Source organism: Caretta caretta, chromosome 1 (genome assembly GCF_965140235.1).
Source record: "Caretta caretta isolate rCarCar2 chromosome 1, rCarCar1.hap1, whole genome shotgun sequence".
NCBI lineage: Eukaryota > Metazoa > Chordata > Testudines > Cheloniidae > Caretta > Caretta caretta.
Genome location: NC_134206.1, coordinates 115476357 through 115764714, shown reverse-complemented (window position 1 = coordinate 115764714; position 288358 = coordinate 115476357). Strand labels below are relative to the sequence as shown.

The 288358-nt window shown below is 42.2% G+C and overlaps 1 protein-coding gene and 1 long non-coding RNA gene across 10 annotated transcripts; one reads left to right on the top strand and one right to left on the bottom strand.

Annotated features, from left to right (window-relative positions):
• Positions 1 to 11029: 11029 nt before the first annotated feature.
• LOC142072677 (uncharacterized) lies at positions 11030 to 42906 on the bottom strand. 5 transcript variants are annotated; one of them, XR_012669188.1, is made up of 4 exons: positions 42819 to 42906; positions 19888 to 20127; positions 18787 to 18900; positions 11030 to 11092 (listed from the first exon to the last, which is right to left on the bottom strand). It is a non-coding gene; the product is annotated as an uncharacterized LOC142072677 (long non-coding RNA). The 5 variants fall into 5 exon arrangements; XR_012669186.1 differs by lacking the exon at positions 11030 to 11092 and adding an exon at positions 13973 to 14926; XR_012669189.1 differs by lacking the exon at positions 11030 to 11092 and adding an exon at positions 40143 to 40309 and having other exon boundaries at positions 17532 to 18900; positions 42819 to 42892.
• An 80832-nt stretch (positions 42907 to 123738) lies between these two features.
• Positions 123739 to 287846, top strand: NCK2 (NCK adaptor protein 2). 5 transcript variants are annotated; one of them, XM_048856922.2, is made up of 6 exons: positions 124352 to 124636; positions 127252 to 127352; positions 181573 to 181646; positions 227512 to 227753; positions 264431 to 265152; positions 286438 to 287846. In XM_048856922.2, the coding sequence occupies exons 4-6, from the start codon at positions 227528 to 227530 to the stop codon at positions 286630 to 286632; spliced, it is 1143 nt and encodes a 380-aa protein (XP_048712879.1). In that variant the 5' UTR covers positions 124352 to 124636; positions 127252 to 127352; positions 181573 to 181646; positions 227512 to 227527; the 3' UTR covers positions 286633 to 287846. The 5 variants fall into 5 exon arrangements, with proteins under 5 accessions (XP_048712890.1, XP_074986331.1, XP_048712879.1 ...); XM_048856933.2 differs by lacking the exons at positions 124352 to 124636; positions 127252 to 127352 and adding an exon at positions 123739 to 123874; XM_048856913.2 differs by lacking the exon at positions 127252 to 127352.
• Positions 287847 to 288358: the final 512 nt, after the last annotated feature.

Sequence of the window (288358 nt, the reverse complement as noted above, 5' to 3'; positions counted from 1 at the left end):
ACATTGTAAGCTCTTTGGGGCAGGGACTGTCTCTTTTTGTTCTGTTTGTACAACGCCTAGCACAGTGGGGTCCTGTTTCATGAATGGCTCCTATGCCATTATTAATAGGTTTAACAATGTGGGTATCCCTTCAGAACTGGTGTTGTCTTCTTATAGACAGCAATTTCTGCATATTTATATGTATCTCACAGCAATGAATATCTAAAAAGGTTCTGAATGGACTTCAGAAGCTTCACAGTGCACCCCCAGTCAAGAACTGGTTTGTAGGCTGAGAAGTAATTACAAGACTTTTTTTTTTTTAAAAGGTGGGAATCCCTGCTTAGAAACAATGCTACAAAACAGACTCCTCTTTTCACTGTACTTTGTGTGTATAAAATGGAGTCCTGCTAAATGTAGCAGGAAGCTGTATGATGCTCCTCATATACTCAATTCAATACAAAAATATTTGTCTGAAAACCAGAAACTAAAAGACAAGGTTCTAGCTAGCACACCCATAAAAAGAGTGGAATACATGGAAATGCACAATTAAGGTACACCAAACAGACTTAATAAAGCCCTTGTATCTAGGGCACTCTGTTTGTACAGCCTTCAGTGAAAACAGGCAGGTGTCATGTTAGTAGTCCGGGAATGCTGGGAATTAGGAATGCCATATCCCCTAGTTAAGTCTGGGAAAACTGCAAGTCAGATTTCAGCCTATTATTTTGACAGTTGCTGTGGTATCTGAGCAGCTGTGTGTCACTTCCCCATTTCCATTTTCTAGTCTCTTACATTTTCCAGAAAATCCAGAAGTAAAGACATAATATTATTAATGTGAAATAAGAAAGATTCTTAAACAAAATGTCTGTCTTCCTTTCTGATTCTTAAACCTCAGAAAGGAGCAATAAAGGGTAATATTTCTTTTCATTACAGTTCACCTTTAAGGAAGACTTTGCTGTGCAGTTCCTGTCCATTTTAAGTCAATGTAAAGCAGTGTTCTTATCAGGGTGACATTTGGGTTTTTGGCTACACCAGGAATGTTTCCTAGTAGCTAATCATGTTATCCAAGGTGTTGCTTTCATATGTCCACACTTCGCAATCCCTTCCCAAGAAATGAGATTCTGAGAATTTTCTCTGTGCTGCTGCTGCTTGTGGATGCATCTTTAGAAATAATGACTTGCCATTCACAATCTTCTTCAAGTGAACCAAATAGCCTGCGAGGAGTTAATTGTGTAGAGTTCAGGCATTCATTCAAGGTTCTCAATAATTATCCACAATCATGTGTATGTAATGAACAGTGGCTTGGGGTGTAACACCAGAGAGTCACCAACTGTTCTGAGAGTCTGTTTGTATTGTATCACCTTGCAGTGAGATGAGTGAAATGACCCTTAATTTCACTGGCTTTGTGTCATCACAAGCATTCTTTGTTAATTTTAGATACCACTAGTGGCACTCTGCTTCTAGCGTGGCTGCATAGCATGATCTCTTATAGCCTGACCAACTTTTAGTAACCTGTATGCTGTCAGCAGTCACTAACGACAGCAAGCAAAGCTGCCTGTAAGCACCATCCGAGGGTCTGACAAGGATTTCCAGACCATAAGATCTTTCTGTTGAAATTTAGTGTCATTAGGTAAGTGAAATTGTGACCCATTATATCAAATCACTTCTCTGCACTCTAATTTTCCTCCAAGAAAGCTTAATTCGTATCATGGCTGGGTTTTGGACCTTGTGCTTCTGTGTACACTGGTTCAGCCCCTCATGCTAGCAGTGGCCCTTTACTCCTAAAGATGAGGCAGGTTTCTATATACTGCCTTTGCTGTTACTACTGTAAATGGCTGAGACAGAGGGTGTGTCCGGAGGAGGAGGAGAATCTTTGGCCTCAAAAGCCGAAACATCTGCTGCTAGTCTCTTACTGTCTGCGAACTACAGTCAACTAACTCAGAAGGAATTAGGTTAGATTTAGGTTGTCTCTTTGACAAAAAGGTTCTTGGAAAATCCAAATGTGCAGAGTTCCTGGAAAATATATGAAAGGGAAATAAAAATCACTTTAAAATGATAAAATTACTCCTATAAGAGAAGGCTGCTACACTTCCTCATAACCAACACAGGACAATCCATTTTAAGTTATTCCAGGTAGAGGAGGATTCTTGTTGCATCCAGAATACCATAACCAATATTTGTAATGATGCATTAAGTAAAAGAGCATTTCTTAGTTTCATCTGTGTTCATTTTCCCTTCTCACTTCTTTTCCCTATTGATTGTTTTCTAAAATGTCATCACAGCAATTCCTTTAAGTCTCAGTGGAAATTCTAAAGGAGATTCTTACTCTTCAGTGCTCATTTCCCATCATCAGTACTTGATATTTTTACATAATAAGCTATTTTTTAAACAAAGAAAAATCTTCTCACCTTGAATTTGAAGGCTTTGTGGGTTGTCGCTTCTGGAATTCTGGGGGATTCAAGAGAGGCTGGCCAGGCTCACTGCAAGGTCTCTCCTACACCCAGTCTGCTCTAGGAAAGCTCTCTTTCACTCCAGAACAAATGAGTATGGATCAAGTGGAATGTGTCACTCACTTTATGGGATTGAGCTGAATTTTCTTGGTCTTTAGCTTCTAACCTCCAACAACTTTTGCCCTCCATTGGTTCTCCGCCAGACCTTTATAACCTCTATTCACTGTAAAAGCACTTCTAGCTATAATCTAATGCTGCAGTAGCAACGTGCAGCTCTCACATAGAAAATCCTGTATTTGGAAGAGTATTAGCTCAAGAAGGCTAAACAGTACTGAGTAATTTTACAGAGACAGCAGAAGTTGTAAGGCCTGGTCTCACTACAAAGTTAGGTTGACGTAAGTCACCTTGCATTGACCTAGTTGTGCATGTGTCTACACTTAAATTTGTCCCCTGCTCCCCTTTACACAGACATTTTAACACCAGCTTCCAAGTAGTGTTGAGCTCTTCTAATAATCCTTGTGTTTGTTCAAACTCAGCAGACCGTTACTCCACTTCCACCTGGCAGCAACTTTCCCCCTTAGATTCACAGATATTATGCAGGATACAGTGGGCAGCTAAAACCAGTGAGATGGTTTGGTTTTGGTTTTTCTCTCTGGGATCCAATTCTGTGAGTAAACAATGTCATCATCACTTCTATCTACCATAAGCACATTCAACTGTCATTCTGCACTTGCTAAGCTGGTAGTTGAATCTTTCTTTGTCAAGGTGGCCACGGTACAGGTTCATGAGCAAGGGGTAGGATCACTATTGGCATTTCACCATTCCCAACAGTAATCTGCAGGTCAGGAAAGAAAGTCCCTGCTTGCAGCTTTCTGAAGAGTCCTGTGTTCTTAAAGATGAAAGCATCATGTACCTTACCTGACCAGCCAACACTGATGCTGGTGAAATGTCCCTGGTCCACCAGCTCTTGTATAAACATAGAAAAGTAGCCCTTTCTGTTGATGTATTCTGTGGCAAGATGGTAACAGAGGGTTATGTGAGATGCATGCCATCTATTGGATATGCAGGCGGTCTATGGCTCCACCGCAGTTCAGAAACCCCATTGCTATAAATCCATCCACTACATCCTGCCATTGCCAATACTCATAGTTCTGTGTAGCAGGAGGCTATTAAAGGTCCTGAACACTTGCATGACAACAGCCCTCCTAGTGGATTTTTCAACTCCAAAATGATTTCCCACTGACCAGGAGTAATTCATTGCAGGTTTCCACAGTGTGATACCATTTGCTTCTGGTGTCCCTGTACTGGAGGGTTGGGGCAAGTTCGGCACACCAATCCTGGAAGTGCATGTGGAAGTTCTGCAGCCTCAGCTCACCATCCCAAGACTGCATTACAATGTAGTCCCACCACTCAATGCTCGTTTCTCGGGCCCAGAAGTGGTGCTACACTATCTGCAGCTGCTTGGTGAATGCCACCAGCAACCTTGAATTTGTTCTTGCTGTGTCCCACAGCAATCTGTTCTCCAAGAAATCATCATGTTTCCTGCTGATTCGATTCTTCTTGCAGCTCTGTAAATACTAGATAATCATGAGTCCAATGCTTGCAACGCTTATGCCAATAATAGAGCTGTGTAGGCTCCATGCTGCTGTCAGATGCTGGATTTGTGGGATTTTGAAAAAAAGAAACAAAAAATGTGGAATATACATAACATGGATGGAGACAATTGCCCACTGGGAAGTTGCCCCCTTGCTCCTGGTCACCCTGCACAACTTGTTTCTGCCCCATCATGCATTGCCAAAACTTCCCAAATGACAGTGCATTGGATGTTGGCAGGTTGCACACTAGGATACCTACCCATGGTGCACTGCAGTGTGCATTGATACAAGCATTCCTAGTGAATATGCTCACCACCAACACAAGCAGCCAACTATGTAAGTGCACAAGCAATATAGTAACTGCAGTTGCTTTATGCTGATGTAACTTTCATCAACCGAAGTTTGTAGTGAAGACATGGCCTAAGTTAGAGCTGAATGAATCTTAAAATTTTTGAAGTTACAACGTCAGGTTACATCACTTTAAAAATGTTACCCTATTACTAATAACACCATAAAGTATGTAAACTGAAAGGTTTTTAAAAGTCTAAATTCATTTCTAATATTTTACTCAGTTTAAACAGAGAAAATAGATTTATTTACCAACATTTGTGGGTTTTTATGCACATCACAATGCTATTAGATTTACTCTAATCAGCATGAATCATGTTAGACTGGCTTACACAACACCTTCTGTACTCCTTTCTAGTGAGAGTGACTTGTTTTGTGCAAAGCATTTTCTTTGCAGTCAGACTGAGCAGATGGAAATAAATGCATGCTTTTAACACGTGTGACTTTCTATAACTCTTGACCTTCATGTGTGAGTGAGATGGAAATGCAAAACATTTACACCCACCACCTTCCAATGCCTGAAGATACACGCAAATTGCATATTCTTGGGGAATATCTGTCTCAGTGTGACATGTCTCCTGGCAATGCTGCCCCTGACATGAATAACATCAAGCTACAGAATACCAGCATTCTTGTGTTGCTTTATCTATCCTAGAAGCTTCATCTGGTGGCTAGACTAGTGTGAATAATGTGAGATGAGATATATTGGAAAGTAACTCGCTATCTAGAAGTGTACTATGCAAGTTACCATTATTTTAGCAGTCATTAAAATCAGGGAGCGGAGAAACAAAAGAAAAATAGATGGGTAACATGTCACTACAAAGCAAAGGCAGATGAAGATTCTTTGATGGTCCTAATCTCTGACTTAATTTTAGGATCAAGTTCTGATACATATAATATTTGAGCATCACTTTGCCGCAGTAAATAACCTGAATAATATGATGCTCAGCTTTCTTTTTAGTATACAAGGAATATCAGATTCCTGCCACAGCTCAGTGGACTTCAGTTTTATAGGAATAGTTCCCTGCTCCTGCACTGGACTCTGTTCATGTCAATCCCCTGAATCCATGTGAAGGCCTCTTGATGTCAGTGTGGATCTCAGTTCAGGACTGGGGTCTTAGGAAGCACAATGAAAGGAATGTTCTGTTTTATACCATTCTGTTAGCTGGGGATTCTAATTTTAAGTCGTCTTTACCAGCTACTATATAAACTAGTTGTTCAGTGGTATGCTATGAAAGTTCCGAAATCTATTCATGGAGAAGTTGGTATCTTTTCTGACTTCCATTGCCACGTGCTATGTAAAATGCCCAATGTGGGGAAGCAAAGAATGTACAGAACTTTGTTAGCGATGAGAAGTAGAATCTCATTATATTCACACTTCACAAAATGGAAGCTAAGTGGAACCACGTGATCATTTGAAATAAAATAATTTTAAATCCTTTCACTAAACTTTATTTTTTAACCAATTGTAGCCTGACAATTGATAGCAGAACCTTTGGGCTTGAACCTGGTCCCAACCTCATCAGTAGCAGAACTCCCATTGAAGTCAGGATTTGGCCATCAGATTTGTAAGTGGTATTTACACCGGGCAGTATAGTCTACTGATAATACCTCTTAGGAAGCATGAGCTCACTGAACAGCTGTGAACAGTAGACAAAGATTTGAAAGTCAACTTGAAATCAGCAACAAGTCAGAGCTTGGGACAACTTAAGAGCAAACATTGATACCATATATCTCATCTTTGCTCAGGGTTACGATGAAGTTGCCAGCTAAAACTCGTTCTCTCCTTGTAGGGTACTGAAGCAGGCACTACACTATCTGCCACTTTTATTTACGTTGGGTGAACTGATCTACAAGTTGTTGAAAAGCGAAGAGAGTACTCTTCCATCTTTGGGATTGCAATGAAAATAATGGACCAGATTCTCACATTCTCTGTGCTGCTCGGGTGGCAAAAGGAGCTGGATTCTGGAAGTAAATGGCCAGCTGAGAATGCCTCCATCCCTCTATAACGGGTGTGCAGGGAGCAAAAAGGGGTGTCTGGGTTGAGGAGGGGCAGATGGAGCTCTGCTCTACTGCACCAATACTTAACTGATGTAAGGTCATTAGGTTGCTCTAATTCAAGTCGGGATAGTACTAATGCAGAATGACCCTCAGAACTCGGAAGCCATAAACAGCTCTGACAGTCCTGCTCCAGCGTAGCAACCTGCATGCAACTTGGAGGGAGGAGCACAGTTTTCAGGTGGGAAGAGCTTGGAGGACATCACCCGAAAGCTAGTCTGTGTGCATGTGGCTCAAATGCTAGGTGCAGTTACAGCACCTCTGTACGTCATTCTCAGGGCCGGATAATGACATTCTGAGGCCCTAAGTTATGTCAAGTGTAAGAGGCCCCATACCATTAAAAAAAATGAATTTATTATTTTCACAGAAAGGACATTGACTATATAAACATGAGAGCTTTATGTTCTCACAGGAAAACGAGAGGATATAACCATGAATAAGGAAAATTATCCTTCTTTTTATATGAATAAATGAAAAAACATTTGATTAATTTTGTTAGGGAAATACAAAGTTTATCCATAAAATATGTTTATTCCAATTTAACTTTCACTATGAAACAATGAATTGTTGGGATTTTTTTTTTGCATCGTATAAAAATACAGTGAAGATTCCCAAAACTGACGGTGGGAAGCCAACACAAATTTATCTTCCTGAAGATCCACTTGACCCAAGTCCATAAAACGATCACCTGCAAACTCAGTCATGTGATGCATGGATAGTGCATGAAGCAGAAAGCAACGTGCACACTAAAACACACAATTGTACGTATGTACAGATCAAAAGAAGAAAACACACGACCACTTAAGAAAAACAGGATTGAAAGCAATATACGACTGAGCGTGCTGGACCGTAAACGAAAGATGGTGGCCTTCCGGCTATTACCAGCCCAGGGGGATGCTATACATGATGTCACTCCTAGGACGAGACCCGTATGAACATGAACTTGACAGGGTGGCTTCATGACACTGCCGTCTCCGACCTCACATTTTTCCCAATTTTTATCAGCAAGGAGATTGATTGTTTATTTATTTAAATGAGTTATGAAGGCATGGTTGTCACAATTTTACCAGTAGCAGCTGGCCAAGAAAACGCTGCCTTAGGAGACTGATAGCAGACTTATTTTCAGAAATACTAATTTTACAAGTGTAATTCTTTTTTTTTTTTTTCCCTTCACCCCTGGCCTCCCACCTATCAATAATGAACAATTAGTGACAGGTAAGGGTAGGGTATGAGTATTTGTGTAGCCAGATGTGTGTATTTTTTGTCATATTTGAATGAAAATGTCTATATTTGGAGACAATCTTCTTTTTCCCATATCTCCTTTATTTATCAACTGATTTTGATAACATTTGAAATGGAGTCAGTTTTTTCTTTTTTAAAGGCCTTATGTTGCGAGGTCCTAAACTGCAGCTTAGTTGACCGGTGCTGGATTAAGTCATAAAATACTCTCTTAACAAGGAGCTGGGTTAGTTTTAGGAAGATGGAATCTTCTCATGTATTTACCCAGCATGTGGTGCATGAAACACCCTGTCTGCACCAAGCCGACCTCAGTTTCAGGTGAGAACGTGCCCCGTGGTATCATGGGGAAAGGTCAAGTCAAACTTCTGAGCTAAATTGAGCCTCATAGCTGCATGCCTTTGGTGAGGAAAATTCTTAGCCGCACTGTTTCAGGAGCACAGGAGGGTCGTGCTGGTTGCAGGGCCCTTAGGGGAATGAATGCTGCCTCCGAAGTATCCAGTCATACACCATGATGGCTTGGGGGTTAGCGGCGGTGACTTGTACTCTCCTATGACTCTTTTGCCCATCAGTGAAGTAGATGAAAGTAGTCCTTGCCTTTACGGAGCAGGTACTTCAGTAGGAAGCAGCCCAGGGGAATTTGATAGGGGCCCGGTTAGTGAACTGGAATTTTGATTCAGTGTGTTTTGATCTGAACCTCTCTCCCCATCTGCTGACTCAGTGGCACGCGCCCCTGCCACCACCAGGACCCTGGGCTAGGGTCTGGTGGGGAGAGAGGGCCCAGACCTCCCTACCCAGGCTGTCACCCCCATTCCTTGTGCGTGGTGGCCCCCATCCTGATTGACTCTGGCCGGTAGGCCTTACTGCCCCATCTCACTGGGGTGAATTTACTGATTGTGGCCACTAAGCCTTACTGCCCCTCTAAGAGGGATGAATCTAGTGACTCTGGCCATTGGACTACATTGCCCTGTCTCATCAGTGCAAATTTACTGACTGTAGCTGCTGGGCTTTACTGCCCTGCCGACTGGGGCAAACCTATTGACTCTAGCCATTGGACTGCACTGCCCAGCTATTAGGGGCAAGTACAGTGGTGAGTTTGGCCATTAGGCCTTATTACCTTGCTAAGAAGGATGAGTATATTAACTCAGGCTTAGGAGGCATAGATGTAGGTTACATACGCCCCAACCCCTATACCCTAAGAGAAATGGGGCTCACTTGCCCCGCACTGGACGGGATTCTCCACAACCTTGTGTCACGCCCGCAATAGCATAAGATTTAAAAAAAAAAAAAATGTAGGTTTTTTTGGTCTGTCTTTTGATTGTTGAGCTCCCCCTGCCCATCTCCTATGGATTAGTGTTGCTGACTCTTCCAAATGTATACAGTCAGGTGACTGTGGCCCCTGCTGCAGGAGCTCTGGCTGGCTGCTCACCATCTTCTCCCCATACTCCAAAATTCAAAGTAATTCTGTGTCCCCCACTCCACATCAGCCCACCCCTTGCCCAGCAATTAATTCTGCACCTCCCCAATCCCACGTCAGCCTACCCCTGTCACACAGATTCTAGCGAGCATCCCCTCCTGAGCCCCCGCTAGGACTTCTGGGAGGGGAATGCAAGCCTCTGTGTTCTGGGTGTGTTTCAAGCTCCTGAAGTCTGAATGGAGTCCAGCGACTGCCCCAAGTTGGGGTCCCTAGATCTGTATGCTGAGAGTCTGCCTATCTGGCACCTTCTCCGAGTGTTGGAACCCGCAGTCCAGCTACCCTTCTGGGTGCTGTACTTATCCTCCAGTGGTACGTCCCTCCAGGGCTTTCTTTGGGCTGGGGTCCAAGTCCCTTGCATTGTCTGGAGTCCTTGGGAGCATCTGGGCTCAGGAAAGAGGGCAGGAGGTACTTGCCCTATCAGGCTGCTATGTTCCGGGTATCCTTTCCCTTCTGTAGCCCACTGACCCAGCTCTCTCTTGCTCAACACACTTCCTCTTCCTATCTGGTTCCTGTGTGTTTCTTTATTTAACCCTCACCCCACAGCTACCTGATCTCTTTTGTTCTCCTTCTGATAAGTGTCCATTGCTCCTACCTTCTCCCAGTCCTCCAGAAGAATCCACTAATCTGGTTTTTCGAAGAATGCAGCCTATCCCTTGTCCCAGATGTTTGCACCTGAACAGGGTCATTAAGTTCCAGGCACCTCCTGCTGTATCTGTCTGGTGCATACCTGTTTATAGGGCTTGTCAGTAATGGTGGATCCACATACACACAGGCTTTCATGACAGCAAATTTTCATAGTACAGGAGGTGGAGAAGGCAACCAGTGAGAAGGGGTTTACCCCAGACATGGCTGAAATTCGTGAGAGGACTGGAGTGTCTGTGCTGGTCTGGCAAGGAAATCTCGAGTGTGTTGACAACACTGATATTGCGCACCCCAGACGTTCAAACATGAGGCAGGCCACAAAAAAACATAAGTTTTTTTTTAAGTGTTTTTTTGTAGTATTCTTTATTTGCCTTTTGATGTTTGAGCCAATAGGGCACACTTAGGTCACATTTTCAAGCTCTTCTCAATCACGAGAACTAGAAATTTATGGTCTGTTTTTGGGGGCAGGGGACAATGAAAGTGGAGATTCTCAAGTAACCGCTTGTTTCCAGGAGCTGGGGCTTAAGTAAATGATCAAATATTGTGAGACCTGCAATAAAATCATATATAGGCAACATTGTGTAAGAGCCAGGCACTGTCTGGCTTTTTTTTTTCTTTTAACTATCTGAAAAGACAGCAGTGTTTCTAAAGAATGGCATTTTAACAGGCTGATGAGTTTAAAAAGCTGAGGGAAGCATAGATTCCTTAAAGGATCAGTTTCCCCCCTTTATAACTGAGCAGTCTCCTCTTTGACTTTACCAGATGCTGAAAGCTAACAGCTGTCTCTACACTATGTTGAGTAAACAGAGGTAGCCCTACTTAGGGCTTCTCAAAAAAATTCCATCCAAACTTTCTTTGATGAAGAATTGGGTTTTTGAGTAAATATTTTTTTTGTGTGAGAAGTGTCAGCTTCCTGTGCACAATTCTGACTTTTTATTTAAAAAAACGGACAGTCTAAAATTGATTTGGAAATGCCATCCTCTTGGGAGTAGAAGGATGGGTACATTGCACCCCCACATAGGCTGGGTTCCATGATCAGTTACTCCTGTGGTGCCCCACAGCTGCTCAGCAAGAGGACAGGCATCAAGGGAGATGTGCTCTGGCTCGGGCATGGATTCTTACAGGAAATTTTCTAGTGGTCTTATAGTGCGGGTGGCCGCTCTGGCAATTTTTTCTCAAATACTTATTTGTTTTTCCTAAAATTAATTATGCACATATACATGGTCCAAATCATTGTAATTTATTTATGCAGGGTTTTTGCAGACTCCATAATAAAAATAATGCACAGTGGTCTCTCTTCTTTACTGGACCTAAATAGAATAGAAACAAAATAAGAATGTGCTTGTCTTTTTTTCTTTTGGTTGTTTTTTTTTAAGATTTCCTAGCTAGTAAGGCTGCTGCTGTGAAAACTGATATGTATATTTGTATGTATCACTTTTCATAGCAGACTTACTAGCTAGCTGGAAGGCAGTGAAAAGTGATATTAATAAACATACAAATACTGCTTTTCACAGCAGATTTACGCAGCCCTGGAAAGCTGTGGATGGAGAGGTGGATAGGAAGCTGGTGGCGGGGCAGGGCAATGGGGGGGGGGTGAGCCTGGGGCTGGAGCTCGAAGCCCCGTAGGTGGGAGATGGAGCCTGAAGCCCTCTGGCCAGAGCCTGGTGCCTGCCACCCCAGGGCTGAAGCTGGAAGCCCGAGCCCCACCACCCCTGGGAAGGTGGGGAACTCATACCAGCTGTGGGCTCTTCTGGCATTCGTGGCTGTAAAGACGGGCAGGGCCCAACCCCTGCAGGCAGCCCCGGGGGAGGGCCACTGCTTTCCCCCTCCCCCATCACTGTCCAGGAGGCTGTGGCCAAAAAAAAAAGCTTCTGGTGGCCACATTTGAAAAACAGTGGGCTAGAGAGCCTAGGTCATAGAGGAGAATGGAGAAATGAGGCACTATAGTGGCATTTCCAAATTGAAATTTGTATTTTTAGTTGAAAGTTTTCAGTTATTTGCCAAAATTTTGCACAGTAGAAAAAATCGTTTCCTGGTCAGATCTAGTTCTAATACATAACAGACTGCTCATCTTTAGATAAAACTATTATTTACTTGTTTTACTGTAGCACCCTAGGCATGGACCAGCAACCCATTCAAAGCAGGGGAAAAATGCTTGTGAATTCAAAGCAATGGATTTTTTTCTAACAAGTGTGATACAGCAAGGTCAGGGAATAGTGGGAGAGTGCTCAAGGGGAGATATATAAGCCCTAGGCTAATTAAGGTGTGGTTCCCTGCAGACTAGGAAGGGTGGCTACAGGTTAATTGGAGCACCTGTAGTCAATTAAGGCCGTGTCAGGAACCTAATAAACCCCCCTGCTTCAGGTAGTCAGTGTGTGTGAGGAGAGAGAGGGAGGACTAGAGTTTAAAGGTATGTTGCTGAGACTTGAGACACCGGAGAAAGGGAGATACCTCTTCCCTTATGGGTAGGATTATCCTCGGTCCTTGATGCTGGGGGAGGGAAAGACACCTGCAGAGGTTCAGAGGGGCTGGGGCTCAGAGTGAGGGGAAAACCTCAGACTCCTCCCCTGCTTCCCTTCTCTATCACCTTCCTGGGCAATTAGTGGGGCCCTCGGTGCCCCAAGAGCAGGGGCAAGGTGTGGTGTCTTAGCCCCCCAACCAAGAAAACCATGGGACCTACCATACCAACATCGGCCATTTTGTAACACAAGATAGAAATAAAATCAGTCTTTTTGTTTCACAAAGCCTTCAATCCCTTAAAGATGTTTAAGCAGGGATGTAGCTACAACACAGATTTACTAATTTGTTGAGCTGTCTTATTCAAGAAACATAGCTATACAATATAATCACTAGTAAACTGGATGCAATTAAAATCTGAGAGAGACCTAATATGTGGTATTAATAGACCAAGGGGAAAAACTAAAAAAAACTACTGTTATCACCAGAAGAATTGTTGCCACAGGAAATTAAAAACTGTATGCATTGATGCAGCTGGCAAATGCCTGAAAATATACATGGTTGAAAGGTATGCTCTGTTTTTTAATATATCCTCAGAATTTCATTGACATCCCTAAATAAGTCTTTCACCCTTTGCACATCCCAGCAGCCTAAAGCTCACCTCTGTTGGAGACCTCTGTTATCTTGAACAAACTATGAACATTATTTGAAAAATAAGTTTTTGTTTTTTAAAATGATGATTGGCATTTCTAAGGCCCCCACCACCAGTCTTAGCGCTAAAACAGCAATATGTGGGAGGAGAAGAAGAAGAATGGGCTAGCAGAGGAGGAGAAACAATGACAGAATATCTTAAAGGTATCCCCTGGTCATCTCAAGAGTCAGTTCTGAGCCTCTTCCAGGTATACAATAGGCAGATCTAAATTTATGAAACTCAGAGATGTGTTGCTTGTTCTTTTCAATTCCCTATAGATCGGGCCCTACCAAATTCACAGTCCATTCTGGTTAATTTCATGGCCAAAGGGTTTTAAAATTGGTCAATTTCACGATTTAAGATGTTTATAACTGAAATTTCAAGGTGTTGTAACCTTGAGGGTCCTGACCCAAAATGGGATTGGGGGGGTTGCAAAGTTGTTGTAGGGAGGTCCCAAGATTCCCACCCTCACTTCTGCACCCTCCCAGCTTCCTGCAGTTAGAGGAGGTGGGTAGCACTCCAGCCAGGAGCTACTAGTCCATGCCAGATTAAGGCAGGGGCCCACAGCAAAAATGGGTGCCCTAGCCCCGGAAGAAGTCCCAGGGCAGAAGCCCTTACTGGGTCACCCTGAGCCCTGGCAGGACTACAGGGGAAGGAGCCCCAGCTGGAGCGGCTCGGAGTGGGGAGAGAGAGAGGAGCCCTGAACCTAGGCTACCCCCAGCTCTGGCTGAAGCAGCAGAGGAAGCCCTTGGCCCAGGCTGCCTCGAGCCCTAGCTGCAGCCACGGAGCAGAAGCCTGCAGGGGAGAAAGCCTTGGGCTTGGCAGCAGGAGCCGTGGGGGGCTGAAGGCAGGAGCTCCAGGCTGCCCCAGCTGCAGCTGCCGGCCCCCAGTCAAACAGGAGCCACTGCAGGAGGAAGCCCCAAGCTCAGCACCTGGTGCTGTGGCAGGAGCCATTAGGGGACAGGGGCTCAGCTCCTGGGCTGCTGCAGTACAGAAGTGAAGGTGTACCACATTCATTTCTGCACTGCCTCTGTAGGTGGGCCTGATCTCCCCATGAAAAGAGGCCATGCAGTGGAAGGATTACTTCTGTCCCTCTCCAGCACGGCCGGAATAGTAGCTCGGAGCCCCGGCCTCCCAGCAGCAGCGGAGAGCAGATTTCACGGGGGAGGGCTGATTTCACAGTCTGTGACACGTTTTTCATGGCCATGAAATTGGTCATGCCTACCTATAGACTAGTATCAGAGGGGTAGCCATGTTAGTCTGGATCTGTGAGAGCAGCAAAGAGTCCTGTGGCACCTTATAGACTAACAGACATATTGGAGCATAAGCTTTTGTGGGTGAATACCCACTTTGTCAGATGCATGTAGTGGAAATTCCCAGAGGCAGGTATAAATATGCAAGCAAGAATCAGGCTAGGGATAATGAGGTTAGTTCAATCAGGGAGGATGAGGCCCTTTTCTTGCAGCTGAGGTGTGAACACCAAGGGAGGAGAAACTGCTTTTGTAGCTGGCTAGCCATTCACAGTCTTTGTTTAATCCTGAGCTGATGCTGTCAAATTTGCAAATGAACTGAAGCTCAGCAGTTTCTCTTTGAAGTCTGGTCCTGAAGATTTTTTGCTGCAGGATGGCTACCTTTAAATCTGCTATTGTGTGTCCAGGGAGATTGAAGTGTTTTCCTACAGGTTTTTGTATATTGCCATTCCTAATATCTGATTTGTGTCCATTTATCCTTTTACGTAGGGACTGTCCAGTTTGGCCGATGTACATAGCAGAGGGGCACTGCTGGCACATGATAGCCTATATTACATTGGTGGACGTGAAGGTGAATGAACCGGTGATGGTGTGGCTGATCTGGTTAGGTCCTGTGATGGTGTCGCTGGTGTAGATATGAGCTCTATAGCTCCTCCTGACTAATTCTTGGTCTTCTGCTTGGATGACTGCAGCCTTCTGATCTGCTGCTTTCTTTCCAGAGCCCAGATTGTTCACTGACCCAATTACTATAAGCGCAAAAAACAAAACATCAAGCTGAGCAGATGGACATCAGGCAGATCATACCATACCGCTGCCAAGGCCTTAAAGGTACAGTAATCTGATACGGACCTACTAAACAGTGTCTTCTCTTTAAATGGGTTAGCCATCTCTCACCGTATTTAAAGAGAGGCTGATACTTCATGGAAAATATATAGAGGGACAGACAGACAAAAGCAGTGTTCAGATTGATGGGAAATAAGATGGGTAGAGAAAGGGATTTCTTTCTCTGCAGCTAATCTTTCTCTTGCTAGTGTTAAATCATACCTTCCAGAGAGGACTTTTATCCCTGACCCTAACTGTCTCTTAAATTTAATGTCTTCACCAAAACAGCCAAGAGATCACTGAAACAAATTCCAGGCTGGTTCTGGTTGTTCACAGCCGCACAACTTTCAGTAAGAATTGGCATGACTTGATTCAGTTGCCAGCATATCAGGAGGCAGTATGACTAGTCCTTGTCAGTCAGTCATCACTGGCCATTGCCAAATCCAATCCTCTTACACTGATCAGAATTAAATACCCACTTAATCTCTCAGGTTAAGATCTTTCTCGAATTTGCACTCCACAGTGCAACTGTTGTTCCTAGTGTGACTGGCTTTGGTGAGAGATGAGTTCAAGCCTGGGTCATCGCCCTTTCCTCTTTGGATAATTCACTAAAGCCTTTCTCTGGTTTGGGGATCTATTTGATTAAATATTTAGTAAACTAGGCCCTAGAGAAACTACCACCATTCAGATGTAATGAAGATAATTCTGAAGAACATTTTTATTCCATTGAAGTACACCAGAATACCCCAATTGGGTTCACTGCTAGAACTTCCCATCCCCTGCTAATTACTGAATTGGGATACTGAAAAAAACATTCTATTTAGAGACTTGATCTACTGGATCATAAGATTTTTCTTCTTTCCTAGTTGCTATTCTTACTTAAGGATACTTGGATTACCATCAAAATCTTTGTTGCTTTTACAGCCCCAGTAATTTTTTTGTTCCTGCTACCTGTTCCTTCCTTCAAGTCATAATAATCAGTTTATAGCAGCGTAATCATCTGCACCACCTCAGCTAATTATGATATCACAAAGTCTTATGACTTCAGGTGAGGAATAAACAGCATGAGCAGATAAACTCCTAAGCTGCATTCATACATGCTGAGTAACAAAAATAGAGAAGATACATACACAAATAATCTAGAATCATAGTAATCTGTGAACACATTTTTCAAAGTTTTTCCATGACACATCAAATGATGGTTGAAACTGATCTTGAGTGGGGAAATTCATTAATTCAGGTAGAGGAGTGGTAATGGATTAATAGAATTCTTCCTTAGGTCAAAAAGAAAAGGAATACTTGTGGCACCTTAGAGACTAAAACAAATTTATTTGAGCATAAGCTTTCGTGAGCTACAGCTCACTTCATCGGATGCATTCCTTACGTCACTGGTTCAAACCCAATGCTGGTCAGTATTAGCTGAAAATTATTGCCAACTCCTGGGGTCCTGGTTCCTCAGTAGCCATTGTGAAATGTGTTCAGGGTCGAAGTCTGCTTCCTAAAGGAAAAGTGTCCACACCATCAGTACCACAACTCTGCTATGGCATCCTTGTTACCGTTCTTAGAAGAGAGTACAAGGAGTGAGAGGATGGCTGGCTTCTCTGCTGAAACTGCCAATAAGGCTAAAGTTAGCGTGGTTATAACAGTATTCTCTAATATTTATGGTCCATCTATGTTTGCAGTCAACTGTCATTTAGGAAGCACTTATTTGGGGGGGAAACCAGTTATTGTTTGCCACAACAGCCTTGAGAAAGAAAAGTACAATAGGACTGGACCAAAAAATTGAGATTCATATGGAGTGAACTGTCTTAGAGGGACACCTGGTACTAAAGGAGCTGTACAAAGAATGATAAGTCTCTGAGCTGAAAACATTGCCATGGTCTGTGGCTTCATATGTTGCTCATTTATAAAGCAAAATATTTCAGTATCCAGTAGATAGTGCCCAGTTGTGGTAGAGGTTTTATGATGTGCCGGTAGGCACTTGTCCACCAGGACTGGACTGAGACCACTAACTCAAGAACCAAATGCCATCACCTTCTAACAGCTCTTGTTAACTATCAACCAGAGCGGAACCAGTGAACTACAGGTAAAAGGTTCCACATCTCCTGTGCCATCCAGTCTTTCATTAAATAAAAAATAAAATAAAAAAAAAAAGTTGTTTAGAATCAGAGTGCCTTACATAACTGTTTTCCCCTCCTCCCCCCCACCTCGGCAACAATTAAATCAGCAGCCAAAATGTTTATTTTTCAGTGCTGCTTCTCTTTTTTTTTTTTTTAAGCTTGTTTCTGGTTCTTTCAACAGCTGACAACATCTGCACAGCTAATCTAATACAAATGAGCTCTTTGAACAGTTTCCCTAACTCATTCCTAAACTACTCTTTTTGAACAAAAAGAAAAGGAGTACTTGTGGCACCTTAGAGACTAACCAATTTATTTGAGCATAAGCTTTCGTGAGCTACAGCTCACTTCATCGTGAGCTGTAGCTCACGAAAGCTTATGCTCAAATAAATTGGTTAGTCTCTAAGGTGCTACAAGTACTCCTTTTCTTTTTGCAAATACAGACTAACACGGCTGCTACTCTGAAACCTGTTTTTGAACACTTTCCCTGATTCCCTAAACTCTGACATGAACCGGCTTTGGGCAGAACAGAATGCCATTTCATGTAGCCAACATTACTCTTGGATACTTAGACAACTCATGAGATGAAGGATATTTTTGAGAACTGGAGGGTAGAAGCAGGCATCTTGGTGGGCATTTCTGCTTTGGCACATCTCTAAATGTGGATGCTTTAATATGTGCTTGTAAAAAGATTCCTTGATAAGAGGAAAAGTAAGTCTCAGTGGGGTGCATAGCAGGGTTTATGGACAGTATTATCTGACATGATTGGGGACTGGACTTGATGACCCAGAAAGTCTCTTCCAGTCCTATATGCCCATGTGTTTCCTCTGGGTTTCTCAGAAATATGGTAGAAATACAGTTTCCCTGAAGCAAGTTTAAAAAAAAAAAAAAAGGACTAATGTCGTCTTGCCAAAAAATCAGGGCTGCTTTTGTTTTGGGTCTTTTTATGAATTTTTGTGCTTATGTGAATTAGTGCCTTGGGGAAGCTGACTGTAATTTGAATGACTGAACAAACTAATGCCTTTGTTTTGACTTTGAACAGGATTTGTTTTAACTAAATTATGAACAACAAGAGAAAATGTCGCAAACAAACATAGAAAAAGACATCTCTGTGTGATCAGTCCAAACAAACAGAATTAGCTTTTTGTAACTAAGGGATGGCTGTTCAGTGGAAGACAGACTCGCTTGCATAGCAAATGATCAGCTATAAGATAGTTTGTAGTTTCAGGCTTATCTACTTATTATACAGATGGCTTCATGCATTTTTGAGTTTTGATTTAATAAAGGGACATTTAGGTCATTTACACCTCAAATCCTGACCCCAGTATGGTGGACACTTGAGCCCCAGCCAGCCTTGTACACTGATTATTCACTGGGCTGTACTATTCTGAAGAACATGGAGCAAGTTGGGGGAGAGGAGACCTATACCAACTCTCTGCAGACACAAGATGTGGCATAGCTCCAGAGTTGGGGAGCTCGGGCAAATGAGATGCTTATGTTGACAAGCTGTCCTACTTGTATTCCTATCTATTCAGGCCCAGTAGGGTAAGGAGTTATTCAAGCCCTATGGTTAGCGACAAAGCCTTCTAATTATAGAGGATCAGAATTGGGTTCCTTGGGATGTTCGAGAGGGACCCATGGTTGCTGTGAGACTGACTCTTCTTCACCTTCCCCCTAGTTGCCATATCCAGATGGTTCTTGGTTGAGCTCCATTTCAAAGCTGTCAGCCAGAGCTCTGTGGTCTTATTCACTCTGTCTCTTTCCAGTGGACAGTCAGGCCCCTAAAGAAAAAAGACATGCCCCTCTGGGTCACTAGGCAAACATTTCTCCTGACACTACTCTACAGCCCCTATATTTATCATATATGGCACCTAGGCTAGGCAATATCTTCAGAGAGGAACTGGATGGTTGCACACACATTGTGGCTACCTCATGGGAAAGTTTTGAAGCTTTTCTCCTCAGGTTTGGCATTAAACTTGGCAGCTGCAAAGTCCAGACAGGTCATGCAACTCCTGCCGGCTTCACACCACAAACACCACTGGCTCAAGCATTTTATAAAAACAAAGACTGAGAGAACATTTAAATCACTAATATGAAAAGAAATGTGAGTTTGTTAATGTTGGGACCAGTCCTACAGGCTTCAAGCCAATGGGAGTTTTGAGCAATTCAACCAGGATTGGAGCAATTAAAATTCAATACAAACATTTTTTTACTTAAGCATTCCCCTCCTGTGCTGCAAACCCTAACACACAAGTATGGTGCTGGTACATAAGAACTAGGAAGTGAATCTGGCTAGAAACTGAAATAAAACTACAGTGTAATTCCAGCACCCAAGTTGAAAGAAATGCAAGATTAAGTAAACAACATCAAGGATGGATAGTAAGTGAGATTTTAAACATTCTTTCAGTTCAAATAACACAGGTGAGGAATATTATTTTTATCTTGACATGTCCCTTTGAAATCTGTGGATTTATTTATGATCTGCAGAAGACATTTTGAGAACACAGTTTTAACAATACTTTAGCAAGTTCAGGCTCTGTTATACCTTGTTCATCTGTTCCTATTACTTCTATATATTGTGGCTGTGACAAAACATCCAATTGGAGCTACTCCAGTTTCCAAATTAATTTAGCAGCTCAATTTAATACCTCTTCTTTATTCACCATCTGCACCACACTAATTATACTTGATGTTTTGTTTGAGGTATTTTATATGGAAAGAAAAAGTTGAATTACCGAAAAGTAATACATTCCAACAGACATTTCTACCTTATTTGTCCCTGTGACGGGGTTGGGACTCACCACCGCAGCACCTCCTGCTGTTCAGTCCAGAAATTAGCTCAGTTCATGCTGAGCGCCCTCTGCCGGTGGTGTCCCATCCGTCTCTCACCCTCTATTGGCATCTTGACCCGCGTTCCTCCCAGCTCACGGCATCCTCTTCAGGACACTGCGCTCCAGTGTGGTATGTCACAACCATACAGCTAAGGATAGCCTAGAATTCCTCCTTACCTGTAAGGGGTTAAGAAGCTCAAATAACCTGGTTGGCTCAAAAGGACCAATGGGGAAAGAAGATACTTTCATATCTTGGGAGGGAAGGCTTTGTTTTGTGTGTTCTCCTGGGAAGCAGGGAAGAATCAGGTCAGAAAACTCCTTCTCCTATAAAGCATCCTAAAAGTCTCCCATATTACAAAAATGGTAAGTAAAAGCCAGGCAAGGCATGTTAGATTATCTTTTGTTCTGCTTATGAATTTTTCCTTTGCTGGAGGGAGGTTTATTCTTGTTTTTTGTAACTTTGAAACTAAGCCTAGAGGAAGTTCTGCTGTGGTTTTGAATCTTTTGTTACCCTGTAAAGTTATTTTCCATCCTGATTTTACAGAGGTAATTTTTACCTTTTTTTTTTTTAAATAAAATCCTTCTTTTAAGAACCTGACTGATTTCTCTATTGTCCTAAGACCCAGGGGTTTGGGTCTGTGATCACTTTGTAACCAATTGGTTAGAATATTATTCTCAAGCCTCCCCAGGAAAAGGGGTGTAAGGGCTTGGGGGGGATATTTTTGGGGAATAGGAACTCCAAGTGGTCCTTTCCCTGATTCTTTGTTAAATCACTTGGTGGTGGCAGCGTACCCTCCAAAGAATTTGTGCCTTGGGGAAGTTTTAACCTAAGCTGGTAGAAATAAGCTTAGGGGGGTCTTTCATGTGGGTCCCCACCCTAGAGTTCAGAGTGACATGGTATTACACTACTGTGGGTTCATCTCTGGTGCCTTCAGTTTCAAGCTAAACAGAATGAAAGTCACCTTTGTTGCTTGCTTCAGATTTAGGGTCTCTAGAGACACAAAGACCAAGGGTAGTGACCACACACTCATTTACAAGTTCTAGTCTGTTTTGCAAGTTTTATTAAAGTTATGATTACCCAAGCGTATAGAAATTCTATACAGATCTATGCACAAGTTACAAATATGGTTATACTCACATCCTCCTAGATAGTGTTAGGGTCTGATGGATTTCTCATGTATTGATCATCAGTAGAGGGATGGCTCCTACTGAAGTTTCCCACAGGGAGCTCAATTTTCCTAATCTGAATACCGACTTTTTATAATGTGATTCTACACTTCATTAGCACTTACGCACATAGTGCACCCTAAAGTTAGGGCATGTGTTAGAAAAATGTGACTACTGGGTATATTGTAAGCAAAAATTTACTCAATTAACTTTTTACAATATCACCCATTGGTACATCTTTTCCCATAATTTTTTAGCCTGTGGTCATTCTTTGGTCACTCACTTATGTCAAGCATTTCTTAACTGTATGGCTAAGCTAAAATCTTACAGGCCTCAGCCTGTAGGCCTTGCATTTCAACCCTACTTACTTAGATACCTAATACAACCCTTCTAACTACTAATCAGTCTTATACTTCTATAATCCTACGATTTAACCCTATTTAGCATACAAAGATTATATGACATAACATGCTAGTTAATTATAGTATCACCCAATAAATGAACAATAAACTAAAATCATTGGCTACACGGCTCATCCAGAACATGTCATCCAGTTCTGAGAGAACACTTCATCCAGTACTCTGGGATCCAAAAAACTCAGTTTGACTCCAGCTCGCCTCTCAGTTTACTTTATTAGGCATGTCACAGCTCTCTGCCTGTGCTGGCCAGGCCCAAATGCAGGCAGTTTATGGACAGGGTGATACCAGAATTTTCTCCCAATGAAAGTACTTATACACCTTAATCAACTCACCCCTGGATCTACTTTTTGATAAACTAAGCAGATTGAACTCCTGAAGTCTCATCGCAGGACATCTTGTCCAGACTTTGAATCATTTTTGTGGCTCTTCTCTGCATCCTCCGCAGTTTAGAATCATAGAATATCAGGGTTGGAAGGGACCTCAGGAGGTCATCTAGTCCAACCCCCTGCTCAAAGCAGGACCAATCCCCAGTTAAATCATCCCAGCCAGGGCTTTGTCAAGCCTGACCTTAAAAACTTCTAAGGAAGGAGATTCTACCACCTCCCTAGGTAACGCATTCCAGTGTTTCACCACCCTCCTAGTGAAAAATTTTTCCTAATATCCAACCTAAACCTCCCCCACTGCAACTTGAGACCATTACTCCTTGTCCTGTCCTCTTCTACCACTGAGAATAGTCTAGAACCATCCTCTCTGGAACCACCTCTCAGGTAGTTGAAAGCAGCTATCAAATCCTCCCTCATTCTTCTTTTCCTCAGACTAAACAATCCCAGTTCCCTCAGCCTTTCCTCATAAGTCATGTGTTCCAGACCCCTAATCATTTTTGTTGCCCTTCGCTGGACTCTCTCCAATTTATCCACATCCTTCTTGTAGTGTGGGGCCCAAAACTGGACACGGTACTCCAGATGAGGCCTCACCAATGTCGAATAGAGGGGAACGATCACGTCCCTCGATCTGCTCGCTATGCCCCTACTTATACATCCCAAAATGCCATTGGCCTTCTTGGCAACAACGGCACACTGTTGACTCATATCCAGCTGCTCGTCCACTGTCACCCCTAGGTCCTTTTCCGCAGAACTGCTGCCTAGCCATTCAGTCCCTAGTCTGTAGCTGTGCATTGGGTTCTTCTGTGCTAAGTGCAGGACCCTGCACTTATCCTTATTGAACCTCATCAGATTTCTTTTGGCCCAATCCTCCAATTTGTCTAGGTCCCTCTGTATCCTATCCCTGCCCTCCAGCGTATCTACCACTCCTCCCAGTTTAGTATCATCTGCAAATTTGCTGAGAGTGCAATCCACACCATCCTCTAGATCATTTATGAAGATATTGAACAAAACCGGCCCCAGGACCGACCCTTGGGGCACTCCACTTGACACCGGCTGCCAACTAGACACGGAGCCATTGATCACTACCCGTTGAGCCCGACAATCTAGCCAACTTTCTACCCACCTTATAGTGCATTCATCCAGCCCATACTTCTTTAACTTGCTGACAAGAATACTGTGGGAGACCGTGTCCAAAGCTTTGCTAAAGTCAAGAAACAATACATCCACTGCTTTCCTTCATCCACAGAACCAGTAATCTCATCATAGAAGGCAATTAGATTAGTCAGGCATGACCTTCCCTTGGTGAATCCATGCTGACTGTTCCTGATCACTTTCCTCTCATGTAAGTGCTTCAGGATTGATTCTTTGAGGACCTGCTCCATGATTTTTCCGGGGACTGAGGTGAGGCTGACTGGCCTGTAGTTCCCAGGATCATCCTCCTTCCCTTTTTTAAAGATTGGCACTACATTAGCCTTTTTCCAGTCATCTGGGACTTCCCCCATTCGCCACGAGTTTTCAAAGATAATGGCCGATGGCTCTGCAATCACAGCCGCCAATTCCTTTAGCACTCTCGGATGCAACTCGTCCAGCCCCATGGACTTGTGCACGTCCAGCTTTTCTAAATAGTCCCTAACCACCTCTTTCTCCACAGAGGGCTGGCCATCTACTCCCCATGTTGTGATGCCCAGCGCAGCAGTCTGGGAGCTGACCTTGTTAGTGAAGACAGAGGCAAAAAAAGCATTGAGCACATTAGCTTTTTCCACATCCTCTGTCACTAGGTTGCCTCCCTCATTCAGTAAGGGGCCCACACTTTCCTTGGCTTTCTTCTTGTTGCCAACATACCTGAAGAAACCCTTCTTGTTACTCTTGACATCTCTTGCTAGCTGCAGCTCCAGGTGCGATTTGGCCCTCCTGATTTCATTCCTACATGCCCGAGCAATATTTTTATACTCTTCCCTGGTCATACGTCCAACCTTCCACTTCTTGTGAGCTTCTTTTTTATGTTTAAGATCCACTAGGATTTCACCTTTAAGCCAAGCTGGTCGCCTGCCATATTTACTATTCTTTCGACTCATCGGGATGGTTTGTCCCTGTAACCTCAACAGGGATTTCTTGAAATACAGCCAGCTCTCCTGGACTCCTTTCCCCTTCATGTTAGTCCCCCAGGGGATCCTACCCATCCGTTCCCTGAGGGAGTCGAAGTCTGCTTTCCTGAAGTCCAGGGTCCGTATCCTGCTGCTTACCTTTCTTCCCTGTGTTTCTAAATATCCTTTTAAAAATGTGGACATCAGAACTGATACCAGAAGACTGAATCCAGTGTTTCATATAGAGATAAAATCCTCTTCCTCTCCTACTCACTACTCCCCCATTTAGACATCCAAGGATCACGATAGCCCTCGGAGTCCATGTTCAGTTGCTTGTCCACTAGGATCTCTAAATTGTTTTCCGAGTTCTGCTTTCCAGCATAGTCCCCCATTCTGTAGTTATGGCCTGCATTTCTTGTTCCTAGGTGTATAATTTTGCATTTGGCTGTATTGAAACTTTTGTTTGAATGGTCGCAGCTTATGAACTCTGTAGGACTTCCCTGTCCCATTCCTTACTTACCATTTGTGTAATCTGTAAATTTTATCAGCAGTGATTTTATATTTCCAGATCATGATACAAATGTTGAATAGCTGATCCCTTGAATAGAAATTATCTGCCTAGAACCCCCATGGAATCCCCCCATGATTAATCCCCATTGATGACTATTATCTGAAATCTGTCAATTAATCAGTTCTTAATCCATTGTACGTGTGCTTTGCTATTGTAAAATGCTAATTTTTAATCAGATTGCCATGCAGGACTACCTCAAACACAATACAAAAATCAAAGTACATTACATGTATGCAGTTAACACTTTTAGCACCCCAACATATTATCTCATCAAAAAATGAAATCTGGCTTGTTTGACAAGACTTATTTTCCATTAAACCATGTGGATCAGCATTAAATATATTCCTATCATTTAATTCTTTATTGATTGAATCCAATGTGTGCTTTGTCATTTATTTGCCCAGGATTGATGTCAGGCTAAACAGCGTGAGTTACCCAACTTGCGATTTTGGAATAATAGCACTCTCTCCCTGGAATTTTCCCAATATTTCAGGATGTATTGAAAAATAACATCATCAGGCCAGAGATCTCCTCAGCCAATTCTTTTAAGACACTGAAATTCCCTTATTAAGTAGATTTGGTTAAGCAAGTGTCTTTGGAGAACAAAGTGACTCAAAAAAGTGACTTGTATGGGAAAGAAATTCAACTTATTCTGTGTAATAATCAAACCCATAAACATCAGTGTATTCAAATGCCAAACAGGTATGTAATAGATAGCAAGAGAAAGCTTCTTTGATGTGCTTGCCATTTTGTGAATACCCCATGTAACAACATGCACCACTTGTTGAGTGTATAATTAGCAAGTTCTTAGCATTATTATCACCTTGGTAATTGTGATTGACATGAGAAAATAGATAACCAATCTGCCCACAGAAGCAGCTTCATTGATAATTAGCATCCCATTACACTAGAAAAGTAAAAATACAGGTAATAGTCAGAAATGCAGCATTTTGGACATTTCCAGAAATTCTTCTAGCATTGTCCCATTAAAAACACTAACTACATCCCACATAAGAGGCTTTAAAAATAGCTCAGATTTCTTTGTAAGCCTGGCTTTCACCACTGATGCCATGATGTTCTCCAGCAGGTGCTCTTCTGATGGACAGTTCTCCTTATTACTGGGCCAACAGCAATACTGCACCCATCTAAATCAGGTATATGTGATGTGACGGAACCTGCAGAGAGTATAGGGCAAAAGAGAACAACATCCCTAATGACTGTAGCTAGTTTTCTCTTTCATGAATTTCCCTTTTTAAAAATAGGAGTCACAGCGCATCACTGAGCTTCAGTCTTCTCTCAAAATCAAGTTTCTCTCTGAGTAGCCTGGGTCAGATCCTACTGAGAACTGAAAGTGCCATTTTCATTTTTTAATTTCTTAGGATGTTGATGCTGTGATGCTGGCATACAAGGAGCCAGCTTTTGCCAAGGATTTAGGCTTCAGTTGAGCACTGACAAATTCATTGCTGGAAACCAGTCTGTTTCATCTGTGTGTTAGTCTAGTTAAGATGGGCATTGAACATATAACTGTGTTTACTGTTGACTGAGGAGATATCTGAGCTATTAGCAATTATCTTTGAAAAGTAATGGAAGACAGGAGAGATTCCGGAAGACTGGAAAAGGGCAAATAGAGTGCCAATCTATAAAAAGGGAAATAAGGACAACCCAGGTAATTACAGACCAGTCAGCTTAACTTCTGTACCTGGAAAGATAACGGAGCAAATAATTAAGTAATCAATTTGCAAACATCTAGAAGATAATAAGGTGTTAAGTAACCGTCAGCATGGATTTGTCAAGAACAAATCATGTCAAACCAACCTGATAGCTTTCTCTGACAGGGTAACAAGCCTTGTGGATAGGGGGAAAGCGGTAGATGTGGTATATCTTGACTTTAGTAAAGCTTTTGATACTGTCTCACAAGACCTTCTCATAAACAAACTAGGGAAAGGCAGCCTAGATGGAGCTACTATAGGGTGGATGCAAAACTGGTTGGAAAACCATTCCCAGTGAGTAAAGTTATCCTTCTTGGATGTATTAGCAGGAGTGTTGTAAGCAAGACACACAAAGTAATTCTTCCGCTCTACTCCACGCTGATTAGGCCTCAACTGGAATATTGTGTCCAGTTCTGGGTGCCACATTTCAGGAAGGGTGTGGACAAATTGGAGAAAGTCCAGAGAAGAGCATCAAAAATTATTAAAGGCCTAGAAAACATGACCTCTGAGGGAAGATTGAAAAAATTGGGTTTGTTTAATCTGGAAAAGAGAAGACTGAGGGGGGACATAACAGTTTTCAAGTACGTAAAAGGTTGTTACAAGGAGGAGGAAGAAGAAGAATTGTTTTTCTTAACCTCTGAGGATAGGACAAGAAGCAATGGGCTTAAATTGCAGCAAGGGCGGTTTAGGTTGAACATTAGGAAAAACTTCCTAACTGTCAGAGTGGTTAAGCACTAGAATAAATTGCCTAGGGAGGTTGTGGAATCTCCATCATTGGAGATTTTTAAGAGCAGGTTGGACAAACATCTGTCAAGGATGGTCTGGGTAATACCTAGTCCTTCCATGAGTGCAGGGGTCTAGACTAGATGACTTCTCGAGGTCCCTTCCAGTCCTATGATTCTATGAGTGATCAGATGTCTCAAAATTCTGTAATAAAACCAACTGAAAGTACAAAATTGTCTCAAATCTGTGCCTGGCCAGAAGCAGCAAAATCTTTCTTGAGAGATGAGCTTGAATCAGAACCATGGAGTTGAATCCTTCCCCAGAATTCTGGGTGTATTTGGTTCCAGAGATAAACGTTGTGGCTTAAGCCTACTTTTGTATGGCATCTAAACAGCCTAGCATTGTGGGAAAAGCTTGGATCAGGTTCTGGTCTCAGATCTGAGATTCATGGGTTGACCCACCTCTGTTTCTGAGTGTCTAAGTAGGCTTTGGGAGTGGTGACCAAAACCAAGATAAAACTTGGCTTCTTGTTGTATCTATTAGTAGAGATGGGCTAAATCTGGTACCCATTATCTTAGCTCCCTGTACTGCATTGGGGTGGAGGTCAAGTTTGTGTAAGGGAGGCTGGATAAACAGGACATAGGTCTGAACCACCTCTGACCTTTAGATTTGCAAGACAAAACTCTGTGGATGCAGATATATCAATAAAGGTGCCTTATATTTGTATATTTATTCCTTCCCATACAGGAATAGCTATATCAGTATAAGACACATTTATTCTACACTGCTGGGGTTGAATTGCTTTAACTATTCTAGTATAGATAAGGCAGTACAATTTTCTAGTGTAGATAAGGCCTTAAAAACAGAAAACTTTTTAAAGAGTAGGATTTAAATGACCTGTAGTCCTTCTCCCTCCAGTTACTAATCCATTCTTCCATTGCCCTGCTCCCCTTCCCTGCAACTCTTGAAAACCACATTCAGATCGAAAGATCACCAAAGCTTAATTATTCCTGAACACAATAACAGTAAAGAAGCCTTGCAGAAGATAGCATTGTCTCTAAATTTTTTAAACAAACATCTACAAAATTAAGACTCAGTGACTACAACCCCAGTAGCAATAGATATTTGCAAACAAACTAACTAACTCTTGGCATACTACTAGGAAGATGAAGGGTGTTATGTACATAGGCAGAAAATAATTTACATAAACTCAACAAGCAAGGTGATTGATTCTGGTGAACTAATACATCCAATTTCATGCATTTGTTCATTATCTGATGTTAAATTGGTGGCTGTTGTTTATTGCCACACTTTTGTTTTCTGTGCCAAAGGCCACAGGTGCATCGTTCAGTGTAGACCTCATCAGTGTATCAAACAGATAAAAGGATGAAGAGAAAAGGAGAAACAGATCTGCCATCTTGTGTACAATCTGGCTACTGCAATTTCTTTTCTAAAATTAATTGCATTTGTTCTACATAGCAAAATGCAACTTATTACTATTTGTGAATGTTAACCCAGTTTCCACAAGCAACAAGGGTGAAAAAAAAGGCAGGGTGAAAATTTTATGATGATAGTCGTAGTTTAAATGTGGGGAAAAGGCTCTTCCGTTCAAAGTAGTATTCATTAATAAATATACATGTAGCAGAACTGGATTAATACATTTGAGGGAGGAACTGACAAAAACAAAGACCAAGACAAAAATTAATAACAAAAAAAATTACCTAAGGGGAAAAAATATATTTCCTGTACAGAAAATATAACCAGCCCTGCAAAATTATACTCACCCAGAGAAAATACATGTTTTTTGATTGGTGAGTAAAATATTGACAGTATTTTTCCTTACAATCATTCTATTAGTAAAGAATGTGCTTAGGCACAAAACCATGAACATTTTGCAAGCCTTAATTAAGCCACAAAGAACTGTGGGAAGGTCAATCTTGCTATGAGCTTCCTTATCCTCCTCTCATCCAGCTGTTCTGCAGGTTCAAAACAATACATGTACCTGTAAAATCTCCAATCCGTTTCTCTCACTTCCTCTCTTTCCCAAATCCCTGGCAGCAGGAAACAGGCCTTCAAAAAAGAAAAGCCCTAGAAAACTCATCTGGACATCAGTCAAACTAGATCAGAGCCTTAGCCCTTACACTATGAGTTTAGGTCGAATTTAGCAACATTAGATCTATTTAACTCTGCACCCGTACACACAACAAAGCCATTTTTGTTGACTTAATGGGCTCTTAAAAGCAATTTCTGTACTTCTCCCCAACGAGGGGATTAGAGCTGAAATCGACATTGCCGTGTCAAATTTGGGTTAGTGTGGACACAATTTGACGGTATTGGCCTCCGGGAGCTATCCCACAGTGCTCCATTGTGACTGCTCTGGACAGCACTCTCAACTCGGATGCACTGGCCAGGTAGACAGGAAAAGCCCGGAGAACTTTTGAATTTAATTTCCTGTTTGGCCAGCCTGGCAAGTTGATCAGCACAGGTGACCATGCAGATCTCATCAGCAGAGGTGACTATGGAGTTCCAGAATTGCAAAAGAGCTGCAGCATGGACCGAACGGGAGGTACTGGATCTGATTGCTGTATGGGGAGATGAATCCGTGCTATCAGAACTCCATTCCAAAAGACAAAATGCCAAAATATTTGAAAAAATCCCCAACGGCATGAAGGATAGAGGCTATCACAGGGACCCGCAGCAGTGCCGTGTGAAACTTAAGGAGCTCAGGCAAGCCTACCAAAAAACCCAAGAGGCAAACTCCCGCTCCGGGTCAGAGCCCCAGACATGCCGCTTCTGTGATGAGCTGCATGCAATTCTAGGGGGTGCCCCTACAACTACCCAACACCTGTACGTGGACTCCTGCAAGGGAGTCTCATGCAACAGGGATGAGGATTTTGGGGACGAAGAAGATGATAGCATACACCAGGCAAGTGGAGAAACCGTTTTCCCCGACAGCCAGGAACTGTTTATCCCCCTGGAGACAGTACCCTCCCAACCTGGGCTCCTGGACCTTGAAGGCGGAGAAGGCACCTCTGGTGAGTGTACTTTTGTAAATATAATACACGGTTTAAAAGCAAGTGTGTTTAATGATTAATTTGCCGTGAAGACTTGGGATGCATTCACGGCCAGTACAGCTACTGGAAAAGTCTGTTAATGTGCCTGGGGATGGAGTGGAAATCCTCCAGGGACATCTCAATGAAGCTCTCCTGGAGGTACACCCAAAGCCTTTGCAAAAGATTTCTGGGGAGGGCAGCCTTATTGCGTCCTCCATGGTAGGACACTTTATCACGGCAGGCCAGTAGCACGTATCTGGAATCATTGCATAAGAAAGCATGGCAGCGTGTAGTCCTGGTGTTTGCTGGCATTCAAGCAACATCCGTTCTTTATCTCTCTGTATTAACCTCAGGAGAGTGATATCATTCATGGTCACCTGGTTGAAATAGGGGAATTTTATTAAGGGGACATTCAGAGGTAGCCATTCCTGCTTTCCTCCATCCTCTGTTTGCCTGTGGCAAAAGAAATCATCCCCACTGTTAGTCACGCGGTGCAGGAAGGGGTGAAGCGATCATCCCAGAGAACTGGGAGTGGGGGGGGGGGTTAGTTGGGTTTGTGCTGCATGTTAACCCAAAAACATCAGCCCCTCCTTTTAAATGGCCAATGTGTCTTTTTCAGTTTTACTCTCCCTTTTTTCCTCCCACAGCTGCAAATGTTTCAACACTGCCATTAGCATCTCCGTCCCAGAGGCTAGCACAGATAAGAAGGAGAAAAAAATGCACTTGCGATGAAATGTTCTTTGAGCTCATGCAGTCCACCCAAACTGAAAGAGCCTAGCAGAATACATGGAGGCAGACAATGGCAGAGTCCAGGAAAGCACAAAATGAATGCGAGGACAGGTGGCGGGAGCAACAGGAGAGGTGGCGGGATCAAGAGAAAAGGTGGCGGCAGCATGATGAGAGGAGGCAGGATGCAACACTGAGGCTACTGGAGGATCAAACTGATATGCTCCGGCGTATGATTGAGGTGCAGGAAAGGCACAGACCGCCACTGCAGCCCCTGTGTGACCAACCACCCTCTTCCCCAAGTTCCATAGCCTCCTCACCCAGACACCCAAAACACTGGGTGGGGGGCCCCCTCTGGGCACCCAATCACTCCACTCCAGAGGACTGCCCAAGCAACAGAAGGCTGCCATTCAATAAGTTTTTAAGTGCAGTGTGGCCTTGTCCTTTCTCCTCCCTCCTGGGCTACCTTGGCAGTTATCCCCCTATTTGAGTGATGAATTAAAATAGAATGCATGAATTTGAAACAACAATGACTTTATTGCAGGTGCAAGCGGTGATCGAAGGGGGGAGGGGAGGGCGGTTGGCTTACAGGGAAGTAGAGTGAGCCAAGGGGGTGGGTTTTCATCAAGGAGAAGCAAACAGAACTGTCACACCGTAGCCTGGTCAGCCATGAAACTGGTTTTCAAAGCTTCTCTGATGCGCAGCGCACCCTGCTGTGCTCTTCTAACCGCCCTGGCTGCACGTAATCAGCGGCCAGGTGATTTGCTTCAACTTCCCACCCTGCCATAAATGTCTCTCCCTTACTCTCTCAGATATTGTGGAGCACACAACAAGCAGTAATAACAGTGGGAATATTGGTTTCGCTGAGCTCTAACCAAGTCAATAAACTGCGTCAGCGTGCTTTTAAAAGTCCAAAAGTACATTCTACCATCATTCTGCACTTGCTCAGCCTATAGTTGAACAGCTCCTGACTACTGTCCAGGGTGCCTGTGTATGGCTTCCTGAGCCCTGGCATTAAGGGGTAGGCTGGGTCCCCAAGGATAACTATAGGCATTTCAACATCCCCAACAGTTATTTTCTGGTCTGGAAAGTAAGTCCCTTGCTGCAGCTATTCATACAGACCAGAGTTCCTGAAGATGCGAGCGTCATGTACCTTTCCCGGCCATCCCACATTGATGTTGGTGAAACGTCCCTTGCAGCACCATTGAAAAGTACCCCTTTTGGTTTATGTCCTGGCTGCCTTGGTGGTCCAGTGCCAAGATAGGGATATGCGTTCCGTCTATCACCCCACCACAGTTAGGGAATCCTGTTGCAGCAAAGCCATCCACTATGACCTGCACATTTCCTAGAGTCACTATCCTTGATAGCAGCAGCTCAGTGATTGCGTTGGCTACTTGAATCACAGCAGCCTCCACAGTAGATTTGCCCACTCCAAATTGATTCCCAACTGACCGGTAGCTGTCTGATGTTGCAAGCTTCCAGAGGGCTATCGCCACTCACTTGTGAACTGCCAGGGCTGCTCTCATCTTGGTATTCTTGTGCTTCAGGGCAGGGGAAAGCAAGTCACAAAGTTCCATGAAAGTGCCCTTACGCATGTGAAAGTTTCGCAGCCACTGGGAATCATCCCAGACCTGCAACACTATGTGGTCCCACCAGTCTGTGCTTGTTTCACAGGCCCAGAATCGGCGTTCCACAGCATGAGCCTGCCCCATTGCCACTAGGATGGCCAAATTGCCAGGGCCCGTGCTTTGGGAGAAGTCTGTGTCCATGTCCTCATCACTCTCGTCACCACGCTGCCATTGCCTCCTTGCCTGCTTTTGCAGGTTCTGGTTCTGCATATACTGCATGATAATGCACTAGGTGTTTACAATGCTCATAACTGCTGTGGTGATCTGAGTGGGCTCCGTGCTTGCCGTGGTATGGGTGTCTGCAGGACAGCAGGGTTGCAGGGGAAGCGGAGGTTGGACGACCAGTTTTGCAGACCTACTGCACTGTCTGCTGCCAGGACACAACAGCTGAGTGGGCTGCACGCTTGCCATGGTATGGTGAGACAAGAGCAGCTGAGCAGAGTTGCAGGGGAAGCGGCCCTGCGAGACCACCAGGAGAGCAGAGTGCCAGCGGAAGCAGTCGTTCAATGACGATGGTTTGCAGACCTATTGCACCGTCTGCTGCCAGGACACAACAGCTGAGCAGGCTGCACGCTTGCCGTGGTATGGCAAGACAAGAGCAGCCGAGCAGAGTTGCAGCGGAAGCGGCCCTGTGAGACCACCAGGAGAGCAGAGTGTCAGCGGATGACGATGGTCATATAAAGGACCTGCAAGGTGGATTCATAGCATCAGGAGAGCAGAGTTGCAGGGGAAGCGGTGGATGATGATGATGGTTTGCAGACCTACTGCACCGGCTGCTGAAAGCGTATGGCGCTGGCACGGAAAAAAGGCGCGGAACGATTGCCTGCTGTTGCTTTCATGGAGGGAGGCGTGACTGACGATGTGTACCCAAAACCACCCGCGACAATGGTTTTGCCCCATCAGGCATTGGGAGCGTAACCCAGAATTCCAATGGGCAACGGAGACTACGGGAACTGTGGGATAGCTACCCACAGTGCAATGCTCCAAAAGTTGACGCTAGCCTCGGTACTGTGGATGCACTCCACTGACTTAATGCGCTTAGTGCATTAGTGTGGGGACACACACAATCGACTGTATAAGACTGCTTTCTAAAAAATCGACTTCTATAAATTCGACCTAATTTTGTAGTACAGACATACCCTTAAAGAAAAAAGAAGTTCCCCCAGAACAGAGACCAGGTAGAAAATAGCCTGGTTTGTCATGCCAGGCCAGGAATTGCACTTTCTTCAGCTACCTAAACAGATCAGGCCAAGATGCTGTGTGCATACATAACATTTTAGCTTGCTTTTTAGCTTGCTAAGATATTTAGAAGGCCCCTGGTCAAGGAAGGAGGGGAAATAAGCTGAGATGCAGTGTTTGTTATGGATTGGCTTTCTGGGAATAGATGATTTTTGTTACTAGACCACTGAAACACACCCTGCCATGTCAATGTTAGATTATCAGTTAGGATTAGAACTTTGACCACATTTTCAGTCAGCTATCAATTGCAGTTCATTTAAGCAAATTATTTGAACTCACTTGGAGTTCAGGATGCTAACGAATTCACAAGAGGACCTTGGAACCTGACCAATTGGCCCCTCAATATGCTACTTTTCTAGCAATGTCTGGTTTTCTGAGAGCCATATTACATGGTGTGATGGGGTGAACTCATCCCACACTGGATGGGGAAAGGTTAACTCCTCACTGTGAGCTGAGGAAGCCAGGTCCCCACTCCCCTAGTGGGCATGCTCCAGGTGCAGCACTGGTATAAAAGGGAGCAGCCAGCTCAGTCTGGATTGACCGCTGGGGAGGAAGGACGCTCCTGGCTGGCTCCAGCCCGGGAGCAGCTGGAACTCCTGACCATGGAAGCCGGAGCCGCAGACTCCCAGACCAATGCCCAAGAGCCTGTGGAAGTCCAAGAGGGATCAGAGTCATCGGGGACTGTACACGCTGAAAAGCCTGGAGACCCCGATGACACCTCAACTACAGCTCCAAGAGACATGGTAGGAAGTGGCCCGGGGTGGGGCAGGACTAGCTATAGTCCAGTGGGAAGTCAGTGTGTTTTGGTTGGAGCCACTCTGACTCAGTGGTGAAACACTCCACCACTGTTAGGACCCTAGGTTGGGACCCGGTGTAGTAAGGTGGGCCTGGGTCCTCCTACCCCGGCTGCCACCCCTCCCGGCCAGGTGGCAGCCCATTGATTTCTGCCACGAGGCTTTCCCACCCTGCAGCTTGGGGCAACTCTAATGAATCTGGCTGCTAGGCCATGCTGCCCTGTGCATCTGGGTAAACCCCATTGACTCTGGCCAGTCGGCCTCACTGCCCTGCAAAACAGGGTATCCCCATTGACTTTAGTCCTTAGCATCAAGGTAAAGAACAGCTTGAGGGATGGGGTGGAGTCCCACACTGGATGGCGATCCCCACCCCATCACACACGGTGTCTGGGTTTTGGGTTTTTTTTAAGAAATGGAGAGATATTGCAATAGTGTCTGCACAAGGCAATATCTGATTAATTAAGAACCAGCAGAGGTTAATATCCCTTAGCTTCATCACAGACCATCAACTCTACAGCAGATCATTAATGGCCGGAAATAACCTGTGCCTTGGTCATTATTGCTTAATTAATTTGATGCAATTAGTAACATTAACTCCAGGACTTCACAGTTTCCATAAATGGAGCATTGTATCTTCTTTTTTCCCAGACAGCCTTAGCCGTTAAAATCCAAAACTATTTTGATTGTTTACATTCATAAGAGAAAGTTAATGCACATTGCATTTCATTAATAGTGTTAAAGCTGTTTCTTAAATATTGGGTAATGTACAAAGGAGGCAAATAATCAACTTAAGTTTATGCAGTGCTGTTGTAGCTCTCTTGGTCCCAGGATATTAGCGAGACAAAGTGGATGAGTTTTGTTGGACAAACTTCTATTGGTGAGAGAGACAAGCTTTCCAGCTTACACAGAGCTCTTCTTCAGGTCTGGGGAACTAAGGGCAGGTCTATTCTACAGAATTACTTTGGTATAATGGAGCTGCTCAGGGTTGTGAAAAGTCCACACACCTGAGCAGCATATTATACTAACCTAAGTGCTGGTGTAGATAGTGCTATGTTAGCAGGAGACAGATTTCAGAGTAACAGCCGTGTTAGTCTGTATTCGCAAAAAGAAAAGGAGTACTTGTGGCACCTTAGACACAAGCTACCACCTTGCGGGGAGGTGGATTAACTACAACAACAGGAGAGAGCTCTCCCATCAGCATAGAGCGTCTTCATTAAAGCACTACAGTGACACAGCTGCACCAATGCAGCTGGGGCAAGGCAGTGTTTTAAGTGTAGACTTGCCCTAACTCAGAGTGTCACTGCTAAATACAAAGTGGAACAGACTGTTTAGCATAAGCAGTTAACACATATTTCAAGGCACCATTCAAGGGCCACTTCACCTTGAATAGTCCCTTGAAATATGTGTTAATTGCTTATGCTAAACAATCTGTTCCACCTTGTATCTAGCAGTGACACTCTGAGTTAGTTTCACAGGCCTCAAAAAGAGCTCTGTGAAAGCTTGAAAACTTGTCTCTTTCACCAACAGAAGCTGGTCCTCACCCTCTTTGGGTCTCAACTTAAGTTTAGTTATTTTCACATGACTGGGAAACTGAACAAAATAACCCCAGGAGTGTTAATTATGGAAAGGAGTAAATGAATAAAATTTAAATTATTAGTTTAATTGTTGTTGCTCTTATTGTTAACTCTCAGACATGATAGTTCACCTCAACATTTTGTAGACACAGTGTGCCACATTCATTCCATGCCAATTAAAACCACGTGGGAAAAACATGTCCCAGCAGGAATTCTTTACACAGACACGTATGCAGTAAGGTATTGTAATTCTCTCCACTGCAGGAGTCACTGGGTGAAATTGTATAGCCTGTTATGCAGGAGGTCAGAGTTGAGGATCACAGTAGCCCCTTCTGCCTTAGAATCTATGAATCTGTCATGCTGAGGAATCAATACAGCAAATAATATCACTGGAGGCCAGCCCAAGCCACCATATTTGAATTTCAAAGCAGTATTTGTAGCTGGGCTTTGATTCAGCCCATCATAGAGGTAATGACCATCTGTAATCATAGCCAAATCTACATTCAGATTCTGAATCCCATTTTACCCACTCATGGACACAGTTTTTTGGGGGGAAGGATTAGATTTTAGCTTTTTCCTCAAGTTCCTTCCAAGATATAAAGTCACTAGGAATCTTGTTTTGTTCTTCTTCTAAAGTTACTGTTAACTTTAGCTATAAGAAGTTATAAAAAACTGTCTGAAATAGGCAACTCTCATTACCACTTCAAAAGTTATTTTTCCTCCCTTGGTATCCTGCTGTCAACTGAAATTAGACGGACTTCACACTTGGCAAGGCAACTCCCATCTTTTCATGTGTTTATACCTACTGCTGTATTTTCCACTCCATACATCTGATGAAGTGGGTTCTAGCCCACAAAATTTGTTAGTCTCTAAGATGCCCAAATAAATTTGTTAGTCTCTAAGGTGCCACAAGGACTCCTCGTTGTTTTTGCTGATACAGACTAACATGGCTACCACTCTGAAACCTTTAGCTATAAAGTTGCTTTTAAAAAACAAAGTCAGGAAGTAATATTGTTTGTATTACTGTGCCAGGCCCACTCTATGACCCTTTTGTTTAATGCCAAGCTGGCATTTGATTTCCCAGCAATCATGCTTGGGAAGGTGTGGGGAAAATTGGTCCCCACTGCATTGAAAAAAAAGAAAGATGTGATTCAGCAGTCAGAGTACTACTACCCTTGTGGGTGAAATCTTCAAAAAGTGCCTTCTGCTTCTGCATTCACAGCTATGCAAACAATGGAATGCACAAATAATGGTGCTCAAAAGCGTTGTGTGTGCATAGCACATTGCTCCCAAATAGAGGGTGGGTTGAACGCTCTCTGAAAAATTGGCCCTGTGTGTGAGCACATCATCTGAGTCAGTTTGGGAGGAGAAAACTTGAACAGAGAGGAGATGGTGAGAAGGCCAGTGTTGTAGCAGTACCAACATTGTGCAGGTCTACTTCCCAAAATATCACACACGCTGCGTAATCTGTTGAACAAAGTGAGAGGTGACTGGTGAGTGACAGACCTCCTCTACTCTCTCCTTTGGATATGTGGCCTCAGTGTGGTGAATGTTGTGTAGGGCTGTCAAGAGAACTGTGACACCAAGAGATCCACTAGACAGCAGTTCCCCTGCCAATTATGTGAATTAGATATCAATCTAAGAATCCTGAGCTCTGTTCCCAGCTTTTCAACAGACTTCATGTGTGACACTTGGGTCAGTCACTTAACTTCTCTATGCTTTATTCCCGATCTGTAAAAGGGGATTACAGTTGGACTGTGAGGATTAGTTAACATTTGCAAATTCTTTGAAAACAATATTATAATAATAATACCAAGGTCTTACATGGTGCTTTTTGTGCACAGATTGCAAAGTGCTTCACTGTCTTTATCCTCATAAAACCAGTCTGAGCTAAGGCAATATGGTCACAATTTTACAGATGGGAAACTGAGGCACAGAAAGGCTAAGTGACTTTCCCAAGGTCACACAGGAAGTTGGTGGTAGAGCAGGGAATTGAACCTGGGTCTTCTAAATCCTAGTCGAGGGGCCTAATCATTGGACCATTCTTCCTTCAAGTTAAAAGCACTGTATAAGTCACAGTTATTCTTATTTCTTCAAATTTGGGTTGCTTTGTAGATCTGAGCAGTCAAGCTTTAACAGTTTTTAATAGTGGGGCTGCTGTGAGCCATTGAACACAACTATAAACCCTGTATATGATGGAAACCACTTCAAGCCAGGGGCACTCTAGTTCCAGCACTCCTGCCTCAGAGATGTAAAAAATCACACCAAGTCTGAAGCCTGTATGTACTGCATTTTAGATTACTGTATGTAAGGTGGTGTAACAAAATGCAGTTTGTATTCTGTAAAGGTATTCACTGACAATGTGTAACATAGGTAAAGGATTGGGGGAGTCAAGGCTGTGATGAGATGAGATAAGAAAAGGCTGTTCGGGGCAAAATCCTAGGAAGTAGTTTTGGTCTGGACGAGGGTCTAAAGCTCTGAGAAATGAGCTCAAACTTTTGGAGGACCCAGGTGCCACGCGGCTTCACGTGCCCCTTTTTACTCCATGCTGATACGAAGAGTTGGCAGTGGCACACAGTAACAGAAAAACTTTTAGACCTGTACTCTCTACTCCGAATTAATCGGATCTGACAGATTCGCTGCTTCCCATGACCCTCACGTTTCACTTTCTGCTAGCTTGTCAGGCACTGATTTTCCTCTTTTCTTCCCCTAGAGCACACATTACAGTGATCTTCCCCACAACTGACAAGGGTAGGGCTTATTTCCAATAAAGGGGCATCGTAGTTAGCCTTGCAGGGTAAGGGAGGTCAGAGGAAGAGATGGGTGGAAATAAAAAGAGCAGGGAAGGCATCTGATTTCCAATATACTGAGACAGTTGCACATAACACATTCAGATGCTATCAGTGTTACTTTTTCATTGCTCACAAAAACATATCTATTTGCTGCTATTTCCTCCCTTTACAGACTCCTTGCTAATTATTTTTAATATTTATATTCCAGAGCTGCTAGGTGCTGTTAAAATACACATGGAGATGTGCTCCCTGCCCTGAGGAGCTTATAAAATAAGGAGACAAGTGGTTACAAGCTCATAATCGTCTAGAACATAAGAACGGCCATACTGGCTCAGACCAATGGTCCATTCTAGCCCATATCCCGTCTTCTGACAGGGGCCAGTGCCAGGTGCCCCAGAGGGAATGAACAGATCAGATAATCATCAAGTGAACCATCCCCCGTCCATCCCTTCTGGCATCCGTCAAGTGATCCATCCCTTCCGGCAAACAGAGGCTAGGGACACCATCCTGCCCATCCTGACTAATAGCCATTGATGGACCTATCCTCCATGAATCCTCAGATTCAGAACCAGAACAATGGCTGGGCAGAGCAGCCATTTCTTTCTTGAATTTGTGCCTTTGATATTAGCCTTTTGTAACAGGTAATTGGCAGGCATATCAGGGCATAGCTTCCAAAGGTTGGTTTTTGCATAATGAGTTGGGGAATTTGCATTCACCTCCCTCTAGAGATTCCCCAGAAAAACCACTGAGCATGTTTTGTTCCAAAAGTCTGTTCTTGTCTGGCATATAGTTGAGTTATAGTCCTTAGCACCCTGAGATCTCACATATGTCACATCTCCCCACTCAAGAGGTTACATTCAATCCCAGGCCCACAATAATACGTAAACCATTCATTTAATGCAGTGGACCTCAAAGAAACTCAAACTTAATTCAATAAGATCTTCCATGGATATTGTGGGAAATTGCCATATGTGTCACAAGTACCATCTAAAAGACTTTCAGGCAAAGGGGGGCGATTCTTTTTTAATAACTCTCTCCAGTTAGAGGAGAAGGGAAGAAGTGTTAAAAAGAAAGCCTTACTTAGTAAAGCTTACATTTCAAATGCTTTTAACTGTTTTTCCTTTATCTTTAATAAAAGGTTAAAAAGACGTTTAGTGGTATTTGCCAGGGCCTAACCAGGCTGAGGTCTTGGTATACCAATCCTTAAACCATGTTTAACACTGTTTAAGGTTGGATAGTTACAAGGTCACATTAACACTTTTGACTCTTTGGGCCCATATATTACATCTAAATTAAAACAACAAAGAGAGAGAGTGATACAATTTATTACCTGTAAGTTGTGCATTGTAATAGTAAAAGTACATGTCAAAACAATGCAATAGCTTTGTATTGGATGAAGCACCCGCCTCTTCCTGTTCTCCTCCTTCTTCCTGTTTCGGCAACCTTTTCCTCCTTTAGTCCAGTCTTGGCTTTCTCCTGCTTCTGTCTGTTGCACACCTAACATTTGAATGGTCTTTAGGTTTTTGCTACCTCTACCTGTCCTGTATATCTCATGGCTTGTTGCCCCCTCCTCGTGCAAGCCAAGAGGAAAGAAAAACCAAACACAACACAAACAACCAGCCCCAGTTTGGCTACCTTTCTTACACTACACACCATGGCGGTGGCATGCAGTGCATGCATAGCTATGTGCTGCAGTGAAAAGCAGGCTGAATCCACACTGTGGTGTGTAGCTACACGTGTCGGTGAAAGGCTCTGGCAGAGGGGAAACAACAGAGAAAAGCTTCAGCAGCTCCCTGCTGACAGACCCTTTCACTGCGGCAAGCAAAGACTCTGGTGGCGGGGAGGCAGCAGGGAAAGGCTGAGCTTTTCCTCACTGCTGAAGCCTTTCCCTGTGGTGGGGAAGGGCTCCAGCAAGGGAGGCAGTGGGACACTACACTGTTTAAAAGTAGCAGTGGAGATGGGGACACACGGCTTGTGCATGGAGACAGCCAGGTAGGGTATGTACTCTAGTACCCACTCCCTTCAGACATGTCTTTCCTCACCTAAGCCATGCCATATTGTCTACACGGCTGTTTTAATGTCTACTAGTGGGACTATATATGTGTGCACAACACACGCTGCCAAAAGAAGGATGCAGTGTAGTGGTATAATTTAGTCAGGGCAGTGATCTAACAGCATATTTAGAGCTCCTCTGGTGTTGCTGAACCTGTCCTGCCAGGGTCCTCATTACCATGCACACAGCAGCTGTTGCTATGCAGAGAGCAATGAGAAGGCATCGCAGAATAGCAAGTCTGGCCTCCTGGCATCATATCAACGTCAGTACTAGAGAAGGGACAGGAGTCAGTGAATTTACTCTGAACTGCTGCTGGTGTAGCTTAGAAACTGGCCTCTTGTCATCTGATATGTCTGCAAAGCCTGATGCTCCCCAATCCTTTCAGCATTGCTAAGCCTTGGACCAGTTTTCAAGCTTCAGAAATGTCCTGTATTTTCCCCATATTCAAGTCAAAATGACTTCTGACTTCTGGGTTGTGTGTATCACCTGTGGTGTATGCAAGCACTAATGTATGTTGCTTGGTTCAACAGAGATCCCACAAAGGGTTCTTGGCGGTATTGCAACATAAACCGGTTACCATGGCAATGTACCAATGTACCTGAAGTGACACTCTATTATTTCACTTTACTGGACATTGTGACATTTGTCTAACAACAGGAAGAAGAACCTGCCTTTCAAATGCATGTCTCTGTACTGAGCACCAGTGGATAATTTAAATTTACAAACATGTATTTATAAAGCATCTGAGAGAGAACTGTAGCAAAATAATAAGCAGAGACCAGACACATGTTCTAGGGGACCATGGAAAACATTTTTCTGCATAATTATCCTAAAGCTCTTAGAACATTAGTCAGGGAGGGAGGTGCACTAATAGGCTTGTGTCTTCTGATTCCTTTTTCTTCCTCCTTTACCTCACTTAGTGTCAGGAATAGCTACTGGAAAACAGGTAGCTAAAAAACAGTGTGGGAAGTGGATAGCTAGAACAGGGAAGGATTGTCTTGTGTTTTAGGCGTTAAACCAAACCTCAGGAGATACAGGTTCAATTCCTAGCTCTCTGTGTGCTTGAGCAAATGATTTTAATTTTGTTGTGCTTCAGTTCCCTATCTGTACATTAGGGATATTATTGCCTTTTTCCTACCCTTTCTGTCCTATGTGGACTGTAAGCTCTTTGATTGTCTTTTACTATGTTAACATACCACACTTGGGGCTTGATCTCAGGGAGGGCCTACACAGTAATAAAAGTACAACACTAAAAGTGATTGAAGAGGTGAACAATCTGCAACAAATTATATTAAATGTGATACAGACCTTACTTCCACCCATTTGTGAAGAAGTCTTCCCCCCACCCCCAACCTTTATAAATATTAGGTACTTAGCTTCAGAATAAATATCATATTCCCTAAATTCACAGACCAGAAAAATATATGAAAATCCTTTTACTACAAATATAACATTATAAATTTGTGTGCCCCATGATGCCACATTGTATTGATAGTACTGTCTTTTTTTAGAATAGGGGAAATAAACAAAATACAAAGGTTTTAAAAAAAACTTTCTAGCCTCATTACTGCAATACTAAAGAGTCTGGATTGGGACTAGCAAAGCACTTAAAACACACACTTTACTTTAAGTGCATGAATAGTTCCACTGAAGTCAATGGGATTACTTCTGGGTTTAAAGTTAAGCATGTGCTTAAGTGCTCTGGAGGATCGAGGTCCTACTTGAGCGGATGATTTTTGTGGTAGGAATGGGCTGGTGTACTGCATATAGCAGTTGTAGTTGTGATCAGCGGCCACTGATATACAGTCGTGGTGCCCGGGCTCCAGCAATATTCAGGACCCAGGGGCCCAGCTCCACCAATGCTTGGGGCCGGGTCCCTCCCCAGGCCCCGCCTGCCACCCTCCCGCACCTCCCCAGAGTGTCCCCCGGCCCCCACTTGCTGCCCCAACTCACCTCCCCGGGCCCCGGAGCCTTCAGCTCACGCTGACTCTGCTCTGCCGGCTCCCCGCATCAAGTGCTGCCGCAGGGTCCTAGTGAGCCCCATTCCCTAATGGCAGGGCAGGCTGCCCTTACCCTGCCCTTCCGCCCTAGCTCTGAGCCTCTCCAACGCCCCAAATCCCGCAACCCCAGCCCCAGACAGAGCCCTCATCCCCTCGCACCCTAATCCTCTGCCCCAGCCCTGAGCCCCCTCCCACACCCCAAACCCCTCATCCTCAGCTTTGAAAGCTCCTTGTGACTGGTTAGGGTCCTGACATTTCAAACTCCATTCTGTCGTGTCTGCGCAATGGCGTGAGACTCAACACTCTTGTACAGAGAATAAACCATAAGGTCCCTCTCAGAATTTAGTTTATTAGTATGAGTAGAAATAACAAACCTATTTCGATTTTTTTAAAACAAGTTCAAGTGTTGAAGGGGCTCTTTCCCAACCAATGTGTGACTGTTCTAGGCAGCACCATCACCACATTGCTGTGACGCATGAATTAACAGCAGGTCCCTAAATATGTCTCTCGCTGTCACATTATTTGAATGGCTAATAGGCTTAATCTGATGTAATTATCTATTTTAGCGTAAATGCAATGCACGGTTAAAATCCATTCATGGCTAAACTTTATTCTAACTTGGACTATGTTGAAACTATGTTGTGGCAAGATTTTATAACTTTCTTTTTTCAAATGTATATATTTCAAGTAAACTTCATGCACAGCTCCTCTCCCGCCACTAGAGGTCACAAGCAAAACATTTCTCTATAATAACTCCATATAGGTTTAGTGATCTCTTTAAATAACTATCCATAAGAGAGGTTTCAGACTAGCAGCCTGTTAGTCTGTTTCGCAAAAAGAACAGGAGTACTAGTGGCACCTTAGAGACTAACCAATTTATTTGAGCATAAGCTTTCCTGAGCTAGGGTTGCATCCGATGAAGTGAGCTGTAGCTCAGGAAAGCTTATGCTCAAATAAATGTGTTAGTCTCTAAGGTGCCACAAGTCCTCCTGTTCTTTTTATCCATAAGAGAGATACAACTAAGTAACAGGAAAACAATGTTCCATTCACAATATCATAAGTAAAATGATGGCTGTGGTACAAAGGTTTCCCAATACTTTTTGGAGGAGGTGGCAAGCTTACTGGTTGTACTGATAACAAATTATAAAAGGGGGAATGGAGCAAAAAACTAATGCATAATATTCTAATAAATAAAGCACATAGTTCTGTTGGTATTTGAGACCCTTCTTTAATGACTTATTAATGAACACTTAGACAGCAATTCTTTTTTTTCTTTTTTCTTTTTTTTTTGTAAGAATGTTTGCAGAACCTAAAAGCATTGTCAATACTACAGAAATAAATAATCACAAAAGTATTTGCACCTCAAGTGCTTTCATGGTCTTTTTGAAAACTTCTGTACTCTTTGAAAGCTAATTTATGGAACAGTAAAGAATATTTGCTAATAATTTGAAAATGTATAAAAAGTTTTTTTTCTGGCCATAAAGCTTGGGTCATCTAAGCAGGGGGAAAAAACAATGCCCTGTGGCTTAGGTGACCAATCAGACGGTGTGAATACTCTGGCCAGTTTGTGAAGAAAACATAGGTTCAAATATATTCACACAAATTACTTCCAAAACACAATTTGCAAAAGAAAAAGTGCTTACTTTATCAGACATACAATTCACAACTAATAATTTGATCGTCTCTACCTGTTATACTCCGAAACCAAACTCTTTATGTGTAAATCTGTTTGAAAAAAGTGGAGAGGATTGCAGGGAAAAAAAGTGGGGGGTGGGACTGACTCAAAAAATTTCTAAGATCCAACCCCCTGCAGAGACATTACCATATATATGTCATAGGGTGCCATCATACTCAGGTCAGACTTCTGCAGTATTACTTATTATTGACCAGGAATAATAATCTTCCTTCAAGAAGCACATATAAAGAGATAGAGAGAGAAACACCAGTGAACCAGAATTCTTCCTCATCAATGCAGTTTTCTGATGCTACATAAAATCATAAGCGCACCCACCTAGTTTTAATAGATGTACAAGGGAGAAATTAAAATAATATGTAGAGAAATCCTTTGCTCAGAGAGTAAAGAACATGATGAGTCTTTACGAAGAGATAAAAGTCCAAAGTAAAAATAATTTTATTTTTCAAAATTGGCAAACCATTTATGTTTCTGGGCAATGATCGAATATGCAAGTTTCATTCTGGAGTGAATTATTGTTACAATAATCAACCCCTGAAAGAGATTTATTCAGGTGATCCTGACAGATCATTAACTATATTAGTGAGAATGGTAGTGCAATAATAGATTTCCCATCACTTCATTCTTACAGTAAAGATAAGTAAAATGAATTCACCAGTTATGTCTCACATTCTGTATTGTATAGAGCCACTATCATATACTCTTCATAGTATTCTTTAATAAGTAGCAGCCTAGACATTGCATAATAATTTCAGAGCCATCCTTTGTCATGCTAGAACACGTATTACATTTTGTTGAAAAATTCTAGTAAACCACAAATGTTTATTCAGATGAAAAGGAATTTCTGGACATATCAGGTATATCAGTAGCAATGGACAAATAGGTCTGCTGAAGGCAGCTAGCCTGTCAGTCAGCATGGAAGTGATTAAATCCTGAAAGTAGCTTGCATGCCATCTTTTGAAGTTCAAATTATGGTTTACATGAATGATTGATGCAGAAAATATTTACATTTCATTATGTTGTAAGAGGATTGATAGGCTAGAAAACACATTTGATCAGTGAAGTGTAAGAACTGTTCATAGATCACATCAGGTAAAGTAGCAAATTGAGAAATATGAGGATAAAAAGTTAGTTGTGGATAAGACTTATTTGCTTTATTCAGTTACACTTGAGAATGGATTGAAACTTTATTGATTGTTGCAATTTCAGAACAAGATAACACTGTATGCATCCGATGAAGTGAGCTGTAGCTCACAAAAGCTTATGCTCTAATAAATTGATTAGTCTCTAAGGTGCCACAAGTACTCCTTTTCTTTTTACGGATACAGACTAACACGGCTACTACTCTGAAACCTGTAAATAGTAATTGGCACTTCATACTTATTTTGTATTAGATCTCTATATAGAGTGCTTTTCATCTATAGATCTCAAAGCACTTTACAAAGGTGGGTATCATTAATCTTATTACACAGTCTGAGGAAGTGAGGCACTGGAAGTGAATTGCTCAAGATCATGGTGGAAATCCTTGACAGTGCTGGGAATAGAATCTCTCACACCATCTCCAATTGATCACACTTGGGTGTCTTCAGACTTCTAATATCATGGTCTAATGATTAGGTCTAATATCATGACCTAAATCATCTGTTAATCTATTTATTTGCAGAAAAATGGGAACAGTATGTACTCTGACTGGTGAATTAGTCTGAATTTAGTGAATGGGGATTGCACTGTTAGTCTGTCTGAGCACTACACTGGTTCACTGGCAAACTGCTTAAAGAGATTAGGTCTCCAGTCCAAAGTATCCTATATATTTAATTTCTTTACAATAGATTAAACTTTTCCACTAATAGTACAGTATATTTGGAACACTAGACTTCATTAGGCTCAGCAGTTCTCAAACCGGAGGTTGGGACCCAAAGTGAGTCAGGATCCTGTTTTAATGGGGTCGCCAGGGCTGGCGTTAGACTTGTTGGTACCCAGGGCTGAAGCTGAAATCCCAAGCCCCACTGCCTGGGACTGAAGCCAAAGCCCGAGGGCTTCAGCCCTGGGCGGCACGGCTCAGGCTTTGGCTTCAGCCCTGGCAGCAAGGCTCAAGTTACAGCCACCCCATCAGAGGCTGAAGTCCTCAGGCTTTGGCTTCAGGCCCCCCTACTTGGGCTCAGGCTTCAGTCCCCCTTCCTGGGATCATGTAGTAATTTTTGTTGTCAGAAGGGTCAAGGTGCAATGAAGTTTGAGAACCGCTGGGCTAAATGTTCACATGTGCTGGATGGGTCATTTTGCCCATCCAATTGTGTGTAATGTATTTTGTACATTACTTCTCTATTTCTCTTTATTCTTAATAAAAAAAAGTTTCTCATGTCTCACTAGAGTTTGTCATGCTCTAAACCATACATTTACTCTGAAAATGATCCATAAGATCTAAATTCCTCTCCCCCTCTGTTGCTTCTCATCCTATATATACACCTTAATGATCATGAATGGAATCCTGGTCCCACTGAAGTCAGTGGCAAAACTCCCATAGGCTTCAATGGGGCCAGGCCTGCACGTCATGTCTTTGCAACCATTAAACTAAGTGAAAACCATTTGGCATTGAAAATTGAATGTATGGCAATACCAAATGATCTGTCAGGTTTCAAAGAGGTAGAGAAGATGGAACACTTTCTTTTGTTGTTCTGTTTCCATGGGATAGTGCCTCCAAATCTAGAGTTAAACACAAACTTCCCAGAATTTATTCTGCCAGAATTTTGCCTTTGATCTGATTATGTATAATTGACAATGGGATTGCCCAATGGACACTATAGAAATGCTTAAGGTGGGCAAAATTGTAAAAATCTGAGCTAACCACTTTTGGATGCTTTATTGGCCAAGAGGTTTTCAGCAAGAAGGTGACCTAGCTGATTGCACAGATGAGCATAAACTAGGGGTGACACATGGAAAAAGGGACTAGGCAGTAGCTGATTTACCATGGCACCAGTGGCGCCATGGCACCGGGCCCACACTCCGAAGGGGCCCCAGCGGCCGCCCTTCTCCACCCTCCGCTCTCTCCTGTGGGGAGAGAAGCTTGGTGCTGCCGGCTCCTGGGTCTCTGTCCTGCTGCTGCAGGGCAGGCGCCGCCGGCACCCAAGCTCCCCCCTCCCCTGCCTCTTCCCCAGCATGCTGCTTTTCCCCCTCCCCCTCTCACTCCCTTTCCCTGCTGCCGATCAGCTGTTTGCCGGCATGAGGGAGGGGGAGGAAGCGGAGAAGAGGTGGGGGCGGAGCCTTGGGGAAGGGGGTGGATCTCCTGAGGTCCCTTCCAACCCTGATATTCTATGATTCTATGATTCTATGAATCGGGGCATATCCCCTCGAGCCCCCTGCCGTGAGCCGCTCAGGGCAGGGGGCTGGGAGCATCCCCACGACCCCAGCCCACCCCTCACACCCCCGGGTCTGACTCCTGCATCTCCCTCACACACTCCCAGCCCTGACTCCTGCACCCCCCTCACATTCCCCCAGCCCTCTGCCCTGACTTCTGCACCCCCCCCCCCACATCCCCACCCCCACCCTAAGCACCAAACTGGAGCTCCTGCACTCTCTCCCCCATATACTCACCTGCACCCTTCGCACCGAATGGGAGCTGCCCCAGGTAAGCACTCCACACCCCAACCTCCTGTCCAACCCTGAGCCCCCTCCCTCATTCTAGCTCCTGGCCAGACCCTGCACCCCAACCCCAGCCTGCTCCTGCACCCTAACTCCCTCCCAGACCCTGCACCCTCAGCTCGGTGCAGAGAGAGGCAAAGAGAATGGGCTAGAACCAGGAAGAAGGTAGGTACCCGCTCTATGTGGGCGGGGGGGATCCTGTTTACCCCCTTCCCAGCCCTGCTGCACTTGCAGTTTACACATGGCCCGTCCCTTGCTCCAAGGACCAACCCTAGCTCCTGCCCCACTGTGTTTTTGCCCCCAGCCCGTGCCTTGCTCCAGTCAGCAGGGACTAATCCTCCCCCCATGCCTCACTGTGCTCATCTTGACCCTGGCCCCTGCCTCGCTCCAGCTGGGGACCAATCCTTCCCCCTCACCATGCCCAGCTGTCAGTTACTTTAAAAAAAAAATCTGATTTTTTAGGGAAAAAACTAAAGATAGTTTTAATTAAGATACATTATATCTCATCATGGAATAGGGATTATAAATTCTAATTCTATAGTATGAGACAATATATTCATGTAATGTTTAAGAAAAGTTTTGCAAATGAGTTCTAATAGGTCATGTATTAGGGACCCAATTTTATGGGGTTCCAGGAGCTTTTGTATAGATTATTTAGGTTAATTTTTCTATCTATCCAATGGGACTCAGTGCTCAGTCTAGAAGATACCCATGCTTAGTTTTGCAGTTCTCAGACTGTGGATTTGTCTCCAGAGGTAACATGGTATTTTCCACTGAATGCATCCAATGAAGTGAGCTGTAGCTCACGAAAGCTTATGCTCAAATAAATTTGTTAGTCTCTAAGGTGCCTCAAGTACTCCTTTTCTTTTCACTTTTATGTAGACATCCATGATTAAATTGAGCCTTCCTAACTTGTGATTTAAATCATGATTTAAATCACATCCACACTGCCCGCTGTGCTGTTGCTCCTGGCCTCTTCATTCCGCAGGGTGGCCTCATAAATATGTTTGGTGCCAGGCCCACAAAAAGTTAATCTGGCCCTGAACATAGGGGAAGGCAGTTCTAACCTTGAAAATGAATGAACACTTCACCTGGTCTCTAGTGACAATGCAGGAGCCACAGTTAGTATGCAGCACATAGCAAGCAGCTGGTTTCGTAATGTGGGGGCCTGATCCTGCACAGATTACTTGGGGAAAACTCCCAGTGAAGTCAATGGGAATTTTGGATGAATGAACACAGCAGGTTTGGGCCCATGGGCCCATCGTGTAGAAAGGCAATCTTCACACCCTTCTGAAGCCTGATAATGTAAGCACAAGATAAGGTCTGCATTCCTTTCCCCTGATGTCACTGAGCCCTCTATCTCTCCCTAATCCAATGTGAGAGACAGCTGTATCAGTGTTGAAAAGACAAACATTTGTGGAAGAGATGACTAAGAATTTCCCAAATTATGTTTTGCATTTAAAAACCAGTGTAATTTGTTCATCTCAACCAGATTTTTTTCTCCCTTTCTTAGTACTTTGTGTTCCGCCCACCCTGTGCATGTACCAGAAGATCTACCCTGCGGGCGGGGGGGGGGGGGGGGTAGGCGATTATTGGGAAGAAACATTAACTGAAAGACTGGTGGCATTCTCTCTTGAATTATTCACGTAGGGTGAAATACATCCAAGTGTAGAGGCCATTGTAAAGCCCTCCGTGGCATTTATATCCCATGTATGGCTTCACAGAAGAGAATTGCTGAATGGGAACTACCTGATAATTCCAGAAAAGATGACAAAGAGAGGCCACTGGTGGTGAGCCAAAGGAAGGTTTGGGGACCTATGTGGCTCCCGTGGCTAGGAATACCTAAGTAGATGTAAACGAAACCATAAAACCTGGCTCTGAAGATTTGGAGACTGTGGAGTTCAATGGACCCCCACCCAGTGCTTAATTTGTAATGATAAAGGTGCCAGGGCTCAAGCAATTAGGTGCTGGGGCTCAAGACATTTTTTTTACATTCATAACTGATGCATTAAGTCCAGAGATGCCAGGGCTATGAACTGCCAAGCCTAAAGGTGCTGGGGCTCAGCTCCGCTAAGCCCTGCCACAAACTAAGCACGGGACTCCCACCCCCCAACACAATTACCCTCATTGCAGACCCAGATGTATTGATGTAGTCATATGTATTTGCCTTTGGAGTATTTTGTTTGTGGTACATACATTATCTGTATGTATATCTATCCACCTTTGTCTGTACACTGCTGTTAACTCCAGAGATCCAGGAACCCATATGATTGTTTGTTTGCATTACTATAACATTCTGACAGGTTTCAGAGTAACAGCCGTGTTAGTCTGTATTCGCAAAAAGAAAAAGGAGTACTTGTGGCACCTTAAAGACTAACCAATTTATTTGAGCGTAAGCTTTCGTGAGCTACAGCTCACTTCATCTGTTAATTCTGCCCATTCGTCCCTCAAGCTAGTGTCCCTATAACTTTGAATAAAAGCTATAAACACCTAATTAATGAGCAAGCTTTTGCTAGTTTGATCTGTATCATTTAAGGGCTAGATAAAGCATCCTCTATAAAATGTGTTAGATGGTTAAAATTATAGTAGATATAATCACAAATGGTTAACCGTTTGTTTTTTCTTAAATATATCTAGGAAACCAAAGGATTTAAAACCTGCTGAATTAAACAGTGTGTAACATTTACCTGCAACAGTGCAGATGAACACTGTATATGTATGTGTGTAAAATAAAGTTGGTAATACATTTTGCATTGAAACATTATTTCAGTGGAAAATAGCTTTTCAACTAAACAGAAATTTGTGAAAAAATTGGTTTTGGTGAAATTTTTCATGGGGGGAAAAAAAATCATCTTCCTACCATCTTACTCTGTATATATGGCCATCTTGAAATTGTTATCAGTCTTTGAGTGCACATGACTTATTACTTCACAGCAAATTATGATTAACACAACTGGAATTTACCAGTTGATTAAGACTATTACAGTATATAGAATGGCACATTTTATATCACATGATAGTTTGACATAATTCTTAGATCATAATAGTACTGTCAAGTGTACCATTTAGACATGAGAAATAAATCCAAAATATCAAAACCACAAGTAGTAGTAATCCTGATTAAAATAAAGGGTAATCCTAATTAAAATAAAACAGCCCCATCTATTCAACTGATGGAGTATTTTGTAGATTAGTCCATACAGCGAAAATTATCTTTCTGCCTATAAAACAAATGTGTTATCCAATAGCATAACAATATTTTATTCAATAATATTATAAACAGATACTTTAAGAGATAATAAACTTATGAAGAAACAGAGATGTGAACTTCGGTAGCCACTAGTGCTGGAACATCGATATCATTAACTCCACTGGAAAAGTCAAATAAAGAATTTATCAGGTTGACTTTATGGTCAGGAATACAAAGCAACCCATGGATTAGGAATCAGAATGTGATGTGTTTTAGGTTTAGTTTGGAGTTCAATGTGGAAAAATTTAGTTCGGTTCTGGTTTGTCACAAAGTGGCCACCTTTTGTCCTCTTTAATTTGATGAAAATGAAAACCATCTATTACAGTGAATTACATGAGATGCAAGAGAAATTGACAAATAACAAAGACCATTGACAATAGCAAGCTGCAGCATTTAAGAGAGATTACATTGTCCAAATTTGAATGTTATTAAAAAATATGGTGAAAATTTCTAGAAAAGGGAAATACTTTTGATGAGAGCAGAGCAAATGATTAGTTTGTTCATCCAAAATCTTTCCCAGAATGCAATCAGTAACCATCTGGCTTCATACGATTTGTTTATGGCTCTGGCTGTTTCTGACCTACATGTGACACTTATGAGCAGATGTGTACCAGGATGAAACAGATGAGACTTAAGTCACTGCCAAAAGGATTCAACACACATTGGGAAGAATGAACACCAATAAATCACCACAATCAGATGGTATTCATCTCTGATATGGTCATAATTAATTAGACAGAATTAAATTGCTTGCGTTGTTAAATTCTTCAGTAAAAGTCTACAAAGTAATATATTGTATGTCTTCTATGTGTATCCATTTTTAAAATAAAAAGGTAGAATAATTTTCATGTAGCACCTTTCATACTCAGTGTGTTAAGGTTTTTAAAAAAGTTTTGAAGTCTGGAAATTCAGTTTGCAAAAAACAACTTTAATTCCATCCTGTATCCCCACCTAGCATGTATTTAATACTGCACTTGATTTGTGTGAATGAGTAACCCAAGCATAATGTTAGGGTGCACACGCTTAGGTGTTTTTATTTAAACTAGTTCAGGAAGTGAATAAGGGATCTGTAGGTGTGGTATTAAGCTAATATATATTTGGAAAAGTGATTGCAGACGAGTTAATTAGCCTACACAACACATTGCAAAATGATGTCTCTGAAGTAGTTATTCCTGGAGCGTATATGATGAGTAAGAGAGGAGATGTCATTAGTCTTTGCAGGTGTGTGGCAGCAGAATGTGTGTGTGTGGGTTAGGGTCCCATATGAGATAGCTTGTGGATCTTTATTTAAGTTGATGGTTTGTAATGAATACTGGTGATGTGAAAGTGATGTTTTAGTGGCACAGTGAGTTGCTGTACAGGAGTATTCTGATAGAGTGGTGTGAGAGGGTGAAAGCTAAGGCTGTGTGTGGAATCTATACTTTTATTTGGCTGGCTTTCAAATATTGTTAGTGTTCTAATAAGGCTTTTTAAATACAGTAGTATGGCTTTACTTAATTTACTTTTTAATGAAACTTTGGTTGTAAATAGATGTCAATTCCCAGAGACAATCTTTAAAAGTACTTTACATTAACTTCTTTATACATAAAGCTGGTAAGTAGCTTTCATATCAATACTATCTCAATATACTATATCAAATCATTTACCACAAATAAATCATAAGAGTATATCTATATAAAATGTGAGCAAAATTTATAAAATATGAGCATGAAACCAAAATAAAAAAAATACAGGACATTAGATTTGTTATATATATAAGCACTAGTATGATGTTTTAATCAAGATGTGGTTTGCCGAGGAAGTAATAGGTATGTCTTTGATGCCATTTAATGCAAGTCCAGTGGAAGTTATAAATCTAGACATATTTCTTCTATAGCACTTACTATTTTTTCCCCCAATGCTCAAATATGAATTCACAGGTCCATGTTTCCTACTTCCAATTCCTCTTGCATTTACCACATATGTTAGAATATCTCCAATCCAAATGATGTAATGGAAGTGATGTCTAATTCACTCTGTAGATTTGAAAGTTTGGTAACTTGAATATGGTCTTTTTCACAGAAGCATAAGTGTTGTTTTTTTTCATAGTTTGTCTATTGGATCTCCCTCCACTCCCACAAAACTTAAGTGATCTACAGGAGTTGAATTTTATTTATTTATAAACATATAGATCAGCAACTCAAATTGCGGCATGTGTACCACTTGTTGGTAGTCTGTAAAGAGCTGGTTAGTCATGTGTTTTTGTTTCTCCTCCATATTGACAGGTGCTAAATTGCATTGAGAGATAGCTAACATCCAGGAAATATCTGACTAATATAATTGGTACTTGCCTTAGTTGGTAGGATGACTATTTCACCTACTATAATGCTAGCTCCCTATCCCTGCAGCACAGCTCACATAAAAAGGTGATCTGGGAAGAATTTTCATCTTTCATCACAGGTTTCTGGCAGTTCAGACCAGACCTTTCACGATATTTTAATGCTTTTTGCTGATCCAACAATCGTGATTCACCACTTGGTACAAGGCCTCTTATTTAATGTGACATTTTAAAGCAAGTATCAGCATGTTGTAATATTCACTGATAAAACCACTTTGAAACTACAAAGGAGGTGTAGAGTTTTCAAGATACATCAAAAGTAAACTAATGCTTTTTTTCTGCACTAATGACTAGAGTATTGTTTCTAACCTTTCGGGAATCAATCTGCATAAACTAAGTGTATGTGGTCGTCTTTCAGGTTCCAATGGTAATTAAGTCTTCAAGGTTTCTTAAAATCATGTGACAGGAGTTTAGCCCAGGAACTAAAACACAGGCTCTTTTTTGCTGACAGGAAACAGGATATACATATAATGTATATAGAAAAATCTTACCCTATCCAGAGGGTTGACTTTAATAGTAACTCTAGTAACAACCACCACACATAAATCCCAGTCTAAACTTTTAGTAAGGTTGGTTGTTATTAGGAATCCTCTATGGCCCAGACACACTTTCTTTCAGTCTCTGAAAGAGACTCCAACCCCTCTTATCTCTCCAGTGGAGTTAGCAAGAGGCACCTGCTACTGTGACTCAGCAGTAATTATGTAATTACCACTACAGTAATTACCACTAGCGGTCACCTTCAGCCCCCAACTAAAACCCCTCCAACGCATTATTAAGGATCTACAACCTATCCTAAAGGATGACCCAACACTCTCACAAGTCTTGGGAGACAGGCCAGTCCTTGCCTACAGACAGCCCCGCAACCTGAAGCAAATACTCACCAACAACCACATACCACACAACAGAACCACTAACCCAGGAACTTATCCTTGCAACAAAGCCCGTTGCCAATTGTGCCCACATATCTATTCAGGGCCTACCATCACAGGGCCTAATAACATCAGCCACACTATCAGAGGCTCGTTCACCTGCACATCCACCAATGTGATATATGCCATCATGTGCCAGCAATGCCCCTCTGCCATGTACATTGGTCAAACTGGACAGTCTCTACGTAAAAGAATAAATGGACACAAATCAGATGTCAAGAATTATAACATTCATAAACCAGTCGGAGAACACTTCAATCTCTCTGGTCACGCAATCACAGACATGAAGGTCGCTATCTTAAAACAAAAAAACTTCAAATCCAGACTCCAGCGAGAAACTGCTGAATTGGAATTCATTTGCAAATTGGATACTATTAATTTAGGCTTAAATAGAGACTGGGAGTGGCTAAGTCATTATGCAAGGTAGCCTGTTTCCTCTTGTTTTTTCCTACCCCCCCCCCCCCCCAGATGTTCTGGTTTAACTTGGATTTAAACTTGGAGAGTGGTCAGTTTAGATGAGCTATTACCAGCAGGAGAGTGAGTTTGTGTGTGTATGGGGGTGGGGGGGATGTGAGAAAACCTGGATCTATGCAGGAAATAGCCCGACTTGACTATGTAAAGAGTTGTCACTTTGGATGGGCTAGCACCAGCAGGAGAGTGAATTTGTGTGGGGGGGTGGAGGGTGAGAAAACCTGGATTTGTGCTGGAAATGGCCCACCTGTTGATCACTTTAGATAAGCTATTACCAGCAGGACAGTGGGGTGGGAGGAGGTATTGTTTCATATTCTCTGTGTGTATATAAAGTCTGTTGCAGTTTCCACGGTAAACATCTGATGAAGTGAGCTGTAGCTCACGAAAGCTCATGCTCAAATAAATTGGTTAGTCTCTAAGGTGCCACAAGTACTCCTTTTCTTTTTGCGAATACAGACTAACACGGCTGTTCCTCTGAAACCTAGCAGTAATTATGCTTCACCTATAGACAAGCACCTGACACCAGGATGACTCAACAGAAGAGCCCTGCCTTCCCAACCTGGATCCTGCTGTGTAATATCCTCTTAGACCATTATAGGTAATCACCACATCCTTTCTGGAAGGAAGAATTAAACCAGAGCTGCTCAATGTGAAGACAGAAGAATTTAGGAATACCAATGTCTGCTCCCTAAAAAACAAAGATAACTGAATTGTCTGAGATTACACCCATTTCATCCTAATGGATGATCCCCTTTCAGTGCTCCAGAGAGAAGTGGAAAAAGTCATAAGCATGATTCATAGCTCAGTCCCTCAAAACCTCTGAATTGTTCGCTTGCTTGTGGTTCTTTGTCCAAAATTTGTATATCCCTATAGGGATAAAGTACTTTAAACTGGATGTGGTATTGTAGGTGTGGCCTTATAAAATGCTATAATAATTTCTTTCCTTTTGGTTATAGTGCATGTTATTCTAAAATATAATTGATATGCAAACCAGAAAACTCGTCAGTACTTGCTGCATTTCTGGAAATGCTTCTATATTTAATAATTAGCATCTGTTCTTGGTGACAGATCTTGAGTGAAGTCCAAAAGTGCTGAATAATACTTGGCTTTCTTTAATAAGGTAAAAAATTACTTTTGCAGGCTCACAGACCATTAGCAGAACGATTCCATTTTATTCTATATGCCCTTTCCTAGCAGTAATCCCATATCTCATTGCCTCGGAGGGTGTCGACAGTAACTGGGTCAAACTCTGCCATAAGTTCCAATTGACCTGCAAAATTGACACTACAATAGGAATGTTTGCTGCAGCACTTAAACTACTGAGTGCCATATGTATCTCAATAAGCGCCCCAATTCATTATTTCAATTCAGAGAAACAGTTCCACGGATGTCAATGTGTGATTTGCCTGAGTAAACATAGAGGGTCCAATTCTGCTCCCATTGAAGTTGATTGCAAAAATCCTATTGACTTCAGTAGTTTTGGGATTGGGCTCCTCTGAAGACAGTAATCATCTTTTCACTGACTCCGTGTCTGTGAGAGATTCTCTCCAGTGGTAGTTACATTTTGCCATCTAAGTTTGTCCATATATGAACTCTGTTTCAACCTATTACATCTCATTAAAGACCACTTAGTCATTAGCACAAGCTAAATTCATCCTTATTAAGGAGAATTTACACTGATAATGTTCTAATTAAGTCACAGTCCAAGTGGCCATGTTGATTCAGCATGCCCCAGCTGCTCTTCATCTAGCAGTGATCTCCTGTAAGTATTAAGACATGTTTGTGATGGTCTTAGCTGATTTTCTACAGATGCAGCCATCTAGCTGAGTGTCATCGGCATACTGTTGGCAGCAGAGTCAATGGCAAACTTGCCAAGTGATTTCATATATCTACTATAGAGGAAATGGTTTGTGATGAATATTAATTGCTTGCTATTGGGAAGGGGGACATTCACTACTTGCTGGGTCTGGTCCCAGCCAATTCACTGAAGCTAATATAGTGCTGTGCCATCTACCCCAGCTGTGTCATGTAAGTGGGTCACAGTAGCACTTTGTGGCTGGCTTTGTTGAAGCTGCAGAGAGGTGAAGTGATATGAATATGAAGATGTGACCTCCATCCATAGACTGGAGGGGGTAATCTCTTGGTGCTCCTGGAGTTGTGCTGTGCTCTGGTCTGAATCCTGACTGTGAAGTATCCCGGAGCCATGCAGAAAACTATGTAAAGCCTGAGCCAACTTTACTTAGATTGGCTCTAGGGAGACCAAATATTTGAAACCTGGTGTTTACACCACCATGTAATTTTCACCACCACAGCCTACAAGTTCCAGTGCTCCTCTGGAGAAAACTTTTTTTTTTTTTTTTTTAAATAGGGTCACGCAGAAAGTCAGTTTCAGATTAAGGATTAGTACTGAGATCTGACTTCCCAGACCTGTGACAAATGTAGTATGTTTAAATGCCCTCTGAGCAAGTTACATACCATTTCTGTGTTTGTTTTGCCATGCCAGTCTTACATTGCATGTGCCACAATGTCCCCATTGCTGAAGGCAACAAACCTGGTCCCAGAAGAGAGGGAGGAGCTGTTCTGCCATTTGTCCATCACCTTCTAGCAGTATGGAAACTGCAAGGCATCCTGCTGGATGCTGCTGCAGCACTGTTTGCCCTTCTTTCTGACCAAGTTTCCTCGGCAAAGCAGGTCAGGTGGGTTCACTCAGACATATTGTGTCAGTGTTCTGACACTGGCCCACTTGTCTGCTGGGAGGTGAAATGTCTTTCTTATATAGTTTTTAGAATCTATAGACACTACAGTCTAGTAAATGTAAGACTGGTACTGTCTTCTAATGCCAATTCTAATTCTGACAACATGGTCTTGGCTGACTCACTTAGCTTCTCTGGTACTTTTGTTTTCAAGTCTGTATAAGTAGGGTAAAGATATTTGTCTCATAATGTGTTATGAGGTCTAATTAAATATTTCTAAATGGCTTCATATGCCAAAGATGATGAAGGCCAGTCGGTGGCAAAAGTGGAACACAATTCAGAAGTGCCACACTTCCAACCTTGTACCCATTCTCTGTATTGTTTGGTTTTCAGACAGGCATCCTCACTGATTTCTCTTCTTTCTGCCCCGTCTGCTGTTAACTTCCTGAAGCCTTTATAAGGTTTATCAGACTTCAGAAGTCCTTGGAAGATTGAAAATACTGTTAAGTGCTTTAGCTTAATGTTCAGAGCTAGGTGAGTTTGAGCAGTGAAACCTATTACTGGTATCTACAGCTAACCTTACCACACAAATTTACAGTGCTCATAATTCAAAACTACTGAAGCAGTTTCCTTCAAACTTGTCTTGTTCCTTAGCTCTCAAAGAGATCTGACCAAACAAAATAGGTTCAGCCAGTGTAGCCACAACTGAGTTTTGCTTAAGGGATTTTTTTGCTGCAACTATCAAAAACAAAAACAAACCTTGAGGGCTGAGAGAAGTCAAAGGGTACGGAAAATGTCAGCCCAAAAAGGAATGGATAGAACTATAAGCAGGCACCTACATTATCCAAGCCTTCCTGGGTCTTAACAGATGTACAAGAGCCACGTGCTGAGTTTGGTATTGTACCAGTCAGAGAAAAAGCCACTTTTCCCTGCCTATTGAAATCCCTCTCCTTTTCCCAGCTATTTGCCCCTGCTAGAAGGGATTATGGCTGAAAGTGACAGAAGATGATCAGATTTCCTGGAACTTTTCTCTCCATTAGAAGATGGTTGGAGGGCTATAAACTTTGGCAGCTGCACCCTGATCCAGCCCCATGGCTCCTTGGAATTCCTAGTGAAAGGATCATCCATCCATGAGAAGACAACAGCTATCTGGTGGGACAGTTGCTCTGCTGTTGGCTCACTTGATCTGGCAGAACAGATCCAGCAAGATTGGCTGGACTTGGATCTTCCCCTGACAGCGTGCAGTGGGATCCACAGAGGGGCTCTAGAGAGAGGTGACAGCTCCAGCCTGTATTAATTGCCTCTTGCACTTCCACAAAGAAATCCTGAGCCCTGCATAGAATAGTGCTGTGGAGCACAGCACCTCCTATATTCTAAATGGAGAAAGGGGTAAACAGTGAGGTGGCAAAGTTTGCAGACAACACTAAACTGCTCAAGATAGTTAAGACCAAAGCAGACTGTGAAGAACCTCAAAAAGATCTCACAAAACTAAGGGATTGGGCAACAAAATGGCAAATGAAATTTAATGTGGATAAATGTAAAGTAATGCACATTGGAAAAAATAACCCCAACTATACATTTAGTATGATGGGGGCTAATTTAGCTACAACTAATCAGGAGAAAGGTCTTGGAGTCATAGTGGATAGTTCTCTGAAGACACCCCCGCAGTGTGCAGCAGCAGTCAAAAAAGCGAACAGGATGTTAGGAATCATTAAAAATGGGATAAAGAATAAGATGGAGAATATCTTATTGCCCTTATATAAATCCATAGTATGCCCACATTTGAATACTCTGTACAGATGTGGTCTTTTCATCTCAAAAAAGGTACACTGGTATTAGAAAAGGTTCAGAGAAAGGCAACTAAAACGATTAGGGGTTTGGAACAGGTCTCATATGAGGAGAGATTAAAGAGGCTAGGACTTTTCAGCTTGGAAAAGAGGAGACTAAGGGGGGATATGATAGAGGTATATAAAATCATGAGTGGTGTGGAGAAAGTGAATAAGGAAAAGTTATTTACTTGTTCCCATAATATAAGAACTAGGGGCCACCAAATGAAATTAATGGGCAGCAGGTTTAAAACAAATAAAAGGAAGTTCTTCTTCACACAGCACATAGTCTACCTGTGGAACTCCTTGCCTGAGGAGGTTGTGAAGTTTCGGATTATAACAGGGTTTAAAAGAGAACTAGATAAGTTCATGGAGTTTAAGTCCATTAATGGCTATTAGCCAGGATCGGTAAGGAATGGTGTCCCTAGCCTCTGTTTGTCAGAGGGTGGAGATGGATGGCAGGAGAGAGATCACTTGATCATTAAGTGTTAGGTTCACTCCCTCTGGGGCACCTGGCATTGGCCACTGTCGGTAGACAGGATACTGGGCTGGATGGACCTTTGATCTGACCCAGTATGGCCATTCTTATGTTCTATGTACCTCCTCTTGCCCCCATCCTGCTCCTGAATTCCCCACAGAGCTCAATACACATGGAGCTCCAGCATAAGGACATCCATGAGCAGCATGGGAGAGGTGTTGGTGGCACTACTTCCTTTCTGCACAGGCAGGGGGCGATTCTGAGGGTTGATCATGAGAACAACCACCAAATGTAATACTATCTTGGTGTTTACTTATAAAGGAGCATCATTTTAATAGTCTGACTAATGTGAGAGGGTGGAGTGGAGGTGAGCTCTGGGGCGAATATCCAAGGAGAGAATAAGAGAACATTCAAAACACTGAGACTAATTCTGATGGAGAGGAAGTAATAAGGAACAGCGAAAGGATGATCTGATAAGGAAACTAACAGTGATTAATAAAATTAAAAGGAAGCCTATTAGGAAAATAAATCCTATTAATGTAACCAGATGGATTACAAACAGCACAGTCAATACCAGAAAAGGCAAGGAAAAAATGTTGAGTAGACTGAAACTCTGGAGAACAAGTTAAGGGCTTATTAACCATATAGTTATAAAATATGGGTACAATTGCACATGTGCCCACACAAGTCTGCGGAAATGAAATGCCTGATAAAGTAATTATCCTTTGTGTCTTGCCCATAAGCTTTTTTCGGGGGGAGGGGGAGAAGAGACCGAGTGTTCTTACAATCTATAAAGTGCCTAGAATATTATTGGGAATCTAAACAACATCTAAAAATTATGAGAGGGTGGTAAAGTTATAGGAATTTGGAACACTAATGAATCCAGCACAAGAATATGGGGGCTGATGGAGCCAGGAGGAGATCAGCTATAATATTAGACAAGAAAGAACAGGAGAAAAGGATGGTTACGATACAATAGATGAGTGGCAGGTTATATAATATGTTAATTTGAATTCATTATACTTTAACTTATTGTCTGCAGAAAAGTTGGGATTTATATATAGAATCTGAAAACATATAGTCATGAAAGGCAGAAAAATGAATCCAGGCTCAATTCATGTTTGAACCTGAGTAACTAAGTTGGAATCATGCCTCTCAGATGTCCCCTACATTCCGAACAAGTTCGGTGTCCCCTCACTTTCACTAATAAAAATCAACAATAAAGAAAAAGAATCATGATATTCAGATTCTAAAAAGGGTTATTCAGACAAAAGGAATAGATCCCACAACGTTTTCAGTTTCCTGCATGAATAATATTTTGTGTCCCTCATTTTGAGGATCTGTCACATATTGTATCCCACATGTGGGCCATGGCCGATTGAGAGGTAGAGTTAAAATAAAAAGATACAATCTAGCCATCAGAAAAACTGGGAGATTGACATTTTTGCAGTGCTCCTACCATGAGCATGCAGCGTTATGTGAAAGGCAGACTCAGAAACTTGTATTTAAGCAAGAGCCCATTTGAAATATTGTGGGAAAGGAAGACAGATGGTATGTCTCGTTATGAAAATGCCCTGCTGTGTCAATTTACTGGGAGTGTTAGTAACTGAGCTGTGATGCTTAGAAGGAGGAGTTTAAGTAGGGGAGATGTTAAAATAGTGATAGGGAGATTGAAAAACAAATATTACAATAGGTCACTTTCAATGCACTAGGTAATTTCTTTCTATACACACGGAAAGATAGTCCATGAGAAATTCCTCCTTATGAATTTCTACAGTCCAAACCACCAGAGATTGTGCAGAGATTGAAAATACACAATATGGATTTCTATCTATTTATGTTCCAAATCAATATTAGAGATAGACTACTCATGTGAAAAACCAGAACTCCAGGACAAAGATGTATACAGAATAACAGGAACAGAGCAAAATCCATATACTCAGTATATTTATCTACACTCCAAGCCAGTATTAAAGCTAGTTTACTATTGCAAAAAACAAGAGCTACATAGTTCGGAGAACTATGATCCTGGGGAGATGTGCTAAACAACAAAGATTACCTTCACCTCATACCTACCTATTGTATTTTTTATTGCACAAAGAAAATTGAAGACACCAAAAATAGCCAGGTAAACCAGTCTGTTAGTAACTACCATATCTGAGAGTAGACTTGTTATATCAGCTATACATTCTGATGCCTCATCAGATCGTGAGTGATATGTTGAAGGGTACTAGCTATCTTTTTAGTGTTTCCTACAGTGCTCATCACCACAGTATCTAAGCATCACTAAGACTGCTGACATTAATTCTGGTGTGTCACCAACACCCCCATGGAACAAACCTTTCCATTACTTTACTCCTACTGCTGCTATCATCATCAAGTAGATGCCTGTTATTGCCTTCCCACTGCACTCCAGTTCTGTTCCTGCACCATTCTGTACATTAGGACTATCTGTTGATCTCCACATTTTTATTAGAACAGAATGGAACTGCATGTAGATTCTGATTCACTATGTCTGATTCACTTGGTTTCGTTTGTTGCAGAACCAAGTCTTCCTCCTTCACCTACTAGTACGGGGCTTCCACAAGCTGCTCTGCCCAATTGCTCTGCTCCATTGCTCTTGTGTTTTTTAAAAAAATCCTTTCCCTGTAGCTTATCAACACCGGCCACTGCTTGCTGAGCCAAGCCCTCTGCAGTTTCTATGACTGCACTCACCCCATCAACACCTGTCTCCTTCTTGACATTAATTCCAAATCAATCAATAACCCAATTAGATAAGCCATGTATTGCAAAGCAAGGAACATTTATCTTGCTCTGTTAATATCCTAACAATGAGTCACCAGGCAGCCTAATTTTTTGAACTATTACAATAGCTAGGCTGTTCCAGTCTCTAACATTTATTTTTAATGTCAACAAAAGAGCCATTTCCTTAGAAAAGAAAGTGCCACACAACGTATTCTGGTACTGATTAATATTTATACCCAAATATTGTCCACCACAAAGACAATTCACAGTGATGATAGTCAGTTTCTGAACATAGCTTACATTTCAGTTTGCAAAAAGTAAATCACAGTCTAGTGAAATATCATGTAAAAATTGGAGATATTTATTTATCAAGATAAAAATTGGAGAGAAGGAATATTGAAGTAACTAGAGAAATGCTGAATGTAAGTCTTATTGGGCACCTGATACAGAGTCAGTACTGCACTTGAGAAATGAGACGTTAAACTCTTTGGCAGCTTGCTAAAGCTTCAGGTGTAGACACTGAACAGTCTTTTTGCATATATGTAAAATAAGTCAGTCAAAATTCACCCGCTAGTTGATACAGATAAATCCTTTGTACAATTTGAATTTTATTCAAAAGAGGATTGTTAAAGCAGTTGGCAGCTCATGTTACCCAGTCTAAATTCAGAAAAACAATTCCAACAATCTTGGGGAAAGGGACCTTTTTGTTTATAGAAATTTGGTAAGGTCTTCACGAATGAGGTCAGCTTCCAGACTACTGCACTGGGCAGCACAGCATGGGGAGGAGGTGACCAGCCCTCTGTGGAGAAAGAAGTGGTTCGGGGCTATTTAGAAAAGCTGGACAAGCACAAGTCCATGGGGCCAGATGCGTTGCATCCGGGATTGCTCAAGGAGTTGGCGGATGTGATTGCAGAGCCATTGGCCATTATCTTTGAAAACTCATGGCGATAAGGAGAGGTCCTGGATGACTGGAAAAAGGCTAATGGACTGCCCATCTTTAAAAAAGGGAAAAAGGAGGATCTGGGGAACTACAGGTCAGTCAGCCTCAACTCAGTCCCTGGAAAAATCATGGAGCAGATCCTCAAGGAATCAATTCTGAAACACTTAGAGGAGAGGAAAGTGATCAGGAACAGTCAGCATGGATTCACCAAGGGCAAGTCATGCCTGACTAATCTAATTGCCTTCTACGACGTGATAACTGGCTTTGTGGATGGGGGAAAAGCAGTGGACATGTTGTTCATTGACTTTAGCAAAGCTTTTGACACAGTCTCCCACAGTATTTTTGCCAGCAAGTTAAAGAAGTATGAGCTGGATGAATGGACAATAAGGTGGATAGAAAGCTGGCTAGATTGTCGGGCTTAACGGGTAGTGATCAATGGCTCCATGTCTAGCTGGCAGCCGGTATCAAGTGGAGTGCCCCAAGGGTTGGTCCGCGGGCCAGTTTTGTTCAATATCTTCATTAATGATCTGGAGGATGGCGTGGATTGCACCCTCAGCAAGTTTGCAGATGACTCTAAACTGGGAGGAGAGGTAGATACGCTGGAGGGTAGGGATAGGATACAGAGGGACCTAGACATATTAGAGGATTGGGCCAAAAGAAATCTGATGAGGTTCAACAAGGACAAGTGCAGAGTCCTGCACTTAGGACCGAAGAATCCCATGCACTGCTACAAAGTAGGGACCGAATGGCTAGGCAGCAGTTCTGCAGAAAAGGATCTAGGGATTACAGTGGACGAAAAGCTGGATATGAGTCAACAGTGTGCCCTTGTTGCCAAGAAGGCCAATGGCATTTTGGGATGTATAAGTAGGGGCATTGCCAGCAGATCAAGGGACGTGATCATTCCCCTCTATTCGACATTGGTGAGGCCTCATCTGGAGTACTGTGACCAGTTTTGGGCCCCACACTACAAGAAGGATGTGGAAAAATTGGAAAGCGTCCAGCGGAGAGCAACAAAAATGATTAGGGGACTGGAACACATGACTTATGAGGAGAGGCTGAGGGAACTAGGATTGTTTAGTCTGCGGAAGAGAAGAATGAGGGGGGATTTGATAGCTGCTTTCAACTACCTGAAAGGGGGTTCCAAAGAGGATGGATCTAGACTGTTCTCAGTGGTAGCAGATGACAGAACGAGGAGTAATGGTCTCAAGTTGCAGTGGGGGAGGTTTAGGTTGGATATTAGGAAAAACATTTTCACTAGGAGGGTGGTGAAGCACTGGAATGCGTTACCTAAGGAGGTGGTCGAATCTCCTTCCTTTGAAGTTTTTAAGGTCAGGCTTGACAAAGCCCTGGCTGGGATGATTTAGTTGGGGATTGGACCTGCTTTGAGCAGGGGGTTGACCTCCTGAGGTCCATTCCAACCCTGATATTCTATGATTCTATGGTGTGTTTACTCAGATCTTTATATACTTAATTTACTGCTGGCTAGTGTTCTCTGCCAGAGTCACTACATATGGTGATAAAGTACAGTGCTGTTCTTGGATGCTCAGCAATGATGTACAGGTCACATGGGGCACCACTTTAGGTACCTGTTCCCTTCACTTCCCAGTATTGGCTTGTATTTCCTGAGAGAGCTTTTTTTTTTCCTTGCTAAGTACCTCAACGTTATTGGGTTTATTTTGAAGGACAGTTATAGTCTAATGTATCAAACTGAAAGCCAAGAGCTCCCAAGTTCTTAACTCAAGTTCTCCCAGTTACTCCCTTTGGCCTGGTCTTTACTGCTAAAAAAAGGTGTGTTTTGTTACCTCAGGGAGCTAATGCGCATGAGGTAAAAAATACAGTGAAAACCAGGCACTTCAGTTTTACTGCGAGGGGAACAGCTCTACACCCCGTCCAGCAGCTGACCTTGGTGAGTTTACCTCATGGTAAAACTAAAAGTGGCTTCACAGGGATTTCACCTCCAAATAGCTCACACATGTTACAAAGGCCTTTATCTCAGGGTAGCTGACACTTAAGTCCCAGTCTGGGGAACCACGGTGATGCAACAAAACTCCTGCTGAGCCCTATAGGCACCTAAACTTAGTGCCTAAGTTTCTGAAATAAAAGTTCCCTAGGCCCCTGTTTCTGCCTCTGAGTACGTGCACTGCTGCCTCCCTCTAGACATCCTACCTAAGCCCCAGAGCGATTCAAAAATCAGGGTGTAACCGGGCACAGACTCACCAGCAGCGCCTCCTGCTGGTCATCTCAGGAAATTAGCGTTCCAGACTCCAGAGCGCCTTCTTCAGGCCAGCGTCTCACCTTGCTGCTGGCTCCCGTGTCCCTTCCAGGACCCCGGTGCCCCTTTCACTGGGTGCTGCTCGCTGGCAGTACCCCACAGTTCTGCGTCTCCCCCTCCCAGGGGGAACCCCCCACCCACTATCCCTACCTCCCCTCAATCATAGGCTCCTGCTAGTCACCAGCTAACCCCCACACCCTGGGGCAGACGGCAGTATGAGCCACTCATCACAGGCAAGGTTGGGTTTGGACCAGCTGCCTCTGTCTAACCTTGGGCTGTCCCCTGCAATCCCAGGACCTGTTGGGCCTAATGCTAGGCTGCAGCCTGGGGCTTTCCTGGCTGGAGCTCCCCAGCTTCTCAGGCCCTTCCCCAGCCCTGCTCCAATCTAGGTACTCTGCTTAGGTCCCTGCAGCCAGGTCCCACCTTCTCAGAAACTAGAGAGAGTGTCTCTTCTGTTCCTGGCTTCCCTGGCTTTTATGAGGCCCGCTGGGTCTGTTTGGGGTGTGGCGCCCAGTTGCGGCTGCTCTGCCAATCAGCCCAGCTCTTCCCCTGCCCCAGCCCTCTCCCAGGGCTATCTTAAACCCCTCTGGGCCCAAGTGGGTGTCCACCCTGCTACACGGGAGAAGATAGGCATTCCTCCACCTCAGTTATGTGCAGGGCCCAATGTGGTAGGCATGCTCAGAGAGTGCCTACTGGATTGGGCCCCACAGCCCAGGAGGAGGATATATGCTTAGAGTCATTGGATCAGGCAGGACACTTGAATCTAGGGTCTCCTACATCCCAGGTGAGTACATTAACCCTAGGCTAAAAGTTATGAAGACGGTCCTTCTCCTCCTCTCAGCTTCCTGCTAACAGCACAGGCCACCTAACTCTAGCAGGGGGTTTGCAACTGAGAATCCCAAGCAGGGGGAAGCACCTCCCTGCAGGCTGGCACTTATCTTCAGATACACGCCTTTTGTCAGCATCCCCCATTAGCTAGCTTAGGAGGCTCCCTGCCTAGCATGTGAATCACAGTCTAAGGCACCTCTCTCTCCGAATTCATTGTATAGGTGCCTAACTCAGGCTTTATGAATCACAGTGATTTTCTAGGCACATAACTCCTTTTGTGCCCTTCTGGCCTTGTCTTCACTGCAGAGTGCATTGCCGCTCTGGCCCAGGTGTTGCCCCAGCCTTCCCTCTGTCCACACAGAAAAAACTCTAACCTAGGGTTGAAGGTGCATTAAGCCTGGGGTAGCAGGCACAGCTGAAGGTATAGGTTTGAGCTTGTGTTTCACGTTAGCCTGGGCTGGCACCCCACTCCCTTTGCAGTGAGAATGCAGGCTAATCAAGTCTGAGTGCGGTTAGTCCTCCAATGCTATTCCATGTTTCCACCTGAACTATATTTCTTGTCTATCTCCTCCTTTCTTCTGCGCTGTAAATCACCTACACTGGCTCAGTGTCTAACCCCATTTGCTTGTTCCATTTCTGCTCTGCTTCCACTGCATTTGAACAGAGATGCCATCCAAGAAATCCTCCTCCCAAGCTGCCATTTGGCCAAAAGCTAACACCGGCCTTCTGGTAACGCTGTGGTGCGATGTGAGTAAGACACATAATCTGGGGAAATGTACCCAGCATGACACTTTCATGGTTTGTGGACAGGAAAGAAACGGAGAGGCAGAGAAGTCAGCCTAGTGCACTACAAATCACTTTGTGGTTTGCAGACTGAATTCCTTAATGACAATTCTCATTAAAAGTGCTTGCTGTCAAATGCAGTTTGCTTTTGCCTTCAGAGTTGTCTGCATTAATAAGAAGGAGCGCCACTTGGAAGTTATTACCATACAGCATTGTTCTTATGTCACTGCCAGACAGCAGCTCCACGCTAGGCAAGAGGGAGAGCACCTCCAAGTGAACTCATGGAGTGGTCCTGTTTATGTACAGCAAAGAACCATGGGACAGGCCATCAGAACTCCAGTCCAGCACAGGGGCTAGTACAGTGCCACCAGGGACACAGCCATGCAGGTCTGACTCGGATAGAGCTTTGCAGTGGGGATGTTCCACCCAGGCTAGACAAGGCTGGACTGACTCTGCAGTGAAGACATACCCTTAGAGGCTTATCCTGAAAGGTGCTCAGCACTTTACAGGACTAGGGTCCCCATCCACCAAAGTAGTTAAGCATATGCTTAATTTTTAAGTCCCTTTGACTTCAGTGACTGAACAAATTTGCTGGATTGGGCCCCAGGCCCTCACCCTTTCTTAAAAATTGGGATAATATGTTCTTACCTCTCAAGAGAATGTGGCTGTGAGCGTCAGTGAGGTTACGTCTACACTACCACTTATTTCAGTATAACTTATGTTGCTCAGGGTATGTCTACACTACGAAATTAGGTCCATCTTATAGAAGTCGATTTTTAGAAATCGATTTTATACAGTCGATTGAGTACGTCCACACTAAGCGCATTAAGTCAGCGAAGTGAATCCTCACTACTTTGGCTAGCATCGACTAACGAAGCAGTGCACTGTGGGTAACGATCCCACAGTTCCCACAGTCTCTGCTGCCCATTGGAATTCTGGGTTAAACTCACAATGCCTGATGGGGCAAAAACATTGTCGTGGGTGGTTTTGGGTACATGTTGTCAGTCGCCCTTCCCTCCGTGAAAGCAACGGCAGTCAATTGTTTCGCACCTTTTTTCCGTGCAGACGCCATACCACAGCAAGCATGGAGCCCGTTCAGCTCACCGTCACCACTGCAGGTGTGAGCATTGTAAACACCTCGCGCATTATCCTGGAGTGTATGCAGAACTGGTCTCAGAGACGCCAGCACAAAGAGGATTTTGATGAGGACATGGACATAGACGTTCCTGAAAGCACTGGCTGTGACAATTGGGACATCATGGCGGCAGTGGGGCTGGTTGATACAGTGGAACGCTGATTCTGGGCCTAGCAAACAAGCACAGACTGGTGGGACTGTATAGTGTTGCAGGTATGGGATGATTCCCAGTGGCTGCGAAACTTTTGCATGCGTAAGGCCACTTTCCTGGAACTCTGTGAGTTGCTTTCCCCTGCCCTGAAATGCAGGAATACTAGGATGAGAGCTGCTCTGACAGTTGAGAAGCGAGTGGCGATAGCCCTGTGGAAGCTTGCAATGCCTGGCTGCTACCGGTCAGTCAGGAATCAATTTGGAGTAGGCAAGTCTACTGTGGGGGCTGCTGTGATCCAAGTAGCCAGTGCAATCATTGACATTCTGTTATCAAGAGTAGTGACTCTGGGAAATGTGCAGGTCATTGCTGCAATGGGGTTCCCTAACTGTGGTGGGGCGATAGACGGAACACATATCCACATCTTGGCACCGAACCATAAAATGCAAGGGGTTATTCTCAATGGTACTGCAAGAACTGATGGATCAAAAGGGACGTTTCACCAACATCAACATGGGATGCCTGGGAAAGATGCATGACGCTCGCATATTTAGGAACTCCGGGCTGTCTGAGCAGCTGCAAGAAGGGACTTACTTCCCAGACCAGAAAATTACCGTTGGGGATGTTGAAATGCCAATAGTTATCCTTGGGGACCCAGCCTACCTTTTGTTCCCATGGCTCATGAAGCCTTACAGAGGCAGCCTGGACAGTAGTAAGGGGCAGTTCAACTATAGGCTGAGCAAGTGCAGAATGGTGGTAGAATGTGCCTTTGGACATTTAAAAGCTCGCTGGCACTGTTTGCTGACTAGGTCAGACCTCAGCGCAGCCAACATTCCCATTGTTATTGCTGCTTGCTGTGTGCTCCATAATATCTGTGAGAGTAAAGGGGAGACGTTTATGGCGGGGTAGGAGGTTGAGGCAAATCGCCTGGTGACTGATTTTGAGCAGCCAGACACCAAGGCGATTAGAAGAGCACAGCAAGGCACTCTGAGCATCAGAGAGGCTTTGAACACCAGTTTCATGACTGGCCAGGCTTCGGTGTGACAGTTGTGTGTGTTTCTCCTTGACGCAAACCTGCTCCCTTTGTTGATTTTAATTCCCTGTAAGCCAACCCCCCCCCTTGAAATAAAGTAACTATTGTTTTGAAACCATGCATTCTTTCTTTATTAATTAAAAATAATAATGAGATACTGGACAAGGTAGCCCAGGTGGGGTGGGGGAAGAGGGAAGGACAAGGCCACATTGTTTATTGTAGCCACATTAAAAATCAAACTGTTTGAATGACAGCCTTCTGTTGCTTGGGCCATCCTCTGGAGTGGCGTGGCTGGGTGCCCGGAGCCTCCCCCCCCGACCCCGTGTTCTTGGGCATCTGGGTGAGGAAGCTATGGAATATGAGGAGGAGGGAAGGCAGTTATACAGTGGATGCAGCGGGGGTCTGTGCTCTTGTTGGCTTTCCTGCAGCTCCAGCAGACACTTCAGCATGTCCGTTTGCTCCCCCATTAGCCTCAGCATCGCATCCTGCCTCCGCTCTTCGCGCTCACTTAATTCTTTCCTGGCCTCTGCCACTGAATGCCTCCATGCATTCAGCTGTGTCCTATCAGTGCAGGAGGACTGCATGAGCTTGGAAAACATGTCATCACAAGTGCATTTTTTTCACCTTCTAATCTGCGAAAACCTCAGGGACAGAGATGATAGGGGGAGCATAGAAACATTTGCACCTGGGGGGAGATAAAAAGAGAGAGTAAAACTGGGTTGGGAATGTTTTCAAACTGCAGCACCCTCCTTTCCCAGAGTAAGCAATGGGTTGGGTTTTACATTTAAAAGGAGGGGCTGCAGTATTTGGGTAGATGTGCAGCACACACCTACTCCCATCCCACTGCGTTGCTATTCTCCGGGATGATCCCTTCACCCCTCCCCCCCCGCCGCCTGGCTATTCTCTGGGATGATCCTTTTTAGCCAAGCGCAAACAGCCCAGCGTGAACAGGGTCCTTTTACTGTTCCCTTACAAAAATTCCCCTGTTTCAACCAGGTGACCATGAACACTATTGCGTTTAAACCCTGTACTGTAGTTACAAATGTGCACTCACCAGAGGTGCCTTCTCCGGCTTCAGGGTCGGGGATCCCGGCTTGGGGGAGTATTGGCTCCAGGGTGATGAAAAGGTCCTGGCTGCCGGGGAGAACGGATTCACCGCTTGCCTGCTGCGCATTCTCCTCCTCCTCCTCTTCCTCAGCCACAAAATCCTCCTCCATGCTTCGTGAGACTCCCCCCTTGCAGGTGTCCATGGACAGTGGTGGGATAGTGGTAGGGTCCCCCCCTAGAATGGCATGCAGCTGATCATAGAAGTGGCATGTATGAGGCTCAGACCCGGAGCGACTGTTTCCCTCCTTTGTCTTTTGGTAGGCTTGCCTGAGCTCCTTGATTTTCACGCGGCACTGCTGTGTGTCCCTGTTGCAGCCTCTGTCCAACATGCACCATTTCATTCTTCTCTTTTTCAGGGATCTCCTGAAACTCCCTTCAATCTTCCCCCTGCCAGGGGTTCTGTGTACCCTATCCGAGCCCTCATGCCAAGGCCTGTGTGTATCCCCCCACTCCTTTCACCTCCCAGACAGAAAGAAGAATAAGTCATGCAGGGTGTCAACATATTAAACTCTACTGGGAGAAAATGCAGAGATGAGTTAGGGGTATTCTTATGCTGGAAGGCTTGAACAGGAGCCAGCAACCATGTGTTTGATCTATAGACAATTGCAGAGGTGCTGGAGGCTGTGGCTGTGCTAAAAGAGCTGACAGAAGCTCCATGTAGGCCCCATCCGCCCCTGTTTTGGTTTTCTAATTTTGCCCAAAATCGGTAGGGTTCTGCCCATCAATGCATACAACAGTCCCTAAAATTCTGGAATTTGTCAGATATGGCATTTCAAAGTTATCACCTTACAGACAGACACAGAAATACCATCAAGTTGAGTGTAACGTCTTTGCTAGCTCTTCCAGCTCTCACTCTCACCTGTGCACATTCTTTCCTTCCACCACTGAAGAGCAGTCAATAGTAATGATAGAAGAAGGCCACACTTTTGAAAGACAGAAGGCTCCCAGATTTAACATGCTTTTGCATTTAAGGGAATGCAGTCAGCTCTGTGTTGGTGTTGCATTTCCCTTGCAAATGAGCTTCACTAACTCCTTCTTATAGTTGTCTTTGCACTAGCTGCTTCTCATTTCTCAATGCCATGGTAGCAAACTGACTCAGCAGTACTGCCTGCTTTCATCTGCTGTATATCTATATTTAATGAGGAGTCTGGCAATGAGTCTCTAATGTTAATGATTAGTAAATTCTCACGTTTGTGTTTTCGGACAGAGAATCTGAGCCACATGAGATTTATTTGAGATGAATAATGATCTTGGATCTATAGATAAATAAAACACATAAAAGGAATAGTTTTAAATATTAATATAAAGGTTTGCAAAACTAACAACAAATACTACAGAATGGCTTGGATGAAGGCTCCAATGTGATTGGTTGAAAGCAGTTTAGAAATAGTGCAATTATCCCCCAATAAATGACTGTATCAGATCTATAAAGTTCTCGACACCAACCAGATCATTGCACCACTTGACAAAATATTAAAACATTACAATTTATTGAGTCATAATCTCCCCTCCAATGTGTGTGGGTGGGTGGGGGGGGGGGGAAGTCGTGGTCAGAAAAATCTGTCAATTGTGGCATTTCCCTCAGATCATTCCATTAAGGGTTTTGCTGGCCCCCAGCCTCTGCAGAATAAGCAAAGAATTTGGTCCCCAGAGATCTTGGTGATGAGATCCATAGGAAGCCAGAGGCATTCACACATAGGTACTGTTACATCTCCCAAGCTTCAGGGACCCTATCTTACCCTCTGGGTCTGTGTACTACTTTCCCTGAAATTGTCCTAAAAATGGGCAGGTGGAAATACAGAGAAATCACAGATGTAGAACTTTTCTATAGATTTCCCCACCATCCCCTCAAAGACCCAAGGAAAGTGGGAAAGTTTCTAAATGGGACCAGATTAAGGTATAGGAATTATAGGCGCATGCTTAGGGCCCCAGTTCAAGGAGTCACGTGAAATCTAAATTTCAGCTTTCATTTAAAAAAGAAAGGTTTCTAGTTCTCCTGGATGTAAAATATCTGAAACTTTAGAAAATATGACCCACATGTAACTGGTGCCTGTGTGAGTCTGTAGTCAGCCTGAAACAATAGCTCCAGAAGGTGTGAACTTCCTCGCTCCTTTTAAATTAAATTAGCTACCATGCCTACAGGGTAGAGCAACGACACAAGGCAGGACCATGATGTGCAGGTGTAGCTATGAGGGCACCATCTGAATTATATCTAGAGTCCAACATTTGCTTAATTCAATGCTACTTCTAAAGAGGGCCACTAAGGGTATGTTTAGACTGTAGTGTAAACCCAGGCTTTGAAGTCAGGCTCAAGCCTAATCCGCCTTGCATCTACACATAGATCGCGCTGACCCAGGGTCCCAAGACCCCATGGGGGTGGAGAGTCCAAGCTTGAATCAAGCCAGGAGCCAGGGTTCAAGCCCTATTGTTTTGCAGTGAAAATACAGCCCCACTGGACTCTGGGTGTCTGCCAAAAGTATCCCACAGGCTGACATTCTTTGTCCTCTAGACAATCACATTTTCCCACACTGCACCACGAACAAAGGGGTAGAGCAGCCATGTTTGGGGAGAGCCCTGGCAACTCTGGGATATGGGTAGTTGGACTCAGGCCTGCATAATGCAGTGTAGGTGCTGGAGCCTCTGGCTGGAACCCAGTGTTCAACAATTCCTAACCAGGGGTTACAAATGACAGTAGATGCTCAAGCCCTAGGTTAACAAATCTAGGGTCTGCTAAACTTGAGTTTTACCAACCCTGGGCTTACGTTGCAGTGTAGACTTATCCTCACTGGGTCTATATTTGGAGGAGTCCTGGGGAAAATTGTCTGTGACTGCAAGTTACCTGGTCAGCTGTGGCATACCCCTAAATTGCTATGCAGATGTGACTCTTCTGATTACACTTCTTGCAATTGGTTAGAATTTCTTGAAACAAAGAAATTATTGCATGTAAGGTGCTAGTGCGTTCCCTAATAATAGCATATAATTATGCAACAGGTATAGCTACTCTTCCCCTTTACACTTCACATTTCTCTCTTGCCTTGATGAGCATTTAAAAATATTTATTATATTATTAATTTGGATCAGCTCTCAGATACTAGGAAGCAAACTTTTCTAGTACGCTACCTGGATACTAAAAAAAAGCAGTGTATTTTAATATTTTTTTTCCTGGATGACCAATATGCTACAGTAATTTCAGCTTTAATTTCTGGTCATTCCTAAAATGAATGGTAGTAATCTGTTTAGATCACTATCACCAGTGTGCCCAGAAAGTGGGCAAATCTACTGACTGATCTGTTGTTACTTCACGGAAACTTGCTAATTGCCAGCACAGGAATATCACTAATGAGATAATCTGAGACCAACTCATGGAGAAAACAGCCATATGTCAATAATTAATGCTTGCACCAGAATTAAGTTTACTTATTGCTAGCCAAATTGAGACTGCTATAGCAGGAATTAAAATTATTGCTCAGAGGACTACATTCAAAACATCCAAATGCAGCAAATGGAGATACAGTGTTACAAATATTATCTACAAAAGCCACATAGTAACCTCCCTTTAGGATAAAGGGAAGAGCCCACCATGCTCAAGGGAAACAAAATATTCAGAATTGCTGTTCAGCCCCCTAAACCATCCCCACCAGAAGATCCTACCAGCTCAGTTGTTGTTCTGTTGTTGTTTATTTGTATTGTGGTAGCATTTATAGGCCCTTACTGAGATGGTACAAACATATAAGACACAGTCTGTGCCTTGAAGAGTTTGTGGTCTAAGTAGACAAGATAGGCAATGGATAGAATGAAAGAAAATATGATCAATCCTATTTTATAGACAAGGAACTCTGACACTCAGAGAGTAAATGACTTTGCTCAAAATTACATCAGAAGTTTGTGGCAGAGCCAGGAAGTAAAACCAGATCACCTTATTCCCAGTTCATGGCCTTAACCACAAGAAAATCCTTTCTACTCTGTATCTTCCCTCTTCTTCTTTTCTTTTAATTGCAGAAAATACTTCTGCCAAGCATCTGCTGATCCAAAACTCCTATTGCTCCTATAAACCTTGAGACTCTCCTCCCTTTCACAGGCTTTGTGTAACATGGAAGAGCTAGGTTACAGCCATAGATGTTTGTTCTCCCCTGCATAGTGCTGCTTACCTAGTGATTTTCAATTTTCAAATCGCTTTGTAAATATGAACTAATTAGTCTTCAAAGTGCCCCTCCCCCACACAGAATAGGTAAAAATGAGTATTTTCATCTCCTGTAGTGTATAGGAATTGGGTAGTATCCCTTTACATAGTTTGCAAGCTCTCTAGTGGGCCTCACAGTCTTTGAGATATGTATATATGAAAGTAGCCTGGTGTATTCTATATGTTTAGTAACATAGTTATTTGGATTCCCCCCATGCGATTCATTCATGTTATGTTTGTTCTGTAAAGAGCAAAAGACACAACATCCCTGTTACATATTAGGAGTAATTGAGGCACCAGCCATTTAAATGACTTGCCCAAGATCACGCAGCAGATTATGATCAATAGCCAAATAAGCAGCCCTCAGTGGTGAAAGAACAGGTTAAGGACCATTTAGAAAAGCTGGACATGCACAAGTCCATGGGTCCAGATCTAATGCATCCAAGGGTGCTGAAGGAGTTGGCTGACATGATTGCAGAGCCATTGGCCATTATCTTTGAAAATTTGTGGCAATCAGGGGAGGTCCCGGATGATTGGAAAAAGGCAAATATAGTGCCCATATTTAAAAAATGGAAGAGAACCTGGGGAACTACAGACCGGTCAGCCTCACTTCAGTCCCTGGCAAAATCATGGAGCAGGTCCTCAAGGAATCCATTTTGAAGCACTTGGAGGAGAGGTAGGTGATCAGGAACAGTCAACATGGATTCACCAAGGGGAAGTCATGCCTGACCAACCTGATTGCCTTCTATGATGAGATAACTGGCTCTGTGGATATGGGGAAAGCGGTGGATGTGATATATCTTGACTTTAGCAAAGCTTTTGACTATAAGGTGGATAGAAAGCTGGCTAGATTGTCGGGCTCAATGGGTAGTGATCAACTGCTCGAAGTCTAGTTGGCAGCTGGTATCAAGTGGAGTGCCCCAGGGGTCAGTCCTGGGGCTGGTTTTGTTCAACATCTTTATTAATGATCTGGGATGATGAGATTAATTGCACCCTCAACAAGTTCGCAAATGACACTAAGCTGGGAGGAGAGGGAGATACGCTGGAGGGTAGGGATAGGATCCAGAGTGACCTAGACAAATTGGAGGATTGGGCCAAAAGAAATCTGATGAGGTTCAACAAGGACAAGTGCAGAGTCCTGCACTTAGGACGGAAGAATCCCATGCACCACTACAGGCTGGGGACCGAATAGCTAAGCAGCAGTTCTGCAGAAAAGGACCTGGAGATTACAGTGGATGAGAAGCTGTATTTGAGTCAGCAGTGTGCCCTTGTTACTAAGAAGGACAATCGCATATTGGGCTGCATTAGTAGGAGCAGGGAAGTGATTATGCCCCTCTATTCGGGGCTGGTGAGGCCACACCTGGAGTATTGCGTTCAGTTTTGGTGCCCCCACTACAGAAGGGATGTGGACAAATTGAAGAGAGTCTAGCGGAGGGCAACAAAAATTATTAGGGGGCTGGGGACATGACTTACAAGGAGAGACTGAAGGAACTGGGGTTATTTAGTCTGCAGAAAAGAAGAGTGAGGGGGGATTTGATAACAGCCTTCAATTACCTGAAGGGGGCTCCCAAAGAGGATGGAGCTAGGCTGTTCTCAGTGGTGGCAGATGACAGAACAAGAAGCAATGGTCTCAAGTTGCAGTGGGGAAGGTCTAGGGTTGGATATTAGGAAACAGTATTTCACTAGGAGGGTGGTGAAGCACTGGAATGGGTTATCTAGGGAGGTGGTGGAATCTCTATCCTTAGAGGTGTTTAAGGCCCAGCTTGACAAAGCCCTGGCTGGGATGATTTAGTAGGTGTCGGTCCTGTTTTGAGCAGGGGATTGGACTAGATGACCTCCTGAGGTCTCTTCCAACCCTAATATTCTATGATTCTATGATAAGAACCCAGGTCTCCTGAGTACTAAGTAGAATGGTGAATCTACTCAACTGCAGTGGCTGTGTGCCTCTGAGCCATGTCCACTGACTCCCTGGCACCTTCAAGGAGCATTGGGCACTGTCTGGGGTTCTCTGCTCAGTGTCTCCCTCTAAATCCCTGCTTTTGACCGTGTAACCCTCACTCCCATCCTCATTTTATCATTTGTTGTCCCACGACTTTACTTGAGTCCTGGGCTCAGTGGCTCCTTCCCTTAAGCTGGGGGAAGGGCCTTTAGATGCACCCCAGGGCCCCCCCCAAGTCTTTAACTTAATCTGCTAATTCATGTGAAAAACTACAGACTGCCTTGTCTTCACTAGGATTTTCCCTCGAGTTAAGAACATATTTTAATTTCCTAGTGAAAATAAGGCCAGTGTCTCCCATACATGTTACTTAATTTGTCTTTATTTCAGGTCACCCATCAGTAAAAAGTGCCTTAGAAAACTGAATCAGCATTACTAGGCTCAGTTTGCAGACCACCAAGTAACAAAGCACAGACAGGCTTTATTTTGTTACCTGATTTTCAAAGCCAAGTTGCTTCAGCTCCTGTTGACTTCAGTGTGATTTGTGGGTGCTCAGTGATTTGCCTGTGGAGTGATGGAGTTGAGTGGGTAACGTGTGGGCATTACCAGTTTTGTGACCCTCTAGACTACTGCTCCTGAATCTACTTACTGTGTGAAGTTGGACTTAGGGTTAGATTGTGTCCTGACAGCAATGGGACTGTGCAGGAAGGATGAGGGAAAGAAGGAACACACACAAACACTTCCGGCCCTCCCACCCACTTCTCTCTCTCTGGTCATGTTGGACCTGTTGGATCATGGCTGTAGGAATGAGCAGTAGGGGGCATGTTTCACCTACCTACCCATAGGCACATAGCAGAGGTGGTTGGATGTAAGGGGGCAGTGGGGAAAATATGCTTCACCCTGTAATAGGAATGTAGGAATCTATGCCTCTCTAGCACAACAGGAGAATATTGGAAGCATTGTCTCTCTAAAAGATGTCTCCAAGGCACATTGCCTCCTGGGGCTACTCCTGCAGTGGTGTATCGTATGCATCACATCTTACTCAAGACTGTTCATAAAGGCAGAACCTAGCCTTCACTCAGTGAACCTCAGTTACCCATCTGCAAACTAGGATTAATAATATTTGCCTGTTCCAGAGTCACAATGTCTAACAAAATACTTTTTTTGTGAAGTACTGTATAAGTGCAAATAATTTTTAAGTCCAGCTAGTGTCATTAGGTGGGACAAAACTCAGGACCTCCTGGTGCCTAACCCAGATATTAAGCCACTACTAGACTTTCGTACATCTCTGGAACAGCAACAGCTGCTGATGGTTTAGCTTAAACTAATAATTGTCTCTGTTATCAGGACTTTAGCTGGTTTAGATCACGATACAGAAGAACTAGTTATATGCACATGACTAACATTAGAGCTATAACACTGGGTTTGTCTACAGTGGGGCTGGGAGGTGTGATTCCCAGCTCAGATTGCTGTACCCAGCACCTAAAAATAGCTGTGTGTCTGTGGTGGCATGGGTGGTTGCTTGGGCTAGCTGCCCCTAGTGCATTCCCACCTGCTCCTTCTCCCTCTGTGAAGGGGTTCCATTCAACACAGGTATGCCTACCTGTGGCTAGGTCTGAGAATTATCTCTTACCCAGTCCTGCGCCCCCTTCCTTCAGTTACTCACTCTCTGACCCCCCCCCCTCTGTGACTCGGGGTGCTCTCTCTTCATGGCTCAACCTTTCAACCAAGTCACCTTTCAGTTTTCCCCTTCTGGGATAAGAAAATCCAATCAGACAAGCTGCCTGTCTGCCATTTCAGGCAGTCTTCTGTTCTGACTCCAGGTCCTGTGCCACATTCCTGGGGTCTGGCAGGGGAATGCAGGCCCACTCACTAATTCGATACCAGCCCAGGGACCCTATGACTAGTAGCCTAAGTCTGCTCAGTCTCAGACCCTGTTGCTCTTTTTCTGGGCTGCTTCCTACCTCTCTTCTTTATCTCCTTTCTTATCTCTGGGTTTACCAGCAGAGCATCCTTCACTTCCTGAGGCTACTTCACACCTCTAGGCCTCTTATAAGACTCCCTAGTCCAGGGCAGGATCTCAGGGTTTTCTCTTGCCAGGGATCTCCTCCTTGTCCCTAGCTAACTCCCTTTCCCTTTAGGAAGTGACTGCCAGCCTCATCTCTGCAGCCCCCTTCCTGCTCTCACTTCTGCTATCCCAGCTTCTCCTCCATTAGGGCTTCAGCCATCATTAGGCATTATCTATCCTTTGTTCCCCTCCAGGTGCAGCATGTAAGGTTAATTGGCTCCTCTTAGCCCACATCAACCCACTCGAGCCTTGTGTGTGGTGGACACCCCATCACACCACCCAAAAATATGAACACATATTTTTGTATTGCTGGGAAAGTGGTTTGTTTTGGTTTTGGTTTGTTTTCACCTCATCATAACTCAGAAATAGTGGAACAGTTTTTGTTCAAATTTTAGAAATCAAAATTCATCTTTAGGTTAAATTTCAGGCCCAAAAGGTGAATGTGTGCATGTGAAAATGAAGATTAGAATGGAAACTCTTTTGCAGCCTTACCTATAGAATTCACTTGTAAGTGAACACTGTAGTAAGTGCAGTTTTACAGGTATCTATAAGACTGCCAAAATTTTGTTGTGGGGTGGGGATGCGGTCAGGAGCACTTAGCAGTAGTGATAGTAGGGTTAGCAGCTCTAGCTTTAGTAGTGGTTGAAACCTAGCAGTAATGGACCCCACTTTAGGACAATAACATGGACGGGGCAATGGAAGAACATTTTTGAGGTTTATTGTTTTTTTCCTTGCATCGAGCTAGTAGCGTAAATGGGGAATCACAAAGGGAACTGTCAGACTATCCTGCTATGATAAACTGGAAATGAAATCATGAGGTCATTTTTAATTATATGCACTAAATAAGGATGATTTTTAGGAAAGAATATAATATAAAACATGACCTAATCTCATCCTGTCTTTCAAGCAAATAAACTTTAGTCACTGCTTAAAAAGACAAACTCCCTTAGCAAACATGGATGGGAAGGAGAATATGTATAGAAAGAGTGATTGAACTGGATAAAAGCAAAACAGAATTCTATGTTTCCATCCCAGGGGACTAGATTTTACTCTTTGACAGTTCATAACATTGGAATAGATTATACATTTTGCTTCTTTCCTTCTCAGACGGAACAATGGAAGCATTAATGACTAACAGACATGGTCTGCCTTCGGGGGGAAAAAAAAAAGTATGATAAAAAAGGCAAAATGCTGAGAGCGAGTCAGATTCTTGCTCTTGGGTTGCTTTTATTCTGACACTTCTCAGATACAGCCAGCATGCATATTTTAGTGTGGTTCTGCTTTTACTGACTTGAATCAAGCAACGTAAGCAAACTCACACAGGGCCATGTTCTGCCACTGTATTTGTGCTGAATAGCTTTGTGAGTGGCCCCATTGACTCGAATTGAACTACTTTTGGAGTAAGGGGCTATTCCGCCTGAGCAAGGGTGTCAGAATCTGGCCCACAGTGAGTAGCTGCTTTATCCCAAAATCCCTTCGCTTCTTATTCTTTTTGGGAATGTTTGAATGTGAGCCAGATTCTGCCATCTTTTCTCACAATGAGTAGTGACTTACTCAATAAGGCATCCTATTGAAGTCAAAGGGACTCCTCGTGGAGTCAGAGGGGCTACTCAATGTGAGTAAGGGCAGCAGAATCCCTATTTACACTGCGTTTAGTGAATGCTTGAAAACTTGATAGACAACCAGAATTTCTGTAGTAGTGGAATTACTGAAATTCCAACCTGAGCAGGATTATTAATATAAAGAAATTTGTCCCAGGGTGAAAATTTGCCATTATTTATAATGTAATATCTCCTAGAGCAGTGGTTCTCAAAGCCGGACCGCCGCTTGTTCAGGGAAAGCCCCTGGCATGCTGGACCTGTTTCTTTACCTGCCGTGTCCGCAGGTTCAGCTGATCGCGCTCCCACTTGTCAAGGTTCGCCGCTCCAGGCCAATGGGGGCTGCGGAAAGCAGCGCAGGCCAAGGGATGAGCTGGCCGCCCTTCCTGCAGCCCCCACTGGCCTGGAGCGGCGAACCGTGGCCAGTGGGAGCCGCGATCGGCCAAACCTGCAGACGTGGCAGGTAAACAAACCGGTTCGGCGTGCCAGGGACTTTCCCTGAACAAGAGGCGGACCGGCTTTGAGAACCACTGTCCTAGAGTGCTACTTCTGAGCCCTCATGATATTAAGAGCATTTTATATCCAACTTTGATTCACAATTGTCTAATATCAATGACATAGAGATAAATTAAATTACTGATTGAGGGTGTAATCCAGCGAGGTTTGAGTTGATAAACCTAGGGAAAAAACACAAACCTAGAAAGAAAGCATGGCCTGCTAAATGTGACCAAACTCCTCTGGTTCTAGAAAGTTCTTCAGTAGCTCTGAAGCAAAGCTTTGTGCTTAAAGCCAATAAAAGGCAGAGAAGCACATAAATGGTTATTACAGGCATGAAATAATAACCTGCACCTCAACACCAGTCTGATGTTTGAAACCTTCCCTTTAGGGATGAAACAAATAGAAAATGATCAGGTGATAGCAATCGGAGATCAAATAAATCATGTTAAAATACCTCCAAAAGCCTGTTTTCGCCCCAAACACATAGCTCTCAAGCACTGAATCCTGTCATGTTACCATTTGTCAGAAAAATTCTGTTTACCATATGCCCCGATGCAGTCTCTACGGAGAAGCTGCTACAGTTCAACTGTGCACGACATTCATCCCACTGAATAAGTTGTCTCCGGCATTAACATGCAGAGAAGAACTTAGATCCATTTAGAAGCTTTGTCATTAAATAGTTTTCTTGTCAACTGATCCATCGTGTGGGTGTATTTCAGACTACTAGATCTATCAATTGCCAGGGAAAAAGTGACAACGGGTCTTAATCAGTTAAGCAGGGAAGTACTGCTTGACGGTCCCCTTTGGGATTCAGGTCATTTTGGGCCTCACTGTGGATCAGGAAGCAGCAAAATCAAGCACTAGAAGGTTGACCTTAAACAAAGGTGAGAGCACATCTGCAAATGTGAGTGAAACACTATTGTAAGCAAGAGCCACACAAACCTTTCTCTGCTCCCTTTTTATAAATTGTATGAGCTGTATTTTCTGCAGAGATTTCAGTGCTTTGTTTCCAAACTTGCAGACTTTTCTCTATATATATTACACGCTCTGTGACTTGTGCTATTCAGTTAATTTCTGCAAAAGTGAATAGTCCATGGTGTTCTCAGTGGTGCATAACTGCTGCCTGGCTTACTCTGACTTGAAAGAGCAGCTGTGCATATGTGTTTTCAGTTTGTACACTGAGATGGAATTGCATACCATTAATGCATTGAAATGAAGTGATTCCTTTTGTGATGAAAGATCAATAGATTCCTAACCATTAAATATAAGGAGAATATACCCCAAACTGTTTAAAAAAGAAAAAGATGTAATTTCATCAAGGGGTTCTGTTGACATCAGCTGAGAGAGAAGTGTAACTGATTTGCTCATATCATCAGAGACCTAAGATATAATTGTAGCTCTAAAGTCTGTATCGGAACACATTCAGTATTATACATAGTTACCAAAACTTCTCCCTCTATCCAAGCCAGTTGTCCTGTGCTCACTCTCTTCTCCAATCTAAATATCAGGCCTATACCTATAGCGTTTCTCCTTAAACCCTACAGCATGTTTCTGGCCTTCCTGTCTGCCCCAACACCCAGCTTGGCAGTTTAAATTTTTAAACTGTTGTTGACATTTCAGAAGATTTTTGTAAAATAATTTTCAGTTTTTCAGAATGCCTTACAAAATATAATAGGAATGACAGTAAAAGGAAAGGAAAACATTCCTGTAGTATTTCTCCAATATATGAATCAATGTGCTATTTTCCATTACATATGTTATAAAGTTAGTCTTGCTTGATTTATAATTCATGGCTTCTTACCAGGTATTCTTTTTGTTGTCATCTTCAGACAAAATCTTATCTCCAATTGAGTCTTCTCTTCTGTATTTTTTGTTCTTGTCCTCATCAGTGGAAAGTTTCTCACTCAGCATCTCATTTAATACTTAGAAAAATTATGTAAGTACTTCATTGAACATACTTTATACAAACAGGAAAAGGTCATTCACCCATTTTACAAATAAAGGAACAGAGAAGTTGCACAAATTAGGGCAGCTTTACAGCTTCTTCACCATTCTACGCCCAAGAAATCCTAGAAAGAACCACTTATTTAGTGGTGGGCTTAATTAGTTAATGTATGTACTGCACTTGGAAAATGTAAAGTGCTGTGTAAGTACTAGCAGGATTATTGTATGCACAAATACCTGATGTCATATAGCTAACCCTGTAACTTAGCACAGATCACCACGTGTCATGTCTATGATTATAGGTAGGTTTCTCCTCAGTAAAGAAATTGTTAATAAAACAGTGAGTTACATCCTGTTCCCCTACAATATATTATGAAGCCAATTACTAAACTGAAAAGTAATTTGGTATTAAGAATTTTGTAGTGTAGTTAAAAATACATCTTGAAATTCAGCCATTACAGAAGGACATGGTGAGAATTAAAACTTATCCCCCTTCTTCAGAGCTAGGAATTCATGAGAAAGCTCCGGTGAAGATCATCAATATTCTGACAACCTAAAGACTGAGAAGTTTAATCTGTGACCCTTACAATTAATTTTATTTCCAACTGATCGGCATAGAATCAGATGAATACTTATTCCAATAAAAAAAATCAATTCAATGCTTAAAGTTCATTTGTGCAGTTTTGTTTTTCATATTTACAACATTATGATTCATTCACTGGGATAATCAAGGATTTAGAAATTAATATATAAACCTGGTGTGCTACAGTTAATTTAAAATTCTCTGAATAATAAATGTGATCAAATACTATAGAAAGCAAGTACAGTACTATATGTGCTGATTATAAATCAGTTTGGTGCAAAAGTTCAATTGTCTGATCTCTTCCTTTAATGAAATTACCATAATTCATAGAAAGGAATACTCTTGACCATTGATTACAACATTTGTCTTAGAAAGACTTTTCACTGAAGTACAAAGCATTGTTGTTCATTATTATGAAGAAGAAAAAACGAATTCTTAAAAAAATGAACGAGGTTGAAACAAGACAATAGGAAATACAGAATATATGGACGCTATCAAACCTTTACACGTGTGTAAGTTCTTTGGGTGATGTGTTTGTACAGTGCTCAGCACAAAGTGATTGTGATTGATTCATGATTGGGGACCATAGCTGCTACCCCAAAGCACCTAAATAATAAAAGGAGTTATTATAAATACGGGCTACTAAAATGTCTACACCTCATTTTCACATCTTGGTTCACGCTCATGAGCACTTCCAGAAATTAAGAGAGAACTAGAAGAGCATTCTGGGCATTGACATACAAATAATTTCATGGAATTTATCTCATTTGTATGCATAACATATTATTCAGAAATAGCCAACATTAATATTTTGACAGGTTTCAGAGTAACAGCCGTGTTAGTCTGTATTCACAAAATGATGGCCCAACTTGATGATCACTTTAGATAAGCTATTACCAGCAGGACAGTGGGGTGGGAGGAGGTATTGTTTCATGGTCCCTGTGTGTATATAATGTTTTCTGCAGTTTCCACGGTATGCATCCGATGAAGTGAGCTGTAGCTCACGAAAGCTCATGCTCAAATAAATTGGTTAGTCTCTAAGGTGCCACAAGTACTCCTATTAATATTTTGGCCACTAGATGGCAGTGATTTTGAACTGTATCTTTAATTTACTGTTTCTGTTTGCAAAAAGAAAAGGAGTACTTGTGGCACCTTAGAGACTAACCAATTTATTTCTAAAGTCTCTAAGGTGCCACAAGTACTCCTTTTTTGCAAATACAGACTAACACGGCTGTTACTCTGAAACCTGTTTCTGTTTGGTAATCCTCTGTGGTTGAAAGACAGGAAGCTTAACATCCAGTACTTTCCTCTGTCTGTTTGTTATTTACATGAACACACAACAGTGCCATTAACCCAGCTGCTCTAAAATATTGTCTATTTCTGAGCAGTGTACATGTTTCATCTCTGGCTAGGAACAAACCAAAAAGTTTTGATGTGCCTATCCTGAGTTTTTTGCTGTGCTTTGCAAGGAGGAACTGGGAAAAGCTTTTTTAGCCTCCACAACTTCTTGGGGACAGGAATTTTTTATTTATAAAAATAAATGTTTTTTATTTGTCATATAAAATATTCGTAACCAATATTAATTAGCATGGCAGGACTAGGCGTCAATGCTTGTCAGATCTAGCATTCCAAATTATTTTATCATCATGCTACAGAATTGGAGTTTGTAAAGGGTATAAATATCAGGGGAAAAGAGCTCTAATACAGACACTCTGTCTACATGTTTATGCTTTCAGAGAACACTTAAATTATTGGTTTAGGAAACTGGCAAATCTTTTGAGTCCAGCAGAGAGAGAGGTGACTTAGCTACATTTGCAACCAGAACGGTAGGTGTTTGTATTGTAGTTTCCAGCTATTTGAAATCTTGAATCTAGATGAGGGATAATTGCTGCATTTTCATGGAGAGAAAGGAAACTGTACACAAAAACGAACCAAGGCGCAACACTCTGGTCAGGAAAGTACCCCTAAAAGCAACATATCAGAGATTGCAAATTCTGGAAAGTTCATTCCCGACAAAGGTCTCTGAAGGAGTTCAAGAATCAGAAGTGGAAATATTTCTGTTCCTCATTTCAGAGTGAAATAATTGCCTGAATACATATGAAGAAACCCACTGCTTGCAGCAGCTTTGGCAATATTATAGAAAGTCCACCCTACTTTTGCCAGAGATGTAGAAATTTATCCTCCTTTTTGTTATTTCCTGCAGTAGAAAACCCTGAATTTCTTCCAAGGTATGACAGCAATATGTTTTAGGACGTGGTGAGGAAAGAAATTGGCTGATCTTTTTGGGAGCCTCAGTGGAGCTTTTTTCTAGCTGAAGAGTTGTGTCAGCATTTCAGTGACTTTACACCCACTCATTTGTTGTTGTTGTTTGTTGCAAATCTGCCTGTAAGACACTGCTTTTAAAGACAACATGTAAATCAGAGCTCAGTCTTTTATACTTAAGGTTGTATGGAGTTACAGGTTAAGTGAGCCAAATGCCCAGTTTTTCTAAGATTGGAAGGAACCTGATTAAATATTCTTCCCTCCCTGCAAACCAATTCTTTGAGGTGGCTTTGTATTTCGTATGAATGTATTTAGATAGAGAGAAATTTGAGCATGTGTCTGTATATGTATATATTGCAGATGACTTTGGCAAAAAAAATGATGTAAATTGCAATCTGTGGTGCAGAGAGAGCCTAAGATAAAAATGGTGAAGCTTCTCACGCTCCCCTTTCTCCCTGTTTTTTATTTTATTTGCTTTTCTTCCTCCTCGCTCTCATTTCTTTCCATTCTCTCCAAATTTATTGGAATAATAAGTGGAGAAAAAAATGACTGTTAAAAAAAAAAAGACAAAACCTTTTTGCTGTATTATTTCGGCTTATTCATGGAGACAAAAACCTTTTGAATTGTTGTTTGTAACACATTTATCTTTGAACCTGGGGATTGTATCTTTCAATAGCAGTACAGATATTTTAAAGTGAATTTTTCATACTGTTTTAATGACATGACTCTGCAGTTTACCACATGGCTATCACCTCTATCTATGTGATAAGTCACTTATGGATACACTGTACGCACACCCACCTAAATATTAATATATATTTATAATGTATATATACATCTATACAAATACACATTTATAATGCATCTGTGAAAATTCAGCAGTTGCTGTACTCTGTCACAGTGCATACTGAATTTGAAGCACTTGGGACTCTCCCAAATGACACAGAATCAGCTTGGACAGCCGCAGGCGCCCCCTCCCCCTCACTTTTGTGTGTGTATGTATAACTACACAAACACATTCTATACATCTCTGTGTGTGTACATGTACGGTGTGTATGTGGGTGGATAACGTGCATATAGACTGAAACTGAAAATAGGGAGGTTATTATCTAATCTATTTTTAAAAGTTTCCATTAGTCCAAATGTTGCTTCATCAAGCTTTTATCATAGCTGAATAATTAGGTAAAGTGAATTGTGATTATTCATCTCCCTACCTCCAGTCTGCACAACATATGGGAAGTGTAATCATTTTGCTTTGGGTCATGCCCAAAGAGTTATCTAATCAAGTTGAACAATATAATAAATACCACAGTATTGGGGGTTATGCTCTGGCCATCCTATTAGGGGCTACAGAGAGCTCCAGTATCTCTCCTTACAGATGAGATTATTGATCTCTGTAGCACTGATGACAGTTAAAAAGTACAATTTTTAAGAGGGAACAGTAGAGACTGCCAGTTCTTGTTGGTGATTTGGGAATTTTGTGACAATTTCAGAAATATTAAAGGGCAGTTTTGATTTACTGGAGAAAATCTTGATTTTGTATGTAACCCCCAAGGAGATTACATAGATTCCTGGGACCCTGTCTGCTGGTAGCTCAGGGAGAGGCACACTGTCCCTGGTAAGGAAGGGGAGCCAAGGCAGACTCAGAGTCAGCCCAGCAACCAATAGGGAGTGAGAGGCCCTCCCAGGGAGTTGAGAAAAGGGGAGAAGCCATTTTGGAGTCAGTCTGGAGTCAGCTAGGAAAAGGGCAGGACTGGGTGTGTGGGGAGCTAGTGAGTCTCAGGCCTGCATGTAGGGTTGCCCCTAAGAACAGGCCTCTAGAGACCTGACAGCAGATCCCTCAGCTGGGTTTTTCCTTCCCCACTGAGGATTCCCAATTTGTAGAGTTTCCTGGGAAATTTCCCCAGCCAGGCTGAGTTTGCCCTCCAGCTCCCTAGGTGAGACCAGTCACCACATGGTCAGCTCTGCTCTGGCTGCTAGTCCAGGGAAGCTGCCTGCTGAGTTTGTGTCTGGAGGCTAGGCTAGGAAGCTACAGTTTGGATGTTAGTGTAGTTGTGTAACCTACACCTTGAGCCCTGCACCCCTTTGTGCCTGATCCCTGCCTGAGGAAGATCCCTGCCAGCAGAGATCAGCCCCTCTGCAGTGACTGCGGAGTCCAGAATCATCTTTGAACCTGGGGATCATTCATGGAGTTTGTGAGTGCACCACCTTTTAGTTAGGGAATTTGTTTTGGGGGATCCCCTACTCCCTGAACTGTGTCCTCAAGCCAGGGAGTAAGGGTTTGAGGATTTTATAACCTGCTGCATATTACATCTGTGGCAGGATTTACCACCTTCTTCCACTTGTGAGCCCTTTGGGCTGTACTGAACCCAGTCAGCCACACTGCTAAACCACTGCAGAGAAGAATTTTGTGGTTATAGGTCATCAAGGGTCCCAGCAAAGTAAGCGTACCAAAGGGACACTAATTTTACATTTGCTACATCAAGTCACAGGTATTTTCAGTGTGGGCACCGGTGACCCTAAGAATAGTGTTTTACCCTATTACGTTGTATTTGTCTCCTGTTTAATATAATTATTGTGTTGAATATATTGTATGTGTTTGTGTTATTTCTTGGAAGTCTCCAACTATCTGGCAAGTAAGTGGGGATTACCCTGCAGATAGAGTTTTCTGCCCAAGCTGTCCTGGTGACCCTGCCGGGAAGGAGCGAGGGGGGCAGAGGCACCGCCAAATAATTTCATAGGAAAAAAGAAAGAAGATACACACCGCTGAGTGGGTGGCGGGATCCAAAAGAACCCAGACCTATAAGCGGCTTGGCATTAAAGGAAGTAACCAGGTGGAGAGGGGGCGCTACATGTATAATTTTTGGTTATTAGAAGCTTTGATCGCATATAATCTTCCAGTGCTTCTGGCGCAAAGACAATGTTAACTTTGGTAGGTATAGGATGGGAAAAAACCACTGTGTACGAAACCAATGAGATGCAATTGGATAATGAAAAGACTAGCACCCAAATACGTGGTGTAAGGACATTTTATCTATGATAGACAAAGGAGAAACTGCCACGGGCATTTGTTACAGAGACAAAAGACTGGCAGAGAGTGAATCTGAAGAATTCCTGGACTGACTTTCCCTGCTGCTTCCCCCACTGCTGGAGCCTTTCACTGTGGCAGAGAAAGGCTCTAGCAGTGGGGAGGCAGCAGGACATGGGAGGCACTGCTTGGGCGTGTAGGGAGCCTATATAGGGAATATACCCTGTGGGTTCAGGCATGCAGTGTACTCTACTCGTCTAAGGCCTTGTCTACACTACCATGGAAAGTCAACCTAAGTTACACTACTCCAGCTTCGTGAATAATGTTGACGTAGCTTAGATCAACTTACTGCGGTGTCTACACCGCGCTGCATCGACGAGAGATGTTCTCCCATTGACTTACTGTACTCCTCTCATTCCTGGTGGAATACCGGAGTCAACCGGAGAGCGCTCTGCAGTCGATTTAGTGGGTCTACCCCCGCTGCATCAATCGCAGCAGCGTTGATCCCCGGTAAGTGTAGACCTGGCCTAAACCATGCCTCCCTGTCTATACTGCCATTTATACCTGCCCTAGCTGGCCATACAGGATCCATGCTCTGTACACACTGCACGGGTAGACATACCCTTTGAGCTTGAAACAACAGGATCAAAAGTCAGAAGGCAAATAAAAAGAACCTATAATTCATTATTTTATTAAAATCTCATGTTTTGGGGGGCCTGATTCATGATTTTTGAATGCTTTGGTTTGGCACTACAGGGATTCAGTCAGAGAAGATGTCATCCTGTAGCTACTACTTCCCAACAAGGGGAAAACAGATATGTGAGAGTACTGTAATAGGAAAGCTTGATTCGAGTGACCACAGCTGCTTGAATTAAACAAAGTAAGTTATGGGAACAAAGAGCCTGATCCAAACCCTGGTAAAGTAAATGGAAAGATTCCAATTAACTGCATTGAGCTTTGGATCAGGCCCATATTTTAAAAAGTGAGTTGATATAAAGTAAAATGTGGCATGTGTTAAGAAAAGTAGTGATTGTGATGCCATGGAAAGAAATATTTTTTTTAAGATCCATGAGTTTGGAAGAAGGCTGGAGCATATTGAAGAAGGCTGGAGCATATTGAAAGAAACCACAGTTAAGCATACCTAACTATACAGTTCTCCTGTGAGAGAAAATTACATAGCAAAGGAAATGGCCAATATGGCTTCACAAAGACTGCTTGTCAGACTCAGTCAAGGCCCACGGGGAAAAAAGATCAGGACAGCAAAAAAGCATAATGAGTTAATGCTCATCAAAGGGGCTAAGAAGAATACGAAATACAGTGCTAGAGAAAGTTGACCCATAATTTAAAGAGGAAGGAGATAAAGTTAATGATTATAAAATGGCGGAGATACTGAATTGTTTTTTTAATGGGGTTTTAGCAAGAAAAATGAGGAAAAGGGAAATTAGGAGAATGGTAATATTGTAGCTGTTGAGAATAAGCACATAAAATACTTGGAAAACCTGAGTGTATGTAAATCAACAGGCCCTGGTGATATATTTCCCAGAGTGTTAAAGGAATTAAGGGGTTGGGGAGTATTTCTTATGGAGAAGTACTGGAAGAGCTAAATAAATATGACATAGCTAAGCAAAATTTAGAAAGATAAGAACTGCCATATTGGATCAGACCAATGATTACCTATCTCTATAAATTGGCAAGTCAGTTTCCGAGTCAGGAACAGCACCCAACCCAGGAATCTTGACGTGCAATGCAATGGTCTAATTGTTCCCCTCCATGAATTGGTTCAACTCTCCCATCACTCAAATCTCCCATTAAGATTTACTCCTGCTGCGACAGTCACAGGAAATGAGTCAGCCAAGTCATTCTTATTATCTAGACTAGAGGATGTTAATTTGGTTTATAACCTCCCTAGTTCGACAGAGTTATGTCAGTATGAAGGCACTTTATACTCGTATAGCTATTCCTGTTTGGTAAGTGGCCTCTATTAGGTAATTTCTTTGTTTCAATGACTTGGTATTCTCCATATGGTCTTATATGGGATAGAACACTCATGGACAAAGATACATATATGTAGCATAAATTTTTGCACAGATCAGATAGATGCCATCATAGTTTAAGAGTAATTGGACCTGTATTTCCACCTCCATGGTCCCTCGGGGGCACTCGCTTAAGGTTTCCGGCTCCTACTTGTCACCTCTCTTTGGTGGAGACCTTCATCTTTCTCTCTCTTGACCAGGGATTTTCAGGCCGCACACTGATATCTCCAGCAAGCCAGTCTACCTTAATGCCAGTATCTGGGCATTGCTTCCTATTCAATGGCTATGAACAGTGTATTGCCAGCAGTTACAGGCTACCACAAGCTCCTTCTCAGCAAGCGCATTTATTCTCAAGGGAAAAGCATTATAGAGGAAAACATATTAAAGATCATAAAAGTTCCTACACACCTGCTAAAAGCTTACCATCAGTCTTACGGGGCCCTAGTAGGCCAAAATCTTTCCAACCCTTCTTGAAGGATTGGGGTCTTCCCTTAGAAAGTCCTGTCTGTTTGATGAATCAGAATGAAGGCCATGAGTCAGTTCCGTTTATACCAAAACCCTTTTCTTTGTTTACTAGTCTCTAGAAAACACAGCATATGCAAAGCTCCCCACGGTCCCTGGCCCACAGTGATACATAAACCATTCATACAATTAATACAGTATGGTTCCTCAAAATATGGCATTTAGTTGCAATATCTGTCAGTTACCTCTTTATAGAAATCCTCTGCTTGTGACCTGGTTTGTTCCTGTTCCTTTAATACAGGTTTAAATCTGCACTCAATTGATGTTAGTGCCTTAGGAGTGACATTAGACATTAGTGAAATTGCTGTAAAGTTCAGACTTAAATAGAGCTTGAGGAGAGCATCAATCTAATTCTGTGCTTCATCCTGTAAATCAAATGCATGACTGCCACTTTAGAGTAAGCACAACTTTATTTTCAAGTGTTCTTGCAATACAGGGTAGTACTTTTTAAAATAACAGTTGGGAGTGCCTGTAGTTCTAACCAGCATAGACTAGTGTTAAGAATGTGACCATCAGCTATGGATAGCTCCCTCTTACAGCTGCAGCACACATATTTTTAGAACTTCTTATTTTGGACCTAATGCACTTAGTAGTGTTGTAACTGGAATTTTTCTTCTTGTGCACATTTTCTTTGCAAAGACCTCTGCAGTGCAATGTATATATTTATATAATTTTTGTTGATTTGTAAAGACATGCTTTCAATTTTTCATTTGTTTTGACAAAAATATAGAACATAGCGAGCTTGATTAGACATTAATTTGGTGTATTGGAATTATCAATTACTAGAACTGAGCACTCAGTCACAGTGGTTGTACAAACAAACCTAGTTTTTAAAATTGGTGTGTGTGTGTCTATGTTTTACAAGATGAACAATGACTCTGGAGTATTTTAAGTTATTTACAGCTAGGTTGTTTGTCCCTTTTGAATCTTTATTTAGACAACAGTTCCAAAATGAATATGCATAATATATTTCAATTCTGCTTCTACTAGGCAATGAGGGTTTAAAATATTCTCATTTTGAAAGTTTCTTTCACCCATTATATTTCACTTGAAGCGTTTTTTTCCTGCCCTTAAACTTTTAAACACTAGACAGATCTTAGAGATCAGTCTTGGAAATTATTCATTTCCATGAAATATGAAGAATAATCCAGCAAGATAACTATTAGCATCTGTAATCAGTCAATATTAAATGTGATTACCTCAAAATATACCATGCTGAGGTACTAAAATTACTGAGGTAGTAAAACTATTCCTTTATCTCAAAGGCTAATAATAATACAAATAATACTTAGTACTTATAAGTATATTTGCCCCATATTACAGGTGGGAAACTGAGGCACAGAGTAATTAAATGAACTGTCAGAGGTCACACAATGGGTCAGTGGCTCAGGTGTGGACCCATGAGTCCTGACTCCCAGTCTAATGCTCTGTCTTGCGAATTATGTGACTCCCAATATTTTCTTTTCTTTTCTTTTCTTTTCTAGCTGCAGACAGGTGGCATAGCCTGGCCTTTAAAAGTTTTACTAGGATTTCTCAGGTGAATTATATTCCATTCCTTTAAAGCTTTCATGTTGTAGTCTACTCTGTTACTCAGTACCGGGTTCACCATAGGGCCGGGCCCACAATCAAAAGGTTACCAACAAGACAGTCTTCCAGAGGCCTAGAAGGGCCAGGAGGAAATAGTGACCAAACAAGAGCCAGAAGACTAGTTAAGAAGGCTTGCCTGTTTCTTTTCAGGCAGTGCCGTAGGGTGAGACTGGGGCAAAGGGGGAGCTGCTCAGTGATGGCTAGGCCAGGGCCTTGTCCTCAAGCACTGCAGATAGGTGTTTGCCTTGGTATTTTGTGTAGTTAAAGGCATAGACTGCCAAAGTTTGAGTTTGTTATTGAGCTTGGCATAGACTGATGTCAAGCTTACGGCCATATCCAGCGGATTGAGGCAGGGAGCCCCTGAAGTACCCCCATGCTTGGCCCTACAGGGCGTGCTATAGAGCAGCCCCACCTGCCACAGAAAAATACTGCAATCCTAGACTGTGTTATCTTTTGTAGGTATTTCCTGTGGGGATGAAGGGTCTGATTTATGTCCCACCTCAGTTTGCCTCTGGATACCCATTGTCCACTCTTTGCCCCGCAGCATAGATCTTGGATCTACTGAACACCCTCTATGGAGCACAGAAGTGGTTGGTAGCGCTGTTTGAGTTTGAGCCCCCATTCTGTGTGGGAGGAATGAGATCCATGCTCAGAAGATCCCCTCCATTTACAAATCTCAGTAAGATGATCTGGGCCAATATTATTGTGTATGTTCTTCTTCCATTGGTAAACAAACAGTGACTCATTGATTGTGAGGGAAAATGAGATTACAAAGAATTTATAAGTAAATAAATTAACTGCCTTTAGTCAGGACAATGACTCACTGTTTCCACCCAATCCAGCATATGTTTCATTCATTGTCCATCTAGTCACACATTATTGCCCTTATACTTTAGGAAAACGAATTCTTAGAGAGTTAATGCAGAAATACAGATTTTTCAAAACACGACGGACATTTCTAGGCTATATTTGAAGACTTGGTCTTAATTCTTTTGACAGTTACAGATACCTTCAACAAGAATTACTTCTGAGATTTACTCAGCCCCCTAAGTACAGCCTCCAAAACTTACAACATGGAGAGCCATGGCTCTCTAAGGATTTAACTATTTAAAAACAGATCTATTCTTCTAATTCCTTTCCAGTACAGTACTTCTGCATTTTAGAATAGTAACACAGTAAGTGAAAAATACTCTTCCTACTTTTCACATTTCTTGCCCATGTCCAAATCTCATAGGATCTGTCCCTCTTTTTTTCATTCCATTCTTTCGGAAAATGACATTTTGATGTAGTAACCTTGCCTTAACATCAGGTGACTTTTCTAAAAATGCCAAATGCTCTTCTGACTCTCTACATCTATTTTGAATAGATGAAGTGAGCTGTAGCTCACGAAAGCTCATGCTCAAATAAATTGGTTAGTCTCTAAGGTGCCACAAGTCCTCCTTTTCTTTTTACGTCTATTTTAACCCCTTTAACCTCACTCCAGGCCTCATGGACACCAAATGTACTGAGGAAACTAGGAAATTGTTGGCGTAGCGTTCTGATTTAAATTAAAGCTGTGTCAGTGCTGCTTCCTCTGGATATTAAACTTTTCAATAACATGGAAGAAGGGATACAGGGATCTATCCCAAATAACCAAATTATTCAAATATTACTCTTATTTATACAATTTTACAATAAATATTATCCCATGGTTTTTTTCTTCTCTTTATGTAGAATGTTTTATAAAGGAAGATTTTAGGCAAATAGGGTGTAGATGGTGCACACACGTTTTTCTTGCACACTCTGCTTAATTGTTTGAAATAAAGGAAACACCTTATTTAAAATGGACTACCAAAAGCTTTCTTATAAAACCTTTCTTCTTATCTGAATTTAACATCTAGTCTGCCTTTTGATATTGCTGTATGTACCACTTCTAATTTTATAATTTATCTGATGCTATTCCAAGCTGTGAAGATGATTTCCTGGTAATGAAGACCACAGAAATATGGATGCAGTCAGCCTCAATAATATAGTCCTCACATAATTTTGTATTAATTTTGAAGTTACCAGGCCAGATTCTCCTTTCAGTTACATGTGTGCATGTTCCGTTGAATATGCCCCTTGATATATAATTCCCTTTCCTTACAGAAACACTTTTAGATCACAGTAAGATTAAGATATACTTACATATCAACCTGCCAAGGCTCAAATATAGGGCAGAATGTGTAGTGAAGACTCAAAATGAGGGACATAAAAATTATTTGTGTGGGAAATTTAAAACGCTGTGTTTTGTTCCTTTAGGTTAAATAATTCTTTCAGTAAACCTCAGTTTCATAATTCTTTGTTTCTGATGTAAAAAAATTTCAACAATAAAAGTGAGGGATGCCAAATCTCTATTGACTGTACTGAACTTTCTGGCTAAAAATGAGCAAACGCCCCCAAAATGTAGGACAGTTGAGAAGTATAGAGAAATGACACTACAGTTTATTGCCTTTTTGTATCTTTCTGTTTTGTGTATGTTTTCATTTAAGAAATTTCCTTTGTTCCATTAAAGGACAGTGGTAAACTCTAGATACTGTTTTAAGTGTCTCAGATTGTCATTTCATTGGGTACATTAATCACACAATGAGAAGGACAATTTCTAATTAAATTTGAATGAGAGGAGGTCATGTGGAGTTCTGATTGGGTTATTGCCCTGACACCTACATTGCAGGAAGTACAGCAGGAAAGCCCTTTTGTAAACAAGTCATGATTCATTGCCTTTTCCTTGCCTAAGAGAGAGGTCATGATTCAGTTCTCAGTAGCAAAGATCAGATATTGAGATGCTGTAGCCAGAATGTTGTTAAAGTTTGAATCCTGCAAACATAAAGTGTTGGATTCAGTAAAGCTTTTATAGTAGCCCATGTGACATAGGAGTTCATACTGTTGATTGTTTTTCCAAAGTACATCTCGACAAAACAGTCTCAGTGGAGAAAAACTAAATTAATTTATTTGAAGCAACCTGCCTGATTTGAGGTGTGCTTTTAATAAAGAGAAATATGAAATTAAAAACACAGAGCCCCCAAAACTGGTTCTAGGGAAAGAAGAAAGTAAGATATTTTTTCTACCCACTATTTATTCATGGGTGGCTGATACTCTTAGTAGCTATGCCACTATGGAGGAGTTGGACATGAAGATTGGTATTTGGGGAGGGGAGGTATTACAGATTTTTAAGATAAATTTTGGTTGGTTAATCTTGGGTAGCGGAGGAAGTTAGGTGCTGGATTTGTTGTTTTGTATTGATTTTTCTTCTTAAAATATTGTCAAAGGTACCTTGAGCAAAGTACTTTTAAACAAGCATTAATAAATGTAAATAGAGAATATGATATTTAAATAAATACTGAGACACTGGATGGGAACATAGAGACAGAAAATGAGTTAGAGATATGGACCATATAAGAGAAACTATTGTCTGCTAGTTAGCGCTTGGCACTAGGAGTCAGGAGGTCTGAACTCTGTACCTAGCTCTGCCCAATGACTTGCTTTTTGCCATGGGCAAGTCACCTAACCTCTTTGTGCCATAGTTTCTCTATCTGTAAAACAGGGATAAATAATGCCTACCTGCCTTTTGGGATATTGTGAGAATGAAGGGAACTATAGAAATTCAGAGTATTATATTATTGCATGTATTATTTAACTGATTGTATTTGTTTATATTCTGAGCTGCTCAGCACTTAAAACTTTCCTACGTGTTATTTTTTCTGCATATGGGTGACTTTATTATTACACACAGAAGTGATTAAGCACAGCCAATGAGAAAGAGAGGAGAGAGAGGGGTGTCTATGGAAGAAATGTATGGTTTAAAATCTTTCCTGCTTAGATTCCTTCCTGCTTTTATTCTGTATGCTCATTTAAGTTTATTTGCAGTGAGTCATAGGATCATTTTAAACACCCCAACATTTTGGGAATGTCTGGCATGGTTTTGTAGCTCCCAACCCTTGTCTAATTCAAGATAATAGGCAAGATGTAAATGTGCTGGTTATTTGCTAAGGTTCTTGGACCGTCACAACATAGGTAAAGGTTACTCTGAGCATTTCACTGAAAATGTAAATGCCTTTGTGCCTTAGAGTATTTGTTTAAGTAAGGAAAGTTTACGTAGCTTACTTTGTGGGGAAATTCTATCTCATTTCCTCTGTTACCATCTCATCCCACAAGGTCTACCCTTTCTTCAGGAGTCCAAAGCATAAACAGAAAAATGTATTGCATTTAATAGTTGACTTGGGAAATGATTCCAGGATGGAATGTTTGTCCATTACAACCATGCCTGCTGCACAGAGTGCACTGCTTTCATTAGATTTTGTTCTTCTACCATTGTGCTGGCTGTAAGAACATGAGCACTTAAGTCCTCTCTCTCTCTCTCTCTCAAAATGTTGTGGTTTGGCTGGAGTGCTGTAGGATAACCCAAAGTGTTAAACTGCATGACAGTGTCATATTATAGATCAGGGGTTCTCAAACTTCATTGCACTGTGACCTCCTTTTGACAACAAAAATTACTACAGGACCCCAGGAAGCCTGAAGCCGCACAAGCCCCACCACCCCAGGCTGGAGAGCCAAAATCTAAGCCCAAGGGCTTCAGTCCCAGGCAGGGGGCCTGTAATCTGAGTCCTGCCGCCCAGGGCTGAAGCCCTCAGGTTTGGGATTTGGCCCAGGGCCCCAGCAAGTCTAAGCTAGCCCTTGCAACTCCATTTAAATGGGGTCGTGACCCACTTTGGGGTCCTGACCCACTGTTTGAGAACCACTGTTAGAGATTGTTTATTTTGCTCTTTGTATTTGTGGTTTTTTTGTGCTCATTAATATGGGCACCGTAGTTCTGCACAGGGGTGGAGGTGCCATGGAGTAACTCAGCAGAAGCACCTGTCTCCCCTTTTTATATGCTGCAGAAATGAGTTCTGTAACAGCCCTGAAAAATCTGGTGCAGAGGGAAATGCTAGGGATTGAGATGGGGGAAGGGAGTAGGAACCTGTACATAGAGAGCACAGACAGCAAAGTAGCATTCTGCATGTGTGAGCTTGAGGGGCAGATTCCATTCCATAACTTATGCGTAGGTCGCAGGCGTTCCCTGTTTATTCTTGCTTTATGCTAGGAGGTGTACATTTAATTCATTGTGTACTGGCGTAATAGTACTGTTCATACAGAGTGAAATTCATCCATGGTGCAGAGGGCCAACACAAGATCTACACAATACTTCAGCCCAAAATAGGTGCTGTGTAGAGGGACTGGAGGCAGAGCAGCTTCTCAGGAGTGTCTTGGTGCCCCCATTGAGTTGTGAAAACAGGACTCCATGTTGGACCCACATGGAATTACACTAATTTACTCCAACTGAGGAGCTGGCCTGTGGTTTTTACCATGTGCCTAGGTCAGTGGTTCTCAAACTTGTTCCACTGCTTGTGCAGGGAAAGCCTCTGCCGGGCCAGGCCGGTTTGTTTACCTGCTGCGTCCGCAGGTTCGGCCGATTGCAGCTCCCAGTGGCCGCGGTTCGCTGCTCCAGGCCAATGGGACCTGCTGGAAGCGGCGCGGGCTGAGGGACATACTGGCTGCTGCTTCCAGCAGCTCCCATTGGCCTGGAGCAGCGAACTGTGGCCAGTGGGAGCCACGATTGGCCAAACCTGTGGATGCGGCAGGTAAACCGGCCCAGCCCGGCCCTCCAGGGGCTTTCCCTGCACAAGCAATGGAACAAGTCTGGGAACCAGTGGCCTAGGTTATTAAGAGATCTTTATCTATACTAATAGGTCAGGGTTTTCATACCATACTCATTAGTCATCACCATTATATCTGAGTATTTGGCCATCAAGTCTGAGCCAAATCCTGCATTTGCATGAATAAGACAAATTTGGATCTAGCCCCTGATACATATGTTGCTTTCTAGATAAATCTAGATATTACTCTTAATTGAAACTCAGGCCAAATAGTCACTGTTAATATCTCCTCTAAGAACTTCATTATATGCATAGATGTCTTCTTACTTTCTTTCCTCAAATTTCCAGCCCTGGTTCCATTTAATACCAAATGTATTTTGTTTCTCTGAATTCGGTGATTGGTAGTCTGTCTTTTATTGATCATTTACACTTTAAGAGGCAGCACTGAGTCATTCACAATAGAAGGTGAAATATAAAAAAAAACCTAGCAAGGTAAATTGCTTCTTGTATAAATGCTTTTTTTTCTAAGTTTGTCCTAGTGTGAAAATCTCTCTTGAACATTTCCCTTATTGGACATGCAAAACGAACAATCTAATCAGTAAGGAGGAATTCTCACAAATAGTAAATGAATGTTCCAGTTATCTGAAAAAATGAATGCTACGAAGAGCAGCTTAGCAAGAATAGGAAGAAATGCATAAGCTGTCATGTAAAAAAAGTTAAATCTTTAAAGATAGGACACTATCCAAGTTATTCAAGAGCTGTCTGAACAAGCAAAGGCCTGCAGGACAGAACAAGTCACGGATTTCAGATCTCTGGGTCAATGCAATTATTGAGTTGAAGCAAGCTGTGGGTGTACTGTGTGCTTCCTTTCTTTCTCAGTATTATGGTCAGCTGTGTTCTACTGATTTATTTGAAGTAGAGGAGCTAGAGAAATTCAGTTCCTCTCAACCCTCATAAACTGTTCTCTGACTGTAAACTTTTAATAACTTTGCTGCCAGGAATTTCCTCCTCCTCTATAGCTAGTATTCTAATTTTTAAGTATCAAAAAATACTAATTGCCTAAGGCTGCAGATTTTAGGTCTTTGCTTCCCCACAAGATACACTCTCTCCCAATTTAGGAATCTGACAAACCGCTGTCATTGTATATCATTTTTTTCTAAAAATAGTTGCCAATTTTAGATTGAAGTAAATAAAAATCAGAGCTGGTCAAATAGTATTCAGTGAACCAAATAGTCCAGAAATGTAAGCCTTTTTTTTTTGTTTTCGTTCATAAATCACTTGTGAGCCATTCATAACTTGTACAAATGGATCCCTTATTGTCAAGTATTCACCCAATAGTTTGTCTGAATCATTTTTATACTATTCTGGGTGGCCCATCAAATGGTCCCTATAGCTAGTCAATATTTGCAGTCTGTGTTGTGGAATTAGTCACATGATATTGATTCTGCTCCCTGATAGTATGGCTGAAACTTAGTGAATAACAATTTAAGCCAGGGGTGGCCAACCTGAGCCTGAGAAGGAGCCAGAATTTACAAATGTACATTGCCAAAGAGCCACAGTAATATATAATGATTATATATGTATATGCAAAAAGGAGTACTTGTGGCACCTTAGAGACTAACCAGTTTATTTGAGCATAAGCTTTCATGAGCTACATCCGATGAAGTGAGCTGTAGCTCACGAAAGCTTATGCTCAAATAAATTGGTTAGTCTCTAAGGTGCCACAAGTACTCCTTTTCTTTTTGCGAATACAGACTAACACGGCTGCTACTCTGAAACCTATATATGTATATGTGTCTATATATGCACACACATAATTATATAATATAATTTGGTAATGTATAATTTATACATGTATAATGAATCGTTAACAATAAAAAAATACCCTTTTACTTAGTGGGACTTCTGGCAATCCCGACTTTCAACAATTCCCTTGAAATTTGGTTTTTGTTCAGTTGTGCTCACATGCAGCAATTCTCTTAAGTGGCTGTCTGTCAAAATGGATCGGTGCTTGGATTTCACATATTTGAGTGTCGAGAAAACAGACTCAAAAAGACAGGTTGAAGCAAACATGGAGATTAATTTAGGGCTGCACCTCTGATGTTTTACCCTTTGGTACAGATTTCCCAAAAGTAAGGGTCCCCTCTGTCTTCTGAACAGATTTCAATCTGTCATCTTCCAAAAGTTCTGTTATTTCCACCTGGGATTTTGCTTCTTCAGTGACTAAAGGAGGGTTCAGACAGTCGGCTTCAGCACTAAAAGGGTCAGTCAGAAATCTGATATGAGGTCTTTTCTGCTGCAAATCTTGGAATCTTTCCTCAAAACTGTCCTTCAGATCTTTAATCATGCTCGCATATTTAGTTGTGCTCCGTTTTAGGGGTTCAGCTGCATTCTCTTTTGATCTGGCTTGAAGTTGTGACATTGAGGGAAAGTGTGTCAGCTCTCCTTCAACCATTTGTCTGGGAAACAACTGCAGTTTGTTCATGAACGCAAATACGCTTTGCACTCGATCAGACAGCAAACCGAATTTTCCTTGTAAGTCCACATTTAGTTTATCCAAATGCAGCAGCACGATTAGGCATTTCTTGCAGACTAGAACCCTCCCAGGATCTGTAAGCTTGGGGTGTATTCTGTGCTTCTCCTCCATAAACGATTTTACTGGTTCCAGGAGCTCAAAAAAACAGGAAATAACTTGACCTCTCGAGAGCTATCGAACTGTGCAGTGAAATGGCAAATCAGCAAGGGAGTCATCTTTATCCAGTTCTTCAGTTAGATTTTGAAATTGTCTGTGAGTGCATTTGAGCAAGTGAAATTCACAATGTGCAAGACAGGTTTCACGACATGATCAAATTTGAGATTCTTAGATACCAGTTGCTCCTGATGAATAATACAGTGAAATGTCCAAAATTTGGGAAAGCTTTCATCAGACTTACAAAGCCCAACTAATCCATTCACAGATCCCCACATGGACAGAGCCCCATCCGTTGCAATGACATTGAGCTTCTGTAAAGGCAAGTGGTTTTTCGCAACTACAAATATCAATGCCTCCTTTAGATCTCATCCACCAGTTCTGTCCCTTAGTGACACAATATCAAGGAGTCCTTCCCTTACAACACAGTTGCCAGACACAGTGCAGCCAAAAATACTGATAATTGAAGTTTATCCTGTGCATCGCACGAGTCATCTAAACCGATGCTCATATACTCACACTCCTGAAGTTGCGAGTGCAGTTGCGATTTGATGTCACTGTTCAGGTCAGAGGTTCTGCGTTCTATTGTGTGGGGTGAAAGCTGTAGGCCAGAAATTTTCTTCTGTGGAATCTTGTTCTCTGGTGACAGGATTGAAATCACATCAGTGAGGCATGTTATACGAACTCGCCTTCAGAGTAGGGCTTTTTCGCATGGGCTAGGTGCCAAGCCACATAATAGGAGACTAACGTTACAGTTTGCGATCTGTTGGCAAATCTGGTGAAGAACTGGGCTTCTACATCCATTTGTGTTTTCAAAGTTTTCAGTTTTAAAGTGTGGACTTCAGAACCTTGTGGGAATTCTTGATCCATATGTGCACGGCTCCAAGCGAAATGAAGATTTGAACTGAGAAGAAGACACGTCTAGTAAAGAAGACACATGGCCTTACCGTTACTTTCAACAATGTGCTTGCCGGGAGCCATTGCAGAACGTCACAGGTGTAACATAACGTAATGGCTATGGAAGCTAGTCACTGTGTGCTTGTGCAAAGATTCAAGGAGACACAGGCACCGGGTGCCGGGGGGGCTGCTCAACCCCCTGCTCTGCCCCAGGCCCCGCCCCCACTCCTTGGGGGAAGGGGTGGAGTGGGGGCGGGGCTTGGGGCAGAGCTGCAGGTTGAGCACTCCCCTGGCACATTGGAAAGTTGGCGCCTGTGGCTCCAACCCCGGAGTTGGCGCCTATGCAAGGAGACGCATATTAACTTCTGAAGAGCCGCATGTAGCTCCGGAGCGGACGGTTGACCACCCCTGATTTAAGCAATTAATGTGGGATCCACAAAAGATACTTAAGTATCTAAATCCCAGACTCAGGCACTTAAATCCCAGATTTGGCTCCACTGTGATTCACAAAACTCTTGCCAAACCCTGTAAGTGCCTAAACTGAGTATCTAAGTATCAGTATCTAAGTTTCCAGGGTACAAGTTCTTTCAGTGCGTAGGTTTTTGCCTTTGAGCATGAGCACGCTGCCTTCCTCTATGTCTAGGTGCCTATTTCCTACCTAAGTGGCAGAGCAATCCACAAACCAGGGGGAAGACAAGCATTTGGCTACCTAAATTGTGTGCAGAGTCCAATCCAGTAAGTGGCCTCTGAGTATGCCTACTGTATAGAGTCCCATTCAAAATTGAGGAGGATCAAGAGGTGGTACCTACCTTATAACTTTTAGCTCAATGATTAAAGCACTCGCCTGGGATGTGGAAGACACAAGTTCAATTTCCCCCTCTTTGGCAGAAGGAGAGAAAGAGTTTGAACGATGCCCCTCAGGAGAGAGCTCTAGCCACCGAGTGGAGGGATATAGTGTGATGTGGGGCTCCCTTAATCTCTCCTTTTGCAGTGGTTCCACTATGGATAAATAATGAAAGAGTGATTGCAGCTGTGGGACTGGACTGTGCGTCTCCAACCTCCCAGGTGGGTGTCTTAACCACTGGACTACAGAGTCATTCCTCCCTCTTTCTCTGGCCCACATTTTAGGATTCACAAATATTTTCCTGAGTAAAGGCAGTTGTCCAATATTCACATACAGGCCTAGACTGTGGCTTTTCCACAGGCTCCGAGTGAGGATTTGTCTACACTAGAGTGTGAAGTGCTCTTTTAACTTGAGTTAACTGTTGTCCCAGGGCACAAACATTGGTGATTTACCCTAGGACTTGGCCTCGGGTAAACCGCAAATGTCTAGACTAGCACTTACAGGCATGTGAATTGACATAGTTGGCAATCAATTAACTTGAGTTAAAAAAGGACCCCAGACTCTAATCGCATCAGTGAGGCATGTTATACAAACTCGCCTTCAGAGTAGGGCTTTTTCGCATGGGTGAAACCATAGAGTTGCACTGCCCCAGGAGCAGACCAGGGACCAGCATATGACTCAGAGTGTTCTCCTTACTCCCTATCCCTGGCACAGATTATTTCCTCCTCCATGTTGGTTCAGCTGAGTTTGCTGGCATATTTGGGGGGAAAAGCTCAGGAGGGCGAGCAGCAGCCCATGGAGATCTCTTCCCCCAGTTATGCAGTGTCCCATGTTATTGAGGGTGCCTTGGGAGGGCACATAAAGGAGCTCTCGTCTGGCTCATAGATCCATATTTCTGCAAATAGCAGCAGTTATCAAATGTGAATAATTTCTTTGAATATATTCACTAATCTGCTTTGTTCTCTTCTGTTAAGGTTTGTATGCCACACTCCACACCATGATATCTGAGTGCCCTTCAGCCTGCCCTTTCATTATTCAGCTAGCACCAGTAAAAGACATAAGTAGGAAATAACTTTGAAATTACAGCTGAGGGCAGATGGGCCTCTTGTAGATATAATCTTAAATTACAATTTAAAAGACATATGGACCTCTTGTAGATATAAATCTTTTTCTCTTGAAATAAAGATGTTGTAATGTTAAAAGAGAAAAGGTCCTGAAAAGAGTTAATTCTACTACCTTTTCCCCTCCTCTTGTGCTGGCACTAACCATAATAGCATTTCCATTATGTGCAGTTTCTGGTATATTGCTATCAAAGCACACAGAAATTTTCCATTGAGTGGAAAATTGGCACGGCTTTCTTGTTTACAACTGCAAAGGTAATAATTTTGATAAAGTACTCTTCTATAATTATACTTCTATTCACTGAACTGGGGGGAAAATACTTACTATTCAGTTAACCTGGCCAATACACCTTTGTGTAAATTTTATCCTTAAAACCAGTGCTGATTTTGTTTTTCATAAGCATCTCCATCCAGACAGGGCTGTCTCATAGTTTTTTGACTTCCTGGCATCAGCAAATGGGGGGGAGGGGAGTGAAAGAGCTCTCTCACTGCAAACTCAGTTTCAGGCTTCTCACTTCATGCTCTCAGTAGGTTCAACTTTGGTGGGCTAGTGAGATACATTGCCTTTATTTCTGTGCAACATGTTAGAGGCAGAGTGTGAAACTATGGGATGGAAGGTAATCAGACAGTTATGTTCTCAAAAGGTTCCCACAGGAGTCCTTTCTGGCACCATGTGGTGTGTATTCTGTTCACCAATAGCCTCTGAAAGGATTGTGTGAGTTTTGAGGCTGGAGAATAAACAGACACTGCTCTTTGTTGTTCGTGATCATGTGATAACTGTTGTAAAGATTCACACCCAGAGCAATTTAGTTCAACACTGGTTAAAAAATTAAACTTTGAATACAGCTGAGAAGCAAATGTATGCTCTCTAGAAGCACCTGGAACACTCCAGAATAATTAGCTACAACTATGGGAATAATATTTTGCACGTCTATAGTGCTTTCCATCTAAGGACCTTAAAGTGCTTTACAAACATTAATTAAGTCTCACAATACCCTTATGAGGTAGATAGTATTATACTATCCATTTTCCAAGTTGGTAAACTGAGGCACAACGATTAAGGCTCACATTTTCAGAAGTGCCCACTGATTCTGGGTAACTCAAATTTTGGATCCCCAAATTGAGACATTTGGGATTTTCAACGAGAGGCATTCAAAAATCCTAAATCACATCCCCAAATACCATTAGATTTAAATAATAACAAATGTTAGGTTATTTTTATTTGTTTTCTAGTATTGGAAGGTTTAAGGTTCACATTTTAAAACTTTTCTCCACAGCCTTGAGGGCTAGAAACTTGATTTCTTTAATGAAAATTGACATTGTTGCGTAATAGCCTGATTCTAGCTGTTGGGGATTTAAAAAAGCCCCCCCACAGTATTGCAAGACACAATAAAATGGAGAGAGTTGTTAACACTGAACACCTACAATTCCAGTTGAAGCCACTGAGTGCTGTGAATGTCCAGTTCTTTTGAAAATTAGGCTTAAGTATCCCAGGTTATTTATCCAAGATTAGTGCTCGGCAAATCAGTGAAATAAGAACAGATCACACCTCTTTAAAAAAGGGAAGAAGGAGGATCCTGGGAACTACAGGCCAGTCAGCCTCACCTCAGTCCCTGGAAAAATCATGGAGCAGGTCCTCAAAGAATCAATCCTGAAGCACTTGCATGAGAGGAAAGTGATCAGGAACAGCCAGCATGGATTCACCAAGGGAAGGTCATGCCTGACTAATCTAATCGCCTTTTATGATGAGATTACTGGTTCTGTGGATGAAGGGAAAGCAGTGGATGTATTGTTTCTTGACTTTAGCAAAGCTTTTGACACGGTCTCCCACAGTATTCTTGTCAGCAAGTTAAGGAAGTATGGGCTGGATGAATGCACTATAAGGTGGGTAGAAAGCTGGCTAGATTGTCGGGCTCAACGGGTAGTGATCAATGGCTCCATGTCTAGTTGGCAGCCGGTATCAAGTGGAGTGCCCCAAGGGTCGGTCCTGGGGCCGGTTTTGTTCAATATCTTCATAAATGATCTGGAGGATGGTGTGGATTTCACTCTCAGCAAATTTGCGGATGATACTAAACTGGGAGGAGTGGTAGATACGCTGGAGGGGAGGGATAGGATACAGAGGGACCTAGACAAATTGGAGGATTGGGCCAAAAGAAATCTGATGAGGTTCAATAAGGATAAGTGCAGGGTCCTGCACTTAGGACGGAAGAACCCAATGCACAGCTACAGACTAGGGGCCGAATGGCTAGGCAGCAGTTCTGCGGAAAAGGACCTAGGGGTGACAGTGGACGAGAAGCTGGATATGAGTCAGCAGTGTGCCCTTGTTGCCAAGAAGGCCAATGGCATTTTGGGATGTATAAGTAGGGGCATAGCGAGCAGATCGAGGGACGTGATCGTTCCCCTCTATTCGACATTGGTGAGGCCTCATCTGGAGTACTGTGTCCAGTTTTGGGCCCCACACTTCAAGAAGGATGTGGATAAATTGGAGAGAGTCCAGCGAAGGGCAACAAAAATGATTAGGGGTCTGGAACACATGAGTTATGAGGAGAGGCTGAGGGAGCTGGGATTGTTTAGCCTGCAGAAGAGAAGAATGAGGGGGGATTTGATAGCTGCTTTCAACTACCTGAAAGGGGGTTCCAAAGAGGATGGCTCTAGACTGTTCTCAATGTAGCAGATGACAGAACGAGGAGTAATGGTCTCAAGCTGCAGTGGGGGAGGTTTAGATTGGATATTAGGAAAAACTTTTTCACTAAGAGGGTGGTGAAACACTGGAATGCGTTTCCTAGGGTGGTGGTAGAATCTCCTTCCTTAGAGGTTTTTAAGGTCAGGCTTGACAAAGCTCTGGCTGGGATGATTTAACTGGGAATTGGTCCTGCTTCAAGCAGGGGGTTGGACTAGATGACCTCCTGGGGTCCCTTCCAACCCTGATATTCTATGATTCTATGATTCTGGCTGTCAGGTGAATCTAAATGTACAGCATCATGCTGGTCACTTCCTTTATGGATACTTCTTCCAGGAGTATTCCTGTGGATGAGGTGCCCATGGACTGCAGAACTGAGGAAAAGAATAGGGAGAATGCAACCACTTCCATTATCATTCTTCCCCCTGCCCTTCCCACCAAGAGAGCCTCTTCATGGAGTGGAGCCTCTCCACGTCCCTCTGCTTTAGAAAGAGTTCCAGTGTCAGCAGCTGTCAAGGGAAGCCCTTTCAGCTTGGGCCCAGATCCAAAAAGGGACTTAGCCTTTGTGACTTAGGCACCTAGGAAATCACAGGAACACAGATCTACGGAGCCTGAGCTTGGCACCGAGGCTCTCCCTACAATGCATGGGGAGAGGTAGGTGCATTAGAATGGGTTCCATGAAAGCCGGCATGCAAGGTGGGGAACTGCCTAAGCTAGCGAATGGGATATGTCAACAGGAAGGGTGGGTCCTAAGCCCCACCCCTCGCACAGAGATAGACGCCTATCTCTGCTCGCGATACATGAACGGGAACCCCTCTCCGAGAGTCAGACGATTTAGGCGCCTCCATCATTTCTAGTAAGAAAGAGGTAGGGGCCTACCTTACTCCATATAAAATGGTGATCTTATAACTTTTAACCCAACGGTTAGAGCACTCACCCGAGAAGTGGGAGACTCAGATTCAATTCCCCCCAATCCCTGAGTGGGAGAGAAGATTTGAATAGGGGTCTTTGACCTCTCAGTGACGTGGGGCTTCCTCTGTCTCTCCTGGTGAAGCTGTTCCACTGTGTATAAATAATGAAAGAATGATTGGAGAAGGAGTCCTGGGTATCCTGCCTCCCAGGTGGGTGCCCAAACCACCTGGCTCTGTGTCATTCTCACTTCTTCTCTTTCTCTGGCCCAGTGACTCTTTACAGATTTATACAAAGTGGAACAGCTTCCACAAGAGAATTTGAGTACCACATTAGAATAGCCCATCATAACTCACTCTCCGCAGAGGTGGGAAAATCCTGTTCAGATCTTTGCTCCCCCTCAGGCAGAGGGGGAATTAAACCTATATTCCCCATGTTCCAGGTGAGTCCTCTGACTAATGGGAAGAAAGTTATAAGGTGGTTACCTCTCCCTTTGAGTAGGAGTTTTGTGGATTGCAGTGGCACCTAAATCTGGGGGTTTAGGTGCCTCTGTATCTTTGTGGATCAGAGTCTTGGTCCTGTCCTGATAGGAGACTGATGGAGAACTGCAGAGACATAGGACCTTTACACTGACTGCCTGGACTCCCAGCAAATTCCCTCTGATCCTCATTTTTCTCAAGGAGCCTATGACTTATGGTAGCCAAACCTGCTGAGGAGAAGGGCAGATCCCCCTCTTTCCCCTGATAGAATGATCTCAGAGAGAACTATCAAGAAAACCAATATTAATATAAAGTAAATGAGATGCAATTAGTGCACTGGAATAATTAGTTGATTATGCAGTTCTTGAGGGCTACTAAGGCCATTCACCATGCATACTGAATTTACCCAAGAAGAACTTAGATGCTCTGGTGATGGCCACCGTAGAAAACTCTAAAATAAATAGAAAAAAAAATCACAGCGTGCAAAAATGTGACAAGCTAATCTACTTGTGTATAGTTAAATGTTAATGCATACGTAACAGTACTGTGAAAGTTAAAATCAGGAATATAACTTATTGTTAGTACTGAGTCAGGTCTATCCATGCAATAGATGGCTAGACTTCATTTCCATTCTTTTTTATGTCACAGCTGAAATGAGTATGGTTGTCTCTACCTAGCCCCTGTTGTCTACATCCTGAAATTCTCACACTTTGGTACTATTAAGGAATCTCTGTTCAAGAGAGGTTTGGCATTGGAAAAACCATGATATTTCAAATCAGGAATTTGTAGAACTATGTGTATCATTGTATGGAATAGTATATTTCATCTTCATTTGCAGTATGGGACTGTGACAGGTTGGATCACAGAAACCTCCTGGGGGTTGTCAACTGATGTGCCAAGACTACTTCTGCCTCTGCTTTCCTGCCCTGTCAGCTTAGGACTCCAGCACCCTGTCTTGCTGAGCCAGACACGCCAGTCTGCTCCAGCACAGACCCAGAGTCTGAACCACATACCCCAAAGCTGCAGACTTAACTGAAAGCAAATTAAGAAGTGTTCCTGCCTTTAACATTCAGATGCCCAACTCCCAATGGGGTTCAAACCCTAAATAAATCCGTTTTACCCTACAGGGTAAACTCATAAATTGTTCACCCTCTATAACACTGATAGAGAGATATGCACAGCTGTTTGCCCCCTCCCCCAAGTATTAATACATATTCTGAGTTAATTAATAAGTAAAAAGTGATTTTATTAAATACAGAAAGTAGGATTTAAGTGGTTCCAAGTAGTAACAGACAGAACAAAGTGAATTACCAAGCAAAACAAAACAAAACATGCGAGTCTAAGTCTAGTACAGTAATAAAACTGAATACAGATAAAAACCTCACCAGTCCCAGTAAGCTTCCTTTTACAGACTAGTCTCCTTCTAGTCTGGGTCCAACAATCACTCACACCCCCCGTAGTTACTGTCCTTTGTTCCAGTTTCTTTCAGGTATCTTTGGGGGTGGAGAGGCTCTCTCTTTAGTCAGCTGAAGACAAAATGGGTCTCCCAGGGGTTTAAATAGACTTTCTCTTGTGGGTGGAGACCCCCTCCTCTCTCCTATGCAAAGTTCAGCTACAAAATGGAGTTTTGGGGTCACCTGGGCAAGTCACATGTCCATGAATGACTAAGTTCCTTACCAGCCAAGCCACATTCCTGGGAAAGCCCAGATGTGGATTGGCGTTTCCAAGTTCATTGTTGGCTTAAGGGCTTCTTGATTGGGCACGTACTGAGAATAGTCTTTTCTCAGGAAGCTGACCAATTCCTTCACTAAAACCTACTCAGAATCAAACAAGTATGTAGCCAATATTCATAACTTTGAATACAAAAATGATACATACACACAAATAGGATTAATAGATTCAATAGATCTTAACCTTTACAGAGATATGTTACATGGCATATGTAGCATAAAACACATTCTAGTTATGTCATATGTACGTTCATAAGTATATTTCCATAAAGCCTTATGGGGGGCACCATCACAGGGACTGAATCAGGTATAAGCCCTGATTTTCTCTCTTAGGGCATGGCTACACTGGAGACTTCAAAGCGCCGTTGCGGGAGCGCTCCCATGGCAGCGCTTTGAAGTGCAAATGTAGTCACGTGCAAGGGCTGGGAGAGAGCTCTACCAGCGCTCCTAGTAATCCACCTCCACGAGGGGATTAGCTCCGAGCACTGGGAGTGCAGCTCCCAGTGCTCGGAACCTGTCTACACTAGCACTTTAAAGTGCTCAGAGTTGCTGCGCTCAGGGGGTTGATTTTTCACACCCCTGAGCCAGCAAGTTAGAGCACTATAAAATGCAAGTGTAGACAAGCCCTTACTCTGGGTAAGTCCCTTGACATCATTGGAGCTACTCTTGATTTACATTGATGTAAGATAAGACTCAGGCCTAATTAATGTAAAACCTATACATTCAACAAATCCACCCAAAAACTTAAGAAACAAATAGCAGTTCACATATGTCTGTTTCGCAACTGAATCAGAACTGATTTGACTACTAGGAGTCATAAAATTATAATATATCACACATATATAATATCTTTCATCTGAGGACTTCAATGCTTTACAACCACCAATTTGCCCCACAACAGCCTTATGAAGTAAGTATTATTATAACCATATAACAAGATAGGAACATTAAGCTTAAATGGCTTAGCCACGGCTAGGAATCCAGTGACAGAGCCAGAAAACCTGCACACAGCAGTCCTGATTCCTGGGTCTCTTCTCCAACCACTAGGTAATACCTGCCTGAAAGAAAGAGCACGTAAAAGATGGGTGTGGGTAGTGGAGCAGCGCTGACATTAGATATGCTCTAACATTTGCTGTAGTAGAGCAGCTCGATTTGCATCAGCTCTTTTGAAAGAGATCAGTGTAAAACTCTAAAAATCAATTCTGTAACCATATTGTACAACCTGATTGTTTTAGTTGGCTCTTTTGTGTGACAGCTATGATTAAATTTATATTAATGTACTTAAAATAATAATTGATGGACTCTACTGGTTATCAGTTTCACTTATAAAGCTATTAACTTTTAAAATAAAAGAAATATGACTTAATTTAATTTAATGACTTACATTAAATCTTTTCATATTTTTACACAGGAGGCAGATTCCTAGCATCAGCCTTTACAATCAGTATTTCCACTATCTTTTCAATAATATTTATATTTGACCCAATGATTTTATAGAACTCTTGTTACTTTGATTTTCTATTATAGATAGTAGTGTAGCAATTTGAATGATAATTGGTAGAGTTACAGGACAATCTCAATTTCAATCATACATTATTTCTTGACTATTTTTTTCTTTCAGTTAATTCCACTGTTAATTAGCTACAGCTGTAATTGATTGTACGGATGCACTATTTAATTAATTCCACAGTGGTGACCAACGTTATTTTTTGAGTGACAGCAAAATACCATAGTGCACAATATTTTGCAGTAATTATGTGCTGGCTCCATCACACTGTACACCTGATTGGATGTCTTTACATTTTATTTTTAAATTAAGTTAATTTACGCTGAATGGTTTGCCTATGTAACAAAACTTGTTTAAAAAGAATCCCAAAGGAGAGTTTTATACATTACTTTATAAAGTATGTCCCTTTACCCAACGCTACCAAAAAAAAAGTTTAATGTACAAAGAGTGGAGTTTTGTTTTTGTGACGGAGTGCTGGGATTCTGCAAGTGCACGAGCAGGGTGGTCACTGTTTAACTAGTTAGACCACAGGGAGGGCCTGGTTAAGGAGAGGAGTCCCTGATTACCAGATCAAATTGGGGCTGGGAAGCTAATGAGCTAATTGCCCCCTTAATAAGGAGACTGGAAAAAACAGCACAGGGAGGAAGCAGGGCCCAAAGAAAGGAAGGAGAGCAGGGCCTGACATAGGGTTGCCTGCCAACTTCTAATCGCACAAACCCAAACATCCTTGCCCTACCCCTTCCTCCAGTCCATGCCCCTGCCCCACCCCTTCTCCGAGGCCCTGCCCCCACTCACTCCAGCCCCTCTACCTCAGTCGCTTGTTCTTCCTCACTCACTTTCACCAGGGGCAGGGTGTTGGGGTGTGGGCTCTTGGCTGGGGGGTGGGGCCGAGGAGTTTGGAGTGTGGGAGGGAGCTCTGGGCTGAGCTTGGGGCAGCGGGTTCATGTGCAGGAGGGGGTGTGGGCTCCAGGAAGGAGTTTAGGTGCGGGAGGGGGTTCTGACCTGGGGCAGCGGGCTCAGGGTGTGGGCTCTGGGAAGGAGTTGGGTTGTGGGAGGGGGCTCAGGGCCAGAGCAGGGGGTTGGGGTGTGGCATGGGGGGCAGGCTCTGGGGGGGAGTTTGGGTGCGGGAGGGGGCTGGGGTAGGGGGTTGGTGTTGGATCATATTAAAGAAGTTCTGTATTAAAATCACAAATGAGTTTGATTCCCCAGAGTTTAAATTCCAGGGTATTACTAATTAAGAGGTCTCCTGGTTTTTGGTACTGTTTCTCTCCCTCTATGTGTGAAACTTGCAAGCTGCTAATTGTGTTAGTACATTCTAAGACAGAGTCTATTCTCAAAGCAATTCACAGAGAGAGAGACTCAAAACAATACTCTAACAACAGAAACAGCACCCAGAGACTCCCCACCCTTTTGTTGTATTAACAATTGTGATTAAAATAGAGATAGAGGATGTATGTGGATGGATGCTTGGTGTGGATAATAACTGAATGATCAGGGAGGTGCCAGCCTAAGAATCCAGTGTCCATTGGCTGAAGAAGGCGTCAAGTGGAAATAACCAGAGGACCCCACCCGGAGGGCAGACTGGAATCCACCCAACAGCCTCAAGAATGGGAGAACCAAAGAACAAGATAACATCTTGGAGCCGTCAGGAATGTGCTATCTGCTGATTGATTCAGCAACAGCATGATGAAGCAATTCCCATAGACTGGCATAGGAAGAAATTCCTATAAAAATAGACTCTAAAAAGTGAGAACTTTGGGGTCTGATTCTGCAAACCAACTTCCAGGAGCATCAGATGAGCATCTGACAAGGCCCTGCTCCCTCCTCATGTCCAGGCCACCTGGCCAGTGGCTTGGCATGAGCAACTCTAAGGCTGGTAACTATGATAACAACCTTGCAGAAACTGTGTGTGTGTGTGTGTTTGTATGAATGAATGTGTGAATAAATATGAGATTGAATGGAATGTTATAACTAGAACTAACTGCTTACTATGATTCTTTCTGTATTCACAATAAATGTGGTATTTTGCCTTTTTCCCTTTAATAAGATCCTGCTGGTTTTTATTTTATTGGTACAACATTGGGTGCGGGAGGGGGTTCGGAGTGCGGGCTCCAACCGTGTGGCGCTTACCTCAGGCAGCTCCTGGAAGCGGTGGCATGTCTGGCAGTGGCTCACGGCAGCCAGGAGGCTCTGCGTGCTGCTCTTGTCTGCAAGCACTGACCCCGCAGCTCCCATTGGCCGCGGTTCCCTGTTTCTGGCCAATGGGAGCTGTGGAGTTGACGCTTGGGGTGGGTGCAGTGCGCACAGACCCCCTGGCAATATCTCCTCCTAGGAGCCACTGCCGGATATGTCGCTGCTTCCGGGAGCAGCATGGAGCCAGGGCAGGTAGGGAACCTGCCTTAGCTCCACTCTGCCACAGGACTTTTAGCAGCTTAAAATCTCCTGGATTGGCTTCAGTAGCCTCCGGGAGATTGAGCCTGATTCTGGGAGACTCCCAACCAAATTGGGAGGGTTAGCAACCCTAGTGACAAAAAGAGAGGAGACGTGTTTAACCACCCCACCCTTTTAGAAGAAGGTCTAGTGAAGCTAGATAACTTGTGAATACTGTGACTTCACTACTCTGTAGAGGTGGTGAAGTGAAACACTATAAATAAACTGCCCAGTGGTATCTACAAAAGGGAAGGTCTCCGAGCAGTCTATGTGGAGCTAAGAGGACAGGAGTGGTGACACCCCATCACAATACTGTGTAAGATTAAAAAAATGAAAAACTGTGTGGCCTAGTGAAATTTCTTGAAATTGGATTCTTTATCATGAGTACATTGCAGGTTTGAGTCTGATAATTTCCCTATAGCATTGTTTGCCAGATGAAGAAAGGTAGGAAAAAAAACCTGACTTCTTTGATTCCTCCTCCTGTTTAGATTTTGAATATAGCTGCCTTTCATTATTATTTTTAAAAAATGTTCCCCCTTGAAATGTGAAATACAGGCTATGTTTTCATAGTCTGTCCCCTGGACAAAACAGATGTGGATGTGATCCATGTAGGATGCAGATTGAAGTTTTGGAGTATATCTTCCCCTCTAAATCTGTGTATTTCCCATTAATATTGACTAGAGTTACTCAGGCTGAAGTCCACCCCAAATGCACAAAGTTGATTATTGGTGTCTTTTTAAAATATAGTTCATGCAAAACAGTTGGGGAGATGAAATCCAACCCTAGGTCATTGTGCAGGGCTGCTGTGTAGCCCTCTTGTCGCCACATCGAGCTGCTACGCAAACATATAGACTGGAATAGTGGCGCTTCTATGCCATTTGCACAGGATCCTGTGGCCATTGGATCCATGTCAATGTGGATCTGTGGTTCCTCTCCAGTCCCACTCTCATTATGGCTTTCTACACCAACCTATAACAGGCCAGAGCAGAAATCCTTTCAGTGGCATGCAGGGGCTGGATAGGTGCCCTTGTGCAGGTGCTCTGCTAGTAAGTCCCCCATAAAGCCTGTATCATGGCTTAAGAAGAGATACAGCTTTATTCCTGAGTGAAATGTAGCTGGCCCCTTATTTTCATGAGCATATGTGATCTGTAACTCAGCTGAGGGCACTAACTCTATGTAGTCAAACAAAATGTTGACCTCTTTAAATTACTTTACGAGACCTGTTGTATTCTGCTGTCATGGGTAAAGATCTCATAGAACTGTTTTTCTCCTAGTAGGGATGTTAGCTTGGAGTCCTGAGCAAATTCCAATTTTGCCTACCTAGCTTGGAAAAGATACTGATCTCAGAGGTGCATCTTATCCATCAGAAAGTATAAATAACTTAAGATCTAAGAAATATTAATGTATAATCTCTTTGTGGCAAGGCCCATATATATATGCTGTGTTCTGTGAGGAACAGAGAGATCAATAAAGAACAATCAGTAACATTACATATTCTGCCTACCTACATTTCCTTCTGCAGTTTCAGTTGGATTCTGTGTTCTTCACTTCTTGTACTAAACTCTTGTGTAGTGTTGCTGTGTGCTAGACAATTATAGTGTTCCATCTAGGAGGTGGCTGCACTTCTGTATTGGGAGTTGTGATTCTTGAATCTTTATAATTAACCCACTGATACTCAGGCAGAGCCTCAAGAGCCACAGGTGTCTTTTTAATGAGTCTCCTGTAGCTTAGTGCAGCACATGATATTAAAACAGTGTGATTTAATTATTAATCAATTTAAATTAATAACCAATCAGATGCTTTTACTATATTATTTACCAATTGTAGTTGATAAAATAATAATACTTGGTCAGTCATTTTGCTGTGAGAATTATATATAAAAATAGTAAATGAAACAATGAATTCACATTACTGTGGCTCTTTTGGGTAATGCTGATCACTAATTTGGCTCCTGAACCACTGAGCTCTGAGTATCACTGAGTTAACCAGAAGGATCCTAATGTGCTTGGCAGAAAGGTGCTGTAAGTGTAAGATCATACTATATTATTATACCAGTCTGAGTCATGTCATTTAGCAATACAATAGTATCTTGAATTCCAAAACAATGGGAAAGATTAGTTATGAGCTTTGAACAAGGTTCAAAAGGCATACTTCGTGGGGCTGTCACCTTCAGATAAATGAATGAGTCAAGGGCCTTGACATTTCTAAAGCCCAAAAGACAAGGATGTTTTGCTTACAGAAACACATTGAATTTTAGCACCTGTCTGAAAAAGATAGTGATATAAATTATCATAATAAAATATCATCTCCTGATAGATTTAACTCACAGAATTATAGCATCTTTGGGTTGTTTGGTAAACTGAATATAAAAATTTGGAAATATTTCCAGCTCCATGGTTTTTGTAAATGTCACTGAAGACACAACAGTCATGCGGCAAGTGAGAAAATCAGCTCTGTTACTGTCAGGCTGAATTAGAATCATTGTACAAGTATACTTAAGTGACTCAGCAGTAACTAACTGAGTATTGATATGTTCTACCCATGTAGTGCCCACTTAATTCCCTGTAGTGTTAGTGGGAGTTAAGCATATGTATTAAGCAGGAATTATGTACCACTGCAATTAATTTTTGCACATGTATAAGATATTTCATCTAAGGTCCAGATTTTTCTTTGGAGAAAAAAGAAAATGCTTTCAAAGTTTTAGTTCATTTCTTTGACAATTATGATTTCTGAAAATGAGTTTCTCTTTTAGATTCGGCAAATTAAAATTTACTCCTTTGAAATGTATTCAAAGTGTCTGGTGTTTCTTTTGTCGCTCTCTCGGGTCAATGAAATTATACCGTAACAGTTTAAAGGTGGATCAATGTATAACATTGGCTCGTATAAGGGGCAGTTCTGAAGGACAGGAATAGTGAATTGTTTAGGAGGCTGCCATTATTTGAAACCTATATATGATTTTTTTTTTTTTTGGGGTCAGTGATGCCAATAGACTAAAAACCAGACAGAATATTTTTGTTGTCCATCTGTGAATTGCACAGGATGCTTTTCAAAATTGAAAAGAAAGTTTGGGATCTGGTAAAATGACTTCTTTCTGAATTCCACAGCAAAACCTCCTATTAGCCTATGGGGAGCATGCAGTAGGTCATTTTCCAGATGGGGTGGTGGAAGTGACTCAGCAAAGGTAAAACTGGCAATTAGTGGCAGAGGTTGGAAAAGATCCTGATCTCTGAGGTGGTAGCCATGTCTTATCCATTATCAAATATGAATAAATTAATATATCTTAGATGTTAAATTAGAATCTCTGCATGGCAGGGACCACATCTATGCTGTTTTCTGTGAAACAACTAGCCAGAACAATAGAGAGCAATAAGTAACATTATCTATGAAATAGAAAGCAGTTAAAAGAAAGAAACATCTATAAAAGAGGGAGAAAAAAGAAGTGAAAGGAGAAAAATATGACAAAAATTAAAAATAACTGTATTCTCTAACTCACAAATTTCAAAATGGGTTTACTGTTTTCATGTAGTCCAGGAAGATGTCCTTATATTTTTGCAACCTCAGCCTCTTTGGAAGGAGCCATGTCCAGTAGTTCATTCTTTTAACAAAGTTGAAGATAGAGCTTTCTAATGCCTACTGGGTTTTCTCTTTTATTGTTACTATACAGTTATAACCAGACGCTACGGGTAATATTTATACTTTTCTCTTTTGTATATATTATTTCATAATGATTACACCATTCTTATACATGTGCAAAGATTTTTTTTTTTGCATTTTTACTTTTTTGTACACAATAATGTGTGTTCACTATGGTGAGTATTATTTTTAGTCTTAAGCAGGATTTCTCAAACTTTCTGAGCTGTTGATTGCCTTCTACACAAAATTCTAATTTTAACAGTGAGCAGGCAAAATTTTTAACTATAGCCATTTCAGAAATAACAGCTAATTATAATGTTTCAGAAAGTGAACTTCAGTTTTCAAGAAGATGAAACATTTTAAATACAATTAAACAGGGTGGTTTAGCCTGTCTTGCTAATGGAACATGGACCACAGAATTGGAGATATTTTCAGTAGACAGGCAATTGAAATACTTTATTGTTATTGCTCCCATCAAAAGAGAAACTTGATTTGTAGAGATATCAGGATGAAATGGGATGAGAACTTTCAAACTTCTGCAACTACAGCTGGGTACCTCTCCTTCAGAGACAGCCAAAGAAAATCATTTTACATTTATTGATTTATTTTTAAACTAAATTTTACATTTTTACTTATCCCACACCCCTTCCATGACTCTTTTGTTGGTCATAATAACCCACAGTTTGGAAAACCTACTTTAAAGAATAATTTCTTAATAGAATTAAATATATTAAAGAATTGTAAGCTTCAGAATCCTTAATTTTGTCCTTTGCATTAAGACAATATATTCATTTCAGTCCCTCCTTAAAACACTTTTCTTCTACAAATCATACGAACATTAATTCACCAAATAAAGATATCTTTCACTTTGAACCATCATTTGGTGTACTGTATATCTGAACTGTATAGTCTGTTTAATTTAGATTGTAAATTCCTTGGTGCAGGTATTGTATTCCACTGTACAGCACCTAACACTGCAGCACTCAAAAATAATAATGTGAAGGATTGGGTGTGGTGGGAAGGGTCAAAATTGAGTTTATAATTGGCAGCTTAGCTTCAACCTTAACTACAGCAGAAATTATCCATCTCTCTGTAATTAGACCTGGAGTATATTTTGTACTGATAAAACAAAAGCCCTTGCACAACGAATTCCATTGCAATAGTAAGGGTGTGCAAGATAAGTCCCTAAGAAGGAATGCTGTCCAAGGTCGTCATTGTCTAAAGGGTAAATACTCATTATTCTTTTCCATTTCCTGGAACCTTAAACATTGTCTCAGGCTAGGGAGCTGCACAAGGACTGATACATAGAAGGCAGGCAGCTGGGCTATCAAATTCCAATGTAAGGGTGGACAGTCCAGTCAGGTAAGAAAAGGTCTTTTTGCTGCTTCCTGGTTCGTGTAGACAGAGCTATAGTTGAAAGTAAGAAGGAACCAAATACCTCTTCCAGTTGACTTCTATGGAGTCACCTCAGGGAGGAATTAGATCTAGAGTATTCAGAAAGTTAATTAAAAGTAGAAATGAGTAGGATAAGGGAAGAAACTAACAGATGTAAAATGGAATTATTCACATATTTTAGGAATAATTATAAGACACCTAGTTTAAAGAGGAAAAGGATTTAGTTTAGTGAAGCAGAAAGATCCCAGGAAAAGTAATAATTTTGGAAAATTGGCCTGTTTCAAAAGCTGAAAGCCCATATATCGTGGATAAGTACTAAGTTCCCTCTACTGTTTTTTCCTGATTAGGGAAGAATCCGTGGAGGTTTTTCATTATCCCATGAATTTAGTTTGGAGCTGCTTGTGACAGGTTTATGTATTATTGTCTCAAGAGCCAAGAAAAATGAACTGGTGAGAGAGAGACTGAGCCAGTATTGGTAAGTGCAAGCCCTCTTTTCTCATAGCAAAATGTAAATTTAGTTAAAATTGTGTACTTATTAAGTTATTGTAGCATTCATAGGAGTACTATTGCATAGTTGCAAAATGACTTTTATTATAACTTGGTTTTTACTTGCTAAGCACCCAGCCCTGCAAGTTACTCCACAAGGCCAGACCCTTTCACTGCGTAGACCCCCAATGACTTACAAAACATGCAGAGGGGTCTGCCCCCACAGAAACAGCTCCAGGATCAGGTCCCAAATAATACCTTTTTAAAACAAATCTTCTAGGCTGAAATTTTCTCTTCTGCCCAAATATGGTGGGTTTTTTTTCATTTTATTTTATTTTTAGTTTGTGGAAAATTCCTTTAGCCATTTCTGAGTTATCAAAGCTTAAAAAAAATTATCCTGCTACATTTGTTTACAAAAATGTGCCATTGCATATGTATGCAAAATACCCACGTGCTACTTGTTATGAATGCATCCGTACCTTAATACAGGTTGTAATGCAGAAAATGACAGAACTTTTCTTTTAAACTTCCAGCTTATGTGTAAGTAGTCATTACTGAGGAATGCAGGTTTTGCTAAGTTTTCAAACTTCCATTTTAAAATTAATAGTAGCATCTATCACTTACATAGTTCTCTACTTCTTACTGCATAAATATTAACTAACTAGTCACCACAGTCCCCTAATGAATAAGGTTGTATCATCACCATTTTTCAGATGACAACGTTGAGACACAAAAAGATTGTCTTGCTTGTAGCTAGGGCCCTACCAAATTCACAGTCCATTTTGGTCAATTTCATAGCCAGGGTTTTAAAATTAGTCAGTTTCACATTTTCAGATGTTTTTATCTGAAATTTCAGTGTTTTAACTGTGGGGGTCCCAATCCAAAAGGCAGTCAGGGTGGGGGTGTGTGTCACAGGATGGGGAGGTTGAGCCATGGCCTCCCACACTGATGGGGTGGGAGCTGATAGCTGGAGCCATGCCATCCCCGTGCCGGGGGGCTAATAGCTGAAGCTGTGGCCTCCCCAGGCTGGGGGCTGACAACTGGAGCCAATGGAGATCCCGGAGGTGGATCTGACCCGCCCCAGGAGTGGCCCCTGCAGGGGAAGAGGAAGTCTTGTCCTTCCCCATCCCTGGCTGGGACTAGCAGCCCTACACAAGGTAGGAGCCCCCAGCTGGAAACCAGATTTCATGGGGGGGGATTAGATTTCACGGTCCATGATGTGTTTTTCAGGGCTATGAATTTGGTAAAGCCCTACCCATAGCCCAGGAGTGATCAGTGCCTAAGATTAGAACTCAGGGGTTCCCAGCTTCTAATCCTATATAGTCATTGTATAGATGCAGTGTTGCCACCTCTCATGATTTTGTCATGAGTCTCATGATAATTATTGTTTTTCTTAAAGTCCCAGCTCTTGGAGTCAAGTGGATATGTGATGAATTCAGCCTTAATTCTTAAAGAAAAAGTAAGTTTCTAGCCCTCGTGGCTGTGGAGATAGCTTCAAAATGTGACCCCCAGTGCACTCTAAAGGCTCAAAAAGCAGAAGGCAAATATAAAGAACACCAAATATATTGTTTTTACATAATCTCATGATTTTAAAGCCAATCTCATTATTTTTGAACATTTGGGGTTGGCAATACTGTGAGTCCTGCCAACCCCTGGGCACCACCACCAGGAAGTGGTGCCTACCTCACCAGATAAGGCCAAAAAATTCTTGGGTACTAGGACTCGGGCATAGTTTGAGGAGGTTAAAGAAAGGTACAGTTCCTTTATTTCCCTCCCATCTCTTGCTGGCTCACCTCTAAAACTAACACTGGAATATTTCTGTCTTCCTCCCAGCCCACAACGCACAGCTCTAAGGCAGAGAAAAGGAGCTGAATTAACAGTGTGTGTGCAGCCAGAGCAGTGCTGCCCTGGAACCTGAGTGCAATTTAATGGGGAGAAGGCACATTCGTACCTTTCAACTTCCCAATGTCCAAACACTGTGGGATTCCTTCCTTTAGTGTAAATAACCTTGCTATAACTTCAGTCTCAGAATTCTTTAATTTTGATTCAAATAATTTTTAGCAGTAAAATTGAGGGGACACCAAATGTGTGTGCAATGTAAATAAGTTTTGGACAAAAATGAGTGATGCTCATTGAAAATGAGGCGATATGAGGAGAGAATGAGGGGAGAACACAACAGCACCAGTCCCTCTTACCTACCCCACAAGTCCCCTACCTAGCCGCATTAGTGGCCTCAACCCACAGCACCCAGACATTATCAAACCCCACCCACCTTCCAGTAGAGCCAGCCTCCCCTACAAGTCTCCAACCAGCAGCTCCTACCCCGTTATCACCTACCCCCACAAAATAGCCCCTTGTTATTTCCGCATAGGGCAGGTCATTGATGATTTGCTGGTATTTTGAGAATTGCAGACCCCAAAAGGTTAAAGACCACTGTATTAGACCATGCTGCCTCTCATCTGTAACAATGAGTTCAGTTCTGCCCCCTCTGGTGTTAGTAGCAAAACACCCATTGACTTCTATTGAAGGAGGATTCGCCCAGTTACTAACATTAAAAAATGCTGAACTGAGCACGGGCAGTAGACATTTTTATATGTTGCAGCATGCATTTAAGATTTGGCCTAAATTTTCAATTATTTTAAACATTTATAAAATATAAGACCAACAGACCTTTTTTTCCATTTAAAAGTGTCTATAACATTGTTTGTTTAAAAACATTCTCCAAACAAACATATCTGAAACCCCACCATTGATTTACTAAGAACATTAAAGTGAAAATGACTTTAAAGCAAAATGAAACTGATATGGTAGTGTTAATGATGTGGGCAGAGATTTGTTTTATTACTATATATATATAATTGTTAGTGTCAAACAATTAGGAGCTAAATCCTGCCAATGCCTTTACTACTGACTTCAATGGGGCTGAGTTAGAGCATGTCACTGAACCTACAGTCAGTGCATGCATTGACAAAGTGGTTGCTTGACTCATTTAAGGTGTATCTCATGTGAGCATTTCTACCTGGCATACTTTACTGGGGTAGAGATGCAGACATAACAGGACTGGTGTGTTGCATACTTTTGCAGTAGTATGTCTTTGGTGGAAAATGTCTGTGATTTCATAAATTTTCCTGTCTTGCACACAGTTTTTTGTTTTGGAGCGGAGAAGAGCCGAGGAGAACCTAGGAAAATTAAATACAAAAATCTGTTAACAAAATATAAAAGTTGAATGTTTACAATGGGAAAAAAGCCAGGGAATGCAAAATTCAGGATTCTCATGGGAAGCAGCAACGCTAATTTTCTCATAGTACACATGCTTTCAAGTATTATTACTTTACTGTACCATCCCAACATAATCCAAAAAACTAGATGTGTAATATGGCTACATTAAAGTTATGAGGATTTAACTTAGACATTTCCTATTTTTGTGCTCTTAAAGTCACAACTGTGCGATTGCAGTAACCATATTTTGCATTTAATTTTTTGCACACAGACAGCACAGCACTGCCATTACCTTTTTACTAGGGAGCTCTCTGAGCTGGTGTATTCCCTCCGCTCCAGTCCTGCCTCCAGGAGGCAGAGCTTCTGCAAGCGACCTCACAGACTTGGCCAATCCGCTCGATTAGACGCTGTGATGCTATTCCTGAAAGTTCCCTTCCCTAGGGTGGCACTTCGGGGAATAACATTGAATGCTTTCTATTTTTAGTGGGCAGGCCAAGCGCTTTGTCCCCAGCCCTGCCAGCTAACCCCAATTCAGCTCCTCGGGAAGGAGAGGGAAACATTTGCAGCTCAGCAGGAGAAATGACTGAAATCCTCTCGAGTGAAGCCCTGACAAAGGAGGTGTTAGGCGGAGTGTCCCTTGCGAAGGACGCCCTCGGCACACATCGCGCTGCAAACTCTGTGGCGCGGCTAGAGTCAAAAAGAGGGTGGGTGGGGGAACGGCTTTGTGCGGCTCCATCTTTTCTCTCTCTCCAGGTCAGTTTTGCTCAGTTTACAGTCAGAGCGACCTGCTTTGGCTCCCCTCCGCCCGGCATACGCAGCCTGGGCTCGGCCCACGCGCCCCGGGCCGCGCAGCCCCGGCCACCAGCTCCTCCTGAGCCCGCCCCGGCTCACAGCGCCCAGGTGTGCGCCGGCGGGCCCGGGCCCAGCCGTGGGCCCGATCCTGGCCGTCCTGCAGCCTGAGCGACTCCGCCCTTAGGAGGGGGCCTGGACACCCCACTCCCCCCAAAAGAACTTCAAGTGTTGGGGGGCGGAGGGAGGGAAGGAGCAGCCCCCCCTGCAGCTGCCCGAGCCAGCCCAGCCCAGCTCGAGCAAGGGGGAGCCCAGGGGCCCGCCCCTCCCGGCCGATCCCGGCCGCGGCAGGAAGGGAAGGGAAGGGAAGGGGAGGGGTGTGTAGCGGGGGGAGGGGCTGCTGCTGCTGCTGCCGCTGCCGCCGCCGGGCTGAGGAGAGGCAGCAGCGCCGGGGCCTTGGGCACGTCCGGCCGGCCCGGGGGAGGGGGTGAGGAAGAGGAAGGGGGGACTCGGCCCCTCACGAGGACGCAGCCGCCGGGGAGGGGGCAGAGCGCGCGCGGGGGAGCCAACCGCCGCCGCCGCCGAGACAAAGAGCGGAGCCCGCCTGGGAGACCCCCCCCTCCCCTCTCTCCGCTGCCGCCGCTGCCATTACTGCTCCGCTCCCGCCCCTCGGCCGGAGAGCGCCGGGCCCCCGCCCCGCCGCGAGCCAGCGCTGCCCGGCCCGAGGTGAGAGCGGGGACGGCAGCCGCCGCCGCAAACTTGTGGCGGCCGCTGCCGGGGAGTTGGGTGGCCCCGGGGGGCGCTGCCGGGCCTAGGGCCGCTGCCCCGCCGGGCCTGGAGCCCCGCGTCGGGGGCAGCCCCAGGGGGCGGGGTGGGTGGGACTCGGGCTTGGCGGGGCCGGGGCCGCAGGAAGCGGCCGGCGGGAGGGGGAGGTCGCTGCCACGTTCGGTCGCTGTGTCTGCGGGGAGGCCGGTCCGGGCGATGGAGCCGCACAAGCGCCTTGTCCTCGCGGAGTTTTTTTTTTTTTTTTTTTTTTGTTGCGTGTCTGACAGCTGCTGCTGCTGCTGCTTTGTAGCAGGGTCCGTGCTGGGGAAGGGGCAGGGCAGAGCCGCGTGGCGGCGTCTCGAGCCGGGGTCTGGGACTCCGCCGGGCTCGCCACTCACCCTGCTCTGCAGGCTGACACCGGAGGCGAGCTACTTCGAACATGGCTTAACTTAAGTACAGCTCAGGTCTCGCTGTGTAGCTCAGAGCCCGACTAGCAAAGGGGCAGAAAACAATGCTCAGCTAGGACTCAAATGATAACCCCGTCAATAAAATAACCAGCCTTAATATGTCCAGTTCCTTATGTGACAATAAATCCTGAATAAATATTGTGTGAGTAAAATAAAGGCAAATTGGCAAAGGCAAAACTGATTATTTGCATTTCTGTTTTTAATGATTTCATCCCCTGCAACTTACTTATTTAGCTTAAGTTAGGTAACATCTAGTACTTATTTCATCTTAAATGGTAAAGTTTACATTCTAATGGAAAGTTGGTATTGTATAAAGTTTTCAGAAGAGTTTAATGTGGTATTTGAAACATTGACAAGCATTAGTATTCAAAAATTAACACCTGTGATTCGTTTACTAGGAATGGAACTCAGTTTTTATATATGGTAATACATGTTTATAAAACATGTTTAGAAAATATTAGACCCTTTGTACCTATTTAATAAGTCAAACCCAGCACCTGACACGATTAAAACAAACTAACAAAGCCGAAACAACCTTCAGATGCTATATGTTTGTATTTGGTGAGTTTTAACTTTGCATATATATCTAAAACTGTATTTTCACTTTTGTAGAAACCGTGTTACATTTAATGCCATTAAAGTCAGTACACTGTGGCAAGTTGATACTTGTCATTTATGTTTGTGTCATGGTAGCCAGACTAATAATCAGTAATATTGAGCAGTCTACAGGTGCTGGGGACGGGGGACCAAAATAATACCTAAATTAAAGATATGACTTTTAAGTTAATAAAAAAACAACCCCAAAACAAACCTACAGAGAGACTCTGTGTGGGCAGAATAGGTTAGTAATTCAGGTTAGAATTGCAACTTTGATTAATCTTCTTGGCCCATATAATGTAGTTTGTAAGGTATTTTATGTCTCCTGTTAGACGACCATTGCACTGTAAATAGCTGTGTGTATTGAAATCAAGTTGTGAACTAAATATTGAATTTCACTTAAAATTGTTTTTTTTTCCTGTGTTGGTTTAAAAATTTGAGTGCCATCTACATTTTTTATTTAATTTTGCCCTTTGTGTATCTGGATTCCATTTCTTTTTCTACCTTCTTATTTGGTAGTTGTCTCTGAAGGCCATGCTATTGCTGTAGCAGCTTAATGAACAATAGGAAATCAGGCTTCTTTTCAGTGATGGCACAATAGTGTTGTCCTAATGCCAAATATATATATATATACAGGTTAGCTCTGCCATTTTTGGCTTCTGTTCTCCAGAACTTGGTGGGCCAGTAGCTTAGAAAGGAGGAGAAGTCTAGGTTTTTAAGTACTTACCAGAAGAGAGCTTCTTAGAAAGGGTCCCTTTTTAGCTTAACAATATTTCCTCTAGAAGTGTCATTACTCTGCTGTCTGTTGCAACTGTTCTTAAGCAATTTTAGCCTGTCATCACTGCTTAGGAACTATGATGCCAATACATCTTATATTTGGATTGTAGACATAACTGTAACTACGAAATAAGATTTAGGTAGCTTAGTGATTTTAGTGCTTCTAAAAGATATTGTCTTTACAACTCTGAAAACTGAAATCTTCTGTCTGACCCAAGCAGTCAAGTTTTTTCTGTTTATATTTCAAGTTTTGCTATCCCACCAGTATGTCCCAACGGAGAGCATTTCAGTCTTCATAACTATTCCTTGTTTTCTTTTCTGAGACTTCCAACAAGGAGGCCAGTTGTGCAGTAGGGGTGGAGATTGGAGGCACTCTTGCCTACTAACATCATGACTAAAATTTGCAAATAACTTTTTATAGGCCAGTGAACAGCGTTAAGATGGTAAACATTTTGACACTGCCTGTGTCAACTGTATTTGGATTATTACCCAGAGGTGAAAGGCATATTCCAGCTTCTTGAGCCTTATAATAATCTTCCAAATCTTCTTCCCCTTGCTGTCCTGCAAAAGAAACACAAAGGTAGTAATTAGTCATCTATCCTCTACATGGTTCCTTATATTGATCTCTGGGTAGTAGGTGTCTGATAAATTTGAAACTCCAGCATCTCACTGGCTGCTGTAACAGAGGGAACTTACTATCTCTTCTTCTTTCCCCCTCTTCATTTCCCTTGAAAGCTTCCTGATAGCTCTGTGTAGTTGGGTGAGGAAAGGTCTGCACCAGTCTACACCTCTCCCAGCATCTCCTGGCTGCTGAAAGGGGAGAGAGCAGGACAAAGGTCTGCTATTCTTTTCTTACCTACAATTTATTCTTATTGTGTTCTCTTCCACTGTTGGTAACTGTTGTGTATTCCTTTGCTGATGCCCATGGCTTTCCTCAGCAGCAACCTAAAATTTGAGATTCCAGTAGCTTCATTTTTGGCTACAGTTCTGATAAGCAGTAATGAAACTGACCAGAGTCGTCTATTTCTTAACACTGCTGCTTCTTGGTGGAGTTACTCAGGGTGCTGCTGCTTGGCAAGTTATGAGCTGCCAGCAGCATCAGAACTGCCTACAGACTCATGGAGACAATACTTTATTAGTTTACATTTGGCTCAGGGTTGAAAGGCTGTCTTTAACATAACAACGTGGTCTAGAAATTTTTGTTTCTGAAATAAAAGTTCAAATTCTACAAAAACTTATAGTTTAGGCCCACTTATCAGGGAAAACTTTCCATTTAACCTGATAAATGGATTTTTTCAAGGCATGGCTGTAATCATTACATTTTCTATGTTAGGAATTTTATTTGTGGAACTAGTCAAAAGTTTTGAAGTAATTTCCCAGTGATTTGCTATAAATTTAGTTTCTCTAGTGTTTTTAGTTCAAAATGAATTTAGTAGTGGTGCATGATGCTGGATAAGCCTCATTGGATGATGCTCCATCAAAATAGCTCATCCTGGTTTTGGAGGGATAGCCTCTGGGGATGGGCGAAGTTGCTGTGGAGGAGACCTGCTTTTTCACTTCCTGTAAAGGAAAATATCTAAAGAAAGTGCATTTTCTTTTTATCATATTTAAGGTATACATAAATACCACAATGTCTTCAGTTGCCATAGGGTGAGATCTTGTAAACACTCACAAGTTAAGTAGGGTGGTACCGCTATCAATATTTGGATGGAATATCTCCTTGGAAAACTCAGCCGATCTTGGTCATTTAGTAGGTAACATAATTTCCTCTAAGTGCTCAACTAGACGGAGAGTGACTATAGCACACCAGCTTGCTGTTCAGTAATGTGTCCTGTGTGGACATTAGTGCAGCACAGTGAAAGTCCTAGAGTTCAGCTTGGCTTGAAACTATAGTTAGCCAAGTCTAACACTTCAGGATTTTTGCTTGGCTAACTATGCTTTCAAGCCAAGTTGCACTCCAGAACTTTCAGTGCACTGTAGCAGTGTCCACACAGGATGTTACTGTGTGGGAAGTTGATGCGCCATACATTCACAACCTGGCTTGCTGTGCAGTAACTTGATGTGTCAGCAAAACCAACTTCCCGTGCTGGTATGGCACAGTTATGAGGTACCATCTTCTGGAAGAGATATTAAACAAGGTCCTGATGACTTGTGGTCATTAAACAACCCATAGCACTTTTTGCAAGACTGAGTGTTGACCCAAATGTTCCAAGCCAATTTCCATTTTAGATAATTGCATTTTATCAAGCGAAATCTCCCTGCAGTTGCTATTAGATACATTAGCAAGTTTATCATATATTATTCTGTAGCGGTGGTTTGTATGGTTAAACTGATGTTATAGTTCACTTTAATAGTGGGTGAAGCAGTTCTTTATGGTGTTTAGTTTTTTAAAGTTATTTGAAATTTTTCATGCTGAAGGGGCTACATAAATGTATGATTTGTTATTTGTAATTAATACAAATGAGAATAATTCATTTATAGTGCATGAAAACATGAAATGGAATTGAAAGTTGAATTTCAAGAACAGATCTGTGTAAAGTATATATCTTCTACATAGTAGATGAATTTGTTTCCATTTTGTTAACAAAAGAATGGATCCTAAATTTTGAACCCATGAGAAAAAACACTTCTTGTATAGCGAGTTGGTTTAACAGAGGTATTTTTAAGATTTAGTAGGCTTTATTAAGTGTATAAGTTCAAGTGTGCAGAAAAGAATCTTGGTTAGCAATTCTCAGCATTATTAATTTAAAACTGTTCTAAATATGCATAGAAACAAGCAGAGTGTACCAGCCCCTTTCAGTAAAGTGTTGAATTTGAAAAATACTGAATGTTATGAAAAACTCTTGGTTAGTTACCTAAGTGTCCACTGTATTTGCTGGGCTATAACAGAATGTTTTGTGAATGTCAGAAATAAGCTTTATATGGCAATGCGATTTTCTTTCCTGCCTGGTAGATGAGGTCAGCGTCAAAACTGACATAGGTTTCCATGTGGTGATATGCAACTTGTATGTATTTATACTGTGAAGTAGGTAAAACTCAAGATGACCATGCAATGGTCTAGAAAGGACAACTTTCAAAGTCTTCTAAGGAATGTAGATATAAATATACATTACATTAATGTAGTGCCTGAGTTGGAAAATTTAAATACATAGAAATCAGAAAAGTGGTTTCTTCAGCAACTTTAACCTCAGCCATGTTGCACCTGTGAAGTATTTTAGGTAACTGTGTATGTAGTGTAACGTAGATATTGAGGTATACAGTGTGTGGAGTGTGATCAAGATCCATTGCTATAGGAAACATAATATAGGTTTGCTTTTCAAATCGGGGAGGGCTCTGTGAAGTGAATGCTTTTATTTTTAAATAAATGTCTTTACTCCTGATTGAAAGGCAGGTTGGGAGCCAGGATATGGTCCATAATCAATCAGTAGTGCTGTTAGTCTCCTAGCAAAGAGCTGGGATACTGTGATGGGCAGCACATCTTCGCCTTTTTGCCACCTTGTCTAAGGATTCTACTTGGATTATTTTTTAATGTGTTGGATGCTGTACAAGACTTGGTCCCTATCCCAAATATCTTAGTTTGAACTGATCAACAATAAAAGAAAATGCACTGGCAGACCTAAAGGGAAGTTCTGTTTTACAAATTTATTTTATTGTCTTTTTTTAAGAAGGGAGAATGATAATATTTTTCCTGATGTGGGTTAATATTTTGCGGGTCTGGAAGGTCGAGATTATTTGTGGCTGATTTTTATTTTAATAGAAAAAGGGATACAGAAGGATTTGGAAGCTTTTTGAAGGGACAGAGATTGAGGACTGCGTTCAGTAAAGCATGTGTACTAAATTCCATCCTTTTTTATAGTACGTGGGTAGGTGCTTTTCATTTTCTCAGCTGCTAGCAGCTTCTGCTCTACGCAGGAGTTGGCTGCTTTCCTTAGTAATGGCAGCAGTCTCTTCTTACAGTAGCTGTGGGTCAGGCTGACACAAATATGAGCATTCAGTCCAATTTGGAGCCATCAATGGGAAGATGGATGGGGCGGACTGGTAAAGGGAAGTGTACTGCTGCTTATGCTGCGGCAGGAAGCTAGATTCTGCTAGCACTGGGGGTTATTAGCTGCTTAGTGCTGAAAGTTACCAAAGCTGATCTTCATAGAAAAGGACTGAGTTTGTTTTTGGAATGATTGCATTTATCAGCTATAGTGTCCTGTATTTATTTTTAAAAGAGGTCATTAAATGTTGAAGAGCAGCTGGCTGTTCATTATTGGCTTAGATAATTTTGAGAAGAAAACATTTTTTTAAAATTATATATTAAATTAAATGTATTGTTATAAAGATGGTATTTCTTTTCTGTTCAGATGTTTTAAAGCCTTTCATTTCATATGATTCCCAAAGTATTTTAAAAACTATACAACAATTACTTAGTCATCTGACGTTTTAGCCACCTCTGTGGCAAAATATATCCGTTCAACAGCTCTCAGCTACACTACACTAGGAGTGTAGGGCAGAAGATGAAAACCGCTAAATCCAGTTAACATTACGGGAGTAATTTAGGAAGGCAGAGTTTAACTTACCATATTAATAATAATTTACTTTGAACTTCTTTCTAAGACTATCAGAGTATCTTAGAGACATTAATGAATTAAGACTGCCACTTCGCTGAATCAATAGCACCACTTCTTAGAGGAAAACTGAGTACAGAGCAGAATGTCCTTCTTAGCTTTAGTTCTGGTCACATGACAACCCAATGTAGCATAGATGTAGGGTCTTCCCCTTCCTTTCTTCTAATTGCAGCATGTTTTTATTTGGTGTTTTCTATTTCTCATCTTCAGTATACGTCTTGGATGGCATCCGTGTCAAAGTAAATGAATGCAGTTCGAAAGAAATTCAGTGCTTAGTTGAAAAGCTGGTGCCATTTTGTATAATGACCAGGGAAGGATTTTTCAACCTTTCAGTGCAAAAAGCAGTGCATGTGTCTGTAGGGAACATTTTGGGGCTGCACTTTGTTAATCTGTCATAATGACAAACCACATGTTCATTTTCCTGGACGTATGCTGTACTTCTAAACATACTAAAAGGGTTATTAAATTTCACAACTATTGCATGATGAAGTGGCAAGGATTTTGGATTCTATGGAGTGGAAATACAGACAGCTACAAGTTAATGTTGCCCCACAACTTAAAATAATTCTACAATAAATTTTGCTATCTCTTCAGTGGAGCAGAAATACAAGATCCCATTGTAATTTAAAGTTCGCATTTGTCCAACAACTAACTTATAAAATTGGATTGGCTGGAAAAAATGCTAAATTCAGTAAAATTGGCATTGAGCATTTACTTTTGCCAATTAAAACCACATTTTGTTTCATTTTAAGACTCCCTTTTAATCAGTTTATAAGCTATTGCAAATGTGTACAATATTACTTAACTCCCTTTTAGAAAAAGTATGAAGCAGCAAAAATTTGAGCATATTGTGTCAGAAGAAAGCATTTATTTATTTTATTTAAAATTTTTGAAGCGTTGGCAAAAACTAGTCAACGTATCAACACCACTCTTCAGTTTTGCAATTGAGGGAGGAGCAAGAAGCTGACACGTGGAGGTCATAAGAAGAAACCCATCAGTGATACAAAAGTCCCTATTTTTTGTTGTTTAGCTTTGACTAACATTTATCAGTAAACTTGCAGCTTCATTTTGGCAGCTCTTTTGGCTTAGACCAAAACTCGGAAGTTTTGTAAACCTAGAAAAGAATCTATACATAATAACAGTGTAACTTGAGGACATAGTACTTCAGTGTGTAGTATTGCATGGCAACTCAGTTTAAATAAGATGAAACTGACAGTAGTATACAGGTTTAATGGTACAGTTGTGTATTCTCTTATCAGTGAAAAGTGTTGTCTATGCCAGTGGTTCTCAAACTAGGGCCACCGCTTGTTTAGGGAAAGACCCTGGTGGGCCGGGCCGGTTTGTTTACCTTCCGCGTCCGCAGGTTTGACCGATCGCGGCTCCCACTGGCTACGGTTCGCCGCCGCAGGAAGAGCGGCCAGCACATCCCTTGGCCCACGCTGCTTCCCACAGCCCCCATTGGCCTGGAGCGGCGAACCGCAGCCAGTGGGAGCCGCGATCGGCCGAACCTGCGGACGCGGCAGGTAAACAAACCGGCCTGGCCTGCCAGGGGCTTTCCCTGAACAAGCGGCAGCCCTAGTTTGAGAACCACTGGTCTATGCGCCTTCTGTAGCATTAAAGAATTAGAAATTGGTGGCAGCTAGTTGTTACCCTCTTTCCATTTGTTCTATTTTATGATACCGTATCCTTTGTTAGTCAGCCTTACACAGATTCCTTCATAATCCTGATTAAGACTTACTTTGTCAAATTTACAAATTTGTCAAATAAAATATGTTGAAGTTGATTATTTTTTCTTGTCTCTCTTTAACAGGCTTATGTTTTTTAATTAAAAATGACAAAATGGATACAATATTATGACTACTAAAGGGAAACGGTGAGAGTTTCAAGCATAAAGGTTGAATACAAAAATATTTAAGCAAGCGCTTATTGTTAAATATTTTCTTTAAAAGGAATGTAAATAATTAAGAATCTAAATTTACCAAGTGCTCCCTTTTCTCCTGTTTTTAATTTTTAGATGACTTGTCACTGCTTTGTTCTGTCGGGTTTTGTAGTCACTCTGACTCTATTAACAGTGCTGCGATTGTACAAAATATTTCTATTGTGGACTTACTTTTACATTAAATTTTGAATTCTATTTAACATCTGTAAAGAGGAAAATTAACACTATCATCTCAAATAATAAACATTATAATAAGGGATCTACCCTCCACTTGACACTGAATGATTAACATTTTCTTACATCAAAACACTTCGTTTTATAATATTGAGGATTCTGAATGACCTAATTTGAGAATATTAGGAGTTTAATCAGATATCTGTGTAAGGGTTATGGAATTTGTATTTGTTTTAAAATTGGGTTGTAATCAAGCTTGTGTTTAGCACAAGTATCAGAAGATGACCCATCTTAATAAGCACTCGGGCTATTAAAGGATGCATGTAGAATCTTAATGATCTGCAATTATATAGGTTTCAGAGTAGCAGCCGTGTTAGTCTGTATTCGCAAAAAGAAAAGGAGTACTTGTGGCACCTTAGAGACTAACCAATTTATTTGAGCATAAGCTTTTGTGAGCTACAGCATCCGATGAAGTGAGCTGTAGCTCACGAAAGCTTATGCTCAAATAAATTGGTTAGTCTCTAAGGTGCCATAAGTACTCCTTTTCTTTTTGAGATTATATAGTCTTACTTTAAAAGAACACTAGCTTGTCCATTAAGCCGTAATGAGTAAAGTTGTTTGCATGGCTGATGTGCATTTTTTACCTTTACTGTCTTGTAATATCATTGTTCACAGCCATTTTATAACCTTTTACTCTTTTTCTGTTTTAAAGTCATTTTGCTCCATTTTTAAACTTTTTTCTTTCCCCTCACAGAATTGGGGCCTCTGAAAGATAGTCTTACTGTGATTTAAAAGCAGTGTCAAAAACATTCTTAATTTTTCTTTATCATTTGCATCCTACCTATCACATTGTGACACTGATCCTGCGAAAACTTAGGTACCTTATGCCTGGTGAGTAGTTCTATTGAAGTCAATGGGCCTACTTGTAGTGTGAAAGGTTAAGAACATTTGTAAGTCTTTGCAGGATCAGGGCCTAAGTTGCATCGTAGATCATATGTTCTCCAGTCACGCAGTCTTTAATTTGTCAAAGTGCATATGCTAAATTGTATGATGAACTTTTGGTAGCCATGCAGTTTAAATAGTCAACTTATATTTACAGCCAGATTCTGTACTCCTGCATAGTACCTTGCGATTGATTTAATGGGACTGCTTGTGGAGTGAGAATAGCCTTATTCATTAAAAAGAAAAGGAGTACTTGTGGCACCTTAGAGACTAACCAATTTATTTGAGCATGAGCTTTCGTGAGCTACAGCTCACTTCATCAGATGTATACCGTGGAAACTGCAGCAGAGTTTATATACACACAGAGAATATGAAACAATACCTCCTCCCACCCCACTGTCCTGCTGGTAATAGCTGGGTGGGAGGAGGTATTGTTTCATATTCTCTGTGTGTATATAAAGTCTGCTGCAGTTTCCACGGTATACATCTGATGAAGTGAGCTGTAGCTCACGAAAGCTCATGCTCAAATAAATTGATTAGTCTCTAAGGTGCCACAAGTACTCCTTTTCTTTTTGCGAATACAGACTAACACGGCTGTTCCTCTGAAACTTATTCATTAAGTACTTTCAGAATCCATTAAAGAACATGAATGGATCAAAGGGGACTTAATCCGATGAAGTCAATAGAGAAAGGGAAGGATTGATAATTTGGGGAAAAATAGGAAAAACAACATATTTTCTGTACTATATGGATGATTTTTTAAAAAAAAAGGAAAACTAGGCAAAGGCAAAAAATAGGCAATAGATTAAAAAGCAGAAAAATTAATTTGAAAATAAGTATTGGGTTTTAAAAATTGAAAAATAGAAATAGGGCATGGGTTAGAATAAAATAAAAACTCATTTAAATTGACCCATCAGTGACCCACTTAAATCAATGGGATTGTTCACAATGTACATACAGTTTAAAGATGTAAGTATGTAAATCTTAGCGGGATCAGGGCTGAAGAAGTTTTATGGTCTTGAACGCTGACCTTCCAAAGGATACGCAAATCTTTTTATTGTCTAAATGGAATATATTTAAAAAAAATCACAATAGATATTTTAAGTAGGGTACAAAGACTTCTTTCCTATCTCCAACAATTGTCAGATTCCTTTAATTTGCCTTTCAGAATGGGTCTGGTCATGATTTATTTTTGTTCTTTGATTTCCTTTTTTTAACTACTGAAATAGGGTTCTGATACTTGGAAATTTTGATTCTCTTGAAATTTGCTTTGGTTTAAGGAAAAAAACAAGTCTGTTGTAGCACTGTGTAAAGCTGATGATGAAAAATGGTTGTAGCTTATAGTGTCATGGCTGGGAAGGGTTAATTAAAATTGATATAGTCTAATTTTTATATGTATCATATAATTTTACCTTTAATGTAATAGAGATCACTTTTGCTGAATTGCATTCAATCATTAATATGCTTAACAGATAACATTAGAAGCAGCCTAGAATTCAATAGGCTATATTGTTGTTGCCAAGTAAGAACAAAATCTGGTATGCCTTCACTTGAAATTATCTAGGTCTAGAAAGGTATGACTACAGCCGAGCCTCAGTTTAGTATAGTTTTCCCATATTAGGAAGTAGCTTATGGAAAAACATCTAGGTATGGGGGTTCTCTTTCTTTGTTGCAGAATCATATTTTTGCAGTTTTAGTACCTTTTATGCATTCTGTTTATGCACATTCGACCTGGATGCGGGAGGAGTACATTATTTGAGCCAGTTTCCATTTATTCTACTAGTATATCTGAACTGTTCCATTGGTCATAGATAATGATTTTAAATGTAAGGCGCTCAGGTTTGTGTTACAATTGTTTGAATTATATTACAGAGAGGATCGCAAAAGTTTTAATGGCAGTGTTAAGCCAGTTTCCTGGACTCTTTTATTTTTACTTTCAGGTAAGATTGCTTTTCAGCCTAAAATCTAGGGGTGTCATGACCACCTTCTCTTTCTGTATTACTAGATGGGAAAAGACTCTCCAAAACTTTTTGGTTTTATAAAATGGGGTTAATGGTATGGAAGAAGCGGAGAGCCACTCGGAAGAAAGATACTGTTTTATTCCTCCCTTTCCTCCTCGGGAACCATGTCCTGTTTGCTTCTGAATCTTCAACCCCACTCCCCCGAACTGAAATTGAGCAATCATTGAATATACATATGTTTCAATACATTCATCATATGAACTAAAGGTACACTGACAACTATGCATTTTTAAAAACTGATTCATTCAAAAAACACTTTTTCTGGTAGAGCACTTTTTTACAGAGTTTGTTCTGAAATTAGAGCTTGAAACTTTTTTTTTAAATAGGGTTTTTCTGTTTCCCTGATATTTACAAAGAGCCTTTATGTAATTAAGTTCAGACCTTCTCATGCCCAGCTCTTCTCTTTGTGCATACACCTGTCTGCTGCATTTTTAGTTTCATCAGTGCATTGTTCCTTTATTGAAGGGCTTTGGGGGGAGAGTATCCATATGAGCTGTTTCAGAGCAATGCATGAGAGTGATAGTGTCATTTTAGTGCATGACATGGGAAGTGTACTTGCCCATCAACAAAATAGTGAAACTGATTTTATAGAGTGCTATCAAATACCAAAGTAAACAAACTGGAAAAATAATTTTTTCTCCCTCCAATCTTTCAGTTTCCGCAGTGTTAAGTATTAATATGCTATTGGTACAAATTTTTCAGGTTGCGGTATGATTTTTCAAGCTGTCAGTGTTTCTTGTAATGTGGCTGTGGCTGTGCCTTACAAATTGTGGTTTGAAACTTATCTGCAAGAAGATGGGGGAGCTCTCAATATGCTGTCACAGGAGGAGAGATTTAGTTTATAGACTTAACCGTAAAATCTGTCGCTCCCCTACATAGCAGCTTAAGTAAGATATTTTGGAGGAAAGAAAGTGCAGGTTTACGTATCCATTTTCAAATGTTGCTTTTTTGGGAGGCTATTAACTCTAAAATTATAAGACTTGGGTAATTCATACTACTTCCACCACACTGTACTTGTAGATTGCTTACAGTTTGGGAGAAACAATTGGCAAATCACATGGTCTATATACACACACTATTTTCCACAGTGGGTTGAGAGTTTTTTAAATTATTACAGAACTGATATTAGAATAAACCATTTTGGGATATTGCTTCAGGTTACATAGTGAAACTAGATTTGATATCTTACTCAAATTGAAGGATATTTCATAACTTTTCCAGATGCCAAAACTATTCTTTATATAGCTATATACACACAAAGATTGAGGTAATTTTTGTATGATTCTGAGGATTCTTATAAACTTTATATTAGAGGGTTTTTTTGTAGTAAATGTAAAAGAAACAATAGCATACAGAAATTTTGTGTAAAGGTAAATATTTGTCAAAAGGCTGACTTTTTCCCCTTCCCCCCCAGAGGTGGAAACAAATGAAAGCTTGACATGAGGGATGGTGTGTGGTGGGTGTGGTGTCAACTAAAAAACTGCACTCAACAGAAACTGATTATTTTAATGATCTATCTAAGGTACTATTGCCATATTATCTAAACAGATGGTACTAGGTGTAGATTTAGTGTGCTGTGGCAGTGCTTCCATTAAGGCTAAACTTAGCTTTGTTTATATAGTTTTATGTGTGACTAATTTGTATAGATGTAAGCATTTTAAAATTAAGAAAGTTAACTTCTGAGTACTATAAAAATAACTATATAAGTCATTAGTGGTGCTGTTTCTGTACTATATGATATTTCTGTAACTTACAATTTAAACATCTTTTCAAAAGCTATTTGATTAAAAATAGTCTTAAAACTATTCCACAACCTTCAAGAATATTTTGTTTTATAATGTTAAAGATTTTTTAATCAAATTTTTACAAGTTGATCATCACACTGTTTTACACATTGTTCTTCAGCTAAAGTGTGGTTATAGTCCTAAATCTATATAAAAACATTGTTGCGTAAGAAGGCATATGTATTTCCTATGTATCTGAATTACTAGCTTACTATAAAAAGATAGCATCCCATTACATCTGTTAGATGTGTTTTTGCTTCTTACATCAACACAATTGTCAACTAATATCTGATTGCAAAATCTTTCTTGCTTTTGAATATATAAGATACCAAGAACACAGCTTGATATCTCAGATGCCAAGTGGATTTTACAGTTCTGGCAGTTGGAGTGAGTTTGACAAGTAAGCTGTTGCGAGTGGATAAATATAGAATCCCACAGTGCCACTTCTAGGAATTTTCTGCCCTACAGATATTACTGTTCTGTAGTGTGTGTGTCTGTGACAGAGCATGGATGCCCTAAACTAACAGGATTTTTTAATTGATGACATAGATTGGGAGCAATATGGTTATATAATACTGTTCTGTAACAGGTTTATAGTCCAGTCCACCTTTACATTGTTTGTCCAATCCACCCTTACATTGTTTAAAAAAAAAAAAAAAAGCAGCGAAAACTGACACCGGGATCCCTAGCAGACACCTGTCTTAAGGCACATTTTCTCTCATGTAGATGTACCCTTAGAGTTGTTTTGGCAAATAACATTTTATTTTAACAGCACTGAAAAATTGTGCTCTAAACCTAAACTTTCAGCCATTGCAAACCCAGTTAAATAAATTAAGAATTCTTTTTGGAGGTGGATCTGCTGTAAATAATCACTTAAATGATTAGTGGGGTGGAGAAGGAGATTCTACCGCCAACTCCATAACTACTGGTAATACAGATCCCTTTTTCTTCTCTCTCTGTACCTCTGTTATTGTTTCCTCACTATCCTTCTACATGGAATTCTTGTAGTAGAGAATGGGTCAGTTTCCTTAACAGTTTAATCTTTGAAATGTGGCTCAGGTTATATCTTATTGATAACTACAGCATGTCTACATAAATAAAAACACTTCATAAATACTGACTTGTGCCAATATTATAAATATTCTGTAACTGATTCTAGAAGAATTTGGTTTTATTTATGGTGGAATTTTAGTAGGCATGTCACTTATTTATTCAGAGAAAATTGAAAAACCACTGCTTGTCCTTAGATTCTGGTCATTGGTCAGTGTTTTCCCATCACCATTTTCCTTATGCAGCATTTTTTGCATAGATATTATTAGGAATAGTGTCAGTCTGGTGAAGACTTCTGAATGCCTTGACTCTGAATGACATATTTTGGGATCACGTCTAACTCCACTGACATACAAGGTAGGGAGGACTACTTCACCAGTTTAAAAGAAGAAAACATTAGATTGTAAACTTTGGCCCCAAACCTATTTATCTTATTTGAGAAGTTAGTTCCATTGACTTAAATGAGAATAACGTGAGCATGATTTGACCCTACAGGTGAATGCTCACTAAGTGTACTTTCTATACACTTAAATGGTCAGAATGCTCAGAGGTGTCTGAGAGTATTTGAGATGATGATACATTTAGCCCCTCTATGAACCAGAGTAACAAAAACAATTATACAGGTGTAAAACTTGTTTTATTTTTCCATTAACACATATTCTGGCATCAAAGTGTTAGGTAGGGCTCAGCTAGAGACTAGTTTCCCAAATATTTCCAGCTATTAAACCTTATCAAAATATTTTCCATTACATATAGTAACATTTTCACATTTAGAAAAATCATAAATGTTTTATACTGTTCTATATTAAGTAGTACATTTTGGGTTTACTGCAAGTGGTTTTAAAACATCTAACTTTAGAGAAATCTAAAATGAATGCCATGTTTTATAACATTCCTGTGGAGAGTTCTCTCTGCTTCCACAACTAATTTTTATTCTCTAATACCATTGTTCTCACATTTTGTCCTTTCTCCTTTACTAATTATACTGTACAGCCTGTTATGCAAACCTCTTTTGAAGCTTGGTTTCCTCTTTCATTTTCTCATCCCCAAATAATCTCCCTTCTGCCTGACAGTGGTGACCAGTATTAAGTTGCCACTGTAAATTGCCTTAGAATTCATGTGCTCTCATTAAGCCCCTTCTGAAGTTATGTTGAGGTGGATAGGCAGTTGAGTAAATCCTACCTGGTGCTGCTATGGAGTACCCTGTTAAAAATTTGAATTGTAGGGTGACTGAAGCGGGTGCTCTACGCGGATCCTTAATCTGGAAAGAGCCATTCCATCAAAATAACTGTGAATGGCACAGAATATTATGATGATGGTATATTTTTTACCCTGGTTTTAGTTTCTCATTTTTCTATGTGGGATAGTGCTCTAGTGATCTTTAGATGATTGCTTGCTTTATTAATTTAAGCTATGGGTGCTCATGGTGCGCTGAAGCCAATAGAGCAAAGGCCTTTGTTCTTTAGCAATTACGTTTTACGGGCTTCATCTTGCAATCTGTACTCTGAGTGGAGCCTTGCATCTGAAATGGACCTTATATCAGTTGAACTCCACATTGGTGCAGATTTGCTTATGTGGAATAGCTTGCAGGATAGGAGCCTGAATTAGACCACTACACAGAAAGAACTGCATGGTGAATAAATAGGGATAACGAGGAGTTTGTTTCTGTGGGAGGGGAGACATCAGTAAACGCAAGGATAGAAGTTGCCATTGCATGAAATTTACCCTGTTCAGAGGGCTAGCATCGTACCTATGAACCACTTATGTGATGTATAAGTCTGGTGCTGGCTCTCTGCCCTGGGGTGAATTTCACTTACAAAGAGCAGGAGAGATGGTGAGCAGCAGCTTTCTGTGGTGGTACCTCCTTTCTTCCCTTCAGAAGACTTGTTGGTTTCTTAGAGCTAAGACAAAATTTAACTTTCCATTTCACTGGAAATTTCGATATTCTTCAAGTGATTGCACATGTCCATTCCTTTATAGGTGTTTGTGTGCTCCAGTGCACAGTTGTTGGAGAGTCCTCCCCCCCCCCCCCCCCCAAGTGATACCCATTGGAGCGGCCCGAGTGTCCTCTGCTGCCTTGCGCATGCATAAAGGGAAGACCTTTCCCCGACCCCTCTTAGTTCCTTCCTATTGCCAATGACCGTTGTTGGAGTTCCCTGTCCTTGCTTCTGCAAGTCTTTAGGCAAGTCCTGTAAATAGTACATGTTGTGTGGTTAGTTAGTTAGTTGTTCGTAAAATAATTGTTGTTTTGTGTGGTTCTGACACCAGGTCTGGGTAACGGCCTTGGTACTGGAAATATTCTGCGCTCTCTGGATTTCAAGCCCTGCCACCCTTGTGGTAAGGCAATGCCTAATAGTGACCCTCTCCCTAGCTGCTTTAAGTGCTTGGGGAAAGGGTCACTGAGGGCAGGTCTACACTACAGCTGGGATAGGTGCTCTGAGATTGATCCACCGGCGGTCAATTTAGTGAGTCAAGTAAAGACCCGCCAAATCAACTGCAGATCGCTTTCCAGTCGACTCCTGTGCTCTACCCCTTATGAGAAGAGTAAGGTAAGTCAACAGGATATTTTCTCCCGTCGACCCCCAGCGGTGTAGACCCTGCGGTAACTCAACCTAAGGTACGTTGAGTCCAGCTACATTATTCACATAGCTGGAGTTGCGTAGCGTAGGTCGACTTACCGCAGTAGTGTAGACATAGCCTGAGTGACAGTTGTGCCATTTTAAAGGGCTTTAAGCCCCATTCTAAAAAAGATAGGGCAGCCAGACTAAAACGCCTGCTGCTCAAATCAACACTGTGTCCTCCATCTGAGTCGTCTACCTTGATCAGGATACTGAGCACCTCGCCAGCGGCTGCTGGTACCAAGACGCAGCTTGGTATTGCTGATACCAAGGAAGAGGCATCAGAAATAGGATTTGGTGCCAGACTTATCAAAAGACGTGAAGAGGTTGACCTCTCAAATGCATTCCCGAATCTTTAAAGGGGGAAGCACTCCCCAGAATACACCTCTAAATAGGGGAGTTTGTTGATCCTTCAGCCCACTACAGGCCTGTCAAGATTGGCTCCTAAAGCACCTTTGTCAGCATCTTCTTGTGCCATGGTTCTACAGACTGTCTTCCCAGTGAGAAACTGTTTAAGGCTGCTCCAGTGCATGGCAGCGTGCACTTATATGGTCCAGTACATCAGATTGTGTCTCAAGGCTGGTTGGCAGATGTGAATTCTCCAAAAAGGCACCACATAGATACATTAGTGTACGTACCAAGTTACATCCTATCTTCTATAGATTGGTGGATAGACCCAACCAATATTTGCCAGGGAGTTCCTTTCGCCCTCAACAATCTCTTACCTTAGTTATGGATGCCTGGGTTGGGGGGGGCTCAATTTGGGCCTCTACAGATGCAAGGTGCCTGGTCTCCCCAAGATCTCAGTCTACACACAAACATCAGGAAGTTGTGGGCTATCCAGTTAGCTTGAATAGTGCTCCTTTCATCAGGGGGAGGGTGTATTGGTACTGACCAACAATATGACTGCTGTGTTTTATATAAACAAGCAGTGGGGAGACAGGTCTGCTCTACTTTGTCAGGAAGCAGTACTATTCTGGGACTTCTGTAATGGCAACTCTATTTCTGAAAGTGCCCTACTACTTGGGGGTTCAGAAATATGCTGTCAAACATCCTGCTTAGGCGATCTATCAATCACCGTGTGTGGTCCCTTGGTGAGACATAGCAAAATCTATTTTCCAGCTGTGGGGAAAGCTGTTTGTTGGCAACAAAGGACAATGTAAAATATTACCAGTTCTTTTCCAGAGTGGGACACAGCCTGGGTTCATTGACAGAGGCTTTGCTACTGGTCTGCTGTATGTTTCTACCCAAAGTTCTGTGCAAGGTTATACAGGACTTATACTTATGTCTTATACTGATCGCCCAGTTAGCCCCATAAGGGTACACATAGCGGCTGTGTCAGCATTCCACCCTTCTGTGGATAACTGTTCCCTTTTTTCCAACCCAATCTCAATGTAAGGGATTGGACAGACTGTTTCCACATGTATAGAGTTCTGTTTCACCATGAAACCTGAATCTAGTCTTAACAAAGCTGATTAGTTCCCCGTCTCAAGCCTCTGGTGACCTGCTCTGTTGCATCTTTCAGTGAAGGTAGAGCTTTTAGTAGCCATTACATCAGGCAGAAGAGTGGTGGAGTTGAGGATGCTAGTATCAGATCCTCCACATACAGATTTTTTACACAGATAAAGTCTGCCACCTTCTTCCTTTCCAAGCTTTCTTATGAAAATGGTCTCCACTTTTCATCTCAACCAAGCAATTTTCTTACCGACCTTCTCCCCAAAGCCTCATGGTAGTAAGCAGGAGGAGAGAATGCACACTCTAGATGTTAGAAGAGCGTTAGCAGTTTTACCTGGAATGACTACATTTTTCAGGCTTTTCTCAATTGTTCATTGCTTTTGTGGACAAAATGAAGGGCAGTCCTGTTTCCATGCAAAGGATTTTGTCATGAATATATGTGTTACCAGTTGGCTAGCGTGAAGCCACCAGATAGAGTATTTGGCTAGACTCCAAGCGACTTCTGCAGAATTTCTGGCTAACATGCCAATATTAGACATTTGCAATGCTGCAGCTGGGTTATTATGTCATACGTTTGCCTCTCACTGAACAATCTCTCAACAATTTAGAGATGATGCTAAATTTGAACGAGTGGTCCTCAAGTCCCTGTTCCAAACCGAGCTCCATTTGATACTGCTTGTGAGTCTCTTACAGTGGAATGGATGTACAATTATTTGAAGAATCAAAAATGATTACTAACCTTTCTGTAGCTATTGTTCTTGAAGATGTGTTGCACATGTCCATTTCATGACCCACCCTCCTTACCCTCTCTCTTGGAGTTTTTCCAGTAAGAAGGAACTGGGAGGGCAGGCGGATGACAGGTGGCTTGGCCCTTTATGCCCCTGCGTAGTGCATGAAGGAGCAGAAGGCACTAGCACTGCACTGACAGGTACCACCAAGAGAGAAACTCTGTGACTACAATGCACGGGAGTGCACAAACACCTACAGTTGACTAGACATGCACAACACGTCTTAAAGAACAACAGGTATGGAAAGGTTGTTAACTGGTTGTTTTTTCACATTTGTTTTTCTTCTGAATCAGAGCAAAAAATCAAAATGTCGCATTTCTTTTGCTGAATGACAGGTTCTGTAAAATTTTGATTGGGAAATGTCAAAATTAATTTATATATATATATTACCAGAACAAAATGTTTTGACTTTCCTAAAATGAAATGTTGTGGTATGTTTAACAGAACTTAAATGTTTTGTTTTATGTTAGCTTGATGTTAAATTGCATCTACTAATGGTGCTGCTGTGCCTCGTGTGGTGTTGTTCTGTTGCCTGATGCTGTCACTGTTGCCTATGGCTTGACTACCTGGCCTGACAGCATATACCATGGGGCACAGCATTGTTAGTAGGGGAAACTTCAGTCTTGGGAGATAGAGGCTGGCCAGGGAGCCCTGCCCAGAGGATAGAATGGTGGCATGAATCACTGAACTACAAATGTAGTTAACGTCAGACTGAAAGCAAACAAAATGCATCGGTTCAATTCAAAAAAGCCAAATGGTTCAACCCAAATCAAGAACAAAGAAAATCCATCAAGTAAATCTAAACAAATAATTTCAGCAAAATCAAAATTTTCTCATCGAAAATTTATATTTTGCAGAAATTTCATTTTTATATCAAAATCACGTTGACAGTAAATACCTGACCAGTTCTATTTGTGATCTTCTATCTACTTCCGTCTCAGTTTAGTGTCACTCTTTAGTTTATTTTCCTCACCCAAACCCTTCTTCCTATTATTAAGAACTATCTTTAATCTTTCGGCAGTCACCTAAACGTAGCCTGGAATTTTTACCTCCCAGATGTTCTTCAGCATCTTTAGCTACAGCTTCTGATTGGGAGGCTTATGTGTAAGATTGGAGGTTTCAAACTTCAGTTGGCTGAGTGGAAAAAGCAGAGCAATTTGGAGATCAAGAATCCTGATCTAGCACCTCTTAGGAAGGAGAGACGGGGTATATACTTTGTACTCCATAACCGTATGTGTGTGTGAATGGTTATTAAGACTACAGATTGGATCTACTTTAAAGATTTTGTTTTTAAAGTAATCTTGCTGTCTTTGTATGTGTTTCTGATTAAAAGTATGAACGATGTAGATTGCTGAGTCATTGTCCCTTCCCATCAGCTATTTACATTTCTTCAGTTTGTTTGTCCTTGTACCAAAAAGCAGCAGAAAAGTCATTTTCATATAAACTCACAGGGTGAGTAAACTTGCTCATGAAGGAAGGGCTTTAATTTTTCTTTGGTATGTAATTTTTCATGGACTCTAAGAATGTGCTCAGCTAAGATTGATCACTGGTGTGTGAAATGACAATTATAGCAACGGAGAGTTTTCTGAGGTGAGTAATACATTTTCGTGTATAGTTCACAGTAGTGAGTTTAATATGCTGAAGGCCACATTTTCTGTTCTCTGTTATTGAAATTTAGTGTTCTTGATCACCTTGCTTAGGTTAATCCAAAGCTTTATCTGGAAAATGTTCAAGAAAAAAGCATCGAAACAAAATAGTAATAGTCTTGGAATATTGGAAGAATTGTCTTTAAATACAAAATATATGTACAGGAACTTGAAAAAAACTGTATGCAACACCTGGTAGCTCAGTGGCACCCAAACTGCGGAGCTTGCCACCCCAGTGGGGCACAGAGAAATGTTTGGGGGAGGGAGGGTGAGGAGGGAGCACCCTGCCATGCCCCCACCCACAGGTGCAGCCCCCGCCTAGGCCCCTGGCTCCCGGCCTTGGCTTTGCTCCTGGCTCCAGCACAGGCCCCGCTCGCAGTCCCAGCTGCAGCTCCAGCTCTGGCCTCAGCCCCTGACCGTGGCCCGGATCCCTGCCCCTGATCACGGCCCTACTCCTGGCCTTGGCTCCTGACCGCAGCTCCGGGGGGTGGGTGGGGCCAGATTATGTTACAAGTAAGGGGGGGCGTGACAAAAAAAGTTTGGGGACCACTGTGGTAGCTTGAGGCTAAACCTATTAAGAGTGCAAAATAGCTTTGTCACCACATATTTTGAGATTTAAAGGAATAAAATAGTTGTGTACTGTGTCTGATTAGAACATTGACAATAATTTTTTAAATTTAATATATGGTTTTAAATGAACTTTCCTGCATTTTTTTCCACTGGATACAGGATGTTTATCTTCTGCTTAGACAGCATTGCTTATCTTTCTCTCTATCCATCTCTAGCATGAATCTCTCATTAGAGGATTGCTACCAAACTGACGCTACCAAATTAGATTGAGGATTGAGTGTATTTCCATTATTCTCCGTTTATGGGACTGATTTTGGTTTTGCTTCAGCTCAAAGTCACCAGTGGAATTCTTCAACCATTCTATAAACTGAGTTAAAATATGAATCAAGACAAGCGTGTGTGCACGCATTCACTTGAACTACTCTTCTTAGAATTGGATTTAATGCTACAGTAAGAAAAGTGTTCCCATCCATAGAGAAGTAAAGAAAATCTTGGTTAAAGTAAAAGCAGTTATAGCTGAGAATCGAGTTTCCTACGAATCCTAACAGTATAGGAATTTCCATCCTAGTGTAACCCTTCTGCCAGGTGGAGTCGGCAGCAATGAGGGCCTGGTTCAATATCTAGGGGGTTCCTTTTATTAATACAGAACCGGTTCTGGGACACTTGCACACCACCTCTCGGAACCTCTACGAGGCAATACTTCTTCCCTTCTTGCAAACACTGAGTCTGTGTATGGAAAAGACAACTTTTAATAAAAATGGGGAAAGGTACCCGACATTCATTTGGGAAAACGCCACAAGCATGATTTGAAAACGTGACCATGAGCAAAAAACCCACTCAGAGTATGTTGGACAGTGTCCTTTTGCTCAGCTTTTCAAACAGCTTAATGGGACTAAATTGGGGGGCCCAGATAATCTTCATCGAAGAATATTAAAGGAATTGGCACCCGAAATTGCAAGCCCACTAGCAAGAATTTTTAATGAATCTGTAAACTCAGGGATTGTACCGTATGATTGGAGAATGGCTAACATAGTTCCTATTTTTAAGAAAGGGAAAAAAAGTGATCCGGATAACTATAGGCCTGTCAGTTTGACATCTGTAGTATGCAAGATCTTGGAAAAATTTTTGAAGGAGAAAGTAGTTAAGGACATTGAGGTCAATGGTAAATGGGACAAAATACAACATGGTTTCACACAAGGCAGATCGTGCCAAACCAACCTGATCTCCTTCTTTGAGAAAGTAACAGATTTTTTAGACAAAGGAAACGCAGTGGATCTAATTTACCTAGATTTCAGTAAGGCGTTTGATACCGTGCCACATGGGGAATTATTAAATCAGAAAAGATGGGGATCAACATGAAAATTGAAAGGTGGATAAGGAATTGGGTAAAAGGGAGACTACAACGGGTCCTACTGAAAGGTGAACTGTCAGGCTGGAGGGAGGTTACCAGTGGAGTTCCTCAAGGATCAGTTTTGGGGCCAATCTTATTTAATCTTTTTATTACTGACCTCGGCAAAAAAGTGGGAGTGTGCTAATAAAGTTTGCAGATGATCCAAAGCTGGGGGAGGTATTGCCAATTTAGAGAAGGACAGGGATATCATACAGGAGGATCTAGATGACCTTATAAACTGGAGTAATAGTAATAGGATGAAATTTAATAGTGAGAAGTGTAAAGTTATGCATTTAGGGATTAATAACAAGAATTTTAGTTATTAGCTGGGGATGCATCAATTAGAAGTAATGGAGGAGGAGAAGAACCTTGGAGTATTGGTTGATCATAGGATGACTATGAGCCGCCAATGTGATATGGCTGTGAATAAAGCTAATGTGGTCTTGGGATGCATCAGGAGAGGTATTTACAGGTAGGTTTTAGTACCGTTATTCAAGGCACTGGTGAGACCTCACCTGGAATACAGTGTGCAGTTCTGGTCTCCCAGGTTTAGGAAGGTTGAATTCAAACTGGAACAGGTACAGAGAAGGGCTACTAGGATGATCCGAGGAATGGAAAACCTGTCTTATGAAAGGGGACTCAAGGAGCTTGGCTTGTTTAGCCTAACCAAAAGAAGGTTATGGGGAGATATGATTGCTCTCTATAAATATATCAGAGGGATAAATACTGGAGAGGGAAAGGAATTATTTAAGCTCAGTACCAATGTGGACACAAGAACAAATGGATATAAACTGGTCATCGGGAAGTTTAGACTTGAAATTAGACGAAGGTTTCTAACCATCAGAGGAGTGAAGTTCTGGAATAGCCTTCCAAGGGAAGCAGTGGGGGCAAAAGATCTATTTGGCGTTAAGATTAAACTCGATAAGTTTACGGAGGAGATGGTATGATGGGTTAACATGGTTTTGGTAATTAAATATTCATTGTAAATAGGCCCAATGGCCTGTGATGGGATGTTAGATGGGGTGGGATCTGAAAGAATTTTCTGTAGTATCTGGCTGGTGAATCTTGCCCATATGCTCAGGGTTTAGCTGATCGCCATATTTGGGGTCGGGAAGGAATTTTCCTCCAGGGCAGATTGGAAGAGGCCCTGGTGGTTTTTCGCCTTCCTCTGTAGGATGGGGCACGTGCCACTTGCTGGAGGGTTCTCTGCTCCTTGAAGTCTTTAAAGCACGATTTGAGGACTTCAGTAGCTCAGACATAGGTGAGAGGTTTTTCACAGGAGTGGGTGGGTGAGAGTCTGTGGCCTGCGTTGTGCAGGAGGTCAGACTAGATGATCATAATGGTCCCTTCTGACCTTAGTATCTATGAATCTGTGAAAGCCTACTCACAGTTGTTTTCTCTGGTCAGTGAAGACCCAGAGTCAGAGGTGCATTTGTGTGAGTTCACTTCCAATAGGTAGGGCTGGAAGCATCGCTCTATGCCTCAGCTGCCGCCGCCATACCATTTACTCTGCACCTGCATTGCTACCTGCTGTCATTCCGCCGCTGTGTTGGTGTGCCGCCGCCGGCTGCTGCGTCATCATCTGTTCTGCCACTGGCTGCTGTGTCGTCATTCACTCCGCCACTGGTCTCTCTATTGCAACCTCTGCTATGTCTTGAAGTCTTACCACTTAACACAGCTATCAGTGATTTCAGCTCTCAGTAGGACAGCCTCACTGCTAATGCAGGCTGGGTAGTCTTTCACTGTACACACTGTCCTATAGCAGGTATTAGGCTTATCACCTAGACCTGGTTATCAGTGATTTCAGCTCTTTTGATCTGTAACAAAACAAAAGACTCTCCGTTGAGTCTAACCAGCTCTGTCATTAAACAGAGGGGAGGGTAAGATGGTGTCTAGGACTCTTAGGTAGAGCCCACATCAACAGGTGGCCGCCTCAACCAGGGCAGGTCAAGCACAGCCCTAGCACTTCCACTCACTCAACAAGGGCAACAATCTTTCATCACCCCTGCACCAAACACCAAAATGATTGGCAATCCAACAACAGCCAAAAGTGATCACTTGGGAAAAGCAACTCCATCATGCTGTGCACAAAGGCAGAGTAAGTGTGTCAGTGCAAACAGGGTCAGTTCCTGAAGTTCTTTTTGTTCACAGCTCATCACTAGCTGCCAGTTGGAGAGCACATTCAGAACCTGCTTTCACTAGATCAGCCCAGTTGTCCATCTAATCCAGTGTTCAGTCTCTAAAAGTGGCTACCACTAGTGACTTCAGAGAAAGGTGGAAGAAATCCTGCAATAGGCATATATGAAATAATCTGCCCCCGGGGAAAGCTAGTTCCTAACTCCCATTAGCTAGAGGTTGGTTAATGTCCTGTGATGTGACTGTTTAAGTCCCTTTCAAAACTTCTTTTTGTTTGTTAAAAAAGCTCTTTTATATCTCTGGAAGTTTGTTTTGCTGGTCCTGATGCAATTACATCCATGAGAGCCTTAGTGTAGACAAGGCACATGCATTTTTACCATTGTAACTTCTAGACTTGCTGTGAGCAAGGTTAGATAACACAGTAGTAAAAGCACTTGTGTTCTGTCTACACTTCTGCTCCCACAGTTGCTACTACCAGTGGAGCTGTGTTAATGGTAATGCAGTGCTGACAGATTTCCTGAAAAACACAAGGGTAGACATAGCTTTAATATCCACAGGGTCTTTCCTTATGCAGATGTTAACTCAAGCTGATAAACCTTGAAGTACAAATTAAAGATTCCAAAACACTCCCTCCCTGCAATGGTGGGTAAAGAGGGAAGAGATTCTCATGAGTGTCTACTTTCATGCAGACTATAATGATCTTGCATGACAAGATTAGAGAGCTTTGTCTTATCTAGGCTTGCCATTTCTACAATGGATTTTACCTCTCAGGAGCAGGTCTAGACCTGTCCAATACTTACAGAGGCTTGGCTTCCGGTATATGAAAAGTCTCCAGTTCCATGTGCATCCTGGCAGCAGCAACAACTGGTGTCTGGACATCATCCTTCTCAAACTAGAGTACATAGAAAACCTTAAAAACTGCTAATTTGACTCAAAATTTTCTTCCTTTTGTTCCCCCTTGCTAGGAAGCTTAAATGTGTCACTTACAGGGGTTTTAGCTTGCATTCTGACTCCAGTGGAATTTTGCTTTACAGAGTACAATAGCCTTTCGTCCTCTCCCACTTACCTCATCCCCAAGCTCAGCATTCCTGAAAAGCCCAGTAAGAACGAAAAAGGTACTTGCTCTGCTCTTCTCCCCAAACCTTATCAGTAGGGGAGTGTTCTGTATTCTTTACTCCTGGAAGTCTCTTCCTGACTGTTTCAGCTTCTAGATTCAGCTCCCCTGGATTTTAGCATCTGCACTGGTAGCACAGTGCATATCATGCCTGGGGACAAGAGCACTGGCTGTCTACTGGTGGCTTTTACAGCAGTACAAAAATGAGCTGACACTCTGGCATCACCCAGGGAGATTCAGGCAGCAGCTTCGCTCTGGTGGATTGACTGGAGGACTGAGCAGTTTAAGTGGCTGGCTCTCAGCTTTGGTAGGGTTCCAGCTGCCACTTGCAGTAGACACTGGCAGTATCACCTTTTGTGGAACCTAGACAAGCACCATAGCAGCTCCAATGGGTCAGTTGGTGTGCTGCCTTTTGCACCCACCTCAATTGCTGCTGACAAAAGTGTTCTTCAGCTACTCACCAATGTTTCATTTCTGCTGGAGAGGAGGTGCTTTTCCTCACTGGTACACTTCCTTTTCCCCACCTAGCAGCCCCATCCATGGAAGCCTTGCAATAGCTCATGGTGGCCTCTAAGGACATGACAGTACAGTGAGCAGCAGCGAATCTCTGAGCCCAGGTCGACAGTTTTGGGCTTGAGGGACTTGAGCTACTGCTCTAAAAACAACTGTGTAGTCATTGCAGTTCTGATTGGAACCTTGGCTCTGAAGCCTAGTGAGGGGTGGATTTCGGAGTCTGAGCTCCATTCTGAGCTGAAGTGTCTACACAGCTACTTTTAGCATGATAGCCTGAGGCCCAGTTTCTCAACCTGGGTTCAGACACTCGCTGCCGTGGGCTGCGTAAACATACCCTAATAGACCACAATATATTTGTATGTGGCTTTCCATCTCAGGCTTCCCAGCCACCTTCTGTCTTGGAGATGATGCAGATATAACCTCTTTTCAAACAAGCTGCCTTGCAGAACCTGCCCAGTTGGAATCAGACCATTGCCTTGACTAGTTTTCCTTTGAAAGCTGAGGGCCCAAATTGTCAAGTAGCACTTCTCTCAATCTCTCGTTAGATGGGCCTTTCCCAAAAACGTATGCCAAAACTAAGCATCTCACCCAGAGTCGTCCTTGTCAGGAGAGTTATCCCTCACTGCCAAACTCTGTTCTTAGGGTGCCAAGACTGTTCCCAGCTCAGTCCAAAGAAGCAGCCTAAGGAGAATAGGGGGAAGATTTGCTCCAGGATCTATCGGGGTTTGTAATTCTGTGGCATCTTGCTTCATAGTGAGCTAGCCAAATAACTCTAAAGAGCCTTGTAGTGTTCTTTTTTTTTTAAAGACCCCTTTCCATGTCTCGCTCTCAAAAGAGAAAAATCTGGTAGTCACAAATTTTTCTTCATCCTCCATCTCAGGTGAGGGTGAACTCTCGAATTCCAAACCTGAAGAGGGAGACACCTAGGAGAAAGCCCCTCCATGTAGGCTGTTAGAATATTTTCATTCAACTAAGTTTTGTTTTATTTAAAATCATGGAGCAGCAAAGTGATGGCAAGAAAGAGAGGGTTGTAAACCCTCTCTGGCTAGATAGGCAGGAGGTAGGTTGCTGCTGAAGAGAGTGGTGCAGTGTGTGAACTTGTTATAGCTGTACCGTGTGTGTCCATACTACAGAGGGCCAGTAGAACTCCACTGGTAGGAAACTTTTATCCCTTGGAAAAGGGAATAGCTATTTCACAGTAACTCAGGGTGTACTTCTATTGGAGACAAGGCAGAAATGTAGAATTTTATTGGTTCAGTATTTGAGTGTAAGCCAGGCCTAAACTCAGAGGGGCTTTATTCGCCACTGCTTTGCACCTTGTGAAGTCATTTACACCTCTGCCACGTGAATGTGAAATGGGTGAAATTGTTGTCATGTCAGAGTGTTAACATTTTACATGCACTTTGTGCCTTTGGAACATAAGATAAGTGACTACAAAGCAGTTTTGTTTACTTTCATGAGAAATCTTAGGAGGGGCAATTACTTCTAACCATCCCTGCACAGACGATTTCATGATGTTATAGAGTAATATGTAAAAGACAGGGAGACTGGCATACAGATATTTAAAACTGAAAGAAAGTGAGCTCTTTTGCTGGCTGAAATAATCATCTGTACTCTCTCAGCTCAGTCATTTGATCTACAGTCCTACTTTAATGGAAGACTGTAGCTAGAGAGCAGCAACTGTAGCTAGAGAGCAGCCACTTCATCCTCCCACTAGAATTTCTACTTCACTTTGAAAGGTTGCTTACTAGTATCAAGTGATTTATGATAAAGTGAAATGATCCTTTATATAAAGTTTAGATTTTCTGCATGATGCAGGTTGATAAATGGCAAATTACAGTCCATTAATACCATTGTAAAGCACTTTCTGGAGACAGAAAATTTCCAGAAAGCACATGATGTATGTATATTTGAAAATATCTGAATAATAGGGACTGAAGGAAAAGGAAAGATTTCTACATAGCACATAGTCCTTCACATTCTGTACTTCAGAGCTCCAATTATTCTGATTAGCAAAGTGTATTTATGGAAAGAAGGTTCACTTTCAACTACTAAATTGGTTCCTAATTGCACTATTTGGGGCTGTAGTTTTATATTCATAATCATCTCACAATTTAGTTTATATAACTAAAGATAATTTATAACATGATTATCCTTTTTCCAAACAAGAAAAACTGATAATTGTAAGCAACAATGTATACGGGTTGATGGCCAGCTATTTGATAGACATGAGGAGTGGGTGGCAACTAGATTGTGCAAACAAGCTATTTTGGAAAAAAGAATGGCAGAAATAAATGAAATAGGTTAATAAACAGTGTGTCAAAGGGACATCTTTCACTGCATCGGGCTTGGGTATGGCTTTTTTAAACTGAAGTGTTCTAAGCGATTTATTGCATTATAAACAGATAACTCAACTGAGTGTCAAGTGTTCCTCAGCTGTTTCATCAGCAGGAAAATTAAATATGGTCCAGGTAGTGAGATTATAATGGTTCAGTATAGATGTTGTTTTGAACCTACTCTCCCAGTGCAGAAACGCTGAGGCGGAAAATACCTCACTACATCACTCAGTAAAATAAATAATATATAGAGGTGTATGATATAGCAATGACTAAAGCCAGGAGAAAAAAATAAGAATACCATGAAGTTCATATTCTAATTACAGCTTTTGCAAAAATACAAAATAAATGCCAAGAACGATAAGCAGTTTGATTAACTGCCACTTGTGATGCAAGTTGAAGAGGAAAAGGCAAAACTATGTATTACCATAAGAAAAATGGAATTTAGAATATTTTTACATGTATAAGGTTTGCCAAATATTGTTAAACTATTGATAAAATTAATTAAGAAATTACTAACTGTTTGGTACAATGGTAACTGTTAGAATATAGATATTCAGGCCTGCCTGTAAAGGCTTATACTTTAGGAACTTAGGTTATTTTTATCACTTAGCTAGTTACAGGGATATAAAAACAAAGAAAATCACAGTCCACCTGTGTATAGGCCTTCTCTCATTAGGATAGTCTGAGGCCTTGTTCTTAGGCTAAGGCCTTTGGCAAAGCAGCGGGGGCAGCCATAAGCTGGGAAGTGTACGGTCACATCCTCACATTCCAAACCAGTCACACTGAAATAAGGTGGTATTGGGCTGTTAGGAAGACTGTCCTGTCCTGATAGTGCCCATCACCACCAGATAAAGAAACAGATCTTAAGATGGTTAAAGAAAACTTGCTGACTGCAGGATGGAGTCACTCTTATAGCACAACTATGAGGCAGTAATATATGGTATAAGATGAAGAGAAGAGTTGGTGACTAAGAATGTCTTTATTATCCTGTCTTATATTTCCTTCAGTATGAGAACCTCATATAGTTACAATATGTTGTATAGTAAATTCACTGATGGAACAAACTAGTTATATGTCCTTCTCACCTCCCAGCTCATTGATACAACCCTTATTTGCATTCATACCTACCCTTCCAAATATCTGCCTTAATTCAGAAAATAACAAACAGAAGTATTTTTGGAAAATCATTTTAAATAAATGGGTAATAAATACTTTGAGTAGTAGCTTGCTCACTCCACATCTAGTTCCAACATTTTCAGAATTCATGGATCTGGGACCTTCTGACCATGTGATTAAAACATTCTTTGATTACGTTGGATGGTTTAAATTCACTGAACTGAGTACCTCACAAGTATTTCAGTCCAGGTATTTTAGGAGCTTCTTTTAAAAGTTGCTAAACGCAAATGGAGTCAATTAAAAACATCTGACTGCTTTGGATCAAAACTCATTTAGAACTCTTGGTGTAAAACCTTATTTAAATAGTTTATTTTTTTAATAGTGTAATCCAGGTTTGAAAAAAGTAATAGAAATTTACTATCCTGAGGCATTGGTCTATTAGCCAGCATAGAAAGTACCTGTGCTGTTAGCCCCCTACAATTTAGGCGAATAAAACATTTGTGGACTATTTTTTGTGTACTATGTTTAATGGTTATTTATTTTCAATCAACTTTAATTAAATTAACAAAATGTAACTTTGAGTCTTTCTTTTCTTATACATCTTTCCCTGGCTGCACAGTGCTTTTTCTTTCCTGCTCAAGTTTATGGTGTCTCTCTTCATGCTATTTTTGCAGTGTCCGTTTTCTCGCCTCTCCCTTCTATCTCCATATACCCTGTTATTTATCTCTCCCCTACATTGTGTGCTACTTCTTCCCCTATGTTTTGTGTCTCCTTTCTCACTTCTACCAAAATCTGTCTCCTTTGAGTTATCACATTCATCTCTCCACCTACCATTCCCTCTAGCACAAAGGGTTTGAAAATATTACAAGGTATCTAATAGCCAGACGACTAAACCTGCTTTCTGAGCACACACGGATATGAAAGGTGAGGATGGGGAAGTGCTTTTAGAAGCAATACTCAATTGAGAAACTCAGCGTCTCTCACCCAGAGGTGCTGGAGTTCCTGCTAAGGTGCTGTTTTTAGATTCTCCCCAAACAGCGTTCATCTTTCATGTTGGCTTCTGGATAGCACTGTAGTTTTCTGATACATTTTACACACCGAGTCACACACATGTTCTTCTGGAAGGAAGAAGGCACTTTCTCTCTCTCTCTCTCTGTTTAGCATGAATCTGTAACCCTGCAGCTTTCTGGATGTTTGTGTTCATCTATTACTTCACCACTCCCAGGTGCTAGATGGGGAGGTGTGTATTTCTACTATTTTAATACCTTTTTAACTTTTTTGCTAGTCCAAGGTAGAATGTGTTCTCTGCTTTTACCTCTCACCTTTCCTCCATTTTATAGCTCCAGTGCTGCTCAGAGTGAAAAAGACTGTGTTTTTGTTTGTCATTTTTACTGCTGCACTCAGGGTTACAAATAGAGGCAGTGAAATACGACAAAACTGGTCAGCTTTCACTTTTGATGCAGTTTGGAAAAATTTGTGGGAGCAGAAGCAGCACTAATACTGTCTGTCTTCAGATACAGTATTGGGTTACGCTTGGTTTAGAAGGTTTTCTTGCACCTGTAAGGATTTTAAGTCTTTTTTTTTTTTTTTTTTTTTGGGTAATGAAAGGTTATTCAGTAGAAGCCAATGACACTTATTCAGGAACTTATCGTAAGTTAGAGAGGGTCTTTAAAGTGTTGGTGTGAAAGTTTCGCCATTGACTTTAGTAGGTCAGGATTTTGCCCTCTCTGTAGTCACTTCAAAGAAGTTGTTTTATATAAATGTGCATGCAGGCAGTCTTTGAAGTATGAGACTAATAAGCACAAGACAATCTGCTCCTTCAATACATGTGTGTACTTACAAAACGTGTATTATTTACTTTATAATTTGGCATAATAAACTAACAATTACTGTAGTTCATAACAGTCGAGTCATGTAAGTACATATTCAGATACTTTAAAACACTCACATTGCATACTTTGATGCTGGCCAAGGATTGTGCTATTTCAACAGCTTTCCAGAAAATCCTCCCACTATGTGAATAAAATATCCCTCGGCAGAATACTCTCAAAGGGCAGATGAAGAAACAGTACTTGTCCTCTGTTGAGGTGATTCTCCCTCCCCTGAGGTGCCAAAAAGCTTTTCTTGTTCAAGCAGAATACATTTGCACCTTATTGTGCCAGCTGTATTGAATTTAGCCCTTGAATGCTTATTTGGATCTGTTAGTATATTATTTGGATCTGTAATTATACTCTGTTAATTTGCAGAATGGAGATCTTACGTTAATGTGTTAATGACAATGAAAGGTAGCTCATTGGAGCTCATAAGGAGGCAGAACTGGAATCCAATAACTCATCACACCTTTGTCCTTTGTGTTGCTGTAAATACTATATTGAGTATCACACAACTTTGCACTATTAATCCAGTTAATGTTGGGCCTTCACCATGGTTTGAAGTCCCGTTTCTCTGTAAAGATGTTGGTTGTTCAGGATTTTCACTCCTTGGGCTGAACACCTTAGCAACCAGATATCAAAGGCACTGAAGATTGCAGCTCCCAATGACTTCAGTGAGGTTTGTGGATGTTTGACACTTCTGAAATTGAGTTTACATTTTTATTTAGGTGCCTAAATATGGATTATAGAGATTAACTTTAGTAACCCAGCTGTGAAAATTTTGGTCAAATAATAATTTGCTCTTATTTTGTAATTATCAGCATGTAAGAATTTGTGACATCAATCAGTTGATTGTATTATCACTGATTGATTTGGCAGGAGACTGTACAGTGGAGTCGCATCTTACGAGGGGGGTTAGGTTCTAAAGTCAGCACGTAAGGTGAAAATCATGTATAGTCAAAAAGAGAGAGAGACGGAAGAATGAAAGAATAAAAAAGGGAGAAAGACGACTTCAACATTGTTGTATGCAAGCCGGAGTGCTTCAGGGTGGCCAGGAGCATTGTCTACAATCAGCAACACTTTAAAGTCAAGTCCTATCTCTTCGAGGTACCGCTTGATCTCCGTAATGAAACACTTGTGGAACCAATCCAGAAATAATGCTGCCATCACCCAAGCCTTTTTATTTGATTGCCAGAACACAGGCAGGAGATTTTTGTTCTTGCCTTTAAGGCACGGGTATTTACAGTCCTGTAGAGCAAACCCGGCTTATTGCCACAAAACAACACAGTCACGCTGTCTTTAGCTGCTTTGAAACCAGGGGCTTCTCTTTCTGATTTCGAAGTGTAAGTGCAGTTGGGCATTTTTTTCCAGAAGAGCCCAGCCTCGTCAGCATTAAAAACTTATTCTGGAAGATAGCCCTTTTCTTCTATGATTTTCTTTAATTGTTTGGGATAGGCTTTTGCTGTCTCTTCATTAGACTGTACGTTTTTGAGGTTGAAGCAGTTCCTAAAACTGTTAAGCCAACCTTGGCTGGCTTTGAATTCCTTCTCATCAGAAGGCTGTCCCTATTCGGCAGGAGGTTTGAACAGCGCATAGAGGCTAAGAGCCTTTTCTCGTAGCGTGTTGCCATCGATAGGCACACGTTTACCGTTCATGTCTTCCAGCCATAAGTTTAATGCCTTTTCAGTCTTCACTAAAGTCTTATCATGCACCTGGCTTGTCACCTTAGCAGTTATTGGAGCACTTGATGCCATGGGTTGACGAATGTCTCTCAAATCTTAATGGCATGGATGCTAGTTTCGTTGTGGCCATATTTACGCGCCACGTTGGAGACCAACGTACCATCTCTCAATAAGTCCTGCACAGTCAGTTTTTCCTCCAGCGTTGGAACAGATCGCTGTTTCTTCTGAAGTAGTTGGCTTGTGTTTAGGGGCTATGTTGTAGGAAAAATACATATCTTTAAACACTAGAATCACACTCAGTGCGGCGAGATGCTCACTGGATCGGTGAGCAATGATCGATCCAGCGGTGGTCAATTATCGTGTCTAGTCTAGATGCGATAAATCGATTCCAGAGTGCTCTCCCGTCGACTCCTGTACAGTACTCCACCGCCGCGAGTTGTTGTACACTGAGAGAGTGTAGACACTGCATGACGTGTCAACTTTAACAGTCCTCCACCAGCTGTCCCACAATGCCCCATTCCCTGTGATGGTGACTGTTCTGGTCATAATTTTAAACTCCCACTGCTCAGGGGTCACACTGCTCCCTCCCTCCCCCCCCCCCCCCGCCCGCCACTCCGGCCAATAATATCCTGTGTGTTTTTGACATTTTTCTTCCTGATTGCTGACCTTGGTGACCACCCCTAGTGGCTCACCCTTTTTTTGTGCAACTACCCAGCTGACCATGCTGGCTTTATGTGCTCAGGGATCTACTACAGATGCTCTTGTCAGGAGTAGTCAGGAAGTATTGGATCTCTTGAGACTGTGGGGAAAAGAGTCTATGCAAGCACAGCTGTGGATCAGCCATAGAAATGTGATGTCTGTGAGCATATTGCATGGGATATTAAGGCAAAGGGTACAACAGGGATCATCAGCAGTGTAGCATGCTGATGGAAGTGTAGCAAAGTGAGGGAACTTTGCCAGGTATATCATAAAGCTAGGGAGCACGACAGTATATATGGTGCTGTGCCAAAGACCTTCAGCTTCTACAAGGAACAGCATACAATACCTGATGGAGACCCCGCCAGCAGCTCATAGACCACTGTGGATACCTCAAAGGAGCATGAGACAGACCCTTGCTGTGAACAGCGAGGAGGAGGTGGGAGATGCGGTAGGGACTCCAGCCATGCTGTGAGGCACGACCTGTTTGAGATTTTGTTAGAGTCTAGCTAGAGGGGGTCCTTTGTGTACACTGGGGTTGCGTTCTTGAAAAGGGAGATGGATACTGAAACAATGTATACCGGGGAATTTTTCCCCATAAGAAATAATGGAATAAGTGGCGGATGCGTTTGCAACTTCACTATACTTGCCTATGACAATGCTCTTTTTGCCTAAACAGTTACCTTTTTACAATGAGAGGTTCTACAGTACATATTTTACACACAAAACACTGAATAAAATAATGTAGAACTCCTACTAACACATAGAACATTTTAATACAGTAAATACAGTACAGTATTACAGGACAACAGGGCCAATTATGCTAAACTTAGGTAGGGGTGGCGGCTTACTTTTCCGTGGCTGGCTTTTTGGCTGCGGATGCCTTAAAAAAGGATTTTATCGACGTCTGCTCTCCTGAATGAATCTTTGAACAATAGATCTCCCTGTAGCAAGCCACTGCATCACTGAAAGCCCTGGAGACTTTGGCAGACCATTGTGAAAAGGATCACTGCTCTGTATGATTTCCATTATCTCATCTAGCAATCCAAAGAAATGGGAGAGATTCTTTGTCGTCAGACTCCTGGCTTCCTGCCTTATGTCATCATCCTCATCCTTGCTTTCTTCAGATATTTATTGTTGGTCCAGCTCAATCAGTTCCTCATTTGTCAGATGGTCAGCGTGAGACTCCAACAACTCCTGTACATCCTCCTCCTTCTCCACGTCCTTGAAGCCGACATCCTTCTCCAACTTGATAATTTCTTGCTCGAGAGCAGGAGCAACATCAAATTCCACCAAGCTGTGGACAGCATCTGGCCATGCATGGCGCCAAATGCCGTTCATACCTTGCAAAATGCATTCTTCCCATGACACATCAATGTTTTCCACGCTGTTCAAGATGTTGTAGGACTTCCAAAACTCCTTTACACTGGGTTTCCTTCACCTGCCATCTCCTTAATCAACATGGAGAACGTGCTCCATAGGTAATAAGCCTTGAATGTGACCGGCAGATGCAAGTACAGTCCTGTACTGTCCAATAGGGGAATGTGTTCCAATTCACATCGGTCCTGATCTGTGCAAATGACTGATATGCAGATCAGGACCAATGTAAATCAGAACACGTTCCCCTATTGATGAGCGACGGATATCCAAAACAACGTTTAAGGGGGAGATTTGTACCGGGGACCTCCTGTAGTCCTATCAGGTGAGGATGGATGAGCCTGGTGAAGGGGAAGGGAACTCAGGTAGGTATGTGGATGCATTTTTCTTTAAAATGTTCAAATTTAAAGATAGCATGTGGCCGGTCCCCAAATTAACAAGACAAAAGTATTGCCTTTTCATTATTCTACTCATACGAGAAAGGTAGAGGTAGAATAAACAGAGGTAGAGTTAGCACCTGCTTTTTATTCCCTGTTGGGCTAGGCATGGGGAGCTGGGTATATGCAGAGCACTTTGTTTACATGCATAGAGATGTCCTTTTTATCCTCCTGAGACATCTCAATGAAACGTTCACTCTACAATCCTCTCCCAAAGATTTCTATGAGTGGCTGCCTTATTTCTTCCTCTGCTGTAGGACATTTTCCCACACTACTCTGGAATGAGTTTGGCTGGCACCATGATAATAATCAAGCTAGCAGCGTACAAGCTGGGGTGGCTTTGGGATACCAGTAGCAGCTGTGTTCTCTGTGCCTTTGTGATCCTCAGGAGAGAGATATTCGCTAAAATCACCACCACCTGTGGAAAATAGTGCCATTGTTGAGTGCCATTGCCCATTCTTGTACCCATGAAATAGGGACCAAAATTTTATAGCTTCAAGCAAAACAAAATCCTCCCCCTCCCCCAAAGTCCACACTCTCCATGGCCAAAGCTGAAGTGTCAATAAGGATTTCTTACTAAAAGTATTCGTGGGAATAAGGGAAGGGAGTTTTGAAACATATCTTCATCTTCCCCTTGTATCTCTAAATCCAGTGGTACGTATTTTATCAGCAGCAGCTTCTGGTGCCCCCTCTTTGCCTGCAGAAACACCTGACCCTGATGGGGGAAGAAATAAGAGGACAAGGGAGGACGTGTACTGTGAGATTGTGCAAGCCAGTGCTGCATTGAACTATGAACAAAGGGCTTAGAGGGTCAACATGACTGACAGCATAAAGATAGAGTGGACAGAAAAAAAGTCCAGCAGTCCCAGCAGGACAGGAAGCTGGAAATGCATCAGGACATAATGGGTCTTCTCAGGCAGCAAATCCAAATGATGCATACCCTGGTATGGACCGAAAAATCCAAAGATCCCAGACTTCCCACCCTTCGCAGTCCTTAGAGAACTCCATGGTCTCTGCCACATACACCCACCCTCCACCATACGACACAGCAATGTGGGACATAATTACCCTACCACTCCATGCCAGGGGACAAGCTTTACTGACCTCTGAGGAACGTGGTTGGTGTATACGTAGCCACAACCAACTGCATTTGTGTACTCAAATGGACATAAAAGTTTCTACCTTTCTAATTTTAAATTTTCACTCTGTTATGTCAAACATTTGTATAACATTGACTGACTGCTGGATTTTGCACATTGATTTTCTGCACTGTTTCCCTCCCACCCCCTCAGTAAAGTTCAGTTTCTGGAGAATCTGCTATTGCAGAGTACATTGTGATAGTCAAAGTAAATAGTACTTATAAATGCACACCAAATACAGGACAAAGGATTCATAGCTTCAGGAAAACATCCCGTCATATTTATAAATGTATAGCAAGCACTACACATTTCTTAGTAGCACCTAAAGCTTCCGGCCCAGAGAACACTCCAGCAGAAAACACATCTGTGACTGACAGTTAAAGTTGTGCACTTTCAAGTCCTCCCTCAACTGCATAATTCTTGTAATAGCCCTCGTGTCTGGCTGTTCAAAGTTGACAGTTGCTTCACCCTGGTGGCAGCTTTTACCCCTTTGCCTCACAGATATTGTGCAGTATATAACAGGCAGTTATAACCATTGGGATATTTTTCTTATAGAGATTGAATCTAGTGAGTAATCACCATCAGCATCTCTTCAGTCAACCAAAAGCACATTCAGCAATCATTCTGCTCTTGCTGAGCCCAGCTGAATTTTTCATTGGTGCTTTTGAAGTGGCCACTGGTACAGCTTCATGAGCAAGGGATAGGCTCAGAATCACTAGTGGCATTTCCATATTGCTGATGGTAATCTGCTAGTTGGGAAGGAATGTCCTTGTTTGCAGCTTTTTGAACAGTTCTGTGTTCTTAAAGATGCAAGCATTATGTACCTTCCCTGACCAACCCGAATCAATAAAACATCCCCTGTGATAAATCATGCTTGCATAACCATAGAAAAATAGCCCTTTCTGTGGATGTACGCTGTGGCAATGTTGGCATGGGCCAAAATAAGGATGTGTGTGATGTCTGTTGCACCACCACAGTTTGGGAACCCCAGTGCTGCACCATTTGCTGTATGTTGCTGACAGTCACTGTCCTAAGCAGCTGGAGCTGATTAGTGGCCTACACACTTGAATGACAACAGTTCCCACTGTGGATTCTCCAACTCCAAAAGGATTGCCCACTGACTGGTAGCAATTTAGCACTGCAAGCTTTCAGAAGATGATCTCCACTCTCTTCTCCACTGTCAATGTAGCTCTCGTTCTGGTGTCCTTGCACTGGAGGACCGAGGCAAGCTCAGCACACAGATCCAGGAATGCAGGCTTTCACATCCAAAAGTTCTGCCGTCCCTCATTGTGCCAAAACTGCATTACAGTGTGATCCCCCTACTCAGAAGTGGTGCTCTGCTGTCTTCAGCTGCTCTGTGAACACTACCAACAACCTTGAATTGCTTTGCACTGTGTCCCTCTGCAAACCATCTTCGAGGACATCCTCCTGTCCCTGGTTCTTTGTGGCCACTTCCTTTGTGGAATACAGGAGAATGATGTGACGTATTTGCACTGTTTATGAGACTAGCGCATATATCTGTGGGCTCCATGCTTTTGTCAGAAATGGCAGACACTGAAAAGTGTCATGCAGATTTGTGGAATATTTTTAAAAAGGCATGAAAATTATGGGATGGGGATGGTATTATGGATTGAAGAACGTCGATGGCCAGGATTTTGACCCTTGGGCAAGTTGTTATCCCACAAAATGTTGCTAAAATGTCTGAAAGACATTGAGCCAGATGGTGCATGTGGTACACTTGGATGTATACCCGTGGTGCACTGCAGTTTACATTGACACAAGCACTCCTGATGAGTATGCACAGCACTGACACAAGCAGACAAGTATGCATGTGCCTGAGCCATAAACGTTGGCGGCTGTAACTTGCGTAATTCAGAAAGGCTCAAGACCAGAATAATTAGTCTCTGCAGCTAATACCTCTACAGAGAGGTATTGGATGTTATAAAAGAGGGTTACACCATTACAGGTCAAGACCACTCCTCCCCACCATCTCTTCCCTTCCCTTTTCAGAGACCCAGCTCATGGCAGTTTTCTGAAGGCTATTACAGGGAGAAATAAAGGCGGTTCTGGAAGATCTCAGGAGTCAAGGTTTTTACTCTCATTTTCTAGTTCCACAAAAGGAAGGAGGCTTCCAACCAATCCTAGGTCTGAGAAAACTAAACAAATACATCAGTAAATTTAACTTCAGGATGCCAACTCTCAGTTCAGTCATCCATTCTCTTTCTTCTCTAGATTGGTACACTGCTCTCAATCTCAAAGATGCTTACTTCCATATTTCCATTCAACCATATCATGGAAATTACCTTCTTTTTGTCCTAGGACAGAACCATTTCCAATACAAGATTTGACCTTTCTGCAGCACCTCAGATTCTTATAAAATGCCTTTCTGTAATAGCAGCCTTCCTGAGAAGACAAGGAATTTTCATGTTCCCATATCTTGACCACTGACTTCTGTCTCACTCCAAAGACAAGTTGAACAATGACATTCTCTTGACATATTCTGTATTTCAAAATTAGGTTTTCTGATAAACAAGAAAAAATCTATATTGTGCCCAACACAGACAATTACCTCCATAGGAGGACTTCTCAATGCTCTTGAGTCAAGAGGAAAAATTCCAAAAAACTGAAATCCAGCATACAGTGCTTACTCCAGGAAGTACTGGTTTTCCTCATCTTTCTGGGTCTTGTGACATAAAAAAAAGTATGACATACACCTTATGCAAGGCTCAGAATGAGATCTTTTCAACAGTGGGTTTCAAGAAATTTCAGGCCCACTGTAGTTCCAAGGAAAGTTTGGAATCCTGATCTGTGATGAACGAACACTGAGAATACACTGAAAGGAGTGATGTTCAGTGCCTCATCTCCTTCAGTAATAATGACAACAGACTCTTCCAAGACGGACTAGGAGGTGCATCTCAACAAATTAACAAGAAGTCCCTAGAATCTGCAAAAATCGCAACTTCATATCAGTGTTTTGGAATTAAGGGCTATCAATTTAGCACTGAAATCTCTCCTTCCTCAAATTCAAAGCTCTGTCGTTCAAGTCACAGTAGACAATATGTTAACAGTATATTATGTAAATAAATAAGGAGATATCCGTTCATCATAGCGTTGCCCAAGAAGCAATAAAACTGTATGAGATGGTGGTGCATACATCACAAAATTTACCTGATTGCATTGCATGTAACAGGATCTGACAACCAACTGGCAGATCAACTGAGGAGAGACTCCTTTCAGGTTGTTCATGAATGGCCTCTGAAGGAATCAGTGGAATCAGTTCAGGATGTGTTCCGTCTCTGAGGATTTCCAAACAGACCTTTTTGCCTCAACACTACATCCCCATGCTTATGTTTCAGAGCAGGGGCAGACATTCATTTGTTGATGGATGCTTTTCTCATCAGTTGGGGGATGTATGCTTTCCTGCTTTGTTAATTTAAAAAAAAAAATTGACGGTGGTAAAAAAAGAACAGACAGGACTCAGCCAAAATGATACTCGTTGCTCAATATGTCTAAGACAGCAATAGTACACAGACTTGTTTCTCCTCTCCAAAGGGAAATTCAAATGCTTACCGGTATCACCAGATCTCCTGTTATAACAAGGGGAAAGAGTACCATCCAGAACCTGAAGCGCTACATCTCACGGCATGGGCGACAGGACTCTGACAACTTTTGAGAACTTTTTCTCTTGAACATGTACTACATAATTTAAAAAAAAAAAAACAGCTATACAATGGTATGATCTAAAACAGGGGTTTTCAAACTGGGGGTCAGGACCCCTCAGGGGGTCCTGAGGTTATTACATGGGAGGTTGCAAGCTGTCAGCCTCCATCCCAACCCCGGCTTTGGCTCCAGCGTTTATAATGGCGTTAAATATATAAAAAAGTGCTTTTGATTTATAAGGGGGGGGAGGGGGATTGCACTCAGAGGCTTGCTATGTGAAAGGGGTTACCAGTACAAAAGTTTGAGAACCACTGAACTAAAATAAGGAGATTTCTCCTGTGGGTATCAGATAAGGGTTTTAATCCAGTATTTTCTCCTAGTCGGTGTATTTTAGAGTACTTGCGTGCCCTAAAGAATAAGGGATTATCCATTGCATCTCTTGGAGTGCCTTTAGCTGCAGTAGCAACTTTTCATAATCCTATGGATGGAAACTCAGTTTTTTCATTATATTGTAAAAGGTTTTCAAAGGGTCTGTTGACTCTACCTAACAGTAATAGACACTGTTTCTCCATTAGACTTAAACTTAGTTTTAACACACCTTGCTTTCTGTTTCATCTTTCCATTAAAACAGCCTTTATTATAGCAGTTACATTGGGTAGAAAAACTAGTGAATAGCAGGTCTTGATGGCAGACCTTTCATTTACAGGTATTTTTTATAAAGATAAAGTAGTGCACTTGCTGCCTCCAAGTTTTTACTTCAAGTAACTTTTGATTTTCATGTTAATATGTTAACCTGCCAGTGTTCTTTCCAAAACCTCACACTCATAAAAGTGAATCAAAGTTACATTGCTTGGATGCTAAGTGTTTTATCTTACTATTTAGATAAAATTAAAGAGTTCAGAATCTCACCTAAACTGTTCATTTCCTATGCAGATAACTGTAAGGGAAAAGCTGTTTCTGCTCAAACCTTAACTAGATGGGCCAGACAAGGCCTGGAAGTGAGTTACAAGAATGTTTCACGTTCTCTGCTTACTGCTATTAAAACACATTTTACTAGTGTAGTTGCTACTTCAGCAGCATACTTTTAGACATGTTCCAGTAATTTAAATATGTAAAGCAGCTACACAGAGCTCAATACATTTTTACTAAACATTATGCATAAGGCATAGCTGCTAGGTCTCATGCTCAATTTGACAAGACTGTTCTGTAATCTGTTTAATTAGGACACCTTATCCCACCATAATATGCACTGCTGACCAAATTGACCCAAAAGTTTATGCAGAGATCACAAGAAGAAGTGAATATTTCTTGCGGTTCTTTGAAATGGACTCTGCATATTCACAGACCCCACCATCCTCCTTCCCCTTTCCTGCGGAGTCCTAATTATTCTATACTTTGCATTAGTGATGGAAGGAATTGAGGTGGCAGCCACTGCCATGCCCTTTTTATAGCCACACCCCTCAGAACACTCTAGAATGCTGAAGCGACACATGCGCATGTCAGCACTTACATTCTAACAGACACTACTTACAGAAGGTTCCACCATTCAGTGGTACCAGTCATTGCATATCCCAAAAGTACGTCTTGAAGAACCTTAGTTACAAGTAACCAGCCTTCATTTCACAACTTCTTCAGCTCTCAGTCATTTGAAGTCCTAGAGTAGGAGGTGGAACTGCAAACAAAGAGCCAGACTGTGACGATCAGCTGGCACAGTGATTCTTGTTAGTGGGCCTCATTCAGGTGTAGGGGGAGGCTGGTCAAAAGCAGAGTGGCCTGTTAGTTGTTTTCATGACCTCCTCTCTCCAAAGTGATCAGTCTTGGGGAGTCTGGAATGCCAGTCTTCCCTTATGTGGCTTGATGAATTGAAAAGAGGCTTCTTAGCCTTGCCCTTGATGCTTATGTCTTACATGTTTTGCTTTCTCCGCTTTGTAGTACCTCCTTCCAAAATGCTCAGATAAATCAGATGCGAGGAGCATCTTGGAGCCATGCAGCTTAGTCCAGTCAAGTTTGAATTAGGTCACTATTTATTTATTTATTTATTTTAGCTGAGGCTCACTAACATTCTATTCTGTATCACAGAGACTGTTGATATGTGATACCCCCCCCCCCCCCGGTAAGAAATCCAGATGCGAAAGACTATATTTGAGGAAGCTGGCATAATCTCATCTATGTGAAAGGTCCTAGAAAGACATTATCGCCAGTTCATGAAAAATTCATTATAAAATCACTATAAAAGAAATTTATGAGCAAATATTAGCTTAACAAAAATGTCCCATGATGCAGTGTTTTCCGTCCCAGCATTCTATGGGCTTCCGACTGCATTTCACGGCATTTTTTTCAATGGCCCCTGTTTACTGTGTGCCCACCATCTCCGTGTGAAAGGATAGATCCGGCACTGCTCTCTACTGTTGTGGTAACTGTCATTAACACTTTATGGATGGTCATGCAGTATATCATGAGCTTGCTATCTGAACAGGAATCTGAGTTGCCTGACCTGTTGCATGCCATAGAAAGAAACACCACTAGATTATGTTGGGCATTCATGGAGTAGCTGGAGACGGTGGACTGCCGCTTTTGGGCTCGGGGAACAAGCTCTGAGTGGTGGGATCGCATTGTTATGCAGGTCTGGGCTGATGAGCAGTGGCTACAGAACTTTTGGATGCGGAAAGCCACCTTCCTGAAACTGTGCAAAGCTTTCCCCAGCCCTGAGGCACAAGAACACCAAAGTAAGGAGGAGTCCGGTGGCACCTTAAAGACTAATAGATTTATTTGGGCATAAGTTTTCATGGGTAAAAAACCACTTCTTCAGATGCAACAAATAAATCTGTTAGTCTTTAGGGTGCCACCTGACTCCTTGCTGTTTTTGTGGATACAGACTAACACGGCTACCCCCTGATACTTGACACCAAAATGAGAGCAGCCCTCTCAGTGTAGGAGCAAATGGCAATTGCTGTGCAGAAACTGATGATTCTAGACCGCTACCGATTGGTCGCATATCAGTTTGGAGTCAGTAAGTTGACCATTGGGGTAGCTTTAATGTAAGCGAGCAGGACTATTAACGGCATCCTTCTCTGAAGGACTGTGACTCCTGGCAGTGTGCTTAAATAGTCGATGGTATTGTGGAAATGGGCTTCCCTAACTGTCAAGGGGCCACAGATGGAACGCATATTCCAATTTTGGCCCTGGACCATCTTGCAACAGAGTACATCAATAGAAAGGGGTACTTTTCCATGGTATTGCAGGTGCTTGTGGATCGCTGCAGGCGTTTCACTGACATCAATGCTGGGTGGTCCTGGAAGGTGCATGACACAAGCATCTTCAGGAACACCAGCCTGTACAGAAAGCTACAAGCAGGGACTTTTTCACCAGACCAGAAGATTCCAGTGGGGGATGTTGAAATGCCCATAGTGATCCTGGGAGACCCAGTGTACCCCTTACTCCCATGGCCCCTGAAACCTTACATGAGAAACCTGGACAGCAGAAAGGACTGCTTCAACAATAGGTTGAGTAGGTGCAGAATGACTGTGGAATGTGCATTTTGCAGATCAAAAGCACGCTGGATTTGCCTTTATGGCAGGTTCGCTCTCAGTAAGGAAAACATTCCAATGGTCATAGCTGCCTGCTATACACTGCATAATCTTTGTGAAGCTAAGAGCGAAAAGTTTGCACGGGAGGTGAGTGCCGAGGCAGATTGCCTGGCTGCTGATTTTGAGCAGCCTGATTCCAGGGCTTTTAGAGGTGCATAACAGGAGGCAATTCGAATCAGGAAGGCTTTGAGGCGACATTTTGAGAATGAGAACCAGCGAAGTGTATTTCTGTGCAGGACTCTGCTGTGCTTCATTAGATCAATTTTTGTTTGTAAACACTTGTGATGATTCCTGGGGGTTTTCAGTAAGCAGATGATTAAACTGCATGTATATGTTTTACTATCAGCTGCTATCGCAGTTTGTAGGACACTTGTTATATTTGTTATATTTCAGAGGTTTTGTTTTTATTAAACACCAATTAACACACACACAGTCTTGGTTGAAGGGAGGTACCAGTGCAGGGAAGGCTCTCATAGCTGTGCTTAAGTCCAGATATCATTTTGGAAGCTGTTCAAAGGGATGGAGTGAACAGGAAACCAAGAAGTTCCAGAAAGTTGAAGGAATGTGTGGGAGGAGTTTGGGGAGGGCATGGAAAACATTTCTATATGGGCTGTGGGAGGCGAGGTGGGGGCAAGCATGTATCTGTTCTGACTGTAACATGATTAGGGACTTCAGCATCGCTGTTTGCTCCTCCATTACTTTTATCATCCACTCAGTGGCCTTTTGAACGATCTCCTGATTTTTTCTTTTCCCATCTTTCCATTTCTCTCCACTCCCTGCTTTTCCTTTTTTCTGCCTCAGAGAATTGCAGCACCTTCTGGAACATGTCCTCCTTGCTCCGCCTTGGTCGCTTCCTTATTGGGCGGTGGCACTCCACTGGTGTGTAGGAGGTTCCCCTGAAGGCCACTTCTGCAGAAGCACAAGAAACAGTACACAGAAGCATGATTGTTAGTGCATGCATAGCGTTGAATTGTTGTTGTAAAAAATACATCTCTTTATAACATACCAAGCACTTTCTCACTGGCCCTTGGAAAGCACACGTCTCAGCTAACACCCTAAAAATGGTGAGTTCTGCCCGAGTGGGTGGGGGTTGTTTAAGCTGGGGTAAAGAGAGACTTTGGTGATTCAAGGGTAGCAGTGCAGGCACCTAAGGACAATATTGTAAATCCTGCCACCATTTTTCCATGGTTCATTGAAGCAGATTTCTCACTCCTGAGGGTATGCAAGGGTGCATCTACTTCATATGTGCGGCTTCAGAGCTAGTTCCTGTGCTACTCCCCTGTGTGCCACTTTGATCCCTGCATAAGTGATTGCAGAGTGGCGCAGGAAAGTTTCCTACAGTGCGTGGAGGTCTGCCAAGGAACCTTTGATAGAGGATTGGCAGGTACCTCCAGGAAAGCTTCCTAGAGATCTCTCTGGAGGATTCTCGTGAAATCTCTTTGTGCATGAACACACTTCTTGCACCACACAGCTTAGCTTCACAGGGCGATTTGGAGCACATTCAAACGTAGCTAGTCTTCCACACTTCTATCCCTTCACAGAGTCCAAAAGCATACAAAGCAAAGAACAGCTGTACGTCATATAACCAAACAGCATCAACACAAGTAAATCACTTACCAGGAGTCTCCTCTCCTGCTTCTTGCTTGCTGAAAAGGGAATGCTGGGACTGGCCAAACACCTTCCAAGTGGCGAAGAGTTCCTGACTCGCCACACCGGAGGCCCTGCTGTGGGCTCCCCATTGTCTGGAGTCTTGGACAAGGAGGTGAACTTGAAGTGCTGACCAGAGCAGTCTAGATGGATATTGTGGGATACCTCCTGGAGGCTATTTATGGCAACAAAGCCAAGCGCGGTGTCTACACTGACACTTTGTCGATAGGACTTTTTGCTGCAAAGTTTTGTGTCTCTTGTGAAGGTGGTTTTATTGTGTCGCCAAGGCAGGAGAGCTTTTTTTTGCCAAAAGTCGCATTGCAATGTGTACATCTCCACTGTTTCATTGAGAAAAGCTGCCTTTTGTCGACAAAACTCTGTAGTGTAGACAAGGCCAAAAGTCAGTAACTTCCCCCTTTAAGTACTAAAAGTACTTGGCTATTTGTCTATCTTTTGTTAGATGGTGACACTGACACCTTAGAGTGTTGCCATTTCTCCATATAAAAATGCCTAAACCAATTTAAATAAATTTGTTTTAAAAAATACGTTCTGTCTGGATTAAGTTGTTTTGACACGTTTCAGTTTGATGCAAATTACAAAACAATATTTATAGTGGAAATGTTAACATTTAATTATAGTCCGTATCAGTACAATTTAAAAAGGAATTCATTTAGGTTTCTTTATGCCTAGTCCTTTTTTCCAACTCCAGATAGTTTTATAACAACACTACAAAGAGCACACATAATATAGGGTGCTGATTCCTGATTCCGCTTGTCAGTATAATGAATTGTCAGTTTCCTTTGAAGGTAAAGGAAGTCATGTTTTTAATGAACTTAAAACAACTCTTTCAGACTGTCATTATTTAAAAAGTTACTTGTACCATATATAAATTTTCCTTACCAAGTGCCTTGCCACTCCCAACAGATAAACTGCTGCTCTTCTCACTACACTGAGCTACTTCCAGCAAATCGCAGTTACCCTTCTCCGGTTCACTTTTACAAGCTGTACTCTCAAAGTTCAGTTTTCCTTCCATTACCAACCTCTGCTTCCACAAGGAACTATATGTTAAATTCACTGAGAGACTACCAGTCATATCCAAAGTGTCTAGAGATGAGTAGACCTGCCATCCCCTGCATTCTCGAGAGATTAACAGACTCCGCTACCCAGTCTTACCTCTCACTGGCTGGGCCTGGGGTCACAGCCCCGCTGAGCCCTCTCCGTGGTAGCTCCATCCATGCCGTGGACTCATTTCCCAGCAGCACCTCTGGACAAGGCAAACCTGGTTGGCAGCTGACCTGCCCTGCCTGTGGGTCCCCTCATTCAGATGAAGTTACTACTTATATTTTAGTAATGGATGGTGGGGGGGGGGGGCATATTGTGAAATGAATTTAAAAACAACTACTGTTTTTTTCTAAGTGCATGGAATCGTGCACAGGCCAGAGTTTGAAGAGAGCATGAGTTCACATGCAGGAGTAAAATGGGAGTACAGGCCAAGTGCGCTTTTCGTCTCTACTAATTAGGCCAGCATTCACATTTTTCACTTTTTTCAGTAATCTAAGGAGCCAGCAACGTCTGTTTGCTCAGCAGTGAAGGCTTTTTTGTGCTGCAGTTCACATCCCCTCTTTTGTTTTTTCCTGTTTACATAGTATGAATGTTTTAAAAGAAGAAAAATTAAACTGACTTTTGTAGACTGTACAGTACATGGATGGACTTGTTTCTTCCGATTTGTTTCTTTGTTTCTTCCGATTATATCAGAGGACATATAGCAACATGGCAATTAATGACATTTCTGACTTTATGTAAAATAAGAGGCAAAAATATTATGTAAATTGAAGTTTTTGCCTCTTGATGCCTTAAGTTGTGTGTTCTTTGCCCAACTTTTAAAAATAGTATAGTTAGCAGATACTTGGATCTCTTTCTCTCCCCTCTCCCCCCCGACTCGTTTTCATAAAGGATCGGCAAAGAATCATGGTATAGCTCCATAGGCATTCTTCATTCTAAAGGGAAAATATTCAATATATATCATGTCTTGAGTAAATTTATATTTAAATAATTTTTTCTTTCCAACTGTTGGGTTCCAAACTTTCAGTCACCTTTTGACTGACAAGTGTTTATCTAGGTACTGCTTTACAGACACTAGTTATGTTTGCCACAGATGTATGGGTAGCTCCCATATTCAGATATATCGTATGCTAAAATAGTAGCCTGATTTGAAATGCCTATCTAGCAGAGAGGTTTTATTGGAACATTTGTAATAGCCCTAGACTAGAATTGTAGTTGATGTAGTATATTTCAGTCAGTTACAAAGAAGGTAATGAAAAGGAGTACTTGTGGCATCTTAGAGACTAACAAATTTATTTGAGCATAAGCTTTCGTGAGCTCAGATAAATTGGTTAGTCTCTAAGATGCCACAAGTACTCCTTTTCTTTTTGCGAATACAGACTAACAGGGCTGCTACTCTGAAAGAAGGTAATGTTTAATAGAGATAATTGGCTTTAGTGGTGTAGTGAACTGGCAAACTGCCCACATGATCATCCTTTGCAGGAAGAGTGCATGGTAAAGTGTTGCTTTACAGTTGCTCCCCAGAAGGCTACTGGTTATATGTCAAGCACTGAATTTTACAACAATTATCAGAGTCACTTGAACTAATTATCCTTTGAATTGAAATCCCTAGGCTACACAACATAGGTTTATGGGCAGGCTACTGATACTTAATACACCACAAAGAGCTTATTTTAGTTCATGTCAGAGAGGTTGAAAAGGGGAGAATCAAAAATTGTGAAGGCCTGAAAGGATGTCATTTAAAACAATCCTTACAAGATGGAACCTAAGTGTTTTTTTTTTTTTTTTTAAGCAGTGGGGCTAAAGAAGGGGCAGATTTTAGATCTGTTAATCTATCTCCTTTTTGACTCTTTTTTTTAATGTACTTAGTAAAGTATAATTACAAAAGCATTAATTCAGTCTTATACTGTACCTCCTAAAATCATTATGAACTGTGTACATTTAGCTAAAGTTTATTATTGAATATTTATTTCTTGATGCTTGGAGTACAACAGTTATTTTATGTCTGATGCTGTTAGCTAATGTAGTATCAAAAACTATTCCTGTCTCTCTGACTGTGATCCTTGCCTTAAGACAGTTTATTAAACCCTGTTTCGACAAAATAAAGTTTAAACTCTTTATCCTGGCTTTGCAAGATGTTGCAAACTGAGCGTTCAGCACTGTAAAAGATACAAATGATAGTCTTTGTCCTGAATATTCGTTTGAAAGAGAAACGAGACAGTGTGAGATTGTGTTTTAAAATATATATTACATCTGCCCTTCCTCCTTCTTCCATGTTTGTACCTTCACTTCCCTCTGATGCCCTCCTCTATGTGTATGCTTCCCAACTTGTTCTCTTATTTGTATCCTCAAGCCTTCACAGTAAATAAAAGGAATTTTATTTGAGTCCCATTATCTTAATTTGTGAGGCACCTCAACATGTTGTCTTCTGTATCTTCCTGTGTTAGATTTTGCTCATTTCCTAATCTTTGTTTTAGAATAATGCCAGTGGTATGCATTTGATTCTGCTATTGGCATCTTTTGAGAAGCAGGTAAGTTTTGCAGTGTTGCAAGGGAACTGTTTAATCTCTCATACGAGTCAATAGAAATACAATTCACAAAATCCTTACCACCTTTGAATAATACTGTTCTGGAAACTTAGAAACAGTTTAGAAAGTTAAATGTGTAATGTGAACAAAAGAGTGGCCATACTGGGTCAGACTAATGGTCCATCTAGCCCAGTATCCTGTCCTCTGACAGTGGTCAATGCCAGAGGCATCAAAGGAAGTGAACAGAACAGGGCAATTATCAAGTAATCTATTCCCTGTTGTCCAGTCTGAGCATCTGGCAGTCAGAGGCCAAGGGACACCCAGAGCATGAGGTTGGATCTCTGACCATCTTAGCCATTGAAGGATCTGTCCTTCATGAATTTATTTAATTCTTTTCTCAACCCAGTTATACTTTTGGCCTTCATAACATCCTCAGGCAATGAGTTCCCCAGGTTGACTGTGCGGTGTGTGAAGAAGTACTTCCTATGAGTTGTTGTAAACCTATTGATTTTATTGGGTGTCCCCTGGTTTTGTGTTATGTGACAGGGTAAATAACACTTCCCTGTTCACTTTTCCACACCATTCATGATTTAAAGACTTCTATTGTATTCCCCCCTTAGTCGTCTCTTTTCTAAGCTGAACAGTCCCAGGCTTTTAAATCTCTCCTCATAAGGAATTGTTACCTGCAAAAATCTAGCGCACCCCGCCTATACCCTACTGAGGGGTCAAGGCATGACCCAATCAATTTAGGCACTCCCACCCTTTCCCTTTCCTAGGGCTTAGGGTATAAGGCACCTATCCTTGCCTGCCCCCCAGGGCTCAGGAAGAAACCTGGTCAATTTAAGTACCCGCCCTTTCTCTCCTGGGGGCTCAGGGCTCTACAGGTCTGTGAAATCTTTTCCCAGTGAGAGAGCTGTAAACAGCTGTGCTCTAAACATCTATTTATCAGCAACACACACAGAATACGGATACCAAGCAAATCTCTTATGCTCACCACTCCCAATATACAGACAAATTTCACTCGATGGCCAGTCAGGATAGACTCATCTGGGGGTTCCTGCCGATGCCTCTGCACATCACGGTCATGCAGAGGGGTCAGAATTCCAGCAGCTTAATGTTGAACTGCAGTCTGGAAATGGTTCCCAAAGAACATTATTTTTGATTTACATTGTGTAGGTAAAACTAGCTATCTCCTTCAAATTTACTAAACCTATCACATTATCCCACACTCCTAAATAACAAAAATTTTAACCAATTATACATTGGCACCAATATGTCCTCCTTCCTACCCAAGTTCTTTACATTTTGTCTTTCATGCCCAAATTGTAACTTAGTTGTGACCTTCTCTGTTTGTGCAGATGGTCAGCATAAAATGCTGGTCATAGTTTATCTTACCATTTGTTATGTCTTTTTCTGTATTCTCCCTAATTTCCCAGTGCCTTTACAACCTTAGTGGTTATAACTCTCCTTAGGGACATTCCTGAGGTGGGGGTGCTTTAGCAGCAGCAGCTGTTCCTTTTTTTCTTTTAATTTCAATTTTAACGGTGAACTCCCAAGGCTGGTTTAGTATGGGGGGAGGTTTGATCAGGTCTCAGGCCTACAGAATCAGTCGTATACCCTTAATTATTTTTGTTACCCTTTCTGTACCTTTTTCATTTCTAATATAACTTTTTTGTGATGAGGTGACCAGAACTGCATGCAGTATTTAAGGTATGGGCGTACCACAGTTTTACATGATTGTGATATTTTCTGTCTTATTATCTATCCCTTTCCTAATGGTTCCTAACATTTAGTTAGCTTTTTTTGACTCCTGCTGCATACTGAGTGGGTGTTTTAAGAGAGCTGTCCACAATGGCTGTCCACAAATTCATGAAGGACAGATCCTTCAATGGCTATTAGCCAAGATCTTTCTTGAGTGATAACTGCTAATTTAGACCCCATCATTTGTATGATAGTTGGGGTTTTGTTTTCAAAATGCATTATTTTCATGGTTTCAGAGTAGCAGCAGAGTGTTAGTCTGTATCTGCAAAAAGAAAAGGAGGACTTGTGGCACCTTAGAGACTAACAAATTTATTTGAGCATAAGCTATTTGAGCATAAGCTTTCGTGAGCTACAGCTCACTTCATCGGATGCATTCAGTGGAAAATACAGTGCGGAGATTTATATACACAGAGAACATGAAACAATGGGTGTTACCATACACACTGTAAGGAGAATGATCAGGTAAGGTGAGCTATTTGCAAGGTTGACTATCACTACAAAAAGATTCCCCTCACCCCCCCTTGCTGGTAATAGCTCACCTTACCTGATCACTCTCTGTGTATAAATCTCCCCACTTTATTTTCCACTGAATGCATCCGATGAAGTGAGCTGTAGCTCACAAAAGCGTATGCTCAAATAAATTTTAGTCTCTGAGGTGCCACAGGTACTCCTTTTCTTATTTTGCATGTGGCTTATATCCAGAACAGGAGAATAAAATGGAAACATTAAAGTTTTAAGTCAGATCCATATAAAGATTTTCTTGCTTTCCATTGTCAGCATCTCCTGCTTTACTTCTGTGTGGACAATAAGTGTTAGGCTGACAAAACATATCCTAACAGTGCAAGATTTAAGAAAGAATAAGTAATATCCTTTCTGGATTTTCATACTTTTTTATCCAGAGCCAAAGGATGGACTATTAATTGTGATATTTAAAGTCCCAGAAATTTTGCACTATTTTTAAGACATTTTCTCCTTATCCCCCAATACTACTTGAAATATTAGGACTTATCCTTTTCACAGATGAGAACACAACTTATCCCATATAATTTTCTTAAAACAGGAGTTCATTTTATTTATGAGGAGAAAAGGTTTTCCAGGTCATCCTGAGTTTTCAAAGTGCAGCTGCTCCTGTGTTATGACTTTTTATCCTATTTACAATTAATATTTTAGAGTTCTGTAAGTGTTATTAAACCTTGTATCGGGATGCTATTCTCCAGTCCAAACCTTTGTTTCTATATTCTGTGGGATAATTTTTTCTAGTCATTGAAATATTCTTGTAATGAGTATTTTATTAATAAGTTCTGTGTTTCTTTATTCAGCTTTTTTTGAGATCCAAATTCCCATCCTTAAATTGCCAGTAGTTTTGCAGCTCCCACATTTCCCATCTTAACCTGTGAACATTTTGGTTGGGGGTGAAAATTGGTCGTTTGAAGGAGGTGGTTCTCAGTTTACTATGTAGCAGGGTAGCTTACCATGTCCAGCAAGCTAAAGATTTTCATAGGATACCAAAACCAGAATGGAGCCAAGAGAAGATGGTGACCAGCCTCTATCTTGTGCTTGTGTGCCTCTCCCTCTGTTGTGTTTTGTGTCAGTGTTAAGGACTTGTGTATACTTCTGGCTAAATCGGCACTGCTGCAATCGATGCAGCGGTGTCAATTTAGTGGGTCTGGTGAAGACAAGCTAAGTCGATGGCAGAGCACTCTCCCGTCAATGTCTGTACTCCACCTCCCTGAGAGGCGGAAGGTAAATTTGTGGGAGAGCATCTCCTATCAACCTAGGTCGACTTACAGTGGTGTAGACCAGACCTTAGTATCAAATCAGTAATATCAAAGAGGTTTTGGTGTTGTATTGTTTTTCCTTTGAAATTTGTACACTGTCAGGTGGTCTTATTATTTTGAGCTGTTTTTATGAAGGTTGATTGAGGTGTCGAAAATGGAACTACGGGTGTCAGTTAAAAATGCTGGATTATTTTCCCTTCAGATATTTGGAAAAAATTAACCCAGTCCCCTCTAGAGTTGCTAACCTTCTAGGGTTGGCCTTGAGTCTCCAGGAATTAAAGATTAATCTTTAATTAAAGATTGTCATGCGAAGAAACTTTCAATAATACGTCCAACCAGAATTGGCAATCCAAGTCCCCTCTCTGTTCTAAACTACTTCCTTTGCAATCAAAAGTGAGAGAAAAACAAAAAAAGCCTGGGGATGAATAAAATATTAATACTGTTTTTGAAGTAAAATTTCTCTCACACACAATTATATCTGCTAACAGATTTATCAATGAACTGGAATACAATAACTGGCAAAAGAAACCAAAGTTGGTACCAAATGGGCACAATATTTTGTAGAGACATATTAATTATCTAATATCTACTTAGTTTTAAAGTATGTGGAGGACTGGAAAAAAAGGGCTAGGATTAGAGGGAGACTTTGTGAGTAAAAATAAACATGTTTTTTCCATGTTATCCAGGGTGTTCTTCTGGTACAGACCTAACAGGATGTTACAGAATTTTTAGCCAGTAAGTGGAGGGGTGGGGGTAGTATTTCTGCCCCCTCCAAGGCACGAATTAATATTGCTTCATTTGTTTCCTCCCTTCAGGATTGCTCTTAATCTTATAATTGCAAATAGAGAGTGCTAATTTCCAGTGAGAATTACAGTCAATCCAAAATAGGGCACAAGAATCCTCTGCTTGTCCCCTTTGTCTACTGAATTTCAGAGCGACAAGGTGGGTGAGTGAGGTAGTATTGGACCAACTTCTGAGAGAGACCTGCTTTTGATCTACACAGAGCTCTTCCTCAGATCTGGGAAAGGTATTCAGAGTGTTACAGCTAAATACAAGATCAAAGAGATAGTTTAGCATAAGTAGTGAGCACATTCTAAGGGACCATTCAAGGTGAAGTGGCCTGTTAGCACCCCTGTATTCATAAGACAAAAAGAGGAGTTAGTGTGTCACAAATTGTTGTAATACGCCGTAAATCTGGTGTGTATATTAACACCATAGAATTATAGGACTGGAAGGGACCTCGAGAGGTCATCTAGTCCAGTCCCCTGTACTCGTGGCAGGATTAAGTACTATTTGGATCATTCCTGTTCTTAAAAATCTCCAGTGGTGGAGATTCCACAACCTCCATAGACAATTTATTCCAGTGCATAACCACCCTGACAAGTTTTTCCTAAGGTCCAACCTAAACCTCCTTTGCTACAATTTAAGCCCATTGCTTCTTGTCCTATCCTCAGAGGTAAAGAACAATTTTTCTCCCTCCTCGTAACAACCTTTTATGTACTTGAAAACTGTTATCATGTCGCCTCTGTCTTCTCTTTTCCAGATGAAACAAACCCAATTTTTTCAATCTTCCCTCATAGGTCATGTTTTTTAAAACTTTAATAATTTTTGTTGCTCTTCTCTGGACTTTTTCCAATTTGTTCACATCTTTCCTGAAATGTGGCACCCAGAACTGGACATGGTACTCCAGTTGAGACCTAATCAGCGTGGAGTGGAGCAGAATGACTTCTTGTGTCTTGCTTACAACACACCTGCTAATAGATCCCAGAATGTTGTTTGCTTTTTTTGCAACAGTGTTACACTGTTAACCCATATTAAGCTTGTGGTCCACTATTGGCCCCAGATCCCTTTCTGCAGTACTTCTTCCTAGGCAGTCATTTTCCACTTTGTATGTGTACAACTGATTATTCCTTCCTAAATGGAGTACTTTGCATTTGTCCTTATTGAATTTCATCCTATTTAGTGCAGACCATTTCTCCAGTTTGTCCAGATCATTTTGAATTTTAATCCTATCCTCCAAAGCACTTGCAACCCCTCCCAGCTTGGTATCGTCTGCAAACTTTGTAAGTGTACTGTCTATGCGATTATCTAAATCAGTGATGAAGATATAGAACAGAATGAGACCCAGAACTGATCTCTGCGGGACCCCACTTGTTATGCCCTTCCAGCATGACTGTGAACCGCTGATAACTACTCTCTGGGAACGGTGTCTAGCAAAGTAATGAATTTAAGCTCTCAGGCTTGTCTTTTGAAAGGGTTGTGCAGGTTTCCTTTGAGGATGAGCACTGATAGGTCAGATATAGTGGAATCACTTTGTGAAAAGTGTTCACCCACAGGTGGCATGGTTTTTTTGTCTTATCATTTTCCTCTGTCAGTTCATTAGAGAGTGTGGTGATTGTCTGACTTCACCCACATAGTTGTTATCAGGGCATTTAGTGCACTGGATGGGGTACACCGCATGGTGTGATAGGCATGTGTAGGACCCAGAGATCTTGAAAGGAGTGTTGGGGGGGGGGTGTTGATCATTGTAGGAATGGAGATATGTATGCAGATTTTGCGTCTGTTGTTCTGGCAGAATCTGGTGCCCCTTTGAGTTGGTGTGGCCTGGTCTGTGGGGAGCCTTGCTTCTGATGATGAGGTTGGAGAGAATTGGGGCTTGTATGAAGGCCAGAAAAGGCGGTTCAGAAAATACTTTTTCAGGATGGGTCCCCCTTGAGTATGGGTTGTAGTTTGATGTTACCACTTATGAGTTCCAGTGTGGAGAAGTAGGTGACAACTAAGTGTGTTCGGTCAGAGGGGGTTTTATTTCTGTATTGAAGTAGGTTCTCGTGGTATTTGGGTGGCCCGTTCCATGATGCAATCTATACATCCACCAAACAAGGACACTCTGCCAGAGAAGTAATTTTCATTAGCTAAAAATTACACCACAAAATGAAACGCAACAAAACAGTCATTTTTGTTCCTTGCTTGAATTGGATTTGTTTTGTTTGTTTGATTAAAACTGGGCTAGCTATTTTTGTGGGTATGTCTTAGCATTTTGGGAGCACAGTACTACCAATGATGAATTAATGGATTTGCAATATGTGAGCTGTCAGACATTCTACAGGGTTTGAAATGTAATTAAAAATGGCAATGACTGTTCATAGTCCCTTCTAAAATATTATTCTATGACTAAAAATATTTACTCGGATATAATTAACACTGTTTATTATATGGCATTTTAAAACATGGTGGCAAATTAATATACTGTTGTAAAAAGGAAAGGGCAGAAGTTAATCGCTTTGACAAATGTGATCATTTTAACTTACTGTATTTTTACTTCAGTTTATACACAGTGCCTCTCACAGCATGCTGTTTTGATTATTTGGATGGACTACAATTCTTTACAATCCTTCTATATATAGTTCTTGTTGAAAATAAAGAATAATTTTTTGGTGTATCGGATCATACCAAATGAAGTCTAACAAATAAATTAACTTAAATAAATTCTGCCACACTATACTTGCCCTGCTGTACAGATTTACTTTTGAAAATTTCGTACAACTTAATCCAAATTGCATAAAAAAAAATCCTGAGGTAAATTTATTGCTAGAATTGAAATGTCTGCATCTTTGCTGTTTCAGTGACTTCTTGTGAACATAATTTTATTGGAAAATCCTGGCTTTCGCTGTCTGGATCCTTTAACAGTGTGCCAAAGGTGAGTTGACTCCGGCCTCCTTCTCATAATTTAAGATGATACGAAGCTAATTGGATGAATTATTTGTTACTCTGATTGTTTAATGTACTTCAGTGCTTATAAATTGTTAAGCTACCAAAAAAAGTGTTAAAGCTTTTTCCTCCGCTAATTTGAGCCAAGTAAATTTTAGCTCTCTTTCATAAGTGAAGAGGGTCAGATTTAATAATTAGATATTGCTGAGAGCTGTATTTGGCTCTTATCCTATATTGTCTGTTGTCTTGCTTCAGGATTTTTTTTTTTTACAGTCCTCAGCCATAGTTTGTTAGCTTTGCTTTATTAACAGGCTCAGCATTGATTCCTCATGGTTTCCTAAAAACTAGCTCCATAAAATAAATACTATTGCATACAATGTTTAAAGACAAATAGAATTTTGTTTATCACTTGCTTAATCTACATGGCCTTCTTATAAAGGATCAGCAGAACTGTAGTTGGTACATTTTAAGGATATTTTTTGGGCAGTCTCCAAAGACATGAGGTTGCCTGATTAAATTGTGTCTTATACAAGATTCATTTTACAGAAGAATTTTGTTAATTCCTATTTTCCTAATGCACACACCACACCATTTGCACATGGCAACTGTTCTCTGTCACCAGGATTTAGCAGAAATTTATTAGCAGAATGCTGTGTGAAGAGGCTTCATCTTACTAAGACCTCAGTTTACAAAAAAAATACAACAGAACACTGAATAGTCTTGTGGCTGCTGTATAGAGTTGGGAGCCATGAGAGCAATGTTCTGTTCATGGCTCTGCCATATATTTCTTAAATTTATTGAGACGAAATCATCTAATCTCTCTGCTCCTTAGTTTCTTCATCTATAAAAGGAAAAAGGATGTTGTGTGAGACTGAGTTCTTGAAAATGTATAAAGTATTTGAAATGTTTAGATGGAAGGTAATATGGAAGTACTGAATATGCTTTTAATTCGTTTTGAGTTCTGTTAAGAACCTGTATAATGCTAGAAACTAAACATCACTTGTTAAATAAATACATAAGTGTACTTAGTAATGCATTATTTTTACTTTTTTATCTTTGCTTGTTTGTAGTGGCTAACTTAAACATGGTAATTTGTAATGAGTTTTTAGCATAAATGTAGTGACATTTTATTGTATGTGAATTGTCAAAGATGTATCTTAACAAAAGGGAAAACAAAAACAAAAAAATACCACTGACTTTACCAAACCTTTTTTAACAATACTTGCTATTTTTCATATGAAAGATGAAATGCCACTATTTGTGTGGTATACTGTTACATAATAGTCAAGGATTTGCACACCACTTAGCTCAGAGTTTTGCCATTTCCTGATAGACTTTGAGAGTCGATGTTAGGTGAACCACTTAAAATAAGAACAAAACAACAATCCTTGTGAAATTAAAAAGAGGTATGTGCACACATACATACTGTACTTTTTTTTTTTTTGCATACCTCTAGACTTTCTTCTTATAGTAGAGGTAGAAGACAACAGTAGAAGCTTTTTGTACACAAAGTACTGATTCATGTTTAATCTTAACCTGTGACAAGTACAGTTGCCATTTATAGGATAATTTACACAATTTAAGTTAAGGACGTGCTTAAGTGCTTTGCTGAATCAGGCCCAAAGTATGTACTTAATTCAAATGTGGGTTTACATAGTAAAAAATTTATTTTGTGATATACATCGTTTATTTTTTGTAGCCACATGTGGTTTTTATGCTTTTCATAAGTAATGTAGTGACTGCACATGTTCTGAGAATATCTACTTTCATATTTAATACATTTAAAACTAGGACACTTAGTGTAAGTCAGAATTGTCTGTTACATTAAACTTTGTGTGCTTCAATGTGTAATGGTTTTCAGTAAATTTTATTATATACAGATACTTGTTTGTCTAAGATATTAATATAATTTGAAGTGCAGAAGTAGAATAGTCTTCATTTTTCACTTGTAGAATTATTTCTGTCTTACTCAGAGTAATTCTTAAATGCCACATTAAAGAACATCTTGTGATGAGAACATTACTAAATTCTAATTTAAGATTTTTCAGAGAGACTGATTTGCAATAATTTGTTATCCCAGCATGAGGGTGTAAATACAGTCTGTTTTAGAATGTAATATTGCCAAGACTATTACGCTGCAGTTTTAAACTGGGGAGACTTGTTACTAATTTCTTTCAGTCAAAGAAAATGGGTTACATTTTACAGTTTTACAGTACAAGATATTTGCTAAAATATTTTGGATAATCATATGTTTACTGGCAAGGATTAATTTGGTTATAGACACTTAGAAAATGGATATATGGGAGGTATATTTTATAGGTATCAGTCTTTTTTTTTTTTTTTTTTTTAAGAGCATCTTTCTTCATAACCCTTACAGCATATGCTCATTAGGTCATTTAATGATACACGTGTGAAGAAGAGAGTGTTTAAGGCCACGTCTACACTAGTACTTATGTCAGCAAAATGTTTGTTGCTCAAGGGTGTGAAAAGACACACCCCTGAGTGACGTAATTTTCATCAGCATAAGTAGTCATGTGCACAGCGGTATATTGATGGGAGAGTTTCTTCCACCAATATAGCTACCACCATCATTGAGGGTGATTTAATTATGTCAACGGGAGAGCTCTCTCCTGTCAGCATTAGAGCAGCTACACAAGAAATCCTTACAGTGGCACGGCTGTGTTGGTAAAGCTGTGCTGCTGTAAACTCTTCAGTGTAGACTTAACCTAAATTGGACAAGATTAGATGTAAACAGGTACAAATGAAAATTGATCACAATCCACTGTGACCTCATTTTGATAAGCCTGTTGAGTGACAAACATCCTCAATAAGTATTTCTGCAGTGCTTATGTGTAGGACCAGTGAGTAAAGTGTTGAAGTAACTCTAAGTAGGGGGTACTCCAACACCTTGTGGGATCGGGCACTTAATTATTATAGTATCTTAAATGTCAACTCTGTAGTTCATCATTAAAGGAGAACAACCATAAATAAGAACATTTAATAAAGCTAGCTGATGGTGATGGATTCTGGAACACTTACTGGAGCTTACTATGTTTGAGCATTAATGTGGGTGAGACTGCTTCAGGATTTATATTAAGTTAAAACTTTCAAGAAAATATTATGCACTCTTCCAGCTTGATGCTATACACATTTTGGTATAATACAAATTGCTAAAAGGATAAAGAGTACAAACTAAATAGGTACTTGGTGCCATGTCAAAAAACAAAGATTCAGGTCAGGTCTAGACTAAAAACTATGTTACCCAACTATGTTGCTCGGGGTGTAAAAAATCCACACCCCTGAGCAGTATAGTTAAGCCAACCTAACTCCCTGGTGTAGACAGTGCTAAGCTGGCAGAAAAATTCTGCCACTGCCTCTCAGGGAGGTAGATTTGAAGCGCCGCAGCTGTGCCGCTGTAGCAGTTTAAATGTAGACATAACTTCAGTCAATTATGTCAAGCAGTACTGGTGTACCTGGTGTAAATCTAATCCTTAAATGCAGCTCTAGGTTTATATGGAAAAGATTTATTGAAATTTAGTTTCTTTTATTGATTGAAGTTACAGAATACTGCACTAACCCTCTTGCAGTGACACAGTATTTTTAAACCATTGTTTTAGGCAATGAAAATTTATTAGCAAGCTATAAATACACTTGAGAAAAGAGTTGACTGTGTGTTATACATTACATAAATTATTTAATTTTCTCTTGATCAAAACAGTTAGCCAGTTTAAACAGATTTTTGTGTGTGAGTGTAATAATTAGAGAAGTCCTCATTTGGAAATCAACACCATGTTTGTTTTTAACTAGTATCGGAAATGGATCATTCAAGAACACTTGTTTGTACATTCAGTGTTTGTACATTTGGCCAATCCTCATTGCATTTGTAGAACTATAACATTTTCTGTCCTTGTCAGAACCAAATCTAGAACTTATAGTTATAATCTGATATGGAGCCTTTCCACTCTAAGTATCAGCATCAAATGCAGCCCCGATCTGTTGTTACATATAGTACCCTCTTATGGTTCTAAAGTGGTTTCTGTGATATGCTGTTGTGATTTCAATCTAGTTTCTAATTTATCAGATTCCACATCATCATCATCATCACAAAACTGCCACGCAATTGAAATTAATTGTTAAGAATTCAGTTCATTTAAAAAAAGTAAAAGAGGAATAACAGTTTTTTCTTGTTGTTGTGTAGCTTACTAGCCAAAGTTGCCTTTGTGCACTCTGTACCTCCTAATTTGATTTATCATATTTCCTAGTTCTGAGACCCAGAGAAATTAAGGGTTTATGCCTGTAAAGTGCTGAGTACTCTGGCCAACCTAGCAAAGATTGAAGCATAGACTTAACTTTATTCATGTGCTTAAAAATTAAGCATGTGCTTAAAATGCTTTCCTGGATGGGGGTCAGAGTGTTTAGCACCTTAAAGAATCAAATCTTAAGTGATTTGACCAAGGTCCCACACAGAGCCAGTTGCAGAAGTGGGAGCTGGATCTAAAATCATGATTTAGACTTAACCTAATGCACCAAATCGATTGGGATTTTTTTTTAATTTTTCTAAGGTGATACTATAAGTAGAAACAACCCAGAATTAAAGTAATCCCATTTAAAGCATGTAACTGTGTCAGGTTTTGTGAGTTGATTATAGATACACTTATATCATGGGATGGCTTAGAATGCGATGGATATCTCTAAATGCTGCATCACTGCTAGATATCTGACACAGTTAAGTAACATCAGAGGAGGAGTGTCCCAGAATGCTGAAAGCATTATGATTGGGCTGGTAAATAGTTTATATCTTTACTTTATCCAAAGGAAGCGTGACTGTTTACACCAGCTGAAGAATTAGTAGGAGAAGCAAAAGTGGATGGGAACCTGGGAGGCAGTGACCATGAGATGGTCGAGTTCAGGATCCTCGCACAAGGAAGAAAGAAGAGCAGCAGAATACGGACCCTGGACTTCAGAAAGGCAGATTTTGACAACCTCAGGGAACTGATGGTCAGGATCCCCTGAGAGAATAACATGAGGGAGAAAGGAGTCCAGGAGAGCTGGCTGTATTTTAAAGAATCCTTATTGAGGTTACAGGGACAAACCATCCCGATGTGTAGAAAGAATAGTAAATATGGCAGGCGACCAGCTTGGCTTAACAGTGAAATCCTTGCTGATCTTAAACACAAAAGAGAAGCTTACAAGAAGTGGAAGATTGGACAAATGACCAGGGAAGAGTATAAAAATATTGCTTGGGCATGCAGGAGTGAAATCAGGAAGGCCAAATCACACCTGGAATTGCAGCTAGCAAGAGATGTTAAGAGTAACAAGAAGGGTTTCTTCAGGTATGTTAGCAACAAGAAGAAAGTCAAGGAAAGTGTGGGCCCCTTACTGAATGAGGGAGGCAACCTAGTGACAGAGATTGTGGAAAAACCTAATGTACTCAATACTTTTTTTGCCTCTGTCTTCACGAATAAGGTCAGCTTCCAGACTGCTGCACTGGGCAGCACAACATGGGGAAGAGGTGACCAGCCCTCTGTGAAGAAAGAAGTGTTTTGGGACTATTTAGAAAAGCCGGACAAGCACAAGTCCATGGGGCCGGATGCACTGCATCCGAGAGCACTAAAGGAGTTGGCTGATGTGATTGCAGAGCCATTGGCCATTATCTTTGAAAACTCATGGCGATCGGGGGAAGTCCCGGATGACTGGAAAAAGGCTAATGTAGTGCCCATCTTTAAAAAAGGGAAGGAGGATGATCCTGGGAACTACAGGCCAGTCAGCCTCACCTCAGTCCCTGGAAAAATCATGGAGCAGGTCCTCAAGGAATCAATTCTGAAGCACTTAGAGGAGAGGAAAGTGATCAGGAGCAGTCAGCATGGATTCACCAAGGGCAAGTCATGCCTGACTAATCTAATTGCCTTCTATGACGCGATAACTGGCTCTGTGGATGGGAAAGCAGTGGACGTGTTTTTCCTTGACTTTAGCAAAGCTTTTGACATGGTCTCCCACAGTATTCTTGCCAGTAAGTTAAAGAAGTATGGGCTGGCTGAATGGACGATAAGGTGGACAGAAAGCTGGCTAGATTGTCGGGCTCAATGGGAAGTGATCAATGGCTCCATGTCTAGTTGGCAGCCGGTATCAAGTGGAGTGCCCCAGGGGTCGATCCTGGGGCCGGTTTTATTCAATATCTTCATTAATGATCTGAAGGATGGTGTGGATTGCACCCTCAGCAAGTTTGCAGATGACACTAAACTGGGAGGAGAGGTAGATACTCTGGAGGGTAGGGACAGGATACAGAGGGCCCTAAACAAATTAGAGGATTGGGCCAAAAGAAATCTGATGAGGTTCAACAAAGATAAGTGCAGAGTCCTGCACTTAGGACGGAAGAATCCCATGCACTGCTACAGACTAGGGACCGAATGGCTCGGCAGCAGTTCTACAGAAAAGGACCTAGGGGTTACAGTGGACGAGAAGCTGGATATGAGTCAACAGTGTGCCGTTGTTGCCAAGAAGGCCAATGGCATTTTGGGATGTATAAGTAGGGGCATAGCGAGCAGATCGAGGGACGTGATCGTTCCCCTCTATTCGACATTGGTGAGGCCTCATCTGGAGTACTGTGTCCAGTTTTGGGCCCCACACTACATATGTGGAAAAATTGGAGAGAGTCCAGCGAAGGGCAACAAAAATGATTAGGGGACTGGAACACATGACTTATGAGGAGAGGCTGAGGGAACTGGGATTGTTTAGTCTGAGGAAAAGAAGAATGAGGGAGGATTTGATAGCTGCTTTCAACTACCTGAAAGGGGGTTCCAAAGAGGATGTTCTCAGTGGTAGCAGGTGACAGAACGAGGAGTAATGGTCTCAAGTTGCAGTGGGGGAGGTTTAGGTTGGATATTAGGAAAAACTTTTTCACTAGGAGGGTGGTGAAACACTGGAATGCGTTACCTAGGGAGGTGGTGGAATCTCCTTCCTTAGAAGTTTTTAAGGTCAGGCTTGACAAAGCCCTGGCTGGGATGATTTAGTTGAGGTTTGGTCCTGCTTTGAGCAGGGGGTTGGACTAGATGACCTCCTGAGGTCCCTTCCAACCGTGATATTCTATGATTCCAGATTGTAAGAATTGGGCTCACAACTTTGTGATTGGGGATTTTGGGAGAATTAATTGGTTTCTAAGTTAAAGGTGTTAGTCACTCTGGGGCCCTGGGGTTTAAACTGAAAATGCAATTAAATATAAACATGCACATTTTCAGTAGTGCTTTGACATGCAGTCTACATTTTTTTTTAATAACCTTGCATAATTTGACTATGTAATGGGTGGGGCAAAAGAAGTGAAGCTATCATCATCTCACTCGTTTCATGTAAGCCAGCAGTGGTACAAAAGGTAGATGTGGTGTGTGTGTGTTTACATACACACACTTTCCAAACCCAGGAGACTCAAAATAGAACCTCAAATATATATGTAACTTGTCTATTAGGAGCAGTATTGAAGCCTCAAAACAGCTGTCAAAGGATAGCTATTTTACATGATTCTCAGTTTAAGTCAGATTTGAACAATGAGGTTGCCATTTGTACTGATTCACTGCTGGGAATGCTGTCAGTAGGAACGTGGATTCTTCATAGCTGGAAGGATTGAGAACATGTCAGTTGCCCTTTGAATTACTACTCACATTTTGTTATCAGGATTCTAATATTGATGCTAGACACCATAGTATCTGAACAATTTTCTTCCCTCCGAACAGATGGTAATTAAAACCTTAAGTGTATTCACACTTCTTGTATGTGTGCAACAGTGAGAATGTGCTATCTCTTCAGTGACTAAGAGAAAGAGCAAATATAATAATTTTTGGGTGGAAGGGAGTTGAAGTAAGCAGTAGCCAATGCCAAATAGCCAGATTAGGACTGAAGCTACATGTCACTGCCAAATTGTAAGGATCAACATTCAGAAAAGAATGCTGTGGAGAATTTCCTGTGAAAGACTGTCCTGTACTGGTTAAGGTCAGTGTTGATCAGGTACATGTATTAAAAGGTGCTTGTCGGGAGGAGTTCACTTCCCACCTTTTTGAGGTCACATGATCTGGTTGAGACATCTAGAGGTTATATGAGGAATCTTTTAATTGATATTATGTTTCTTTAATAGAAACTGACTCAATTTTTAACCTCAATAAATTTTTGGTTAATACCAAGAAAATTTGATATTTCAGTTCCTGCTCCAGCAGAAATTCTGTCTTATACATGCATAAACTTTCTACCATTTGGTCAACAATTTTATTGTTCCAACTGAACATCATGGAAGATCATGGTTGTGGAAGAAAAGGGAATTTTTTAGGTAGCTAGGGCAAATTATGTAGATGACTTTTCATATCACCTCATGAAAGCCTCTCTGTGTTAGTGGTGTTTAGTGGAGAGTTAAATAGGATCTCTGTTTTAACCAAATTGGTGCATAGTATCCACAAATGCTTGCCTATTTGGCTGAGGAGCTCATTTGGAATGTAGGAAGATATCCAAGAGATGATGCTATTAAGAGAAAAAAATAAATGCCACTATGCTAGAACCAAGAGCCACGATGAAAGCGCTCTGAATTTTTAAGAATCCTTTAAAAACAAAAGTTTGTCAGGTAGGAAAGACTGTTTAGTAGGTTTTATTTATGTGGACATGCAAGGATGGAGAGAAGTAGAATATTCTTATGTGGAAAAAAAATCTCCTGACTCCAATGGCAAATTATATTGCAGGAAATCAAATCACTTAGTGGGAAGTCTGAACCACCTTCCCTCAATGTTTGGGGATCATGGTTTCCACAAAGTGATGCCCTGCTTAAATCAGTTCTTGTCTTCCTTAAAAGCCAGACAGCTTCAGTAGTGCAACCAATGACCTTAAGGTGACCTGTGGAATCATAATCACCATTCTACATATTCTTTGGACGTTCTGCCTTTATAAGTTTGTTTGCAATATCTAGGTAGACACATTCTCCGATGATAAATTTCATCCATTTCTGGCCCAGTGCGTCCTGTTTGTAGAGCTAGCTAAAAATGCTTTGTGTACCAAATTGTCTTTCCCAAAATATTGTTCTACATCTCAGTGTGAGGGCTGTTCTACTAGCCAGATGATAAGGTAACATTGTTGCAGAATATGTAAAAAGGCGTCCTTTCAGTGGTGTGCAAGGCCATTTCCTGTTCCCTTAGAAAATGCAACAACAATAATGTGTTGACAAAGGCTTCGTCATTTTTACTGCTGAGCTTAAGACTACAAACTTAGTCCTACCCAGGAGAGAGATTCAAGACATCTGGTTGATTTGCAAATTTTTCTTTCCACTTCTTTTGGGCAGCATACATCTTTAAGTCTGCAGTTAAAGCATAGTATTTCCACATAGCTAATGTTTCGGTTTAGGTTCTATCTGTGAGTTAGGTGTCATTAAAGTACCTTTGCCTTGAAGCCATAATATTACACGTGGTTACTGAGCCTATGGCTGTCTTTTTCACACCATTTGTCTCTCTCTCATGTTTGTGCACATGCATGCATGCACACACTTTCCGTGTGTTCTCCAAAACAACAGAACTGTGTAATAGCTTCTGTTCTACTTTAATCAGAAGATGGGGTCTGTCTAGCTTTTTCTTCCCTTTCAGGCCTCTGGTGTATCCTGAATGTTAGTAGAACTATAAAATTCTACCTGGAAAAACCCTAAGGATTTTTTGATCCTCTAACAGATTAAGCATCCTGTGGGACTGGCCTAGGAGCAGTGTCATAGTCTGTTATCTTTGCTCTCTGTGTTTTTAATTTGAGTGTGAGAATATACATGAAAGGTGCTGAAATGACAGTTCTAGATACTGAGATCTTGGGCCTGGTCTACACTAGAAAATTAGGTTAGTTAAACTATGTTTGCCAGGGGTATGAAACATCCACACCCCATAGTGACATGGTTAATCTGACCTAAATCCCCATGTAGACAGCACTAGGTCGATGAAAGAATTCTTCTGTCTGCCTAGCTACTTGCCTCTCTGGGAGGTGGATTACCTATGCCTGCGGGAGAACTCTCCCATCAGCGTAGATGGTGTCCACACTTACATTTATTATCTGCATAAGTATAGAACTGACAGCCCCAAATTTTTCACTCTGCCCTGCCAATGTACTTTGACCATCCCCATCAGGGAGCATCTCTTGGGAGAGAAGGTCATTTGGATTCTATGGCCATTTGGTCCTTGGGCTCCCTTCAGAGGCAATTAACAAGGATGCAAATTAGTGCAGATTGTGGTGTGAGCACTTCTCTTCAAATTGCCATACCTCAAAATAGGCAGGATAAATTGATTTGACTGGCAAATAAAAATGGTAAGCATTGGCTGTAATAGAGTGTACATTAATTCAGTGCTCATCAGACTAAATATATTTAGAAAATATTTACAAGGTTTATTTCAGTGGGACATCCCTGAGTGAGTGTTTTAATTAACACTTGACTTTTGTCCACTTTGCTAGTACACTAGCAATGAATTACTACAGAATAGTTATTTTCCCATTGTGTGTTAATGCTTTAAGCATAAGGCTTGGCTTAGCCTAACTGCCATTAGTATAATTTCATATACTATGCACTGTTTGTAGTTTTTTTTCCTCTATTCCACTTTCCTAGTTCAAAATCCTTTTGTTGTCCAGCTTAGCCTGGTCACCATTAAAAAGCCAAGTTGCTACCGCACAATAGTAGACATACTGCAGCCATTTCTTATTCTAAGTTTAGGGAAGTACTGAAGTATCTCAGGTGCTTTGATATGGTAACTGTAAATGTTGGCTTTTTAATGGCAGACCATTCTATTTGCTTTTGTGCATGTAGTTTCATTTTGTTTAAAGTAGTTTGGCTACTTGCTATAACCTAATCTATCTAAAAAAATTGAAGTATTTTCTCTGTTCAGTACTACACATTTTTATTTTATATAAAACTGAGCGGAGTGGTTAGTTGTATATATATTATGTCTGTACAATAACATCAAACTTGTTTAAGTCAGACAGTTCATGGATTGAAATGATCCAACACCATCAAATGTATGCTGAAAATATTATGCCTAACTATAATCCATACAAATCCCCCTACTTGCTGGCTAGGGAGTTAAAATATGTTTTTGTTCAGTACATATCTTATAGCAAAATAAATAAAATTAATATACACTCCTCAAGGTGATGAGTTAGCTTATTTTAAATATTTACTGGTGTAATTTTATTTATGATGGATTCAATAGTTCAGAATCTACTGCCTTAAAGATATCAATAAAAAAGAAATAATTGTTTTGTTAAGTTCCTGTAGTAACTTATAATTTACTCTGCTGTGAGTAATACAAATTTTATGCAATAAGAAACTATCCAGCTGAGAAGATGTACTGTGCTTAATATATAATTTAATTTAAATGAAAGTAACTAAAGACAATAGTCTATTTAAAGTAAAAGAAAAAGGATTGGTTCTTCGAGCAGTTGCCCATGTACATTCCACATCTGGTGTTCATGTCCCCATAGGCATATTTGCTGGAACTAGGGATGCTACCACACCCCTTGGCTTGAAGTGGTTTCCATCATATGCAGGGTTTACAGTTTGTTCAATGGCTCTCAGCACCTGCACTATACAAATTGTTCCAGCACCCCATATGTGTGAGACTGGAATCTTTCTGAATAGAAGCGTCTGTTGGTGCTGTACCTACATCCTACGTGCCAAGGACATAAAGGGTAGGACAGCCACAACCACTCTCCAGTTCCTTCTTACCACCTGTGGCTGCTGGTGCTGCAAGTCTACCACAGTACCAATACTCGCTGACAACACCATAGTGATGTACCACACCAACAAACAGGGCAGTTCTGGTACTCCGGCCTCATGAACTTGTCAATATGGTCTCCGATCACGCTCCCAATGTTTCCGACATGATCGCGCAATAGGAAATACAGTTCCTGCATCTGGAACCTACTTCTCTCTGTCTCATGCTTGGATGCTGTCTGGCTGACATCTGCTGATAGGTCCTGCTTCTTGGCAGTTGAAAACATTCTAGCTTGCAGCTGGAAGGATTACACAAGCTTCTCCTGTGCTGCTAAATGTAAGAAGTTCCCTGGTGTGTGGAAAATCAAGGAAGCTCTACTTGCTGCCATCCTTGACTACCTGATTTCCTTAAAGCACTTAGGGCTCTCTGGTAGTTCCATTAGAATATACCTGGTGGCCATCTCCACTCATCACCCTCCAGTAGAAGGTCACACTGTCTTCGCCCATCCGTCCATGGCCAGGTTTCTCAAGGGGCTTATTCATACTTTTTTGCCCGTGAGCCATCCCCTCCTCCTGGGATCTCAACATTGTTTTAACAGATTTGATGGTTCTCTTTGAACCATTGGCATCCTGTTCTTTTCACTTGTCTATGAAAAACACCTTTGTAGCGGCCATTACCTCTGCCAGAAGAATGAAAGAGATTCAAGCCATTATGACAGAATTTTCCTACACAGTACTCTATAAAACAGGAGTGGCCAAACTATGTGGCTCTTTTACCATTAAAGTGCGGCTTATAGAGTCCCCCTAAGGGCCCCTGCCCCCATTCTCCACCTACCCGACTTAGGGGGAGGAGCGGATCTCAGGACCTCTGTCTTGCAGCAGGGTGTTGTGATAGGGGCCTCTTCCCAGCAGGGATGGGGGGGGGGTCTTGGGGATTTGGCCCTGTGGGGCGCACCTGCCAGGGCTCGGGGTTCAGCAGGAGTGGGGGTGAAGCTCTAACCCGTGGCTCCCAGCAGGTGTTCCCCGGTTCTCGAACTTCTGAAGATTGTCATATGTAGCTTAGAGGGTCAGGTAAGTTTGGCTATCCCTGCTATAAGAGGTAGATGGTTGATGTAGAGGTAAGATCTTTTCCCAGGAAGCTGAAGGTTCTGATTTCAAAGAAAAGGGCAGATGTTCCAGTGGTTAAGGCATTGACTTAGGATGTGGGAGATCTGGGTTCAGTTCCTTGGTCCACCGTGGACTTTCTGCGTGACCTGAGCTAGTTTCTTAGCCTCTCTGTGCCTCCGTTTCAGTCTGTAAAATGGGGGTAGCAATTGTGTGTTTTAAGTGTGTTGTGAGGATAAATACACTGAAAGACTGAGAAGCTCTCAGAGATCTACTTATGGAAAACACTATGTAAAAATAGGAATCATTATTTTAGGACAAAGTGACTGAGACCTCACCAGAGGTTACTGCCTAAAATGGTTTCTGGTGTTAATCTTAATCAGTTGATTCACCTACCTGTCATCTTGTCCAAACCTTTCACTGCTATGGGAGAACCAGAACTTCATACCATGGACACTGTTAGCTGTCTCTCATACTACCTTACAGAATGAACCTATTTAAGAATTCTCCTAGACTGTTCCTAATGTTTGCCAGCAGAATGAAAGGGCAACCTATCTTCCCTCAGTCTGCCTAAATACTGTCTCAGACTGTATTAAGATTAATCACGTGGTGGCCCACTTAGATCCGCCTACCTGGATTATCACAAATTCCACTAGACCTCAGCTAGCCTCTGATGCCTCTCTATGGGGTGTCCCAGTCTCAGAGATTTGCCAAGCAGCTATGTGAAGTTCAGGTATAAATGAGGCATAAGTCAGAGGTGCAGTTTTGCTTTGAAACTTAATGAACAAACTGTGCAGAATTTGTTCCCCCCCTCTTCAAAAAAGGGTATAGAATTCAACTCTGAGTGACTTACTGCAAATTCTAAAGGAACAGAAATATTCTGAATATTTTAAGTAACAGTAGTTGAAAAATGTAACAAATTGAGACAGTCTCGATTTAAAACAATGAATAATACTTCTGTGAACCAAAAAAGGTAAAATTTGTGTGAAAGCAAATTTCCACAGGTTGTCTGTAATGTTGCTGTAGCGTTCTAGAATTCATTAAATTTTATGGAATATTTATATACCTAACACATAAGATTGATAAAGATCACTTAATCCCACTAATCCAGTCGGTTTCTTTGAAGAAAAAGAAGAGGGCAGAATATTTTTTTTCTTTTCAGAGATGCTCACTTTACCCTTCTGATCAAACTCTAAAATACCTGCATCTTTTCTACTTAGAACACAAAAAGTGAATAGAGTATTAAAAGTGAATATTTTTTTTTATTGGGGAACAGAAGGTCAGCAGTTCAGTTTTATTTTCAGCATTTTATAGACAGTATAAAGTGAAATCCCTTGAAAAGTGGCTAATAGTGTTCCAAGGGATTAGCAATAAAATGTAGCAGGGTATGGTGGTTCTGAGCGGTGTCCTTTCATGTAAGATCAAGGTTAAATTCATACATTTGAGAACTGTGTTCTTTGTTTCTAAAACCAGTGAATGTACTATTGGTATGGCAAAGTGAAACATGAGAGAGAACTAATTAGGACCAGGTCATTTTAACTATTTCAAATGTTGAGATTGCTAAAGATTTAGTGAAATCTTAACCAGGCAGGGAAGGGTTCTTTACCATTTCATAAAATTTACCATATGTTGTCGTCAATATTGCCAGCCTAGGCAGGAGTTTCTCATTATTTTACCTTTTTATTTTTTTATTTAAAGACTGACAGAATCACTGTAGGTGGCATCAGTCTATGAATAGCAATAAATCTATTGGGATTTATCTTCCACAGAGCATGTCACATCAGTATAACATACAGATAAACAGTTTAAATTTTCCTTCTCAATTTTTGTTTCCTTTTGCATGACTCAATGTATATAATTTTTTCTCTATTGTCACATTCCCTTCCAATTTATTCTTTGGCCTTTTCATTAAGGGGTTATATGAAGGCTGGTAGGTCTAATATTAAACCCTCCACCTTTGTCTTGTGTAGTGGACTCTCCCTGCACTGCCCCTTCATTCTGCCTACTTATTTTTATAAATTTCGATATGCTGCTTGCTCAGAAAAATGAAGTAGGTGAGAGGAGTGGAAACTTGGCAGGCAAAAACAAAGTCTTGTCCTTATTTATAATTAGGGAGAAGCATCCACATAAAGACATTGATTGCTTGCCACTGATTGTTCTACTGGGGCTATTCCCAAGTAGGGACAAGGGCTTGGTCCTCCTATGAGAGGTTTTCTTCATTGCAACTTAACTCTTTAATTGCCATGTAGTTCCTCTAAATCTTAAAGATTACTTGAAAAGATGTTTTTTACAAGTTGTGATTGTGCCCTTTTTTCCTTCTTATTTTATGTACGAAGGCCTGAAAGATGGTACTACTCTGTCGGGTGTAGAATCTTTAACAAAGACATTTTTTTCTGAAATGTTATCTAATTTAAGTGATTGATTAGGTGTTTATAAAACCATATGGCTTAAAAAATTCCTAACCACCTATTGCTCAGCGTTTGTTCTATATTCTTGTGATGTCATTTCAGTAGTTCTCCAGTCTCCATAACATCATTTTCTCCCTTTTTTAAATCATTCAGGTCATCTTTAGGCATAAGTTTTTACCAGTGGCAGTTACCTTGTTACTGTATTGTTGTTCTTCAAATGATGGTCCCTGTGTGTATTCCACACATGGGTCCACAGGCACGCCATGTGCTGGAGTCCGGAAATTCTTCAAAGCAGTGTCCGTTGACCCACACATGCATATTAGCTCCCCTTGTGTTCCTGCCTGAGGGCATAAAAGGTAGTGTGGGTCAGTGCCTCTCCAGTTCTTCCTTACCCCTGCATGTCGTGAGTCGGAATCGTGTCCTCCTTCACTGCATCCACACAATATATATATATACTATCTGTGTGGCCCTGAGGATGTCACATGGGCCACAGCAGGCTGTGGATTGAGAACCACTGATCAACACAGACCCTAAATTTGTCTCTGTCTTGCCTGTGTTCAGCTTTAGTCAGCTGTTTTTCATTCAGTTGCTGATCTCAACCATACATTAAGCCCTGGTCTACACTAGGACTTTAGGTCGAATTTAGCAGCATTAAATAGATGTAAATCTGCACCCGTCCACACAATGAAGCCCTTTATTTCGACTTAAAGGGCTCTTAAAATTGATTTCCTTACTCCAACCCTGACAAGTGGATTAGCGCTTAAATCGGCCTTGCCAGCTCGAATTTGGGGTACTGTGGACACAATTCGACGGTATTGGCCTCCGGGAGCTATCCCAGAGTGCTCCATTGTGACCGCTCTGGACAGCACTCTCAACTCAGATGCACTGGCCAGGTAGACAGGAAAAGAACTGCGAACTTTTGAATCTCATTTCCTGTTTGGCCAGCGTGGCAAGCTGCAGGTGACCATGCAGAGCTCATCAGCAGAGGTGACCATGATGGAGTCCCAGAATCGCAAAAGAGCTCCAGCATGGACCGAACGGGAGGTACGGGATCTGATCGCTGTATGGGGAGAGGAATCCGTACTATCAGAACTCCGTTCCGGTTTTCGAAATGCCAAAACCTTTGTCAAAATCTCCCAGGGCATGAAGGACAGAGGCCATAACAGGGACCCGAAGCAGTGCAGCGTGAAACTGAAGGAGCTGAGGCAAGCCTGCCAGAAAACCAGAGAGGCGAACGGCTGCTCTGGGTCAGAGCCCCAAACATGCCGCTTCTATGATGAGCTGCATGCCATTTTAGGGGGTTCAGCCACCACTACCCCAGCCATGTTGTTTGACTCCTTCAATGGAGATGGAGGCACTACGAAAGCAGGTTTTGGGGACGAAGAAGAAGATGATGATGATGAGGTTGTAGATAGCTCACAGCAAGCAAGCGGAGAAACCGGTTTTCCCGACAGCCAGGAACTGTTTCTCACCCTGGACCTGGAGCCAGTACCCCCCGAACCCACCCAAGGCTGCCTCCTGGACCCAGCAGGCGGAGAAGGGACCTCCGGTGAGTGTACCTTTGAAAATACTATACATGGTTTAAAAGCAAGCATGTGAAAGGATTACTTTGCCCTGGCATTCGCGGCTCTCCTGGATGTACTCCCAAAGCCTTTGCAAAAGGTTTCTGGGGAGGGCAGCCTTCTTGCGTCCTTCATAGTAGGACACTTTACCACTCCAAGCCAGTAACACGTACTCGGGAATCATTGTACAACAAAGCATTGCAGTGTATGTTTGCTGGCGTTCAAACAACATCCGTTCTTTATCTCTCTGAGTTATCCTCAGGAGCGTGAGATATAATTCATGGTCACCTGGTTGAAATAGAGTGCTTTTCTTCAGGGGACACTCAAAGGAGCCCATTCCTGCTGGGCTGTTTGCCTGTGGCTAAACAGAAATGTTCCCCGCTGTTAGCCACAGGGAGGGGGGAGGGTTGAGGGGGTAGCCACGCAGTGGGGGGAGGCAAAATGCGACCTTGTAACGAAAGCACATGTGCTATGTATGTAATGTTAACAGCAAGGTTTACCCTGAAAGAGTGTAACCACTGTTTTATAAAATGTGTCTTTTTAAATACCGCTGTCCCTTTTTTTTTCTCCACCAGCTGCATGTGTTTCAATGATCACAGGATCTTCTCCTTCCCAGAGGCTAGTGAAGCTTAGAAAGAAAAAAAACACACTCGAGATGAAATGTTCTCCGAGCTCATGCTGTCCTCCCACACTGACAGAGCACAGACGAATGCGTGGAGGCAAATAATGTCAGAGTGCAGGAAAGCACAAAATGACCGGGAGGAGAGGTGGTGGGCTGAAGAGAGTAAGTGGCGGGCTGAAGACAGGCCTGAAGCTCAAATGTGGCGGCAGCGTGATGAGAGGAGGCAGGATTCAATGCTGAGGCTGCTGGAGGACCAAACCAGTATGCTCCAGTGTATGGTTGAGCTGCAGCAAAGGCAGCTGGAGCACAGACTGCCACTACAGGCCCTGTGTAACCAACCGTCCTCCCCAAGTTCCATAGCCTCCACACCCAGACGCCCAAGAACGCAGTGGGGGGGCCACCGGCCAACCAGCCACTTCGCCACAGAGGATTGCCCAAAAAAAAGAAGGCTGGCATTCAATAAATTTTAAAGTTGTAAACTTTTAAAGTGCTGTGTGGCATTTTCCTTCCCTCCTCTACCACTCCTCCTGGGCTACCTTGGTAGTCATCCCCCTATTTGTGTGATGAATGAATAAAGAATGCATGAATGTGAAGCAACAATGACTTTATTGCTTCTGCAAGTGGTGATCGAAGGGAGGAGGGGAGGGTGGTTAGCTTACAGGGAAGTAGAGTGAACCAAGGGGCGGGGGGGTTTCATCAAGGAGGAACAAACAAAACTTTCACACCGTAGCCTGGCCAGTCATGAAACTGGTTTTCAAAGCTTCTCTGATGTGTACCGTGCCCTCCTGTGCTCTTTTAACCACCCTGGTGTCTGGCTGCACGTAACCAGCAGCCAGGCGATTTGCCTCAACCTCCCACCCCTCCATAAACGTCTCCCCCTTACTCTCACAGATATTGTGGAGCACACAGCAAGCAGTAATAACAGTGGGAATACTGGTTTCGCTGAGGTCTAAGCGAGTCAGTAAACTGCGCCAGCGCGCCTTTAAACGTCCAAATGCACATTCTACCACCATTCTGTACTTGCTCAGCCTGTAGTTGAACAGCTCCTGACTACTGTCCAGGCTGCTTGTGTACGGCTTCATGAGCCATGGCATTAAGGGGTAGGCTGGGTCCCCAAGGATACATTTAGGCATTTCAACATCCCCAACAGTTATTTTCTGGTCTGGGAATAAAGTCCCTTCCTGCAGCTTTTGAAACAGACCAGAGTTCCTGAAGATGCGAGCGTCATGTACCTTTCCCGGCCATCCCACGTTGATGTTGGTGAAACGTCCCTTGTGATCCACCAGAGCTTGCAGCACTATTGAAAAGTACCCCTTGCGGTTTATGTACTCGGCGGCTTGGTGCTCCGGTGCCAAGATAGGGATATGGGTTCCGTCTATGGCCCCACCACATTTAGGGAATCCCATTGCAGCAAAGCCATCCACTATGACCTGCACATTTCCCAGGGTCACTACCCTTGATATCAGCAGATCTTTGATTGCGTGGGCTACTTGTATCACAGCAGCCCCCACAGTAGATTTGCCCACTCCAAATTGATTCCCTAGTGACCGGTAGCTGTCTGGCGTTGCAAGCTTCCACAGGGCTATCGCCACTCGCTTCTCAACTGTGAGGGCTGCTCTCATCTTGGTATTCATGCGCCTCAGGGCAGGGGAAAGCAAGTCACAAAGTTCCATGAAAGTGCCCTTACGCATGCGAAAGTTTCGCAGCCACTGGGAATCGTCCCAGACCTGCAACACTATGCGGTCCCACCAGTCTGTGCTTGTTTCCCGAGCCCAGAATCGACGTTCCACAGCATGAACCTGCCCCATTAGCACCATGATGCATGCATTGGCAGGGCCCATGCTTTCAGAGAAATCTGTGTCCATGTCCTGATCACTCACGTGACCGCGCTGACATCGCCTCCTCGCCCGGTATCGCTTTGCCAGGTTCTGGTGCTGCATATACTGCTGGATAATGCGTGTGGTGTTTAATGTGCTCCTAATTGCCAAAGTGAGCTGAGCGGCCTCCATGCTTGCCTTGGTATGGCATCCGCACAGAAAAAAGGCGCGGAATGATTGTCTGCCGTTGCTCTGACGGAGGGAGGGGCGACTGACGACACGGCTTACAGGGTTGGCTTCAGGGAGCTAAAATCAACAAAGGGGGTGGCTTTACATCAAGGAGTATTTCAGGCAGGACTTCACGGAGGGTTCCAATAAGAAATGGTGCACCTAAGTTATTGTTCTTATTGGAACAAGGAGGTTAGCCTGGCCTCTGATTGATACATGGCTAGATTTACCTTGCTGCACCTTCTCTGTGAGTGACTGCAGTGTGACCTAGAGGAATGAGTCCCCTAGACGGGGGAGGAGGCAAATGAGTACAAAACAAATCTGGTCTATTTCTTGTTTTGATCCACTCCATCTATCTTTTACATCTTTGGCTGGCAGCAGACGGTGCAGAAGGACTGCATGCCATCCACATCTCATGGCTGCTCGGCAGAAGATGGTACAGTACGACTGCTAGCAGTCCGTATCGCCTGCCCGCTCACCATAAGACGGTTCAATAGGACTGACTGCAGGAGTAAAGAGAATGACCTGGTGAAGTCACTCCAGATTTAGTCCCTGCGCCCATGTCTGCCCAGGCGCTCCCAGCTGACGTGGCCAGGAGCACCTCGGACATGACGAGGATGGCTACCAGTCGTATTGCACCGTCTGCTGCCAGAAGGCAATAGGTTGCTGCTACTGTGCAGCAATGCCGTACCGCGTCTGCCAGCACTCAGGAGACATACGGTGACGGTTACCTGAGCGGGCTCCATGCTTGCCGTGGTATGGCGTCTGCACAGGTAACTCAGGAAAAAAGGCGTGAAATGATTGTCTGCCCTTGCTTTCATGGAGGGAGGGAGGGAAGGGGGGCCTGACAATATGTACCCAGAACCACCCGCGACAATGTTTTAGCCCCATCAGGCATTGGGATCTCAACCCAGAATTCCAATGGGCAGCAGAGACTGCGGGAACTGTGGGATAGCTATCCACAGTGCAACACTCCGGAAGTCGACTCTAGCCTTGGTACTGTGTAAGCACTCCGCCGAGTTAATGCACTTAATGCACTTAGAGCATTTTCTGTGGGGACACACACACTCAACTATATAAAACCGATTTCTAAAAAAACAACTTCTATAAATTCGACCTTATTCCTTAGTGTAGACATACCCTAAGATCCACGAAGATAACAGATGTAAGTGAAATGTGGAACTGGATTTTGTCTACATATACTGGCATTTTAGACCATGGCATGTCACAATTCCACCCCATCCACTCATGCTTCATATAGATGATGATGTCCAAGCTGGAATAGAAACTGTCTCACTCTCGCCTAGCTGGATTAACTCTGTACTATTAGCAGTAGTAATTTTTGTCACTGAAGTCAGTAGATATATTTGTAAAATACACACAGAACCAGATCTGTTGAGTAACAGTGCTATTTTTATATTGTAGCTTTTCCAACTGTAATCACATTTGAAGTAAAAACAAACAAAAATCTGGATAAAAAATAGTTCAGAGATTTCTAAATTCAGATTTTATAAACAGAGTCCATAAATATGGTAAATAAACAATGCCCATAAATAAGTACTGGAAGCAGTGATCTGTGCAGGATACTAGTCCTCTCACTGTTCAGAGTTTGTGGCATTGTAATGAGAAAACATTTCAAGAGAGAGCCATGCATTTTGTCCATTATCTGGTTAAGCTGTAGAATGTTCTGGATCTCCTTTAGCAATGCAGTTAACATTCTGCGTTTACTGAGCAGTTCACAGAAGTCAGATAATTTTCTGTAAGTTTTCCAGATACGTTTAATTTTACCTAAGTCATCTCTAGGTGGGAAAAAGATGTGTGTGCTTTAAAGTACGCTGAATTCTCAAGACTGATTTCAAGTGTAAAAATACAATTAGGCAGGCCAAAAGACAATTTGAAGAGCAACTAGAAAGAAAAACTGAAAAACTAACACCAAAACTTTAAGTACCTCAGATGCAGGAAGCCTGCCAAACAACTAGTGAGGCCACTGGATGACCAAGGTGCTAAAGAAGTGCTCAGGGAAGACAAGAGTGTTGTGGAGAAGCTAAATAAATTATTTGCATTGGTCTTCACTGCATAGGATGTGAGGGATATTCCCATGACCTGAGCCATTCTTTTTGGATAACATATGTGAGGAACTGTCCCAAACTGAGGTGTCAGTAGAGGAGTTTTGAAACAAATTGGTAAATTAACCAGTAATAAATCACCAGGACCAGATGGTATTCACCAAGATTTCAGAATAAACTAAAATATGAAATTGCAGAACTACTGTGTGTGGTACATAACCTATCGCTTGAATCAGCCTCTGTACCAGATGACTGGCATATAGCTAATCTGATGCTGATTTTTTTTTTTTAAAGGGCTCTAGCGGTGATTCTGGCAATTACAGACTGGTAAGCCTAACTTCAGTGACAGGCAAATTGGTTGAAGCTATGGCAAAGAACAGAATTATCAGACAAATAGATGAACACAGTGTGTTGGGGAAGAGTCCATTTTGTAAGGGAAATTGTGCCTCGCCAATTTATTAGAATTCTTTGAGAGTGGCAACAAGCATGTGGATAAGAGTGATCCACTGGATGTAGTGTACATGGACATTCAGAAAGACTTTGACTAGGTCCCTCACCAAAGGCTCTTTAGCAGAGTAAAGATTCATGGGATAAGAGAGAAGGTCCTCTCATGGATCATTAACTGGTTAAAAGATAGAAAACAAAGGCTAGGTTAGTTTTCACAGTGGAGAGAGGTAAATAGTGGGGTCTCACAGGTATCTGTGCTGTTCAACATATTCCTAATTGATTTGGAAGAAGGGGTAAATTTTGAAAACTGGACTTAACTATGTTGAGGAATTTTGTAGAAAGGAGACTGAAGAGTTACAGAGGGATCTCACAAAACTGGGTGAAGGCAGATGAAATTGATTGTTGATAAATGCAAAGTAATGCACATTGGAAAACATGCTCCCACCTATATATACAGAATGATGGAGTCTAAATTAGCTGTTACCACTCAAGAAAAAGAACTTGGAGTCCTCTTGACGAGTTCTCTGAAAACACCTTCTTAATGTGCAGTAGCAGTCAAAAAAACTAACACAATGTTAGGACCCATTAGAAAAGGGATAGATAAAAGGACAGAAAATATCCTAATGCCATTATATAAATCCATTGTACATCCCACCTTCGACACTGCATGCAGTTTTGGTCACCCTGTCCCAAAAAAGAAGCATTAGAATTGGGAAAAGTACAGAGAAGGGAAACAAATTGATTAAGGGTATGGAACAGCTTCCATAGGAGGAGAGATTAAAAAGACTGGGAATGTTCAGCTTGGAACAGAGAAGATTGGGGAGGGGGAGGGAGAAGATAGAGGTCTGTAAAATCATGAATGGTGTGAAGAAAGTAAATAAGGAAGTGTCATTTACCCCTTCACGTAACACACAAATCAGGGGTCACCGAATGACAGAGGCAACATGGGGGGATGGGAGGTGGGGTCATGTGTGTCCCCCCCCACAATTTCTGCCAGGGTTTACACCAAAACGTCAGAACCATCTAGTGAGGAATGCTGCACTTATTCCCTTTGCCTTGCCCAGGCGCTGCCTCTAGCCTGTGTCTTTGCAAAGCTCATTCTTCTCACCACCTCCCCCCACCCCACCCCTGCTGGAAGCAGCTCCCCTTCCCACCTGCACAGTGCCAAAAGGCAGCTAATGCCTCTTGGCTGCTGCTGGCCACTAACATAACCCAGCTGCTTCCTGTCTCCTGGCTGCAGCGTGGGCTGGATGGGGTTAAGGAGGCATTGTGCACGAGGGCCCTGGGGAACCTGTAGAGGTTGCTGGGATCTGACAGAGAGGAGAAGGAGGTGATGATATTGAACCCCAGCACCCGGAGAGTGCGGTGACAGGTCCAGTGTAGCCTGGCTCCTTTCCTTTCCTGCCAGTGGCACCAATGCCATCGTGGGCTGGCAGTGCTGCCTGCCATTCCACACAGAAAGCAGCAGCCAGGTAGGGTGGCCTCCTGCATGTGCTTCTAGATGTGGGGGCTGAGGGACACAGGCAGGCACGGGGCTCAGCCCGCTCTGGACAGCCCAAGCTATCTGGGGAGGAGCAAAGGGCACTTAGAGCTACCCCCAGGCTGACAGAAATCTAGGCAGTCTCAGTGCAGCATGGATGGTCTCCGAGGCTGGCTCACAGGGCATGTCTCCCTCGAGCAGTGATTAGCTTGCCCTGCTCATGCAGTGTTTCTCTGAGGGTCTCAAATTGCTTTACAAACCGCACTGCACCACTGGGAAGGAGGTGGGGATCCCCCGTTATAGAGCGGTGGTGTCCTTGCATTTAACCTCATGCAGCTGTTCAGGCATGTATGTGTGTGTGTGTGCAGGGGCTGCACCTGCAGCTCTGAGAACTGGGCCCAGCTGCCTTGTTCAAGCTCACAGAATCAATCACCGAGCCAGGAATAGAGCCTGCAGCTAAAGGCCAGAGCCTGTGGCCAAAGGTGGGGCTGGCCGGGGGGGCAAGGAGCTGGCTCTGAGCTGTGAGGTGCTAGGAAGTTGCTCTGCATTGCACTGAAGAAGGTGCAGTGACTGTGTGGCCATGCTACAGCCCACGAAGCCCCTTCTTCTCCCCCCTCCTCCCCATCAACAGTTACACATTGTCTCTGCCAAGTGAAATTAATAGGTAGCAGGTTTAGGTTTCACACAGTGCACAGTTAACCTGTGGAAGTTGTTGCCAGGGGATGTTGTGAAGGCCAAAAGTATAATGGGGGTGAAAGAAGAATTAGATAAGTTCATGGAGGATAGGTCCATCAGTGGCTATTAGCCATGATGGTTGGGGATGCAACCCCATGCTCTGGGTGTCCCTAAACATCTGACTGCTAGAAGCTGGGACTGGATGACAGGGTGGATATGGTGCCTTGTTCTGGTCATTCCCACTGAAGCATCTGGCGTTGGCCACTGTTGGAAGATGGATTACTGGGCCAGATGGACCATTGGTCGGACTTTGTGTGGTCATTTTATATTCTTCGTTCGGGATCATATACAGACAGTGAGGGGTGTTTCTTTTAAAAATATTCAACTTCCTTTAGTAGTGATTCCTGTTCAGTTATGTTCATGACACTATTACTAATATGCACTTTTAGTTAGGTTTGGGGCTGTATGTGTAGTAAGCCGCATTTTTTCTATATTTCTATATTTATAATCTTTTTGAGTCAGTCTTAGTATGAACTTGCTTAGAGCAGTGGTTTTCAGACTTTTTTTCTGGGGACCCAGTTGAAGAAAATTGTTGATGCTCACGACCCAGTGGAGCTGGGGATGAGGGGTTTGGGGTGTGGGAGGGGCTCAGAGCTGGGGCAGAGAGTTGGGGTTCGGGGGGTGAGGGCTGTGAGGTGGGGCTGGGAATGAGGGGTTCAAGGTGTGGGAGGGAGCTCTGGGCTGGGGCAGGGGATTGGTGTACGGGAGGGGGTCTGGGCTGGGGATGCAATCTCTGGGGTTGGGCCAGGAATGAGGATTTTGGGGTGCAGGAAGGGGTTCCGGGTTGGGAGGGGCCTCAGGGCTGAGGCAGGGGGTCAGGGCTCTGGGCTGGGGCTGGGGATGAGGGGTTTGGGGTGCAGGAAGGGGTTCCAGGTTTAAGGGGCTCAGGGCTGGGGCAGGGGATTGGGTCACAGGCACGGGCTTACCTCCGGTGGCTCCCAGTCAGTGGTGTAGCCCGGGTGCACTGCGGACTGTGCTGTGCCCCAGAAGCGGCCAGCAGCAGGTCTGGCTCCTAGGTAGAGGCGCACAGGCACCACCCCTTGTTGTGGCCAATGGGAGTGCGGATCCAGGGGCAATGCTCCAAGCCCCATGGCCCCCCTGCCTAGATCCCAGATTCACTGCTGGCCACTTCTGGGGCACAACACAATGTAGGAAAAGATAGGCACTAGCCTGCCTTAGTTGGACAGCATTACCAACGGGACTTTTAACATCCCAGTTGGCAGTGCTGACCAGAACAAGGTGACCCAGTGTCTTACATGCCACGACCCAGTAGTGGGTCGCGACCCACAGTTTGAAAAACATTGGCTTAGAGGATGGAAATAGGTGGTCTAGTAACATAGGGCTTCGAGAGTTGAATTTTGGTGGTACGTGACTCTGTGCTTTAGGAGCAGTTATATTGCTGGATTACAATCTTACCTCATTCCTCTGGCTCTCAGACTAGCCATCGTCATCTTTTCTGATTGCTCTTCAGATTGCCTTATCTTTTTCCTGCAACTTTCTTGGTCACACCACTGGTCAATTAAAGAACCGTGGTGTGAAACTTGAATGGTAGTTACCTGGAACTCAGTATCCATACTCCCCTCTGTCTTCACTTGACATTAGATTTTTAAACTTGTCCCTCTCACAGTCCTAGCTCTGACCTCTCCCCCTCCTCCTCCTTTGTGGCCCAGTAGACGTGCCATTGAGCCTGTTAGGGCTGAGGTATGTGAGACAGTATGCTTCCAGTCTCCTTTCTAAGTGTATTCTATATGTTTTGATTTTATATATTATTTGAAGCTTTGTTCTGAGGTAGTTATAGGGCAGTTTGAATTTCCTAGGACTTTGGAGACAAGAAGGCAACAGCTTAGATTCCTTAATCATGCAAACGTTTTTGCTTTGAGGCGGGAAATTCTGAGATGTGGGGCAGAGCTTGGGTAGAGCACCACTGTGATATCTCCTGTCTAATCTCTGAGCCTACCGTGGAATTAGTGAACTCAAGAAAAAGATCCAATACATTCTATGTACCTTAATTAAAATATGCACCCAAGAACAGCTGTATATCTCTAACGTTCGTAGGCTGAATTATATATTAGGCTCTTTATACTGTGATTATGCCACCACCAAAATTGTCTAATCATTATCCAATTTGTAAAGTATCTCACATACCTTTTCTTCATAATCTAAACTTCAAGGTTTTTAAAACTGGAGGGCGGGGGTGAACTCCAGTCCCTAAGGTGAAAAAGATAGTTCACCTTTTGAAAAGTAACAACCTAAAACAATAGTTCTGAGAGAAGCGTTACATCCATTCATCTCAGTTGTTAACTCTGAAGTATAATGATGTATGTGTTTTGGATTAGTGTATGTCTGTGTGTCTGTCAGTCTGGAAATGCCATTTTGGTTGTAACATGTTCTGTGCCTTCCCTTTGCTTTTTAATCTTCATATTGATCTGAGCTATCAAGGTGGTGTCAGCAGTGGCTGTGTACACTTGTAAAGAGCTAACAGTGGAGAGCAATCGAGTCATTAACTTGGATGGTCTTGCATCCAGATGGAAGCACCCCAGAACAACAAGCTGCTGCTGCGCAGGAAAACCAGTTTAACTAGTCTGGTCTGTAAGTGGGCTTTAATCAAACAGCAAATCACCTGAAGCCACTGAAGCTACTTTCACATGAGAGAAGGGGTTGAAACTTTATAAAAATGGAAGTCGTCTCACTGGCCATTTGAAGAAGATACCAGGGCAGGAGGAGAGGGAAATGTCTTGGAACCCTGAAAGGGCTGATCAGAATCCAGAGGATTCATAGAGCTCTGAGGACACTGGAGAAAGGGTTTTGTGTGCAGGGGTTTTGTTGTTTTTCTGTAGATATATTCTATATCTTTTGTGTTTTGTCCGGTGAGTAAAGTATTTAGACATTTCTTTGCAAAGTCTGTGTCCCCCTTGATTTTTTACATACTCTCTGAAGGGTGAACCACTAATCCATAGGGTTTTTAGCTTCGGTGGAACTCTGGGAAGCATGCAGTTGCTACTGGGGTGGGCTAGCACTGTTTTCAGGGCCGAGCCAGTTGAATTGTGGAGTCATATATCTCAGGAAGGGATGCTGGATACAGGATCTGCATCCCAAGAATGTGTCTAGAAGACCAGAGCTTGAAATAACTTGATGTTGTCCTGAACCAGCCAGCCTTAAGAGCATGTGGGATCCAAGTTTGGGTCTACTACAGCTGCCTGGGGAGACTCCACGAGGGGAGGGGAAGGGATGGAGCTCAAGCAGGATTGTATTATGTACAGCAGGATTATATAAATGTCAACATTAACTGTTATACTGCTGATCATTTTAGAATAAACATCTAGTTAATATGCTAATTTATTAAAATAATGGCAGATATTGGGGTGGGTACAATGTGGAGCTAGTTGCAGTGGTGGGTGGAAAACAAGAAATTCAACCCCCCAATTCACCCCTTAAATTAAGTCACCTCCAGCCCTACCCGAAAGAGGAAGGAAAATGGGAGATACATCCTCTCAAGTATAGAAGCCTTCACTGCCTGCTGGGTGCCATAAACAAAACAAAAAAAACCCCCAACCACACAAAATGCAGTCCAGGTGTTTCTGGGTATCAAAAACCCCAACTGCTCAGTTGTGAAAACCTCCGGTTCCATGGCTGACAACTTATACAATGCAGTTACACATTGCAGTGCAAAAATCGGTGGCACACTGAAACTCTGTGGAGAAAGTAAATGAATTAAATCCAATATAAATTTTAATAACATAAGTTGTATTGTAATGAGTGTGCTGGGCAGGGGACAGGAGAGAGAGAGAGAGAGTACTTTCTGGTGTGGTGCTGCACAATTCTGCAGTACCTTTTGCATAGTATATGTCTAGTGTACTGCATATGTCCACGTGGACAGCTTATGTCTATGTTTCACTATATATATACACACACACAAACTTTTAATTGTACAGTGCAGAAGGGCTATTGTCTGCATTAAAGTAAACTAACCTTATTAAATGAGCCGAACAGAGCCAAGTTCACTAATTTTTTTTATTGCTTTTCCAATTTTATATCCGTTAAAGACTGTTAAACCACTAGTAGGGTACAAAACAAACTTAATTTCTGTGCTCTAATGGAGCTACAAAGAAATTCGTTGTCTCAAAAGTAGAACTGAGGTTTCCTGTTTGCAGTTGTTTTGTAACACAGGATGCGAGTACTATAGGGAGGCTGTAGTTGCACTAGAGATTTTGGTATCAGATATATTGCAGTGCTCGAGAGAAAAGCAGGTAATGGTTACAGTTGTCATAAAGCATCCGTTTAAAAAACAAAACCACTAGCAACAATGCTATGAAAAGCAATTGAAAATCATCAAAGAAGAAACAATGTCTGAAATAGTTTTTCTGGTAGCATTAAATAGAATATCTTTAAATGGCCTGAGTCTCAGTTGATCAGTAATTGTGAGGACAAATCCAGAAGAGAAAAGTGACATGTCAATGATTATTTAATATCAGTTATGTGATAGAAAAGATTATCTTCACATGCTTTTTGTTAAGCCAAGCACGTAAAAAGTGAGGGAACATCTCTCGAAACATACAGGCTAGTACAAGTAAGTTTTAAAAAAGAAAAAAACCACCTTTCTGTAATATAAACTGTCTTGTAATGAATAAGAAAATGATTGGGTATGCATAGATTAATAGATTTTTAAGTCCAGAAGGTGATCTGGATACATTAGAAGCAAGAAGAAGAACAAGGACAGGGTAGGCTCATTACTCAATGGGGTGGTGATGGGGAGGGAGATGGAAATGGCAGAAGTGCTTAATGACTTCTTTGTTTTGGTTTTCACCAAGAACGTTGGTGGTGATTGGACGTCTAACATAGTGAATGTCAGTGAAAATTAGGAAGGATCAGAGGCTAAAATAGGGAAAGAACAAGTTAAAAATTACTTAGACAAGTTAGATGTCTTCAAGTCACCAGGGCCTGATGAAATTAATCCTAGAATACTCAAGGAGCTGGCTGAGGAGATATCTGAGCCATTAGCGATTATCTTTGAAAAGTCATGGAAGACTGGAGAGATTCCGGAAGACTGGAAAAGGGCAAATTGAGTGCCAATCTATAAAAAGGGAAATAGGGACAACCTGGGGAATTACAGACCATTCAGCTTAACTTCTGTACCCCAAAAGATAACGGAGCAAATAATTAAGCAATCAGTTTGCAAACATCTCGAAGATAATAAGGTGATAAGTAACAATCAGCATGGATTTGTCAAGAACAAATCTTGTCAAACCAACCTGATAGCTTTCTTTGACAGGGTAACAAGCCTTGTGGATAGGGAGAAAGCGGGAGACGTGGTATATCTTGACTTTAGTAAAGCTTTTGATTCTGTCTTGCATGACCTCATAAACAAACTAGGGAAATGCAGTCTCGATGGAGCTACTATAAGGTGGGCACATAACTGGTTGGAAAACCGTTCCCAGAGAGTATCAGTGGTTCATAGTCATGTTGGAAGCGCACAATGAGTGGGGTCGTGCAGGTTCGGGGTCCGGTTCTGTTCAATATCTTCATCAGTGATTTAGATAATGGCATAGAGAGTATACTTACAAAGTTTGCAGATGATACCAAGCTGGGAGGGGTTGCAAGTGCTTTGGAGGATAGGATTAAAATTCAAAATGATCTGGACAAACTGGAGAAATGGTCTGAGGTAAATAGGATGAAATTCAATAAGGACAAATGCAAAGTACTACACTTAGGAAGGAACAATCAGTTGCACACATACAAAATGGGAAATGACTGCCTAGGAAGGAGTACTGCAGAAAGGGATCTGGGGCCAATAGTGGACCACAAGCTTAATATGAGTCAACAGTGTAACACTGTTGCAAAAAAAAGTGAACATCATTCAGGGATGTATTAGCAGGAGTGTTGTAAGCAAGACATGAAAAGTAATTCTTCTGCTCTACTTCTACTCGCTGAGTAGGCCTCAACTGGAGTACTGTGTCCAGTTCTGGGCCCCACATTTCAGGAAAGATGTGGACAAATTGGAGAAAGTCTAGAGAAGAGCAACAAAAATTATTAAAGGTCTAGAAAACATGATCTGTGAGGGAAGATTGAAAAAATTGGGTTTGTTTAGTCTGGAAAAGAGAAGGCTGAGAGAGGACATAACAGTTTTGAAGTACATAAAAGGTTGTTACGAGGAGGGAGAAAAATTGTTCTTAACCTCTGAGGATAGGACAAAAAGCAATGGGCTTAAATTGCAGCAAGGGAGGTTTAGGTTGGACATTAGGAAAAACTTCCTAACGGTCAAGGTGGTTAAGCACTGGAATAAATTGCCTAGAGAAGTTGTGGAATCTCCATCATTGGAGATTTTTAAGAGCAGGTTGGACAAACACCTGTCAGGGATGGTCTAGATAGTACTTAGTCCTGCCATGAGTGCAGGGGACTGGACTAGATGACCTCTCGAGGTCCCTTCCAGTCCTATGATTCTGATCTTTTAGTCTGACCTGCTGCATTGCACAGCCAAGGAACTTCATCCAGTAATCGCCACATCAAGCCCATAACTTCTGTTTCAGCTATAGCATAGCTTTAGAAAGATATCTAGTCTTCATTTAAAGATGTAAAATGATGGAGAATCCATGACATCCCTAGGTAAGTTTTTTCCAATGGTTAATTAACCTCACAATTTAAGAAAAAGAAATTGCACCTTATTTCTAGACTGCCTATCTCATTTGTGTCACTGCATTCGAAGATAACAGTCCCCCATCGTGAGAGTATGCATTCTTTGTTCATAGATGTGTGTATGATCTTTCATATTGGCTGAATTAAAATGCATATTGTTCAAATGAGCTCACCTTGAGTCAGCCTGTACCACTGACCTGTCGCCATCATAACTTAACCTCTCCACTTATCTTTGTGTCATCTGCTAATTTTACCAGTTATTTTATATTTTCTTCCAGATTGATTAAGATATTGAATAGCAGGAACCCACTAGAAACTCTCACATTAAATACCTATTCCTAATTTAACAGTTAATTTTTGTGATCTATCACTTAACCAGTTTTTAATCCATTTACTATGGGCTACAATGATTTTTGTCTAGTCCAAATTTTTTTAAATCAGAATGTCATGTAGGACTAAGTCAAACACCTTAAGAAAGTCCTGTATGTCAGCACACTTGTCTTTATCAATCAGATTTGTGACGTCATCAAAAATATCAGGATTATCTGACAAGGCCAAGTTTTCATAGAACAATATTACTCGGCATTAATTAGGTTATCATCCTTTAAATCTTCACTGATTATGTCCAATATCAGCCTTTCCATGATTCTACCGGGGATCGATAGCATGTTAATCATCCTATAACCAAGGCCATCCTGTTTACCATTTTTAAATATTGGCATGACATTACTTTTTCCACAGTCCTCTGGAATTTGCCCAGTGTTCAAAGATTTATTAAAAATCAACATGAATGGCTCAGAGAGCAACTTGGTGAATTCTTTTAGTACTTGTGGGGTGAAAGTTATGTGGTCGTTTAGATTTAAAAATGCTTCACTGTAGTAGTTGCCATTTAACATCCCTCCATAGTTACTGATGAACTAAAAAATATTTCATTATCACTGTAGGATAAGAATATATAATTGTTTCTTTCCAAATATAGAATATAAGTATTTATTCAATACTTCTGCCTTTTGCTACATCATCATCAACATTTTTACCATCCTATCTAGTATTGGACCGATACCATTGCTAGAATTTCATTTCCTCCCAATATATTTAAAAAATTCCTTTTTATTGTCCTTAACCCTACTAGCCATAGATTGTTCATTGATATTTCCTAGCCTCCTTTTTATTCATGTTTTTACTTCCTCTCTTTACTAGTATGTTGAACCAAAGAAGTCTCTTTTCATGATTGGGGAATAGTGTTGTGTGAGTGGCTTTTTTTCTGGGGGGAGCGGGAAGGGAGAGGGCATCTAGTAAAGCATTTTTAATTGCCAGTTACTCAAATTTTTATGTTTAAAATTTTCCTGACATTCAGTTTTGCTCATGATTGTTTTCTGCTTTGGAAAATTAGCCTTTTTAAAGCTCCAACTGTATATATTACTGGCTGGGACTATATTCTATTTGCACATTTCAGATGGAATTAATTCATTGTTTGCACCTAGCCAACTACGGTTTTTAATTCAGTGATCAGTTCATCTTTATCCATCAGAAGAAACTTGAGGGGGCCATTTAGGGATCTGGGGCAAAAATTGGTGATTGGCCCTGCTTTGAGTAGGGGGTTGGACTAGATGACCTCCTGAGGTCCCTTCCAACCCTGATATTCTATGATTCTAAGAAGGTCTAATACAGAGTTGGTTGCAGTACTTCTTGTGCTTGAAAGTTATCATTCATTTTTAGGAAGTCCAGGGATTTTTTGCTAGTGGCAGCATGAGACCTCCAGCAAATGTCCCTCAGGTAAAATCCCCCATAATAACACAATTTTTGTTTCTTCACATTATAGATGGAAGTTTAAGGAACTGGTCATCCTGGTCCCTCATATGATTTGTTGGTTTATAGCAGACCCCCACCATCTTGTAATTTTGTGGGTTATTACAATAATAAGCATTCCAGGTCCTGTCTTTCTGAAGGGTCAGTAATTCTAAAGCAGGTAATGCCATCTTTGATGTAGAGTCCCACCCCTAGGCCCAACCTATTCTCTCTCTTTTTCCTAAATAGGTGTTTCCGTGGTTTTAATGGTCCAGTCATGTGAATATGTTGTTAGATGTTCACATCTCAATTCTTTCACTTAAAACTTAAGTCTCAAGTTAAGTCTCAAGTCTTAAGTACTCCATTTACAAAAGCTCTGAATTTGATGCTCTCATATGATTGTTGTTTTAGTACATTATTTGTTTTACTTACTTATTTATCCCTTAAAGATATCTTTGTTACATCAAGAATTAATACCTGAAGGACAAAAGTTCCTTAATTGTAAGTGGAAAATGGAAAAAATGTACTGTATTGTCTATAATCTTTCTTGGATATTTATCCTAAGTAATCATCATTCATTGTCTCAGAATCTTGATTCCCAATTAATTAGTTTGGTAAGCTAGTGTTCTGCCCGTTTTATTAGAGAACATACTGTACCCAGTAGAATTGAATACACCCTGGTTTAGGGCATTGTTTTATTGCAGAAATTCTCAAACTTATTAATAGTGTAGACTCATGGAGACTCTCTTATGGACCACCTGTGCTTTCACTTGTAATTACATATCTCTGCGGCCGCTACAGTAATTCATTATAATTGCCTGGTAGGAATATGGGAACATAGAAATTGCCCTACTGAATCAGGCCAGTCCAGCCACTCAACAATAACTAGTACTGTATACTTCAGAGAAAGAGATAAAACCTCCATAAGAGACAATTACATAATTCCCTGCTAGTAGGGAAACTTCTTCCTAATTCTAGACTGTAAGTAGTTGATTTATATCCTGGAGCATGAGCATTTATATCAATTATACATTTTTAACCTATTCACTATAACTCTGTTGGGCTTCATCTTGCAATGTGATGAGGACTCCAACCACAATTCATCAGTGTACTTTAATACACGCTTAACTCTAAGGCCATGAGTAGTCCCATTGACGTCAAAGAGACTACGTACACATTGCATAAAGTGTTGAAGTGTTTCACTGAATCAAGGTCACAGTGTCTAGCATCTTGCAGGTTTGAGTCCATTATCCACAGAAACGTTCTTGTAATATGAGAAAAGGTAAATAGGACTGCTTGATTTGCCTTCACAATTGGTTTGCATATTCTAAAAAATCCTTTTTTATTAGTCTGCCCTCTAAAGTAAATAATCCTGATATCTTTTCAATATCTCTTCATATGGAATTCCACTCCCCCCATGCTTCTAACAATTTTCATTGCTAGTGCTCTCTTTGTATTTTTGCTGTATCAATTTTGAGATGGGGTGACTAGGACTGTACACAATGTTCAAGTTCAGGACATACTATCCTTCTTGTATAATGACCAATTTTTTATGTTTTATCAGTATAAAATAGCTATTTTTATCAATAGCTTTGATCCTGTTTTTACACATCTTAACTTTTTTGTGCTTTGGGGGGGGGAGGAGAGCGGATGTGGGAGAGGGGAGACCAGTTTGCCATTTAGAAGATGTTAGGTTGACCACAGTAATATCTGGGTCTTTTGCTGAATAGTTACAGTTAATGTAGAACTCAATGTGCAGGAGTCGTTTTAGAGCTTTCTTGCCAGTGTGTATTACCTTGCACTTGTCTTCACTGAATTTTGTCTCTCTTTATGCTATATAATCATCAAGTTTTGTCAGGTCCCACAATTGTCCCTTTCAGAAGTTTCTCATCTTAACTAATCTAAATTTTTGTGACATCTGCAAATTTTGTTGTATTGTTTGAAAACTGTTCACCTACTTTTTCAGACTATTGATAAATGTGCTTGTACAGGTTGTGCTTTGTAATGAAGAGCCTTAAAACCTTTAGAAGCAGCCAGAAAAGAGGGTTATCATGGAACCTATCTGTTGAGCACTAGCAAGGGCTGGGAACTAGTGGTCTAGTTTTAAAGCACAGGACAAAGAGTCAGATAGTCTGGGTTCTGTCACTGAGTCATTGTTCCCTTAGGCAGGTCACTTAAGATCTCTGAACCTCGGCTTCCACGTCTGTAAAACTTAGTTGCTAAATTTGCAGATGTGTGTTGGATAATAAAGTACTTTGAGATCTTTTTGTTGAAGTTTCTATAGAAGTATCCTTTTTTGTTTGTTTGGGCCTCACTGATTAAAACTGGTTTTGTTCTGTGAAATGAAGACTTCAGATCTGCTTTTTTCTTTTGTCATTTTTTTTTTTATTGGTGACCAGAGGTATTTGACAAGAACCTCTGACACTGTTTTTTTTTAAATAACTAGAGCTGCATGAAATACTGTATTTTTTAACAAGTTTTTGTATGAATTCTTCAAGTTTCTGTTCATGTGGGGTTTCACCCTTTGTGTTTTGTATTCAAGTGAACCCTAAAACTGAGACAAACTCAGAATCATCTGAAGAGGTACACCAATTTTTTCCTTATTTTATGTCAAAAACTGTAAATATACACTGGCTGAATTTCCCTTTGTGTGTGTGTGGTTCAATACTTGAGAGAGTTAGATTCAGGTAATAAATCAGCTCTTTAGATACTCTTCCTAATGGGAATAAGACTGCACCATGAGCACAACTGCTTAATATGACAGTGTTGTGGAGAGAATGATTTTGCCATCTAGCATTTGCCCAAGGCATGAAGTTTCACCCACGTGCTGTGGGTCATGAAGGAGTAACTGAGTGGGCACCGGACATGTATATATTGAGATAAGTAGGCCTTTAACAACATGTGGTGGAGTATTAGGGGGCATGATTGGTTTCAGTTTTCTGGAGTGGCGTGCTCAGATTGTTTGAGAAATGCTGCCCTAATCAGCATAGTCCTAATTGCTCTCAAATGTCAGATTTTATTTTCCAAGCATAACTATAAATAACTGCAGTAACACATTCACTGAATGTATATGTATATTTTTGTAACACGTAAGAGCCTCCATATCAGTTAAGTACTGTACGTATGGTGTTAGTTGGGAAATTAAGACCAAGGTGTCTTGAAATTTATCCAGTTTACAAAACAGACAATGTTTTTTGCTAGTTGAATCCTTCACTTTTTAGTAATAGTTTCTTTTATGTGTCCCAAGAAGATTAACAAAACTTCAAACAGTAATGTAAACCATTTTTCAGTCAATTCTTACCAAATGAGGACGCATCCCTAGTTTTATAGTTGTGAAAAGAAAAAAATCAAGCTTACTTTTTTCTCAGCAGGTCTCCAAAGATCACCCCTACTCCATGTTTTTACCACCCTCTTTAGCCTAGTCAACTTCAGTCTTTCTCCCAAGACCAGAGAGTTGAAAGTTTTCACAGCTTGTCTCAATAATTCCATTGGTGAAATTTGCAAAGTGGCAATTTGGAGCAACTTTTCAGTATTACCATCTCAGTTTGATGATGAGATTAGTCTTTCTTTAGTCAGGCAGTCCTCATTCTCTCATTCATTTCTACTTCAGCTGCTGGTTAATATCCAGAAACACACATTGCATGTCAAATAGTATGGGTTTGTAGAGGAAATATATTTGAATAACCTCCATTCCCAGCAAGTAATCTATCTTTCCTTTACAACACTGATTCTAAGCTCCTGTCTACACTGCTATTATAACTGAGTCAGAACCCCATTAAAACTCTGCTAAAAATTGTATGATAGTTAGAATCTGACTGTGTTCAATAACTGACTCGAACTCAGGTCTTTGACCCAGTTGCAAGGATTCTGTCTTCGAACTTCCAGTTTGATTGAAATGTAGGAGTGTGGTAAACATATTTCCAATATTGTCATAGATGAGATGTAGGTGAGGCTTAGTAGAGCCATTAAAATGCTTTATTTTTAAAACTGCTAAAATGTTTAACTTATTTACAAAAGCTACAACTAGAGACGAATGAGCTCCAAAAATCCCTCCCTGGTGAACAAGATTTTTTTTTTTTTAAATATGTACTTCGTAGACTACAAGTAGTCTATGGCTTAATGAAGTGTAATAGCAAGTTATGAAGTTGTGGCAAATACAATAAAAATTAGCTTAGAATATAGCATTCTAGGGAAAGCCAGCCGTCTGGGGGGAGGGAGTGGAGACTGGGGCAGCCTGATCTCTGTCATAGCTAGTATGCAGAATGTCTGTGAACATGGGGAATATTTTATGGAAACTCTAGTTGGAGTAACATATGTAAGAAAAACAAATAACCACCCATCTGTTGCACTAATAAAGCTAAAAACAAAGCTGAACCCATATTGCAAAGTAAAGCATCCTTAATATTCACATGGTGAGAAACGGCTAAATTCCGTGCATAAATTGACAGCTGTGTTTGCAGGTATTTTTTTAGTTAAATAAGCATTTCCAAACATGTGCTTCATTGAAGTCTTCTAGAAAGTGAGTTCATTTGACACCCCCACCCCTGGTACATCAACCAGCCATAAGGTGATCAGGGGCCAGATTCTTTACTTTGATCCAGCCCCTTTGTGTTGCTTTAGCAGTATAAAGAGGCCAGAAAGCAGTTGTCACAGCCAGTGTTCCCTCTAATTTTTCCCACACATGTGCAGAATGAATTTTATGTGCCCCAATATGGTGGTGATGTGTGACACTGTGGCAGTTCCAGGACTGGGCCTGCAGGATTGGAGCCCCTCCCCTGGCCAGTTGGGCTCCCTGAGCGTGGCCATGCAGTTTACAGGGAACTTAGGTCCCAGCCAAAGATTTTCCTGGTGTGAGGGAGTCTCATTAACATGCTGTTGGACTCTTTTGCACTTGACTGGATTGTTTAAAAATATATAATATACATAGCAGATTTTCAAAGGACACTGATGCTTTGGATGGATGTTTAATTCCCTTGAAACTTTGCTGGTTGGGTTCTCCCCCAGATGCAACCTCCCCATCTTAGTTCTTTCATTTATAGTCTGTTATATAGCACCTCTCAGTATGTGAAAACCTCACATACATTAATAGAATTACCTCCTTCTTCGAGTGATGGTCCCTGTTGTATTCCACTGAGGATAATGTGCATCTGCTCGAAGCCGGAGCTTTTGAAAGTAGTGTCCATCAGTCTTGCACTACCTCATGGTTTCGCCTGAGGTGATAAAGGGCAGGGCGGACCGATCACGTCTCCAGTTCCTTCTCACTGCATGCATAGTCTGAGTTGGAGCTCCAGCTATCTTTTCGTCCTTGGTGACATATTTTGCTGAAAATCATTGTATTTCTCACTTAGCTCAGTATTTTTAAGTCTTATGCTGTTTCTGAAAGAATTTGTGGGATTTCTTGTTTCTGAAAGTTCTACAGGTTCTCTGGACTGGGGACATTGCTCCTATAGTTCCCCTTCTACTAAGCACTTCCTTGTTTTATTTTAAACACTTTCTTGTTTTTTTTTTTTAAATTTGCAAACAGATGCCACTTTGGCGTTTTTCTTCTCTCCCTCCCCACAGAACCCTGGTCTGGGTACTGGAGTATGTAGAAGAGGCCAGAATTCAAGATCTGCTCTTCCTGTCCTTGCTTGTTCTTCCTCAACGACGAGCCCCAACACTGTCTCTTCTGTTTGGGGGAAGCCTACCCTACTTCCAGGTGCACATTCTGCCTCTCCTTCCCAGCCCATACATGGGAAGGCAGAGTCTTCCGTTTAAAAAAGCACTTCCTGGAGGTCACTGAGGGGCCACAGTTGGACTCTGGCTGGGGGATCCCCCCCGTACACCAACCAGAATAATCCAAGAGTGCACCTCCTACTGTGGAGACACCGTCCAACTCTGCTGGTACCAGTGCTACGGATCCCACATTGGGGCCTAGCCATGAGCCACAGAAGCATGCATGGAAGTATGGCAATACGTCTTGCTCCATGCCCAAGAGAGGACTACTGACCAAGAAGGGCATTTCAAGGGCTCACAAAGGCGATAAGAAATCTCGATGTTTTCCCGATGCATTGGTCCACAGTTCAGACCCACAACGTTTGCAGCCAACACAGTCGGTGTCTGGGACACTGTGGGTACCGATGCAAGTGACTTTACTGACTGCAGCACCAGCTGCAATTTCAGTCACCTGGACTCAAAGTAGACTCAGCACTAATGCAGAACCGCTCGAGCGGTTTGTGCTGCAACTGGGACAGTCTCCACAGGCACAGGTACGACATCCTACACTGAAATCTCAGTCCCTGGCACCGGATTTGCTGCCAGCGGGACGTGTCCATACAGTACCACCCTCTCCGTCCACACAGCCAGAGTTGTTGGACTCTGATTCCTTCTCAGAAGCAGAGGGAATCGGTCACTCCATTTAAGCTGCTACCCCCTCTCCGGAGGCAAAGCCATCATAAAGTCCAGCCAACACCGTGACAATACCCTCTCTTCTCACAAATGAGGACATTAGTATCCGGCTCCTTGGCACCACAAGTACAACAGCAGGATCAGCCAGGGTTGGCCATATTGGAACTCATGGGCCCAATATTCACCATCAGTACCATCCCGTTCAGTACAGGGGGAATCCCCAGTGCCGACACTCTGCCTCTTACTGAGAACACACTCAGAACTAGGATTGGATGATGCCCCGATCAGCCTATACCCGTTGGTATCCTCAGAGCTGGAAGGATCCTGATCATTGTCCCCGAACAAGCCCAAGGTGTCAACACCCTGCTCGCTAAAAGACAATTATCACCAATTTCAGGAGCTGCTGCGTAGAATAGCCCACACTCTAGAAATACCACTAGAGGAGGTGCAGGATAAATAGTGCCACATATTAGACATTTTACATTCATCGGTAGCAACTAGAGTAGCCAACGAGGACATTTCCAACTGACACGAACAGTGTGGCACACCCCTGCCACATGTGCTCCCACCTCAAAAGGGGTGGAGAAATGGTATCATGTCCAAACTAAGCAGTCTGAATTCCTATTCTCCTACTCTTGCCTAACTCCCTAGTTCTTCAGGCTACTACGGAGCAAGGGGAACAGCAGCATCCACTCTCTACTCCACCTGATAATAGATTGGACCTTATGGGCCAAAAAATCTTCTCTTCAGCTGGACTGCAATTCCAGATCTTGAACTATTTGGCCTCAATTGCCAAATATGATTTCTTACATTATGAGCAGATGCCCAAGTTCCTTGACAAGCGGCCTAAACAAGATCATACTGAAATCTGGCTGCTCTAAAGGAAGGCAAATTACTTGCAAGGTCTATACTGCAGGAAGCAGTTGATGCTACAGGTACATCCTTGCATACTTTGGCCACTGGAATCATCATGAGGAGGGAATCTTGGCTGCACTCCTCAGGTTTCCCCAGGGAAGTTCAAAACGCAACTGAAGATCTTTCCTTCAGTAAATCACACCTTTTCAATCAAAAGACGGACGAGTCTCTACACTCACTAAAGGACACCAGGGACACATTATGGACCTTAGGTATATTTTACGTTGGCACCAAAACGCAAGTATTATCGTCCATCTTCCACACGTTGTTACAGAACCTCTCAATTCTACCAGAAGCACACCTATGAGCCCCCACAGAAACAGGATAAAACCCACAGAGCCCACCCACCTATCACTCCACTGCAACCCTCCACACATCAGCCTCAGTCAGCTCATAAACGGTATTTCTGACCACCACTAGAGAGCCATCAACCACTTCACAACCCAACACCTCAATCCACTGTCCCAGATGGGGGGCCTCCTCCAACTCTCCTTGCCAACCTGGCACTCGATCACAACAGACAAGTGGGTCCTCAATGTTTTTGACGCGGCTACACCATTGGATTTATGGCACTGCCTCTAAAATATTCCTTACCCAGATTCTACTCTGGGAACCACTCCCACGACAGTAACATTGTTCTGGAGGTGGATTCCCTTATACCGAGCAGGGCGGTGAAGCCAATCCCCATGCATCTACAGGGCACAGGGTGTACTCTAATTACTTCTTGGTTACCAAGAAGAAGGGAGGATGGAAGCCAATTCTAGACCTCACACACCTCAGTCGGTATATCCACAAACCAAAGTTCCATGTGGTCACGCGTCTGGCAGTCATCCCCTCCCATGGGCAGCGGGTGAAGCTTCCCCTCAAGACGGCTAGCTCCCCATCCTGCCTCTTCTGCCCATGGCCCTGCCCACACTCCACACCCACTCGCCCCACCCCCCCACCATTCGTTGCATATGCCCCATCTCCCCTTCCTCTCTCCTCCTCGCTTGGCCCCCCTGCCACCGCTTGCCTTGTGCGTCCCTCCTCTCCTTTTCCCCTCCTCCCCACTCAGCGCCCCTGCCCGTCGCTCGCTACATGTGTCCCTCCACTCCTTCCTCCCCTCCTCCTCACTCAGCCCCCTGCCGTTGCTCACCACGTGTGTCCCTCCACTCCTTCCCCGCTGCCCAGTCACTGGTAAATAACCTCCCTCTCTCAGCTCCCTTGTGAGGTACAAATCGGAATATCGAGACAAACACTAAAAACCTGGCTCTACTGAAGTCATTGGCAAAAATCTTGTTGTTTTCAGTGGGGACAAGATTTCACCCAGAGAGACTGACTTGCTTAAATATAGTGTGTTGCCGAGATTAAGAGTTTATCTAGGCTAGAAATTCTACAGCAACACAGTTGCAGCACTGCAGCTGCGCCACTGTTTCACTTCAATGTAGAAACTATCTATGCCGATGGGAACGATTCTCCCATCAGTATATGTAATCCACCTCCCCAAGAGCGCTTTCTACACTGGGACTTAGCTTGTCTTTACTACGTTGCTCAGAGATGTGGATTTTTTGGGTCGCTCTAATTTTCTAGTGTAGATCAGCCCTAAGAGAATCCAGATTTCCTTATTCCCAGTTTAGTGACATAGACTACGGATGTTACTGTAATTAACTTTAGTTCCTCATCCCAGTCTATCAAACGTTTGTAATAATTAAACTTATGAATGTAGAAGTGCCACTTGTGTCCTCTTTGACCCTTTCTGAAAAGTGCAGCTCCTCTTTCTTCTAAAACTAATTTTCCACTTTTTTGTGCCCCCCAGTAGTGCAGTTTTATATCTTTCTGTGCTGTATTCCTTTTCCCTCCCTCTTCTTTTTCACTTACGTAAATCCATTTCAACAAGATTTTTAAGCACATGCTTAACTTCAAGTGCATGAGTAGTTCCATTGACTTCAGTGGGACAACTCACATACTCAAAGTTAGGTACAAGCTTAAATACCTTGTTGAATCATGTCCTATGTGGGCAAGTCATTATAGTGGTTGTAGGCTTGCCTTCTCTGCATCTTTATAAAGCCATATAATGCAATGGTCTCATTCTGAACATGACTTGACATTTTGGCCAATTCTACATTAGGACAGCTACCTTTTTTAACATCTAATGCCAGATCCTGGACCATGGTTCCCTTCCTCTTTCACTGTTCTGATAGCACAAAAAGATCAAAACTGCCCTAACAAGGCTGCTGGGAACTCCCTGATTTAGAGGAATCCCTTGGTAATGTTTTAGAGTTGTCAGTGTCATCTTTACATTTGCTCTTCCCCTGGACATAAGGTGCATTCCTGGGTGTGGCCAGGTGGCAAGAGGGAATCTTTGTAGCTAAAGAGAATCTAGATCAGTACTTCGGCTGCTCTAAATTATGCAGTGAGCCAGTTCAGCCCTCTGGTCATCCCCACAAAGAGAGGAATAAAAAATTTAGCTGCCCTCTTCTAGGCCCTCCGTGTCCTGTGTTCACCAGTGCTCAACTAGATCCAGGAATCTACTCCCTAGCATTAAATATGGTAGACCACTGTTTCTTAAGGCAACCCTTATCACAAAAAAGCAAGGTTCACACAGCTGCCTCTTCTATATCAGTGAGAGCGCAAGGCTGCTGTTCTTGACACCTGATGTCAAATGTGGCAGATCTCAGTAAAGAGAATCTTTGTCTTAACATTTTTTTTTTATGTAAAAGACTTATAATCTTTCAGGTAGGTGACTAATTCGATTTTAACCTTCCTTTAGGTGTAAGCTAACCTCTACCAAACCCCCAAACCTCGTAATTGCTGCTCTTTTGCACAACCATACCGTCAATTAACCTCACTAGTAGCGTTTTAGTAACTTTCTTTATGTTTTGCATATCCACTGGAGTAGTGAGAATTGGCTGTCCTAGTTCACAATCGCTGAAAATAAAATAAACCAATCTAAACTGGAGAGAGATTGTATTGACAGCACCAACAACTGGAATGGGATCAACTACAATCTCCCTATGGCTCCATCATGTTATTGATCTGTGAAGTGTTTGTCCATTTTATATGAACTGAAGGCAGAGATGTCAGTTTATCAGGAACTTGGTTCAAAAGCTCAAAAATGTACTATGTCTGTCATTATCAGAGGGGTGAAATGATTTTAAAAATTCAGTTTTCAAAGGATCTTAATACCACCTTTTCCTTATTCTTCCTCCAACAGGCTGCAGCTATTGTGAATTGTAAAGACCCCACTTATTGTCTGTAACTAATTGTTTAAAGTTTCAAAACCCTTTCTTAAATTAATTAAAAATAATTATATAGACTCATGTTCAAACCATCTCATCTCTAGCTGGGGATTACAGTGGACGAGAAGCTGGATGTGAGTGAGCAGTCTGCCCTCGTTGCCGAGAAGGCTAACGGCATATTGGGCTGCATTAGTAGGAGCATTGCCAGCAGATGGAGTGGGAAGTGATTATTCCCCTCTATTCGGCACTGGTGAGGCACCCCTGGAGTATAGCATCCAGTTTTAGTCCCCCCACTACAGAAGGGATGTGGACAAATTGGAGAGAGTCCAGCGGAGGGCAACAAAAATTATTAGGGGGCTGGGGCACATGACTTACGAGGAGAGGCTTAGGGAACTGGGGTTATTTAGTCTGCAGAAGAGAAGATTGGGGTGGGGGAGATTTGATAGCAGCCTTCACTTACCTGAAGGGGGGTTCCAAAGAGGATGGGGCTTGGCTGTTCTCAGTGGTGGCAGATGACAGAACAAGAAGCAATGGTCTCAAGTTGCAGTGGGGGAGTTCTAGGTTGGATATTCAGAAATACTATTTCACTAGGAGAGTGTTGAAGCACTGGAATGAGTTACCTAGGAAGGTGGTGGAATCTCCATTCTTAGAGGTTTTTAAGGCCCAGCTTGACAAAGCCCTGACTGGGATGATTTATTTGGGGTTGAGCAGGGGATTGAACTAGATGACCTCCTGAGGTCTCTTCCAACCCTAATATTCTATGATTCTAGCTGCTGCATGCTACTCTGTGTCCTGTGCTCCTGTCCTGAAAAATGAGGATGTAGACAAACCTCTGAACTCTTTCAGTATTTCAGAAAAAAATTCATGCCATGACTTCTATGTTAGCTACAAATATTTGTCCTGTCCATTGTTTTCAGGTGAGAGTCAGCTTGCTTTGTCTTTTTTAGTTGGAAGAATGGATCAGCAGTATCCAATACCCAGACAACCATAACTCAGTTCTGTAATGGCATCATGCTATAATCATATAGTCATCTTTAGGACATCTTAGTGTTTGTGGTCTCTAAGTTATTTGATTCTTAAAGATATATTTGTCTTTTCATACTTTCCCTTCATTTTGTCACAACAGCTCTGAGTTTGCACAGCTTGTACTGTAGGTAGGTACTGCACAAGTTGGATCTGGAAATGAAGACCACCATTAACTTGAAACCCCCAAAATAGTATTTTTGCAATCACTTTTCAAAATTAGCCTCAATTCAAATATTTTAATTTGCTGAGTAGAAAACACCAAAATAATTGCTTTTATTACCTTACAGCCACATAAGAGCTCTTAAAATAGTTTGTAACACGTTACAATTGTAATAGTGTACTGGTAAAAACAAGGTACTAAAGGCAAATAATATAAAGAAAATGTGCTTGGAGTTTAGAATTGAAATGTATTTTAAAAACTATTTCTACCAGATTGTAACACATTTGTGATGTCCGCACATTTGACTTTAAGCTTTCAAAAACAGCTACTGTACTAACCCTGAAAGATCAAAAAGCTGATGCTGTTTAATATAGAAATCTCATATGTTACTTTTCAGTCAAAGATCACCAAGGAGATGTTGAGAGGATGAAATAAGTCAGACTCTTATTAGTCATTTTAAATGTTACTGTACTTATTATCTCTTGAAACTTATGCTTTGTAGGCTTTTTTTAATTATTTTTTTAAAGAAAGCTCTTTGCTTTTTATAGGGCTAAATTGTTCCTAGACCTTACTCAGCCATTATGTGAGTAAAGGGGAGTAAGGCTTCCCCTGCTCAATTGAGTAACAGCTATTCAGATTACAGCTCCAGTCATACGTGGACAGAAGGAGCTACTCACCCAGTCTTGTCAAACCTCATGAATAAGTGGACAGAGAGTGGTGGGGGGCAAGATGCGCCTGAGCTGTGTGTTCCCCCTACTTGCTGACTCTCTCCTGACACCTCCTGCCATGCCACTCCAGGGAACAAAAAGGAAGAAGGGCTTCTAAGATGGCACAGCTATATTCTGTCCCTTATCCGGGTCATTGAACAAGGGCTCAAAAAGCAGTAAAGTATTTAAAATGATACAGACTAGAAGAACGTAACTATTTTCACTGCTGAAGTACAAATTCATTATGTAATTAATTAGCCCAAAATGTCACATCTTCCTCTTTTTTTAAAAAAAAGCCCACACTCTTCTTTTTAAACCTAAGTATTTTGTATGTGTGTATGGAACATGTTAGAATGAAGGTCATTATAGAATGATGTAATGTAGGAAGTGTGATAATGAGGATGGAAAGGAAAAATCTTTTTTGGACTGTACTACTAGTTTTCTCATTAAGAACAGGATCTTAAAGAATGTAGAAACAATTTTATAATTGTGTGTATAGAGACTAAATGTGTTATATATGTTAAGTTTAGAAACTTTTGTGGCTATTCTTATAGTCTAATAACATTATATAATATTCCAGAAGAAGAAAGTTAAACACATGCAATAACTAGAATTTATTCCCAGGACATCCTAATTTAGTGAGAAAATAAAATAAAGATATTAGTTTTAAGAAAGGTCAGTTTGATTATTGTATTGTTTGGCAAACCAAAAAGGGATGATTTTTTTCATTTTCTTCTGTATATGCCTGTTTTTTCCCAAAGGAGTGTAATATGACATGATTTCATGTTGAAATAATGGAGGGGGATACAAGTATAGTGTGTTAATGAACTTTTCCACTGTTTTGTGTCAGAGGGACTCCATGAAAGATGACAGAAGAAGTTATTGTTATAGCAAAGTGGGATTACACCGCACAACAGGACCAAGAACTTGACATCAAGAAGAATGAGCGTCTTTGGCTGCTGGATGATTCCAAAACATGGTGGAGGGTAAGAAACGCTGCCAACAAAACGGGATATGTGCCATCAAATTACGTGGAGCGAAAGAACAGCTTGAAGAAAGGCTCCCTCGTTAAAAATCTAAAAGACACATTGGGTAAGTCTGATGGTACTTTTGCTGGGGTCTGATAGAACCGGTGACTTTTCAGTTAGGGTGTTAAAAACTAATTTGTCTTAGAAAAATTAATGCTCTGGGGGATTTTGTAGTTCTCATATTGAGGGGTAGTGTTGAATGTTTCAGAAAAAAATATTTGATGTAGTCAGTAAAGATTTCACTCTCATCTGTGTGAAGGTTAAATAAAGCAAGAAACATTTTTTTCTTTTCATTCAGATGCCACATGTTCATAGTGGTAGCGCTTGATTTTTTTTCATTAACTTAAGAGCATTTTCTAACTCTTCTATTCTCAAAACAAGTCCAAGTGGAAGCATGGAATTGAATATCAGAATATTTCAGCCATTATCTATATCTGCCCATCAGTTCCTCACAAGAATGCATTAGCCACATAAAGAAAAGTATAAATGCTTATATTTTTAAGAAGTTAGGTTGTGTTTTTAGGGAGGTGTATTTGGAAATCAGGTAATGTGCACATATTTAATCTTTTCATCACTAAATTCTTTGCTTTCATTTGCAAAATACACCAGATACGTGACTCTTGTAGATTGACTAAAACAGCATTCTGAATTGGATTAAGTACAATACTGTAAATCTTGAAAGGGTTTTACTGTGCTTTTTCAGAATTTGGTTCCTCATTTCTGGAATGTCTTTCACTGATGTTTGGTAATTATGACTTTTCCTTAATTGAACTGTTAAGTGCCTATAGCTGTAGATAAAAAGGCTGGATAAGTAGGCAAATGGTACCAGTGATTCTTGCTGTTATAAATATAGTGATGTTTCAGGATGTAATGATTAAAGTGCAAACAATTATAAAGCTAGAGCTGGTTGGGAAAAGAATTGTGTTGGAAACTTTGACAAAAACAGGAGAAAAAATGATTTAATTGAAATTCATATGTAAAGTTTTTGAGTTTTCAGCAGAAAAAAACCCATATTTGGGGCTGAAAACTGTCAACTGCAAACCAAAAATTTCAATTTGGAAATGCCAGCTTGGTGCTTCATGGAGTTCTAGTTCATCTGTCTCATGCCTTTTTTCCTTTATGGGCCAGGATCTCTGTACACTTCATCTTTCATGATGCACCTCCAGTGTCTCCCCTCTGATTGAGCTGCTATAGTGCATCATGGAAGAGGCAGTCCAACTTGGGAACCTAGCCCATAGAATAACATGAAGGCATACTGCACCTGAACTACAAGTCCCATAAGGAAACACAGCATTTCCAAATCAAAATTTGTTTACTTTCAGCAAAATATTGTTTTCAGTTATTTGGTGTTTTGACACGAAGTAAAAATCTTCTGTGTAGAAAGCAGACACTTTTGAAAAAACGTTTTTGTTTTGTTGAAAACACAATTTTCCATTGAAAAACACTTTCAATGGACCTATGTACAGCTCACCTAGCTCCTCCTTATGTCTCTGTTACCCTTTCATATCTAACATCAGCATTCTTAAGAGGATTAAAGTGATTTCCAGTCTGTCCTGGGACCAGGCTTTTCTTCATTGCTGTGAGTAGTTCCACCCCTAAAGTTACCAAGATATTTAGGACTAACTAAGTGCGCTCTTCCTCAGCAGCCTACCCTTTTCCTAATCTCTTCTTACTCTGTAGTTTGTTTCAAGATTCCTGATTCATGGCTTGGCATCTTAGTTCGCCTCCGCCACCACTCATTGTGGTGCAGATCTTGTGGGAGAACCTGCTATTTTCCATGGCAGACCTTTTATATTTCACTTGTTGTTTTAAACTTTCAGGAAGAGGGGAAAACCCAACAAGATGAAACCATTCTCCCCAAGCAATTACCAGGCAAACAGCTGTTATTAGCCAATTTGTGCACAGTCAAGGCAGAGCACCAGTGAAGAGCATGCTAAGTTGGAGTGAAGTGGGCTCTCCACTTCATCCCAGCTCATTCCTTCCCTAATCAATTTCTTCTGTTCAGCTTTTTGAAGAGTGTAGGTTTTGGGGGCAACTGGCTGCTGTTTGTGGTTTTTTTGTCACCCCATACCCAGCATTAGAACAGCGTTTTTCTCTCTTCTCGCAGAGCTTTTCCTACACGTTTTGCAAGCTGTCATTGTATATGCATAAGGCCCTGGTAAATCCATGATTTCACACTCTGCACAGAAATCGTGGATTTAGCCCAATACAGTGATTTTTCCAACAGTGGGGGGAGGTAGAAGTGAGAATTGGGCTAATTTGGCTGCTAACTTGGGAATTGGGCTAATTTGGCTGCTTGTGGGAGGGAGGTGTCTCACCACATGACAGCTGTCTGTCTGGTCCGGCCCAGTCTGGCCTGGGGAAGGAATCAGAGCCCAGCTTGCTCTCCTTCTGCTTCCTGCCAACCAGCAGGGAGAGGTGGACAGCACTGACAAAGCACAGTGATTAGAACCCCCTGATCTGGCCCATCTTACCCCACCTTCCCAAGGCTAGGGGAGACAGTGCAGGAGCTGAGACCAGGATCCATGACTTGGGGCATTAGCCAGGTATGTAAGGGAGCCCTGCTCCGGAAGACGGATGAAGGAGTGTTTGATCCAAATCTGAGTCAGGGCATCCTCTCACATCTCAGGGCCTCCCCACACATCTGCTTGTGCTCCAAGCAGCAGATCCTGGTTCCAGTTCCTGTGGTGTCTCCCTCAGGCCTGCTGGGGGCAAGGCCAGGCCTGGGGCTCCTAATTGCCATGCGTGTTCAGTGCGGACTCCTCTCCCCACTAGCTGGGCAAGCAAGTAGCAGTGGCAGCCTGTACTGGACTGACCAGCACCATGTGGTAAGAGACCCCCTGTCCCGGCCCTGCACTACTCCCCTCTCAACTTCCTGGGATGGGACCAGCCCACTAAACCCTATAAAGCAGCTGCAGCCTCAACAGGGATGCCCACTTTCTCCTCCCTGCTGTTGGAAAAATCTCAGCGATTTGGGTAAGGATGGAACTGTGCGGCTGTATATATCTGTGACATTAAAACACTTAACTGGGGCACTGTTGTGTTTTTTGTTTTTTTTAAACATGACTCACACAGGGACTTATATATGCAATGTCCTTTAATACCCAGTATGTTCTCCATGTGAAGGTACTTATGCATTGTGATCAAGTCACCTCTCGGTCTTCTTTTTGATAAGCAAAACAAATTGAGCTCCTTAAGTTTCATTGTAAAGCATTGTCTCTAGCTCTCAAAACATTTTTGTTTCTCTTTTCTGCATCCTCTCCAATTTTTCAACATCCTCTTTAAAATATGGATGCCAGAACTGAGCACTATTTTCCAGTATAAGAGCTAAAATTATCTCCCTGCTCTTCACAATTCTGTTTATACATCCAAGGATCACATTAGCCCTTTTGCTACAACATCATGCTGGGAACTCATGTTGAATTGCTTGTCTCTTATGATCCCCAAATCCTTTTCAGAGTCACTGCTTTCTAGGATAGAGTTCAGTTTTGTAGCTATGGTTTGCACTTGTTGGTCCTAGATGTATAACTTTGCTTTCAGCTATATTAAAACATATTCTGTTTTAATGGGCTCAGGCTACCCAGTGATCTAGGTTGCTCTTTATGACTGTCTTGTCCTCATCATTTACCATTCCAGCACTCTGTGTCATCTGCAAATTTTGTCACCAGTGTTTTAATATTTACTTCTAGATCCGCGGTTCTCAAACTGTAGGTCGGGACCCCAGAGTGGGTCACGACCCCATTTTAATGGGGTTGCCAGGGCTGGCTTAGACTTGCTGGGGTCTGGGGCTGAAGCCCAAGCCCCACTGCCCGGGGCCAAAGCCCGAGGGCTTCAGTCCTGGGTGTCAGGGCTCAGGTTACAATCCCCCTGCCTGGGGCTGAAGCCCTTGGGCTTCAGCTTTGGCCCCACCTTGCCCAGAGCAGGGGGGCTTGGGCTTTGCCCTCCTCCCCAGGGCACCGGGGCTTGGGTGGGCTCAGGCTTCTGTCCTCGCCTCCTGGGTTTGTGTAGTAATTTTTGTTGTCAGAAGGGGAGTTTTTTTTGTTGTCGTGATGCAATAAAGTTTGAGAACCCCTGTTCTAGATCATACATTAAAATATTGAGTAATGTCAAGCCCTAGTACCAGTCCCTGCAGAATCCCACTAGAAAATCCCCCAAGATTCCCCATTAATGACTACTTTTCGAGATCCATCAGTTAGCCGGTTCTTAATCTATTTGAAGTGTGCTCTATTGATATTGTGTAGTGCTAACTTTTTAGTCAAAATGTCATGCAGTACTAAATTAAACACCTTACAGAAGTCTCAGAACAGTAAACTTCAGAGTTACGAACACCTAGGGAATGGAGGTTGTCCGTAACTCTGAAATGTTCGTGACTTTGAACAAAACATTATGGTTGTTCTTTCAAAAGTTTACAACTGAATATTGACTTAATACAGCTTTGAAACTTTTCTATGAAGAAGAAAAATGCTGCTTTCCCTTTATTTTTTTAGTAGTTTACGTTTAAAACTGTACTGTATTTGCCTTTGTTGTTGTTGTTGTTGCTCTGCTACTGCCTGACTGTATCCTTCCGGTTCCAAATGAGGTGTGTGGTTGACTGGTCAGTTCATAACTCTGGTGTTCGTAACTGTGAGGTTCTATGTATATTACATCTATGCAGTTATCTTTATCAATCAAATTTATAATCTCATCAAAGAATGAAATCACATTTGTTTGACAAAAACCTATTTTCCATAAAATCATGTTGATTAATATTAATTACATTTCTGTCCTGTAATTCTTCATTATTAATTTCTCAGCTTTTCCATTGTTGATGGAGTTCCCCTGATGTCTTTAGCTTCCTTTATCAGTTTTCTGCACTTCATAATGTCTGATTTATATTAACATATTTTTCATATGTTATACATTACTGTTTTATTTCTAATTGCTCCCTGCACTTTACCACTGAACCAGGATGGTCTTTTAGCCAGAGTTGTCCTCTTTCTGAATTGTAGAAGCATGGCTTTTTAGCCATCTAATAACTGCTCTTAAAGAACTCCCAATTTTCATTCACATTTTTCTGCCTAAATTTTTCCTCCCAATTAATTTTGCTCATAATTTTCCTTGGTTTTGGGAAATTGGCCCTTTTAAAGCACCAACTATATAGATACTGGTTGGCTCTCTTCTGTTGGCCCATATTGAATGTAATTAGGTCATGATCACTGCTCACTAGGCATCCAACAACTTCCATTCCAGTGATTGATTATATCTTTCTCCATTATAATGAATTTGGAAATAGAGTTGCCTCATGTTGGGGGCAATATCTTTAGTGTTAGAAAATTATCTGTCATTTTCAGAAACTTTAATGATGTTTTACCGCTAGCTGCATGAGATCTCCAGTATGTCACCCAAACTGAAGTGCCCCAGCAGAACACAATTTTTCATGTTTCAGTTTGTTGCTATAAATCTACCACACAGATTAAATGTCTCTTTCTCAAATGAACTCTGAATAAGATCAAATGTTCCTCCAAGGATCACATCGCTGAAGGAGAAATTATGCTTTTTATTAATTTTTGGCGTAGATTTTAAGGACACTCTGAACCATTATGATTATATAGTTTGGACCTCCTGTATAGTATGGACCAAAAACCCATCACTCATTAACAACTGGAAGTAAAGTAAACTATAAATCCATCAAGTAAAGGATATACTGAAGCCAGGGCTATTCTGGATTTTATCCTTACCAGATTCTATGGAGAGTTTGCTTACTGTGTGTGATTTTTATGTAGGTGGGTATGTATGTATATGTTGTTTTTGTCAGAGTGTGTATGCTGTCAATGGGTCAACTTCCAGATACATCAGTAACCACATCTGTATCCCTGACCCACCAAGATATGTAAGGTATTACCATCATATTTTGCTAGCAGCTGTGGTGAGAGCAGTAAAACGAGCATCTTTTATCACTAAAATTGACCAGACTGTAGGCTAGTCAAATTTTACTTAGTAGCTCATTCTGCAGCCAGCGCTGGCCTGTGTGTTCACCCCCCTTCCCCCCCCCCCCAAAAAAAAGAATACTTTATCTCTGGCTCTTGCATTTCATCCTGCTGTTACTCTGAATCCTGATTTTTGTAACTGCATTATCCAAGAGAAGTATGATTGTCTTGATGGGTCATTGGTGGGTCATTGGTAGAGTTGAAGGATCAAGACCTTCCAGTGTCAACACAAGTAGATAGGAAACAACTTAGGAATTGGAGAGCAAGGATGATGTGCTCATGTTGTCTCTTCGGCAGAACGAGTAATCTGCTACATTCTACAAATCTGGAACCTCTACGTTGCTTCCACCTTCAGCTCTAACACACAAAGTTAAAATAATCCAGTCTGGTGGTGATGAAAGTAGATCATCGTCGTCAGATTCTAATTCAAAGAGAAGGGGTGAAGTCTCCTAGCAATTTAAAGATGGAAGAAGGCATTTCTTGTCATATTACTACATCCCTAATGCAGCCATGCAGCATTAGGGATGAGTCCAGGGTTTGTACCACTTTGAATAGTGGCAATTTCCTTCAATGGTAGGATTTAAGTGTCCTCACTAGTCATTGAAACTTTTCTCTCTCATGATCAACATCACATCAGTCTTGCCTAGATTTTTTTTCCAGCTAGCTATTCTTGTTCTCTTGCAGACCTTAGCCAACTTTATAGCATTAGCTGTATCTACAGAAAATATTAATACAGCAGGATATCATTAACATAATGTTGAGAGACAGCCCACAATGTCTCGTTACCTCTCCATGTGATCTCATATACTGAAACGGAGAGGAGATGGGATAGATCCCTGTTTGACTCCTCAGATGAAGGATTTTGGGGAAGAACAACAGCTGGCTGTTCCCACTCTACAAGTTCTATTAGAGAGGAGTGATTGATGCTATTGTAGTGTTACTCCAACTATGTAAAGCAGGTCATCAAGATTTTGTGGTAAATTGCTGTTTACTTAGTATGGGTACTGAGTCCCATATCCAAAATAAAAGAACTTGAAAGGGAACTCAGTGTATACATCTTGTTTTATTTTCTTTGAGTAAATTTCATTTATGCCTTATATATGATCAGATAAAATATTTGAGTTTGTAAAATAGTCACAAACCTAGCATTATGGGCCTAATCCAAGCCTATAAAGTTAACTGCATTTTCATAAAAATAAAATGTGTTCAATAAAATAGTAGGTTACTGAGAAATGGGCTAAAGAACGTTTTCTCACAAAGAAAATGAAGACATTACAATTTCTAAAGAAAAGTTTCTGCAAAAAGCCAAGGAAAATAATCTGAAACTGTAGTGAGCCAGTTAATGAAAAAAAATATCATGGTACTCATTTATTGCCTGAAGCAGGAAACTTGAAGGTAGAGAAATGTATAATAAAGCATTGTGGTGGGTACTAGCACAAGTGCCATTGTAGGGGTGCTGTTGAAGGGTGAGAAAGAGCTTCCAGATTAGCAATTACTTTCAGGAATTTGAGGAGAAAAATAATCTTGGTTTTCAAAATGCTTCATAGAAACACCCTCTCTGTACCTTGCTTTGCCAGATGCAGCTGATAGCCTCTTGATCTGATCATATATGAAATGTTCAAAGCAGTACTGAAAGCAAAATTGCTGTATAGCACCATGCCAGTGAACTTCAGTGCGAGGGGGCAAATGGAACAGAATTTACTCACATATGTCAATTTATAATTACATGTACTGTATTGTAGTCCTTGTGTGAAGTATATCTTATTAATATGTGAAATCTAACTCCTACCCTACCACTTAAAGGATTTGCCCCATAAGTCTGAGCAGAACAATTAGTTATAAATCATAATTTACTATATGTTTTTGAAGACTTCTGTAGAATATTTAGAATTACAGTAAAATACTGTAAAATTGAATAAACTGAGAAGTCCAAGTGGTTTGATCCGTGTTTTTAGCAAGAACACAACTGAATTAATTCTGTTTTTGTTGTTACAGTAGCACCAAAATGAGCTAGGTCCTGTACAATGTATGAGAAGTCAGTTCCAGATCAAAGAGTTATAATATAAATAAATCATATGACTTCTATTAATTTAATATAAATATCTTTGTACTACGAGGTTTTAGGAACAGCTTGTTGCTATAAATATACCACAGAGATGAAATGCCTCTTTCTCAGATAAACTGTGAATAAAATCTAATGTAAAATAAAAGCACCAACACAGTGTGTGTAGATCTGTTTTATAGGATAAAGGACACTTGCCGAGGCCAGCGAACGGACCAGTTTATCGTTTGTTAGTGATTTCTTTTGAAGACTTCTGTTACAACTTCATAGTTAAAGTTGCTTTGAGATTTTTACTTAAAGCTGAATTAAAATCCCTTTGTTTTATAATTTAATGATTGAATTTAGTCTTCAAATTTAGAACTATAAATAATCATTGGACAACTGAATTTTCTGTTTATTTTGTATTAGTAAAATATTTATTACCTTTAGTAGAGGAATCCTTTTTAAAAGCTTCCTTTTTGAAATATTGCTTTCTTTTCCTCGCATTTGTTTCAGTTTCTGAAGCTACACCGTGGTAGCCATGAAGACTCAAATTTTATTACAGTGTGTGTGCATGTACATCTCAGATCTGGTCAGCCTTTGAACTTTAAAATTAAATAAATTTATCTCCTTATTCAGGATGTCAAAATTTATTTAGGTTAAGATTAGCTGATAGCACTGTCAAGAAACCTCAGCTCAAGGTTGTTAATGCTTCTTTGGTGTAATGATAGTAAAACTAAAAATGCAGAAACATCCTTCTATTATTGCTGTTTCTATCTTTCTTCTGGTGTCATAATTCACTTGGAGTTTTTATCTGGCACCTTGGGTGAGACCTTTAATCTCTCTGGGGTTCAGTTCCTCATCTGTAAAAGAAGGATAGGTTGTTTTCATTTAGGTAGCGCAAAAGGCGTCAGTCAAGATCAGGGCCCTGTTGTGTCACGTGCAAACATTAAGTGGACAGTGTGACGCTTCCTCGAGTCATCTTATTACCTTTGCCTCCAGCATGAGGGAGTCTTTCCTATGGTTGCTGAATGTTAGCTCCTAAACACCACCAGCTTCTCTGCCACTCAAACACACTCCTCAGAGCTCTACTTATTGTGCCTTAAAGGTTACAAAAGGTATACCAAAGCCCCCAAACCCTGCAGTGTTCAGGCCCTGTCACTGGGCCCTCGCAAGTTTGCTGTCCCCAAAGGGAACAGTAATACACATCAGCTTTTTTAATTCAACAGAGAGTTCACACTCTGCCTGATAACACAGCAGTGAGCTGTATTTGTAATAAAAATGAGAATAAGTTTATTAACAAAGAACAAAGATTCAAAGACTCAAATGAGTAGAGAGTAAGAATATTGGAAACTGAATGGTTACATATGAAACAAAAGTATAACATGCTTCTAAAAGTCTAAACTTAGCTTTAATAAACTAAAATTCTTGTCTGAATAATTTCTCATCCAAAGCAACTTTCCAGCATCACCAGCCAGCATGGCTGGGATCCTCCATTCATGGATGCAAAAAGCTCTGTCCTTCTTGCTTCCTGAGTGATAGATAACAGGGTGCTTGCCCCCCCCCCAGACATGTAGTGTATGCTTTTGAAGTGAACACCCAGAGAAAACTCTTCTGCCTTGTTTGTTTTCCTGTGTGCACCATTCCTGTTGACTTCATAGTTCTCTGTTGATTTGGTATGTAAATGTAGCTTCCATTGTGTTTTGCTTACAATGCTTAATTTATATCAGAGACAGGGATAGGTGAATAGATCTCCTTTGTCTGGCAGAAAACCCGTTTGTCAACTCTGCCTGGTTACATAGTTTAAAACAGTTATACTTAGACTTCAGTGGCTCAGGAACCAAATTAGCAATCAACATTACCCAAAAGAGCCACAGTAGTTGGAATGCTTTGTTTTATTTACTGTTTTGTGTGTGTGTGTGTGTACACACTCTCTCACACAACAAAATGACTATTCTACAATTGGTTAATACAATTGTATATATAGTCTCACTGCAAAATGACTGTATTCTACAATTGGTTAATAACCTCATAAAAGCATCCTGATTGGTTAATATCTTTGGTTAATAATTAATTCACTCAGTGTTTTAATATCATGTGTTGCGAAGAGTCGCAGGACACACATTAAAGAGCCACTTGTGGCTCCTGAGCTGCAATCTTGGTGTCACTGGTTTAAAATTGTATGTACACATAACTCCTTTCACACCAGCCGTACATATATTTTGCAATGCCTATAACGATTAGTGTGTCACTGGCTTTCATGTTATACTTTACATGCACTATTTTTATGGATAGATTGCATGACAGTGGTGTGTTAGGTGTAGAGAATTTGTCAGGCCTCATAGGTAGGGCCCTACCAAATTCACAGACCAGTTTTACAGCCAGAGGGTTTTTAAATTGGTCAGTTTCACATTTTCAGCTGTTTACATCTGAAATTTTACAGTGTTGTAACCAGGGGGGTCCCAATCCACAAGGTAGCTGGAAGTGGGTCTGATTCTCTCCCACCTCTTCTTCCGCTCCCCCCCCCCCTTCCCCAGCCCAGCAGGGACTCCCAGCTAGGAGCTCCCTGGCTGGGGTGCTTCCAGGAGCAGGAGGGTTTCAGACCCACCTCCACAAATCTCTTCCAGCTCCAAGGCTGGAGCTACCTGCAGCAGGGGGAGGCACTCCGAAGTGGGTCTGATCTCTCCCTGAGAGCGGCCATACAGGGGAAGGACAAGTCCTCTCCCTCCCCAGCCCAGCATGACTTGCAGCTAGGAGCCCGATGACTGGGGCACTCCCAACAGCAAGGTGGAGATCAGATTTCAAGGGGAAGGGCTTATTTCACGGTCCGTTACACATTTTTCACGGACGTGAAATTAGTAGGGCCCTACTCATAGGAGTTCCTTTTACAGAACAGTGAACCCTTTGCCAGTTGCCATTGAGTGGTTTTGTGGGTCACAGAAAGTCCTTGCTCCAAATAGAATACAGACTAAGGCCCTAATCCTCCAAGAAGCTCCACCTAGGAGGAGCCCTGGTGAAATCAGTGGTGCTCCTCATGGATGCAGGCCTCTGCTTGATCAGTACTTTTTGCAGGATTGGCAGCTAAAAAGAGCAGGAGGAAGGTTGAGAGAAAGGGATATAATATTCCGACAGACTGATCAGGGTGAAGGCATATGTGTTTAAAAATATTTGTGTTGTTCTATGATTACGTAGTTTTAGCGATGATATTGGGGTGAGACACTTGAAGTTGGAGTGGGTGAGAAACTGGGGGAGACCAAGGAAGAGAGGGTAATAATAGACAGCTGGAGAGTTGTGATGACAGGCAGAATGAAGGATGTCCAGCAATAAGTGGGAGAATGGGAAATCAGTCTTTCTAAGGTGAGTGATTATGTGAGCCGGTCACAAAGGCTCCACCAAGCTATTGGAGAGGGGTGGCTATTGGACCCAGGGACCCATGTAGATTCCTATCAATTTGGTGGGTGTAACAGTGGGAGCAGGAAATTCCTCACTTCTCCCCGTGTCCTTAGGTGCAGCTGTTGCTGACTGATTTAATGAAGGTTTTCTGAAGTTCTGTGGAATTTTCTCAATTATTCTTAAGACCCTTTTGTCCACAAGATCCACAGTTTCATTAATCAGTGTCTCCCAACCAACATGCAGCCTACGTAGGCATAACCAGACCATTGAGCCATTGACAGAGAGGGCATGGCTAGCCACACTGAAGATCCTGTCAGTTTTTCATTCTGCCTCCACAGTTGCAAGAAAGCTTTAAGCAGACCTTCTACTGCAGAGAAAAAACATCACGCACACCCCCACCCTCCAAAGAAAAGAAAAAAGAGCTTGCTTACATAGAGATTTTTATTCGGTAGTACCCAGTTGTGCCTCTGAGCTTCACTTCTCCCTCCCTTTTGCTGGAGTTCTAAGGGTCCAGTTCCTCTCCACTGCGGGGACTCCATTGAAGTACCTCTATGGAGTACAGCAAGGAGGAGAAAGACATGAAGGTAAAAAAGATGTGTTCTTGCTCCACCCCACTGGTAAAGTACCTGGATGGTCTCTGCATTTACAGCAATGAGGAGAAACTTTGAATAATTAGCTTGTGCCAGGGGTCTTCAAGGTGCCCTCCCCTAGATCAAAGTACTAGCACAGGAGTCCTTCACCGGCATTTTTTTCCAGAGTATATCAATACTCATTGTCCTAAGAGGGTTTAACAGAAGAAAGAGTTCTTGCAAACACAGGAGCCCTTGTGTAGCCAGCCACCTGGTAAGATGGAGGATTTTCAGTCTAAACAGGAACCAGTAGGTGGAAAAACCTTTTCAGTGAGAATTCTGTGATTTCTTAAGAAAGCAGTTTTCATTCTAGATCAATTTAGATCAGTGGTGGGCAGCCAGCGGCTCATCAGGGTAATCCAATGGTGGCCACAAGACTGTTTGTTTACATTGACTGTCCACAGCTGCCAGTGGCCACAGTTCGCCATTCCTGGCCAATGGAGGCTGCAGGAAGCAGCGGTCAGCACGTCTCTGCAGCCCATGCCACTTCCCGCAGCTCCAATTGGCCGGGAATGGCGAACCACAGCCACTGGGAGCTGCAGGTGGCCGTGCAAATATATCCTGATGGGTCGCAGGTTGCCCACCACTGGTTTAGATTCTAGATCTGCCTTTAGAGGAAAGTTACAAGAAAGACAAGGTCAAGCTAATTACCTAGTTTTTGGGTGGTCTCACATGAAGGACACAGTGCTATTCTGAAGGCATCATCTCCACTTGTGTACATTTAGGAAGGCTTCCACTAATTTCTCTTGTTTTAGAACTTGGCTGAAATTCAAGCAGTGGTGCAGGAAATGTGGTCTCTTTCTGTGTCTTCTATATTGTAGATATTGGAGTTCTTCCAGGATGTTCGAACAAGAACATCACTACTTCAACCTTAAAATGTCAAGTGTCTGCACTCTCTAGCATCCTTACCTCCGTAGGCAGGAAGAGGATTTCTGTTCATGCAGATATGAAACATTTCCTCAGGACTACATCCTTAAATCATCCTTCTAAGATTCATTGAGCTTTTCCATGGGACCTTAACTTGGTTCTTTAATGCCCTGACCTGACATTGCTTTGAGCCCCTCAGGAAGGTAACTATTCATTTAATTGTTATTAATTTGGCCTGTCTGGTCATCATCTGTTCCTCCCAGATGGTATCCAAGTTTGGGGCCTTTTCTACTGAAGAACATTACTGCACAGCGATAAAGGGGTTCCACACGCCCAACTTTGTAACAGTCTCTGTAAGGAACAGACCTCTGGGCCTTCCACACTCCTGCTTCACACCATGAGCTCTGTTCAGCGAGTCCAACTGAGACTCCTGATGGAGGCTTGTACACTCTTCAGGGATTAATGAACCTCACCAAGCATTTGCAGCAACACTCACAAAGCGCTGTCAGAACAGTAGGGTTTATTTGTTAACTGGAACACAGTATAGGAAGTCTTTAGGGTAGCATAGAGAAATGAAGGATAAAATATAGTCCATTCTGGTTAGCTGAGAGCCCAGCCAAGGTGTCTATCCATCTGACCTCCTTTGTCAGAATCTAGGTGAGAGCCCTGGTTCCTTTCAGCAGCCAAATCTTATCCCCCACCTCATACCTCTCCAGTCATTTGATCTCGAGCTGGGGGATTTTTGTTCAGCTTCCCTAAGGAGAGTTAGGGAAGTCCATATCCCTCTGGGTTGTTGGTTGTTAGGTGCCAGCATCCTGGCGAATAGATTCACCATGGTTTTCTCAGGTGCTCCATTAATATGGACTAAGGCCCAGACTCCTAAGTGATACCCACACCTATGTCTCTTCACCTGACCTGAAAGCAAACAGTCCCCTTCCACTCACTGGGTAACAATGAAGCACATAGGGGAAACTGAGACACAAAGAGGCTTCATAAAAATATTCCCATGTCATCACAGAGTCCAAGTGATTGTGTTCCCCTTTTGCCTAAATGTATCTCGTTCAACAGAGAAGCTCTGACATATTCTGGATATATATGGAGCATTCAAGATCTACATACAGCTAACCCTACATCCAATACTCTAGCCATTCTCTTCCATCTGGCATCTGAGAAAGTATCTAAATCTGCTGTTTCCAGATGACTGAGATGATGCATCTACATGAGGCCTACAAGTTAAGGAGCCTCTCCAACAACAAACATCAAGCTTACTCACTCAGAACAGCACCAGCCTCCTTGTCCAAGAGGACTTATGTTCCATATGAGAAGATCTGAAGGGTGGCCACTTTGTCCATTCATACCTTCCTAAAATATTATAAGCTGGATATTCAGACATTATCAGCCTCTTTAGGTGGGAAGGCTATGCTGTAGTTTTCAAGAAGCAAAGTAGTAGTTTAGGACCATATATAGTTTGGTTTGATTGAAGGAATATTGCTATGAAAATCCCAATAGTTGCTGGATCTGTGGACTTCGTAAATGAAAGGGAATAGGAAATTTTATATTGCCTAACTGAAAATTTCCGTTCTCTGAGTTATGGGGTCTACAGATCTGAGCCTTCCTAATTGGAGTATATGCTGGTGAGATATTTTTACTTAAAATTCATTCATTGTTATTTTCTCTGGTAAGAACTCGGCTTATAACTATTTATAAGAATCATCAGTCCCCAGGAGAATTTTTCTTTGCTGTAGAAGCTGCTTCAATTGATGGATTCTTGAGTGTGGCTGGTTGTGGCCTTCCTTCTCCGTAACTGACATGTCTGGTTCTGCCCATGTAGTAGTGTGTAGCCTGAGTCTTGGTTAACAGATCTATGGACCTGGTAACTCAAAGAGGAAATTTTTGGTAAATCAAGAATCAGTGGCCGCGGTTCGCCGTTCCCACCCAATGGAAGCTGCAGGTGGCTGTGTGAATGTAAACAAACTGTCCGGTGTCCTGCCAGCGGATTACCCTGACGGGCTGCATGTGGCCAACTGGTCACAGGTTGCCCACCACTGCTCTAGGGTGTATGACATGTCTACCTGTGAAATTGCTAGGGTTTTAAATCAGTTTTCAGTCGTCATGACTCCAGGTTGTGATATAGGCTGTATGGCATGAGATCTTTTATATCTGAAGACTTGATTCACACCTGGTCTCTTGACAGTACAGCTATCTTGTCTATTTTTTAAATGTGTGTGTCGGTCCTAAGAAAATCCTCTGTTTAGTCAATATTTATGGACCTTGTCTTTCAAGTAAAAATATTGATACTGAATTGAGTAATTGTATAATTCATGTATTATCTAATTAGTTGGCTAGACTCAGACTTGTAGATCTGTAATTAAGTCTAATCTGTATTTGGGCCCTATGATGGGTGTTAAGTCTCTCTCTCCATTTATTGGGAGTCCAGAGAAAAAATTGAATAAGCAAAAAATAAAAAGAGAAAACTCATAAGTTAAACAGCCAATTAACCGTTTTTGGTTACACATCCATAAATTTAATGAGACAAACTAAGTATAGGTTTTGAGTGTGATGGGCAGTTTGATTTATAAATTTAATATATAATTACTGAAATTTTAGAGTACAATTGAAAAGAATTACAAGGGCATTCCATGAATTGTCAAGACAATGTACAATAACATAATTTTTAATCAAAAAGACCTTAAAACACCTGGAGTACTAAATATGTTAATAATATTAAAGAATTCTATTTTATGTTGTAGGAATGTAATGCATCATATTGAATTAAACCAAAAATACATTTAAAATCAAATTTCAGTTTGGTTGGCCTGGTTATTCAAACAAAATTGAAACTGAACTTCATGAAAAAGTTAGTAAATAAATTTATAACGCTATTTTTATATGAATTAAATTCCAATTAAAATTGACCACATAGTTCAATAAAGGAAACTACAAAATCCCTCTTTCTGTATTGGTAAGTAAATGCAAATATGCTACTTTCTATATTCGAGTTTCAAATGTAGACACTGATCCTTCAAACACTTATATGCATGAGTAACTTTGTCTGTGAGTAATTTAATTGAATTAATTATCTAGGACAAAATTTTCAAATGCCTGAGTGACTTATTGAAAATCAGTAGGACTTCGATATTTTTGAAAACTTTACTCTAGTCTTCTTTTATCTGGCATGAAAATAATTAAAGTTTGAGTCAGAGATTTGGAATCAGAAGTTACTGATGCTGGAAATTTAAGAATCTTGAAATATTTTTAAATTTTACATGATGAATTTGATCTGTAAACAAAGAATTTAAATATAAAAAGAGCTGTTTAAATAAGTGTATACAACAGATTTTGGAAACCCAAGTATCTTAACAAGGCCATCAGAAACTCAAGGATCATAACAAGGTTCTTGTCAAGGAGGATTAGACTTCTGACATCACCACTTTCTAAAGGTATTCAGCTGCAAAAGGTGAAAATGTGCCGGGTCAGATTATACAAGTGGGTTTTGCTATATGGTCAGTCTTGGGTTTAGTCTGGTATGTTATTCCATACATCAAGGGTCCCTGACCAAATGTTTTATTACTGGTTCTCTCAAGTTTTTCCCTGAGCACTGTACTAGTTGTGTTCCACTGTGACAAAATGGCTGTCTCTTTGGAAGAGTGGTCTCTGATGTAACTGGATCTTAACTCGTTGAGTGTCGTACAGATAACTGTGCCTTTAATTGTCTTTGGAAAGAAAACAGGAAGCCAATGGAAGTTGCAGATCACTTGCGGTAGAGATGGTACATAAACTGAAGTTTCTGTGGTGCCTCCACATTTAACTCCAAATTCAGTGGATTATGAGTGGTGGTGTCACATTAATAAATCACATTAATGAATGAACTAGATATTCATACAGGAAGGAGAGCTATAGTCTGCTGGTATTCTAAATTAGTTGTTTTAAAGAAAATAGTGATAAAAATCAGTTTAACTCAATTTTTATTTCTTTATAAAGACACAAACCAATGAATTCAGTTAACAAAAATATACATTTAGCACCACTGTGCTACCTTAGTATCTAGGATTAGGTTTCAGCTAATTTATGTGCTGCTGCTTCTGCTTTGGTTTTTTTTTTGGTTGGTGGTGGTGGGGGTTTTTTAAGGTGGAAGAGGCAGGGGGGAGCTGGGATGTTACCTATGTGTTTAATTCCTGAGTATAGTGGGTGAATGGAAAAAGTCCTGTGGTACTGTTTTGTTATTTTGGAGAACAGTTTATTTTGATTGTGTCTTTCAAACAGTTAACACCTTATCCCCACATTAATTTTATATGCATTTAATTTATAATTTTCTTAAGATTGAAAGCATTGATACTAAAGGTATTTTTATTGGTTGGTTGTTTCTGGCATACCCACAGCATGCTAGACACTGTATAAATACAAAAGAAGGCATATTCCCTGACCCACATTGCTGTCATTTAAATTATGCCTTTATTGTATTTTGGTGATGTTGTATTAAAACATCTTTAGTGGAATGTGATGGAATGTTTATTATTATTTTGTATTGACTGCAAGTATTTAAATGCCATCTTTCACTATAATATCTGGATGCACAACATAGCTTAAGTTATAAGGTTTCTCCCAGTATTTTTAATAAGTTCATTTGAGTGGAACTCATCTAGAGGACTCAGTTATAGTGGTGTTTGACCCATAGGAATCTTTTAAACAATATTTTTTGCCATATTTTAATAGGATTGTGACATGACTTAAACCAGTCTGATTGTAGAAGCGTCTGAATAATTTCACGTTGAGGTTTCAACAGGGTCTTCTAGCTTTCTGATTGATATGGCATGTCTGTACCTGACATAGTGAGCTTCCTAAAGAATATACACAGTGATCTTTATTAGGACTGTAAGCCTCCATTTCTGTATCATATATAAAGTTGGCAATTTCCGGAATTTACTGTTGCATACTTCAAACAGAATGCTGTTTTTGGGGGTGTGAGAGAATAAACTGTCAAAATATTGAACACAATATGTAGACGTTTAGCCTTTGAAAACTCATTAGGAAACTGTTGGGTTTTTCCCAGCCTGAGGATATGCTAAAATACGTTCAACTCTCTCTTTCTCTCTTTCCCCCGCCCCGTCCCAAAGTGAAAGGGTTCAATGAGTGTAATAACTGCTATCCTTCACACGTGTTCACTTCCTGTTCAATTCTGATTGCTTTTATTAATGTCAACCTAACAATTTAGATTAATAGAATATATGGTGATTTTTTTCAGTGAAAATGTGGTCTCCAAAATATAACCAGCAAAAACTTTTAGACGTCTACTTGTGATTGACAGTTGAAGCAGATTTTAAGCAGAAAGTGTCATTGAGATGAGTGTTTCCCTAAGAGAAGGGCACCAAAAAGGGTGTGGTGGTGGTGGTAAATGAAAAATACTCCAAATAGCTAAAATATCTGTTTAATTCAAAGGATAATGTTGGTTTCTGACTAGAAATTGAGTTATTTGACTTTAGGATGTTCATCTATCATTCATTTATCTTGACTCCTTCCCTATGAGAAGCCACAAGAAATACTGCATTTAAATTTAAGATATCTAAGTGCTGCCCAATGGCTATGTTAATCTCCTGCCAATCTCTTATATTTGTGAAGTAGTTTATTACCCCACACCAGGGCCATGTTGGGAGGTCGTATCTGAGGCCTAAACAATGGGAAGACTGTGGTTTTACTCAGGGCCTTCAGTAAGGCCGTTTTTCTTTTCAGAGATCCTTTGTATATCTGTCTAGATTACCTGATATTGAAAAATAGCTATTTTCTGAATTATAGGCTTTCTGAAGTTAACCCTCTTCTCTGGAGGCCTTCTTGCTGGGTCCAAATTAGGAAATAATTTTAACCACTCCAGATACAATTGTGCAGGCCCTCATATTGAATCCTTATGACTAAAATAGAAACATTCAATTGAAATGTATTTTTGTCTGAATTTGTTGATTCATCAAAATCTAATTGTCGTGCAGGACCATGTTGATTTCAGCTAAATTCACTGAAACCAGATAGATTTCTGATGGAAAGCTGCCTGCCAGACAAATTTCCGAGTGACACCTGCCTGGTTTCCTGCTAGTTTACCCACCTGGCTCCTTGGCAGCCTGGTTGGTGGGTTGCCAGGGAGCTTGGGCTCCCAGCTCTTTGGCATCCTGGGCTCCCAGGTCCTTGACTCCCAGGAAAAGAGGCAGAGAACAGTCGTTCCATTTTTCAGAAAATTTAGAAATGTTTTAGTTTCATTCCAAATCAGAACAAACCAAATTTCTAAATCTCAAAAGATTCTGTGAAGTGGAATTGCCGTTCTCTGTGCAGCTCTACTTATGACTGTGAAAAGAAAGTTGTATTCTGATTCAGAAGTCCGGTCAATATGAATTCCTGGATTGGTTGAGTAATGCAGTGCAGTCCATTTTTTGAAGTAAGAAATAGCTTTTAGTATACGTAAATATAGAGAATAGATGTAAAACAAAGAAGTAGTTACTGTTTGACATGTTTGTTTTAGCCACAGGTGTCTATTTGATTATCCTTTTCAGACATAGGTTAATTTTAGTTGGTTTACAACTATATATGATCATATGCTTGACAGTATAGTACCTTTGCGAGAAAATGGATAAATCTGTAATGCTGTTATTAATTGAATAACTAGCTCTGACTACTATGAAAAATGAACTTATTCATATAGAAGAAACAAAAATCATAGCAAAGTATTGTCAAAAACTTGTCTTGGGGAAAGAAAAAAACGGGTTGCATTTACTCAACAGCTTTTGCTACCAAATGTGCAGATATGCATTACACACTTTATTACTTTTAGAGAAACTGATTTTATAGGCTATGGGAAAGAAAGGGACACCATAAAATTGACGTTTAGTAATTTTTAAACAAAGAGTTAAAAGTTAGTTTCAGGTAATACAGCTACTCCTGAGTTCCTATTTTAAAAGTTTACTATTAAAAAACGTTACCTCCTGCTGTTTTTGAAAGATTGCCGCAGACAACTAGAGAAATTAATTGCTGTCAAATACAAAAAAAAAAAAAAAGTTTTATATTTAATCTCTACTTCTTGTAACAGTAATACATTTTTTTTAAATTTCAGACCTAACTGTGATTTTTAAATGGACACAAGCAAGTTCAGTGTCTTGAGGGTTTTCTGTGTTGAAATTAACATTTTGGAAGTATTTTTGTCTAGCGTTTCAGGATATCATCTAAGCTGTTTTTCCCCCTCTCCTTTACCCTACCCTTCTATATTTTTGTTTTCTGCGGATACCAAACATTTCTCCCACAACCTTCCCACCAGCCAGAGGTCATGGTTTAGGTTTATTCTTTTTCCTGGTATTGATTTGATACACAAATGAACTATAGAAACAGAATCGTTCACTTACTCTGTACGTGATTTCCACACGTTAAACATGTCATATTTTACACAGGCAGATTGCAGTCTGAGTTTAGGTGGCAGGTGAACAATGAAGTTTCTTGTCGTAGCTATACATTATTCAAAATTTTGCTTTTGATGTGTCTTGATGTAGAACTGGGACTTTTGGTATGGGGAAAGTTTTAGTATGTTTTGACGAAAGTAATGGTTTATTTAAAGTATTCCAGCTTGCACAAAAATATTTAGATTAGTCATGGCCTGAGAAAACTCAGGCTCTCCAGAGGGATCTAACAGAGTGAGATGAATGAACTGTAAGATGCAGATGAAATTCAGTGTTGATAAATGCCAGGTAATCTACACTGAAAAAAATAGTTTGAACTACTCAGGAGCTGATCAGAGCATGGACAAATCACTTAGCCATTGGGACAGGAAAGAAGGTTTATTGTATTTTCAGTGTCTTGAGTAAGAAGAAGATTCAGCATTTAATGACAGCTTTGGATGTGTGGGAAGCATACTTTTGTCAACAATAAACAGAAAATGGCGATGCTTTTGGAGGAAAAAGAAGCTTTATTTAATGTTTGAAACTATATAATTTAGGGAACAATTTTGTATTTTTCGGGTTTTAGGCAAGATGACTAAAGGTCTCTTCAATCTCTGGTTTCTATGATGCATGTTAATTAGCTCAACTTGAAATAGAACATAAGACTAGAGGTTAAACAAATTTGGAGTATTGATTAGGATTGACAAGGGAGATACATTGTGTAGTCACTTCGGTGTTTTCTACTCTTCTGTTTATCTGAATGAGTAGAAATACTCAAAGTGCAAAAATGTGATAATTCATCATCAGTAACAACCAAGAACACAAATATTCAGGAGCATGAGAAGACTTAGTAAATATAAGCTTGCTTTGTAAATGTTCTTTTGTCGAGCAAAAATATTACATAGTATAAACTATAATTAGAAAATGGAACATAAATCTAGAGAAAAGGATGTGTTTGTCTGCTGCTAGAAGAGAACTGCCAGATATGTGATGAAAATGACAGGTTCTCCTCCCTGATATTGCCTCCACAGAGGCCAACTGCAGGCCTAATCATAGAATCTCTTGTGAAGTTACATTTGATCAGTGTGATGTTCCTCAAGCCCTACCTTCCTTGGGGTCAAGGACATGCTACCCCCACTCTGAACTCAAGCATATAAATAGCCCATCCTAGTGGTCCTGCAGATCCTCTCTGTCTGCCAGGGTACCTCTGTCTCCCTTGTGTTGTGCAGTAGTGAGGAAAGCTGTTGATTCTAATTTCTGTATAGTTCTTGTAGGTTCATTTAGTAGTAACTTCAAGTTTTTTTGTATAAACCGAACAACTTTATCAGTCTAACCATTAAGGCAGATATAACAAAAAAACCAAAGGTTTAAGATATGCATATCTTGCCATGTCAGAAAGCCTGGTTCAGATGGTCGTGTTCTCAAAGTCCTTTTCTGAAAGAGAAAAAGGGCCACCAAACAAGAGTCCAAAATATTCTCCTTTGGGGTGCATTAAGAGTGCAGTCTTAGAGACCTTCGTTAAAAAAGGGTTTCTGAGCACAAAGTGGTGTGGCTATGAAACCCATCTTGGTGCCAAAGCCTGCTGAGTCTCTGCAGGCGGACTAGGGGTCCATCTCAAAAGAAGGTGGCCTATAAAGGTCACTTCATAAGATACTGCTGACTCCAAGATCCAGACCCTTTGAGCTTTGGAAAATTCTGCTCTGACTTTCAGTGGCTCTAAAGAAGTAACAAGGTGCTGGAAGGAAAAAATCACTGGCTGGGGCTTATTGTGGTTTGCCTCCTCAGAACATACAATTTTTGACAAAGAAAGGGCCTCCTTGGATCCAGGCCATTTGGTTTTGTCCTCTGCTCTGCAGTGCCCATTGGATTGTAGGATTGATCCTCCCTTTCCCTGGATTACCAACAGATTCCCATTAAAGGTGTTAATAAAGGGGCTCTGAGGATTCAGCAGTGTTGTCAGTGCCAGACACTGATGATTCCTTTTTGGGCTTGATGCCCTCAATTCTGTTGAAGTTTTCTTTGGAGTAGCTGTCCCCTCAGGTGCAAGAGAGTATCTCAGTGCTGCGGGAGCCATGGTTCTGAGAAACTCCAGAGCGTGGTTTGGTGCTGTGAGGGTCTTGGAGCAGACAAGAATCTGCTCCTGGCCCTTCTGTTGAAGCTTCTCCTCAAATGGGGCCAGCCACCTATGTTTTGTCTCAACCCTATTTGTGCCTGTAAACTAGCGCTGTCAACCCTTTAAGGCAGAGGTGGGCAAACTACGGCCCCTGAGCTCCTGGCACAATGAGCTGGGCGGCGAAGCAGCGAGCTCCTGGGGCAGCGCAGCTGCAGAGCCTGGCCTGACCTGACCAGGTGCTCTGTGCACGGCTGTCTGTCCTGGTGCAGCCGCGCCGCCAGCCACCAATGCTCCAGATACCGCGGTAAGGAGGTGGGGAGGTATTGGATAGAGGGCAGGGGAGTTCGGGGGGTGGTCAGAGCCAGGGGTGTGGGTCGGGGTGGTCAGAGGGCAGGGAACAGGGTGGTTGAATGGGGGAAGGGGTCCCAGGGGGGCAGTCAAGAAGGAGAGGGGGGGTTGGATGGGGTGGCGTGGGACAGTCAGGGGACAGGGAGAAGGGGTGGTTGGATGTGGCAGGGCTCTGGGGGGGCCATCAGGAAAGGGGGGGGTTGGATGGGGCAGCGGGGGGCAGTCAAGGAGAAGGGGTGGTTGGATAGGGCAGGGGTCCGGGGGGGGGCAGTCAGGAAGGAGAGGGGAGTTGGATTGGGTGTGGGGGGCAGTTAGCGGTAGGGTGTCCAGGGGCGGTCAGGGGACAGAGAGCAGGGGATGGATGGGGCAGGGGTCTCCGGGAGGCCATCAGGGAACAGGGGGGTTGGATGTCCCCTACCTGACCCTCCATACAATTTCAGAAACCCGATGCAGCCCTCGGGCCAAAAAGTTTACCCGCCCCTGCTTTAAGGGGAAAATTTAAATAGAGGAAAATGAGCTTGTTGAATTATCTATATACAACTTTTGTTATTAGACATATTTACATAAAACAGAATCTTTGCCATTTTGGAATTCATCTGCTCCCATTGCTTTTTCTTCACTTGAAACCTAATCCTTTGTGCTTATTACATTTGCCTTCACAGCAACTAATTGTTGTATTACAATGATTATGACTTAAAGTGAGGTGAAAGAAACAAAAGTATGGGGATCTCCAAAACAAAGTTGCTTTTTTCATACAAATGCCTCTATTAATGAAACCAGGGAAAGAAAAATGCCAAAAATGTATCAGCACAATTGTTGCTAAACAGTGTATTTTAATCTAATAAGATCATGAAGTGATTAAGTGCTTTCCTTTCCAGGAAATACATTAGTGGAGCTTCAGGCGTAGGGATATCCTGACACAAATTATTAATGTAGTCTTCTAGAAGGAGCAGGGATGTTTTGGCCAGACAGAGTATACATACATTTTTTTTAGACAGCTGTGATTACATCTTTGTTATCATAGGTACATACACATAAATTCTGGAACTGTCTTAACTTTGTTTTTACATTATTATGGCCATTCTGCTAAATTCTCTTTCTCAGTTACAGAATCATTTGTTCAATAAAGTTGCACATAATAAACAAATGAAAGCTAGAGATGTTATTAATCCCTCCCACTCTGCTTGATGCCAGTAGGCTACTGAACAATTAGTTCAGTTCTACTACTGGTAACTTCCAAGTTAAAAAAAAGAAAAAAAAATATCCTTGCAGTGATATCTAACTTCTCTACTGTGGTACTGTATCTTAGTCCTGCTCTACACTAGGACTTTAGGTCGAATTTAGCAGCATTAAATCGATGTAAACCTGCACCCGTCCACACGATGAAGCCCTTTATTTCGACTTAAAGGGCTCTTAAAATTGATTTCCTTACTCCACCCCTGACAAGTGGATTAGCGCTTAAATCGGCCTTGCCGGCTCGAATTTGGGGTACTGTGGACACAATTCGACGGTATTGGCCTCCGGGAGCTATCCCAGAGTGCTCCATTGTGACCGCTCTGGACAGCACTCTCAACTCAGATGCACTGGCCAGGTAGATAGGAAAAGAACCGCGAACTTTTGAATCTCATTTCCTGTTTGGCCAGCGTGGCAAGCTGCAGGTGACCATGCAGAGCTCATCAGCACAGGTGACCATGATGGAGTCCCAGAATCGCAAAAGAGCTCCAGCATGGACCGAACGGGAGGTATGGGATCTGATCGCTGTATGGGGAGAGGAATCCGTGCTATCAGAACTCCGTTCCAGTCTTCGAAATGCCAAAACCTTTGTCAAAATCTCCCAGGGCATGAAGGACAGAGGCCATAACAGGGACCCGAAGCAGTGCCGCGTGAAACTGAAGGAGCTGAGGCAAGCCTACCAGAAAACCAGAGAGGCAAACGGCCGCTCTGGGTCAGAGCCCCAAACATGCCGCTTCTATGATGAGCTGCATGCCATTTTAGGGGGTCCAGCCACACTACCCCAGCCGTGTTGTTTGACTCCTTCAATGGAGATGGAGGCAATACGGAAGCAGGTTTTGGGGACGAAGAAGATGATGAGGAGGAGGAGGTTGTAGATCGCTCACAGCAAGCAAGTGGAAAAACTGGTTTTCCCGACAGCCAGGAACTGTTTCTCACCCTGGACCTGGAGCCAGTACCCCCCGAACCCACCCAAGGCTGCCTCCTGGACCCAGCAGGCGGAGAAGGGACCTCTGGTGAGTGTACCTTTTGAAAACACTATACATGGTTTAAAAGCAAGCATGTGAAAGGATTACTTTGCCCTGGCATTCGCGGCTCTCCTGGATGTACTCCCAAAGCCTTTGCAAAAGGTTTCTGGGGAGGGCAGCCTTCTTGCGTCCTTCATGGTAGGACACTTTACCACTCCAGGCCAGTAACATGTACTCGGGAATCATTGTACAACAAAGCATTGCAGTGTATGTTTGCTGGCGTTCAAACAACATCCGTTCTTTATCTCTCTGTGTTATCCTCAGGAGCGTTAGATATAATTCATGGTCACCTGGTTGAAATAGAGTGCTTTCCCTCAGGGGACACTCAGAGGAGCCCATTCCTGCTGGGCTGTTTGCTTGTGGCTAAACAGAAATGTTCCCCGCTGTTAGCCACAGGGAGGGGGGGAGGTTTGAGGGTGTAGCCATGCGGTGTGGGGAGGCAAAATGCGACCTAGTAACGAAAGTACATGTACTATGTATGTAATGTTAACAGCAAGGTTTACCCTGAAAGAGTGTAGCCACTGTTTTATAAAATGTGTCTTTTTAAATACCGCTGTCCCTTTTTTTTTCTCCACCAGCTGCATGTGTTTCAATGATCACAGGATCTTCTCCTTCCCGGAGGCTAGTGAAGCTTAGAAAGAAAAAAAAACGCACTTGAGATGAAATGTTCTCCGAGCTCATGCTGTCCTCCCACACTGACAGAGCACAGACGAATGCGTGGAGGCAAATAATGTCAGAGTACAGGAAAGCACAAAATGACGGGGAGGAGAGGTGGCAGGCTGAAGAGAGTAAGTGGCGGGCTGAAGACAGGGCTGAAGCTCAAATGTGGCGGCAGCGTGATGAGAGGAGGCAGGATTCAATGCTGAGGCTGCTGCAGGACCAAACCAGTATGCTCCAGTGTATGGTTGAGCTGCAGCAAAGGCAGCTGGAGCACAGACTGCCACAATAGCCCCTGTGTAACCAACCGCCCTCCTCCCCAAGTTCCATAGCCTCCACACCCAGACGCCCAAGAACGCAGTGTGGGGGCCACCAGCCAACCAGCCACTCCGCCACAGAGGATTGCCCAAAAAAAAGAAGGCTGGCATTCAATAAATTTTAAAGTTGTAAACTTTTAAAGTGCTGTGTGGCATTTTCCTTCCCTCCTCCACCACCCCTCCTGGGCTACCTTGGTAGTCATCCCCCTATTTGTGTGATGAATGAATAAAGAATGCATGAATGTGAAGCAACAATGACTTTATTGCCTCTGCAAGCGGTGATCGAAGGGAGGAGGGTCGGGTGGTTAGCTTACAGGGAAGTAGAGTGAACCAAGGGGCGGGGGGTTTCATCAAAGAGAAACAAACAGAACTTTCACACCGTAGCCTGGCCAGTCATGAAACTGGTTTTCAAAGCTTCTCTGATGCGTACCGTGCCCTCCTGTGCTCTTTTAACCACCCTGGTGTTTGGCTGCGCGTAACCAGCAGCCAGGCGATTTGCCTCAACCTCCCACCCCGCCATAAACGTCTCCCTCTTACTCTCACAGATATTGTGGAGCACACAGCAAGCAGTAATAACAGTGGGAATACTGGTTTCGCTGAGGTCTAAGCGAGTCAGTAAACTGCGCCAGCGCGCCTTTAAACGTCCAAATGCACATTCTACCACCATTCTGCACTTGCTCAGCCTGTAGTTGAACAGCTCCTGACTGCTGTCCAGGCTGCTTGTGTACGGCTTCATGAGCCATGGCATTAAGGGGTAGGCTGGGTCCCCAAGGATACATATAGGCATTTCAACATCCCCAACAGTTATTTTCTGGTCTGGGAATAAAGTCCCTTCCTGCAGCTTTTGAAACAGACCAGAGTTCCTGAAGATGCGAGCGTCATGCAACTTTCCCGGCCATCCCACGTTGATGTTGGTGAAACGTCCCTTGTGATCCACCAGAGCTTGCAGCACTATTGAAAAGTACCCCTGGCGGTTTATGTACTCGGCGGCTTGGTGCTCCGGTGCCAAGATAGGGATATGGGTTCCGTCTATGGCCCCACCACAGTTAGGGAATCCCATTGCAGCAAAGCCATCCACTATGACCTGCACATTTCCCAGGGTCACTACCCTTGATATCAGCAGATCTTTGATTGCGTGGGCTACTTGCATCACAGCAGCCCCCACAGTAGATTTGCCCACTCCAAATTGATTCCCTACTGACCGGTAGCTGTCTGGCGTTGCAAGCTTCCACAGGGCTATCGCCACTCGCTTCTCAACTGTGAGGGCTGCTCTCATCTTGGTATTCATGCGCCTCAGGGCAGGGGAAAGCAAGTCACAAAGTTCCATGAAAGTGCCCTTACGCATGCAAAAGTTTCGCAGCCACTGGGAATCGTCCCAGACCTGCAACACTATGCGGTCCCACCAGTCTGTGCTTGTTTCCCGAGCCCAGAATCGGCGTTCCACAGCATGAACCTGCCCCATTAGCACCATGATGCATGCATTGGCAGGGCCCATGCTTTCAGAGAAATCTGTGTCCATGTCCTGATCACTCACATGACCGCGCTGACATCGCCTCCTCGCCCGGTATCGTTTTGCCAGGTTCTGGTGCTGCATATACTGCTGGATAATGCGTGTGGTGTTTAATGTGCTCCTAATTGCCAAAGTGAGCTGAGCGGCCTCCATGCTTGCCTTGGTATGGCGTCCGCACAGAAAAAAGGCGCGGAACGATTGTCTGCCGTTGCTCTGACGGAGGGAGGGGCGACTGACGACACGGCTTACAGGGTTGGCTTCAGGGAGCTAAAATCAACAAAGGGGGTGCCTGTACATCAAGGAGTATTTCAGGCAGGACTTCACGGAGGGTTCCAATAAGAAATGGTGCACCTAAGTTACCGTTCTTATTGGAACAAGGAGGTTAGCCTGGCCTCTGATTGATACATGGTTACATTTACCTCGCTGCACCTTCTCTGTGAGTGACTGCAGTGTGACCTAGAGGAATGAGTCCCCTAGACAGGGGAGGGGGGGAAGCAAAAGCGTACAAAACAAATCTGGTCTATTTCTTGTTTTGACCCACTCCATCTATCTTTTACATCTTTGGCTGGCAGCAGACGGTGCAGAAGGACTGCATGAAATCCACATCTCATGGCTGCTCGGCAGAAGATGGTACAGTACGACTGCTAGCCATCCTCATCTCTTGCCTGCCCTGCAGAAGATGGTACAGTACGACTGCTAGCAATTCGTATCGCCTGCCTGCTCATCATAAGACGGTTCAATAGGACTGACTGCAGGACTAAAGAGAATGACCTGGTCAAGTCACTCCAAATTTAGTCCCTGCGCCCATGTCTGCCCAGGCGCTCCCAGCCGACGTGGCCAGGAGCACCTCAGACATGACGAGGACGGCTACCAGTCGTCCTGTACTGTCTGCTGCCACAATGCAATGGGTTGCTGCTACTGTGTAGCAATGCCGTACCGCGTCTGCCAGCACCCAGGAGACATACGGTGACGGTTACCTGAGCGGGCTCCATGCTTGCCGTGGTATGGCGTCTGCACAGGTAACTCAGGAAAAAAGGCGCGAAACGATTGTCTGCCCTTGCTTTCACAGAGGGCGTGAAACGATTGTCTGCCCTTGCTTTCACGAAGGGAGGGAGGGAGGGAACGGGGGCCTGACGATATGTACCCAGAACCACCCACGACAATGTTTTAGCCCCATCAGGCATTGGGATCTCAACCCAGAATTCCAATGGACAGCAGAGACTGCGGGAACTGTGGGATGGCTATCCACTGTGCAACACTCGGGAAGTCGACTCTAGCCTCGGTACTGTGGAAGCACTCCGCCGAGTTAATGCACTTAATGCACTTAGAGCATTTTCTGTGGGGACACACACACTCGAATATATAAAACCGATTTCTAAAAAACCGACTTCTATAAATTCGACCTAATTTCGTAGTGTAGACATACCCTAAGTACCAATCAGTGACTGACTGGCTTGCTCACAGATAAGTTCAGACAAAAAGCAAAACAGTCTTTGAGCTTTGAAAGACTTCACTTGTTTGTTGTTTTCTTTTAGTTTTTCTACCTTGTTGTGGTTTGTGGCATGAGCCAGAAAAAGAAGTACTGAACTACAATGCAAGAGGTTGTTTTTTGTTGAATTTCTAGCCCAGCCTAAACCAGAAAGTTCTAGAAATCTTGTGGGGGGGAAAAAACAGCTTGTGAGATTTCCAGCCTGAATTTGTTTTCCAAGCAAAAAAGCTTTCAGATCATCTCTTAAAATACCTAATAAACCTTTAAAGTGATTTTGGGATTTTTTTTTACACTTCAGAATCCAAGCTTCTTTTTAATGCACATTATCACAACAGATATACCTATCTACAGTTCTGTTTACAGAACTGTTCCTCTCAGTTCAGCTCTACCCTTTCTAATTAGCGCTTCACTCTGGTTTTGAAACAATTGTCTCCTGGCTCTCTAGCTGCTAGATCTTTTTGTTTCATGCATTGTTTTATCCATGTCTGATCACTTTCTTCTAGGTGTCATTACAGCCATGGACTTCTGTGAACTTTTGATATTTAATTGGCTCTTGCAGTTTAGTGCTTAAAGAGGATATATTTGCTTTTCATAGTCTGTTACCATAGTGCAGAGATTCTAAGAAACCATGTTACTTCTCCTATTTATGAATTGCATGTAAAATTCATAGTCTTAACTCTGGATGGTTAATTGTAGTTGATCTTCCAGTAATCTCCGTGTCCATGTTGTCTTTTTGTGTTGATTCCACTACAGCAGTGTGGCATTAGTGAATTCTTAGGCCTGGTCTACACTACAGAGTTAGGTCAAAGTAAGTCAGCTTACATCGGCCTAACTCTGTAAACATCTACACTAAAATGTAGCTCCCACCGAAGTAACTCGTCTACTACACCGACTTAATAACTCCACCTCTGTGAGTGGCATAGCACTTAAGTAGATGTAGTTAGGTTGACGCAGTGTCAGTGTAGACACTGCTTTCCTTACATTGACTGTTGCTGCCTTCTAGAAACCATCCCACAATGCCCCACAATGGCAATTAAATTGGTGCAAGAGTTCCTGTTGAGGATGCGCACCACCAACGAAGGGAGCTTAAAGTGGACATGTAAAACTGATTCAATTACTGCGGTGGCTGTATGTCAACATAACTTAGGTCGATTTAATTTTGTAGTGTAGACATGCCCTTATTCATAATGAGGTCCACAGGCCCATGACATTGGGCACTCTGCTTACTCTATGCAGCCTTTGGAGGCAGACCAAACCTCTCATTCAGAAGCAGGGAAAGTGTGGCTCCATCTCTGAAAAACTGCCAGATTCCATCTGCCTCTCCAGCTGCAGGCAGACAGACTAGCTCCTCCTGATGCAAAGCAAATTTAAAGAAGAAAAAGTAAGGGGGGGAGGCTTAAAATCTCCAGGCTGTCAGAATCTGCCTTTATAGGCAGAGATTATTTCCTTTCTCCTCAATGGAGAAATGCCCCCACCCACTTGGAGGGCAGCAATGCTGAGAGGGAAACCAGATGTTGTCTTTCCTCCATCTCCCCCGCTGTTTAAATGCCTACGTTGGGATCTGTGCCTGTTCTGTAAAGATCCAGGCCTTTCTCAAGTGCTCAGACAGGCAGGATTTCCAGCAGCCTCTTTCCCTGGAAGCAGTGGCAAAATGCACTAGGCTTAGTACAGACAACAGCAGCAGTCCCAGGTCCAAGACCAGCAAGCAGCAGCTCCCTCCTGGTGTCTGCAGAGCAGCTCCCTATCCTCTCCCCCGCCCTGCTGCAGTGTAGATCAGGTCTCAGAGTGCAGCATGGCAAATCGATGCAGAAAAGACCAGGCCATAGAAGTGCTGTTTCCTCTATGCACACATATACACAACCCCCACATGGGGAATTCTCCCTGCTAGGAGAGGGAGACCAACACTCCAAATCAGAGCTAAAGACTCAAATAATAAAATAAATACATAGCTCCCTACCACATACATGCACAGAGCATAGACTTTCAGGAAAAGTGTATTGAGTATTGTAAACTATAGTTTGAGGTCTGTAGATACCATACATAAACTTTAGCTAGATATCCCTCCTCATATAACCTGTGAGCATGTAATAGTGGGATGGAGATTTCCTGCCGTGCTTAAAGACTGGGACAACAATGGGGCTCTTGTCCTGCAGGTTGCCATGTCTTAACTATTGGGCTTTCATTCCGAGTGATTGCTGTGGGTCACCAGGCTTTAATGTCCTGGTTATTGCTCTCAGCTTCTATTGCAGGATGTCAGTTTTCACTATCACTTCCATCTCTTTCTCCGGCACGTGGCTATGAATTGATAAGAGGAACAGCAGTGTAGATGTGGAAGAAGCAGCAGACAGTGAGGGGCCTTTGGCTCACCATTTCTTTCTTCTACCCCCCACGTCCCCTGACCTCCAGTTTCTACGGCTAGAAGGTTTATTGGTGTGCACAGTCAAAATTTATCCCAGTGTCATTACCAAAGATGGGTGTGCCTTTTTCCCCTGCGGTCAAGGGCTCATCATTTCTAAGTGGGGAAAAAAATTGTATCTGAAAGTGTGACATCCTTACTATATAGGTCCTTCGCAGGCAGCTAAATCCAGGTAGGCATAATCTCAGCTCTCTCCTTCAGACAGCATGCTAACAAGGATAAGTAAATAAACCAAAGAGAATTGTCATATGATACCTGTAGAACTGATCAATGAAATTGTTTTTAATTGTTCACTTTATTAATATAACTTCATAAGTAAAGTTTTATAAATGAAACTACATTCATTCATAAAACCAGGTACCCCAATAACTGGCTAATTGAGTTTCACTTGTAATCCAATTGCTGCTTAAGTCACTGAAACTTGCACTGTTTCAACATTGTAACTTCTGCTCACTGTTTGTCATTCATTATACTTGTCTATATTGGAACTTCCTTTCACTGTTTGCCATTCCTTACACTTGTCCGTATTGTAACTCAAACTCCATTTTAACTTGTCCCAAACTTGTCTCTATTTCAAAATGCTCACTCCATTTTGTAAAAGCTTGCTGCAACCTTCATTTTTGCAAAACCCTGCTGTAATCTTATTAGTGTAGTTTAGATGTGTGAATGAGGTATGTATGGATGATGGAATCAACCTCCAGCCTCAGCCTGTCCTGATGAAATAAAGCGTAAACACCAGTGGCAGAAGATGCAGACAACAGCCCTGACAAAGCAAAAAAGAGTCCACCCTAAAAAGAAAAGAACAAAAGTACAATTGAAGAAACATCAAAGCCAGGTCCTAGGCTGAAAGTCATGTCTGCGATTGATGGGTGATCAATCACACCGGACCCAGAGGCAGCCTGACACAGCAAGATCTATAGACTCTGAATTCAAACTAAAGCCTACAAGAAGGATGGGTGAGATGGAAGACTTTGGAGGGTAACATTCTGCTGCCAACATGGAAGGGCATCGGTGCATGCCCAACAGAGACCCCAGTCCTTCCTTGTGCCCGGCTTTCCTGGCCAGTTAGCCGCCACAAGCTACGAACCCAAGCCATGAACTCAAGCCACATTCAGGACTGGTAACTATCTAGCAGCTGCAGAATATTTGGGGGGGGGGGGGGTACATAGGTATTAGATATTAGTTATTGGTTTTAAATCAAATTGTGTTATTATAATGAACGTGACATCTTGTCTTGTCTTCTGAAACGATAGTGTAGTTTTATCTGTATAACACACCCTAAGTGCCCCTGCATGCTTTCAGAAGCAGTGCTAATATGGGTGGACAGTATAGCAGGTATGATCTCTCTCAGCCTATTAAATAAATCTCACAGCCTCAGAGCTTTTCCCTGAGAAGGAGTCAGGGCGTGCAGACAGCTATCCTAGATTTCCTGCGAATGGGGACAATTGAACCTGTCCCTGCTCTTCAGAGGAAAAAAGGCCCTATTCCATATTATTCCTAGTTTTAAAAAAAAAAAGTCAGACTGTTACAGAGCACTTCTCAACATCAAGTGTCTCAACAAAACATTTTAAAAAAATCAAAATTCAATATGGAGACCTTAAAATCCATATGATCTGCCATCGACCAAGGGGACTGTATGACATCTATACCTGGGAACAATGCAGGTGTCCATATCTCAATTCAGCAGTCTCACAGATGCTTCTTAAACTTTCCTCTTGAAGCACAACATTACCCGTATAGGTTCTTGCTCTTAGATTTAGCAGCAGCACTTTTGTTTATAAAAGTGCTGGTAGAGTTAATATCACCTGTCAGAAAGGAAGTGATCTCTGTCTGCCCCGTCCTGGGTGACCTTATCCAAGCCTCATCCAGAGTCAGAGACTATCCTACCGAAACAGGACGCTCCAAAGCCACAATTTTGTGAAAGTCTCAGTTATTCCCAATCTGTGAATGGGAACGGTTACTGTCCTCTACAAAGTTGCTTGTTGCAGAAAACGCAGAAGCAGAGAAATCTTATCTAAATAGTCTGTTAAGGGGAGTACCCGTTCATATGCTTCTGTCTCTTCTGGGATCATTGGTCTCCCATGTGGATATTCTTAGTGGGCCAGTGCTCACATGAGGCTACCACAGAGCTTTGTCTTATCCCTCCCTAAACTATTCCTTATCCACTGTAGGAGGATTCTTGGGTCATTCACAGGCGGTCAAGGACCATCCAAGGAATCTGGCTCAAATGAGAGTAAGCACAGCATAAATTGGTGAGAGCTCAGGATAATCCAATATGGTCTCAAGGCTTTGCTCCCATATCTGGACTTAACTCAAGTGCTGATCATGACAGACAATACCTCAGCCATTCATATGTAAACAGACAAAGGAAACAAAGTCTACAGTCCTTCAAAGAGAAGCTCACCTCCTGATGACTTGGGAAAAGGAAAATGTGCAGTCATTTTGCTCCCTTCCCAGCCAAAGCAAAATTGAATATTGCGGCTGACTGGCTCATCATGCAAAAGTCAGATCATCCAGAATGGGAATTACACCTAGAGGTGTACATCTCCTGGTAAAGAAATTTAGTCTCACAGCAACAGATCTGTTTGCCTTCCACCTGAATCATGAAGTTTCAGTGTTTTTTCTTTTTCCAGTTGAGATCACAGAGCCAGGGCAACAGATGCTTTGTTGTGAAGATAGCCAAAGGAGACTCTTATATGCCTTCCTTTCCTTTTTCTCTCCTCAGCAGAATGCTGAAGACAATCAGAAGAGAAGCAGCACTGGTAATTCTGGTATATCTTTCTGGCCAAGGAGACCTTGATTCTCTCGTCTTCTTGAAAGGGTACAAAGCTCCCCCTCAGTTTTCCATCTAAAGGGTTATGATATTACAAGGCCAATTATGCATCAAAATCCAAACTGTGTGAGTCTAGCTGCCTAGTTCTTGAACAGAGCCTCTTAAGCCAAAGAAGTTGTTCAGAGGGCTGATATCCACAACTTTAGCTTCCAAAAATAAATCTACAAACTCAGCATATTTGAGGGCCTGGTTGAGGGCCTTTAACCATATTTGAGGGCCTTTAACCATCGGTCCCAGGACAAATGACACCCCCCACCAAATCATCTTCATGGGTACCACAGATGCTCAGATTTCTTCAAAATGGATTTGGGTTATGCCTGTCAGTTCCGACTTTCAAAGGTCAAGTTACTGCTTTGTCTAAGTGCTTAATTTTCCTTAGAGTGCTTAGTTTTTCCTAGGCTTATGGAAGTGTCTCGACTAGCAGTTTCTCAGAAGTGGAGCCACAATGCTTCTGATTGACAGATATGGTCTGCCTCCAAGTCTGTGCATAGAGCAGAATTCCCACTTTCCTGGATCTTATTGCTCAAGAAAGGAAAATTTCAGAAAAGTTTTCCTATACTTTAGTACCAGACCTCAAGGTTTCCTGGAACTGATAGGGATAAATATTTTGAAATCTCAGCTACTAGTATGGATTTGGGGGGGGGAGGGTGTTAAATCACATCTCAGTCGTTACATTTGTGCGTGAAGAAGTAATGAGGTCATTAATTTCAGACTTGCATTTTGTTCAGCTTTTTTATATAGTAACAAATGTTTTGTTTGTACATAACCTCCCTAATTAACTTCACTTAGTTCTTGTATTCTTTTGGTTGACAGTCACTGCTAAATAGCTGAGATTGGAATTTTTCATCAGAGATTGGACCTTAGCCAACTTCCTACTGGAGTTTGCTCAAAGAGTAGAAGTGGTGTTATCACGTTGTATCCCATAGGGCAATAAACTGGTCTCTCTGCTGTCATCTTGCCAAGGAGCACAGCCACTCATTTCCAGCTGAAGTGATATGGTTAGCAGGATGTGAAAGCTGGATGAGCAGGCTCTAACAGGGAATGGGTAACCACTTGGAACAGGTCAGAGAAGCCTTTTGCAATTCTTGGAATGTTCTTCAGTCAAAAGTTATAGTTCTTGGTCTCAGTTAGATCAGCTTAACCAGTTAATTTCTTTCTCTTTTTGAAGCTGCCTAAATATACTCAGTCTAGCAGACGTTTATGTATGTTGCTCAAAAGAATAACCTGTAAGAATATACCAGGTGGGTTTATTTGCACTAGACAAGCACTTTGCTTAATTACAAACAGAGCAATTTAGCAAATGATGTGGTCAAGCAAAATTGGTATTGTAATCACAGTTACATTACATATATGGCTACTTCTGATGAGACCATTTCTTTTTTTAAATACTGCCACACTTTTGATTTTCACTGCATGTTTCATAGGCAGTTTATGTTCATGTCATCTTAGATAAATTGCTCCCTGCTAGTTGAATAATGCTCATTATAGGATCCTGGAGCATAGAGAAAAGTACAAAATTGTTAGATTTTGCATCACCTTTGTTTTCTGTCCATTGTGTTTGATTTCTGAATGCTGGCTGACTTGTGCTGTATTGAGGTTCCATCTTAATAAATAACATCAGAATTTAATTAAATCATTTGAAATTCAGAAGAGCAAGTTACTACTATTCTGTACCAGTCTGTTTATATACTTAGGCAGTCTTTGGTACAGATGTTTGAAAATGATAATGTCTGCAGAACTCTGGAATTTTCTGATTGACATGCTGAGAAACCACACCAATGCCAAAAATCTCCAGTTAAACATACACTTCATTCCTTTTTAAATATATTTTCCATTTCCTAATATCATTGAAGGTAATTCAAAATGTACATTTCTTGAAAATTATAGAACCTGAGGGTTACTTGAAGTCACTCCACCTATATAGCCTCATACCTGGAACATTCTAGGTGCACAATTCAACAGGAAACTTGTCAGATAGTTTCAGATGAAGTTGGTTGGAGACTGAAGAATGAAGTGGGGCAGAATGTAGTTTGTTCAGAAGGACCTTTTTCACTGTGCTAACTTTTTTTTTTATTTTTACTTTTTTCCTGACCAATTTAAGTGATTATAGTTATAATTAAAAGATATGATAAACTGACTGGATTTTAGAAGACACTAATTGCTTGTGTAAATGATGTGTCTTTCATCACTCTGTGTTTCTCAGTTACCATTAACTGACTTTGTAGAGAGGTACATTAAAGGACAAATTAAAGCTTATATTTAGAAGCTGAACCAATAGACAAACAGCAATTTCTTAAAATATTAAGACATTGATATTTCCCGACAGTCTGTGTCCAATGTCATAGTTATGACCTGTATGTGTAACATTTTTGTTAACGACAGGGAAAGCACTTGGCTAATTTTATAGCTATGCATTATAGAGACTAAATGGTTTTTTTTATTATTTTTTCTATTTATATCCTGCATGCCTACTAGAAATTTCTCTTTTTATTTAACAGGTTTGGGTAAAACAAAAAGGAAGACAAGTGCACGAGATGCCTCACCTACTCCTAGTACAGATGCAGAATATCCATCCAACGGTAGCAGTGCAGATCGGATTTATGACCTTAACATCCCAGCCTACGTTAAATTTGCCTATGTGGCAGAGAGGGAGGATGAGCTGTCCCTTGTTAAAGGATCCCGAGTCATTGTTATGGAAAAGTGCAGTGACGGCTGGTGGAGAGGTAGCTACAATGGACAGATTGGCTGGTTTCCTTCGAACTATGTGGTGGAGGAAGTTGAGGAAGCAACTGCAGATTCCCCAAGTTTTCTAAGTTTAAGGAAAGGTGCATCCATGAGTAATGGCCAGAGCTCAAAACTACTTCACGTTGTTCAGACACTGTATCCATTCAGCTCCGTCACAGAGGAAGAGCTCAATTTTGAAAAGGGGGAAACCATGGAAGTCATTGAAAAACCAGAAAATGACCCAGAATGGTGGAAATGTAAAAATTCCCGAGGGCAAATTGGTCTTGTTCCTAAAAACTATGTAGTAATCTTAAGTGATGGTCCTACCATTAACACGTCCCATCCACCTCCGATAAGCTATACAGGGCCATCTTCTACAGGACGGTTTGCTGGAAGAGAGTGGTATTATGGGAATGTTACCCGGCATCAAGCAGAATGTGCCCTAAATGAGAGGGGAGTGGAAGGGGACTTCCTTGTTAGAGATAGTGAATCTTCGGTAAGTGACATTCAACACTTGAATTTTTATTATTTGCTTCATATAAATAAACAAAACTACCGTATGGTGTTTGAAGTAGCAATGATGATAGTGAATAATTACCTTACATTAGTACAGTGAGTGTCTATCCCAAAAGAAGTAAGCAATTTACCAACTTTACAAACTGATATTTTTGCTATACACTGGAGTCACTTCATTCACTACTGAGGTGCAACTTTGGAATGAAACACAACAATTGTGAACTAGTTTGTGTACTAATTTTGGAGTCACTAGTCATAATTCCCTAGTTAAGATTGAATTCCGTTTTGAACTTAAAGCAGGGATTCTCTTGTTAGGTATGAAAAATACAGCATATCCTCCCCAAATTTACCACACTTACTCTGAGTACAAAAAATAATTTAAAATGGGTCTTTTAAGAAATTTAGCATCTGTAGCAGTCTTTTCTTTGTCTCGAGTGAACTTAATAATGAAATAACATCTTCAAATTTTCCATACAGTTAAAATTTCTTGAACTCTTGTGCATAGGTTTTATTTGAAGAAATTAGGTGGTAATAAAGTAAATTAAGTTGTAATTAAAGATTTTATCTAATTTTTATTATTATAATAAGTTGCAGACAGCATCAAGTAACTCTTAAGTTGAGCCACAGTGACATCAGAGGGATGTTGTAATTACGTCAAACCAAGCATAACAAATGCAGGAAATTCAGAAAAGTTTACATTTAAATGTGTTCCAAATATACTAAGGTATGGAATCACTCAAACAACCTGAACTCTGTCTTATAGTGACATCATGACAAGAAAATTGTAGTTAAAATCCCTTAGTGTGTCTTTTAAAAATAAGTGTTATCTAATCTGGGACCTCTAATACTAAAAAGCCTTAATCATTATCATATGGTTATTGCATGGCATCAGCCTAACTCAGTCTTAGGGTTTATCTACATACAATTTAAGTATACCGAAACGGTATCCATCTGAAACCAGCATAAGTACAATTCCATAAGGTGGACGCAGTATACCACTTTAAAAGTATTTATATTCCCATAAATTTAGGGCACCTGTATTAAAGCACCTTTATGCCAGTATAATTGCATCCACACTATGAGTTATACTGATTTAACTATACTGGTTTCAAAGTAATAAAGTTAAAGCAATATATATAAAACTGTGTAGAGGCCAGATCTTAAGATAGTTTTTTGTCTGAGAATATATAGCTTAAATAGGCCCAGCTATTGGAGCATTAGATCATTTGTATTAATCATTTCTACTTAGAACTTCTGACTAAGATTATTTTTCATATGATCCGTTAATCTAATATCAACTGTTTCTGTGTTGTTTAGGTTCTGTAAAATGACTTCACAAAACAATAGTACTTTAGGGTAAATACTGGTTGACAAATTGTGGCTTTTCATTAGTTACTATTAATCTAAAATTACCTTTTAGAAATTGATAATATTTTAGTTCTTCATGCTTCTGTTGAAGTCCATTTTGTATTTCACGTGCTATAATTAGTGCTGGCCAGGTAAAGGTCAATTTAAATCCAGCTCTTAAAATGTAGTCAAACGTCTGCAAAATGAATAATGTTGCGGCAGATTGGCCAGGTTGCAATCACAGGCACTTCTGAACACAGCTCTTGTTATCCAGTTCTTTTTTGAGGGAGCGTTTCCAGAATTAGCAGAAATACCCTATAGCAGGGATTGGCAACCTTTGGCCCGCGACCCGCCTGGTAAACCCCTTGGCGGCTAGGGCCAGTTTGTTTACCTGCCGCATCTGCAGGTTTGGCCAATCACCGCTCCCACTGGCCGTGGTTCACCACTTCAGGCCAATGGGGGCTGCTGGAAGCGGCGCTGGCCAAGGGTTGTGCTGGCCGCAGCTTCCTGCAGCCCCCATTGGCCTGTAGCAGCAAACCACGGCCAATGGGAGCTGCAGTCAGCCAAACCTGTGGACACCACAGGTAAACAAACCGGCCCGGCCCGCCAGGGTGGCTTACCCTGGCAGGCCATGTGCCAAAGGTTGCCGATCTCTGCCTTATAGTAAGTGTAAATCTACTCTTGAGTTTACTGGAGTTTGTTTTTTTTAACTCAGTGGTGTACTTTAAGTTGAGGTTTGCTGGCATACCTTGTTTCTGCCAGTAAGATTGTTGGTGTCAAGGGAATAATTTAAAGGCAAGAAAATAGTTTTTAAAAGTTGCTTCAACATTTTTCTTTTGTTTTTTTTAATTTAAACTCTCGCAAAATATTACTTTATTTTCTGAAACACATTTGCTGCTTTATTCTTACTACGGTTAGAAGAAGTGGAGGCTGACAAGTATTTCCACTCCTTGTAATTCTCATTTCATACACAAGAGTATTGATGACATACAGATGATGTCTTGCAAAATGATTGTCTGTGTAGGTTTCAGGCCTCGCAACCTAAGGGTTTTTCCTGGTAGACTACCGGGTTTTGGTTCCTTCTCTGGGGGAAACCCATCAAAATCTGCTGCTTCACAACTTAACTCTACGTCTCTTGGACTGTTAGTTTCTGTTTCTTGTCCCAGATTTTCTAGACATGACTTTGTGCAGCCTCTCTGTTATCTTATTTGCAAAATGTGGGGAATAATAGTTTGTCTTTTGCTGTCGTGGGGATATGCAGCCTTAGTTAATAAGAGCTATGAAGTGCACAGAAATATTAACAGCAGTCATTGAAAGAAGAGAACTTGAGGCTCATGGTATTCTGGCTCCCAGTCCGCAGTGGTCAATACTCTAGGGTGACGGATATTTTGTAGGTCTTTCTCTATTTTATGTGGATTCTGCCCATAAGGTAAAAATTATCTCTACACAACAAAGTATTATAGAAAAGTAATTTTTTTAAAAAGATGTAAATTGTGTTGGGGGCTGTATATCTGGAACGTCTAGCCCCAACTATGCACCACAAATTCTATCCTAGGCCCTGAACCAGCATACCAGTTTTCAGGCTGCTCTGACTGTGCAAATGGATTTTACAGCAGTTTGAAAATATTGCTAAACAGAAACACTTTTGCAACATTTACTAACGTGTGGCTACGTGCTGCGCCATAATGACCACTGTGTTACAGCTCTTTTTTGTTGTCTAGGTCTAAAAAGACACTCTGACTTCTATCTGAAATATAGAAAATACATTAGCCTTTTTATTTAATGACCTCATATTTGATCAATTGTTGTCCAATATGGTTGCCAAATGGTGGTTCTCACACTCTGCAATAGGATTGTCGCTTGTGGGGCATACAAAGACTCAGTCAAGGTATAGTCAAGTAAGTCAGCTGTAAGTCAGTGACCCCATACAAGTCTCATTGGACAACCCCATGGAATTTACTAAGCTCATCAGCAAAACATGATTGCTACAGCACTACACAGAAAGTTTAGGTTCAGGCTTCTTCTGAATTAAGGTTTCCATTCTCTCTTCAATGCTGGTCTCTCTCTAATCCAAATGCTTCAGTCTGGTGTTACAGATACTACATTTCTCTAAACAGAGAACTATACTTTTGTAGTTGGGATGTGTGTGTCTGCCTTTGGTTTAGTATCATTTCAGAATCATTTTTTTGTTACACATTAGATTTAGGGTATGTCTACACTGGCAAGTTTCTGCACCAGATGTTATACCACTTTTATTAAAACGCTGGAATTAAACAGCTGTTGCATATCCACACTGTGCTCCTTGTGACGCTGGAGCGCATCCACGTTAGTAGCTCTTGCAACGGCAAAGACAGCAGTGCATTGTGGTAGCTATCCCACTGTGCAACTGGCCGCAGGGTGCTTTGGGAAGGGGTTGCAATGCCTCATGGGGATGCAGGTTTCCCAATCCCATTGTTCCATGGGCATCCTACTACATTGCCAGCTGCTTTTCAACTGAAGTGTGGAGCGGGAAGTGTGTGACAGGGAGAGTGTTCACACTGGCAATAAAGTACTGGAGCCTCTGCGCAAGTAGCCTTATGACTCTCATTGAGGTGGTTTTTTTGCAGCGCTGCAACTGTGGAGTTTCTGCGCACAAAGTGGCTTGGCAGTGTATACACGTCTGAAGTTTGAGTGCAAAAAGCTGCTTTACTGTGCAGAAACTTGCCAATGTAGACAAGCCCTTAGTTATTTCATTCCAAATTTGATCTTCCTTAATTTTTAATCTTATTGCCTGTATCATTCTTTTATATAAGTTTTAACACATTCTTCACAACAGCTGTTCTTTTAATAAATTCTAGAAACCATATAGTAAACCAGGGTGGTGGTGTTGAGAGGGAAATGGGTAAAGTATCATTTGTTTCAAGCTTCCAAAGGCTTATGATAGAGCAGTGTAAAAATATTTTTAAAATAATTTTAAAATTCTTGGGTGGTGTCTAATTTTCAGTGGATATACTTTGTAGTACTTTTTTGTAGTACCAAAAATTCCTATTACATCATGTTGTATGATTCCACTTGTTGGAGGAGCTGCTTCAAGCTGTGGACCTAGGTTTCCTCCCTGAAGGGGTCCTATCAATGAGGACCATCCTCTTACTATAGGTTTCAAAGTAACAGCCGTGTTAGTCTGTATTCGCAAAAAGAAAAGGAGGACTTGTGGCACCTTAGAGACTAACCAATTTATTTGAGCATAAGCTTTTGTGAGCTACAGCTCACTTCATCGGATGCATACTGTGGAAAGTGTAGAAGATCTTTTTATACACGCAAAGCATGAAAAAAAACCTCCTCCCACCCCACTCTCCTGCTGGTAATAGCTTATCTAAAGTGATCACTCTCCTTACAATATGTATGATAATCAAGGTGGGCCATTTCCAGCACAAATCCAGGGTTTAACAAGAACGTCGGGGGAGGGGGGGGTGAGGAAAAAACAAGGGGAAATAAGTTACCTTGCATAATGACTTAGCCACTCCCGTCTCTATTCAAGCCTAAGTTAATTGTATCCAATTTGCAAACGAATTCCAATTCAACAGTTTCTCGCTGGAGTCTGGATTAGAAGTTTTTTTGTTGTAATATAGCAACTTTCATGTCTATAATTGCGTGACCAGAGAGATTGAAGTGTTCTCCGACTGCAGCCAGCCCCTGCCGCACCCCCTGCCCTGCCTCCAGCCACCCCCCACACGCCCTGTCTGCAGCCAGCCCCTGCTGCACCCCCTGCCCTGCCTCCAGCTACCCCCTGCATCCCCTGCCTGCAGCCAGCCCCTGTCTCCAGCCACCCCCTGCCGCACCCCCTGCATCCCCTGCCTCCAGCCAGCCCCTGCTGCACCCCCTGCGTGCCCTGCCTCCAGCCACCCCCTGCATGCCCTGCCTGCAGCCAGCCCCTGCCGCACCCCCTGCCTCCAGCCATCCCCTGCAGCCAGCCCCCGCCTCCAGCCGCCCCTGCCCGCAGCCAGCCCTCGTCTCCAGCCACCCCCACAGACCCTGGCCACACCAGGCCCTGTCTCCAGCCACCCCTGCACCCCCTGCCTGCAGCCAGCCCCTGCCCTGCCCGCAGCCAGCCCCTGCCGCACCCCCCTGCCCTGCCTGCAGCCAGCCCTCGTCTCCAGCCACCCCCACAGACCCTGGCCACACCAGCCCCTGTCTCCAGCCACCCCTGCACCCCCTGCCTGCAGCCAGCCCCTGCCCTGCCCGCAGCCAGCCCCTGCCGCACCCCCTGCCCTTTATCCAGCCAACCCCTGCTGCACCCCCTGCCCTGCCCACACCAGCCCCGTCTCCAGCCACCCCTGCACCCCCTGCCCGCAGCAGGCCCTGCCGCACCCCCTGCCCTGCCCGCACCAGCCCCTGGGACACCCCCTGCCCTGCCCGCAGCCAGCCCCTGTCTCCAGCCAGTCCTGCACCCCCCTGCCCTGCCTGCAGCCTGCCCCTACCTCCAGTCAGCCCCTGCCCTGTTTCCAGCCAGCCCCACACCCTCCTGTCTCCAGCCAATTCCGCACCCCCTTCCCTGCCTGCAGCCAGCCCCACACCCCCTGCTTCCAGCTAGCCCTGCCCCATGTCCACTGGTGCCCTGCAGTTCTCAGGGCAGTAACCTTGCACACCTGCTTCAATGAGGGGGGCATGGAGCAGCTGGGACCCACACATGTGCACACCCTAGGGTGACCAGACAGCAAGTGTGAAAAATCAGGACAGGGGGTAGGGGATAATAGGAGCCTATAGAAGGAAAAGACCCCAAAATCGGGACTGTCCCTATAAAATCGGGACATCTGGTCACCTTAGCACACCCCCAGGGAGTGGTGGGGACCCAAACATGTGAAACGGAGCTCATTTCTAGTTCAGGCCCATCTTTTTAAAAAAGAACTTTAGGCAGGGTTAACATACATCCGTATTTTCCCGGACAGGTCAGGCTTTTTGGTTCTTAAATCGGATGTATGGTAACCCTGTTGGTACAAAAAATACATACTGGGGCACATCCCTTAAATCAGAACTTTTTATAGGGAACCGGTTGTTAAGATTTTGGCAGCTCATCACTGGGTATGTGTACCCCTGGGGGTACTCAGAGGTCTTCCAGGGGGTACATCAACTCATCTAGATATTTGCCTAGTTTTACAACAGGCTACATAAAAAGCACTAGCGATATCAATACAAACTAAAATTTCATAGACAATGATTTGTTCATACTGCTCTATATTCTGTACACTGAAATGTAAGTACAATATTTATATTCTAATTGATTTATTTTATAATTATTTGGTAAAAATGAGAGTATGAATGTTTCAGTAATAGTGTGCTGTGACACTTCTGTATTTTTATGTATTTTATATATTTTTATGTCACATTTTGTAAGTTTTTAAGTGAGGTAAAACTTGGGGGTTCAGAAGACAAATCAGACTCTTGAAAGGGGTTTAGTAGTCTGGAAAGGTTGAGAGCCAGTGAAGTAGAACATAAGATTCCTCGCACAAGTTGCCTGTTCCTGCAATAGTTCCCTGTCATAATGGTTGCTGCTTCACCTGGAGAAGCAATACTGTCATGAGGGGTTTTGAGCTGTCGAAGAGGGGCCTTTGAGCCTGGTGATGGTGGATGTGAGGCAGGAGGGGGAGCCTCAATGCATGGAGAGTTTCATGTGTGCATCAACGGGGCAGATAAATTGGTGAATGAAGTTATGGATGATAATTGAGAGGGGAGGGGTAAGACCGTGAAGGGAGATTGAACATAAGAACCAGCATACTGGGTCAGACCAAAGGTCCATCTAGCCCGGTATCCTGTCTTCCGACAGTGGCCAATGCCAGGTGTCCCAAAGGGAGTGAACAGAACAGGTAATCATCAAGTGGTCCATCCCCTGTCACCCATTCCCAGGGTCTGGCAAACAGAGGCTAGGGACACCATTCCTTACCCATCCTGGCTAATAGCCATTGATGGACCTATCCTCCATGAATTTATCTACTTCTTCTTTGAACCCTGTTGTAGTCTTGGCCATCTAGACTAGATGAGCAGAAATTGGGAGTTTGAAAGACCAGTAAAAGGGTTAGAGAGGTATAACTATAATTTTTCCCCACCCTGCCCTTTACAGTGAGTGTACCATATTTCTTTGAGTGCTTGCAATGTCCATTCCATGTTAGGTGTGTGCGCACCATGAGCTGTCACCAGAAATTTTTCCCTCTCTGGTACCCGTCGGGTCAGCTCTGGTGCTGTGCACTCATAAGGGCTCCAGCCAACACCGCACCTTCTGAGTTTCTTTTTTCGCCTATGATGGTCACTGGAACTGCTCTTCTTTCTTCAGCAAGCTCTCCTCAGTGGAAGACTCTTCTCTGTGGTCTTGGGGTATGTCTACACTACGGAATAAAGTCAAATTTATAGAAGTCGTTTTTTTAGAAATCGGTTTTATATATTCGAGTGTGTGTGTCCCCACAGAAAATGCTCTAAGTGCATTAAGTGCATTAACTCGGCGGAGCGCTTCCACAGTACCGAGGTTAGAGTCGACTTCCGGAGCATTGCACTGTGGGTAGCTATCCCACAGTTCCCGCAGTCTCCGCTGCCCATTGGAATTCTGGGTTGAGATCCCAATGCCTGATGGGGCTAAAACATTGTCGCGGGTGGTTCTGGGTACATATCGTCAGGCCCCCGTTCCCTCCCTCCCTCCCTCCGTGAAAGCAAGGGCAGACAATCATTTCGCGCCTTTTTTCCTGAGTTACCTGTGCAGACGCCATACCACGGCAAGCATGGAGCCCGCTCAGGTAACCGTCACCCTATATCTCCTGGGTGCTGGCAGACGCGGTACGGCATTGCTACACAGTAGCAGCAACCCCTTGCCTTGTGGCAGCAGACGGTACAGTACGACTGATAGCCGTCATCGTCATGTCCGAGGTGCTCCTGGCCATGTCGGCTGGGAGCGCCTGGGCAGACATGGGCGCAGGGACTAAATTTGGAGTGACTTGACCAGGTCATTCTCTTTAGTCCTGCAGTCAATCCTCTTGAACCATCTTATGGTGAGCGGGCAGGCGATACGGACTGCTAGCAGTCGTACTGTACCATTTTCTGCCGAGCAGCCATGAGATGTGGATGGCATGCAGTCCTTCTGCACCGTCTGCTGCCAGCCAAAGATGTAAAAGATAGATGGAGTGGATCAAAACAAGAAATAGACCAGATTTGTTTTGTACTCATTTGCTTCCCCCCCTCCCCTGTCTAGGGGACTCATTCCTCTAGGTCACACTGCAGTCACTCACAGAGAAGGTGCAGCGAGGTAAATCTAGCCATGTATCAATCAGAGGCCAGGCTAACCTTCTTGTTCCAATAAGAACAATAACTTAGGTGCACCATTTCTTATTGGAACCCTCCGTGAAGTCCTGCCTGAAATACTCCTTGATGTAAAGCCACCCCCTTTGTTGATTTTAGCTCCCTGAAGCCAACCCTGTAAGCCGTGTCCTCAGTCGCCCCTCCCAGCGTCAGAGCAACGGCAAACAATCGGGCATCTGAGAGTGCTGTCCAGAGCAGTCACAATGGAGCACTCTGATGGGGCTAAAACATTGTCGCGGGTGGTTCTGGGTACGTATCGTCAGGCCCCCGTTCCCTCCCTCCCTCCCTCCGTGAAAGCAAGGGCAGACAATCATTTCACGCCTTTTTTCCTGAGTTACCTGTGCAGACGCCATACCACGGAAAGCATGGAGCCCGCTCAGGTAACCGTCACCCTATGTCTCCTGGGTGCTGGCAGACGCGGTACGGCTTTGCTGCACAGTAGCAGTAACCCATTGCCTTCTGGCAGCAGACGGTGCAATACAACTGGTAGTTGTCCTCGTCGTGTCCGAGGTGCTCCTGGCCACGTCGGCTGGGAGCGCCTGGGCAGACATGGGCGCAGGGACTAAATTTGGAGTGACTTGACCAGGTCATTCTCTTTAGTCCTTCAGTCAGTCCTATTGAACCGTCTTATGGTGAGCAGGCAGGCGATACGGATTGCTAGCAGTCGTACTGTACCATCTTCTGCCAGGCAGGCAAGAGATGAGGATTGCTAGTAGTCGTATTGTACCATCTTCTGCCAGGCAGGCAAGAGATGAGGATGGCTAGCAGTCGTACTGTACCATCTTCTGCCGAGCAGCCATGAGATGTGGATGGCATGCAGTCCTTCTGCACCGTCTGCTGCCAGCCAAAGATGTAAAAGATAGATGGAGTGGGTCAAAACAAGAAATAGACCAGATTTGTTTTGTACTCATTTGCCTCCTCCCCTGTCTAGGGGACTCATTCCTCTAGGTCACACTGCAGTCACTCACAGAGAAAGTGCAGCGAGGTAAATCTAGCCATGTATCAATCAGAGGCCAGGCTAACCTCCTTGTTCCAATAAGAACGGTAACTTAGGTGCACCATTTCTTATTGGAACCCTCCGTGAAGTCCTGCCTGAAATACTCCTTGATGTACAGGCACCCCCTTTGTTGATTTTAGCTCCCTGAAGCCAACCCTGTAAGCCGTGTCGTCAGTCGCCCCTCCCTCCGTCAGAGCAACGGCAGACAATCGTTCCGCGCCTTTTTTCTGTGCGGACGCCATACCAAGGCAAGCATGGAGGCCGCTCAGCTCACTTTGGCAATTAGGAGCCCATTAAACACCACACGCATTATCCAGCAGTATATGCAGCACCAGAACCTGGCAACGCGATACCGGGCGAGGAGGCGACGGCAGCGCGGTCACGTGAGTGATCAGGACATGGACACAGATTTCTCTGAAAGCATGGGCCCTGCCAATGCATGCATCATGGTGCTAATGGGGCAGGTTCATGCTGTGGAACGCCGATTCTGGGCTCGGGAAACAAGCACAGACTGGTGGGACCGCATAGTGTTGCAGGTCTGGGACGATTCCCAGTGGCTGCGAAACTTTTGCATGCGTAAGGGCACTTTCATGGAACTTTGTGACTTGCTTTCCCCTGCCCTGAGGCGCATGAATACCAAGATGAGAGCAGCCCTCACAGTTGAGAAGCGAGTGGCGATAGCCCTGTGGAAGCTTGCAACGCCAGACAGCTACCGGTCAGTAGGGAATCAATTTGGAGTGGGCAAATCTACTGTGGGGGCTGCTGTGATGCAAGTAGCCCACGCAATCAAAGATCTGCTGATATCAAGGGTAGTGACCCTGGGAAATGTGCAGGTCATAGTGGATGGCTTTGCTGCAATGGGATTCCCTAACTGTGGTGGGGCTATAGACGGAACCCATATCCCTATCTTGGCACCGGAGCACCAAGCCGCCGAGTACATAAACCGCAAGGGGTACTTTTCGATAGTGCTGCAAGCTCTGGTGGATCACAAGGGACGTTTCACCAACATCAACGTGGGATGGCCGGGAAAGGTGCATGATGCTCGCATCTTCAGGAACTCTGGTCTGTTTCAAAAGCTGCAGGAAGGGACTTTATTCCCAGACCAGAAAATAACTGTTGGGGATGTTGAAATGCCTATATGTATCCTTGGGGACCCAGCCTACCCCTTAATGCCATGGCTCATGAAGCCGTACACAGGCAGCCTGGACAGCAGTCAGGAGCTGTTCAACTACAGGCTGAGCAAGTGCAGAATGGTGGTAGAATGTGCATTTGGACGTTTAAAGGCGCGCTGGCGCAGTTTACTGACTCGCTTAGACCTCAGCGAAACCAATATTCCCACTGTTATTACTGCTTGCTGTGTGCTCCACAATATCTGTGAGAGTAAGGGGGAGGAGACATTTATGGCGGGGTGGGAGGTTGAGGCAAATCGCCTGGCTGCTGGTTACGCGCAGCCAGACACCAGGGCGGTTAGAAGAGCACAGGAGGGCACGGTACGCATCAGAGAAGCTTTGAAAACCAGTTTCATGACTGGCCAGGCTACGGTGTGAAAGTTCTGTTTGTTTCTCCTTGATGAAACCCCCCGCCCCTTGGTTCACTCTACTTCCCTGTAAGCTAACCACCCGACCCTCCTCCCTTCGATCACCGCTTGCAGAGGCAATAAAGTCATTGTTGCTTCACATTCATGCATTCTTTATTCATTCATCACACAAATAGGGGGATGACTACCAAGAGGAGGGGTGGTGGAGGAGGGAAGGAAAATGCCACACAGCACTTTAAAAGTTTACAAATTTAAAATTTATTGAATGCCAGCCTTCTTTTTTTTGGGCAATCCTCTGTGGTGGAGTGGCTGGTTGGCCAGAGGCCCCCCCACCGCGTTCTTGGGCGTCTGGGTGTGGAGGCTATGGAACTTGGGGAGGAGGGCGGTTGGTTACAGAGGGGCTTCAGTGGCAGTCTGTGCTCGAGCTGCCTTTGCTGCAGCTCAACCATACACTGGAGCATACTGGTTTGGTCCTGCAGCAGCCTCAGCATTGAATCCTGCCTCCTCTCATCACGCTGCCGCCACATTTGAGCTTCAGCCCTGTCTTCAGCCCGCCACTTACTCTCTTCAGCCCGCCACTTACTCTCTTCAGCCCGCCACCTCTCCTCCCGGGCATTTTGTGCTTTCCTGCACTCTGACATTATTTGCCTCCACACATTCGTCTGTGCTCTGTCAGTGTGGGACGACAGCATGAGCTCGGAGAACATTTCATCGCGAGTGCGTTTTTTTTTCTTTCTAAGCTTCACTAGCCTCTGGGAAGGAGAAGATCCTGTGATCATTGAAACACATGCAGCTGGTGGAGAAAAAGAAAGGGACAGCGGTATTTAAAAAGACACATTTTATAAAACAGTGGCTACACTCTTTCAGGGTAAACCTTGCTGTTAACATTACATACATAGCACATGTGCTTTCGTTACAAGGTCGCATTTTGCCTCCTCCCACCGCGTGACTACCCCCTCAACCTTCCCCCCTCCCTTTTTGCTTGGGCACTGGCCTATGCAGATGCAATGGCCATTTTGGAAACTCTGGGTTTTTCTCCAATGCAGGGACTCTCTTCCAGGCGCTAATACTTGGCGGTCTCAGAGAGGAGAGCACCTCTGGCCCATTGAGCAGCACTGGACCTGGACGCCGGTACCAAACCCGGTACCAATCCTCAGGATCGGATCAGAGCAGGCGAAGAAGAGGATCACCCCTGCTGGTGCAGAACTCCTCATCCTCTTCTCCAGATGAGGCAGTGTCAGGGATGGGCATGTCACCTCCCCATGATGACTTCAGAGCCCATTAAGAGCTCTTGAAAAGAGTGGACTTTGAACCTCTGGCTGGAAATGGAGGTTGTCAAAGAGCCCTCCCACAGCCTGGTCAATATTTTGACTGTGGCAGCCCTATCAAAGGTGGCTCTCCCTCTCACTAAGGCCATCGTGGGCCAGTTAAAGCTCTGTGGGAAAACCCCATCTTCCCTGCCTTCCACCTCAAAAAAGAGCCAAAAAAATAGTATTTTGGTCCCTCTCTTGGGTATGAGTACTTGTACTCCCACCCCCTCCTGGGTTCCTGGTGGTCTCAGTGACAAACAAGAGGGACAGACAAGGGCAATAAGCTGTGACCTCCAAGGCAAAAGACTAGATCTTTTTGGTAGAAAGGTTTATTCTACAGGAGTTCTACAGCTCGGCATCTCCAACCAGCAGGCTTTTGCTGGGGAGGTACGATTTCATTGTCTGGGACTTTATGTTGAAATTCAAGGACTCGCTTCCCCAGGAATTCAGGCAGCAGTTCTCTTCTTTGGTTGAGGAGGGGAAGTCTGTAGTCAGGGCTTTCCTGTAGGCTGCCCTGGATGCGGCAGACTCGGTGGCTAGATCCTTAGCTTTTGCAGTAGTCATGCGCAGATGCTCTTGGTTCCAGTCCTCGTGACTGGTAACAGAGATCCAGCAGTTGATTCAGGACCTTCCACCTGAAGATGCTTCGCTCTTCTCAGAACAAACAGATGCAAAGCTCCGCGGTCTGAAAGACTCCAGAGCCACCCTTAAGTCCTGAGTCTTTACACTCTGAAGCCTTCAACAAAGCACTTCAGGCTCCAGCACTCCAACCACTTCTCAGCTCCACCGCCCCGTCGGGACCTGCAAAAGAAGCAAAGCAGGTGTTTTAGACACAGGCAGTTCCCCCGTCTACCTCAGGGTCTCTACCTGGCCTGCCCAGATATATGGGGGCAGCCAAACAGAACTTTTGATGGGATGTCTGAGGTCATTATACCAGTTTCCGTGCCACTTGATCCTGTCCCCCTTTCGTTTTCGGACCACCTGTCCCACTTTGGCATGACATGGTCTGTTATCACCATGGAGTGCTGGGTGCTAAACACTGTAGGAATTATACGTTCTAGTTTATTTCCACTCCCCACACATTCCTTCCTTCCCTATTCCTCTTCAGGTACCCTTCTCATGAGCAATGTCTGGTGCAGGAGGTGCAAGCCCTCCTCTGCGTGAGAGCCGTGGAGGAGGTTCCTCGGGACTTAAGAGGGAAGGGGTTTTACTCCAGGTATTTTCTAATTCCAAAGGCCAAAGTGGATCTCTGACCCATTTTAGACTTGCGCCACCTCAACGGCTATCTCAAAAAGCTGACTTCTGCATGGTCTCTGTGGCCTCCATCATCCCCTCCCTAGATTCGGGGGACTGGTATGCCACCCTCAACTCAAGAGACGCTTATTTTCACATCTCAATTTTCCAAAGCCACAGGAGGTTTCTCAGGTTCATTGTAAATCAAATTCACTACCAATTTACGGTTCGGCCTTTCAGCAGCCACAAAGGTTTTCATGAAATGCATGGCAGTAGTGGCAGCCTTCCTGAGAAGAAGAGGGGTACAAGTCTACCCGTACCTCGATGACTGGCTGGTCAAAGGCCAGGCCCAGGTGGAGGCCATTATCCACCTCCATACAATCGACCTTTCAGGTGCTGGGGCTTATAAATGAGCAGAAGTCTACCCTTGTCCCTGTACAAAGGATAGAGTTTATCAGAGCAGTGCTTGATTCCTCACAGGCAGGGCTTTCCTCCCAGAAGCCTGTGTCCAGACAATGGTGTAATTAATAGCCCAAGTCAAGACCCACCCAGTCACGACGACCCATTTCTGCCTTAGACTTTTAGGCCACATGGATGCATCCACATAAGTAGTGCAGCATGCAAGGCTACGCCTCAGATCGCTTTAAGCTTGGCTGGCCTCAGTGTACTCACCCAGTCGCCATCACCTGTACTTGGTGCTCACAGTTTGTCACCAGTCAGAACAGGAAATGTCACCATTCGCTCCCTGCAAGGCCACAGCCCGGGCTTACTCACAGAAGCTTTCCTGCTCCGTTGGACTGGACATCTGTTCTACAACTTCCCCTCTGTTCTTCTAGTGCATAAGGTCCTACTGGAGATCAAGCGAGACAGAACGCAAGTCATTCTCATAGCCCTAGGCTGGCCCCACCAACACTGGTTCGACACGCTGTCAGTATCGACTCTGATGCTGTTACTTCTCCTCCTGGACCTGATATCTCAGGACCACGGTCAAATACTCCTCACCTGACAGCTTTGAAACTCCATGGCTAAATCCTGAGGAGTTGGCCTGTTCGGAGCAAATCCACCAGGTTTTGCGAGGTATCAGGAAGCCTTCTACCAGAGCAACATACCTTGCCAAGTGGTAGCGCTTTTCCATTTGGTCTTCCCAGCAAGGTCTCTTGCCCGCACAGTCATCTCTTCTGGCTGTTCTGGAGTATTTGCTGCGTCTGAAACAGCAAGGTCTGGCAATTTCATCAGTTAAAGTACACCTGGCAGCGATTTCAGCATTCCACGAATGGCTGATCGGTTTTCTCAGATGAGATGTCTGTTCATTTTCTCACGGGCCTAGAAAGATTGTGCCCTCAGATTCGAGAGCCCATTCCCCCATGCGACCTGGTCTTGTCAAAACTCATGGGGCCTCAGTTTGAGCTGCTGGGAATATGCCCCCTGTTGTACCTTTCCTGGAAGATGGCCTTTCTGATAACTCACTTTGGCCAGGAGTGTCTCAGACCAGGGCTCTTACATCAGAACCCCTGTACACAGACAGCTTTGCCCTCACCCTGCGTTCCTCCCAAAGGTGGTTTTGCAGTTTCACAATAATCAGTAGGGCCCTACCAAATTCGCGTCCATGAAAAATGTGTCTTGGACCGTGAAATCTGGTCTTTTGTGTACTTTCACCCTGTACTATACAGATTTCACGTGGGAAATCAGTGTTTCCCAAACTGGGGATCCTGACCCAAAAAGGGGATGGGGGGAATCACAAGGTTATTGTAGGAGGGTCACAGTATTGCCACCCTTATTCTGCACTGTTCCCTTCAGAGCTGGGCGGCCAGTGAGTGGTGGTTGCTGACTGAAGGCCTAGCTCTAAAGGCAACAGCTCAAAAGTAAAGGTGGCAATACCATACCGTGCTATCCTTAGTTCTATGCTGATGCTGGCAGCAGCATTGCCTTCAAAGCTGGGCTCTTGGCCAGCAAGCACCGCTCTCTGGCAGCCCAGCTCTGAAGGTAGCACTCCCGTCAGCAGCAGCACAGAAGTAAACTTGGCAGTACTGCAACTGTCCCACAATAACTTTGTGAGTCCCCCACAGTCCTCTTTTGGGTCAGGACCCATACCTTTACAACACCATGAAATTCAGATTTAAATATCTGAAATCATGAAATTTACTATTTTTAAAATCCTGTGACCATGAAATTGACCAAAATGGACTGTGAATTTGGTAGGGCCCTAGTAATCAGGCGATTTTTCTGCCTTTTTTTTCCCCTGAAACCTCTCACAAACAGGAAGGAGCAAAATCTCCACACACTGAACGTTAGATGCACTCTGATATTATACATTGAGAGGATAAAACTGTGCCATAGATCTATGTAGCTGTTTGTAGCAGTAGCAGACAGGATGACAGGCCTTCCTATTTTTGCTGAGCGGATCTCATCCTGGATCACATCGTGCATTCACACATGCTGTGAGCAGGCGGGGGTCCCACCACTGGCTATAGTGACAGCCCATTCTATGTGAGCACAAACTTCCTCAGCAGCTTTCCTGGTCCAGGTGCTGATCCAGGACATGTGCAGAGAGGTGACTTGGTCATCAGTACATACATTTTCTTCCCACTACACCATCACCCAGCAAGCTAGAGATGATGCCAGGTTTGGTCGAGCCATGTTGTGGTCAGCATGTCCATGAACTCTGATCCCATCTCCTATGGTACTGCTTGGGAGACACCAAACGTGGAACAGACATGTGCAACACATCTCGAAGAACAACAGTTACAGAAAGGTTAGTAAGTGATTTGTGACCCAACACCAGCCAAAATCGATCATTTGGGCAACACAGCTCTGTCTGCTGGATACCTAGGCAGAGTAGGTGTGTTCATGTAAATATAGTCTGGTCCTGAAGCCTTCCCCCAAACCCACCCTCCAGCTCATCACTAGCTGTCAGGGGAGAGCTCATTCAGACCTTGCTTACAAATCATAATTTGAAATTATTAGCTTGGCCAACATCGCCAAAACAAATGCACTGAACTTCTCATGAAAAAACAACAGCTATGTGAGGCAGCTAGTTCTCTGTTCATGCTTTTCAAACCTATTATGCTTTTTTCAGGTACAAATGTTTTATCATCTATTGTATATGCTTTTAAAGTGTATACTGTTGACCATCGGGGGAAGGGGGGGTGGGGTGATGCGGAAATTCAGGTAAATCCCTGATGGGGAGAAACACTCACAGGCACCCTGCCGTGATCCTATGCTGTAGAATCACCAGACAACCTTACAGGTTCTAGAGACTCAGATTTACTTGTAATGTGCTTTTAAGGAGTGTATGCAAGTTCTGAGGCTTTTTTGCAAGATAGGTTTGCATGCAAGCCATCTAAATATAGCAGTTAATTCAAGTGGGAGAAGAGAGAAAATCTGCCAGAAGCTGAAAGAGAATGGCCGAAAAACAGTTTTAAAAATGAACAAACAAACAAACTTGGAACAAATCCAAGGACAGCAGGGAACCAATTCAGGCTGCATTCAACCACTACGCTGTAGCATGGTAATATTAAGAGTAAAGAGCAGTAGTTTACACAGATATTTTTTAAAACATTCTCTAAATATTTAACTTGTATATTTGCAGTGAGAAGAACCCAAAATAAATACAAGTCCAATTATTTTCACAGATTCTTCTTGTATTCTTGTTACTCACTAATTTGAGGCGAATAAAGGGGTTTCACATTTTTCCAACAGCTGTTCAAGCTCTTCCATCTCTTTGTACCAGATGATGGCTCTTGCAAGAGAGTTAAACAGGCTGTTCCACAGTTTTAAGACGATGAGTTCATCAAAAGGGTGCAACTTTACAACATGCTGTGGTGAAAAATAAGCAATGCTAAATTCTTCTATTATACAAAAATCTAATTAGCAACTTTGGGACTGGAAAAAATATGAAACATTGAGTATTCAATCACAACTGTATTTCAAGTGTCAGAAAAAGCAAAGCAATGTGGTGGTAGCAGCCGATAAAGTGAGCTGTAGCTCACGAAAGCTTATGCTCAAATAAATTTGTTAGTCTGTAAGGTGTCACAAGTACTCCTTTTCTTTTTGCAAATACAGACTGACACGGCTGCTACTCTGAAACCTGTCATACTGGAGTTTGTGTGTCTACATGACATGGTAGTAAGTGTGGGCCAGTGGCTCGGGCATAGGACTGAAAATCACAGGGCATAGGTTCTGTTCTGAGCTCTGCCACTGACTCACTGTTGTAACCTCTCTGTTCTTCATCTTTATAAAGATAACAGTACTTACCCACCTTTGTAAAGAGCTTTGACATGTATACTTGAGATCATAGCTTTGAGGTTCTGATAACTACACTGCACCAAATAGGAGGGCACTAAATCTCCACAATGCACAAAAGGATTAGCTTGGTTGGTTTTGTTTCAGACATGATGTAGCTTTTTCAGTTCCGTATTTTGGCATTCTGTTTATACCTGTGTTTTCAATTGTAATAGGGATTTTTTTCAGTTAGTATTTTTAAATGAGTTTTGCCTAGGTGTTACCTACAGAAGAGAGAATTAGAGGGACTTTAATATTAAGGTTTGGTCTTGTTTCTCAGACTCGCACAAGCTAGTGTTCTATTACTCCCTTCCATGCTAGCCCTACTAAATTGTTTCCTACAGGCCTATGTTGTTAGTTTTAATATTTAAAGTAAAGTTAGTGGCATGCTATCCATTGCCAGTTCCCTGTGATACTTCTGTGATTCGGCAGTCACAGAATTTTCAGCAGAATTCATCCCTTGCTGCAAAATCGTGCTCCAGAGTCTCCGCTATAATTTTTTTAAATGAATGGTTCTAGTTCTTATGATTCAAAAAGATGATCTTGAAATCATGAACAGATTTGAAAGCAATACAGTGCAGAGAGCCTGCAACAATAGCTCTGAAAACTGTGAACTGCCCTATTCATCTCAGTCAGGGCCCATGGACTCTGCAGTTCCACAGCATCTGGCTTTTGCAGGCAAGCTGCTCATATTTTGTTTTCAGTTTCCCTTCTTGGTCAGGACTGGCCTGCAACTGTTTCTTGCTTTCCAGTTTTCCTCACTAGGGGGAGTTAATCGGATTACAGTGAAACCTCTGCACTGTTCCTTTGAGCTCAGGCAGGAGGGGGTTAGAGCCAGAGCTAACCTACAATTTACAGCCAGGGAGTGCTGGGGGAGAGATGGGGAATGGAATCTAAGAATTTATGCTGGCAAGTAGAGCTAGTCGGAAAAATTCAAATGAAATGTTCATCAGAATTTGTGGATTCATTAAAAGTTAAATGTTTCACTGAGATGGTTCAATTTCAGCAAAGTTCCAGTTGAACCCAGGCAGCAATCCGCCAGAACCCTGCCAGTTTGCCTGCCCAGCTCCTTGGCAGACCACATTGGAGGACTCTTTAGTAGAGAATTTAGAAAACGTTGGTTTTCATTCCTAATTGGAACAAAACTAAATTGTGAAATATCAAAATCCTCAATGAAACTGAATACCATTCTCTGCACAGCTCAACTGGTAAGTTAGACTGGCTGGGGAATAGTGCAGTAGCTGAAGCCCTTGGATCCAGGGAAATGAGATGTAAAACCATCTACAAGCTCTGCACTCCTGTCCTCCTCATTTCTTTGACACATGCAGACAGAGGGATGGCCTGAGCCCAGCTGCATGGACAGCATCACAGGAGCAAAGTCCCAGGGATTGGAGTTCGGCTGTCTGGAGAGCATAGTGAAAACTCGTCAACAAAAGTAGTCACTGTCAAAAATAATCTCTCATGAACGTTATGCCAATAAGAATTTTCAGTTAAAATAGACATAGTTCTGTTTTTGTGTGGGACTGGAGGATTGGAATAAATAGTGTTTCATGACAATGGAATAAATTAATGTTGTTGTGGAATTTAGGAGTTGTTGCCACAGAAATTAGGAGTTGTTGCCTTGTGTTGTGAACCTGGTCTAATTGTGTCACTAAGTACACAGGACTTAGAATATAGAATGCATTCACAGTGATGTTTGTTTGATATACCATAAGAGCTTTGATTATGTTTGGTACCGGAAACATTGATAGAAAAGTAAACTTAGGCCATGTCTACACTACAAAATTAAGTCAACCTAGCTTCCATCGGCATAGGGCTGCCGCAGTAATTACATGGCTTGTGCTTTTCCCCACTTTGCTCCTTGTGTCAGCAGTGTATGTCCTCTCCAGGAGCGCTTTTATTGATTGTACTGTCAGTGCGGGGTATTGTGGGACGCTTCCTGAAAGACAGTAACAGTCTACATAAGCAATGCAGTGTCTATGCTGATACTGCTTTGACCTAATTACTTCACCCTTAACTCTATGCCATTTGTGGAGGTGGAGTTAAGTTGGCGTAGAGGGGCAGTTACATCAGAGAGAGCGAAATGTAAGTGTAGACTCTTCCATAATTTATGTCGAAGTAAACTGCCTTGTGTCAATCTAACTCTGTAGCGTAGACAGACCTTAGAGGTATAGTCAGGTGGACATTCACTATGTAACTTTTGATTTATATAAATGTTGCTATCATTATTAAACATTTATACTGCAGTAGAGCCCAACTTCAACAGTGGGTCCAAAATTACTGGGAAGAATTTAAAGTGAGAATTAGTATTAAATTTAATGAACGTTAAATGAAATAAAAGCTACAAATTGGAAGTTCACTCTTTTTAAAAAAAATTAGTGTTGTCAATTGCTTTTTAAAATAGAGTGGCAGTAGGATGGAGGAGTGGCCAAACCATGTGTGAGCAGGGGGAAATGTTGTAGACATGGAGAACTTTTGCAGCCATTTATTTATGTTCACTTTAGTGCTATGTACCAAAGCAATCGATGTGCTGGTACATTGAAAAAGTTGCTGTATGTCAAAAATAGTAAATGGAATAGTTCTGTTTTATCTTTCAAATAATTTTTAAGTTAAAAAAAATAATTTCACTGTACATGGTTAGTATTATATTTGGGTGATTTGTATTGTAAATGTGTATTCTGTGTCCTATACTACTTTCTTAAAATTAAAATAAACAAGAACTGTTCCTCATATATTTTTTAATTAAGTTAAAGGGTGGAAAGTTTTTCTTTTGTAACACAGAGCAAGAAAGGCCCTCTTGTGGTCATGATTTTAAAAAGTCGTGGGAATTTTCTCTTCTGTGCCTCAGCCAAGCAATATTGTAATAAGAATATTGACTTTAGGGAGAGTTTATCAATAGAAGAAACCATGCATGACACAAGTCTTTTTCTGTTCTTGTCATTCTTATGATGCTAGTTTGAGCCAGTAATTTTTGCACTATTTGCAATTTAGTCATGTAACTTGCTACTTTAGACTATGTATTTTACTGATCATTTACTGCACATATTAATAATGCGGGAAATTATTTATTGAATAATAGACATTTGGATTTCTTAAATAGCTAAAGCACCATATTGTGGAACAAAGAATAGAGTATATTGTAGTTACTTTATATCACAGTTTGCTCCTTCCACCACAAATTTGTGTGTTCTCTTTGACCACTTTGGAATAATTCTTTTTCTCTCTCTCTCTCTCTTTCAACAGCCCAGTGACTTCTCAGTATCTCTAAAGGCATCAGGGAAGAACAAACATTTCAAGGTGCAGCTTGTGGACAATGTCTATTGTATTGGCCAGCGTCGATTTCATTCAATGGATGAATTGGTGGAACACTACAAAAAAGCTCCCATCTTCACCAGTGAACACGGCGAAAAGTTATATCTTGTGAAAGCACTTCAGTGACGTTGAAGATAGACTATGCCACCTAGGCCTCTTATAACTTTCAAGCCTTAGGTCCTAATTCACTTTTATAGAGCAGAGCAATCTACTCCCTGAAGCAGGCTTAAAGGATGGGTTCTTTCCAAAGTGTTTGCTCTGTTGGTTGTTATTGTCCTTTTTTGGTTTGGATTTGTTTTGTTTGCCTATTTTATCTTTTTGGTTCTGTTAATCTCAGATGACCTCCCCTCAGGTTGAAAATTTCACTTAAATGGGCGTTGTAAGCACTCACTTTCATGCCTGAGTTCTAAACTCCCCTCTTCTGTGTACGTTTACATAGTTAGTTCCAATAAACGAGGGGTGTTTTCAATTCAAAACAGTGTTAATCTGTTCAAATTGCTCATGCTGACAGAACTGTTCATTTGAGAGACATCGGACACAGTTTGAATGCACTGAAGCTGCAGCTAATTAAGTGAGATATAGTAGACATAACAGTTGTGGCAGTGAGTTCTGTAGCTATTTTGCTTACCAAGTAGTATATTACAAAAATTCCTAGTTCCTAGAAGCACTCTTTACACTGTACTCTGCTATTACATTGCCTCTTTAACTCTTTGTAAAGAGTACACTAATTAAAGCATTTTGTAATAGTACTTCTTAATCTACTATGGTAAGATTGTAGTAAAAGAAAACTATCTAGTGTATTTTGGTCTGTAATTGCAACAGAGAGGAATTTTCTTTTTTACATTGATTGCTAGAGAAAGAATCATTGAATTGTAAAGGCTGAATGTTTTGGTAATCTACAACCAAATGTGCCATCCACATAATGCTTTTTCCTCTTGCCCTTCTGCTTGTTTGAATTAAACAATTATGTATTTAATTCTCGAAGTAATATGTATCTGTAGCTGATTGTTGACACTAATACAGAAGATTAATAAAAACTGATCTTGGGGTGGGGTGGGCGGGCGTGCTACCAACACTATTATATATATAGATCTATATATATTTGCTTTATAGAGAAAATCTTCAGGGTTTACAGAGGATGGTGGGATTGGTAGTAGGAGACACACAGAATGTTTATGAAGAAAATGCATTTTCTCTTTTCTTTACATTTAAACTCCTTTATGGTTTAAATATACAGTCTTGAGATGGCACATTCCTGAGATTGAAGAAGGGATCTTGAGATCTCAAATTCTTGCATACCCAGTTTTTTGGATATTGTAATAAAACAGATATTATGTCAAGATGGAGTACTGGATTTATCCTTGAGTGGTAGTCATGATGTTGGTTTAGTAAGGTGAAATAGTGTAAATATGGAATTTGTGTATTTTGAATTTGGTCTAAGAAGAAAAAAATTTGAGCAACAATACTGTAGGTAATGAGAAATACTCTGTATGTTTTCAGTATTGGTTACTACGATGAGGAAGACCATAAACTCCTTTAATGAAAATGCAAAAGGAAACTATTTCCTAAGGCCTTCACCTTTTGTTTTATTTGTTGTTTTATCTGTCACTCTGTAATGTGAATAGGATTTACACCAATGCAGCATGATTTGCTTTGATTTAAATCATCTTTGCTATGGGGTTGCCCTGGTGCACTTGCACAGGTGGCTGAAAACCCAGTGTCAGAAAGGCTTGAAAAAGGGTTAAAAAAAGAACAAGATAAACTCATGGAGGATAGGCCCATCAATAGCTATTAGTCAGGATGGGCAGGGATGGTGTCCCTAGCATCTTTGCGAGAAGCTGGGAATGAGCGA

Bases quoted from the DNA above. Each gene is read 5' to 3' on its own strand.
- NCK2 (XM_048856933.2), top strand. From the start codon at position 227,528: ATGACAGAAGAAGTTATTGTTATAGCAAAGTGGGATTACACCGCACAA. The intron at 227,754-264,430 runs GTAAGTCTGATG...TTTATTTAACAG, and splicing joins AAATCTAAAAGACACATTGG to GTTTGGGTAAAACAAAAAGG. The intron at 265,153-286,437 runs GTAAGTGACATT...CTCTTTCAACAG, and splicing joins TTAGAGATAGTGAATCTTCG to CCCAGTGACTTCTCAGTATC.